This window comes from Hemitrygon akajei, chromosome 6 (genome assembly GCF_048418815.1).
Source record: "Hemitrygon akajei chromosome 6, sHemAka1.3, whole genome shotgun sequence".
Lineage (NCBI taxonomy): Eukaryota > Metazoa > Chordata > Chondrichthyes > Myliobatiformes > Dasyatidae > Hemitrygon > Hemitrygon akajei.
Genome location: NC_133129.1, coordinates 49,786,796 through 50,075,153, shown reverse-complemented (window position 1 = coordinate 50,075,153; position 288,358 = coordinate 49,786,796). Strand labels below are relative to the sequence as shown.

Below are 288,358 nucleotides of genomic sequence, written 5' to 3'. Positions count from 1 at the left end.
TGTTTGGCCCTTGGCTTTCTAAACCTCTCCTGTGCAAGTACTTATCTAGATCACTTTTAAATGCTGCTAATGGGGCCTGTCTCAACAACTATTTATGGCAGGTAATTCCAAATACCTGCAAAAAACTTTTGCGTGGAAACTCGCCCTCATGACCATTTTAAATCTCTCATCCCTGATCTCAGTCCTATGCTCCCTTGTTTTTAACCAGCTCCTACCTGGGAAAAAGACTGTGCCTTCACCCTGTTTATGCTCCTCCTGATCCTAATTACTTACCCAGTCAGCCCTCAATTTCCTGAATTCCAGAGAATAAAGAATAAATTCCTAGTATATGCAACCTTTCCTCGTAACTCAGGCACCCCAAGTCCAGGCAGCATCCTGATAAAACTTTTTTTTAATTATTTCTAGTTTATTAATATCTTTCTTATATCAGGGTGACCAAAAATGTACACAGTGATTAAAGGAAGGACAAGCACAAGTGAATTGGCAAAAGCAGGGTTAAGTATTAAGACAGCAGTGTTTAGAGATGGGAGGGGCCTTTTCTGGGAATGAGACAATTCAGGATCAAACTCAATGTATTCCTTTAAAAAGACATTATAGACCACCGAGGGAGCCACCCCGAGTGACAGAAGCTTAAGTGAAGCAGAGAAAAAGTACTTATGGCAAATGTCAATGTCCAAAATACAATGTTAATGAACAAAATATTATGGAAAGTAGAGAATATTAATGAAATTAATATTTGAGGCAAAAATGCTTACAAATTAAAATGTAATAGCAGGCAGTATTAATATGTAAAATGTTCAATATTTTGATTTAGAAATGAGTGGTTAGTGAGGGGAAAAGAGTAGATACATTTACGGACATGAGGAAAGATGACATAATTAAAATATTAGCTGAATATTTTACAGATTTTTTTGCAGGAATCAGAGGTCAGAATGGAGGTCTTTCCGAAGCTCAGTGACTCCAACATTTTCACCAGGGTTAAAAAGATTTAAATCCCAGGTCACAACACATTTTGATTCTGACAGAGTTCTGAGCTTTCTTCAGATTGTAATCTTGCTTTCTGCTATTATTGGCTCTGAGCAATTTTGGAACTAAGCTGTTCAAGAGGAAGAAATAAGAATATCAGAAAATCAATGGGGAAACAAAACAAAATTGTTTTAATCTTATCTTTGATGCCCTGTAATTCCATTGGTCATCTGCTTTGCTAAGCTGATATGATCAGGAGATGGAGTGTGCCTCTGCCTTCTATGTCCAATTGCAATTACAATTTTTGATATATTGGTAATTCCTCTTAGCGCATTTTAATTCTGAACTGCTTTGAAACACTTGTATCCCTATTCTTTTGCCATAGAGATGTTTTCAGTTTTGCATGTGAAGGCCAAGGAATCAATGGCCAAAGCCTGATTTTTCAGTAGATTCCCCGTTTCCCTTCTCACTCCAAACTCCCCTCAGACTTCATGGGTGCTCTTCATCAACTGAAGTCTCCAATCTTCACGCCAACAAGATTCTCGGTGCGGAACTTCAATCATCAGCTTTGATGTTGATGCAAGAGAGTCACACAAATTTGCAGGCTAATTGCCAAGCTTGGCAAACACTGCAACATCAAACACCTTAACCTGAGCTACCAATACTCACCACCATCCTAAACAGTTCACCTGTCTCCAACTATCCAATTTATATGTGGTTTATATCTTTGTTTCTTATAGATGTAAATGTTTTACAAACCATAATATTCATCTACTCTCAATGAAATACTAGAATATGTGATGGCCAAAGAATTGACTCTGATTATTTTAGAATAAAGGAAATCATTTCAAATACAGGGAACAAAGTCAATCAAATAAATAATTAAATTCCTTATAACTGGATTCAGAAGCAGATTCCTATCATCTGATTTCATATTTTGCCCATCAGAGAATTTAAACCTTTTGTTTTAACAGTTCTTTCTTTTTGTGTAATAAATAATTTCATTTGGTGGATAGATGCTATCTTACTCATGTGTAGAATAGCTGATGTAGATGGCATGCAACCAAAAAATTCACTCTGTCTCACTATATGTGACAATGATAAACCAATTACTTTTGCTGTCCCTTTGCCAGCAACAACTACTTTAAAAAAAACTCACTGAACAAGAATTTTGTGAATAAGAACCTTAGCTGCTATATTTGAGGCAAAGTGCTATTTTTTCCATAGTTATTTAATTTAAAGCAAGTTACTTAACTCTTGAGCACAACACCGAGATTTCACTGCGCTTTAGTTGCAAACACATTGATGGGGCATTTGGGTGTTTGAAGCCATTTATTTTACTTGATTTTTCCTCCTTAATAGATGTTCATTATGGAGTGTTGCAAGGGTCGTGGAGCATTCATTTTACATACGTACTGTATCCTTCTCTGGGCATTGTTTTCCTACTGTTGGATGGTGACACAAGATGGTCTAAAACTGCCTATAAGCAATTCAGTCCTAACCTTTAGAACAAAGATTCAAATCAAGTGTATTTGGGATCCACAGATTAAGGACCCATCTGGGGAGAGTTGCTCTGGGCAACAGCTAAATGTCTCACTGTCAACTGTTGATCGTGTTTCCACCTACCTGTCAAATAGAATCGGAGGAACTCACTGTTCAGATTTAATTGCTGTTCTGAGGAATGCCATGGACACAAAATGAAAAGGTCACCATGGTGATAGTATGACCTTCTGACCCACTTATAGTTTCATCGAGCTGATTTACTTTCTAGCTAGGGTATGTCCACCAATGCAGCTATCCCATGAAAGATTAAAAATACTAACCTAGCTGCCAACAGTTTTGGTTGAACTTGGAAAAGAAATGCAGACAGAAAGCAGAGCAAGAATATGGGATTAAACCACTTTAATATGCATGAAACTATTTTAAAACTCTAGTGCACTATGAATCAGAACTTCAGACACAAGCATAACTGACACAAGTTTCTACTTGCAGAGATTCCTCAGTGAATTCAATATATACAATATTGAGCGTGTATGAAATGGACATGATTTTACAGAGAATCAAAAACTGAAGCTTCTTAAAGGTTAAATATATTGCATCTAGTAGTTTGGGGAAAAGTGATGAGCTGCAATTTACGGTTAAAGCACTGACATAAATCACAAAACACTATAGTGCCAATAAAGAGAAACCAGTTAAAAATAGAACTAAGATTACATAGAGACTGTGAGAGTTGTTGAAGTGACCTTCCTGCCCTGTATGCTACAATTGAAGCAGAGGTAAACATTAGTGTTCTAAATGCACAATTTGATTTACAATCGTGAAAACAGCATTGCAAAGAGAATAAAATGACAAATTTGGACTTCCGTCCTTGAAAGGCACTTTAACCAAAGAACGACGTGCCTGCTCTATCAAGGTAACAATGGAACCACTTTATAAGTACCTGGTTGGACCAGCAAGAATGTGAAGATCTGGATTCAAGAGCAGGGACCAGGATGACACCTTACATGTTGAAAGAATCAAGAAGTAGTTACCAAGTCCTGCTTCTGAAGTTCAGTTCACTGTTGTTATTGAATATCAGTAGTAGAAAGGAAGAGGCATATTCTATTAGACTGAACACCCTTGCCCTCTCAGATAGACATACAAGGTTTATGTTTGTTGGATTATAAAACAATCAATTCAAGGAAAGTTCTCAGTTTTCTGGTGTGCTTGTCTCATCACTTGTTTCATACTCTTGTGATATTGTTTTGAGGACAGAGTGTGACGAGAGCCTTGAAGAGGATGGCTTGGATCCAAATGCTGGAGTATCTGAGACAGGGATCGAGACACAGTCTCAAACAAATCAAATACTTGATGAGATTACTGGTAGGCTGATGATTGAGCACTGAATCTATGTTCAGGTGTTCCTTAAATACTCAATTCTTGGTGCCCAAACATTATTATCAATTAACGGGAATGTCCTAGGCCCTTAAAGAGGCCATGTCAGCTATCCGTACTCCAGAAAGTTAGAGCGTTTAAATCTTGGAAGCTGGAGTGGTTGGAAGTGTCTCCTAACACAGTGATTCAGACAGATCAAAGTACTATGAACGCATAAAACTGAAATGGAGTTATTCAGTGCTGACATGAAGAAAATGGGGACATTAATGTATATGCATTCTTAATTTCTCTATTGCTTTGAAACATGATCATGCTTATTTGACATTCATGATTGTAATTAACATCTAATGGAGATAAGAACTATTAACAATACTTATCAATTCCTTGAAAGAATCAGTGGAATTTGGGCCATTTCTGCAGCTAACAACAGAAGACATATACTCCAAGTGAAGCACAGAACTGAGTGAACAGATGAAGATCAGCGAGTTGAGTGTGAACAACTGCAGTTCCAGCTTCCCTGTAGGAGGAGTCTCATGAGAGAAGAGTACGTGTTCATCCTGTGACGGAGATGATGACCTATTAGGAAGAGACATGTCAATTTATAAGGATTAGTGCCTCAGTGAAGGATGATAGAGAGGATACTTCGATGTTCATTGATAGAGGGACTGGTGCAGTGGCAAGTTAAGTTAACAAATCTGACATTACATTTGGTCAAGTTGTCCACTGCTAAACCCCGGAACAGCTTGGGTTTTAAACTAAATCTTTTGTCATAGGATCAATATTTTCTGTCATCTATGCCTTTTCTTTAATGAAGAATTAAGCTATTGGGACGAAAGTTGCAGAATATAATTTTCAAGCAGACTATGATTTAAATCAGGGGTTCCCAAACTGGGGTCCTCAGACCCCTCAGTTAATGGTAGGGGTCCACGGCATAAAAAAGGTTGGAAACTGATTTAGATAATGGGCACTCTGACCAGCAATAGGCATATGTACATCCTATGCGTATCATTGTGTCGTTATGTATTTAAAATCACACAACGTATGCAGTGAACATGCCACTTTTGTGGGTAATGAGTCTATAGCAGCTAAAACAGCTATTTATAAATTACTGTTTAAGGTCAATATAGTTGGGCTCTGGGATCATAACTAAAGAACATTTAGCACGTTCATCTGAAACATTTTGCGCTGGTATTCAAGGGAAGGTAGGTAAACCACTGAAATTTGAGAGAGAAAAATGACAATCAAATGCACAGTACCTGCATATTAGAACTCAAATAAGCACATAACAACTACAGAAAACAGCCTGGGTCATGTTGATTAGTTCTGAAAAAAGATAATTGAAGCATTACCTCAAATTGACTTTCTCCACCTCAAAGTCAAGTGATTCATCATATGCACATGTGCTCACAGGTGCAATTACAAACTTCCATGCAACAGTACCACAGGCACATCGCATCAGACACACAACATTCAAATGCATGCATTAAATATTAGTCATATAGAATTAATCAAGAAGAGAAAAACAATTAGAACAAAAGAAAAACAAAGTCCATTGTCGTACAAAGAGGTTATAGTGTTGCTACAATGAATTAGTGATTAGGGTTGCGCTGATTGTTTCGAGAACCAAATGATTGAAGGAAGTTAACAGTTCTTGAACCTGGTGATGTGGGTCTTTGGGCTTTCTGCCTCCTGCTCAGTGGTAGTTGTGGGAAGATGGCATAGCCCAGGTGGTACATATTTTTGATGTCAAATGTTTTCTTCTTGAGTCATTGCCTCAAATAGTTGCCAATGATGGTGGGGAGAGTTGTGCTCAGACTCTGCACAGAGTGTCTGACTCCCTGCCACTTCTTTTGTTCCTGCACATTCAGTTGCTGAACAAGTCAGGACATTTTCAAGAGTACATCGTTATCTAGAGAGATGCTGAACCTATTTAACCTCGTAAGAAAGAGAAAATGCTGGTGTGCCTTCTGTTTGATTGTGTCTGCTGGCTATTTCCAGAACTCCTTTAGTTCAGATTTCCAGCAAACACAATGTTCTGTATATTTTAGTTCAAGCATGCTTCCCCTTGCTAATCTGCCCTCAGTCTATTCTGTCCAATTAAACTTCCTGCAGACAGTTCATCCATGATTCATTGGTGTTCATCACGCTCTCTCAGCCACCACCACCAGTGTATCATTCAATCTCTCTTGGTCTCCACAAATCTACACCATTATCTTTATTTCTCTTATCATTCATCCTTCTTTAAAGCTTAGAACATGATTATTTTCTCCTTGATCTTGGTCCTGATGAAACATTATCAGTTATTTTTCCCACAAATAAATGCTTCCATCATTTTCTGCCTTTGCCTCAGAATTTCACCATCTGCAGTCGAATAATTGTTTGGTTATTGAAGCATTCGAAGCACCATGAAGCACTTCTCATTACATCAAAAGGAAAGTCAAATTTCGAGAATAGCAAAGATACTCTAAAACAATTTTATCTTCTTTGAAAATGTTTCAAATAATAAGGTTGCCCTCCTCAGGAAACTTCAGGGCTTCATGGTTGTTTATCAATTCCGTATTTTAATAATGCTAATAAGAAAACTTTTCTGTGAAACAGGAATGAAAATCCTGTCTGCAAACTAAATGGGAGTTGCAGCTTGGGATTGACAAACTCTGTTCAGTGGGTACATTTGCTTCCAAATCAGGTGTTGAGAGACACTATCCTTCTCTATAAATATCACTCTTAAAGATCTACATTAGTGATCCAATCTTCTCTCCTAAGTTCAGTAATCTTATTCCAAGGAAGTTTATCTCAAAAGTCCACGACAATTTCAGCACTGTAGAAGGACAAAGTATCAGACTACTACCACATGTTCCACATTTGTGGCATCTAGCTACAGCAATAGCTTTATTTCGGAAGCACTTCAGTAGCTAAGTATGTAAACTGTTATAACAGTGCAGCCTCTCTTATACTTAAATTGTAAATGAGAGAATGTGTAATGTTGACGCAAAGTTTTGGGATGTTGAACTCAAAACTTCCCTGCACCTATTTGCTTGAAAAATATTTCAGTCCCTGAAGACCCCAAATCCTTTAATTTCCAATAGTCCAGAGTAGGAGACAGGTAACTCTCTGGTTCTTCCTTGAGGAACACACATTAAATGGTGGACACACATTAAAAGGTCATGCAGCATCTCTGAAGAGAAATATACAGTTCACATCTGAGGCTGAAACCTTACATCAGCACTAGGAAGAAGGAGCACAGAAGTGAAGATAAAAGGGTGGAGGAGGGGGGACAGCAGAAGTTGGTAGATGAAAGGTGAATCTAGGTGAGGAGGGAATGGTAGGATGGAGTTGGCCAAGGGAGGAAATGATGTAAGAAGCTGGGAGAGAATAGAAGGAAGAGGCAAAGGGCTGAAAAAGAAGGAATCTAAAAAGAAAGGACAGTAAATGAATCTCAACTTGTGGCTCTCTGAAAGATAACAGATGCATATTAAACTCATAATCATGGTCAGTTATTAAAAAAACAACCTTTTCATGTATTGACAATCAACTTATACTGCTCCTCCACCACCACCTGCTATTTCGTCAACTCACATCCAACTTAACAAATTACTATGCTCCTAACATTGGGATGTGATACTAGAGGACAGCAGTTCACTAAACTGGATGAGTCATGCATTTCAACAGATAATGTCAGAGAGCAGTCTCACAGGCTTTTGAGTTTAACAGGCATGTTGTAAGTGATCACTTGAGCCTGTACCACAAACAATATAAGTAGGATGAAAAATTAAATTGCCAATTTCTGTACTTTATTTTATAATTCAATGCAACAGGTAATTCTCTTAGGTGTATGCAAAGGGAAATTGTAGTGTGCAAACATAAAATATATTGAACTTTCATTCTGACCCAGTACATATCTCTTTTTCTCTTATTATACTATGGAATATATACTTTTTCTATTCCTCTGCCTATGAGAACTGTTGAAGCAACCCTCTCAAGCCTAAAGTTTTGACTAGCTCCCTGCTGACAATTTCACAACATCCTGCCAAGACAGATGATGGCTAAACCTGCAGGAGGCAATTCCAGACTGTTACAAAGGAAGAGTGAGTGAATAGACTCCCAGCCAGAGTTGTCAACTAAACACCAAGAGGATTTCAGTATCAAGAGCCATGTCAATGTGCTACAAGCTCACCACATGCATGGCTGCCATAGAAATTGTCTCCCATTGAGATCTGGACAGATACAAAAGTGTGACATGAGATGTGTGAAAAATATTGTTTAGAATTTATTCCTTTAACTTTCCAACCAATTAATTGAGAAAATGTGATTGAATCATACAATTAGCAGTGCCATAGTGTACCTACCATGTTCAACAGTGACAGTGGATAGTATCTTTACCACTAAAGCACAATGAATGCAAGATTAGAAATCACAACGCCTTAACTCTGTGGAGCAATTGTTTGAGTGAGATACAATTCTTATCTAGAAATCATTAATTTAGTTAAATCACATTGCAGAATTTCCATTAAGAAGCTGTAAGTCACATCATGTATGATCGATTGACTCTTTTGAACATCGGAAAGACGGCATTCAATCATAACATGCCACCTTTCTACCACTGCGAACCCCAGCTTGCACGAACCACAGCAGGTTCATTCACCACACCGGAATTACTGAGGAAGCGTCACCATATTTGAGGAAGAAGAGCCGGCATCCTGGTTAGGTTAAGACAGCGCGCAAATCAGCCGCTGCTCCCTAGCGTACTCCTGGCTAACGTACAGTCCCTGGACAACAAGCTGTGTGATTCAAGAGCCAGAATATCGTACCAATGGGAAGCAAAGCACTGTAACATCTTATGTTTTACTGAAATCTGGTTGCCAGAAGAAACACCAGACCAAGCCATCGAACCTATCGGGTTCTCTGTGTTCGAAGCAGACAGGTCTAATGAGCTCTCTGGGAAAAGTAAAGGGGGGAGAATGTTTCATGGTAAATAATGGTTTGTGTGACCCAGGTAGTGGGCACACCCTCAAATCCTTTTGCTCCCCAGATCTGGAGTACCTTATGCTGCTAAGTCGACCTTTCTGGCTACATAGAGAATTCACGTCTGTTATTATTACAGTTGTGTATATCCCACCACAGGCCAGTACCAACCTGGCTCTTAATGAACTTTGCAAAACCATCAATACCCATGAAACCACACATGCAGAGGCTGGTTTCATCATCACTGGAGACTAACCAAGTGTCACTGACCAAAGCCTACCCAATGTTCTGCCAACTCAACCAAGGTCAGCACATGAGGAGGAAGCATATTTGACCACTGTTACTCTTCCTTCTGCAATGTCTACAAAGTATTTCTCTGCCCTCTGTTTGGAAAGGCTGATCGTTCCTCCATCTTGCTCCTACCCACCTACAGGCAGAAATTGAAGCAGGAAGTGGCCATAGTGAAAACTATCCACTGCTGTCCAACCAATCAGACTCAATATTACAAGACTGCTTTGATCGCTTCACCTGGGAGGTATTTTGAAAGCAGCTCTGAATACATGGAAGTGCTCAGAAGCTTCATTTGGAAGTGCATTGAAGACACTGTTCCCCAAAGTTGGTCCGGGTCTACCCAAACCAGAAGCCTTGGATAAAGAGTTCAGTGTGTGTTGCTCTCAGTGCAAGGGACAAAGCCTTCAACTCTGGAGACCAACGGGAACTCAAGAGGTGCCACTATGATTTATGGAGAGCCACCAAGATGGCAAAACAGCAACAAAATCTAGTCACAACTTTGTGACAATAACACACGTAACGTATGGCATGGACCACACATCATTGCAGATTTTAAGAGGAAACACAGCAGTACAGCCATCATTACCATCTCGTCCTGGATGAGCTAGAGGTTAAAAAAATCTAGTTAGACTCAATTCAAGGTTGATGGGACTGAACCCCTGAGGACAGCCACTGACAAGACCTGCACCTTGGTTATCTCCAAGGCTGAGGTGTGTAGACCATTCCAGTGTGTCAACAGCCGCGAGGTAGCAGGGTCAGACGGCATCCCAGGGCACGTTCTCAAATTGTGTACTGAACAGCTGGCTGGTGTGTTTATGGACATTTTAATCTGTCCCTCTCCTAGTGTGTAGTGCACTCCTGTTTCAAATCATCCATCATTGACCCTGTATTTAAGAAAACCAAGGTAGCATGCCTGAACAATTGGCGTCCTGTCGCACTCACCTCAATTATAAGCTAAAGCTTTGTGGGGCTGGGTAAAGACTACATCTGCAGCATGCTACCACCCACACTGGACCCCCTACAATTCACCTACCGGTCTACGGAAACGGTCTATGGATGATGCCGTAGCCACAGCACTACACACCGTCCTCACTCACCGGGAGATGAGGGATGCATACATTAGAATGCTGTTCCTGGACTACAGTTCAGCATTCGACACCATAATTCCCTCCAGACTTGACAGGAAGCTCAAAGACCTCAGCCTGTACCTTACCTTGTGCAGCTCGATCCTCGACTTCCTATTGGATCACAGACAGGTGGTGAGGATGGGCTCCCTCACTTCTGTCCCTCTGACCCTCAACACAGATGCCCTCAGGGTTGTGTTCTGAGTCCCCTTCTCTACTCCCTTTACACCCAGGACTGAACTGCCACATACAGCTCCAATCTGCTGATCAAATTCGCAAATGACATGACTTTAATCAGCCTTATTACTAGTGGTAATGAGACCTGCTGAGGAGAGTTTGAGACCCTGATACAGTGGTGCCAGGATAAAACCCTTTCCCTCAATGTCCAAAAACAAAAGAGCTGATTGTGAATTATAGGAAGAACAGATATAGGCTCACTCTGATCAACATCAGCGGGTCTGCAGGGTGAGTAGTTTCAAGTTCCACAGTATACACATCACCAAAGATCTCACCTGGACTGTACACACTGACTTTGTGGCAAAACAAGCACAACAATATGTTTTCCATCACAGGCGAGTGAAGAAGTTCGGCATGGGCCCCCAGCTCCTCTAGACCTTTTACGGAGGCACCATTGAGAGCATCCTGACTGGCTGTATCACCGCCTGGTACAGGAACTGCACCAACCTTGATCGCAGGGTACCGCAGAGAGTGGTACGGACAGCCCAGCACATCTGTGGATGTGAACTTCCTTCCATTGAGGACATTTACAGCAGCAAGTGCAGAAAGAAGGCCTGGAAGATCATCGGGGACACCAGTCACCCCAACCATAGACTGCTTCAGCTGCTTCCGTCTGGCAAACACCACCGCAGCATTAAAGCCAGGATCAACAGGTTACGGGACAGCTTCTTTCCACAAGCCATTAGACTTTTAAATTCACAGGTGTACATTGCAATTGATTCATGATGCAAAGATGTTTACTCCCTCATTTTGTGGGATGGATGTAAGATTTAAATAAATTCTAATTATAATTATGTAGGATTCCTGATTCAGACAAGTAATCATCAAATTGCATATCCACACAAATTATCATTCAGGCGTGCTAATGAGAAAGAGATCTCAAACCTCCACTGCCCATTCATGGGGTAAGCTTCAGTAGAAAACCCCAAGGAAAAGTCCAGAGCTGGAGTCCCAAAGGCAGTCCCACATTGAGTTCAACACTGACAATGCTTGCAACACCGCTGATACCAAATTGTATCAGTCTCTGCTGCTCCTTCGGATTCATCAGCTAAGAGAGGGCAACAGCTTGTTCCCCATATCATATTGCCCCAGCTTGCACATCATATAAACAGCTGGGATATTACATTCATGTTAGAACTCGACCAATGGAGGACCTCATAATATATTTATACACTTCTATAACATCATTTCTCCTACTTTCCGGTGAGTATCTCAGACTGCTCATTATCCCTCTCATAATTTATCCCATCAAGTTCCAGCAACATCTGCACTCCTTCCTCACCACCAATTCAGTCACCAAACAGTCCTACCAGGTGGGGCAACACTTCACTTGTGAATCTGTTGGGGTCATCTATTATATCTAGTACATCCTGTTCCAGCCTCCTCTACATCAATGAAACCAGCCATAGATTAGGGAACTGCTTCATTGAATATCCTTGTTCCATTCTCTACAAAATATGACACCTCCCAATGGCCAGTCTTTTTAATTTTACTTCCCATTCTTATTCCAACATGTTGACTACTGGCTTCCTGTATTGCAATGATAAGTGAACTGTCAGGTTGGAGGAGCAACACCTCATATTCCACCTCAATAGCTTTCAACCTGATGGCATGGACATCGATTTCTTTGACATCTGGCAGTCTCTCCAGAACTTTGTGTGTTTCTGTAGATTTACACCATTTGTAGAATCTCTTGTGCTTACAATGTTCCAAAGGAGGCCTCATTAATGTTCTGTAAAAATGCAGCATGAAGTTCGAACTCCTACATTCAATGATCTGATTGATAAGGGTCAGTTAGCCAAAACCCTTTTTCACCACCCTTTTGAACCATGAAAGGAAATCATGCACTTGTCCTCTGAGGTCCCTTTGTTCTACAACACACCCCAAGATCTGATCATTCACTGTAAAAATGCTAACTTCATTTGATCTCCCAAAGTGCTAGACCTTCACCTCCCAAATTAAACTCCATTTGCCATCCTTCAGCACACTTACCCACCTGATCCAGATCCTTCTGTAAATCCTGATAGCCATCTTCACTTTTTTTTTCTAAATCTTATTAAAACATATCTCGTATTGTGAAGATTCTTATTTTATTCCAGTGATGATAAATAGCCTCAACCCAAAATGTCCAAGGTTTATTCATCCCCATAGATGCTGCCTGTCCTGCTGAATTACTGTCACATTTTGTTTGTTTTACTCTGGGTTAGCAGCATCTGTAGAATCTCGTGTATTTATTCTCTCCACTTATGTTTTGATGTTCTTCTGTTTATACTTAGTTCAATCAAAAACTTCAACACTAAATTTAAATTTGCTGCGGATATTCTGTTTTACATTTCATTTACAAACATAACTTCTAGTTACTTACTATGAATGGTATGCATGATTTTTGTGCAAAATGTCATGGTTTCAATTTCTAGCATCTTCTAATTGTTCACTGTTTTCTTCTGTGTTAATAGTACTCTCAGAACTCACACGCATACCAAACAAAGCCACACGCAGAGGAATCATGATTGTGCCAGAAGCAGACGGAATGGAGGAAAGATCTAAAGAGGACCTGGAATTGTTTCAGTCTTCAGAAGTTGTTTTTATTTTTAACACATGAACCACTTTAGCTATGAGGAGAATCTGGAGGTTGGTTCTGTTTTCCTTGGAGAGGAGATAAAATAGAAACATGACTGAACATGAATATAAAATTATGAGTGTATAGTTCTGGTAAATTACAGGAAACTTTTCCACAAACAAAGCTGTAAGGAATAAGTAATTTAGAAGGGAACTGAAGGTGACATTTTTCACCTAGAGAGTGGTGGGTGCCTGGAATATACTGTCAGATACAGTGGTGGAAGTTGAGTCCCCAACAGCATTTCAGAGAAGTCTAGATGACCTCTCAGTCACCTAAGCAGAGAAAGCTATAGAGACCAATTGCTGGAAGATGGGTTTGGTATGGTGGGTGTTCACTGGTTAGTGTGGACATGGTGTACCAAATAGCCTTCTTCAATGGTGTATGATTCATTTTGTTGTAATCCAGTTAAATGTTAGGCCATAAAACTGTGATGGAGAGCACTCGGTAAATGCAATCATTATATGCGCTAATTCACTCACGCACTAACATTGCCTTGTCATTCTGCTGTCGTTATGGTGAGTGTACGCACTTCAGTGCCTACCCTGGTATATTCGCATAAGTAATGCACTGTTTTCCGTCCATATTGCTGTAATCCAGCCATACGTGGTGGAATAATCCACTTCCTTAGTAATGGGGATGTGTAAATGTTGTTTGTATACAGTACAAAGTAGATACTTCTGTTTATTTTGTAGTATAATTGCTTCATATTCTAACTCATCTGTAGTCTTAAGTTAACTTTGCTGGTAATTTAAGAGTAACGCCCTGGTGTCGAATTGAAAAAGGAGCTCATCTTCCTGAGCATGAGAGAAAGAGAGAGAGGTCGAGGCTGTAAGAAGTTCACACTGCACGAGAATAAGTACAAGCTATTATTGCATATTCTTGTGGCTATCATTTTGTAAATAGTGGAATTTTTCTTTTCACTAATTTTGATTTTTGATTAATAAACATCTTTGATTTTTGATATAAACACTAGAAAATTTACAGATACTGGAAATCCAAGCAGCACACGCAAAATGCTGGAGGAACTCAGAGAGCCAGGTAGTATCTATTGGAAAAGAGTAAACAGTTGACTTTTTAGCCCTCGACCTTCCACCAGGACTGGAAAAAAGATGAGAGGTCAGAACAAGAAGAGAGGGAGGAAAAAGTCCAAGGCGTTAGGTGATAGGTAAAAGCGGGAGAGTGGGAGTGGTAAAGTAAAAAGCTGGGAAGTTGATAGTGAAAGAGATAAAAGGCTGGAGAAGGGAGAATCTGATAGGACAGTGTAGAAGACCATGGGAAAAAGGGAAGGGTGAGGAGCACTAGACAGAGATGATAGGTAGGTAAGGAGATAAGATGAACATCGATCTCTTAATCTTCCGCTAATTGCTCCCCAAATCACCATTCCCCTATTCCCACTTCCCTCTCTCATCTTATCTCTGGACATTCTGCAGCCTCCCTGCTTCAACACTACCTGCCCCTCCACCAGTCATCATATCGTCCGCAAACTTGGCCACAAAGCATTCTATCATCCAAATCATTGACATGCAATATTAAAAGAAATGGTCCCAACATAGATCCCTGCAGTACACCACTAGACACTGCCAGCCAATCAGACAAGCCTCCCTTTGTTCCCACACTTTGCCTCCTGCCAATTAGCCAATGCTTTATCCATGTTAGTATCTTTCCTAGAATACCATAGGCTCATAGCTTATTAAGCAGCCTCATAAGTGGCACCTTGTCAAAGGCCTTCTGAAAATCCAAGTACTCAACATCTAGAATTCTTTATGTCTATCCTGCTTGTTATTTCCTCAAAGAATTCCAATAGATTTGTCAGGCAAGATATTCCATTAAAGAAACTATGCTGACTACAGCTTTTCTTTTGTGCCTCCAAGTACCCCAATACTACACCCTTAACAATCAACTCCAAAAACTTCCCAACTACTGAGGTCAGGCTAATTGGCCTACAATTTCCTTTCTTTGGACTCCCTCCATTCTTGAAGAGTAAAGTGACATTTGCAATTTTCTCATCCTCCGGATCTAGTGTTCTTGAAAAATCATTACTAATCCCTGCACAATCACTTCAGAACCCTGGGGTGTTGTTCATCTATTCCAGGTGACTTATTTAATCTTCACACCTTTCAACTTTCCAAGAACCTTCTCCGTAATAGCAACTGTGCTCACTTCTGCCCCCTGACACTCTCGAACTCCCGGCATACTGCTTGTGTCTTCCATGGTGAAGATTTATGCAAAATACTTTTCCAGTTTGTATGCCATTTCCTTCCCCCCCCCCCCCCACCCCATTACTACCTCTCCTGTGTCATTTTCCAGTGGTCCAATATCTAACAGTGTCCCAAAAAACAGTGTGGGATTTTTTCTGGTTTCCCTTTGGATCATCTCTGCTGTAATAGGGAGACTTTTGATTTGTATTAGGGAGAATACATCAAAGGAGTGATAGTTTTGTAAATTTTTCTGGTGCTTTCTTTTCCAAAGGTAAACACGATAATCCATCAGCAAGGTATAGAGCACAGTAGCTAGGTTTGGCATGAACCTCTTATAGTATTTGACAAATCTTATAAAGAGCCACAACTATGATACATCCTTTGTCCTTGCGACATCTACCACAGGCTGAATTTTCTCAGCACAGTTTTGCAATACTTGTGCATAAATGGTGTAACCACACTAAGTGATGCTTGGTTTAAAGAATTCACAATTGTTGTGAGTCCATAATCTTTGAATGTTTTTAACACTGTCTTGAGATTTTGGAAATGCTTCTTGTCATCCTTATTGGTAGCAATGATGCCATCCATGTAACACCAAGTGCCTGGGCAGCCTTGCAGTACCTTTTAGCAAAGATATCCTCTATCCTGGGAAGAGGGCATTGATATACTTTCAGTACTGGGTTGACATTATAACCACCACAGATCCTAACAAACCCATTCTTCTTGGCTGCTGGGACGTCTGGCATTGCCCATGGGCTCCACTCAACCTGGGTTAGAATTTCTTCAGCCTCTATGTGATCTAACTTGTGTAGGACATTTTTATTTAACACTATCTTACCTTAATAAGCTTGAGTTTTCCAGTGCCATCCTTGAACACTTGTGGAATCATCCAGTACCTTGCTTAATTCTTTTTCAATTGACTCTATTGCAGGATATGTGGCATACAAATGGTGAAGTAATCTCCAATCAAATTGTAATTGTCTCAAACAATCACCACCCCACAATGTTAGCCCTCCAGTTTTACCACATACTAGCCAAATATGACTTGATAGTAGTTGTTTTTCACTGTTATCAGTGTCATGACCATGGAAACTATCTTTTCTCCAGAATAATTTCTTAGTCAGATACAGTATCTGCAGGCTTCAGTTAACTATTTTTAAAATGTTAACTGTTAACTATTTTTTTAAAATGTTTAAAATTGAATCTCACTTTGTGGAATGACTGAAACAGCTGAGCCGGTGTCCAATTCCGTTTTAGGTAATTTGACGTTCGCTTTTGTTGTAAGTCATTTGACTTGTCTTTTGTTAGTTTTCATATTGAAAATCTCAAGGCCACGCAACCGTGTCATTTTTATCATTATCAGATTTTTCATTAACATCATGCAGATTAGTGCTCTTTTTGAAACTGCAACATGACTTTTTATCTTTTTCTCTTCTCTGTGCAGTCCATTTATTTCTGTCCGCCTGACACACATTTTGTATATGTCCTACTTTGTTGCACTTTCTGCATGTTCTGCCTTTACATCTACAGTGGTCCAATGTATGTGAGTTGTTCCCACAATGGTAACACAATTTGTTTGGCTGGGCTGGTTGCTGTTGAGACATTGCAATTTTGTTCCTGCTCATTTTCATTCTGGTCTGCAACTCAATTGTGTCCCTGTCTGCTTTTTCCGTTGATACAGCAATTTCAACTACTCTTTTTAATGCTGATTGTGCTTTAGTTAGGCACTGCTTTTGAATGCTTTCTTGGAAGATTTCACAAACTAAATGATCTCCCAGTGCATCATTAAGTCCATCTCTGAACTGAGAATTTTCAACCTCTTGAATTCAGCCATGCATGCTGATATAAGCTCTTCTTCCTTTTGATTCCATTTATGAAACCTAAACCGTTCTGTAATCAATAATAGTTTTCATTCTAAATATTCCTGCATAACTTCCACAATATCAGCAATGAGCATTTTGGCTGGTTTGGTTAGAACAGTCAAATTTCTAAGCAAATTGCATGCCTTTCAACCCAATGCACTCAGGAAAACTGGCAATCGCTTTTCATTAGCTATTTAATTTGCTTTAAAATGCTGCTCAATTGGCTCAGTATACAATATCCAGTTATCTCTTGGGCAATCAAACATGTCTATATTTCTGATGTAACCAGCCATTTCTGCTGTTTTAAGTTAATGATTATTATCACCCATACATATTGTTTATTAACCAATGAATTTATCCTCTTTTTGTCCTTTTTTAACTCAAACATCTCTGTTCCTTCCTGAAGAACCACATGTTGCACTTTTTTCTAAGTCAAACATATCACTGCATTTCAACCGGCAGGAAGTCATCTCAGATTTGTTTTAAAACTTCCTCATCAGTACTGTTATGTTTTGTAACTCTAAAACATAAAACTAATTGAACGGAAACATGGAACCAGGAATGTGTGTCTTGATTTCATTTTTGCTTTAAGCAAGGTGAGCACATATGACATGAAGGTATGATGACATATGGCATACTTTTACATATGGCCTGCAATGCATTATGTAAACTAGAATGTTTAATCAAACAATATATTTGCAATATTACTCAAATGTTACTGAAATATTAAATATATACCAGGAATACAAAACAAAGGTCACTGTCAAATCCCCTAGAAATCTCCTACCCATTACTTCAAACCTTCAGTTTCATTCAAATTTGCTAATGGGAATAGTTTCCTAAAGTCTTCCCAAACTTGGTAATTTCACCACAGCTGTATATCTAGGATATACAAGCAGAAAGCAATACACTAATGCAGAAGAAAGTGTTACAGTTACAAAGAAAATGCAGTGCAGTCAGGCAATAAGTCCATGACAAGGTAAATCACAAGGTTAAGATTCCATCTTATTGAACAATTGATCTTATTGAATAAGATCAATAGTCTTATTATAGCAAGATTAAAAACTATCCTTGAGTCTACTGGTCTGTATTTTCAGGCTATAGAAAAGGCTCAAAGAATGCTTAGCCCCTCTCTAACATCAAAAATTACACTTAACAAAGACTGCTGCAGTTATAACACATACCAACCTTATTTCTCTTCTGGGATATCAATTAACATGTCAAACAAAGGGACTCTAAATCAAGAGTTAATGCAACTTAATCTTCATTGGCACCCAAATTAATTAAGCTTGTATGTACTGTATACCACTAACTTTTAATAACTTTAAATTTGACTTATGGTTCCACCTGCCACCTCTTATAAAAAGACTCAAATGTTATCAGTGTGAGCTGCTGGCCAGGCCCACTCCAAAAGGACTGTAATCTCCGAGTTTCAAACTTGGGATCTTTTTTTTCGTGACTATTCCCAGAATTATTATCAGCAATAACTTTTATGACCACTCTTTTAAGTTCTTGTTTGATCTTCTGGAAGGCTCATTGAAATACCTATGCCCAGAACGCTTGTTGCTTTGAGGTAAATCATTACCAGAACATACAACTTCCTTTGTTTCCTTTTCCACCCTGAACTTAGTCTTGGTCTGCATTAGAGTTGATCACCTGTCATAACTGACATTCTGAATGGGGTAAGTGGAAGCATTTACTTCCTTAACAAGCTAGAAAGCTCGTTAATTTAACACCCTCTTCCTCCAAAAGCTTACATTTTCCAAAACATGCCCATTTACTTAATCTGAATCAAGATTCAAGATTGTTTCTTGTCATTCATCACTACACAAGTGTAAGGGAGAATGAAGTGACTATCACTCTGGATCCAATACAACAACACAATAGGTGTAAAGGGCACAATAATAAACAATAATAAACAACAATAAATATAATTACCTAATCTTAACTTAACAACATAGACTGATTGTGTGTACATAAAGTAATACTAAGTATAGGAGTACCTGTGCATAGCATGACTCTGACAGGAAATAATATATTAGTGCTGGTGGGGGTGGGTGGTGTGGTGGGTTGATGGGTTGTTCAGCTTGACAGCAGGGGGGAAGTAATCATTTCTGAGCCTGTTGGTCCTGGTATGAATATTGCATAGCCTTTTCCCTGATGGGAGTGGGAGTCCTAGCTGCAGCAACCTCCCTCTCTCACATTGGCAGGCTGCATTTGTTATGTTGAAAGGCCCACTAAGGATCTATCCTGCACTCAAAATGACCATGAACTAGTAAAATGGGGCAGAGAAAGCCCAATTTCACTATCACCCGTCCCTTGAATAGAACCTAAAATGGCAATAAAATCACGCTAAGATTTCAATTGAAGCAACACACATCAGGCATGCTGTCTTATTTCCTTGTCCATTAGAATTAATGGTAATAAAGTATGTTTTAACCTTCATCCTTCATTACTAATACATTCTGCTCCTAATACACTCTCCCATTAAACAAAGCTTTGTGCCCAGAGTACTCAATCATAAAGCTCAACAGTATAGACTGAAAAGCATGCATCAGTGTCTTGTGGCAAATGCATTCCCTTTATCACGATCAAAATGTTTGCTTCATACATACAGCTCTGGTGCATTAAGTAGGCAGTGTTCATTTTCCATAAATCATCAGTTCAAAAGTGCATCATCTCCTTAATCTCACACTTTATATTTTTATTTTATTTGATGTTTTTTTCTCTTTAGATGACCAAATGTTATTTTTATCAGGAAGAAATGCATCTTGTAGGAGATCTTAATCTTTATCTGGGTTAAATTTTGTTTGTAATGTGTAATACTTCATTCAACCAAAATTATTCAATTATATTTTTTATCAATTAGTTTAGAACTGATCTCAATAATGATGATTTGAATTGGTAGCTCATTACAGAAGGAAGCCTCATATACAAGATTTCTCTGTGACTCATACGGATGATTTTCCTACTATAATAGAGAATCATAGCAGGAAAACACAACATACATTTAGATATGGATTTTCAACCATTAAATTCAATGACTGGAGATTATGCATGCCAAGAATAACAAATTATATACCTGTCTCACAATGTGAGCACTTACTACAGCACTCCTGACTGAATATATGTTTGTACATCGGTATAAATTGCACAAGCATAACTTAACAGAGATAAACTGGCTCCCCATCCATGAGCTAAAGGAACAAAGATGACTTAGAACAATGAGATATAGAGTTATACACCACTGAAACAGGTCTGTCAGCCCAACCTGAGCATGTCATCTAAGGTGCCTACCTGATATAGTCCCACTTGCCTGTGTTTGACCTAATATAGCAAATATATTTGACCCTTGATCCTTTCTTGACCATTCCTATCCATGTACCTGTCCAATGTCTTTTGAACTGTGTAATTGTTCCTCAGGCAGTTTTTTCCACATACACAGTCTCCTAAGGGTGACAAACATTGCTCCTTAGGTCCCCTTTAAAGCTTTATCTAGTTTCAGAACCCAAGCCCCACACTGGGAAGACTGTGACTATCTATACTCTGTGTACCCCTCATGGTTTTATAACCCTTCTTTCCATCGTTCTGGAAAACCATTCCTGGCCTGTCCATTCTCTCTTCAGTCCAAGACTCAAGCCCTCTAGTCTCAGCAAAATCCTTGTGAATCTTTTCTGAAGCCTCTCTAGCTTAATCATATTTTTCTTTTAATTAGTGAAGGAGTGACAATTGAGACACTGATTGAATGAATGCCTCTGTTGAAATGGATGGGGTGGTTAGCAGTGAAATACAGTATTTACTATTCCTAACACTTATGTACTTTTTCATATTTTGTATATGAATAATGTTAGTCATACATTCGCCATCAATCTCCAAAGTAACATTAGTGAATTAATACTTGATTGATTTTATTAATTTTAATGATCTTAGCACTGATCTCAATATCTTTGATACTCATTGCAAACAATTTTAATAGCTTTAATGCCAACGTTGATGGTGACCATGTTGCTAATAATGATAATTATTCCTTTTTATTAAACTACATTAGTGGAGTAATTAATATGAATGTTCAATATCAACTTAAATATTTGGTTAATAGTCTATGCAATAAAGAATTTACCAAATCTATAGCTCACTTTTTAATATATATTATTTCTGTTTTTTTGCACGATTTTTAATCTGTTCAATATACGTATACTGTAATTGCTTTATTTATTTATTTATTTATTTATTTATTTATTTTCATTATTACTTTATTTTTTCCTCTTCATCTATATTACATATTGCATTGAACTGCTGCTGCTAAGTTAATACATTTCATGACACATGCTGGTGATAATAAACCTGATTCTGATTATTAAATGTGCAATGATTGAACAGTATATCTGTGCCAGTGTAATTACCTTCAGTGAATATTTTAAAACACAACAGGTTCCATGTAATTGTATGCCACTCTGCTCAATAGACAAGTAAACTGGTATTCTCTTCTTATGCCAAGTACAATTCCTTTTTTAATACAACTATGATAATCAACCAACATTGGTACTATTACTAACTAGCAATTAAGACTCCTAATTATGTCATAATTATGAGTAAACGTTAAAATACTAAACCAAAGAGGAATGCAAAATAATGTGATAATGTGAGAACAAACTTAAATATTGAAACAATATTATGATTAGTAAAATTTCTAGTAATGAAACACTAATTAACAATTATCTGACAGGAGTTGGGCAAATATGATAGATAAGTTAAGATGCAATTTAGGCAAGGTACAATATCTGTCTACTGAAGATGTTCTACAGTAACAGCTGCATAAAATTACATTATCTTGTAATGTTTCTAGAGATATTATTGAAGCCAATTATAGTATCACAAACAATCAGGAAGATCTTAATGAACTAGGAAGCACTGTTAGTAACGGAGCAGAAAGTGTTTGTAAGTCTGTGGTTTAACTCTGTCCAATTAAAACATTAATTTGGAAATAATTTAATAATTGAACAGGCTGTAATTTACTGGGATTCTTGGTAAAGCTCTGGCATGTAACTCTGATGTTAATTAAAAAGAGCAAGCTACTTTCATGGGTATTATTTTGAAGGCCACATAATTATTACAAGTAATAATGGTGGTAGTAGTAGTAGTAGTAGTAGTAGTAGTAGTAATAATAATAATAATAATAATAATATGAATAATAAGTTAATAGAAGCCAAAAAAATTGGGAGTAACAGAATGAATAATATTTCTGGTGCCTTAAAATATATAAGTTAAGACCATGTTTAAACAGACCCAAGTTATTTTAATTAAAGATTCAAAGGTTCATTTTATCATCAAAGTATGCATGCAGAATACAACTCTAAGATTTGCCTTCTCTAGGTAGCCATAAAACTAGGGAAAAGTTGACTAGACCAATATGAGGTCCAATTCACTGTAGATTTCTGAATTTCAGCATCATTGAGTCTAAATTGTCTAAAGAACAATAATAAGAATGAAATAAAGCATTAAATTGAAAGACATAGTGGGTTTACTAAACCTGATTGAAACAAATGAGATAAAGAAAACTTTACAATGGGTACACTTCTGGTACCCGATGTCCTTACTTGGACACGTAAGGGAGAATGCAGGATAGAAACAGACTTTTCAGCCAGTCAATCCATGCTTGGACCCTTGCTCCTCTTGAATCACCTCTTGCTTTTCCTCATATAAATTTAGTTGTTAAAGTCACTGTTAACTATATTTATGATGTAATTGTTTAAGTAGGAAAATAGATCCAATGTGGCTATAAATCCTATAGGTGGGATGTTAATGAAATTTAAATTGTATAAAATTGGCGACTACTTTCAGTGAATTAATTACTACTCGGATTATTCACAACTAAACTGTTACTTTAAAGTTCATGTTGAAGAGCTTTATGTCTGTGATATAGTAACACTTTAAAATGGAATAATAAGCACAAGAGATTCTGCAGAGGCTGGAAACTAAAGTAACATACACAAAATGCTGGAGGAACACACCAGGTCAGGTAGCATCTATGGAAAAGAATAAACAGTCAATGTTTAGGGCTGAGACCCTTCATCAGGACTGGAAAGGAAGGGGGGAAGAAACCAGAATAAGAAGATGGTGGGAGGGGAAGGCGTTCAAGCTAGAGGATAATAGGTGAAGCCGGGTGAGGCAGAAGGTAGGTGGATGGGGGATGGGTGATGTAGTGAAGGTTGGGAGGTGATAGGTGGAAGAGGTAAAGTCTGAAGAAGAAGGAATCTGATAGGAGAGGAGAGTGAACCATGGAAGAAGGGGAAGGAGGAGGAGCACATGCAGGAGGTGATAGATTACGAGAAGAGGTATGAGGGGAGTTGCAATGGGAAATGAAAAAGGAGAGAAAAGGGAGAAATTACTGGAAGTTGGAGAAGTCAATGTTCGTGTGGTCAGGTTGGAGGCTACCCAAATGGAATATGAGTTGGTGTTCCTCCAAACTAAGAATGGCCTCGTTGTGTCAGCAGAGGAGTCCATGGACTGACATGTCAGAATGGGTATGTGGATTTGAATTATAGTGCTTAACCAATGGGAAATCGTGCTTCCTGTGGGTGGAGAAATGGTGTTCAAAATGCAATAACACATGCCAAGGCCTTGTGATGGTTCCATCTTATATCAATAGAAAATAATCAGATCAGAAATTTAGAAATTTTTGATCAGAAATTTACATTAAAATCAACACTACGGGTTGACATTGTAAATGTTGTCATTCTATTCAGGTTTTATAATTGATTAACTTCAGTGAAGATTTCTCATGACCCATTAAAAATCACAAGATCTCAAGACAAAGGAGCAGAAGTAGGCCATTCGGCCCATCGAGTCTGTTCCACCACTCCACCATGAGCTAAACTATTCTCCCATCTAGTTCCAATTTCTGGCTTTTTCCCCATATCCCTTGATACCCTGACTAATTAGATACCTATCAATCTCCTCCTTAAACACCGTCAATGACTGGGCCTCCACAGCTGTATGTGGCAACGAATTCCATAAATCCACACCCCTCTTGCTAAAAAAATTTCTCCTCATCTCTGTTTTAAATGGGTACCCTCTAATTCTAAGACTGTGACCTCTTGTCCTGGACTCACCCACCAAGGGAAACAGCCTTTCCACATCTACTCTGTCTAACCCTTTCAACATTCGAAATGTTTCTATGAGATCCCCTCTCATTCTTCTATACTCTAATGAATACAATCCAAGAGCCGACAAACGCTCCTCATATGTTAGTCCCTGCATTCCAGGAATCATCCTAGTGAATCTTCTCTGAACTCTCTCCAACATCAGCACATCCTTTCTAAGATAGGGGGCCCAAAACTGCACACAGTATTCCAAATGGGGTATCACCAGTGCCCCATAGAGCCTCATCAACACCTCCTTACTCTTATACACTTTTCCTCTTGAAATGAATGCCAACATAGCATTCACTTTTCTTACCGCCGATCCAACCTGGTGGTTAACCTTTAGGGTATCCTGCACTAGGACCTCCAAGTCCCTTTTGCACTTCTGATTTTTGAATTTTCTCCCCTTCTAAATAATAATCTGCCGGATTGTTTCTTCTTCCAAAATGTGCAACCGTACATTTCTCAACATTGTACCTCATCTGCCATTTCTTTGCCCACTCTCCTAAACTGACCAAGTCTCCCTGCAACCTTTCCGTTTCTGCTCCTCCACCTATCCTGGTGTCATCCGCAAACTTAGCCAGAAAACCATTTACTCCATAATCTAAATCATCGATATGCAGATTTTTTTACACCTTTACTGTTGAGATTCATGACACAAAGTTCTTACAATGACTCTCACTTCCCAAACTGAAGGCTCTGATCCTAGCTGTCAGTGTTAAAAAAATTGTTGACTGTTAGTTGAGATTCTGTTAGAATCAATCTAAAGTAGTAAAGTCAGAATTAAGATACTTCACAATTCTTTGTGTAATGAAAGAACTGTATGGCTGAACGAATGAGTCATGGTTTAAATGACTGAATTTGCATGATGAGAAGAGTAAGATCAAAGGGTTAATGATCTTTCCAAATGCTAGAATTCAGCACCAAAGAGTACCATGAGACCACCTGCACCAGAAGAACTAGAAATACTCAAGAAGAAACTTTAGCAGTAGTCATGTTAGGATGACTCTGATTAGATAGTAAATGAGTCTTTTCATTAATGTTCATATCTTCAATATGATGATGTGTACTTTCTTGTTGAATGATTTTCTGAAAAAGTACTCCTGGAAAATTCAATTATAGAATTTATACTTTGTATTATTTGTAAGACATAATATAACATAGAAATAACACATACCAATTTATTGGATGCAGTACAACATATTGGTACATAATCTAAATTAAAGCAGAAACCAGGAAAAAGAGGAGATTCACCATCACCTGCCCATTACACTCAAACATCTGACAAACATCAATTGATGGATAGGCTTGACAGAGTGATATCTCAAAATACTGTACAGTTTAATGTTTTTTCATATAATCTAATTTCAATTAGCTCATTGTGAAATTCTGAAGAGCCTGCTGTGAATTCATAGTATTAGCATATACTATGTAGTGTAGAAGTAAGAAAGCACAATAAACCTAATTGGGTTATCTGTCAGAGAAATGGCTCATTAACTGACAGTCTCATTGATAACGTTTTGGTCTATTGGGAGTGGATTGTGTATCTACTACTGTCAGTATGCTGGCAAGAGACATTTCGATAACCAGAGTGCCTAAGTGCTTAACTTTATTAAAATATATATTTGCATGCTTCATTTCTATTCATTTCAGCTTTCTCCTTGTCATCTAGTATCCAGCTAGCAGTGTGGCAGAAATTTGCGAATGCCGGGGGCAGAAGTCAGTGTAATTACCACTCCTAAGGAGAAGGTGTTTGAAAAGCTGTAAGATTAAAACGTAGATAAGTCACCTGGATCAGATGGACTCTATCCCAGGGTTCTGAAAGAAGTAGCTAATGAGATTGCAGAGACATTATTATTGTTGTTTCAAGAATCACTTTTCTGGAATTGTTCCAGAGGACTGCAAAATTGCAAATGTTACTCCACTCTTTAAAAAATGGTGGAAGGCAACAGAAAGGAAATTATAGGCCAGTTAGCCTAACTTCAGTGGTTGGCAATATGCTGGAGTCCATAATTACAGATGAGGTTTTGGGATCTTGTAGGCACATGATAAAACAGGCCAAAGTCAGCAGGGTTTCCTTAAGGGAAATCTTGTCTGAAAAATCTGTTGTAATTCTTTGAGGAAATAACATGCAGGATAGGGAAAAGAGAGTAAGTGCCTGTTGTTTGGATTTTCAGCGGATGATTGTGAAGGTGCTTCACATGAGATTGCTTAACAAGACTGCCCATGGTGTTACAGGAAAGATACTAGCCTGGATAAAAGTTTGGCTGACTGGCAAGGGACAAAGAGTAGGAACAAAGGGGCCTATTCTGGTTGGCTGCTTGTGACTAATTGGTATTAGGACTGCTTCTTTTCACATTATATGCCAGCGATTCAGATGATGGAATTGATGGCTTTGTGGCCAGGTTTGCAGATAATACAAGGACAGGTAAAGCAGGTAGTATTAAGGAAATGGAGTCTGCAGAAGGACTTAAACAGATTTGCAGAATGGGCAAAGAAGTGACAGATGGAATATAGTGTACAGAAGTGTGAGGTCATGTATTTTTGTAAAAGGAATAAAAGCAGACTATTTTCTAGGCTTGGTGCAAAGATCAGAGATGCAAAGAGACTTGGGAGTCCTCATGCAGGAATCCCCAAAGGTTAACTTGCAGGTTGAGTTGGTGGTAATGAAGGAAAATTCAATATTGCCATTAATTTTTAGAGGACTAGAATATCAGAGCAAGGATGTGAGGCTGAAGCTTTATAAGGCACTGGTTAGATAGCACCTGGAGTATTGTTAGCAGTTTTGGGCCTATTATCTAAGAAAAATATGTTGTCAATGGGGAGGGTCAAGAAGATGTCATGAGAATGATTATGGATGTGGAACGGTTAACTTATAAGGAGCCTTTTATGACTCTGGACCTGTACTCACTGGAGTTCAGAAGGATGAAGAAGGGATCTCATTGAAAGGCCTAGATAGAGTAGATGTGGAGATGATGTTTCCTATAGAGTCTAGGACCATAGGGCACAGCCTCAAAATACAGGGACATGCATTTAAAACAGATGATGAGGAATTTCTTTAGCCAGAGGGTGGTAAATCTGTAGAATTCATTGCCATGAACAGCTTTGCAAGTCAAGTTATTGAGTATATTTAAAGCGGTGGTTGATAGGTTCTGATTAGTAAGAGCATCAAAGATTATGGGGAGAAGGCAGTAGAATGAGTTTGAGAGGGATAATACATCTGTCACATTGGAATGGTGGAGTGGACTTGATGTACTGTAAGGCCTAATTCTGCTCTTATGTCTTATGGCCTTACGGTCTAACTTTGCCCTGTACACAGATTGAAAGGGAATTCAGCTCAGACATACAAATAGTGTTCAGTCAGATAGAGCTTGTCCCTGGATAAGGAACCTGTTCTGCTTTTACAGATATCCATAATTAATTTTATCCATAAGTCAGAAAATATGCACTCACTTGATATGGTAACTATATCTCGACAGTATTTTAATGAATGGTGATGATTAGGACCAATTAACACAGGCATTTATGTATAATCTTTCCCTTCCTTATTACAATGTTATGGAATCGGTATGTCTCACACTCAATTGGCTTAAACTATCAGTGGATATTATCTTTTTTGTAAGCATCACAAGTACCAATGGAAACAATTAATTGTTCACTTCCACAGAAACTCTCTTCACTGGCCTCCTGCTATGAAGCTGATAGTCTGTATTCTTCAGAAACAAAGGTGTCTGATTACCTTGGGGAGCCACATAGATTTTTTTCATGGCGTGTTCTTATTTCACTTAAGTAATATTTATTGGAGTATGTATATTTATTGTAGTATATAAAAACAGGGAGAAAAAATTTCCAGTAGATCTTTGAGCCTACCATAAAGTATGGTTCATAGAATCTTGGCTTCAGCTCTACATTCCTGGCTGCTCCCCATAACTCTTCCTATCTTGTAATAAACATCTATCATTCCAGATATTCAAAGATTTTGACTCCACAGCTGTCTTGAATTCAAATATTCATACATCCATAAAAGAAGAAATGCTTTTAACCTCTACCTTAGATGGACCTACTCTCATTCTAAAACTGTGCCCTTTTATCTATGGAGACACATGGCACTACAGATACTGGAATCTATAGCTATCAAAAGACAGTTGGAGAAAATCTTTATCTTGCCCTCTATTTCTACATTATCTCAAGAGGGAAAACATCCTTTCAACATCCTACTTGTAGCCCCTTCAGAATATTACATCATTCATTGAGATTTCTTCTTATTTTTCTAACATCTAATGAATACAAGACACAAGAACCTAGGAAAATAGCAGCAAATGTAAGCCTTCTAGTCCCTCATGGCTCCCCCACTGTTTATGATCATGGCTGATCTGCCCTTGGCCTGAGCTTTCAACATCATCTTCAATTCATGGCCTTCCAAAGATATATCTAGTTCTTTTTTAAATATCATCTGTGATCTGTTTCTACAACCCTCTTGGATAGATGATTTCAGCAATTCACCATCCGCGGAGATGAAATTCCAATGCATCTCAATTTTACAACAATCTTTTAACAATGTTCAATGCATCTCAATTTTATATCAATCTTTTAACAATGTTCAATTCTCTCTCATAGGTGGAAATGTTTACTTTATTTAATGAGGTTAATATTTACATCATTGAGCTTATATTTCAACAAAATACTCTTCCTATTTCAAAACTCCAATGACCTGCTCCATTCTGCCATCAATGATTCTATACCCTTTCTTAAATAAGGAGACTAACACTGTGTTTAAGGTTTGGCCTTGCCTACACCTTGCACAATTACAAAAATATTTCTTAATTTCTAAACTTCATTTCTCCTTGTAATAAAGAGCACTTTTTTCATCTTTTTCTCAGAGAGTCAGCTCCTTTATCCAAACTGCTGACCCCACTGTGAAATGCCTCCTGTTCAAGTATACCTTCCCCTTAAATAAGGAGACCAAACCTACATTTGGTTTTCTATATGTGGTCTTCACCAAAACTCTGGATCACCCAGAGCCAGGCTTCTCAACTCTCAGGCACCTTCCCCTCTGAAAAAAAGGCAACATTCTATCTGTCATACCAGCCATGTGGTATATCAATCACACCTTCATCCTAATTTCCCACATTTCCTTATCACGGATGTCCAGGAGCTTTTGTACCACATAATTTCGTCATCTCTCTTCAATTAAATGATACTCTGCTTTCCTTTTCTTTTATAAAATGAATCAACTCTGATTAATGCACACTTTAAGACGTCTGCTAACTCTCTCAGCAAATGCTTAATGTGATCCACTGAACTTGTTCTCTCATTTATTGTTGTATCACCTGCAAATTTGCAAACTATGTACTTCGTCCCAAAGTTTTACCAGATTTACTTAGACAACTACTGATCACTGGACAAACATACAGTAGTTACCTGGTTCATTTGCTTAGATTCCAACCCAAGCCCACATGGACAGCCTGTACACACTAAATCAGACACTTGTCTGTCCTAATGAAGGTCTTGGCCTGAAATGATGGCCGTTCACTTCCCTTCACAGATGTTGCCCGACTTGCTGAGTTCTTCTAGCTTTTTTTTGTGTGTGTTACTTAAGATTTCCAGAATCTGCAAAATCTCTCGTGCATCCAGCTTGAGTGCTCCATACTTTTCAGAGCAGATTAGGAATTATATTCAATGCAAATGCTTGGGGAACCTCTGTTGTTTGAAGGCAAATAGCCCAGTGGGACTCAGCAACAGTTTTTGATGGATCATTTAAATGAATTGAATTGAATTGACTTTTTTTCTTGCATCCTTCACATATATGAGGAGTAAAAACCTTTATGTTACATCTCCATCTAAATATGCCATGTGCAATCATAGTAATTTATAATAATTTATAATAAATAGAACAGTCAATGTACTGTACACTCAAATCAGTGTGAGTTCATCAGTCTGATGGCCTGGTGGAAGAAGCTGTCCCAGAGCCTGTTGGTCCTGGTTTTTTTTACTGTGATATCACTTCCTGGATGGTAGACCATAAGACCATAAGACAAAGGAGCAGAAGTTGGCCATTCAGCCCATCGAGTCTGCTCCACCATTTCATCATGAGCTGATCCAATCTCCCCTTTAGTCCCATTCCCCGCCTTCTCACCATAACCTTTGATGCTCTGACTACTCAGATACCTATCAATCTCTGCCTTAAATACACCCAATGACTTGGCCTCCACCGCCCATGGCAACAAATTCCATAGATTCACCACCCACTGGCTAAAAATTTTTTTTGCATCTCTGTTCCGAATGGGTGCCCTGCAATCCTCAAGTCATGTCCTCTCGTACTAGACTCCCCCACCATGGGAAACAACTTTGCTACGTTCACTCTGTCCGTGCCTTTCAACATTCGAAATGTTTCTATGAGGTCCCCCCCTCCTTCTTCTAAACTCCAAGGAGTACAGTCCAAGAGCGGTCAAATGTTCCTCATATGTTAACCCTCTCATTCCCGGAATCATTCTAGTGAATCTTCTCTGAACCCTCTCCAATGTCAGCACATCCTTTCTTAAATAAGGAGCCCAAAACTGCACACAGTATTCCAAGTGAGGTCTTACCAGTGCCTTGTAGAGCCTCAACATCACATCCCTCCTCCTTTACTCCATTCCTCTAGAAATGAATGCCAACATTGCATTCGCCTTCTTCACCACCAACTCAACCTGGAGGTTAACCTTAAGGGTATCCTGCACGAGGACTCCCAAGTCCCATTGCTTCTCAGAACTTTGAATCCTCTCCCCATTTAAATAATAGTCTGCCCGTTTATTTCTTCTACCAAAGTGCATGACCGTACACTTTCCGACATTGTAATTCATTTGTCACTTAATTGCCCATTCCCCCAATCTATCCAAGTCTCTCTGCAGACTCTCTGTTTCTTCAGCACTACCGGCCCCTCCACCTATCTTTGCATCATCAGCAAATTTAGCCATCTATTCCATAATCCAAATAGTTGATATACAATGTAGCAGCTGGAATAGATTGTGGTTAGGATGATTTGGGTCCCCAGTGATTCTACAGACCCTTTTTACACACCTGTCCTTGTAAATATCCTGAATCATGGGAAGTGCACAACTACAGATGTGCTGGGTTGTCCACATCACTCTCTGCAGAGTCCTGCGGGTAAGGGAGCTAAAATTCCCATACTAGGCAGTGGTGCAGCCAGTCAGGATGCTCTCAATTGTTCCCCTGTAGAAGGTTCTTAGGATTTGGGGGCCCATACCAAACTTACTCAACCGACTGAGGTGAAAGAGGCGCTGTTGTGCCTTTTTCACCACACAGCTAGTGTGTACAGACCATGTGAGGTCCCCGGTGATGTGGTTGCTGAGGAACTTGAAGCTGTTCACCCTCTCAACCCCAGATCCATTGATTTCAATAGGGGTTAGCCCATCTCAATTCCTCCTGTAATCCACAACCAGCTCCTTGGTTTTTGTGACATTGAGGGACAGGTTGTTTTCTTGACACCACTGTGTCAGAGAAATGACTTCTTCTCTGTAGGCTTCCTAGTTATTATTTGTGATAAGGACAAATCAATATCATGTCATCGGCAAATTTAATTAGCAGGTTGGAGCTGTGGGTGATACCAATTAAGAAGAAGTGAGGACTTCAACAAAAATGCTTCAACAATTGTCTGATTATAAATTACTTTATTTGACTTATTGTTAATGTTCATTACTGTATAGCTCATTAATATTTACTACTTAAGGTGTATTTTTCACCCAAATAGAAATACAGAATAGCTCCTTGTCAACAAGATAGCCAACATATTTTACTTATTTTATTTCTATTACTGTGAGGAGATTGGTCAAGATTATTCATGTAATTGATGCTCCTTATAATGACTTCATAATATACTGACACACAGAGAATATATATCCAGAAAGACAAAGATCCAGGAAGATTCATTAAGACAGCCTTTTACTATTTATGTGTTGAAGCTAAGCTGTTGCTGGATGAACATCTATTTAAACCATTGTGCTAAATGTACAGTTTTGAGCATTATGGAATTGTATCAATAACTATTGTATTTTATAAATTCATTCTCTGAATCTATTTGTGTCTGATAAGGTCAGCATATATTCCCCATATACAGTGCCTATAAAAAGTACTCACCCCTCTTGGAAGTTTTCATGTTTTACTGTTTTACAACATTGAATCACAATGGATTTAATTTGGGTTTTTTTTGACAGTGATCACCAGAAAAAGGCTCTTTCGTGTCAAAGTGAAAACAAATCTCCACAAAGTGACCTAAATTAATTACAAATATAAAATGCAAAGTAATTGATTGCATAAGAATTCAACCCCCTTTAATGTGACATATCAAATCATCACTGGTACAGCCAGGTCGTTTTAGAAGTCACATAATCAGTTAAATGGAGATCTGTTTTCGGAGACCTGTGTTCAGTCTAGATGTTTCAATTGATTGTAGTAAAAATACACCTGCATCTCGAAGGTCCAACTGATGAGTCTGTATCCTGCCAAAAACTAGATCATGAAGTCAAAAGAACACTCCAAGCAACTCCGCGAAAAGTTTATTGAAAAGCACAATTCAGGAGATTAATACAAGAAAATTTCCAAGTTGCTGAATATCCCTTGGAATACAGTTAAGTCAATCATCAAGACATGGAAAAAATATGGCATAGCTGTAAATCTGCCTAGTGCAAGCTGTCCTCGGAAACTGAGTGACTTACAAGAAGGGGACTAGTGAGGGAAGCCACCAAGTGACCTATGACAACTCTGGCTTCAGTGGCTGAGATGGGAGTGACTACATTTACAACTGTTGCCTGGGTGCTTCACCAGTCACAGTTTTATGGGAGAGTAGCAAAGAGAAAGCCACAGTTGAAAAAAACTCACATGAAACCTTGGCTAGAGTTTGCCAGAAGGCATGTAAGAGACTCTGAAGTCAGCTGGAAGAAGGTTCTATGGTCTGATGAAACCAAAATTGAGCATTTTGGCCTCCACACAAAATATTATGTTTGGTATAAGCCAAACACTGTACATCATCAAAAACATACCACCTCTACCGTGAAACATGGTGATGGCGGCATCATGTTGTGGGAATACTTCACTGCAGCAAGTCCTGGAAGGCCTGTGAAGGTAGGGGGTGAATGAATGTAGCAAAATACAGGGAAATCCTGCAGGAAAACATGATGCAGTCTACAAGAGAACTGTGACTTGAAAGAGATTTGTTTTACAGCAAAACAATGACCCAAGCATAAAGCCAAAGTTACACAGGAATGGCTTAAAAACAACAAAGTTAATGTCCTGGAGTGGCCAAGTCAGAGTCCAGACTGCAATCTAATTAAAAACTTGTGACTGGACTTGAACAAGGCTGTTCATTCATGATCCCTTTGCAATCTGACAGAACTTGAGCAGTTTTGTAAAGAAGAATGGGGAAGGATTGCAGTGTTCAGATGAGCAAACCTGATAGAGACCTATCCACATAGACTCAGGGCTGGATTTGCTGGCAAAGGTCCATCTATCAAGTGCTGACTTGAATGATGTGAATACTTCAGCAATCAATTACTCTTCTTTTATATCTGTAACTAATTTAGATCTATTTGTAGAGATCTGTTTTCACTTTGACATGAAAGTGCCTTTTTCTGTTGATCACTGTCAAAAAAGCCAAATTAAATCCATTGTGATTCAATGTTGTGAAACAATAAAACATGAAAACTTCCAAGGGGTTAATACGTTTTATAGGCACTGTATACGTACTATCCTTAATGTAGCAAAAATTCCATGGAAATGTAACAAGCAAAACTTGGTGCTAGGTTGCATCGGTGAACATTAAGCAGATAAATGAAAATTTTGGACACACAAGCAACTGCAACTGCTGGAATCTGGAGCAAAAACTAATTAGAGGAAATCAGTTGGTCAGGCAGCATCTGTGGAGCCAAAGGCATAGTCAATGATTTAGGTTGACACCCAATGCATATTTTTTGACCAAAAACCTCAATTGTCTCTTTGCCTCCTTCTCTGTATTCATAGAAACAGAAATCTACAGAACTTTACAGGTCCTTCAGCCCATAATGTTGTGCTGACCATGTAACCTACTCCAGAAAGTACCTAGAATTTCCTTACCACATAGTCCTCTATTTTTCTAAGCTCCGTGTACCTATCTAAGAGACTATTAAATGGCCCTATTGTATTTACTCCTACCACTGTCACTGGCAGCGCATTCCACGCAACCACCACGCTCTGTGTGAAAAATTTACCATTGACATTCCGTTGTATCTACCTCCAAGTGCCTTAAAACTATATCCCCTCCAGATAGCCATTTCAGCCCTGGGATAAAGCCTCTGGCTATCCACGTGATCAATGCCTCTCATCATCTTATACACCTTTATCAGATCACCTCTCATCCTCTGTCGCTCGAAGGAGAAAAGGCCAAGTTCACTCAACCTATTCTCATAAGGCATGCTCTCCAATCCAGACAACATCCTTGTAAATCTCCTTTGCACTCCCTCTTTAGCATCTACCTGATTCCTGTAGTGAGGTGACCAGAACTGAACACAGTACTCCAAGTAGGGTTTAACTAAGGTCTTAAGTTGCTGTAATATTACCTCCCAGCTCTTGAACTCAATCTCATGGTTAATGAAGGGCAGCACACTATATGACTTCTTAACATTGTCAACCTGCACAGCAGCTTTGAATATCCTATGGACACGTGCCCCAAGATCTCACTGATCTACCACACTGTCAAGAGTCTTACCACGAATATGTAACAAGAGCCCACGAAGCTCTCCTTTCATACATTGGACCTTTGGAAATGACCTTATAACAAATGCTAAAAATTGAAAAAAGATGTTTGTGTTTCAATTCTTAATCAAATTCTTGCAGCAGAATTGTTTAACAGGGTTGTAACAAACTGTTCAGGTATTTGCACATATCAGAAATCACAGTATAATTTTACAATACATGATACATATATACTGTAATGAACATGAATTATTTAGGAAGAATGAAATCAGCTTCTTATAAACTTCCTATTTTTAGCAAATTTTAAGAAAATTCTGCGAAGTCTGGACATGTTTGTGAGCACAAACTCCATAGGCAAGACCTTCAGCTCAAAAACGTCTAAAGGCAGAAGTTGATGCCTGTGTATCATTGTCTTAAAAATACTTGTTCAATGTTTTATACTTTTTGTTTAATTCAAAAACTTTGGCAATTATTCTGAATAAGAACATAATAGTTGTTTCTTGATAATGTGAAAGTTTAATTATCTGATTCATATTGGAAGGCATAAGCATGCATCAGAATCCTAGGAGATAGAAACAGAAAAGGGCTTGTGTTCAATGGCTTAAAAACCATCAAAAAGCCATTGTGTTCAAGAAAAGAGTATTGTGTTCAATTCTGGTCACCTCATTATAGGAAGGATGTGGAAGCTATGGAGAGGGTGCTGAGGAGATTTACCAGGATGTTGCCTGGTTTGGAGAACAAGTCATATGAAGCAAGGTTAGCAGAGCTGGGACTTTTCTCTTTGGAGCGTAGAAGAATGAGAGGGGACTTGATAGAGGTCTACAAGATTATGAGAGGCATAGATAGGGTGGATAGTCAGTACCTGTTTCCCAGGGCACCAATAGCAAACACCAGAGGGCATATGTATAAAATTAAGGGAAGGAAGTTTAGGGGAGACATCAGGGGTAAATTTTTTTTACACAGGGTTGTGAGTGCCTGGCATGACTTGCCAGGGATGGTGGTGGAGGCTAAAACATTAGGGGTATTTAAGAACCTCTTGGACAGGCACATGGATGAAAGAAAAGTGGAAGGTTATGGGGTAGTGTGGGTTAGTACTATTTAAGGATTATATGGGTTGGCACAACATGGAGGGCTGAAGGGCCTGTACTGTGCTGTAGTGTTCGATGGTTCTATGGCTGGGTTGCTGGTGGAAGAGTAGTTTGACAATGTATTGCTCATGTAGCTTAGAAGAATGTAAATATCCAATCTCTTCAATACTGAATCATGAAGCAATCCACACCTAAAAATCTTTCATAGTTTTTATATCATTCAAATGGGAAAAAACAAAGTTAGACTGAATAGTGTTTTCAATTTCAAATTAGATGAAAATTCATGACTGATGTTTATATTACAATAAGTTACACAAAAAAGAATCTATTATGGCTGTTGTCTAAATAATGTAAAAGATACTGGTCAATGAAGAAATTCAGAATTTTATTTTCAATTGTTCAGTTTCTAAGACTCATCTCTTGATTTAGAACACTGAGCTAATCAAATCAAATTAAGCATTATTTGTTAATGCTTTTCTCTATGGGTATCTTTAGAAAATCATCATTTTCAAGTCTTCCTATAGTTAATCTTTTGTAGATGCTAGAAAATCAGTGTGCACATTGATGTCTTTGCAGACTATTCCTTTCCGTAATATCTACAAATGATAAGTGATAGCTGAATAGTGATGGAGAACCACATTGTCCTCAAAGACAGATGCACACAAAGAACTCAGCATTCCTGTGCAATGCATTTCATCTTTCTCAACAATGATTGCTGTCGGGCATCAGTCCTGCACCATATGATCACAGGAGTCTGACAACAGTGGTTTTATCGAACAGAATGAACAGTAAATTCACATTGAAGAATACTCAGATCCAGCAAATGATAGAGTCGTAGATTAATACAGCATGAAAAAGTTACATCAGCCCAACTAGTGCTTGCCAACCCGCTTGTCCCATTTAACTGCATTAGGCCCATAAACCTCTATACCCTTTCTAACCATGAACCCCTCTCATAACTTCTGAAGTTTATGATTGTACCTGTCTTTACCATTTCCTCTGATAAACATTCCGTATACTAAATACTCACTCCCTGATGCACCATCAATAACTCTCTCTGAGACGTGAAGGAGAGATATCGGCTTTTATTGACTGGAAGAAGGAACAAGCAGTGGTTGACCACCATACTACATCCTGGAGACAGAGAGGCAGGGCTCAGGCACGAGTGTCTGTAGGGCTCAGAGAAACTCGGTGCTCGACTCTGCAGGCTGCTGTCGTCGCGTAGCTAAGCGATGTCTTGCGTAGACAGTGTTCACCGGCCGCAGGTACTGTCTTTTGAGGGCGTCCAGTGTCCCTTCGTAGGTCGACAGGCCTCTGATAAGTGAGTAAACTTTTGGGGTGACCCTCGAGAGGAGAATTCGGTGCATAACAGTGGGTTCAGTTGCACTAACCTCCTCCAAGTATGATTGGAAGCATGCAAGCCAGAGTTCAAAGGCAAGAACTGCTTCAGGGTCTTGGGGGTCCAAATCCAATCTTTCTGGACGTAAAACGCTTTCCATGTTTTAAAACTTCCAGTCAATAAAATTGATGCACCATCAATAACTCTCTCTGAGATGTGAAGGCGAGATATCGGCTTTTATTGACTGGAAGAAAGAACAAGCAGTAGTTGACCACCACACTACATCCTGGAGACTGAGGGCCGGGCTCGGGCCTCAATCGCCTTTATACAGGGGTCTGTGGGAGGAGCCACAGGAGCAATCAGCAGGGGGCGTGTCCAGACAGGTATATGTAGTTCACCACATTCACCCCCCCTTTGTTTTAAAAGAGAGTCCCCATGGGGCGAAGTTTCTTACAAGTATATTTACAGGTTAAGTCTATCAGGTGGTCGAATCTGTCGCTGCGATCTACGTAGCACCGGCTGTGTTTGCACAGGTGCCGGTGGTGATTGCACCGGAGATGGTGGTTGTGCTGGTTCCGGCCTAACTGGAGGTGTCAGCCCACTAGGCGTCAGTGATCCCTCATGCGTGTGCGAAGCGCCTGGTATATGCGCGTACGAGACGCCCGGTATAGGAGTGTCGTGAGGAGTCTGTGTAGGGCTCGGTGTGCGCGGTGTCACCTCGGGTACAGGGTTCATAGTTACCGTGGAGTGTTTGGGGTAGTGGTCTGCTGGTCCTGCGGGCGCCAGGTCGCAGACGGAGACCGTGTCCTCCCACCCATCAGGTAAGACCACGTAAGCATACTGGAGGTTCACATGTAGAAGGTGAACCCTCTCGACCAGCGGGGAGTATTTATTGCTCTTCACATGTTTCCGGAGCAGCACTGGCCCTGGGAATGTCAGCCAAGCTGGTAGGGTGGTCCCAGTGACAGACTTCCTGGGAAAAGAGAATAGGCGCTCATGAGGGGTGGCATTGGTGGATGTACATAACAGGGAGCGGATAGAGTGGAGTGCCTCGGGGAGGACCTCCTGCCATCGAGAGACCGGCAACCCTTTTGACTTAAGGGCTAAAAGTGTGGCCTTCCACACTGTGGCATTCTCCCTCTCCACCTGTCCATTTCCCCGGGGATTATAACTTGTGGTCCGACTAATAGCAATGTCCCTAGCCAGCAGGTACTGGCGCAGCTCGTCACTCATAAAGGAGGACCCTCTATCGCTGTGGATATAGCAGTAATATCCGAACAGAGTGAAGAGCTGGCGCAGGGCTTTTATGACGGATGTGGTAGTGGTGTCGGGGCAGGGGATGGCAAAGGGGAACCGCGAGTACTCGTCGATAATGTTGAGAAAGTAGACATTGCGGTCAGTGGAGGGAAGGGGGCCCTTAAAGTCAACACTCAGTTGCTCAAAGGGGCGGGTGGCCTTGATAAGTTGCGCCTTTTCAGGACGGTAGAAGTGCGATTTGCACTCAGCACAGACTTGGCAGTCCCTGGTCATCGTCCTGATGTCCTCAAGGGAGTACGGCAGGTTCCGGGCTTTCACAAAATGGTAAAATCGGGTGAGCCCCGGGTGGCAGAGATGTGCATGGAGGGCATATAACTGGTCGAGCTGTGAGCTGGCACACGCTCCCCGGGATAGGGCATCAGGGGGCTCATTGAGCCTTCCAGGCCAGTACAGGATATCATAGTTGTAGGTGGAGAGTTCTATACTCCACCGCAAAATTTTATCATTTTTGATTTTGCCCCGCTGTTGGTTGCTGAACATGAATGCAACTGAGCGCTGGTCGGTCAGCAAGGTGAACCTTTTGCCAGCGAGAAGGTGCCTCCAGTGCCTAATAGCTTCCACTATGGCCTGGGCTTCTTTCTCCACCGTGGAGTGCCAAATTTCAGAGCCTTGAAGGGTACGAGAAAAGAATGCTACTGGCCTGCCTGCCTAATTGAGGGTAGCAGCAAGCGCGAAATCGGAGACGTCACTCTCTACTTGGAAGGGAATGGTCTCGTCCACCGCATGCATCGTTGCTTTGGCAATGTCCCCTTTAATGTGGCTGAAGGCTGCGCAGGCCTCGGCAGAGAGGGGAAAAGTGGTAGACTTGACCAGGGGGCGGGCCTTGTCTGCGTAATGGGGGACCCATTGAGCGTAATAGGAAAAGAAGCCCAGGCACCGTCTGAGGGCTTTGAGAGTGGTGGGAAGAGGGAGTTCTAACAGGGGGCGCATACGGTCGGGATCAGGGCCAATGACCCCGTTTTCCATGACATACCCAAGGATAGTGAGTCGGGTGGTTCCGAACACACACTTGTCCCTATTATAAGTAAGGTTCAGGGCTTTGGCCACTTGGAAAAATCGTTGGAGGTTGGCGTTGTGATCCGGCCAGTCGTGACCACAGATGGTGATGTTATCCAGATAGGGAAATGTGGCCTTCAGTTGGCACTGGTCCACCATCCGGTGGTCCATTTCCCTCTGGAAAACCGAGACACCATTTGTGACACCGAATGGGATGCGCAGGAAGTGATAGAGCCTGCCGCCCGCCTCGAAGGCGGTGTAGGGGCGGTCCTCTGGGTGGATGGGGAGCTGGTGATAAGCGGATTTCAGATCTATTGTCGAATACACCTTGTACTGAGCTATCTGATTGACCATATCCGCGATGCAGGGTAGGGGGTACGCGTCAAGCTGTGTGAACCTATTGATGGTTTGACTATAGTCCACGACCATCCTCTTTTTCACCCCGGTCCGAACACCAACCACCTGGGCCCTCCAAGGGCTTGTGCTTGGCTCAATGATCCCCTCCCTGAGCAGCCGCTGCACCTCTGACTGAATGAAGGCCCTGTCCCCCACGCTATACCTCCTGCTTTTAGTTGCCACAGGTTTACAGTTGGGGGTCAGGTTGGCGAACAGCGGTGGGGGAGGGATCTTGAGGGTGGAGAGGCTGCAAGTGGTGTCAGTAGCGCAGCTGTCAGCATGGTGCTGGGTGGGATGTGTGGTTCGGTGTGTGTGTGTGGTCAGTAGCGGGGTATATGACGAAGTCCCACAAAACTGAGGATTCCTGACAGTGAGTGGTGGGAGGGGCCCGTCATATGCCATAGTCACACTTTCGAGGTGGCTCTGAAAGTCCAGCCCCAATAGCACAGGCGCGCACAGTTGAGGCATGACCAGTAGCGCAAAGTTCTGATATTCTGTGCCCTGCACCCCCAATGTCACTACACAACCCACCCGGATGTCTGTGGAATACGACCCAGAAGCCAAGGTGACCCTCTGGCTTACCGGCCATGTCACGAGTCCGCAGCGTTGCACTGTGTCCGGGTCAATAAAACTCTCAATGCTGCCCATGTCAAACAGGCAGCTAGACCTGTGCCCCTCCACCAGGATGTCCATCATTGACCTTGCAAGCTGGTGTGGGGCGCTTTGGTCGAGGGTTACGGTGGCCAGAGTTGAACTGCCATCTTGGTGCCCGGTAAGCACCAGTGGGTAGGGGGCGGGGCATGTTGGCACCGACAAAGATGGTAGCCCCCATCTGGGCATGCAAGATGGCGGCCCCCATGCCTCACACGCAGCGCTGCCTGACCCCGCTCGTGGTTCAGACTTACAGACCTTGGCGAAATGGCCCTTCTTCCCGCAGCTGGAGCAGGTCGCTTCTCGGGCCAGGCAGCGTTTTCGGGGGTGTTTTCGAGTCTGCAGAAGTAACACTGCGCGGGTTTGCGACTGGTAGCAGCCGTAGTCGGGTTCGGGGAGTTCGTGAAATTGCGACTGGCAGCGGCGTTGGAGAATTCGGTCGCGGGGACCGGCGGCGGCGGGGTCTGAGGTGTCCACGGAACCGGCGGGGGATCGCGCGGCTGGACAGCATCAGCGTTGTGCAGTGCAGCCTCCAGCGTGTCGGCCGTCTCGATCGCCGAGCGTAAGGTAAGATCGGCATTTTCCAGCAGCCGTTGCCGTACGTACACTGACCTGATTCCTGTAACAAAGTCATCTCGTACTAGCAGCTCCGCATGTTGTTCCGCAGTGAGTGTTTTGCAGTCGCAAGTTCGCACAAGTGTCTGTAGGGCTCGGAGAAACTCGGTGCTCGACTCTGCAGGCTGCTGTCGTCGCGTAGCTAAGCGATGTCTTGCGTAGACGGTGTTCACCGGCCGCAGGTACTGTCTTTTGAGGGCGTCCAGTGCCCCTTCGTAGGTTGACAGGCCTCTGATAAGTGAGTAAACTTTCGGGGTGACCCTCGAGAGGAGAATTCGGTGCATAACAGCGGGTTCAGTTGCACTAACCTCCTCCAAGTATGATTGGAAGCATACAAGCCAGAGTTCAAAGGCAAGAGCTGCTTCAGGGTCTTGGGGGTCCAAATCCAATCTTTCCAGACGTAAAACGCTTTCCATGTTTTAAAACTTCCAGTCAATAAAATTGATGCACCATCAATAACTCTCTCTGAGACGTGAAGACGAGATATCGGCTTTTATTGACTGGAAGAAAGAACAAGCAGTAGTTGACCACCACACTACATCCTGGAGACTGAGGGCCAGGCTCAGGCCTCAATCGCCTTTATGCAGGGGTCTGTGGGAGGAGCCACAGGAGCAGTCAGCAGGGGGCATGTCCAGACAGGTATATGTAGTTCACCACACTCCCTGGATCCCTTTTAAGTTTTTCACCTCTCATCTTAAACCTATGCTCTTTAATTTGATGCATGCCTACCTTGGGAGAAAAAGATTGTGACGATTGACCTTATCCGTGTCCCTCATGGTTTTATAAAACTCTATAATGTGACAAAACAAACCCAATGTCATAGTCCCTTCTGGCAATCACCCACCTGGCTACTTTCCTCAGGAATTGGGCCTCAATCCCCTCATTTAGTTCCCAATCATTCCCAGGTTCCACTAACTACACACACCTGCTTTCCATCAGCAAATGCAGTATAAAAATCCTGTGATCACAACAAGGAGCTGCTAGTCTGTTGACTGACTGGTGTGGGTAACCCTGTTTCATGGTTTTTAGGACTGCCAGTCCTAGGTCTAGCATCGTTCCCAGATACCGACTACACACATGCTATGTTAAAAACGCCTCCTGACTCTGCCTCCACGCCTGTGTCCTGCACTTGGGTTCTGCTCAGTCGCTCTGTGCAACAGAATGAACTGGCACTAATGAACCCAGCGGACACGAATCCCCTGCAACAAGCCCTTGCCAACCAGGGCTCCCTACAGGGCCTGCACGATCAGCTGCTCCAAGATGTCATGGAGAACCTCCGTTCCCTGTCAATGGACGTAAGAAAGGTCAGTGAACAGGTCGACCGAGTATCCGCCCATCTTACCCCGTCGACTCTGGGAATTCTGTCTGACTAGCCCGGACAGCTTGTCGTGGCGATGCCCGATGTGTCAAGAACACGTCTGCCAAGTGAGCCGCACGTACCTGAACCAGGACCCTACGCTGGAGATCTGGGGAAGGGCCGGGCTTTTCTACTGCAATGCTCCTTGGTGTTTGAGCAGCAGCCATCCACTTATGCCACGGACAGATCAAAAAATAGCATACATTATGGGGTTGTTGCGAGGAAATGCCTTAGCATAGGCCAACGTGATTTGGGATAAGCAGCCAGAGACCTGCTCTTCTTTCTCACCATCTCAGAAATGAGGAAGATTTTTGACCATTCTGCCCATAGTAAAGATGCTGCTAAGCATCTACTCACCCTCCATCAAGGCTCACGCAGTGTTGCCGAATACTCCATGGAGTTCCGGATGCTGGCGGCTGGCTCGGGGTGGAATGATGAAGCACTCCAGGAGATATTCTGGCAAGGCTTCTGTGACAAGGTAAAGGACGAGTTGGCGGCTCGGGATGACACTAACAGCCTGGATTCAGTGATCTCCCTAGCTACCAGGCTGGACAACCGACTCTGAGAACGTCTGAGAGAGAAGACCGGTTACCCCGTTCCTCTGGCCATCCCACGGTCTTCTTCCACCAGCCTTAACCTCTCTCCCCCTTCCATTCCTCGCAGAGCTCCTGCTCCTACTATTCTAATGAGTCCGATGACACTCCCTTCATCCCCAACCCCCTCCCACCCCCCCATCCCCCAGACTGGGATGCAGATCCCGGCTACCGTGAGTTACCAACGACAGTCTCTGTCCCTATTCACTTTGGTGGATTCCGGTGCCGAGGGCAATCTGCTAGACCAGTAAATAGCCTCCCAGGCTGGAATATCTCGCGAGCTGCTAACTACACCCCTGGAGGCCCGGGCCTTGGACAGAAGATTGCTGGCTCAGGTGACCCACTGTACGCCTCCCCTGACCTTGATCCTATCCGGCAACAATCAACAGCAGGTACGGTTCAGTCTCATTCGTTCACCTCAAGCCCCGGTAGTTCTAAGGTACTCATGGCTGACCCAACACAATCCCCACATCAACTGGTCTACCAGGAGAATAGGCAAATGGAGCCAGTCTTGCCACGCCAACTGTCTACGGTCAGCACCATCTCCCAGGGAAGCTACCATGACCCCACCTGTCCCGGAACCCCTCGATTTGTCCTGAGTCCCCACAGAATACCATGACCTGGGACCAGTATTCAGTAAATAACGGGCTCTTTCCCTGCCTCCGCACCGCCCGTATGATTGTGCCATCGACCTTCTCCCCGGGGCCTCGCTACCCACCAGTCGCCTTTTTAACCTATCCCAACCGGTGAAAGGCCATGGAGAAGTACATCAGCGAGTCCCTCACAGAGGGTATCATCAGACCGTCAACTTCCCTGGTAGGCGCCGGTTCCTTTGTAGAAAAGAAGCACGGGTCGCTTTGTCCTTGTATTGATTCGAGGCCTAAACAGCATAACAGTTAAGAACAAGTACCCTTTACCTCTCATTAGATTGGCTTTTGAACCACTGCATGGAGCCACCATTTTCTCAAAGCTGGACCTTCGGAACGCATACCATCTAGTCAGGGTGAGGTAGGGAGATGAGTGGAAGACAGCTTTTAATACACCTCTGGGCCACTTCAAATATTTGGTCATGCCGTTTTTCAAGCCCTCATTAATGATGTACTGAGGGACTTTATTAATCGGTTCATATTTGTTTACCATAGAACCATAGAACACTACAGCACAGTACAGGCCCTTCAGCCCTCCATGTTGTGCCGACCCATATAATCCTTAAAAAAAGTACTAAACCCACGCTACTACATAACACTCTATTTTTCTTTCATCCATGTGCCTGTCCAAGAGGCGCTTAAATACCCCTAATATTTTAGCCTCCACCACCATCCCTGGCAAGTCATTCCAGGCACTCACAACCCTCTGTGTAAAAAAACTTACCCCTGATGTCTCCCCTAAACTTCCCTCCCTTAATTTTGTACATATGCCCTCTGGTGTTTGCTATTGGTGCCCTGGGAAACAGGTACTGACTATCTACCCTATCTATGCCTCTCATAATCTTGTAGACCTCTATCAAGTCCCCTCTCATTCTTCTATGCTCCAAAGAGAAAAGTCCCAGCTCTGCAAACCTTGCTTCATATGACTTGTTCTCCGAACCAGGCAACATCCTGGTAAATCTCCTCTGCACCCTCTCCATAGCTTTCACGTCCTTCCTATAATGAGGTGACCAGAATTGAACACAATCCTCTAAGTGTGGTCTCACCAGAGATTTATAGAGTTGCAACATGACCTCTCTACTCTCGAACTCAATCCCCCATTAATGAAGCCTAGCATCCCATAAACCATCCTAACTACTCTATCAACCTGCGCAGCGACCTTGAGGGATGTATGGATTTGAGCCCTAAGTTTCCTTTGTTCATCCACACTCTTAAGTAACTGACCATTAATCCTGTACTCAGTCTTCTGGTTTGTCCTTCCAAAATGCATCACCTACACTTATCCGGATTGAACTCCATCTGCCATTTTTCTGCCCAACTCTGCAGACTGTCTATATCCTCTTGTAACCTTTGACAACCTGCAGCTCCATCCACAACTTCTCCAATCTTTGTGTCATCTGCAAACTTACTCACCCATCCTTCTGCCTCTACATCCAGGTCATTTATAAAAATTACAAATAGCAGGGGTCCCAGGACAGATCCCTACGGCACTCCACTAGTCACCAACCTCCAGGCAGAATACTTTCCTTCCACAACTACCCTCTGCTTTCTTCCTTTAAGCCAATTTTTTATCCAACAGCCAAGGTTCCACTTATCCCGTGCATCATGACTTTCTGGATGAGTCTCTCATGGGGGACCTTGTCAAATGCTTTGCTAAAGTCCATGTAGACCACATCCACTGCCCTACCCTCATCAATTTCTTTTGTTACCTCTTCAAAAAACTCAATCAGGCTCGTGAAGCACGATCTTCCCTTCACAAAGCCATGTTGACGATCCATGAGCAGACTGTACTTCTCCAAATGCTCGTAGATCCTATCCTTACGAATCCTTTCCAGTAGTTTGCATACCACCAACGTAAGACTCACCAGTCTATAGTTCCTAGGTTTCTCCCTATTACCTTTTTTAAACAAGGGAACTACATTTGCCATTCTCCAGTCCTCCGGCACTTCCCCTATAGCCAAAGAGGATTCAAAGATCATAGCTAATGCTCCTGCAATCTCTTCTCTCAATTCCCACAACAACCTAAGGTGTATCATATCTGGCCCTGGAGATTTATCAATCTTGATGTTTTTAAGAAGATCCAGTACTTCTTCCGTAATCTCCACATTGTCCAGCACACAGGCCTGCTCTATTTCAACCTCACCTGTATCAAGATCCTTTTCACTTGTGAATACTGAAGCAAAGTATTCATTTAGGACCTCCCTAACCTCCTCCGCCTCCAGGCACATGTTGCCCTCTTTATCCTTTAGCAGTTCCACCTTCGTTCTCGTCATCCTCCTATTCTTCACATACACATAGAATGCCTTGGGGTTCTCCTTAATCCTACATGCCAAGGCCTTCTCATGCTCCCTTCGAGCTCTCCCAAGTCCTTTCTTTAGCTCCTTCCTGGCTACCCTATATTTCTCATGAGCCCCTCCTACTTCCTGCTTCTTATATCTAACATATGCTTCCGTTTTCCTCTTGACGAGTTGCCTCACATGTTTCGTCAATCACGGTTCCCTTTTCCTACCATTTTTTCCTTGCCTCAGTGGGACAAAACTATCCTGAATCCAGCTCAAGTGGTCCCTAAACTTCTCCCACATTACTTCTGTGCTTTCCCCTTTGAACATATGTTTCCAATTTACTCTCGCTAGTTCCTGCCTCATCCCTTCAAAGTTAGCCTTTCCCCAGTTACACACTTTACCATTTTGTCTGATTTTATCCCTTTCCATAGCTATGCTGAAGCTAAGGGAGTTGTGGTCACTCTCACCAAAATGCTCCCCCACCAAGGGGTTTGTCACCTGACCAGGTTCATTACCCAGAACTAGATACAGTATAGCCTCTCCTCTTGTCGGCCGGTCCACATACTGTGTCAGGAATCCTTCTTGAACATACCTGACAAATTCAGCCCCATCTATCCCCCTTGCACTCAGGAGGTGCCAGTCAATATGAGGGAAGTTGAAATCACCCATGACTACTACCCTGTATTTTGTGCACCATTCTAAAATCTGCCTACTTATCTGCTCCTCATTGTCCCAAGGGCTATTTGGGGGCTACTCCCAGCATAATGATTGATCCCTTCCTATTTCTGACTTCCACCCAGACCAACTCAGTGGACACGCCCTCTGCGGTGTCCTCCTTTTCTATAGCCGTGATACTATCCCTGACCAGCAATGCCACTCCCCCCCCCCCCACTTTCTACCTCCCATCCTATTCCTTTTAAAACACCTGAACCCCGGGACCTGTATCATCCAATCCTGCCCTTCCTCCTGTTATGTACCCGTGGGTATATTGTACTTGTCACGTGACAGTGGTGTTGAAGCTATACTGGACTTAAGGTAATGGTCTTGTGATGGTGGAGTGACATCATTTTCCAGCCAGTAGAGGTCTTGTGACAGTTTTTTTTTACAGGGCATAAAAGGAAGACCTCTCCCTGTGAGGAGGGGTAGTTTGTGGCTGGATTTGCCATTTTGACTCCATGCTACTGCGTGGTCCAATATTATGATGCAGTTCCGTTGAAAGGTGGAGTTTTATTTAATGCCTGAAGTTTAAAAGGTCATTGCTGGCAGTTTCTTTATAATATTGCCAGTTAAAAATCAGTGGAGACTGAAGATCGGAGTTCGGGAGCTAAAAGATCGAGGAAAGTCGATTTCGACGGTGAAACAAGTTCGACCTTGTTTGATCCTCATTCGGAAGGAATTCGTTGGCTGTGCCTGTGTTAACCCCTGCAATAATAGCAGAAAGGTTTGGGTACAGTTTTGTCAAGGAAAGGTCAGTGCCTCTAAGCTGTTTCATTTTCATCTTCGTAAATTCTCCGGGAAAAGCATAGTTCGACTGGGAACCACAACAACACGACGTGAAAGAGAATTTAAATCGTCTAAAAAAGTCTCTCCTTTAATGGACTGTAAGCATTTTGAACTTTCGCAGTACTACTTTGAAGAACTGTTTTTGCAACATCGCTTTAAGAACTGTTTTAGCTGCCGCACGGCAGCTGATTTCCAGTTGCGTTAGTTGTTTGTTTACTTTTGGGGGTTTGTTTTTCAGTGTTTAATAAAAGTTTTATTTGTTATAAAAACCCCTGCCTCACTTATATATCTATTGTTGCTGAATCCTGTCCTTCCTCCAACCAAGTTCAGTAACAGCCACAACATCGTAGTTCCACGTACTAATCCATGCTCTAAGTTCATCCTCCTTGTTCCTAATACTCCTAGCATTGAAATAGACTCATTTTAACCCCTTTAACTGGCTACAATTATGTTCTGTCCCCTGCCTGTCCTTCCTCATCAACTCAGAACTCTTAGCATCATGCCCTTGTCTTTCTAGCTTAATCCCTGCACTCACATTCTGCTTCCCACCCCTCTGCCAAACTAGTTTAAACCCTCCGCAACAGCTCTATCAAACCTCCCCGCCAGGATATTGGTCCCCCTGGGATTCAAGTGCAACCTGTCCTTTTTGTACAGGTCACACCCACCCCAAAAGAGGTCCCAATGATCCAGAAATCTGAATCCCTGCCCCTTGCTCCATTCCCTCAGCCACGCAATTATCCTCCACCTCATTCTATTCCTATTCTCACTGTCATGTGGCACAGGCAGTAATCCTGAGATTACTACTTTTGAGGTCCTTCTTTTCAACTTCCTTCCCAACTCCCTGTAGTCTTCTTTCAGGACCTTTTCCCTTTTCCTACCTATGTCATTGGTACCAATACGTACCACGACCTCTGGCTGTTCTCCCTCCCACCACAGGATATCTTGGATGCGATCAGAAACGTCCTGGACCCTGGCACCTGGGAGGCAAACTACCATCCGAGTTTCTTTCCTGCGTCCACAGAATCGCCCATCTGAACCCCTGACTATAGAGTCCCCTATCACTACTGCCTTCCTCTTCCTTTCCTTACCTTTCTGAGCCACAGGGCCAGACCCTGTGCCAGAGGCACGGCCACTGTCGCTTCAAACAAGAGTACTTATTATCAAGGGGTACAGCCACAGGGGTACTCTCTAGTACCTGACTCTTCCCTCTCTTGACTGTGACCCATTTCTCTGTCCGCTGTGGCCCTGGAGTGACAACCTGTCTGTAACTCCTCTCTATCACCTCCTCACTCTCCCTGACCAGACGAAGGTCATCGAGCTGCAGCTCCAGTTCCCTAACACAGTCCCTTAGGAGTTGCATCTCGATGCACTGGGTGCAGATGTGGCTGTTCGGGATACCGGGAGACTCCAGGATCTCCCACACCTGACACTGACCACAGAAAACTGGCCTCACACACATACTACTTCCTTTTGTAATCAACAACTGCCTCGCCTCGTCCCGTTACCTCTGAAGCCCGTTGAGCCAAAGCCCTTTCACTCTGCTGCCTCTCACTCCGCTGCCTGCTCCCAACGCTGCCCGCTGGATAAGGCTTCCTTCTTTTTAAACTGTTCGCGCTTAACTGGCTGACATCACGCGCCTGCGCAGTCTGGCCTCTCTTCCCCCGAGAACTCAAAATGTCTTCCCGCTGGAAATCCTTAGGTGCTTTCACGCTGTCTTCTCATTCCGAATTGTTACCTCGATGATATCCTGATATTTTCTAGCACCCCGGAGGAACATGTTCACCATGTCCATCAAGTCCTCCAGAGACTATGGGAAAACCAATTATTTGTAAAGGCAGAGAAATGTGAGTTCCACATTCCTTCAGTCAGCTTCCTGGGTTATATCATCGAGAGCGGGCAGGTGAGAGCAGACCCTGAGAAGATCTGGGCAGTGGAAGAATGGCCTAGGTCCACGACCCGCAAACAACTTCAATGATTCCTGGGGTTTGCAAATTTCTATCGTCTATTGATCAGGAACTACAGTCGAGTGGCAGCCCCCCTTACCCGCTTACCTCGCCTACTACCCACTTGTGTTGGGACTCTGAAGCTGACTCAGCGTTCACCGACCTGAAGAGGCGGTTCACCACCACTCCCATCCTGGTCCATCCGGACCCAGCGCGTAAATTCATTGTTGAGGTGGACACCTCTGACTCCAGGATAGGAGCAGTCCTATTCCAATGATCACGTTCAGATGAAAAGCTTCACCCCGCGCCTTCTATTCTCGCCGACCGTCCCCCGCCGAGCGGAATTACAACGTGGGGAATCGGGAACTCCTGACGGTCAAACTAGCATTGGAAGAATGGAGGCACTGGCTGGAGGGGGCAGAACAACTGTTTGTGGTATGAACTGATCATAAAAACCTGGGGTATATTCAGACTGCCAAATGTTTGAACTCCCACCAGGCCTGTTGGGCATTATTTTTCAGACGGTTCAAGTTTTCCCTCACATACCGTCTAGGGTCCAAGAACAGGAAGCCGGCCACGCCCTCCTGCCAATACGACTCCAAGGAGGACACTTCCAGCCCAGGGACTATCCACCCACCATCCTGCGTGGTTGCCACCCTCTCTTGAGAGATCGAGTCCAAAGTAAAAGAAGCCCAACGGGATGACCCCAATCCCGGCAATGGACCCAGCGATCGCCTGCATGTGCCCGTTTCCGTCAGGTCCCAGGTTCTTCAATGGGGGCAGATGTCTCGGTTCGCCTGCCACCCCTGAAATGATCGGACCCTAGCACTCCTGAAAAAACATTTTTGGTGGCTGTCCATAGGATCCCTGCTCCTCTGCCTTGGCATGTTCCATCTGTGCCTGGGGAAAAGCCTCTCATCGGCCACCTGTGGGTTTACTTCATTCTCTACCTGTCCCTGGTCATCCGTGGTCACACATCACCCTAGACTTCATTACCGGTCTACCCCCTTCACATGGGAACACCACCGTACTCACCGTGGTAGACTGGTTCTCCAAGGCGGTGCACTTTGTAGCCCTCCCTAACCTCCCTTCCTCTCAACAAACTGCAGATTTTCTCGCTCGCCACATCTTACGCCTCCATGGAATTCCTGCAGACATCATCTCCAATTGAGGTCCCCAGTTCATCTCCCAGGTATGGAAGACCTACTGTCAAGCCTCAGGTGCATCGGTCAGCCTGTCATCTGGCTTCCACCCCCAGATGAACCGGCAGATGGAACGGGTCAACAAAGACCTGGAGGTGACACTATGTTGTGTAACGGCAAACAACCCGTCGACCTGGAGCGACCACCTCCCGTGGTTTGAGTACGCCCATAACTATCTAGTAAGCTCGGCCATTGGAAGGTCTCCAATTGAGTGTTCCCTGGGGTACCAACCCCTGTTGATCCCTGCGCAGGAAGAGGAGATTGCGGTACCATCGGTTCAGGACCATATCGATCGGTGGGAGGAGGCACACACAGCACTACTCAGATCAGCAAAATGGAATAAGAAGATGGTCGACCGACACCAGACTCCAGCGCCTGAGTACTCACCGGGGCAGATGGTGTGGCTTTCATCCAAGGACATCCAGCTGAAGAATGAGCATAGAAAACTCGCTTCCTGAGACCATTCAAGGTCAAAAGTGTTATCAATCCCTCAGCGGTCCATCTAAAATTGCCAAGATCCATGCGCATCCACCCTGACTTTTCATGTTTCCCATTTAAAGCTAGTCTCTGTCAGCCCCTTGTGTCCCCCGGCTGAGACTGCCCCACCTGCCCGTATCATCGACCATCTGAAGACTACTGGATGTGCGCTGTAGGGGCAGGGGTCTCCAATACCTGGTAGACTGGGAAGGGTATGGTCCAGAAGAGCATTCCTGGGTTCCTCGCACCTTCATCCTAGACTCTTCCCTCATCCAGGATTTTCATCGGGACCATCCAGATAGGCCTGGAGGCTCCCGTTGAGGGAGGGGTACTGTCATGGTCCCTTCTGGCCATCGCCCACTTGGCTATTTTCCTCAGGAATTGGGCCTCAATCACCTCGTTTAGTTTCCAATCATTCCCAGGTGCCACTAACTAAACACACCTGCTTTCCATCAACAAATGAGGTATAAAAATCCTGTGACCACAAGGAGCTGTGAGTTTGTTGACTGACTCTGGTGTGAGTAACCTTGTTTCATGGTTCTGAGGACTGCCAGTCTGAGGTCTAGCATTGGTCCTGGATACTGACTCCATGCTAGCTAAGTTAATAACGCCTCCTGACTGCCTCCACGCCCATGTCCTGCACTTGGGTTCTGCTCAGTCGCTCTGTACAACACCCACCCCCAGTCTCCTATGCTCTAAGGTAAAAAGTCCTCAGCCTCTCCTTTTGAAGTCAAACTCTCCTCATAAATCTTTTCTGTACTTTTTTCAGCTTAGTTACATCATTCCTACAGCTGGACTATGGGAAACTCACACAATATCCCAATTATGATCTCACCAATGTCTTCTACAACTGTACACTGATACTCCAACTCCTGTAGTCAGTATCTTTACTGATGAAGGCAAGCATGTGAAGTATCTTCCTCACTATCCTGACTCTCTGTGATGCCAATTTTAGAGTACTGTGTACTTAAGTCAGATGCAAATTTTAAAATTTAAGATGTTTTGCAGAGTGAAAAAAAAGTTTGGAAAATGTACATGGGATGAAGTTTGAAGAAGAAATATCTTAAGATCTTCAATATAATGTCTAATTGTAAATCATTTTGAATTAATATCTTTCTAGAGCAATTAATATTTCAAAATTATTTAAGATAACAAATAAATCAGAATTCAATTTGCCTTTAAGAAGATATTAGCAAACAATTTTCTGAAACTGTAATGGAATGCATGGTGAAACCACTTTCAGCGTGATTAGATAAGAAGTTGCATGATTTTGATAGGACAACAACTGGGGATATTTCTGTACGTCAGGAGGATGTGTTGTTGGAGGGAAGCTTTCTAAGTGGGAGGGTTTTCCTTGCTTTTGTTGCCCTTTCTGATGGTGAGGGTCACAGTTTTGCAGCAAAGATTTTTTTAGGTGATCCATATTGTAGCTGACATGGGTAGTTGAGGTAATGAAAATATTATTTGGATCCAAGGCAGTTGTTCTTGGACAACTTGGGGGTTCTTTAGTGTTTTCGGAAGTGCACATCCAGAGAAGTTCAAATACTCCTTGTAGATGGTCCTCTTCTATCTGCTTGATCATATTTTATGCAATTTCATGAGCTGTATTCTGTTCCATTGGGATGTGCTTGGCTGAAAAATGGAAACTATATATGTTGTATAAATTATATATGTGGCATAAATATAATGAGTTGTCCACACTGAATGGCTCCCTGGCCAATAAGATATATTTACTGCATGCAAGGGAAGGTCCTAATAGGCAATTACAACACTCTACCAGCAGAAACACCAACCCCAACAGAGAGGAAAATACAAGTGAAGAGCAGTACCTATGTGGTCTATTTTATCTCTAAATATACAATCACTGACTCTATTCTGTTAATGGTTTTGATGCAAGACAGATTAAATAGACTTCTATATTTATGCAAAAATTCCTGGCAGTGTTATACTGCAATATTCCCACAATCCCAGTGCTTCATTCTTCATTAATTTCTTCAGAACACTTTCTTGTCTTCCATGAGATGCTCTTTCCAACCAATCCCTCTTGCAATAAAAACTTTTATCTTGTGCATGTGTGACAATCAAGAAGTGTGGTTTAATTAGTGACAAACTGTTGGAAGAACTCAGTGAGTCAGGCAGCATCTGTGGAAGGGAATAATCCATTGACATTTTGGGCTGAGACCCTTCATCAGGACTCTTGTTTAATTAAGAGTCCTATCACCCACTGTTATATTGCAGAAAAAAACAGTGCCTAAAGAGAAATAAAATGTATGCATAGTAGTCTGATTACTCAATTCGAGTATGATGTTCTCATAAGAGGCTGTCATTCGGGGTGATTGGATGGTTTCTCTTCATGGAGAAAACCTGTGCTTAACATAGGGAGGCTGATGAATGGGCAGCCACCACAGGTCAGAGGTCAGAATCCAGAGGCATGGAATGCAAGATGACTGAGGACCCTTCAGTACTACAGCCTTCCTCCACTTTCACTACCATTATGATGTGTCAGCTCCACTGTTGAGGTTTTAGTTGGATCGCTCTTGGTCTGGAATTTCTCCCTTGACCTTACCGCCATGGGTAACCTTACCTGGAGCTAAGAGCCAAATGGCTAAATTCCAGATAGCACAGTTCTCGGGATCTCAGGAGCTCACAGTCCTCTCCACCACAGAAAGGTAATGATCCTTGGAGATGGAACGCATGTATTGTATGTGGTTCTAGGGGTGTAATATATTCGTATGTGGAAAATAAACTAAATACTAGTGCCAATATAAACATCTACCAGCAGTGTCAGTAATCACACTCAGTAAATATGCCAGGGGGAGTGATTTTCAGATGCTAGCTGGCTTGGATATGGAACCCCAGATACTGATGGATAGTGAATGGTGTTAATGACAATACCAGGCACCAAAGGTTATAAAGCACCAGATAATCAGGCTGTCACTGTACAACTTCCCTATCCCCATCACCCAGGAAATGACGAACAGCAGACATTCCCACTCTAGTCCTAGTATGATGGAAGTATAAAATACTGCTGAAGCTTGGGCAAGGGGCATTGTTTTTAGCCAAGCTCCACTTTCCAAACACAGCAGCTAACCCTACTAAAGTTCAAATAGTTTGTTTTGGAATAAGCTAAACTTCCAACCAATTTCTTCGCTTAGCTTCTGGTAGTAAATGAGAGCCAGTCTTCAGGTTGTAATCTAAATTGCAAGCAATAATAAGTCTGAAAAAACAGCTTTCAAACAGTACTGTCTATAAAATATGGACTTGCTGGTCCATAGCACAAAGCTTATCGCTGAACAAGTACAGTATAGGACAATGGGTTATTTAATTTGGCTTGTTTCAAACAGACAATGTTGGCTGAGTTGTTTAATTCAAAGAAGATGATATGGATAATATCATTTAGCATATCAATAGCTGATCAATTAATAAATTGGAATCTTTGTGTACTCATGGAGTCAGCTTCACAGTATCAATAGTGGGTAGCTGGGAACTCTCTCTCCAGAAGCTTTTAGATCATTTGTGTTAAAAGGTAGATGAAAGAATATTACATGTGTGAATCTCACCCAAGTGGCAAAGAAATAGTATAAATGAAGAGAAGATCAGTCTTATTAAGAATGGCTAAGGAACATCAAGGAGCATGACAGGAACATGGGCTGAAATAGAATCCATTCTTCTGCCTTTAATTTCTGTGATGGATGACTGGTTCGTCTGAGGCACCTGTCAGTATGTCTTTTTACCTCATAGGAAATGTACTTACGTTTTGGAAGTCCTTTGTGTTTTAGAAATGCTTTGTAATTTGGAAGTATTTCATAAGTTAGAAGACCTCTGTCAGTCTTAAATGTGCTTTGAGAATGTTCTTTAAACTTAAGTGTTTCTTACTGAAAGTAAATAAACTGACGAAGGGTCTCGGCCCAAAACGTCGACAGCGCTTCTCCACAGCTGCCTGGCCTGCTGTGTTCCACCAGCATTTTGTGTGTGTTGTTGTTTGAATTTCCAGCATCTGCAGATTTCCTCGTGTTTAAACTGTATTTTAAACTATTTTGACAGCCGGAAGTACTTTCTCCTTGGCAAGGAGGGAGGACCACCACTCAAGTAGTGGATATTGGCAGCTAAACTCGCCGTAGAGAATAAACAGAGAAGTGAACTAACTTTTGAAGATTGGGTAGTTACAGTAAAATCTCCCTTTAGTGAGAGCACTCGTGACTATTTATATCGGATAGGGCTTAAGGTCTGCACTTGAGTTCAGGACTTTGTAGTAAGCAAACACAATACCATTGCAGGACGTAAAACAGAAAATGACGATATTCAGCATGTCAGGAAGCATCTATGGGGAGATAGTGACAAGGTTGAAGTCTGTTCTGTTTTATTAGAGGTAATTGTTCAATAACTTTTTAAAAGGGTAAAAGTAATTGATTTAATGTGCATATCATTTTATGTTGCGAACAAAAGGGGTTCTACTTTAAAAACATGCAATTGCGTTTAGTTGAAGATTCTGAGAATCAGTGTGCAAGTGTTCTTTTTTAGTATTGAGCACTGAATCTGCCATTGACTTGTAAGTGTCATAATGGAATGGACGCAAATGCAAGGCACAGACACTGAAGTACTAGGTCCAGGACTAAGTGTGTCAAGAAAGCAAGAGAAGTGGGGACGAAACAACACTGGACATGGACACACAGGCCCTGGACGAGACTAGGATTCAGGGCCAGGGCTAGGACTAAGACGAGGAAAGCGAGACCAGGACAAAGAATTTGGAACTAGATGCCTGGGCTAGGAGTCCAAGCCAGAGACTGGACAGGGACCCAGAACATGGGTCCTGACTCGGGCTCGAAACCCGGATCCACGCGATGACACGGGACTAGGATCTTGGCAAGGACAGGACGTGGTTGCAGGTCATGGTGTGGCTGGGCTACAGGACTGGATGAGACAACTGGACAGGATGAGACATGTGGACAGGACGAGAACACGAAGACTTGACTAGGTCTTGGGAGACTGGAACCACAGAGCCTTGACCTGGGCAGGACGCAGCTCTTGGACTCGGCTTGGCTAGGTTCTTGGGTACGGAGCCAGGACACCACCTTGAATGCGGGGCCGGGATGCTTGCCGAGGACTCAGATGGGGATGATCCAGCACAGGATGAGCAGTCTCCAGCACCAGGCTGGGCAAGGTACATGAACAGGTGTAGGTTGCAGGCAGGGTCTCAGGCAAGGCTTCAGAAGGAAGGGGACAGTCCAGCAAGGAATTCTTGGTCTGAGAGGTAATTATGTGCCAGCCCACAATGAGAATCAGGTGCCTCAATTAAGGCACCGGACAGAACGAGGGAGAAAACAAGAAAACCCGAAACAAGGATTGATGGACCGGACCGTGAACAGGAATGCAGACCGGACCATGACATTAAGGGCTTGCATGCAATCTTCCGCACGCGTTTGATTGCTCATACCCACTAGAATGTGTGGGGAGAGGCAGTACACGCCATTCTCATTCACCATAAGATTTTAGGGGTACTACAAAATTTTGGAGACACCGCTGGGATGGGTGTGCAGATGGACCATTTCCTTTCCAGACTGAGTTCATCCAAGTTGCACCCAGCCTTTTTTTAATTGCCTGGAGTAGCAGTTGATTGAGGTGGAGGTGAGGCTGAGATCTGATAGAGCAGTGAATGCTAGCGTCCCAGAGTCCAGTCAGCAGCAGGTAATCTTACAGTCACCACAACAACTTGCTGTTTAGGAATCTTGAAAAAGAAATTGGTGAGAAAGTGTGTGAATTACTTAAAGACAAGCTGCTAGACCTCAGTAGCTTCCTTCATCTCCCAGGAAAGGACATAGCTAAGAAATCATGGCTGTCTCTCATATCCCGAATAAGTGACCATATGGAAAGAGAGGAGCTGGGAAATCTGGAGGATAGAGGAATATCTGAACTTCTGCAGATTAGAGACAAGTTAAGTGAGTTAGTGGTTTTTGCATCGGCTGATGAAACGAAGTAAGAAAACAGGGAAATTACAGTAACCCGCATTTCAATACAAAGGTTAGCTCTTAACAGAGTGAACTCGAGCGATCTGCAGCCATTAGTTTAGAGGAAAGTTACCCCACCAGCATAGCGCAAAGACTTTAAAATTTTTGGTCAGGTAGGTGAGCTCAGTCAGAAAGACAAGTTGTCATTTTCTAGCCTTGTTTGCCAGATAGAAAGCACCCTAAATAGAGGCTGTCCAGAGGAGGAGATGATCAATGCAGTGATCAGAGTGATTATACCTGGGCGCAGTTATCTTGAGGGTGAATCAGACTTGAACTTACCTACCCTTAGACAGATCCTTCACTCACATTATCAGGGAAATGGGGCAACTGATCTGTGTAAGCAGCTGTCAGCAGAAGCCCAACGAAGTACAGAGATGCCACAAAGTTTCTCAATATGTGTTCTTAACCTGAGGCAGAAAGTACTGTTTGCCTCACAGGAAAGGGAGCCTGGTCTGAAATATGATCCAGCCTTAGTGCAGTTTTTACAGACAGTACTCACTGGTTTACAAAGTGAGTCTATTCAAAATAACCTTTTAGATCCCAAAATCTCAGATGAGGTGCTATTAGAGAAGATAAATGTTGCATGTACAAATGAAGAGGAGAAAAAGAATAAACAGAAGCTGGCTGGGTCGGCCTGTACTGCCACTGTTCACTCTGCATGTTCAGAGGAACGTCCTGTTGAGCATAAATGTTGGATGGAAAGGTCTCATAAAGACCGAGTGTCACCGTTGAAAACATTTAGTGAAGACATTGCACAGATCAAGGACCAACAGCCCATACCTGTGTGACAACAATGCTTTTCAGTTTCAAATAAAAAAACAGGAGGTAAAAGCAACTCCTCCTCAGCCACAGGATCTCGCGCAGAGTTACCAGCAACTACCAGGGCGGGGTACAAGGAGGCCTGAGCAGTCCGTGGGGCAAAATATTATCAGGTCTGAACTCCAGAGAGGCCAAGCATTGAACAAAATCAGCGGAGGAAAAGGCAAAACCAGTTAGCTGAACTGGCTCTGCCTCAATCAATCTCTGCCCCACAACACCATTTTCCCCCCATTACAGCAGTATGCAACAGTATCATATGCATTGCCATCTGAAGCTCAGCAGCCATGTCCAGTCACCCCACAGAATTATTCATTTTAACCACAGCAGCATGGAGTTGCACAACAGGAGATACAGTACCTAATCAAGTGGCCACTAAGCAAGTATTGTCATGAATGTTGTCAGGGGAGTGTGGGGCGGGATGTTGGTGTCCTCCCAGAGCGGAGCAGCAACAATGGTCAGGTCTGTGGCACAACAATTAGCAGGACAGAGAGCAAGGGAGATCTGATAGGCTCAACTACATTTATTTTAATGCAAAATGTCAGATGGCAGATGAATACAGGGCATAGATAGTCTCATGGGATTGTGATATAGCTATTGAGTAGTAGGCAGGTTTGGAATTCAATGTTTCAGGTTATTGATGCCACAGTCATGTTAAGGGTGGAGGTAGGAAACAATGCCATTGATTAGAGAGAATATCCTTGTAGTACTTAGAAAAGCTGTTGCTTGGGGAACATCTAGTGAGGTAATTTGGGTAGAACTTAGAAATTCCAAAAGAGTATACTTTCATAGAATAGTGCTAGCAGAATTTAGAGTAATTACTGTGTAGAGAGATCACATATGTGTACAGATAATAGGGCTTAAATTCCCCAATATTGACTGGGACTATCATAATTCTAATGGGTCAGAATTTGTTAAGTGTCAAGGAAAATTTTTTGAAGCAACAAGCAGTCCAAAGGTTACAAGAGGGCTCCATTCCAGGCAACTGTTCACAAGTTGTAAATGAGCAGTGTGCAGAGTGTGGGAGAGGATCACAGCTGCAACAGGAGAGTGAGCAGACAGTGTGGTAGGAGGCAGCAACTGGGAATAAAAGGATCCTTTTCTGGTTGGCTGCCAGTGACTAGTGGTGTTCCACAGGGGTCGGTATTGGGACTGCTTGTTTTTATGCTGTATATCAATGATTTAGATGATGGAATAGATGGCTTTATTGCCAAGTTTGCAGATAATATGAAGAATGGTGGAGGGGGAGGTAGCGTTGAGGAAACAGGTAGGCTGCAGAAGGACTTAGACAGACTGGGAGAATGGGCAAGAAAGTGGCAATGAAGTACAATGTTGGAAAATGCATGGTCATGCACTTAATAGAAGAAATAAATGTGCAGACTATTTTCTAAGCAGAGAGAAAGTTACAAAGACCTAAGATGCAGAGAGACTTGGGAGTCCTTGTGCAAAACAGCCTAAAGGTTAACTTGCAGATAGAGACGATGATGAGGAAGGCAAATGCAATGTTAGCATTCATTTCAAGAGGTCTAGAATACAAGAGCAGAGATGTGATGCTGAGGCTTTATAAGGCACTGGTGAGGCCTCACCTTGAATATTGTGAACAGTTTTGGGCTTCTCATTTAAGAAAAGATGTTCTGGCATTGGAGAGGGTTCAGAGCAGGTTCACAAGGATGATTCCGGGAATGAAAGCGTTATCATACGAGGAACGTTTGATAGCTCTGGGTCTGTACTCGGTGGAATTTAGAAGGATCGGGGGATCTCACTGAAACCTTCTCAATGTTGAAAGGGCTAGATGTGCTATATGTGGAAAGGATGTTTCCCATGGTAGGGAGTCTAGGACAAGAGGGCACAGCCTCAGGATAGAGAGGTGTCCATTTAAAACTGAGATACAGAGATATTTCTTTAGCCAGAGGGTGGTGAATTTGTGGAATTTACTACCACAGGCAGCTGTCGAGGCCAGGTTGTTGGGTGTATTTAAGGCAGAGCTTAATAGGTTCATGACTGGACAGTGCATCAAGGGTTACAGAGAAAAGGCCGGAGAGTGGGGCTGAGAAAGCGGGGTGAGAAAGGATCAGCCATGATTGAATGGTGGAGCAAACTTGATGGGCCAAATGGCTTAATTATGTTCCTATGTCTCATGGTGTACAAAGAGTGGTCACCAGGTGGCCTCACTGACTCAGTGAGCAAACAAGTCTGTTCAAGTCTGGACAAATTGGACAAGTCTGTCTAGCTCTGCTCAGCTTTGCCAAACACTCAAAAGTGGTAGTGCTTTTGGTGAAGGGGGCGATAGAAGAGAAATCACCATCAATCCCAGCTGTCTCCCAAACTTTCAGTCATATATGCTGAAAATCCATGAGTAACCCGAGGAGGATCTGTATGTAAATGGCTCTACCAGAGAGGGAGCAGCACCTGAGCGCTCAACCTTCTCTTTGGAAATGAGGCAGGGCATGTGATTGAAGTGTCATTGAGCACGTTGGGACCAGTGACAATAATTCTATTAGTTTCAAAATAGTTGGGGAGAAAGATGGACTGACATCAAATTATCGTCGTAAGTTGGGAAGCTAATTGAGAGCAAGGCTATTTTAATGACACAAGATAGGAATTTGCCAAGGTTAATTGAAGAAGAGGCTGTTAGCATGTAGAGGTACATTTGGAAAATGCGAGGCTTTTAAAAGTGAAATAAGGTTATTGTTCCTGTTTGAGTGAAGGGCAAGGCTGGCAGGATTAGGTAACCCTGGTTAATAAGGAATATTGAGGCCCAATATGTCCATATCCTGGTCTGCGTTCACTACGAACAAAAAAGTGTTTCCACTGTCAGAGAGAGGATGTGAGGAACTGTTACAACTGTGGTAACAGCAAGCACTACTTAGTGGTATGTAAAGCACGAGGAATAAGACAGCCATCCACCAGTGTTTTAGTTGCACAGTGTCAAGTCAATCAATATTCATCTGTAACTTCACTGTTGGGCAGACAATGCCTTGCAGAATGGTACTTACAGGGACGTTGAAGTAAAGCGATTATAGGACACAGGTTCACAGGTGAGCATTATAGGCAAGCAGTGGAAAGCTAGGCACTTACCTGGAATTAAACTGAGGGATGTTTCAAAGGCAGTAGAGACACCTGAGGCATTACAACAGGTGGAAGCCAATGGTGCAAGCATGCCGTAGATAGGATGGGTTGAGATCACTTTCAAATTAGTTTCAACTGGTGCAAAAAATTGATCATACCTGTTCTGGTTCAGAAAGGCCAACCTCTATACCATCCCATCATTGGATTCGCTGTGATTCACTGATTATAAAGAAGAGTGACAAACAAAGACTTAAAGACAGAGAGGGAGAGCCTTAGTATGAAACAATAAGAGCTGCATTTCCTAGCCTTAAGAGAAGCAAAATCAAGACATTTATCAATCTGATTGGCACTGAGAATCCCTGTAAGTATCGAGTAAAGACAACAAAGGAGAGAGTTAACATACCAGAACATACAAGGGAAGTAGTGATTGAAAGTCTAACACTGGCAGGAGATGTCAGGACAACATCTACTTTTGAGGGGGAGTTGAAATCTGTTTAATTTAGTTATGAGTAATTAGTCAAAAATTTTTTTTAAAGAGTAAAAGAATTTAATATGAATATCATTTCATGTTGAAAAAAGGGATATTACTATAAAATATGCAACTGTGTATAGTTGAAATTCTGAGAATCTGAGTGCAAGTTTTTTTTATAGTATTGAGCACTGAATCTGCCATAGACATGTAAAGGCTTGTGTTCAATCTTCAGCACACGTTTGATTGCTCATACCTACTAGAATACCTGGGCAGAGGCCATACACACTGTTCTCATTCACCATAAAATGACCGAAGCATGAATATTACCATGTTTTACTTGTCTTCCCTTTTCAGGAGTAGTACAATAGCAGAGCTAACTTTTCAGGCCAATGATTTCTCGTTAAATATCATGAATGGTTATTGATCTGAAATGTTATCCTAGTCTCTCTTCCCAAAGATGCTGCCAGACTTGCTGTATATTTCCAGCATTTTCTAGTTTTATTCAAGTGCAACCTTTTGTTTTTCAGTCCTGTCCCTTTGAGTCTGTGGTGCTTGCTTGCATTCAGGATAGTTGTCAATCATCAGGAATACAAGACTAAATATGTTCTTCATTTCTTCGAAGTCTTCTCCATGATCATTGCACACATTCTACAATGTCATTCTTACAGAGCCTTGGCCAACAGTCTGAACTATAACAGTGTGAATTCATCCTTCTGTTTTATTGACAGACTATTTTGAGTTTTGCAATGTTAGATGACAACAGTGCATCCAAGTGAGCCTATTGAATGGTTCAGCTCATCTGAGACAGGCATCAAGTTTTGTCCATATCTTGACCTAGTCCACTGCAAAACTAAACACCACTGAGAAAATAATAAAGCATCTGCTGATGCACTGTGCTGCATCGAGTCATGCCAACTGATCTTTGCACTCAGTTAGTCTTTTAAACAAGAGTGAGTTCTTCAGCTGCTGTACATTACTCGTTAGCACTTCCTGAACTGTGACTGGGTGACGGGCAAGCGCTACAAAGTGAGTGACATAATGAATTGACATTGGAATTTATGCAGTAATAGTCTGTGGTTTTCCACATAGATAAATCTCTCAGAAAATGACAGGATGATTAGATCACAAACGTGTCAAGGAAGTAGATTGTCTGAAAGAAGGATAGGGAGGTGACAAGGTGCTTTTATGTGGCACCTTTTACATCATCCTGAAGAAATACTTTGAGGCATTTGTGTTCAATGTTGCAAAAGAAGCATGTCCAAAATCACAAGTTGCTGTAATAATGATCAGTATCAATTTATACTGTCACAAATCCACAGCAGTACTTGCCTGTCACTTTTGAAGTTTTTGTCATGAGGATTTAAAGAGAAATATCACTCAGACAGTAATCTTCTTTGAAATAATGATGTGCAATCTTTTATGTCTACCTTAGAAAACAGACAAGGTCTCAATTTAATGTTTCTCCCAAAAGCTGACATTCTGAAAATGCAGCTCTGTGTCAATAATTTACATGGCTGTCAGCCTAGAATTCTAACTTCATATTTCTGATGTGGAACTTCAACCCCAAACGCTCTGACTCTCGAGGCCATTGTGCTCCCAACTTTATCATAGCTGACACTTCAGGCAATAATGTGTCTATGTTTAGAGCCAAAGTATTAAGCAAGACTGTCACATTGTTGAACTCTTGAAATTTTTGAAATTTATCCAAGCTTCAGCATCTCCGTTCCAAACTTCAATTTACCTGAAGTCACAAAGGCATTCCCATGGGCTAATGAAGGAGTGGAAGATGATAAAGGCATGATCCACAAAAAGTTTCAAGAGTTCTTGCAACGTAGTAGAGGAAAGTGATTTTTTGGGGGAAATTCACAAGTAGTCCAGGCTAGCTAAAATCTCAGTGGCCAAATGATTGTGATTTCGGGAAGTTAGGGGATGAGGTGGTAGTCCTGGCTAAAGCTTGACAATCAAAGCATAAAGTCCAAAGTACGTTTATTATCAAATATGTATACCATATATAATCATGAGATTTGTCTCTTTGCAGGCAGCTACAAAACAAACACAATAGAATTCATCCCAAACCCCACACCACAAGGACTGTTATACATCCAATGTGTGAAAAGAAAGAACAAATCATGTAAATAATAAAAATTAGCAGAAAAACAATCCACAGAAAATGAACTGCAGAGTCTCCAAAAGTACATCCACAGCCATGTAGGCAGATCAGCACTGCAGCTGGTCCAGGAGCCCCATGGCTGAAGGCCACAGCTCTGGTTCAGAGCTTAGGTGAGTCAAGACTCTCAAAGTAGTGAGCTGAACACCAGTTCATCCTCCACCCTTAATCTTTTTAATCTGGCTTGACGCTTAAATTGGCCAACCTTCAGTTCATTATCAGCTCTCATGCCTGTGTCATGCTGTTTCACTCCAGCCCAGAGATTCAGTCAGGCCCCAAGTTTGCTGCTGCAGCCATACCAGTATCCCTGACAATCCAGTTCAAAAAATATTTCCTGATACCTCAAAAATGCCAAGTCATACTGATGGTACAAAAGCACGCCTCCCATTGGGAAGTTTTAGGCTGTGGAGTGCAGTGATCGTAAACCCGAAAAAGTATATTTCGTAGAATTGTTAGTAGTTTTGTTTGCTGTTGCAGAACATCGCTGTGTGTTACCGGCACTCACTTTGTAGAAGATCAGAGAGAGGTGGTACAAAGGTTGGTTGTAAAATACTGCAAAAGTTAGTTTTTAGATGGGATTTGCTGATCTAGTGAAATATTTAGGATAGCATAGAACATAGAAACTTACAGCACATTACAGGCCCTTTGGCCCACAACGTTGTGCTGACCATGTAAGTTACTCTAGGGACTGCCTAGAATTTCCCTAGCGGATAGCCCTCTATTTTCCTAAGCTCAATGTACCTATCTAAGTGACTCTTAAAAGACCCTATTGTATCCACTTCCAGCACCGCTGCTGGCAGTGCATTCCACACACCCACCACTCTCTGTGTGAAAAGCTTACCCCCGACATCCCCTCAGTACCTTAAAACTATGCCCCCTCATGTTAGCCATTTCAGCCCTGGGAAAAAGCCTCAGGCTATCCACATGATCAATGTCCCTCATCATATTATACAACTCTATCAGGTCACTTCTCTTCCTCCGCCACTCCAAGGAGAAACGGCTAAGTACGCTCAAACTATTTTAGTAAGGTACAGTCTCCAATCCAGGCAACATCCTTGTAAATTTCCTCTGCATTCTCTCTACAGTAATTTGGTATTATTGATTACTTTGGTATTATTATTTGGTATTACTTGAAGCTTAAGTAATTTGGTATTTCATTGAGGCACAGAAATAAGATGTTGAGAGTTCATCTGGAAGCATTCCGAAAATAACAAGATTCTTGCTAGTCCAAGTTTAGACATAGCAGCTTAAATTTATTGCATCTGATAAGAAATTGCTGCACTTGTGCCAAGCTAATAAGCTGGGGTCCAATGAAATGAATGGCCGGAATCACTTAAAGGTCTCTACATTAGGTCACCAATTAAGATTGGGATCTATCCTGAAGCTGAATATTGCTGTAGTACGTTGAACTGCATAAGCTGCATCAAGGCAACGCACACTCAACTAGAGATCTTTTGGGAAGGTCCAGAGGGTATACCATATACAGAATAAGATTCATGAGGAGCTGTGTATTATTTTAGAGGCAGTGGAAGGAAAGAGGTGACAAAGGAAGATGTTGAATTGGTGTGGATAGAGCTGAGGAACTGCAAGGGTAAAAAGACCCTGATGGGACCCTGTATATAGACCTCTGAACAGTAACCAGGATGTGGGCTGCAAATTACAATGGGAGAAAGAAAATGCTTGTCAAAAGGGTAATGTTACAATAGTCATGGGGGATACCAATATGCAGGTAAATTGGGAAAATCAGGTTGGTACCAATTTCAGATCCCAAGAAGGAGAATTTACAGAATGGCTACGAGATGGTTCTTTAGAGCAACTTTTGATTCACCCCACTAGGGAATCAGCTATTCTTGATTGGGTATTGTGCAATGACTGGATTTGATTGGCAGCTTAAGGTAAAAGCACCTTTAGGAGCCAATGGTCATAATATGCTAGAATTCACCCTGCAATTTGAGAGGGAGAAGCTAAAGTCAAACATATCAGTATTTCAGTGAAGTAAAGGGAATTACAGAGGGATAAGAGAGGAGCTGGCCCAAGTTGATTGGAAGGATACAGTAGAAAGGATGAATCCAGAGCAACAATGGCTGGAGTTTCTGGGAGAAATTCGGAAGGTATAGGATAGAAATGAACCAAAGAAGAAGAGTTACCATGAAGGCAGGCTGATGAAACTGTGGCTGACAAGGAAAGTCAAAGCCAAAGGACATATAATACAGCAAAATCTGGTGGGAAGTTAAAGAATTGGGAAGCTTTTAAAAATCAACTGAAGGCAACTAAAAAAAACTATAAGGAGGGAAAAAATGAATTATGAAGATAAACTAGCCAATAATATCAGAGGATACCAATTTTTTCAGATGTATAAAGAGTTAAATAGTGGTGAGTGTAGATAGTCGATAATAGACAATAGGTGCAGGAGTAGGCCATTTGGCCCCTCGAGCAGGAAACCGCTATTCACTGTGATCATGGCTGATCATCCACAATCAGTACCCCGTTCCTGCCTTCTCCCCATATCCCTTGACTCCACTATCTTTAAGAGCTCTATCTAACTCTTTCTTGAAAGCATCCAGAGAATTGACCTCCACTGCCTTCTGAGGCAGAGCATTCCATAGATCCACAACTCTCTGAGTGAAAAAGTTTTTTTGAACTCTGTTCTAAATGGCCTACCCCTTATTCTTAAACTGTGACCTCTGGTTCTGGACTCCCCCAACATCAGGAACATGCTTCCTGCCTCTAGCGTGTCCAATCCTTTAATAATCTTATTATAGATATCATACTGCAGGAAAATTATGCTAGAGAGGTAGCAATGGGGAAACAAAGAAATACCGGTAGCAAACAAATTAAATTAGTATTTTGCATCAGTCTTCAGTATGCCAGAAGTTTAAATGTGTCTGGGAGAAGATTCTTGGGAAATTGAAAGGTTTGAAGGTAAATAAGTTACCTGGACCAGATGAACTACACTCCAGGGTTCTGAAAGAGTTAGCTGAAGAGATTGTGGAGCATTAGCAATGCTCTTTCAAGAATAAATAGATTTTGGAATGGTTCCAGAAGACTGGAAAATTCACTTCAAGAAGGTATGGAGGCGGGAAAAAGGAATTATAGGCCAGTTAGCCTGATCTCAGTGGTTGGGAAGATGTTGGGGTCGATTGTTAAGGATGAGGTTTCAGGGTATTTGGAGGCACATGATAATACAGGCCAAAGTCAGTATGGTTTCATTAAAGAAAAACCTTGCCAAACAAATCTGTTAGAATTCATTGATGTAATTACAAGCAGGATAGACAACGGAAAATTGGTGGAAGTTGTGTACATTATTTGGATTTTAAGAAGTCTTTGACAAGAAATCTGTGTCAGTGCACATGATACTGCTTAGCAAGATAAGAACCCATAGTATTACAAGAAAGGTACTCGCATGGATAGAGCATCAGCTGATTGGCAGGAGGCAAAAAATGAGGGGAAAAGGGAGCTTTTACTGACTGGCTGCTGGTGACTAGTGATGTTCAGCAGGGATCAGTTTGGGACCACTTCTTTTTACGATATACATCAATGATTTGGATAATTTGAAAATTGATGGCTTTTTGTAAAAGTTTGCAGACAATACAAAGATAGGTAGGGTGTAAGTTGGAGTTGAGGAACCAGGGAGGCTTCAAAGGGACTTAGACAGACTAGGAGAATGGGAAAAGAAGTGGCAGCTGCAATACAATGTCAGGAACTGTATAGTCATGTGATTGGGTAGAAGGAATAAAAGCATAGACTATTTTCAGAATGGAGAAAAAAATTCAAATATCTAAGGTTCAGGGAAATTTGACAAGCCTTGTGTAGGTTTGCCTAAAGGTTAATTTGCAGGGTGTTGAAGGCAAATGTAATGTTAGCATTTATTTCAAGAGGATTAGAATATAAAAACTAAAATGTACTGCTGAGGCTTTATAAGGCACAGGTGAGGCTTTACTTAGAGTATTGTGAGAATGTTTGTGCCCCTTATCTAAGAAAGGATGTGTTGACATTCGAGAAGATTCAAAGGAGGTTCACAAAAACTGATTCCAGGAATCATTTTTCATATGAGGAGTGTCTGATGGCTCCAGGCCTGTACTCACTGGAATTCAGAAGAATGAAGGGGGATCTCATTGAAGCCTATCGAATGTTGAAAGGCCTAGGTTGAGCAGGTGTGGAGAGGCCTAATCCTGCTCCTATGTCTTATGGTCTAATTGCCAAGGGTCAATAAAAAGAAGATAGCTTTACGTTGAGTAGTTGTAGTGTGAGTGGACAATTTTAGAACGGGGGAAGCTGTGGCTTTGGCTCACGATGCTCTGGTATGCAAGGCAGTCTAAAGTAAGTTTCTGGTGAGGTTTCTCTTTGGTTCTTTATTATTGCCCAGGTAGAGCTGTGGAATTGAAACAATGTTGGGGATACACTCCTCTTACATGATGTAGGAAGACAACATGACCTCCAATGTCCCTGATGACTACACCTGCAAGAAGTACATCTGGCTACAGCTCTTACAGACCATATTAGGGAACTAGAGCTAGAGCCACATGAGCTGGTCAGCAAGTGGACTGGCTATGAAGAAAGCAGATGTTAAGCCTATATGCAAAGCACGAAACTGAAAAGCTGAGCATGGAGGAACTAATGTTCCGAGTTGCGTCTATTTCAATGCAAGGAGGGAAGACAGATTAATTTAGAGCATGGATCAGTACACAGAATTAAGATGTTGAAGCCGTTAGTTAGACTTGGCTGCAGGAGGGGCAGAACTATCAGCTCAGTGATTTGGGATTCCATTGTTTTAGATATGATAGAGGGGGAGGTATTAAAGGGAGAGGGGTCCTTTCATTATGAGGCCTCCATCAGTCAGGGTTGACGATGGATGTGGTATCCTAGCTGTCCAGGTACACAAGCCAGGGCAGTACGATGTGAAGAGCAAGCTGTTGTCCATGTGGTAGGCTCCCCCTCTCTACATATCTGATGAGCCCAAAGGAACAACAGAGGCTGATACAGTTTGGCACCAGCAGCATCACAGGAGTTGCCAGTCAGCATTGAACTCAATGTAGGACTGCTTAGGGACTCCAGGTCCAGATTTTTCCCTTGGGGTTTACTCCTGAAGCCAACCCCATGAGTTGTTATAGCCGCAAGGCAGCGGTGGTTTGAGGTCAGAGTTTTCCTTCTCCTGGATGTGCTGCCAATCACAGTTGACAAGCCCCATTTACCCAAAGCGACTGGCTTTAAAGAACAAGCAGCTCACCTTTGCCCCTTCTCTTGCCAGTCAAAATGGTTCCACTGCGCTTAGGAGCTAAGCCACACGTAAAGGCTAGGAGCTAGACTTAGTTGTCAGAGGCTATTTGAGTTACATGCCATTGGGAGCATTTAATAGGTAGTGGGTGTTTGCTCCCAATACCACCCCCAGATATACCAAACTTAAGAGTGCATTACTAGTCACACAGTACTCAGACAGAACAGACTGGTGGGCTTGTCTACTAAAGCAATTTGGGTGAAACTGAGCAATAAAAAAAAATAGATGACCATATTAATGGAATTTATTATAGACCTTCCAATAGTCCTTAAAGGAGCAAATATGTAAGAGAGATATCAGACAGTTCAAAGTTCAAATTACATTTATTATCACTTTATGTAGCCTTGAAATTCATCCCTTACAGGCAGCCAGGAAGCAGAGAAATCCAATAGAACCCATTAGCAACAAAAGATGACCATCAAACACACGCTGTGCAGAGAGAGAAAGGAGAAAAAATAAACCATGTAAGTAATAAAAACAAGCAAACAGGATTCCAAACGGAGTTCACAAAGCCAGGCATCACTGCGGCAGATCCAGAAGTACACTAGCTGCAGGTCACAGCTTCAGTCCAGCACAGAAACGAGTGAACTCTGTGGAGCAGTTGAGCCAAACCAAACCCTCACCTCTGACCCCAACACTCTGACCACTTGAATCTGGCCTGGCACTTAAATCTTGCAAACATCAGGTTGTTCCTCGCTCTCTGCCACTTCGATACACTCTCAGCCTTGGGCTCCGCTGCTTTCATTCAGCCAGAACCTGACCTTTCCAATTCAGCTCGGTTCTTAAACTGATCAAACCTCAGATCTTTCCGCGACTTTGCTTCACCTGGACTCCATTGAATCAAATTGCCTCCAATTCCGCTCCAGCAAATCCAGTCCAGGCATACTGCAACTGTCCTGCCTCTCCGGGACCCCAGCCCATACCACAAAATGACAGATCATACAGGTGGCTCATCTCAACTCCAACAGGGAAGCTACAAGCTAATGTTTGCAGCTATTGTTTACCAGCAAAAGTGTGAATAGCAAAGTACTTAGGCTACGACCACACTAGACCAGAAAAATTTTGAAAATGCCGGTTTTGCGTAAAAACAATAGGCGTCCACACCAAGGGTTTTTGAAAATACCCCAGTCCACATTAAAACGGGTATTTGGGTGAATCTCCTCCTACTGGGCATGCGCAGGACTCATCTACAGAAAACAAGCGACATGTTTGGTGTCGAATCACACAGTGAAAGTGCACGTTTGTGCATTTACAGACTAGAAAAACTTAAAATGAAATCGCCAAACGACGGACAGCTGTTGGCTCTCATGCAGGAGGACTTAAAACTAAAAAAGACAAATACTGGAGCGTATGGAGGCAACCAACAGGGAGTTCACAGACAGTATGACCCGGCTGATGAAGAACATTGAAAAACGGACTAACTCTGTTGCATTAATAAAGCACCTTGTTAAATGTATAAAACATGCCTGCATCAGTGTTATCTTGTACTTTCATACAACGTTACATTAGGCTGTTACACATCTATTGTCAGAGAAGTACTTGCATAAATAGGTGAACCACCTTCATACGAGCAAAGACAGAAAACAGGGCAAAGTGAGTATACTTATTTATTCAGTAAGTTATGGGTCAAAGTATTTGGTGAGTACATTTCTAACTCTTCTGGCTTCAGTCTCGTTGCTGTCTGTTCTGAAATCGTTAGGTTGTGTGGGGGTTTGCGTTCAAGAAAACAATGAAATGCCGCGCTGCCGCCACCATCTGTTCCGGCACGTCATGACAGTGTTTTTAGAAATCTCCAGTTACCCTGTCCACACTACTCTGCCCAATCAGTGTTTTCAAATTTACACACTCTGGAGGGCATTTTAGAAAAGCTCCGTTTTTGGGGGAGGAAAATATTATGGATTTATCTGGTCTAGTGTGGACGTAGCCTTAGTTACTTTCTTTGTTTCATTGGCCACCAGCAAGTGGTTGCTGAACTTCAGCAGTGCCATCTTAAACCAGAAGTAAAATAAACTTGTGATAGGAGGAGATTTTAACTTTATGCATATTGACGGGTACTCCTATCTATAAGAGGACTGGATGGGATAGAGTTTGTCAAATGAGTTCAGGAAAGCTTCTCAATCAATATGTAGAGTTCCCACCAAAAGGGCACAATAATGTATCTTCCCTTAGGGAATGAGACAATGCAGGTGACAGAAGTGTGTGCAGAGGAACACTTTGGATCTAGTGATCATAATTCCATTAGTTTTGAGATAATTATGGAGAAAGATGGGACTGGTCCTTGGGTTGAGTTTCTAAATTGAAGAAAGGACAATTCTGATGTCATCAGAAACAATCTTATAAGTGTGGATTTGGATTGAGTGTTTTCTGGCAAAGTTAATGGTTGGTAAGTGGGTGGGCTTCAACACTGGGAGTACAGAATTTGCATAAAAGTCAAGATGAACTGATTTAAAGAACTTTGGTTTTTGAAGAATATTGAGGACCTGGTTAAGAAGGAGGTACAAATCAGGTATAAGCAGTTCTGATCAAATGTGACACTTGTGGATTACAAGAAATGCAAGACAACTCATGAGGGATATTGGGGGGGGGGGTGCTAAGCAGGCATGAGGTTGCTCCAGGTGAAGGACCCCAAGGATTTCTATCGATATATTAAGAGCAAAAGATTAGTAAGGGAGAAAATTGATCCTCTTGAAGATCATCTATGCATGGAGCTGAAAGAAGAGTAAAATCTTAAATGACTTTTCTTTGCATTTGTATTTCCCCAGGAGTCATGGTCTATAGATGAGTGAAGTCATGAACTGTATCCAGATTACAGAGGAGGAGATGTTTGCTGCTTGAGGAAAACTAGGGTGAATAAGACCTCAGACTCTGACAAGTATCCCTTATGGGAGGCAAGTGCAAAAATTACAGATACTCTGGCAGAGATATTTAAAATGTCCTTAGCATGTGTGAGTTGCTAGAGGATTACAGGATAGCAAATATTGTTCTGAGTTTAAAAGAGATTCGAAGAATAATCTGGGAAATTATAGGCTGATAATCTTGATGTCAGTTGTGTGGGTAAATTATTGGAAGGTATTCTAAGGGATTGGATATGCAAGCATTTAGATAGACAGGGACTGATTAGGGATTGTCAACAAGGCTTTGTGCATGGTAGGTCATGTGTAACCAATCTTGGAGCTTTTCAGATTCAGGTTCAGATTCAGTTTATTGTCATCTAGAAACCACAAATGCAATGCAGTTAAAAAATGAGACAACGTTCCCCCAGAATGATATCACAAAAGCATATGACAAAACAGACTACACCAGAAAATCCATGTAACGTTTGGCAATCCCCAATCCAGAGTCCGGAGAGGCTGCTGCATATTAATATCACGCTGCTGTCCAGCGCGTTTCCCAGAAAGGAGCTCCAAACCCACCAGACAAAAACAAGACCAAAAACTAAAGCTACAAGACCTGCACAAAACCACATAATTACAACATATAGTTACAACAGTGCAAACAATAGCATAATTGATAAAAAAAAAAAGACTATGGGCACAGTAAAAGTAGTCCAAATATGTTAAAGGACTGTAAGTTCAAAAGTAATCACCACAGTTTCCACAAGTCCCCAGGGTCCCAACAGACTCGCCATCCCATGCCGGCGGCAGAAGGGAATACCCACGCTATGGACTTCCACTGCGCCGCCCAACTCAGCCTCGCAGACGCAGCACACAATGGAAGCTCCGTTGAAACCAACCTTGCAGACGCAACACACACCAAAAGTGACCTGAGTCCGTCGAACCTCTGAGCTGACGACCATCCCCTCCGGCACAGCTTCTCCGAGAACCATCCTCTGCCGAGCGTATTAAGAGGGCCCCGCCAACGGCCATCGGCAACGTGACCCCGAGGACTGGGGGCCTGTTCTTCCCAGCAGAATCCCGGACCTCACAACAGCAGCAGCAACGAAGAAGGTCTTTCTGGAATTTCCCGATGTTTCTCCGTGCTTCCACGTCCATTTTCAATCGATTATGATTGCGTACGGCACCCCACTTCACAAATAACTGATAATCAGTTCCAGAGTGGCCGCTACAAGCTGCGTTGCGCTGACATTTTGACAAGAAATTGTAGAAATTTAAGGAGGTTACCAGGAAAGTTGATGAAGGAAAGGCAGTGAACATTATCTACAAGAGTGCTAGCAAAGCCTTTGATAAAGTCCTGCATGGCAGGCTGGTCCAGAAGGTTTAGTCACTTGACATTCAGGAAGAAGCAGAAATTTGGGTTCAGATATTGTTTAGCAGAAGAGACAGAGTAGTAGTAGCTAGTTTGCAAAAGATGGTTGACTCTCTTTCTGGTAGCCCGTGACCTCTGGTGAGTCAAAGGGATCGGGGTTGGGTCTGTTGTTATTTATCTTCTATATCAATGATTTAGATGATAATGCGGTAAATTGCAACATCAAATTTGCAGATGATGCCAAGATAGGAGGTGTTGTGGTTAGCGAGTAACACTATCAATGTTCGCAGTATGGTCTGGAAGAGCTTTAAATAGCTGAAAAATAGCAGAAGGGATTTAATGCAGACAAGTGTGAGGTGTTGCATTTTGGCAGGATAAAATTATGGTAGGATTTATACAGTGAATGGCAGGACACTGACATACGCAGTAGAACAAAAGTATCTGGTAAAACAGATCCATAATTCTTTGGAAGTGGCATCAAAGCTTGACAGGTTCATAAAGAGAGCTTTTGCATATTGGGGTTCATAAAACAGGCTAATTAATATAGGAGTTGGGTTGTTAGGTTGAAGTTGGGTGAGGAATTGGTGAGGTCTAATTTGGAGTATTGTGTGCATTTCTGTTCATTAACCTTCAGGAAAGAAGTACATAAGCTTAAGTGAGTGCATTGAAAATTTATAAGATACAGCCAGGAATTGAGGACTTGAGTTAAAGCAAACAAATGAATAGATTAGGACTTCATCTCTTAGTGCATAGGAGAATGAGAGGAGATTCAAAGGAGGTGTTTAAAATTATGAGTGGTATAGAGACGGTAAATACATGCTAGTTTTTTACCCTGAGCTGGGTGAGTCTAGAAATAGAGGCCGTAGGTGTTAGATGAAAGGTAAAATAGTTAAGGGGAACATGAGGGTGGTGCTCATATGGAAGGAACTAGTAGCGGTGGTGGTGAATGTCAGTTCAGTTACAATGTTTATGGAAAGTTTGAGTAGTTGCATGGATGAAAGTGTTTGGAAGCTATGATCCAGGTGCAGGTGGATGGACTAAGCAGTGAAACAGATCTGCACAGACTAGATGTGTTAAGGGCCTTTCTTGTGCTGTAGTACTCTGACTTTCAGAATGCATATATTCTGCCCTTTGCTTGAAATGATGTACAGTTGTAATGGACCAACTGAGCAGTCAACTTTGACTGAGTGCCATTTAACAGCACAGATGATGGGTCTTCCTATCCTTTTGATGGGATTGTAATAGCTCTACTGTGAATCAGGCTGTGTTTCTGGAATAGACGATCTGGATGTTAAGCCACATTGTCAGTAACTGTACTAAAATAGTTTAGCTAGGTTCAAGACTAGTTGCAGAGCATATATAGGGCAAATAACATTGGTAGAAACTAGCTTGGTGATGACAACTTTCTGTGCAAGCAGCTAAGGAGAATAAGTCTCATTGTAGGCTGGTTTGTAATTGTCATGTCAGCATCAGTGGAAGGAAAGGTCCTTTCTTCTGTTATTTAATGCAAGTTACCACCCCCATTGCTGTGAGAGGGCTGGACTACATTGATTTGGTCTAGTGGATTATAGTGTCACTCCATTCTATAGTGTCTATTGCTTTGCAGACAGATTCACCAAATCAATAACATTATTTCACTCTATCACAGATATTCCCTTCATCCTCTCCACTGAGTGTATTTGAAACCCTCTAGTTGGGCTTCCACACTGCCATAGTCTAATGCAGACTGAACCAAAATGTCAAGCAGCATCCAATGTGAATATATTAAAAATAATCATTCTCAATTGACCAGTACATTGGATAAAGTTGGATATTGAGTCCTTTTCTAATCACTCTTCCACTGAAAAGACGCAAGATTCCAATTATAACCATCTGACCGTAGCCAGAGAATCAGACCATTGACACGCTAGGGAATTTTCCAGTGACCTATCTTTAATGCGTCATTCTTGCTTCTGCACATTGCCATCACTCAAAAACATGTCATCAATATCCACGTGTGAGCTGACAACAACACTCTCTGGCTCACTCACCTCTTGACTGCTTCTGAATCATCTGATTGCTACTTCAACATCCGATCCTGGAAGACTAGGAATTTTCATTTAACAAAACCTTGGGTAGCTGTGAGCCATGACCATATCACCAGTCGTGGAGTATTTCCACAGTCCCCACTATTTGTAGGTTCCATCAGATAGAAATGAAATGATCCCCAGAAGGAAAAGTAGTGAGCCAGAATTTGCTGAAACGGAGTATCTCAGAGCAATAACTTTAATTGGATTGGTGCTCATGCTCATTTTGTTGGGACTGTGAATTTGGCAGTGGTGCACAATGTAAATGGCCCAAAACCAACTGAAAATTAAAATATTGTATGATCTCCATTATGAATGTGTAATTTGTCCAGTAAGCAGTGGCAAGAAAGTGCTACACTGTGACTCCAACAGCTCCTGGATTATTTGCATTGCTCTATTATTAAATTCATTCCTACAAAAACTGATACATTTAATAATTTAAATTGCCCAGTCTAATTTTAAAGGTTGGGAGTTGTTTCTAGAGGTGTGAGTATTTTACTATATATATTTTTCTCTTTCTTAGTTCTTTCTTTCCCCGTGGAGAGAGAACTAAATTTTAGGGAGCATCCAGGAATCCATCACTACCAGGTGCAGTGAGATTTTACATCTTTGCCAGGATGGGATAGAATCAGGACTTGGAATAATGTCAATTGCACATAAATTACCCTCCTTAAATATACTGTATCACAAGATCAATGACTATTAACAGTGTAAGTCAAGTCATATAAAAGCATGCCAAGGATTCTAGACGGTAGGATGTATTGTAGTTTCACTTCAACTCTTTCAATCCGGATTAACAAGAATAACTAAACTGTCCTGACATCTGTGGACAATTTCTGGCCATATCTGTCTTCAGAATCTAATCAGAACAAATTTACTTTCATCGACTTTTCAGCAATTTATGCCTCCTTATGTCAACAAAGTTTTCTGTGTTTATATATTTCATGCTGCCACAGATGTACTGACCATCTCTGTTTTCACAACAACAGAGATACCTCATTTGGTCTTGAGCTTGTGGAACAGTACAAGTCACTGCAAGGTGGTCACCATCTTTCCACGTCTTCCATTTATTTTCATTTGAAGCTGAACTTTCACTCTCTTTACTTCAATGTACAAAAGTCGAGCTGCACTGAATTCAGTTGTTTACAGTATAAATGGGATCAAAGCTGTTCTGTAACTGGGATAATTTTTAATATCCTTTTGATATTTGTAATGTTTCCTTTGAGCCCACATTATCAGCTGGAGAGAGATCATCAGAGCGAAGACGGCAACTAGGAAGAAATTAGAAGAACATTGTGAATAGCACATGTGCAGGAAAACTGTGTTTGAATTAGTACCAGAAGTGAACAGAGCTGTACCTGAAAATGTCTGGGTCATAATGGTGAAGCTAATCCATACTCCCATCTGCAACAGGTTAGATAAGTAGATTAAATAACATTGCATTAGTATCAAAAATTGTTCTGATCTATAGACAGATATGTTGACAGGCAAGGAACAGTAGGATATACTCCATGTGTAGTGGAGTGTAATTTGGTATAAAGGTCCGCACAGACAATGCGGACTGTATGGCCTGTTCCTGTGTACTGTTCAGTGTTATATGTTCTACAATGGCATGAGTTCAATTAATGAAAATAATTTGGAAATTTTAACCCATCATCTGTAATAATAAAACTACTAATTAGATAGGCATTAGAACCCATCTACTTCATGGATGTCCTCATGAGGAATAAATTTACATCCTTTTCCTCGACTGGCTTACAGGAGTTTACTGACTGTGATAATTCTCTACTTCAGGGGGATAAGGAGGCTGGATCATTGGATGTATTTAAATGAGGAGGCAGGTACATTTTTGAAAGATGAGGTAAAGAGTTTTGGGAATGTGATGCAGACAAGGACTGGAAGCTTGGTGTAGATGAGCCATGATCACACTGAATGTTGGGGTGAGCTTGTCCCTGCTTCCTTGTGTTGTGACCAATGTGCTTAACTAAGGAGTTTCCTTCTCACTTCATGGACCACTAGGGATGAAAATGAATGCTAGCAGTGCCAGATAGATCTGTCACTTAAATAACTGGTTATAAAGGGGAACTACTGCTTTCCAACCATTAACAGCAAGTTAAGCTTTCTCCTTCTATCTAACCTCACAGAGTATATACAGAAAGTGACTGAAGGATGGCTTCCTTTGAGGTATTTGTGACAGTTGATATTGCTGGAACAGTTCTTGGCCTTTTGCCAATCCCACAGGGTTCCTGAGTTTGCCCAGTGATAGTGACAAGTGACCTAAACTGATCTGACCTGTGATCCAACAGTCAAAGGTGGATGCAGGAATGGGGTTTCAGTGAGAAAGGAGATGGTATGTTTCTCCTGCAGAGACTTTCAGTTGTTTTACTTCTCTTAGATGTTTATGCTTCAGCAGATTAAGCTTGGTAGAAAGACTTTTTTTATACTAAATACTTAATTATTTCTAGTAGTGAGCTTTCGCTGTACACATTTAACTATGTTGTTTCTAAATGTTTATTATTACTGTCTTATTATGTGAAATTTCTTGTTTTGTAGCATCAGTGCAGTATGTCACGGGTAACCCCAGTTTGGAACGGGGTTTTTGGAGGATCGATTTGGGGAAATTGATCAGTTGCTCTCACAGTGTGAACAGGTGCAACTGGTGACGAATTATTTGTGTGTCCACCATTGCCTGGGTGATAATTCCACCACTGAAGAATGGTCATACGTATCACGGTCATAGTCAGTGACCACAACAGGACTTCAGAAGACAACGGGAAGATCAACGGCATCAGCTCACACCTCTTTCTCTCTCCCCCTCTCTCCCCCTCTCTCCCCCTCTCTCCCCCTCTCTCCCCCTCTCTCTCCCTCCCCCCTCCCTCCCCTTCTCTCTCCCTCCCCCTCCCCCTCCCCCTCCCCCTCCCCCTCCCCCTCCCCCTCCCTCTCCCTCTCCCTCCCTCCAATGCTACTCAACTAAATACCTCAAATTGAACTGAACTCAGCTCATTATTGTAAGACCCTATTCATTCACCCCTAGGTTTGAAAGAGCATAGTTTTGTTCCTATTTCCACACTTATGTACATATATATCATTGCTAACCTGCTTGATATATCTGCATTTATATTACTGTATTGCGTAGTTACTAATAAACACTATTAGTTATTAGCAATACCAGACTCCAATGCGTTTTCCATTTCTGCTGGTTCTTTAACCCAGTCACGGGGTACGTGACAAGTGCAAAGTCATAAAATTACCATAAATAACAAAATAAATGGTGCAAAACAAAGGAATAATGCGGAAATGTTCTTGGACCATTCAGAAATCTGAAGATGGAGGGAAGAAGCTGTTCCAAAATGAGTGAATGTGGGTCATAAGGCTCCTGTACTTCCTGTGTGCATGCAGTAATGTGAACAGGACATGTGAGGATCCTTAGCGTTGGATGCAGCCTTCTCTCGACACCATCTCTTGAAATGTTCCTGATTGGAGGGAGGGTTGTGTCCATGATGGAGCTGGCTGAGTCTATAACCCTCTGCAGCCTTTTGCAATCCTTTGCACTGGAGGCCCAGGAGGTCTGAAGAGCTCAATATCAGTTTCTTCGAATTTTGAGATATTTAAGTATTATTGAGGGTTAAAGTGTAAATTATTAAGAAGTTTACAAATTATGCATGTAAGGAAGAAAGCAGTGTTTGGTGGAATAATATTAATCAGGTGTAGAGGGGAAAAAAAACTGGTGTATTTGTGGGGTACATGGGAGGTAAAAATAAAATGTTGTACCACAATGATTTGTAGGATACAGGTTTACAGAACCAGTGTGCATATCCACAGATCACTGAGAGTTGCAAGACAGGGTTATAGATATTAAGTACTTAAGAAAAGCAAAACATAATAACAAGAGGCTATGCTAGAAATACCTTAGAATATTATGTGATATACTGGTCACAAATTACACAAATTACACAATTACACTTGACAGGTCTCAGAGGAGATCTCCTAAAATGATCCCAAGGCTAAAGAGTTTTAGAAATGAGTAAAGATTTGACATGACTCGTTTGGAGATTAGAGGATTTTTTTCAATGGTAAAATGTATTAGGGATTAGGGGCCAAAGTGAAAGGGACAGGAAGGACTTCTGTTATCAGAAAACTCAATGCCCTGGAGATGGCTATTTGTAGACAGAACGGAGAGGTGTGGAGTGGTCTATTTGACCTGCTGAATGATGGTGCTCTGAAAGGGTGAAGTCAGAAAACATTCAGCTTATTGAGTCTGATCTGCCATTTGATTACTGTGAGCTGATGTATTATCGATCTCAAGCCCATACTTTTGTCTTCTCCTCGTAACCTATGACACCCTTACTAATCAGGAACATATCAACCTCCACTTTAAATATATCAAATGGTCTGGCCTCTACAGCTGGCTGTAGCACTGAAATCCACAGATGCACCATCTCCAGGTCACAGAAATTCATTCTTGTCTAGTAGGACATGGGGCAAAATCCAGAAAGTGAGTTTACACTGGTTGACCTTTCCTCTCTATCATTGCGGATCAAAAGAATTTATTCTGCACAGTAAATGTTGATGATTCTTTGGTTTCTTCGTGAGAGTAGGATAAAGATTTGATATAATGAAATGATAAAATAATTCATTACCTCATATGTATAGTTCGGGCAGGAGACCAGTTTAAAAAGCCATGTGAAGGGATTGTATGTTGGTCTGACAATATGATTCTTGGTACCTCAAGAAAGCAAAACCAAGGTATCATTGAATTTGACACCAGATAGCTTGCATTTAAAGTTTAAATACATCTGATAGCAAAGTATCTTCATTTTTAATATGTCATGCCATTACAACGCACATTTACGTATGCACAAAAAACTTGCAGTATTGACCAGAGCATCTATACTAGTTATATAGGTTCAGATATAAACACTGGCTTGGAAACCAGGGAGTTTAAACTCTCCTTTTAAATTGTGCCAATTGTACCTATTATGTACAAAGGAAATGGCTGACAGTTTAACATCATATTTGACATATTGAAACACCATAATGCAGCATTTCATTGTTACTACATTAGTGTTTCAGCAAGAATTATTTTCACAGACCTTTGAAATCAGCATTCAACCCTGAACTTCTGACTCAGGCAAAACTGCTACCATATGTCTATAACTAATATTTAAACTTAAAGTTATTGGGAAATCTCTCATTTCATGTCAAGCAGACTTTCAGATGTTGGTTAGAATTATAATGAGCCAAGGAAAAAAACTGGTTGCTGCAATTAGAAACATAGAAAGCCTGCAACACAATACAAGCCCTTTGGCCTAAAAAGCTGTGGGCCTTAGAAATTGCCTAGGGTTACCCATAGTCCTCTATTTTTCAGAGCTCCATGTACCCGTCCAGGAGTTTCTTAAAAGATCCTATCATATTCACCTCCACCACCGCTGCCGGCAGCTCATTCCACGCACTCACCACTCTCTGTGTAAAAAAAAAACTTACCCCTGACATCTCCTGTGTACCTACTTCCAAGCGTCTTAAAACTGTGCCCTCTTGTGCAAGCCATTTCAGCCCTGGGAAAAAGGTTCTGACTATCCACACGATCAATGCCTCTCATCATCTTATACACCTATATCAGGTCACCTCTCATCCTCCATCGCTCCAAGGAGAAAAGACGGAGTTCACTCAACCTATTCTCATAAGGCATGCTCCCCAATCCAGGCAACAGCCTTGTAAATCTCCTCTGCACCCTTTCTATAGTTTCCACATCCTTCCTGCAGTGAAGTGCTCCAAGTGAGGTCTGACCAGGGTCCTATACAGCTGCAACATTACCTCTTGGCTCTTAAACTCAATCCCACGATTGATGAAGGCCAATGCACTGTCTGCTTTCTTAACCACAGAGTCAACTGCGCAGCAGCTTTGAGTGTCCTATGGACTTGGACCGCAAGATCCCTCTGATCCTCCACACTGCCAAGAGTCTTACCATTAATACTATATTCTGCCATCATATTTGACCTACCAAAATGAACCACCTCGCACTTATCAGGGTTCAACTCCATCTGCCACTTCTCAGCCCAGTTTTGCATCCTATCAATGTTCCACTGTAACATCTGACAGCCCTCCACACTATCCACAACACCCCAACATTTGTGTCATCAGCAAATTTACGAACCCATTCCTCCACTTCCTCATCCAGGTCATTTATAAAAATCATGAAGAGTAGGGGTCCCAGAACAAATCCCTGATGCACACCACTGGTCACCAACCTCTATGCAGAGTCTGACCCACCTACAACCAGTCTTGCCTCTGGGGGCATACCAATTCTAGATCCACAAAGCAATGTCCCCTTGGATCCCATGCCTTCTTAGTTTCTCAATAAGCCTTGCGTGGGGTACCTTATCAAATCCCTTCCTGAAATCTATATACACTACATCTACTGCTCTACCTTCATCAATGTGTTTAGTCACATCCTCAAAAAATTCAATCTGGCTCATAAGGCATGACCTGCCTTTGACAAAGCCATGCTGACTATTCCTAATCATATTATGCCTCTCCAAATGTTCATCAATCCTGCCTCTCAGGATCTTCTCCATCAACTTACCAACCACTGAAGTAAGAAGTTATTGCAAGGTACTTAAATGTGGTGTAGTAGCAGAGAGTTGGTAGAAAATGCACTTACCTGCTTTATGCACCTGGATTATAGCAGCATTTGTAAAATAATTCCCTGCTCCACAGACCTAAAAACAAGAAGTTAATTCAGTTTTGTTACGAATGACTCATCAGTTAATGACTAAATCTGCATGCAATGCATTCATTGAAGTGACCTTCTTCAATACTTGCAAAACTTGTATTTAGCATTATGGATGAATTAAAAATGTGCTTTCACTGGGATGAAAGACTGATAGATATTTTGAAAACAGTGATATTTTTCATTTATTATAGCTGCTTTGAAAAACTGACACGCTTTCTCTAAAACTATAACATTTTGAAGGCAATTTCCTAGTCTATGTTTATGTACTTTACATCATGGCAGATGCTCATGGTGAAATAAATTAATGAGTTATCTCTGCAACGTTGACACATCCAGCTTGCCTTGATACACCCCTTCTGGAACATGTGCCAAGAGTAGAAACATAAATGTTCATTTGTCTTTTTAATACATTGCACATATCAAAGCCACAAAGTAACTGGACATTTTAATAGCAGGTCAATAGATTTATACATAAAACTAATTAATCACTATTACACAGGAGATGCTTTTACAGAAACCTACAGAACACTTCAACACCATTGTTGAAACTTTGATTCAAATCTAATCTATCTGACAGAAATGCAGCAGAAATGGATCACACGTTCATCCCAAATTAACTATCAACTGAAGTCACCCGACAAATATTTTCATTTAAAAAAACATAACATTTACATTCACAATGCTAAAAGAGTCAATTCAGGTGGGTGGAATTTTACATAAAATTGTGCATAAAATTTAGTCAGATTCTACAACATTATTTTCCTCTTTTTATCTGCCTTGATACATTTTGTACGGAATGACCTGCTAGGATGGAATGCAAGCAAAAGCTTTTCACTATATCTCAGTACTTGTGACAAAAACAAAGCAATCACCAAATCAATTCAACACTTATCCTCAATCTTTTCAATGTAAAGACACAACAGATTGAGTACAATGAGGTTAACAATTTTTCAAAATTAATTTAATTCTCATTTTGATGATGTTTTTCAAAATTTTGAAAGTACACATTCTTATATTTTTCTTTGTATTATTTCAGTACTCAACATAAAGACACCATAATTTGGAGATTATATTATTGCTATAGTCCTCCATTTGTAAAAACAACTTACATTAATGTTGCATGAAACATCTGCCTAGGAAGAGATTGCAAACTGGACAAGCTAACAACAGTCTGAACCATGGTGGGGTGGTGTTTGGAGGTGGGAGAGGGGTTTGGTGGTGGATAGCTTCCACTTTTAATCATTCATTCTTTTACAGCATTGAAACATTCTCTTCTAAAAGAAGAGGAAAAGTGTCAGCTTTCAACCAAATAGAACACATTGAGACATAACTTCTATGGATTCCTGATTCCAGCAATTCACTGGAGCAGTGTATAAAATGACTAAGTAATTGGCAAGTAATATCACGGCATGTGTCCTTCAACCCTAGTTTACTTGTAATTTTCAAACAAAAAAAACTTAATCTCAATTTACTTTTAAATGTAAAACAAAACAAAATCACACCAAAAACGCTGCAGCCATCTAATAAGATTCAGGTTAAAAGTTTTCCTTCTCAAGAATGAATTAATTTATTTCATTTATCTTGGGAACTTCCTCAGTCTATATATAGGATCTTATTTATAAATATGTGAATCCATTTATGCAAATCTGTTTGCCCACAGTGACTCAAGTCTACACATGGGTGTAAGATGGGTTGCACTTGAATCCGTGGGGGACCAATATCCTGGCGGGGGAGGTTTGCTAACCTGGGAAGGTTTAAACTAGATTTGCAGCAGGGTGGGAAGTGAAGTGAAGAGGCAGAGGATGGGGTGGTTGGCACACAAGTAGAGACAGCTTGTAGAGAGTTTGTGAGGAAGTATAGGGAGATGATAGAGCAAAGGTGCACTCAGCCTGATGGTTTGAGATGTGTTTAATTTAATGCAAGCAGAATCATAAACAAGGCAAATGAACTTAGAGTGTGGATCAATACATGAAACTATGATATTGTGGCCATTACAAAGTCTTGGATGTCTCGGGCAGGAATGGGTACTGAGTGTGCTGGGCTTTAGCTGTTTCAAAAAGGACAGGGTGGGAGGTAAAAGAGGTGGGGGTGTGGTATTGCTAATCAGGATTCAGCTGCAGAAAAGGAGGAACTCATGGACGGATTGCCTATGGAGTCAGTCTGGGTGGAAGTCAGAAACAGGAAGCGGGCAATAATTCTACTGGGTGATTTTTATAGACTTCCCTCCGCCCACCTCCCCCCACCCCCAATAGTAACAGGGACATTAAGGAGCAGATAGAAGGCAGATTCTGGAATGGTGCAATAATAATAGGGTTGTTGTGATGGGAGATTTTAACTTTCCTAATATTGACCAGCATGGCTAGCATCTCCTTAGAGTAAGGGGCTTGTTAGTGTGTTCAGGAATGTTCTTGATGCAATATGTAGATAAGCCAACTAGAGAAGAGGCCGTACTTGATCTGGTATTGGGAAAAGAACCTGGTCAAGTGTCAGATCTCTCAGTGGGAGAGCAGTTTGGAGGTAGTGATCACAACTCAGTCTCCTTCACCATGGTGCTGGACAGAGATAAGAGCAGACAATTTGGGAAAACATTTAATTGGGAGCAAATGTTCTCAGGGAACATTTGTATGGTATTCTGCATTGGTATGTTCCATTAAGACAAGGAAAGGATGGTAGGGTAGAAGAACCATGGTATACAAAGGAGTAGAAAATCTAGTTAAGAAAAAAGGTTCAAGAAGCTAAGTAGTTAGAGCTCTAAAAAAGTGCAAGTTGCTAGGAAGGAGATTAAGAATGAAATTAGGAGAGCTAGAAGGAGCCATGGGAAGGCCTTGGTGAGCAGGATTAAGGAAAACCCCAAGGCATTCTACAAGTATGTGAAGAGCAAGAGGATGAGCCCTATGAGAATAGGACCAATTAAGTGTGATAGTGGAAATGCGCATGGAGTTGGAATAGGTAGCGGAGCTACTTAATGAATACTTTGCTTCAGTATTCACCAGGGAAAAGGAACTTGGCAATTGTGGGGATGACTTACAGTGGATTGAAATGCTTAAGTATACAGACATCAAGAAAGAGGATGTGCTGGAGCTTTTGAAAAACAGTAAGCTAGATAAGTCACCGGGTCTAGATGAGATATACCCCAGGCTACTCTGGGAAGTGAGGGAGATTGCTGAGCCTTTTGTGATGATCTTTGCATCATCAATAGGGATGGGAGAATACTGGAGGATTGCAATTGACTTGGCATCATATTGGACATAAGTAATCCAGGTTTTCACTCCCTAGGTTTGAAGGAACATCTCCTAAATACAGCAAACACTATTGCTCTGATTTTAGGACAATTCCTCACTGTTAGAGCAATTAAGTCTTCTCCATTCCCCCCCTCCCCCCCCCCCATCCTCTTGGTGAACTTAATCATCCAGAACAAGATGGCATTAGTGAATCATAGCGACGTGTTGCAGGCTGCTTACAAAACTTCTAAATATACTTCTGAATTACTCTTGCTGCAATCTGCAGCCTGTGATTTCCTGTTAAGTACAGTTTGTTGCTTTTTTTTTGCACATTCATTGTTGTCGGCTGTGTTTGGTGTAATCTTTCATTGATTCTATTCTGGTTCTTGTATTGACTGACAATGCCTGCAAGAAAATAAATCTCAGGATTGTATACGGTGACATATAAGTACTTTGATAATAAATTTACTTTGAATTTTGAACATTCAGATAACTCTTTAAACTTCCAAACTCAATGGAACACAGGAGCTTTCTACACATCCATTTCTCTTGGTTTACATGGATATGAATTAGGATCAGAAGTAGGTCACTCACCCCCTCGAGCTTTGTGTCATTTAAGATGGTTATTGCTGATTATTTGTAACATCAGTTCTGCTTTTCTGCTCCTCGAGTATCTAAAAGTTTTTCAGTCTCCACTTCTAAGTATTGAGGAATAGATTTTCAAGGCTCACAATTTTCTGAGAAAAAATAATTTATTCCATTTTATGTATGGGCTTACTTATTCTTGAACAAGTACCTGTCATGAACGAACCTCTTTATACCAACACCCGTCTGAATTTTGCATATTCCAATCAAGCCCCCTTTCACTCTGCTGATTGCAAAATTTTGCTGCTGGTATGCTGTACCCTGTAACCTCTCCAAGTCCAATATCAAGCTCTTATCTGTAATTGGCAGTCACTGTTCTGGGGAAATTGAAATATTACAATTAAATGCTGGCCACGTAACATGCTCAGGGAATTTACTGTTGTGTTCATCACTGCAGTCAACATCCCTCCAAGCATGATCACCAAGAACACACTGGGAGAGTTTCACAGCATCATCAGCTCTCCATAAAACAAGCATCCAGACAGTCTCTTCATAATAGCAGGAGACTACAATCATGTTAACCTGCATGCCATTTTACACAATCTCACCAACATGTCACCATGGCCACTAGGGGAACAAACAGAGTGGTCCATGTTTATACAAACCGATGTGCTATTTACAAAGCCATCTCACACCCTCATCTTGGCCTCTCTAATTACATCTCCATCATGCTAATCCCAGCACATTGACTGCTGCTGAAAATGAAGAAACCAGTCAAGAGGACCAGGAGGCAACCTCTATGCTTCAGGACTGTTTCGAATGGCCCGATTGAGATATGCTCAGGGAGGCCGCCACAAAAGGGACAGACACAGACCTCAAGGAATATGCCTCATCTGTCATCATCTACATCAGTCAGTGTGTAGATGATGATGGCACCTTAAGAATGGTCATTTCACAGCCCAGCAAGAAGCCTTCGCCAAACCCAAAGGTGAACTTCTTACTACAAGCCTGGGTTGCTCCCTTCAAGTGCCAGAACAGTTCTCTGATCAGCCTAGAGAAACCTCATCTTGAGCATCAAGAGGACAAGAAGTGCCCACAGAAAAAATACTCGGGAAAACCAGTATGATTTCAACCCCTAGTGTATGGGACTGTGCATTCAGGATGGTACTGACTACACACAGAAAAATAGCACTGACTGTTACCAGTGACACCTTCTCCCTGATGCTCTAAACAACCTTTATGCACACTTTGAGACATGCCAACACAACACAGGCCATTGAAAGCTACTTCTCTCCCAAATGAGCAGCCATTTTCTGTAACAGCAGCAGGCTTAAGAAAAACTACAGTGAATCCAACCCCCACAAGGTGGTTGGGCCAGACAACATACCAGGCCAAGTACTCTGGGAGTGTGCACACGAGGTCATTAATGTCTTCACAGATATCTTCAGCACTTCACTCATCCAGTCTGCTGTTCCCACGTGCTTCAAATCAGCCACCCTTTCCCCTGTACCAAAGAACTGTACCCTTTCAGAACTAAATCACCACCGCCCAGTGGCACAGATACCAATCATCATGGAGTGCGTTGGATGGCTGATAATTGCTCATATCTAAAACTCCATTCCTGCCTCACTGGGCACTCACCAATATGATGACAGACAGAACTACACCATGACAGATGACATAGAATCTGTCATTCACCTGGCCCTGACACAACTAGAAAACAAGGGCACACTTCAGAATGCTGCTTTTAGATTTCAGTTTGACATTCAACACCATGCCCCTCAGATATTTGTGAACTAACTCCTACCCCTCAACCTAAACACACCACTGTGCAATTGGGTTTTGGACTTCCTAACCAATAGACCTCAGATAGTCAGGATGCACAACCCCTCCTCCCTCCCCATCACCCTCACCATGGGTGCACTACCCCCACCCCAGGGCTGTGTGCTGAGCCAGTTGCTGTCCACTCTGCTCAGACATGGCTGCATGGCCAAACACCTGAGTAATCACATTGACAAGTTCGCTGATGCCATGATAACGGTGGAGCTCAACACCAACGATGACGAGGCTGCCTTCAGAGAATGGCTGGAAGAGTTCAAGGCCTGGTGCCACACAAATATTCCCTTCCTCAATGTCAACAAGACAAAAGGGATGGTTATCGACTTCAGGAGAATTCGCGGCACTCACACCTCCCCCTATTCAGCAGTGGAAACTGCTGGAAATGCACATCACACACAAGCTCTCATGGTCCCAGAACTCTTCCTACTCGGTCAAGGAAGTTCACCCACTGAGGAGGCTGAAGAGAGTTGTCTTTGCGCATCATTCTACAGATGTGCAGTAGAGAGCATACTAACAAGCTGTGTCATTGCTTGGTACAGAAACAGTACTGTGGCAGACAGGAAAGCTCAACAACTCTCCAACTAATCAAAACTGCCCAACTCATCACTGGCACCAGCCCATGCACCATCAAGGACAAGTATACAGAAAGGTGCCTGAAAAGGGCCAATAACATCATGAAGGATCCCACACATACTGGTTGTCCCACTCCCATCAGGGAGGAGGTTATGTAGCGTCCATACGAGGACCAGCAGACTCAAAAAACAGTTACTAGGCAGTGTTAGTCATCAACACGTCCACCCACTAACTCCTTCAACACTTTTTTTATTTCCTGTCAGACACCTTATGTACAGCCTAGTGTCATTTTATGGACAAATAATCAATCCATGTATACAAGCTATTTGATGTATTTATATGTATTGTGTGTTTTTCAGTATTATTTGTTCCTTCATCTTTCATGCTTTTTTTTGTTCTGCATCAGATCCGGAGTAACAACTATTTTGTTTTTATTTTGTTTGTGTACAGGAAATTACATTAAATTACATTACACTACATTACATTAAATAATCTTGAATCTTTAAAGTCTGTGCCCAGAACTGAGCATAATTTACATCTGTGGTCTGACCAGAGCTTTCCACAGCTCTACCTCACTATCCATCCACTGCAGTCTAGATTCCTTGCAGCAACCCCATTAAATTTTCAAATTAACTGTTGCAACATTCCATAAATGTATGAATTCTCTACATTGATAGTTCCCCACCCACTCCAGTTTTGTCTATCCATTCTTGTCTATCAATTCTTTTCCAATTTACTTCTTCCAACCACATGATGTTCTATATCACCAAATTACCGGAGTAACAGTAAATCTGAACATGCGCCTGTATATTCCTCCACCTAATCTGTTGATCAATGCAGATAAAAAAGTATGAGCATCTGGAGGGCTCCAGAAGCAACAAGAATAGATGCACACTATCTCCTCCCTGAGCCTTCCCTGCCAATTTCCCATACAAACAAATAGGTGATTTCAAGTTCCACTTGCTCTGTTTTTTAACAAGGGTTTCAAGGGAGCACAGTCAGAATCTACTGACAATGGAAACGAGAGTGGAGGAGGAATAGCTGTATAAAATATTTGAAAAGATATGACGAAGATCCGCTAAATGATTTGCAAGTGCAAACTAATGTCTATATGTGTGAAGTTTTGACCTGAAATGTCAACAATTTGTTTGCTCACACAAATGCTTCTCAACGGTTCAAGTTCCTCCAGGAGAGTGTCTGTTGCTCCAGATTCCAGCATCTCCTCTGTCTCTGATCTCTGATCCTTCTGACTGTATTCCAACACAATGAGAATACAATTCAATAGAAGGACATTGACAAGTACAAAGGAATGGAGCTGTGAAAGATGTGAAAACTCAATCCTGATTTGTGTTTGATAAATAGATCATTAAAATCAGAAGGAAATAAATAAAATATGTGTGATTTATTGATGCTGTTATGATCTGCCCATTGCATCTGGTTAAAAGTGAAATCAAAGATTAAAAGTAACCAGTACATTTTTAAAAATCTCCTTACATAGAGCACCGAGAGACTGCAAATAGTAAATCCCTCTACAATACTTATTATCGCTGAGAGTATAATGAGGTACAAACAGCTGCTTAAAAGTAGACTTCGTTTAAAATCAGTTGAGCTTCTTAAATCATTAACTGCTGAGGATTATCAAGGTGCAAGAAATTCATTGAGTAGCCTGCATTTAATCTGCTGTTCAGACAATCTCTTGGTGCTAAGGATGGTGTTCTCCAGTCCAGCTTGATGAGTTCTTTTGCAGGGGACTAGAAGTGGAGGGGGAGGGGGTGCAGGGGCAACAGTACAGGATGGGTGGGTGAATTGTTTGTGCTCCAGTTGCACAAACAATATTTGAGCTGCTCACCTTCCTTTCCAGCTGGATTGTAAATAGTGTCACTACAACTGACTTTATGCAAATTGCCTGATATGACAGCTTTCATGCTGAGCATGATTGGTGGGGAAGTAATGGTAGTTTTGTAGAAAAAATAATAATCAGTCCATAGTTACATAGTTTCTATGTATCTACAGTAAGTACTCTGCCTAGTTGTATTACAGCCTGGTATGAATGTTTTAATGCACAGGATCACAAGAGGCTGCAGAGGGCTATTGACTCAGGCACCTCCATCACGAGCAGAATACGCCCCACCATATAGAATATCATAAAGAGGAAATCCTAAAGAAGATAGCATCCATCACTAACTATCCTCACCATTCAGGAGATGCCTTTTCTTGTTACTGCCATCAAGGTTGAGGCACAGGAGCTTGAATCCCCATTCTTTGAGCTTCAGAAACACCTTCTTCCCTTTCCATTTATGAATGGTCCACAATATTCAATATTCCTTTATCTTTCACTATTGATTTAAGTTTGTAATTTACAGTAACTTTTTGTCTGCACTGCACTGCTGCTGCAAAAGAACAAATTTTATGTCAACTAAGTGAGCAACAGTAAATCTGATTCTACCATGTGTACCAACTCAACACAGGAAAAGCCTTAAAGCTACAGTAAGCAGGTAAAACCAAGTTTATATCAACAATAGGAATTCTTTGGCAGAGAAGTGCAAAATTCCAAGACCACTGCTGCTGGAACAGCTGAGAGAGGACATCTATTAAACATCTATTAGAGTCTGGTACAGTATCCATTTTTGAAAGACATAAGGAGAAACACTTAAATGGGTGAGATATGGAAGGACACAGTCCAAGTATGGACAAGTGGGATTAGCATTGATGGGCAGAAATGTTGGCATGGATATGATGGGTCAAAGGCCACGTTTCTATATTGTACTACTCTTTGATTGATAGAGTGGAGTTTTGACTGAGTGAATAAAGTAAGGCTTGAAAAACAATATATTAGTGTCAGGGCTCTGTACTCAACCTGCAAAGTGGTGTTTTTCAATTTTGACAGCCGTAATTTACTTGAATTTTTTTTTTCTTTCTTTCTCAGCACTGGAGACTGAAACAGGTACAACCAAAGTATTTTGCCATTAACTGCTTACTGTCTGCTGCTAGCTATTTCTGCAGTGGGTCAAGTCTTCCTGGTATTTTTAACATGCTACAAAGTGAACACTGTTAGGTCTCTACACCAAGAGAGCAACTTCCTGATAGTGGACAGCCTGACCCATAGATATGAACTTCAGTATGGCTAAAATGAATATTTAAGAAGACCACCCAGTGGTCAGAGTCATAAATCGTGATGATTCTGGACATTTGGGGGTTGAAAAGACTTCTGGATTGCTCAGAGACCAGTTTTACTGGCCCCAAATGAAGTCAGAGGTCAAAGAGTACTGCAGGACATGCATTGGATGCATACAACTGCCTATGCGGCAGCTCCCTTGTCCCGCTTGCAGAGTGCGGGGCCCCTGGACCTGGTGTGTTTGGATTTCCTGTCAATAGAACCCAATGTCAGCAACACGGCATATGTCTTAATCATCACAGACCACGACATCAGATATGCACAGGCTTTTCCTACCAAGGACCAGAAGGTGTCCAGGGTGCCCAAAGTGTTATGGGAGAAGTATTTCATTTATTATGGCCTTCCTAGGTGGATACATAGTGATCAGGGACGGGAATTCGAGAGCAGGCTCATCGATGGGTTACTGGGCATGCTTGGAGTCGAGAAGTCGAGGACCAAGCCCTTCTCCCACTGAGTCAGATGAAGTGGGGGGAGCTATCTGTGGATAGCCTGGGTTTCAGCAAGACCCAGCAGGGGATGAAGCAAGGCTTGGCTACGGGACAGAGGGGCCTGAGTTGCCGGTGGACACAAGTGATAGGTTGCGGGAGGCCTCGCCGGGTAGACTGGAAGTATCCCCAGTAATGGCTGAATCTAAAGAGTTAGGTGAAGGGGGGCAGTGGTCTCAGAGAATTAGGAGACCACCAGATAGGCTAACCTATGCACCAGGGAACAGAGTGTGACCCCTATCATTTTGGGAACTATGTCACTGCCTTTTACACCTGGATTGGAATTCGTGTTTTGCAGAAAGGGTTGGCAAATTATCTCCACGTCATGAGGACATGACTAAATTTGGTGGGGGAAGAGTGTAACGTGCTGTAAGATTTCGCTGCTAATGTAATGGCCGCTGTGTAATGTTCCACTTCTAAGGTAATCATTTCTCTGTAGCGTGCAATGTTTGGGTTATGACTAGAGGGGCCTTTGGAATGTATGTTAGCCGATGCAGGGATGTTGTTCACTCTCGTGGGTCTGGGAGAAGGGAATTCATGGTCTTTTGTCGGGGAGAGATGAAGAGAGAGGACGTGAATGGAGAGTGTTGGTAGACCACCGGATGGAGTGAACTGAGGAGCGAGGGTCCGAGGGTCAGCTATACTTGGAGGAGGTTGATGGGAACAAATGGAGAAACTGAGAGCTCCAATATTTGCGCATTAGACTGTTTCGTGAGAATGGGCTCTTTTCTTTTTCTTTTGTTTCTTTACTAACCATATAGTCAAATTAAGAATTATAAAGCTCAATCGTTTAATCGCATCTTGTGTATTGTTTGTCATTTCATGGTACTGATTTGTAACAGGGGACACATCGCATAGCATGCGCTCAAATGAGATTTCTTAAGTTTGGCTGGGCCAGGGGCTGCTTCCCCTAGATTAAGCCGCTAGCCGAACTGAGGGTTACATTCATTATATCACAGTATGAGTACAGAACAAAGCAATTTTCAATTATTATTCAGAAAGTACATGACGTATTTGAATTTTCTAGTGGAGCAACTCATTTTCTAGTAAGACCTGTTCTGATGAAGGGTCTTGGCCCAAAACGTTGACTGTTTACTCTTTTCCATAGATGCTGTCAGACCCACTCAGTTTCTCTGGTGTTTTTGTGTGTATTGCTTTTCATTTTCTAGTGGTTCATGTGTGCTGCTCATTATACAGTCATACAGCAGAAAAACTGGTGCTTTGGCCCAACTCTTCTAGGACAAATGAAATGCCCTTCTAAGCTAGTCCCATTTTCCCACATTGATCCGTATACCTGAACATTTCTTATGCATGTACCTGTCCAAATGTTGTTATTGTACCATCTCAACAAAAAGGTCGTTCCATAAGTAGACCACCCTCTGGGTGAAAATGTTGCCTCTCAGATTGGTATTAAATGTTTCCTTTCTCTCCTTAAACCTATGCCCTCTAGTTCTTGGTTTCCCCATCCTGGGAAAAGATTGCTTGCATTCACCCTGTCCCTGCCCCTCATGAGTTTATATGACTCCAATACCCTCTAATGATTGAAACTTGAGTTTCCATCAGAAGGAGGTTTATTTCATTACACAGTATGTGGATGTTCCTGAATTAGTTCCAGTGTGGCAATTTCTCCATCTATAGCAGTAGCTGCAGGCAGGGTGGAAAGGAACACCCAGTGGAAATTGAAATACAAGTTGTGAAGCCTGCAATAAAATCAGTCCCACCCATGAATAGATGAAACTTGTATAACCCATTCAAGCTATGATCCCCCAACTTAGAATCATAAAGCAGAGAGCATTACTTAATTAGAAGTAATTATTTAGAATCTTTCATATATGTTAATAAAGGAGCAAAATCAGGTGAAAGGCCAACAGTAGCACAATGCTTAACAGTGCTGGCTGTACGATTGAGGTTCAACTCTCACTGCTGCCTGTGAGGGGTTAGTATATTCTCCTGTGATGGCATAGATTTCCTCTGGATGTTTCAGTTTCTTCCCACATTCCAAAGATGTATGGTTAGGGTTAGTGAGATGTGCCCATACTATGTTGGCAAAACTTGCAGGCTGCCCCCAGTACAGTCCTTGGACTGTGTTGGTCTTTGACACAACCACAGCATTTCACTGTATGTTTCGATGTTTTGATATACATATGACAAATAAAGCTTATCTTTACAAATATCTTTTCACTTCAAAAAGCAAGAATCTTCTCACACCAAAATACTTCAAAAGAAATGTAAATGCTTCAAAAGGATTATTAGATCCATGAAGAATCTACATTTCATAGTATGACAATACAAGATAACTGGAAAGATTTAGAAAGGATATGTTTTTTTAAAAAATTCTGGGCATATCCAGAAGTTGATAAGAAGCACATAACACACTCCTGCTCCCATTCATTATGACTGAGTGGGAAAGACCATTTGCATCTCGTTTGACTGAGTGTAGGATCTTTCATCACGTTTATACCATGCCCTCATTTTGTCCAGGTCCCCATCCCTGTGCCAAACTGCATAAAGGGTGCAGTGTTGGAGCAAAGCTGTTGGCCACATCTTTGGGACTTCTGCCTCTCCTTGGGCCAATGCAGAAATCCAAAAGTTGTGATCAGTTACACAGAGTATTGTTCGTAACTTTGTCAACATTTCCCTGCTATATCCTGGCCATAAGTGATTCAATCATAAATATATATTGGTTCATGAATATATCACTTATTAACAAACATTAGAATCATGTACTGCAGGGGAACATTTTTCCACAAATCTGTATTTACCTTGTGTGAATGTGTTTTTTAAATAAATATATTTTCCTGAAATTGGTGTTATGAATGTTTTCCCCAGAAGCTACTTAAGACATGAACTAATTTAACACAAATCTAAACGACAGCACCATCTGTCAAAAATGATTACCTCTGGGACATGTCTAAATGCCTGGTTCATAAAGGCAGCAAATGATATTTCTAAAAGTGTAGAAGTTAACCTTTTGCTTTTCAGCACAAATTCAGATATGGATGTTGTACATAGAAAAATTAAATAGCACATACAGGCCTTTCACTCCTTCATTCCCAAACTGGCATTCATTCATTAAAAACAAAATATGCTGGAAACATTCAGGGGTCAGGTAGGATCTCTGGAGAGAGGAATAGTTAACATTTTGGATCCACAACCATTCAACATAACTTAGTAAGAGAAAATAAGTTATTATTAGCAAATGCAGAGATTTTCCAGGTTGTTCTATTTTCATTTCTGATCTCCAACATCTACAATCATCTGATTTTCACGTACTGACATTCAATAAGTTCATCTCCTTCCCACAGCACCCTCATTCCTTATTTCCTTAAGGATCCAAAATCTATAGACATCTGACCTGAGCATGCTACTTGGCTTCCAGATGCCTCAAAAACACCAAATTCTAAAAAATTACAGCTTTGAAAAAAATATTTACTTTTTAAAAATAAATTTCTCATTATCTTTGTCCAAAATAACCAATCTTTTTTGCTGAGTTTTTCATTGATTCAATTGTATTTCTTTGGCCTTCATAAATCAAAGTGTTGAGTGCAGGAGTTGTGATGTTATGCTGAAATTTTGTAAGACATTGCTGAGGCCTATTATGGAGTATTGTGTGCAGTTCTACATAGAAACATAGAAAATAGGTGCAGGAGTAGGCCATTCGGCCCCTAGAGACTGCACCATCATTCAGTATGATCATGGCTGATCATCCAACTCAGAACCCTGTACCTGCTTTCTCTCCATACCTCCGATCCCTTTAGCCACAAGGGCCATATCTAACATCCTCTTAAATATAGCCAATGAACTGGCCTCAACTGTTTCCTGTGGCAGAGAATTCCACTTCACCACTTTCCGAATGTTCTGTTATCACATCTTTTTTAACTGACTCTAGCATTTTCCCCACCACCGATGTCAGGCTAACCGGTCTATAATTCCTCGGTTTTTCTCTCCCTCCTTTTTTAAAAAGTGGGGTTACATTAGCCACCCTCCAATCCTCAGGAACTAATCCAGAATCTAAGGAGTTTTGAAAAATTATCACTAATGCATCCACTATTTCTTGGGCTACTTCCTTAAGCACTCTGGGATGCAGACCATCTGGCCCTAGGGATTTATCTGCCTTTAATCCCTTCAATTTACCTACCACCACTTCCCTACTAACATGTATTTCCCTCAGTTCCTCCATCTCACTAGATCCTCGGTCCCCTACTATTTCCGGAAGATTATTTATGTCCTCCTTAGTGATGACAAAACCAAAGTAGTTATTCAATTGGTCTGCCATGTCTTTGTTCCCTATGATCAATTCACCTGTTTCTGACTGTAAGGGACCTACATTTGTCTTAACCAATCTTTTTCTTTTCACATATCTATAAAAGCTTTTACAGTCAGTTTTTATGTTCCCTGCCAGCTTTCTCTCATAATCCTTTTTCTCTTTCCTAATTAAGCCCTTTGTCCTCATCTGCTGGACTCTGAATTTCTCCCAGTCCTCAGGTGTGCCACTTTTTCTGGCTAATTTGTATGTTTCTTCTTTGGACTTGATACTATCCCTAATTTCTCTTGTCAGCCACGGGTGCACTACCTTCCCTGGTTTATTCTTTTGCCAAACTGGGATGAACAATTGTTGTAGTTCATCCATGCGATCTTTAAATGCTTGCCATTGCATATCCACCATCAACCCTTTAAGTATCATTTGCCAATCTATCTTAGCTAATTCACGTCTCATACCTTCAAAGTTACCCTTCTTTAAGTTCAGAACCTTTGTTTCTGAATTAACTATGTCACTCTCCATCTTAATGAAGAATTCCACCATATTATGGTCACTCTTACCCAAGGGGCCTCACACGACAAGATTGCTAACTAACCCTTCCTCATTGCTCAATACCCAGTCTAGAATGGCCTGCTCTCTAGTTGGGTCCTCGACATGCTGGTTCAGAAAACCATCCCGCATACGTTCCAAGAAATCCTCTTCCTCAGCACCCTTACCAATTTGCTTCACCCAATCTATATGTAGATTGAAGTCACCCATTATAACTACTGTTCCTTTATTGCACGCATTCCTAATTTCCTGTTTAATGCCATCCCCAACCTCACTACTACTGTTAGGTGGCCTGTACACAACTCCCACCAGCGTTTTCTGTCCCTTAGTGTTATGCAGCTCTACCCATATCGATTCCACATCCTCCAGGCTAATGCCCTTCCTTTCTATTGCGTTAATTTCCTCTCTAACCAGCAATGTTACCCCACTTCCTTTTTTTTCCTGTCTATCCCTCCTGAATATTGAATATCCCTGGATGTTGAGCTCCCATCCTTGGTCACCCTGGAGCCATGTCTCTGTGATCCCAACTATATCATATTCATTAATAACTAACTTCACGTTCAATTCATCCACCTTGTTATGAATACTCCTCGAATTGACAAACAAAGCCTTCAGGCTTGTTTTTACAACACTCTTAGCCCTTATACAATTATGTTGAAAAGTGTCCCTTTTTGATTTTTGCCCTGGATTTGCCTGCCTGCCATTTTTACTTTTCACATTACTACTTTTTGCTTCTACCCTCATTTTACACCCCTCTGTCTCTCTGCACTTGTTCCCATCCCCCTGCTACATTAGTTTAAATCTTGGTCTAGTCACCTACCTACAGGAAATGTATCAATTAGATTGAAAGAGTGCAGAAAAAATTTATAAGGATGTTGCTAGGACTTAAGGACCTGAGTTATAAGGAAAGGTTGAATAGGTTTGGACCTAATTTCCTAGATTGTAGGAGAATGAGGGGAGACTTGATACAGATATAAACAATGATGAGGGATATAATAGGGTAAATGTAGGAGGCATTGTCTACTGAGGATGAGTGAGAGTAGAACTAGAGGTCATGAGTTAAGGGTGAAAGGTGAAGAGAAAGGGGAACATTAATGGGAACATTTCACTCTGAGTGTGATGAGAGCATGAAATGAGCTTGTAGCACAAATAGTGGATGCTGGTTCAATTTCAACATTTAAGAGAAATTTGGACGGGTGCATGGATGAGAGGGGCATGGAGGGCTACAGTGTCAGGCCTGCAGGGGCTGGCACTTTCCTGTCTCAACCCAACTGAAAGGAGTCACCTGCCATTCATTTCCAACCCATCACCTGCAGCCTATATAAACCTAGCTCATATCCACTTCCCTTTTTCTCCCATTAAACCATCCAACCTCAACCAGTTGCTCCTAGATTTCAGGTACTTTGCTATCCGTTATATTTAGTACCTATTCCCTCTTGTTTTGCGGCTTGTTATTTTGCAGTTTATTATTAAAGTAATCATCTCAACTGCTCTGAATTTGGTTCAAGACTCTTTTACATTTCCTAAAATATGGTCTGGGCACAGGTTGATGGGACTAGGCGGATTGTTAGTTCAGCATGGACTGGATGGGCCAAAGAGCCTGCTTCTGTGTTGCTGTGTTCTAAGTCTCTATAACTGTACCATGAAAGCCTGCGAATAGTAGTATATAGTGTCATCTACGTACTTTGATAATAAATATGATTTGAACTTTGAGATTGTAATTGGTGGCTCTAGACTTCCCAGCAAGGCAAATATCTAACTCTTACACTGTTATTCTTTAAGTCTCCTTACAGTGAGATTTGTTTTTGTTGTATCATTCTTATTCTTCCAAATTCTAAAGAATGTACAACCTTCAACAATTGGAGTCATTTTTATCTATTGAAGAGCGTCTTGTTGAACTTGCTACAATCAATTACATTGTTGCGAGCATTCAGTCTGTGATGACAGACGAGTAAACTATTTAAACTCAACAACAGGTTTCATTATGATAAACACAAAAACAGACTGGGAGCTGTGATCTAGGGAGAGAACATACAGATGGGGGAGGTGATTATTACTCACCTCAGTTACAGTCAGGGGAACCCACAAACACACTTGTGAATAACCCAAGCTAAAAATTATCAATAAATTAACTTGAACATCTCACCATAATCCCACAAAAACATTTTAACACAAGGACAATAAATAGCACTGGTCATTAGGAATGCAGTGGCGAGCAGTCAACCATGCTCTCACCCTCCCCCAGTGCGCCCCTCAATATGTTCTTACATGGAGTTAAGATATACACCATGGGAACAACCTTCTTAGGTCAGATCAACCATAGTAACCAAGATGTCTTACCTACCCTCATCCCATTCGTCCATACCACTCTAAACCTTTTCCTACCCATGTATTCAGTATGTGGATGGCAACACTGCTACAGCGCACTCAGAAGACAACCTCCTATGCATCCTGAATGGCTTTGCTTTCGACTTGAACATAAAATAATTATAGGTCCTATACCAGTCACTACTCAAGAAGTCATTTATCCAACCTTCCTTAAGGGTAGGATAAATCACCCTCGAAAATGTAAATCGCTTTCCCTGCCTTGGCAACATTCTCTCCTTGGATGGATATTCAGTCTTTGGGCCAGGGGGCATGTTTTTTTAAACCAGGCTCAGGCTTCTAAACATAGTGGCTAAAAACTTCTGAAGATCAGGGAGGTTTCTGAAGAACTTCCCACTAATAGTCTTTGCTTAGGTTCTGGTCATAAATGGGAGCCAGTCTTCAGTTCTTAATGTAACTGGTGAGCAATAAACAGTTTGCGGTTAAACAAATATCTTTGCAAATAGAAGTACTGTCCATATAGCAGATTTGTCTTAAAGCTCCTGGTCTAACTGCTGAAGAGGTGCAGTGTAAGACAATGGGTATGTTATTTATGCTTGTTTCAAAACAGACAACATTGGTTGTGTTGTTTAGTTCAAGGAAATTTGCAGAGCGAATGGATAATATCACTTAAAATAGCAATAGCTGATCTATTAATAAGTTGGAATATTTGTATACACATGGAGTTACCGTAGTCTCACGGAATTAATTGTGGGTACCTGGAAACTCAGTCTCCAGAAGCTTTGAGACCACTTGTGTTGAAAAGTATCTGAAAAAATAGCACACGTGTGTGAAGTCAGCCACGTGACAAAAAGGCAGTATAAATTTAGGGAGACATTCGGGATTATTATGAACATCAAGAAGCTTGAGAGAAGAATAGGATGAATTAGAATCCATCTCTCTGCCTTCGATTTCTGTGACGGACGACTGGTTTGTCTGTGTATCATGGATACTGTAGGTCTTTTCAGCTCATAGAAATTATACATTGTTTTTTGAAATCCTTTCTGTTATAGAAACGGTTTGTAATTTGGAGGTCTTTTATAAGATAGAAATACTTTGTCAGTTTTAAATGTGTTTTAAGAATGCTGTTGGAATTTAAGCATGTAATATTGAAAATAAATGAACTTCATTTAAATAACTTTTGTTAGCTGAAAGTATCTCTTTATTGATGGGGAGGGGGGGTCCCACCACTCAAATAGGAGGCATTGGCAGCTAGCTCACCATGTAGTGTAAACAGAAAAAAGAACTAGTCTTTGAAGATTGATAGTTACAGTATAATGAGGTACTTGTGAGGGTATATCATATAAAGCAACACAGCAGCATAGTGGTTAGCACAATTCTTTACAGTATGGGTGACACGGGTTCAATTCTCATCACTGCCTGTTCTCCCTGTGATCATGTGGGTTTCCTCCAGGTGCTCTGGTTCTCTCTCACAGTCCAAAGATGTACCAGTTGGTAGATTAATTGGTCATTGTAAATTGTCCTGTGATTAGGCTAGAATTAAATCGGGAGTATGCTGGGCAGCGCAGCTTGAAGGGCTGGAAGGGCCTGCACTGTGCTGTACCTCAATAAATAAATAAATCTGGCTGTCTTCCTTTTACCTGCATACAGGCCGAGGCTAAACAGCAAGACTCCAAGGGAAAGGACAACAAAGAGGTGGTTGTGGGAGGCAGGGGAGTAGCTGTGTGATTGCTTCAAGTCAGTGGACTGAGCCGTGTTCAAGCACTCAGAGGATCTGAATGAATACCCCATGGTTGCCACAGACTTTGTAAAACAGTCACAGGTGAGTGTGCCCCCGCAAAATCATTCAATCCCTAACCAGAAGCCCTGGGTGAACCAACAAGTTAGCAATTTACTGAGGGCCAGGTCAATGGCATACAGGCCTGGTGACCCAGTAAAGTACAAGAGGTCCAGATACGAGCTCCGGAACGCCATCTCACATGCGAAGTGGTAACTCAGGACCAAACCTGAATCACTCGACAGCTGTGGCACGGCTTGAATGCTATCATCTTCTACAAAGTGAAAGAGGGACATAGGTGACAAAAGGTTCTGCTTCCAGATGAGCTTAATGCCTTTTATGCCTGATTTGACTGTTAAAACATGGAGGCAACTTCACAACCTCCCACAGCCCCGACAGCCCTGTGATTTCAGTCTCTGAGGCTGACGTGAGAGCATCCTTCAGGAAGGTAACCCATGGAAAGCACCCTGCAGAGTACTAAAGAACTGTGCTGATCAACTGACTTGACTGTTCACTGATATTTTAACCTCTTGCTTCGACAGTCTGAGATACCTATCTGCTTCAAGCAGGCTTCAATTATAAGAGAACATGATAACCTGCCTCAGGGTTTGGTGATGAAACATTAACAACTCTTGCCTGGATCCACTCCAAATTGCCTACCATCACTATAGGTCGACAGCAGATTTTATTTCATTGGCTCTTCACTCAACCCTGAAACATATGGACAGTGTAGATGCATTCATCAGGATGCTCTTTATTGATTACAGCTCGGTATTCAATACTATTATCTTCTCAAATCTAATTAATAAACTCCACGACCTAGGCCTCAATACTTCCTTGTGCAATTCGATCCTCAATTTCCTCATGTGCAGACCCCAGTCAGTTTGGATTGGCAGCAATATCTCCTCCATAATCACCATCAGCACATGTTCACCACAAGGTTGTGTGCTTAGAACCACCGCCCGTGCTCACTTTATACTTATGACTGTGAGGCTGAGAACTTCCCCAATGCCATCACAAACAAGAGGAGATCTGCAGATGCTGGAAATCCAATCAACACACACACAATGCTGAAGGAATCAGCAGACTAGGCTGCATCTCAGAGAAAGAGTACGGTTGATGTTTCAGGCCAAGACCCTTCGGCAGGATTTATAATCTCACCCGAAACATCGGCTGTACTCTTTTCCACAGATGCTGCCTAACCTGCTGAGTTCTTCCAGCATTTTGTGACTGTTTCCAATGTCATATTCAAGTTTGCTGTCATCACTATTGTTGGCCAAACTAAAAGAGATTTTTAAAAATCTGCATATAGGAGGGAGATTGAAAATCTGGCTGAGTGGTGCCACAACAATGACCTCTCACTCAATGTCAGCAAGGCAAAGAAGCTGATTATTGACAACAAGAGGAAAAAACCAGAGGTCCATGAGCCAGTCCTGATCAGAGATGGAAAGGATTAGCAACTTTAAATTCCTCGGTGTTATCATTTCAGAGGATCTGTCCTGGTTCTGGTACATAAATATCATTACAAAGAATGCACAGCAGTACCTCTAATTAAAAGTGTGTGAAGATTTGGCGTGTCATCTGAAATGCTGACAAATTTCTATAGATGTGCAGTGGAGAGTTTATTGACTGGTTACATTACAGCCTGGTATGGAAACACCAATGCCCTATATAATATAATGGATACAGCCTGTCCTTCACGGCTAAAGCCCTCCCCACAATCGAGCACGTCTACGTGGAGTGCTATCACAGGACATTCATCATCAAGGACCCTACCATCGATGCCATGCTCACTCCTTGCTGCTACCATCAGGAAGGTGGTGCAGAGCCTCAAGGCCCACAACACCATGTTCAAGAACATTTATTATCTCTCAACCATTAGGCTCTTGAACCAGAAGGAATAACTTCACTCAACTTCACTCTCCCCAACACTGAACTGCTCTCACAACCTGTGGACTCACCTTCAAGGACTCTTCACCTCATGTTCACGATATATATTGTTTATTTATTTATTTATTTATTATTATTTTGTATTTTTAAGTTTTATATTTGCACAATTTATTACCTTTGCGCATTGGTTATTTGTCTATCTTGTGTGTGGTCTTTCATTGGCTCTATTAAGTTTCTTTGAATTTACTGTGACTGCTTATTTACTACCATTTCATACTGACGTGTAGGGCAGCAATGAAGATCCTCCACCTCTGGTGGCATTCAGGGCTTCCTTTATTGTGTCAGTAGCTTTTTCTAGGTATTCACGATATTTATACTTTTATAATAAATTTGCTTTGAATTTAGAACTTTGAACTTTGTATAGTTTGAGTTCAGAACTTCACTATCAGCACACCCAATAGCATCACATCCTCAAAAGCAGGCATCAACTCAGAGTTCAACCATTGTCTGAGCAGTGCTAGTGAAGCCTATGCAAGATTAAGAAACAGAGGCTTTGAAGGTCCAAACCAAACTTTTGGTTTATAGAGCAGTCATTCTTTCTACATTGCTGTATTGAGCTGGATCATGGACCACCTACAGTAGAGACCTGAAAGACATGGGACAATACCTCCCAAAGATCCTGACAAAAGATCTTGTAGAAATTATCGGCCTGTAAGTTTGGTGTCAGTGGTGGGTAAATTAATGGAAACTATTCTTAGAGATGGTATATATAATTATCTGGATAGACAGGGTCTGATTAGGAGCAGTCAACATGGATTTGTGCGTGGAAGGTCATGTTTGACAAATCTTATTGAATTTTTTGAAGAGGTAACAAGGAAAGTTGACGAGGGTAAAGCAGCGGATGTTGTCTATATGGACTTTAGTGAGGCCTTTGACAAGGTTCCACACGAAAGGTTAGTTAGGAAGGTTCAATTGTTAGGTATTAATATTGAAGTAATAAAATGGATTCAACAGTGGCTGGATGGGAGATGCCAGAGAGTAGTGGTGGATAACTGTTTGTCAGGTTGGAGGCCGGTGACTAGTGGTGTGCCTCAGGGATCTGTACTGGGTCCAATATTGTTTGTCATATACATTAATGATCTGGATAATGGGATGCTAAATTGGATTAGTAAGTATTCAGATGATACTAAGATAGGTGCCGTTGTGGATAATGAAGTAGGTTTTCAAAGCTTGCAGAGAGATTTAGGCTAGTTAGAAGAGTGGGCTGAAAGATGGCAGATGGAGTTTAATACTGATAAGTGTGAGGTGCTATATTTAGGTAGGACTAATCAAAATAGGACATACATGGTAAATGGTAGGGCATTGAGGAATGCAGTACAACAGAGTGATCTAGGAATAATGGTGCATAGTTCCCTGAAGGTGGAATCTCATGTGGATAGGGTGGTGAAGAAAGCTTTTGGTATGCTGGCCTTTATAAATCAGAGCATTGAGTATAGGAGTTGGGATGTAATGTTATAATTGTACAAGGCATTGGTGAGGCCAAATTTAGAGTATTGTGTATGGTTCTGGTCACTGAATTATAGGAAGATGTCAACAAATTAGAGAGAGTACAGAGGAGATTTACTAGAATGTTACCTGTGTTTCAGCACCTAAGTTACAGAGAAAGGTTGAACAAGTTAGGTCTTTATTCTTTGGAGCGTAGAAGGTTGAGGGGGGACTTGATAGAGGTATTTAAAATTATGAGGGGGATAGATCGAGTTGATGTGGATAGGCTTTTTCCATTGAGAGTACGGGAGATTCAAACAAGAGGACATGAGTTGAGAGTTAAGGGGAAAAAGCTTAGGGGTAACATGAGGGGGACTTCTTTACTCAGAGAGCGGTAGCTGTGTGGAATGAGCTTCCAGTAGAAGTGGTAGAGGCAGGTTCGATTTTGTCATTTAAAAAAAAAATTGGATAGGTATATGGACAGGAAAGGAATGGAGGGTTATGGGCCGAGTGCAGGTAGGTGGGACTAGGTGACAGTAAGTGTTTGGCACGGACTAGAAGGGTCGAGATGGCCTTTTTCCATGCTGTAATTGTTATATGGTTATAGATCAGCTGGAAAGAGAGACACACTAATTGTTACTCTTGCACACACTGCACCAGAATATGTGGATCCCAGGTCAGCCTGTACGTCCGCCTGAGGATCCACCAATAGACAACATACTCGACTTGAATGATCATCTTAATAATACTATTTGTCTAAATGTCTCTTTCTCTGAGAAGAGATTCCATATACCAAACAACACACACACAAAATGCTGGAGGAACTCAACAAGCCAGGCAGCATCTATGGAAAAGAATAAACATACCGACTACTCCATGTACAAATCTTGCCCCTCAGATCCCTCTCATTTATTTTTCACTTTCTCATCTTAAATCTAGGCCCTCTAATTTTAGAATTCCTCCTAGTCTGAGGTAACGACTATGACTAATCTTCGCATAAACCTCTGTAAGCTCACCCCTCGGCATCTTTCACTCCAGAAGAAAACAGTCTTGGACAATCCAACCTCTCCTTATAACTCAAGTCCTCCAGTACAGGCAAAATTCCTGTGAAAATTTTCTGCACCCATGCTACCTTAATCACGGACCTCTCAGTTAGTTTTTAATTTCATTTCTTTGGTATCTTTACCCCACAATGATTATTAGTTATTGATTCAGACATTAAAGGTGGCTGCAGTAAAAATTGTTAGATGTGAAGAATTGTGAAGGTGATTTAAATTAATCCTTTCATAAACAACATGAGTTGAATGTATTGTCAAGTAAAACCTTCTGGTGTGAAAGATCTGGATTTCCCCTGGGACTCAACAAGTTAAAGAAGTGAGTAGCTGACTGAAGATTTGAACAACCTGCCCTTGTGTGTGGTGTGAATCAGTAGACCAAATCATGCCCTCAGCTCTTTGGGACTATGACTTGTACTCAGATCCTAGAGGAATGCAATTATGTGTGAACAAGAACTATAGATATAACTGTGACCAACAAGAGAAAATCTGCAGATGCTGGAAATTCAAGTAAAACACACAACATGCTGGAGGAATTCAGCAGGCCAGGCAACATCTATGGAAAAGAATACAGTCAAAAGTTTGGGCTGAGTCCCATCATCGGGACTGGAAACAAAAGATGAGGAGTCAGAGAAAGAAGGTGGAGGGAGGGGAGGAAGGAAAACAAGGTAGTAGGTGATAGATGAAACCAAGGGGGTGGGGAGGGGTGAAGTAAAGAGATGATTGATGAATGGGATAAGGGGGGGAATCTGATAAGACAGGAGAGAAGGCCATGGAGGATAGGGAAAGGGGAGGATCACCAAGGGAGGCAATAGGAAGGTAAGGAAATTAAGTGAGAGAGAGAATTGGGAATGGGGAATGGTGAAGGGGAGATCATTACTGGAAGTTCAACATTCTCCATTCCCATTTCCCTGTCTCACTATATCTCTTTAACTGCCTATCACCTCCCTCTCGTGCTCCTCCCCTTTTCCTTTCTTCCATGGTCTTTTGTCCCCTCCTCTCAGATTCCACCTTCTCCAGCCCTTTGTCTCTTTCACCAATCAACCTCCCATCTCTTTTCTTCATCCCTCCCACTCTCCCGGTTTCACCTATCACCTACTACCTTGTATTTCTTCCTCCCCTCCCTTCACCTTCTTGCTCTGACTTCTCATCTTCTTTTCTCCAGTCCCGATGAAGGGTCTTGGTCCGAAACATCGACTATATTCTTTTCCATAGATGTTGCCTGGCCTGCTGAGCTCCTCCAGCATTTTGTGTGTGTTGCATTGATTTAACTGCGCCCATTCGTGATGATTCACATAGTCAAACACCTTGTCAAATTTGCATGATAAGAATGACCGTACAAAGGACGTCAATTTCACTTTGGAAATCCTACTTTTGATGGAGAAAAAGAGGAAAAATATCAGGAAGAGAAGGTATAATGTTGGAAAAACAAAATATGATGGACAGGAATTTTGACTAATTTAATCCGAGTTAATGTGGTTTAATTTTCATTAATTTTTATAAAATAAAATTGCCTGGTTCTGCAGTGAAATGGTAAATTCCTGTACAGCTGTAACAAAACAACAAGTAGGTCTTTGAAGAAAGATGGAGATCATATGCATTCCTGTTGAACTCAAATAGCCAGTTGGCATATCCAAAGCTCATTACATTCCAAATGAAGCTTGTGCTTGTCAAACCTTTGGTATGAAATCGGCCATCTGATTAATGGAAAGTAGCAACCTATGGCTGGTTCAGAAACAGTGTAAAATCACAATAAATCTCTCTCATAAAATTAATCTCATATATTATTAAAACAAATGATACAAGAGAGTTAAATCAAGGTTCCAACCAATATTGGTGGGTCAGATATCTGCCATAAATCACACAATACTCATTTTTACAGTCCTGCGTCTTTCATCATGTCTATATTGTGTACTCTCTACCAAATACTTACCATTAGCTAGAACATAACATCTCAAGGACAAAGAGATCTAACCAATTGGTGTGCATAAGCACAATAATCTAACCTCATTATGACATATTTGTGTGACCTAAAATGGACATTTTAATAACAAAACATGTAGATTTACATGATTTAGAGAAAAAGTGCTGTTTAAAATGTAGCAGCTCTACCACAAATCTCCTTGTTACTCGGTAACTTGCTCCATCCTGAGGGAATGGTGAGAATGGCTAGCTGATTCAATATTTATTAAAAAATGTTGAATCATATTCACATAAATACAACCATTTTCCTCAAAGTAATAAATATAGCAAGAATGTGACATGGGTCTTTTAATGATATAACCTGCTAAAACTTTAAGGGGAGACTACAAGTGTGGCAAGTACAATTTACAAATAAACTGTGGGCTTCTGGAAAATCATGGATGAGGGTACGAAATATAGCTCCAATACATTACATAATCAAAGTGAGAATAGTGTCTTCTTAGCAGCAAACATGGGATGGAAAAATAATCAAGCACAGGAAACATAGAAGATTGGATGCTGTGTGAATGGTCAGCCAGTCAAGAATTTGGTTTTGGTGGTAACACTTTGGTCCAGTTTACTCAACCCAAGTAGCATACATATAGCACTGAATTGCAAAATGTTTCTTGCCATCAGTGTGCTGTAACTAGGGACTCTCACAGACCCTGTATAGTCACATGCATTCAAGTGCCAACTCTGCAAAGCAAAGCAACAGTGCATTCTATCCAACCTGATTCACAGATTCCTGGCTGAAGCCAAACTGCATCTCAATGTCTGCACGTCCAACTTTAACCAGGACTTTATCTCAGGATAAAGGGGGCAACAAAGAGTTGGCTAGTCCCAAAGGCCAAAAAGTGGCCAAATAAAACTATTACTAATTAATATTTGGAATGCTTTGCCATTCATGCCTGCTTATATTATATTCTTTGATCAAAGATCATCAGGGTAGAAGTCTTTCAGATATTTTGTTTGGTTATTTTAGCGGGACTGGAGTAAGCTCCCTTTTTACACCTCAGTGTCATACACTGTTGACTGCAGGCATATGTGATTTGTACCTGCAGCAAAAAACACAGAGTTTTCTGCATTTCAAGAGGAGCCCTAGCAATGCCAAAATATCCTAAGAGATATTCAAAAATGAACTCTTTTCGACCTGACCTCTTCTCTACATCAGAATATCGAATTTTTACCAAATGCTTGAGAAAATGTTCACTGGTTCAAGAGCAATTTTCAAGAGCAAAAGCAGCATGCAATGATATATCACCTTTGACATACAAAGGTACTGCTGTTGTAGAGCATATAAATAGGTCTTTCAGCCTACAGAGTCCATGACAACCATCAGCCACACATTTACACCAATTCTAAATTATTCCCATTTCATTCTCCCCTCATTCCACTAATTTCCTCCCAGAATCTGCCACTGGGCCACTGCCACCGGAGGTATTTTTTAAAGAACAATTAACCTACCAGCCCTCATGCTTTTGGAATATAGGAAGAAACAGCAGCACCCAGGGGAGCCTGCAGGGTCACAGGGAAAACATGCAAATTCCAAACAGATAGTACTCGAGGTCAGGATTGAACATAGGCTTTCAGAGCTGTCCGGCTGCAATCTGTTACTACAGCACTGTGCCACCTACATACTTCCGCCCAGACACATTTATCACGGCTGGCCAAGGTAGCATTAAGATGTGAGAGGCAGTTGGAAGGAATTGGGGAGATAGTTTCAGAGCTCAGAGCCTATACAGCTGAAGATATAGATGCTGATGGAGGTCTGACGAAACCAGGTGTAGATGATATATCAAACATAACAATCCCAGAAACTGTAGGCTGAAGGTTAGAGATAGAGATTATGAGAATTTAAAAATCGAGGCCATTACTTTTGATTCCAGAAAATGCCATATAATAATTTACCATTCAGACAAAGCCTGGTTGCATTCTGTCTATATTTAAGACTTCAGTAAATTGCATCAGTGTTATCCTTCATCAGCTGAAGAAGACAATTTAAAATGAACACCTTTGAAGAAGAGACTGAGGCACATTTACTTTCAGAGGCCTGAACTAAATTCAGCAAGATCTCCAGGCATAAAAGTTAATGCTCCTCCAAGGTGAGCCACCTCATATGAATGAAAAAGTATTGCAGGAAACAATAAAAAAGGCTTGGTCATCAGAGGAGAGTGAGTCCAGTCTCTGTACACTCCATAGAATTTAGAAGAACAAGGACGATCTAGCAGAACCAAATCCAAATCTTAAAAAAATTGACTGTGTAAGTTTCAGATATTTGCCTTGTTGGGAAGTCTAGAATGAACACTTACAAACTTAGTACAAGAGATTTGTTATTTTAGATCAAGATCAAGATGAAGAAGTTCCTTCATTCAAAGGACCAAAAAGTATTAGAATTATTTATTCTTTATTCTTAGCGGGTGGTGGAAGCCGAGTAATTGGGAGGTTCAGGGCAGAACTATAGACAGCGAGTGCAGTTTTGTGGCCTTCTGCTGCTGTAGCATATCCACTTTAAGGTTCAATGTGTCGTGCATTCAGGGTTTTTTCCTTTACGAAGCGGATAGGGCTCTGTCGGAGATCCTGACCTAGAGCTACACTCAAACTTCTTTTTATGTGGCAATGGGATCCGCTTCTGGGACTCATCGACTGGCTGTTTCTTGACATCCCAGGGATGCGGCCTAGAAGATGAGCTTGCCTTTGGGGCTCTGAGGCTCTGTGGCCCTGGGTATGAGCCAATTCTATGACTGTGGGGCCAACTGAAGTGTTACGGGGTAAACTGAAAAAAAATTGAGAACAGTGGAGGGCTTTGTACTCAGCAAATTGTTTAAACTGTTTTCTCTCTCTTTCTCTCTCTCTCTCTCTTTCTCTTTCTCTCTCTCTCTTTCTCTCTCTCTCTCTCTCTCTCTCTCTCTCTCTCGAGAGAGAGAGAGAGAGAGTGAGAGAGAGTTTGTTGCCGATTCTTGAGTCAGAAAACTCAGAAATAAAAGCAACATGATAGACTTTAACACCATGAATCAGCAAGTTTTTTCTGTCTCGTTGGTTTCTACTCTCGCTGAGTGACACCTCTCTGCCCCTTTATTAGGGGGAGAGAGAGAGAGAGAGAGAGAGCCTGTGGTATGATGAGCAGTCAGGTAAACAATTAATTTTTGCTGTACTGCAGATCATGCAGGGACCTGGGGGTTTTGCTGTTGCTTGCTTGCTGGGTGGAGGGTGCTGATGCTTTTTTACTGAAATAAGTGTGGGGGGACAGGGAGGAGGAGTAGGGGGCATTAAGGTTCTAATGTTGTTACTGTCATTCATTCTTTGGGACAATCTGTTTTTGTGGATGCCTGCAATGAACAAGAATTTCAAGGTTGTATATTGCATAAATTCACTTATTGTGGCGACCCAATTACTAGCACACTCGAACCGGCTGACAATTAGCCAGAGTGCAGGGACAAAGGAAGAAAGCCTGAGGGGGTTTCAGTAGGGCCTCTCAAGGTATCTGGTGGGGGAGACAGGCTTTAAAGCAAGACTGTGGAGTTGAAATAAACTTTGTCTTTGGCTGCAGTTTACCGATTCTGTGTCGTTATTTTAGCGCTGCGTGTAGCACACCGCTACATTATCTTAAGGGGAATTATTACATGGCAGTAATGAAAATCTGTAGACCTCAGATGCTGGAATAAAGGTAGCAAATGTTAAAAACACTCAGATTAGACAGTGCCCATGTAAAACAAGAAATACCGGTAGTTAACATTTCATGCTTGCAACATTTTGTCAAAGTACTTCTCAATTTTATCAAATATACCAACAAAGTGCATGATAAACTGAGTTTGCACATACCAGGAAACAGACCAAGGCTGGAATGATTTGTCTGTTACCAAAGCCTGGAAAAAAAGAAAATGGGATCTCATTTTAGGCTGGATAGTAAGAAAAATCAGCAAGGTCTGCATATTGAAACACAAAGTCTTGCCATCTCCTGACATATTCATCAACTTCTCCATCAGAAAATGAATATAAATAATTATGAAACATCAGACTAAAAGGAAGGCAAAGGAAGGCTTTAAACCATAGGTTACTGAGCAATAGTGAATTACCAAGACTGAGCATTTCTAAATTGCTCAGGGATGTTAGCATTTATTTCTAACTGCACTGGCATGCAGTAGAAGAGTTAGCAGCTTAATTAATTTCATTTAAGGAGATATATCCACTTCCTTTTCCTGTGCAATTTGGTCCCAGTTCCTTTAATTCTTTTGCTGTTAACATTACCAGCAACAAACCTGGCAAAAACTGTAAAAATCTTAAGTATGCATGAGTAAGTCTAAACAATGGTACTCATTGTTAAATGCCTCACTACAGCAATTTATGACCCATTATCCTAATCCTCATGGGTTGGTATCGAAAGCCCAAATTATTATTAAATTATGTTTGACAATTGTAAGGAAATTTCAATAATACACAGAAGGAGAAAATTTTGGTCTAATTATGACTTTAATGATGTATTCCGTTTTAAAATTCAAAAACTGAAATGGAATTCCCAAAACAATTGGCTGAATTAAAATTTAAAATCATTTCCAGTCCTGCATTAGTTCTTTGTTAAACTTCTAAATCTGAATGTTAGAACTGGCACAAGTCCAAAAAACATATTTATGCTTCGGTGCCCCAAGCTTTCCTCGCTCTGCCTGTGCTTATCCGACAACTTACTTTTCCATAAATTATCTCTTTATTTATAGATACAGTGAAAACGGACCCTGAAAACCTGTTATATTCTGAATACATTCCGTTACCTTTTAAAAGATGTACATCATCAGAGATTCCAGGTACAAATCTGTCGCTCTGCCCATTACAGCAATATTGGCACTTGAAAGATGTCCCTTGGAATCACATTCTCCCTCTATTTCTTCAAAAATATTGTATTCATTCCTCAAAGAACAATTCAAGTGACTTTTCAATGGTTCTGTTGAATCTCTTTTTAGGAAAAGCATTCCAGGGCAAAATGAATCCAAAATAAAAAAATCTTTGATATTATTTTGCAATTAGTGTAAATTGTGTCCCCTTAGATACTGAAGTTCCTGCCATTTATTTTTCAGCATATCCACATAATAATGAATGGCTTGAGTCAATTTCCACATAACCTTCCCTGATTCATGAAGAATAGGCACAGCTTCTAGACTCTTCTGAAATGATCTTCGTCCTTGGTGAGCCTTGCTTTGTATCCTGTTGGACTTGCTAATGGTATCCTGTACCATTCTCCCTCAGTTATACATCTCAAAGCAGTCCTGCTGAAACATTTTGATCCAAGATGCTGAATAATTCCTTCCAATCTTACAGATCCTACTGAAATCTCTAGTACCTCCGGCAAACTCTTTTTTGCTCAAAGCATTTCATCCAGTACTAACAAAGAAGCTTCTTAGCTGCAGCAATATGGATTTGCTGTTTGCACAATCATTTGGGTTTTGTTATTTCATTCTAAATTTTCCTGAAATTTCACTTGGCAGAACACATATTCCTAGTATACTATCACAATTAGGAAAGAAAAATGATAGGATTCCCATTAAAATGACTGATGCTTTTCATTACTTTGTTATACCTGATCTCTGATAATGTACTGATTACAAAGCAAAATGAAATCTTTCCAATGTTATAGGAAAGCATCATAAGAAGATATGCACACAATGTTGTCAAAAGGTTTTAATACAACTGTGGACACTGATCTAAACATCCCCTGACCTGAATTGCCCCCCACCTCCTGGATCCACCTATCACTTGCCAGCTTTCACCTCATAAATTCTCCTCTCTTCTTTATATTATCTCCCCACTACTTTCACTCCAGATGAAGGATCAGGGCCTGACTCTTTAGCTGCCTATTTCCCTCCACAGATTTTGCCTGACTTGTTAATTTTGCCCCAAATTCCAGCATCTACAGTGTTGTTTTTCCATTTGAAAGTTTTTTTTTTGCTGTCCAAGAAATCATTCTGTGTCAAATTTGCTGCTGTTGGTAGTAGAAATGGGTAACTGGATGGAAATTGAGTGCAGATCTCTCTAATATAAGCAGTTTAACAACACTAGACAGTTTGTAGATGAAGCTAGTCTTAATTTGTCCCACCTTATCGGCATCAGGGATGATAGGTTTGTTCTCTGAGGTGGAAGCGATCAGCTTGTTTTCCTGAGTGTAACCAGATAGACTCCAAAATATTTGTACATGGAGCTTTCGGGCTTGCTTCCACAGTTCTCAAAGTGCACCACACTAATAATGGATGACAGTTGCATCCTGAGTTTTTTAAATGGCTTCTTTAAATATTTAGGTTTCTGTGTCTGTTTCTGCCTATGGTATGTGCCAATTTTCAGATGAGCAGCAGACTGAGGCCCTATCGTAGCTGGACCTAGCAGAATCTTAATGCAGAATCTCAGCCTAAAGCCTTCACAATATCTCTCCTCCCATAAATTCTACTGGGCCTGATAGTTTCCTCCAGTAGATTATCTTTTGATAGTAGATGACAAGATGCTATTGTTTCAAAGTTCAGGGGAGTTATTCCCAGTGCCCTGGCTGATATTTCTCATCCATTAACAACACTAAAAAGAGTCTTGTGTTTTAAGCTGTCAACATGATGGACTCACTGATGGTGAATGCATTGTTTTCTCTAAGTGTAGCCACACTTATCACATTGGTAACTCAATTAACCTCAGGTTTTATGGAAACTCCTCTGGAGATCTCTATTCTGTGTCACTCAGAGACATGAACTGGAATCAGGCTAGTTTTGGACCATTTAATCTTCTCATTTGTGCTCTACCGCATGTATTTTTGCTGATTCTGCATTCCCTTAGATTAGTTCTGTGTCCTTCCTCTCCAGCAGGCATTCATCGGTGTGCTGTCTTTTCTGTAGGCTACAGTAAAACAGAATCTTCTGAAACACCCAGTTGCTACATGTAAAATGATGAGTTTAGAAACTGTCGATAACATCTCTGAACACGATCAAGGTCAATTTCTGAAAACTATAGTCAAAAATTAGGAAAGTTTATATACTATTCACTGAGATTTAAACTATCTACCTTCATTATGCTTACATTCTCATCAGTTTTCATTTGTTTTGCCATTGAAAAGTAAATATAATCATCATAATCAGGATTCCAAACTCTACTGCTCTTGAGAAAAGTTGTATCAGCCCAAAAATGAGAAGCACTTTGATTCTGACTATGTCCCATTCCTTTCTAGTTCTGATGAAAGGCCTCAGGCAAAAACATTGACTTCCATTTCCCTCTGTAGATGTTGCCTGCCCGGCTGATTTCCTCCAGCGCTTTGTGTGCATTGCTCCCAAGAAACAACGTGCTCGTTCATTGTCAAGTAGCTGTTTCTGAGAGCCTGGTTTAGCAATGCCTACATGGTAACCACACTACTGAAAGCACTTTGCTGTGTACTGCTTGGGATGACCTGGGGATATAGAGCCATATAATTGTATAGCTTAGAAACGGGCTCTTTGGCCCACTGTATATATGCCACCCATCATACTTGTCTATACTAAACCCACACCGGTATTAATTCCACACCACTCTAGGTATTGTCCATTTGCCTTGTGTATGACGTTAGTGTTCCTGTCTCCACCAACTCTTCTGGCTGCCTATTTCCAACAAAACTACTCTTCGGGTGTGAAGTGTAATCGTTAGATGCCCTTTAAAGGTCCCCTTCGCACCATAGCCCTTTGTCCTTTAGTTTTAGATGCCCATACTATGAGAAACATATTCTGATTATTTACTTCTCTGCCTCCTTCACTGTCAGGTCATTTGTGTCTCCAGGGAAAACAAATCCTTCCTATCCAACTCGAGATCTTCAAAGAGGCAAATGTGCTTTTGAATCTTTTCTACACCTTCTGTCGCTTAATCGCATCCTTTCTAAAGTGTGATGAGGAGATCTGCTCACAATACTCTAAATGTGGGTTAACCCACTCATTGTGCAGATACAAAATGACAGCCTAACTCTTGTATTCAATGCCAATTCTGTGAAAAACTCAACAGAAATGAAAGGCTCCCTATTAGGTCTTACAAGCTGTTCTCTGTAAGTTAACGTAAATGTCTGTGTGTAGATAGTAAATTGTAGAATATATGATTTGTGCCTTTAGTGGATGAAGAAGGCAAAAAGAACAGTTGGGAGTCCAAACTGGGAAAGCGTACCTGGACCTTTGCTGCAGTACAGTGGTGGAATTTACTCACAATCCATTCTGATCTCATGAGAGGGATGTGCGAGACATTAGCTCCGGGAACATATTTGAGATTAGTCTCAATTTAGCTGCATGCACAAGCAATATGCTTCCCATCTGTGACTATGTTCTGACTTTAAATAAAATTTACTGTTGGCTCAGAATTAACACTTACTTTAAGCTAATGAAAAAGACAGCAAAAGCTGAAGAAGAATTCCTGAGAGAGAGGACTCACTTAATATCAGGGACTTGTCAGTGACAAATCTTTCACAAACTCTCTCATTTGAAATTTATATCCCATATAAATGTGCAGTTATCTCTGATAATTTACTGGATTCTTACACATTCCTTTGTGTGTAACTGCCTTTTACAGTTTTTTTTCTTCTATACCCTTCAGTGTCATCATGCTATTGATTTCTGCTTTTACAGAGAACAGAGAAGAAAAATGATTATCACAACAAATATTTCATAAATAGTTATTGTACATGGATTTAAATTGTCTCCACTGATGGGTGAAACCTTCTGTGGACCAATTAAGTGGGCTCACAGCACAACCACTGTTAAAGCTATGGCTCCTGTGTCATACATAATGCAGGAATCATTCCTCAAAGAAAGCTGAAAATTGCCAGACAGGTTCTGACTTGGCCTGTGCAGTGTTGACAAGAACAGTAAGGTGAAAGGAGCTGTTGTTACCATGGGTAGTTCCCATAAGCATTATTTTTAATTTATTTTGAGTGACAAGAGTAATGCTGTTTATTTTATTGCCTGTCAACAGGTGCCCTTCAGAAGGTAATGGCAGCTTTTGTTTTGTACGCAAAAATACAACTGCAGATGCTGTGGATCAAAGAATACGTACACGACGCTGGAAGAACTCAGCAGGTCAGGCAGCATCCGTGAGAAAAGAGTAGCCAACGTTTCGGGCCGAGACCCTTCATCAGGAATGGGGGGGAAGAGAGGGCCGAAGCCCAGTAAGAGAGATAGGGGAGGGGGAAGGGCTAGAGGCGCCAGGTGGAAAACCAATCAGAGCAAGGATAAAGGGGGGAGGGGATAAGCATGAAAGAACTGTAGAGGTAAAGGAGCAGAAAGTTTAAAGGGGAGAGAGGCAGAGAGGGACCTAGGATAGGGGAAGGGGGAGGGGGAGGGAATTACCAGAAATAGGAGAATTCAATGTTCATGCCAAGGGGCTGGAGGCTACCCAGACGGTAGATGAGGTGTTGCTCCTCCAACCTGAGTTTGGCCTCATCATGGCAGTAGAGGAGGCCATGTATGGACATATCTAAATGGGAATGCGAGGCAGAGTTGAAGTGGTTGGCAACCGGGAGGTCCTGTCTATTGTGACGGACAGAGCGGAGGTGCTCGACGAAGCGGTCCCCCAATCTGCGTCGGGTCTCACCGATGTAGAGGAGGCCGCACCGAGAGCACCGGATGCAATAGACAACTCCAGCAGACTCGCAGGTGAAGTGTTGCCTCACCTGGAAGGACTGTCTGGGGCCCGGAATGGTGGTAAGGGGGGAGGTGTGGGGACAGGTGTAGCATTTGCGCTTACAGGGATAAGTGCCAGGTGGGAGTTCTGTGGGGAGGGACGTGTGGACCAGGTAGTCGCAGAGGGAACGATCCCTGCGAAAAGCTGAGAGGGGTAGGGTGGGAAAGATGTGCTGGGTGGTGGGGTCCTGTTGAAGGTGGCGGAAGTTGTGGAGGATAATGTGTTGGATCTGGAGGCTGGTGCGGTGGTAGGTGAGTACAAGGGGAACCCTGTCCCTGTTGTGGTGACGGGAGGATGGGTTAAGGGCTGAAGTGTGGAAAGTGGAGGAGATGCAGGTGAGGGCATTCAGATGACGCCAGAAGGGAAACCACGATCCTGAAAGAAGGAGGACATTTGAGAAGTCCTGGAATGGAAAGCCTCATCCTGGGAGCAGATGCGGCGGAGACTGAGGAACTGGGAATAGGGAATGGCATTTTTGCATTGGGCAGGGTGGGAAGAGGTATAGTCAAGATAGTTATGGGAGTCAGTGGGTTTGCAGAAGATGTCAGTGGATAGTCTGTCTCCGGAGATGGAGACCGAGAGATCAAGAAAGGGCAGAGAAGTGTCCGAGATGGACCAAGTGAATTTAAGGGCTGGGTGAAAGTTAGAAGCAAAGTTGATGAAATTGACGAGCTCAGCATGGGTACAGGAAGCAGCACCAATGTAGTCGTCGATGTAGCGGAGGAAAAGTTGGGGAGTGGTGCCAGTATAGATTTGGAGCATAGACTGTTCCACATAACCCACAAAGAGGCAGACATAGCTGGGGCCCATGCGAGTGCCCATGGCTACACCCTTGATCTGGAGAAAGTGGGAAGAACCAAAGGAGAAGTTATTGAGAGTTAGAACAAGCTCCGCCAACCGGAGAAGTGCGGTGATGCTGGGGAACTGGTGAGGTCTGTTATCCAAAAAGTAGCGGAGGGCTTTGAGGCCTTCTTGATGTGAGATGGAGGTGTATAAGGATTGAACATCCATGATAAAAATGAAGCAGTAGGGGTCGGGTAATTGGAAGTTATTGAAAAGGTGAAGGGCATGGGATGTATCCTGGATGTAGATGGGGAGAGTCTGAACTATGGGGGATAAAATGGAGTCCAAGTAGGCAGACACAAGTTCGGTGGGGCAGGAGCAGGCTGAAACAATGGATCTGCCGGGACAGTCAGGCTTGTGGATCTCGGGGAGGAGGGAAAACTGAGCTGCGCAGGGTGTGGGAATTATGAGTGTTTTGGCTGAGGGAGGAAGGTGTCCGGAGTTGATGAGGGTGGAGATGGTGCAGGAGACAGTGGATTGATATTTTTTGGTGGGGTCCTATGGCAGGGGTAAGTACGAAGAGGTGTCAGAGAGCTGCCGTTTGGCCTCAGTGAGGTAGAGGTCCATCCGCCAGACTACTAAGGAACCACCTTTGTCTGCAGATTTGATGGTGAGGTTGGGGTTAGTACGGAGAGAGTGGAGGGCACTCCACTTGGACTCCATTTTATCCCCCATAGTTCAGACTCTCCCCACCTACATCCAGGATACATCCCATGCCCTTCACCTCTTCAATAACTTCCAATTCCCCGGCCCCGACTGCTTCATTTTTATCATGGATGTTCAATTCTTATACACCTCCATCCCATATCAAGAAGGCCTCAAAGCCCTCCGCTACCTTTTGGATAACAGACCCCACCAGTTCACCAGCACCACCGTACTTCTCCGGTTGGCGGAGCTTGTTCTAACTCTCAATAACTTCTCCTTTGGTTCTTCCCACTTTCTCCAGATCAAGGGTGTAGCCATGGGCACTCGCATGGGCCCCAGCTATGCTTGCCTCTTTGTGGGTTATGTGGAACAGTCTATGCACCAACTCTATACTGGCACCACTCCCCAACTTTTCCTCTGCTACATCGATGACTACATTGGTGCTGCTTCCTGCACCCATGCTGAGCTCGTCAATTTCATCAACTTTGCTTCTAACTTTCATCCAGCCCTTAAATTCACTTGGTCCATCTCGGACACTTCTCTCCCCTTTCTTGATCTCTCGGTTTCCATCTCCGGAGACAGACTATCCACTGACATCTTCTGCAAACCCACTGACTCCCATAACTATCTTGACTATACCTCTTCCCACCCTGCCCAATGCAAAAATGCCATTCCCTATTCCCAGTTCCTATGTCTCGGCCGCATCTGCTCCCAGGATGAGGCTTTATATTCCAGGACTTCTCAAATGTCCTCCCTCTTTCAGGATCGTGGTTTTCCTTCTGGCGTCATCAATGATGCCCTCACCCGCATCTCCTCCACCTCCTGCACTTCAGCCCTCAACCCATCCTCCCATCACCACAACAGGGACAGGGTTCCCCTTGTACTCACCTACCACCGCACCAGCCTCCAGATCCAACACATTATCCTCCACAACTTCCACCATCTTCAACAGGACCCCACCACCCAGCACATCTTTCCCACCCTACCCCTCTCAGCTTTTCGCAGGGATCGTTCCATCCGTGACTACCTGGTCCACACGTCCCTCCCCACAGAATTCCCACCTGGCACTTATCCCTGTAAGCGCAAATGCTACACCTGTCCCCACACCTCCCCCCTTACCACCATTCCGGGCCCCAGCCAGTCCTTCCAGATGAGGCAACACTTCATCTGTGAGTCTGCTGGAGTTGCCTATTGCATCCGGTGCTCCCGGTGTGGCCTCCTCTACATCGGCGAGACCCGACGCAGATTGGGGGACCTTTTCATCGAGCACCTACGCTCCGTCCGCCACAACAGACAGGATATCCTGGTTGCCACTCACTTCAACTCTGCCTCTCTTTCCCATCTAGATATGTCCATACATGGCCTCCTCTACTGCCATGATGAGGCCAAACTCAGGTTGGAGGAGCAACACCTCATCTACCGTCTGGGTAGCCTCCAGCCTGGTGGTATGAACATTGAATTCTCCGATTTCTGGTAATTCCCTCCCCCTCCCCCTTCCCCTATCCTAGGTCCCTCTCTGCCTCTCTCCCCTTTAAACTTTCTGCTCCTTTACCTCTACAGTTCTTTCATGCTTATCCCCTCCCCCCTTTATCCTTGCTCTGATTGGTTTTCCACCTGGCGCCTCTAGCCCTTCCTCCTCCCCTATCTCTATTACTGGGCTTCGGCCCTCTCTTCCCCCCCATTCCTGATGAAGGGTCTCGGCCCGAAACCTTGGCTACTCTTTTCTCACGGATGCTGCCTGACCTGCTGAGTTCTTCCAGCGTTGTGTACGTATTCTTTGTTTTGTACAACTGCACAAAACATGAGAAGATGCAAACTTACTCTAGGAATGTTAGTGCGAACAGAGCATCCTAGGACTTTGATGGAGCAATGACAAAGGAATGTTCTAAGTAGGAGTGTGTGTGTGTGTGTGTGTGTGTGTGTGTGTGTGTGTGTGTGTGTGTGTGTGTGTGTGTGTGTGTGTGTGTGTGTGTGTGTGTGTGTGTGTGTGTGTGTGTGTGTGTGTGTGTGTGTGTGTGTGCCCCCCCCACCCTTCAAAGCTCAGACTACCAAATGGGAAACAAACAAAGTAATTGGTGCTCAACAAAGAAGATAAACCTACTAAAAACACACACAAAATGCTGGAGGAACTCAGCAGGCCAGGCAGCACTTATGGAAAAAAGTACAGTCGACATTGCTGGCTGAATCCCTTTGGCAGGAGAAGTCCTAGAGTGACTGCATAGAAACAGACCGAGTAAAGTTTGTCCATGCCAACCTTTGTGCCCACCTATTTGTCCGCATTAGGACAGTATCCTTTAATGCCTTGTCTATTTAATTATCTGTCAAAATGCCTATTAAAAGCTGTGATTCTATCTAATTCCACCACCTCCTCTGGCAGCGTGTTCCAGTTAACAACTACTCTTTGTGTAAAAACAGCTTTGCCTTCAGGTCTACTTAAAACTCTAACCTCTCACCTTCAAACTGTGCCCGCTTATTTCTGAAACCTCTAGCATGGGGGAAAACGATTTTAACTATCTAGCCTATTTATACGTCTCATAGTCTTGCATACCTCTATCAGGTCCCTCTCATACTCTGCACTCCAGGAAAAACAAGCTCAGCTTATCCAGTCCCTCCTCAAAACTAAAGACCTTCAATCCAGGCAACATCATAGAACATAGAGAGTATAGCACAGTACAGGCTCTTTGGCCCATGACACTGTACTTTTTCTTTAATCTCTTTCAAGGATAACCTAACCCTTCCTTCCCATTTTGCCCTCCATTTTTCTATCATACATGAGCCTATCCAGGTGTCTCTGAAATGTCCCTAATGTATCTGCCTCAACAAATGGTTCTACAATTGAATTCCATACACTCACCATTCTCCGTGTAGTAAAATTTTCTTGAGCATCCCTTCTGTATGTACCTCCAATCATCCTAAAATTATGCTCTCTCATATTAGCTATTGTCACCCTGGGAATAAGGTGCTGGGTGCCCATGCTATCCTTGCCTCTTATGTCTATCAAGTCACCTCTCATTCTCCTTCCCTCCAAAGAGAAAAACCCTAGCTCACTCAACTTACCTTAAGACATGTTCTTTAATCCAGGCAATGTCCTGGTATTTCCTCTCTGCCTCTTTTCTCAAGTTTCCATTTCCTTTCTATAATGAGGTGACCAGAACAGAACACAATATTCCAAGTGTGGTCTTACCAGTGTTTTATAGAGCTCAACCCTCAGCCTAATGAAGGCCAAAACATTATATGCCTATCAACTTATACAGCAAATTTGTGGGGTCTATTGACTGGACACCAAGATCCTTCTGTTCCTCCACACTGCTAAGAATCCTGCAATTAACTCCAAACTCTGCCTTCATTTTCAACCTTCCTAAGTGTATCACCTCACATTCCTTTGAATTGAACTCCATCTGCGCCTCTCAGCCCAGCTCTTGACCCCATCAATGTTCAATTGTAAACTACAATGTCCTACACTATCCACTTCACCACTACTTCTGTGTCATCTGCGAACTTGCTTACTCACCCTTCCTCATCTCTGTCAAATTCACAAAGAGCAGGGGTCTCAGAACTGATTCCAACAAGTCACTGACCTCCAGGCAGAAAACACTGTCTACTCCATCTACCTTCTGTGGGCAAGCCAAGGTTCCCTGGATTCCATGATACCTAAATTTCTGAATGAGCACATCATGGGGAACTTTCCCAAGCCTCCTACTAAAATCCATATGCACCTCATCCACAGTGCTACCTTCAATTTGTTTTGTCACTTCCTCAAAGGAGACAAACAGCTTTGTGAGGCATGATCTGCCCCTTACACACCCACGCTGACTATCCCCAATCAGGTTATGCTTCCCCAAGTGCTCGTAAATCCTGTCTGGAAGAATTTTCTCCAATAATTTGCCTACCACTGAAATGAAACTCATTGGTCTATAATTCCCAGAATTATCCCTATTGCCATCCACGAACAAAGGAAAGGCATTTGCCACCCTCCTGTGACCATTGAGGATGCATTCATCATCACCAAAGTTGCAGTAATCTTTTCCTTCACTTCCCTAGAAGCCTGAGTCATATCACCTTTGGCCCCAGGAACTTACCTATCCAAATGTTTTTCCAAGGTTCTAACACATCCTGTTTCTTAACCTTCACATATTTCAGCATATTAACCTGATCCATTCTGATCTGATTAAGATCCCTCCCAGTGGTAAGTACTGAAGTTTTCATTAAGTACTGTCCTTACCTTCTCCAATTCCAGGCAGATGATTTCTCTTTTATGCTTGATCAGTCCTACCTTCACTTTAGTCATCTTCCTATTTTACACCTAGGCCTTGGGGTTTTTCTTAATCCTACTTGTCAAGGTTTTCTCATGTCCCCTTCTAGCTCTCCAAAGTCCTTACTTCATGTCTACCCTATCAACCTGAAGAGCCCTGACTAATCATTGCTTCCTAAAGCTGAAGTATGCTTCCTTTTTCCTCTTAACTAGATGTTCCATTCTCTTGTCAACCATTGCTCCTTTCCCACCCATCCTTACCATCCTCTCCCTGATTCAGTGGGACAAACCTGTCAAGAACACCATGCTATTGTTCCCTAAATAACCTCCATTGTGTATTTGCCAAATAACATCTGTCCTCAATTTACACTCCCAAGTTCTTGTCTAATAGCATATTCCGCCCCCCCCCCCCCTCAGTCAAATAGTTTTTGACTATTAGTTTTTGACTCTGCTCCTATCCCTGTACAAGGCTATGGTAAAGGTCAGGGAGTTGTGGTCATTGTCTCAAAAATGCTCTTCCATTAGTTTGTCTCCTGACCAGATTTATCGCCTAATACTAGATCCAGTATGACTTCTCTTCTAGATGGCCTATACTTTCTGGACACACCTAACAAACTCTGCCCTATTTAAACCTTTTGCACTAAGGAGGTGCCAATCAACACTTGGCATGTTGAAGTCACCCATGACAACAGCCCTTGCACTTTTCCAAAATCTGCATCTCGATTTGCTTCTCAGCATTTCTTCTGCTATAGGGTTCTATAGAGTGCTTCCAATAGAGTGATTTCCCTTTCCTTGTTTCTGACTTCCAGCCGCATTGACACCGCAGACAATCCCTGCTTTATCCCTGATTAGCAATCCCAATCCCCATCTCTTTTCCCTCCCTCCCTGTTCCTTTCGAAACTTCCAAACTCCAGAACATTCAGCAGCCATTCCTGCTCTTGTAAAAGCTAAGTCTCTGTAATGGGCATAATGTCATAGTTCCTACGTGCTGCCGATTTCCCCTCCACTCCCTTCATAGCAGCCACAACTTTCCTGTAATGTGCAACCATTGCTGCATACAATACTCTAGTTGTGACCTAGCCACTCACTGTTTTATAAAGTTGCAACATTATGTTTCAGCTCTTATATTCTAATGCCAATGAGTAGAGGCAAACATGCAATATGCCCTGTTCACCACCCTATCCGTGTTACCACTTTTAGGGAATTATGGACCAACCCTAGGTCATACTGCTCAGTAAAATTCATTAGCCACCATTTACTGCATATGTCCTACCCTATATGACTTCTCAGAATGTATGGGGATTAAATTCTATCTGCCAATGCCCCACACAACCTTCAATCTGATCTATACTCTGCTGTCACCTTGAGGATTGTACACTGTTCTCGATGTAATATTGTTCAACCCTGGGTACTAAAGCATCAAGAACCAGCTTACTGTCAAAGAGAAGACACAGAGAAAACCATTTTGTATGCTTAGAGTTACTTTGTTTAATAAAATACTTGATTGGATTAACCTGTCAGCTATTCGTATTATCTTAGTAAGTGATGTTGATATGAACTGTAGCATCAGAACCTAACTATATGAATATAACATCATCACTAAATGCAGAGAACTAAAGATAGGTGTTGTTTTAACTAGGTCATATTAAATTTTGATACCCATAGCAGCTCTGTGTCCAGCCTAACAGCCATCAAGTACAGTACTGCAGCTAATATATTGATGTCCAATTACATCTCCTATCTCCCTGAATTGTCTGGACATTATACAATTTGGATATTATTGCCCATAAGCGTAGTCTCATTAGAAATCTGACAAGCCCGCAACAAATCAAAATATGTTTCAAAATAGGATAGGCTGCACTCATTCACAGTTGGATAATTCAGTATCACGATGACATAATCAAACATTATTTTATGATATCTAAACACTTGAGACAGCAATAAACAGGTTATAGAAAAGAATTCTAATCCATTTCATGATTGATTCAAAGTGTTTCAAAATCCATTAAGCACATTTGAAATGATGTCTCTGTTCAGTTTAATTTTCCAGAACTGGTATCATGCACAACTGTCCTGATAGGTGGAACTTGACTAACTACTATTGAATATTATACTACTGCAAATATCATGGGGACACAGAAGTAAGATAACCTTGTTACGTTCTGAACTCATCATGGAATAAATTGTTAAACAGCCTAAGATGAAACAAAAAATTGGAAGACAATTCATAACAGCTGAATTCTAAATCATACAGTAAGTGTTGTACCTACTGGGAGGTGTGTACAGAGGGTGGTTGATGTAATAAGCCATCCATGTGGTGAATCCCCAGTAAAAGGCACAGCCCTGGAAATAACAAAACAATAATCTTAACTAATTTTGTTGCTTTAAAATGTCCTTGATATAATTAAATTTTGAGTAAATATTATTTTAGATCATACACAGCATTTAAATGGATTGCAATAATTTCTAAGTTCCATCAGCTACTCAAGTGAATGTAGTTATCATCATAGAGGAAACTGTTGATCTTTATACTTTAAGAGAAAATAAGGTCAGAATCAGATTTAATATCACCGACACTTGTCATGAAAATTGTTGACTTAGTATTTTTTTCCTATACGATAATATAGGGAAAAAAGTAAATCAATTACAGTAACTATATATATGTATATTTGATAGTTGAATTAAAAATTGTGCAAAAACAGAAATAATATAAAAAAGTGAGGTAGCGTTCATGGGTTCAATGTCCATTTAGGAATCAGCTGGCAGAGAAAAAGAAGCTGTTCCGGAATCTCCCAGTGCATGCTTTTAGGCTTCTGTACCTCCTTGTTGATGGTAACAATGAGAAGAGGGCAAGTCCTGGGTGATGGGGCTCCTTAATAATGGATCCCAACTTTCCAAGGCACTGCTCTTTGAAGATGTCTTGGATACTATGGAAGCTAGTACCCAAGATGGAGCTGACAAATTTTACAACTTTCTGTATCTTCTTTCAATCCTGTACAGTAGCCATCCCCCACTCCTCATGCCAGACACTGATGTAACTTGTCAGAATGTTCTCCACGGTACATCTGTAGAAATTTTTTAGTGTTTTTGGTGACAAACCAAATCTTCTCAAACTCCTAATGAAATATAGCCACTATCTTGCTTTCTTTATAGCTGCATCGATATGTTGGGACCAGATTAGATCCTCAGAGACCTTGACACCCAGGAACTTGAAATTGCTCATTCTCTTCACTTCTGTTCCCTCTATGAGGGTTGGTTTGTGGTCCCTTGTCTTACCCTTATTGAAATCCACAACGAGCTCTTTGGTCTTACTGACATTGAGTGCCAGCTTGTTGCTGCGTCACCACTCAACTAACTGGTACATCTTGCTCCTGTATGCTCTCTCATCTCCATCTGAGATGCCGCCATCAATGGTTGTATCATCAGCAAATTTATAGATGGCATCTGAGCTATGCCTAGTTACACAGTCATGGGTAAAGAGGGAGTAAAGCAGTGGCTCAGTACCTCCCTGAGGTGTGTCAGTGTTGATCATCAGCATGTAGGAGATATTATTGCTAATCAGTACAGATTAAGAAGTTGAGGATCCAATGGCAGAGGGAGGTCCCAAGGCCCAGGTTCTGGAGTTTATCGATCAGGATTGTGGGAATAATGCTGTTAAACACTGAGCTATAGTTAGCATCCTGATCTAGGTGTTTATTTTGTCCAGGTTATCTAAGGCCATGTGAAGAGCTATTGAGATTGTGTCTACTGTAGACCTATTTAGGTGATAGGCAAATGGAAGTGGGTTGCAGTTTCTTTCCTTCCAATCTGCAATTACAATTTTGTCATGCCACTTTTCAAACAAAACTTAAGCCTTGGCTTTGTTTGGTTATTTGCAACTTAAAAAAGATAATAGAATAAATTTATATAACCTCAACTAATTAAAATTTATGATCCATGATAGGTATCATACTTCAGTGCCTGCAAAGAGTGCAGGAAAATGTAATCTGTTTCATATATACAGCACCTTCGTCTTTTGAATATCAGTGTCATTAAGGCCAAGCACTGTTGGCAGCTCATCCTTAAATGTTCAGTCTCCTCTACCGATCAGCAATGTATGAACGCCCTTTCTCAGAACAAGATCAAGTTTGTGAACACTGTTTTATCAGCAGCCATTTTTTAGCTGCAGACGTTGTCAGCACTTTCAGATGTGATCCCTCTGAGCATTTCACTGTGACAGTTAACAACGGAAAATGCAGCCAGATCAAGATAAATTACTTTTGCTCTGTAGTCCATATTCTTGTACTGATATACATTGTGGAGTGGCTATAGCTCAGTTCCATTCATTGATGTTCCTGATTGTTTCCTGCTCTGAGGAATTACTGCATCATATATAAGATCCAACTTCCTGACCTTGACTTGTTCCTTACGTATGACTGCGTTATCAACCTCATGAGATCTATTTAACCTAAACCTATCTGGTTTAAGATGGTGCTACTGAAGACGTGCAATGGCTTACTGGTGGGTCAAAAGCAAAGGAATTGAATCAAAAACATTATTAGTAACACTTTGATGTAAATTGTGGTAAAGTATCACCACAAACAATGAAGAGGTGAGTGAAGGCAAAGTGAACTCGAGAGCATTGTGCCGCCTATTGATGCACTTGGAGCTGGAGCCATGCTGGTTGGCATGAGCAATTCGGAGGGGGACAGAGAACTACAGATACCATCCAACTAACATCAGTGCAAGGGTGCATCACTCTAAGCACTGATCCAATTTGGAGAAGTCGAGAATAGCTTGTTTGGCAGCAAAATCCTGGTCTGAAGCAAATCGCCGAGCAATGCCTTCTAGGCCCAGAGTGATTTGCCACAGCAAGACCCAGGTTCTTATGCGCGATACTATACGTTGTTGGGACAACCTAAATACTGGTTCAGATAGACTGGAAATGCAGGGTATTGAATCTCGGCCAATGAGTGTCGAGAGTTGAATTGCTCTAAGTGCCAAGCCAATTTGGAGAGGTCACGAACGGCTTCTCTGGCAGTGAGATCTGGGCAAGGAATGATTCATCATGATGGTGTCCAGGTCCTAGTGCGAGGTTCAGACAATTTAAATGCCAGCCCACATAGTCTGGTATCTCCTCTCTCTGATGCTAAGGCTGTGAGACTGCCCTTGGCTGCTTTGCTTTGTGTCTGCGAACTTTGTGGCGATTTTCCCTGCTAATACGATGAACTAAATACCGAGGCTTTGGGCCTACTCTGAGCTGCTCTGGGGATTTGGACCTAAGGACTCAATTTGGTTCAGAATGCCGTCATTGTTGTTCTATTCAGTTCATCATATTAGCCCTTACCACATGTGCTCGGTAGTTGCTATAGGGAACCGTTCTTCGGGGAACTGATGAGAAAGTTGTAGAGTCATGAATTACAAGATAAGGGCACAGAAGTTGCTGTAATGGTTGGAGGATTTATGGTGCTGTTCCCTATGAGGAGGAACCTTGTTCTGTTTGTGAATGGCCTGATGTCATCATTTCATAAGTGGCAATTCCATACCCTAAGCCAAGCACTGATCCGCATTGGTATTACACTTCATCAAGTTCATTTGTACAATTAATCTACCTCCAGAAAAATGATGGTTGGTTGCTCTCTATTAGGAAGAGAAAGACAACATTCCATGCAACTAACTAAGAAATGTTTAAACTACATTTCTTCCCAAGAAAAAAACAAATAAATCAGTCAGTTTTTATCTGAGTTGTGTAGATTATGAGTCTGAAGTAACCTTCCTGAACTTCCAATACATCAACAACTTCAGTAGTTGTGAGAATGTGACATGCAGTACCTCAGAAGCATATGATGTCCTGTCCTTTTATGCATCATCAGAGAGGGGTAAATATCCACCAGTAATATGGATGGACTCAATGTTAACAAAAAAGTTCAGCAAACTACATGAACCAGTTTCTGATCCGGTGAACTCAACAGCAAGATATGACAATGGCTCTGTTTGGTACTATTTTGTGTAAATTCCTACCACAATTTTTGTAATATTTTATAACATTTCAACTTATTTGCTCTAGCCTTGAAGAAGATAAATTTGGGTTAATTGTTGACCTGTCTATTAAACTTGTAATGCGTTTGTTTAAGTGCCTGGAACCTCCTAAATTACTCTGCACAACTTCGGCTGAACAGGTGTTTGCCTCAGTTAATTTTGAAATGAAAAAGATGCTTGCAGTAAGCAGGCTGAGCCTCATTTTACCCTGAACTTCATGGTGCATTGCTGATCATACTATGATGTTTTTCTCGGACTTGCTTGCAGGAGTTGTGAATGGGAAAATGGCTGTCCATTGTACCATAGCAATCATCTATGGAGTAGCAGCAGAAGACAAGCCAAGTTTAAAATCTGTTCGGTTTTGAGGAGTTTGACACAAAGATTGAGAGTGCCTGATACTAAAGTTCAATCCTTGCTGCTGCCTCATAACATCATTGGATCACTTTTGAGCTTAATTATGAATCCAATCCATGATCTCCCCTGGATCCCATGTGAACTAACCATCCAGACTTGCCTGCCATTTTAAAGGTATTGCTAAAGTTCATATAAATAATATCAATTGTTCTGCTGTTATCTACAGTCTTGGATTCCTACTCAAAGAACTCTAATAGATCTGTTGGACTTAACTTCCCATGTGTTAAGCCACACTAACTATCTTTCTAAGTGTAGTGGATCTTATCCCTCAGAATTCACTCCAACAACTTAACCAACACCAATGTCAGACACACTGACTTGTTGTTTCCTGCCTTGTTTTTTTTCCACCCTTTTTAAACAATGGCACCATACTACCCATTCTCCAGTCCTCTAGAAGCTCACCTGTGGCCAGAGAGAAAGAATACCTGCAAGAGTCTCCACAATTTCATCTCTAGCTCTCCACCAGGTCTGAGAGTGGATTAAGGGAGAATGTTTCTGTGGGCAGAAGTCTACATATCATGGGTCACTGCCTCAAAAGACTGTAAGACAATTTGGAACTGAGATATGAAGAACAAATCTCTTCATTCAGAGGGGTGCAGAATCTTTGGAATTCTGGATGCTGAGGCGCTGAGTTCATTCAAAACTGAATGATATATTTTTGGATATTACGGAAATCAAGGATATAGCACAGTTTGTATGGCAGCTGCTCTGCCTAAGAAGGCAAGAAGCTGCAGAGAATTGTGGAAAGAGCTCAGCACATCGTGAAAACCAGCCTCACCTCCATGCGCCTTCTTGCTGGGGCAGAAAAGCAGCCAATATCATGAAAGACCTCCCCTATCCCAGACATTCTCTCTTCTTCCCCTGACCACTGGGCAGAAGATACAGAAATCTGAAAGCACCTACCACCAGTCTCAAAGACAGTTTTTATCCACTGTTAATCGAACATCGAATAGTCTCCTTGTATGGTAAAATAGACTCTTGACCTCATAAGCTACCTAGTCATAGCCTTTATATCTTATCATCTGCCTGGACTGCACTTCCCCTGTAATTTTAGTTTCTTACTTTTTATTTTGTTATCGCTCTTTCTTTGTGCTATCTCAATGTACAGACTTGGTGAAATGATCTGTGTGGAAGGATGTTCACTGCACATCAGTAATATGACAATAGATAGATAGATAGATAGATAGATACTTTATTCATCCCCATGGGGAAATTCAACTTTTTTTCCAATGTCCCATACACTTGTTGTAGCAAAACTAATTACATACAATACTTAACTCAGTAAAAAATATGATATGCATCTAAATCACTATCTCAAAAAGCATTAATAATAGCTTTTAAAAAGTTCTTAAGTCCTGGCGGTAGAATTGTAAAGCCTAATGGCATTGGGGAGTATTGACCTCTTCATCCTGTCTGAGGAGCATTGTATCGATAGTAACCTGTCGCTGAAACTGCTTCTCTGTCTCTGGATGGTGCTATGTAGAGGATGTTCAGAGTTATCCATAATTGACCGTAGCCTACTCAGCGCCCTTCGCTCAGCTACCAATGTTAAACTCTCCAGTACTTTGCCCACGACAGAGCCCGCCTTCCTTACCAGCTTATTAAGACGTGAGGCGTCCCTCTTCTTAATGCTTCCTCCCCAACACGCCACCACAAAGAAGAGGGCGCTCTCCACAACTGACCTATAGAACATCTTCAGCATCTCACTACAGACATTGAATGACGCCAACCTTCTTAGGAAGTACAGTCGACTCTGTGCCTTCCTGCACAAGGCATCTGTGTTGGCAGTCCAGTCTAGCTTCTCGTCTAACTGTACTCCCAGATACTTGTAGGTCTTAACCTGCTCCACACATTCTCCATTAATGATCACTGGCTCCATATGAGGCCTAGATCTCCTAAAGTCCTAACTACCAAGGAATCGACAATTTGGTGGTGGTAACGAGTGGAGGTTGAAGCTGCTGAGTGTGGATAGGAGGGCTCGGGCTCGGGAGGGTTTTAAAGAACTGAGTCATTAAAGATGGTGAACTACTACCAGGTATTAGGAGAATGTGAGGATGGTAAAAGAAAATGGAGTTGAGGTAGGAGATCTTGACAAATAACAGGGCCAATAACCCAGTTCTGTTTTTAATTTTCATGCTTTTGACTTTTGCTCTCCTTGAACATGCCATTTGCATGACACTCCCAGTGCAGTAGTAGAGAGCTGAAGTGGGCAGTTGGTGTCTTGGAAACTGAATGTTAGCTTGATCTCCATGGTCAGGGTGTATGTGAGGTGACATTGAGGTCCGGCAGGGCGCACATCACGTGGGGACAAAGCAATTTAAGTGTTTCAGGGGAAATCAGATTTTAATGTTCTAGAAGAAAAATGGGACTCTCTTTTTTGCCAAAGCATTGAGGTTGAAAACCACAGGAGAATTTGAGGAATTTTAAACCAGAGAATAAAATGTGCCTCAGCAAAGAAAAGTCTCCCCACAAGATCAGGGGTTATATTTGATGATGTCTGATTCATGGAAACAGCTACACTGATTCTATGGTTTTTCAGCTGCAAAGCACCATTTCCTGGAATTGCAGGAAGAAATTTTGAGACCAATATAATTTAGAAGAGTCAGAACTGATATTAATGTCTTTTTCCTGACTTTTGTCTGGTTTTACTTATCTGGCTTCAACTATGCCTATTAATTTACATGTGAAAAAATATTGCAATACCACAAATAGATTGTATCATTTCAGTAGGTTTTATAGAATATCAGATAGAGATATTCCGAGGAGGATTCACCCCACATATTAATAAGTCCTGGCGAGTGGTCTCAGCCAGAACTTTTTATTCATTTCCATACTCAGTATACTGCCTGCCCTGCTGAATTCCTTGTGTGTGTTGTTAAGAAACTAATGCTTGACACTGGAATGAGTCATGGCCATGCCTTCTTTGAATTGTGTGTATGAAATGTTGTTGGACCTAAAAGGACTGTTCCCTCTGACAGCCACCGACCAGCTGCCATGGAGAACAGGAGACACCAGGGAGGGGAGACAACTGATCTTCAGTGTGAAAGGTCCCTCCTGTGTTTGACCACACCCCTGAAGAAGCTGAGCCCTAAAATTGATGCAACATCAATGGATGGCAAGTTCAACCAAGATCACAACATGAAGTGCACAGAATAAAAAGACTTCAAATAATGATGGAGCAAGAAAAAGGAACTGGGAAAATATTTGGACAGTGATGATTGAGTCATAAAAAGCTAAAAAAAAAAGGTCAAACATGAGGAAATCTGCAGATGCTGGAAATTCAAACAACAACACACACAAAATGCTGGTGGAACACAGCAGGCCAGGCAGCATCTATAGGGAGAAGCTTTGTCGACGTTTCGGGCCGAGACCCTTCGTCAGGAAAAAAGGTGTTATGAATTCAGATTTCTAGGCTGAACTCTGTTGCTCAATGCATTCCTATTGACTCTGAGACTGCTTTCTTCAGGGAGATAAGGGTCTGTTACAGTGTTACAATAAATAATATTGCAGATTACTGTATGTCATCTTTCTCCCAAATATATTGCAATTTTTACTGTACTAACATATCATGCAATTTAACTAATAATGAAAAAGAATTCTTTGCACTATGTAAGCACTTCTTAATGCATTTTTAAATTGCAAAGGATGCCACAATTTTATTAAAGAAAAGCTCCAAACTGTTTTCTTTTATTTATTAAAATGAAACTAACAAAATGGTAATATGGCTATGTACAGCAATCTGCCTCTCATTTTTCTTTAAAAAGATAAGCTGGGTTAGTCCTATGGGAAATAAGAGCCAGATTACATGTTGGTCTCTGCTCTACTTCATCCCATCTATCCATTTGCTGTGCTTCGCTCAGCATCAATGTTATCCTTTGCGACATTATAATGGCTCTTCATAAAACAAAAACCAAAGCTTCAAGTAAAGATTTATTGAAGCTACCTGCTGATTCAGTTAGATTTTTTGATGCAATGTAGATGATGGAGCATTGAAGAAAGAAATAATGTTGAGAAGTATGGTGACTGTGCAATAAAACTGCAGGTGGTAGTGAGGAGGTTGGGGAGCGATGGGGAGAAAGGATGCACGTGAAAGTAAAGACATTGCAAATGAAATTAACTTAACAGCCGAGCATTGCATTCTGCCAGTGCTTACCTTCAGCATCATCTTCAGGGCAGTATTCTCATCAGAGAAGTTGTGCAAGAAGAGAGTTTCAAGGATTTGCTTGATGTAATGTAGAGAGTGGCAGAGGCAAGCTAAGCTAAATGATGAGGCAGAGGGAAACAAAATACAGAGCGATCATTCGGAAAGAGTTCTGTGAATAGTGTATTTATCATTCTTAATTCAGGAATGAAATCCAAATTGTATTTTATTGAGTCATAATGCCCATCTGTTTAACCCAGTTTTTTTCATGTTTATTTTACATCACTGAAATCTGGACGGTAACTTTGATTCCAAAACTTGCCTTGAGTCGGCTGGTTTACAGATTCTACAGGAACATAATCACCCCCCCCCACCCCCACCAGAGTCAGAGGCAGCAGGCATGTGGAATACCAATAGCAATGTAATCTCCCAAGGAAAGTAAGAGATCTTTATACATCATGAAACATGCTTTCAAACTCTGGAATATAATCTAATCATCATTTTCAAATGTACTTTTTCCAACACAGATTATAACAAACACATCTGCCTAATTGGAGCATAACTTGATCTTGGATTGCGGTCCTGCTACTGAGTCAAACACCTAAAATATCACGCAAGAGAGTCGCCATCCAGAGAAACCAGAGCAGTTCCTCCAACATGTGGATTGATGCTGGGTGGACAAGATATTTTCTGATGGATTAGGGAATGGCCCTTTGCTCTACGAGTTAATGAGAGCCTCACATCAATTGCAGCCAACACAGGGGGATAGGGCCAGGTTGTTTTGTATTTATTATTTCAGTAATATTTGAGCAATGTTGCAAATATATTGTTTGATTAAGAATTCCTTGTTTGTACGAAGTACGTGAATGGCATATGTCATTGTGCCACCACCTCATACGTGCTCACCTCACTAAAGTAAAACAAATTCGACACATTTATCCGTGGGATCCTATGTTTTTCTTTTGATTAATTTCTAGAGTTACAAAACATAACATAGGTGTGTTGCAGCAATCAGGTTATTAGCTGGTCTATGCTGCTGAGAGCCATGGAACGATGAGCTTTATTTGTTTTTTAACATGGACACTTCTTCAAAGTTGTTCTGCATGGGAAGAGTGGAAGGTATGGAACGTTTCTTTTGAATATAATAGCTTCAGATAGATAATTTCAAAGTTCAAAGTAAATTTTATTATCAAAGTGCATGCATGTCACCAGATACAACCCTAAGGTTCATTTTCCTGTGGGCATACTCAGCAAATCGACAGAATAGTAACTATAACAGGATCAATGAAAGATCAACTAGGGTGCAGAAGAAAAACAACTGTGCAAATGCAAGTGTAGTTAATTAGTAATAAACAACAAGGACATGAGATAACAAGATAAGTCCTTAAAGCAAGATCATTGGTTGTGGGCAAGTGAGTGTAGTTATCCCCTTTGTTCAAGAGCCTGATGGTTGTGGGGTAGTAACTGTTCTTGAACCTGCAGTATTCACTCCAATCTATCATTCATAGTCAGAACTTAATCATTTTGGCATTTTTAGTCTTTTTCTAACTCTTGATTAAAACTGTTTGCACTGTAATCTGCTGAAAGCAATGACTTTTAACAATATTCAGTTATCCCCCACTTTCCACATTCCACATTTACACTGAGATCACACTCTATGCAACTTCGTTGTCCACTCATCCCTTTTCACTGATCACCCTTCTGGCACTTACCCCTGCAAGCAGGACATCTGCCCCTGCAATTCTTGCCTCACCGCCATTCAGAGCTCCAAACACCCCTGGCAGATGAAGCGACACTTCACCTGTGAATCTGACGGGGGCATTTACTGTATCCAGTGCTTCCAGTGCAGCCTCCTATACATCAGCGATTTGTTAAGCGCTTTTGCTCTGTCCACCGCAAAAGGCAGGATCACCAGGTGGCCAACTACTTAATCTGACTTCCCTTTCCCATTCTGACTTGTGTTCACAGCCTTATCAACTGCCATGACGAGGCCAAACTTAGGTTGAAAGGGTGCACCTCATATTCTCTGGGGTAGCTTCCAACATGACAGCATAAACATTGATTTCTCCCTCCTCCCATTTCTTTCTTTTTCCATTCCTCAATCTACCTCTCCTCTTACACCTTCTATTCCCCTCACCTTCCCATCACTTCTCCCTGATGCCCTTTCTCCTTCCCTTTCTCCCATGGTCCACTCTTCTCTCCTATCAGATTCTTTCTTCTTCAGCCTTTTACCTCTTTCACCTGTCACCTCTCAGCTCTTAATTTAACTTCATAACCCCCTCCCCACTCAACAACCTTTCCCCTCATCAGGTTTCACCTATCACTTGCCAACTTGTTCTCCTTCTCCTTCCCCATCTTCTTATTCTGGCTTCTCCCCTCTTCCTTCCAATCGTGCTGAAGTGTCTTGTCCCAAACTGTTGACTATCAATCTTTTCCATAAATGTTGCCTGACCTGCTGGGTCCCTGCAGCATTTTTTGTTTGTTGTTCAGTTATCTCAAGCCAGTTTAATTCATATGACTTCATACAGACCCAAGAAGAGCCCAGGGAAGGAACCAGGCATGTAGCTTGACCCCATAATGCAAAACACCAGTTGAAACACAGTGAATGATTCAAATCCCGCTGAACCTAAGAGCGGCCATTTCCCTTACTCAGACAATATTTCCACTTTACAACCTGTTCCTCTCTGACAACAATTTCAAAGACTGAAGTTTAATTTAATTTCTGATAAATCCTTCAATAAAAATCATACCAATACACAAAAACTACTTCCAGCACATACAGAGAAATTACACATAAAACACTTTACTTACTGACTTGTGAGTTTGATAATTGAACAGTCGCTAACTACAGTTCTTCGGAAACAGATAAGCCCAATATTGGCATAACATCCTTATTTCCAGGATGCTTTCAGGAAATAATTTTTTATGCCTATATTTGGTTATACAGAAGTGTCTAAAATTTCCTTATAGTGCAGGGGACCATTTTGCCCCAGAATCAATGCCAGCTCATGAATCTCATTCCCCCACCTTCTAAATGGCTTTCCTCACATTTCCATCAGCACCCCATGGACTTTAATGGACACCAACACCAAGGTAGTTTATAGCAGCCAATTAAGCAACCAGGCTGTGCAGCCATTCAGACAGATTGCGTCTGGGATTTAAGTTATTCAGGATACAGTGAGCAATGATCGGAAAAGTGTTTTGTCACAGTCTATTGGAACATACTGTACTTCTGCCCAGTTTTAAGCATTAACACCTTTGTTTAAGCATCTCATTTTTGTGGCTCCTACATTTCATATGAAAGCTTTCTTTCTTTCTCATTGCACATCCAGAGCAGTGGGAATGACAGTCAGAATCATGGAGTGCTCCTCTTGCAGGATGTGGCAAGACAGGTATCCCTGATGACTATACCTGCAAGAAGTTTATCCATGATGCACCATCAATAACTCTCAGGGACGTGAGGCAAGATATAGGCTTTTATTGGCTGGAAGAAAGAACAAGCAGCAAGTGACCACCGCACAACATCCTGGAGACTGAGGAAGGGGCTGTGCCTCCAATCGCCTTTATACCAGGGTCTGTGGGAGGAGCCACAGGAGCAGTCAGCCGGGGGGCATGTCCAGACAGATATGTGTAGTTCACCACAATCCAGCTGCAGTTTCTTACAGGTCATGTTAGGGAATTGCAGCTGGAGTTGGATCAATTCCGTATTATTCAGGAGACTGAGGGTTGATTGACAGGAGATACAGAGAGATAGTAATATCTCAGGTGCAGGACACAGGTAACTGGGTGACCATCAGGAAAGGGAAAGGGGACAGCCAGCCAGTGCAGAGTACAGCTATGTTTGATCTACTCAATACAGGTATATTCTTGAACACTATTGGGGGGAGGGGGATATGACCTATGAGGAAAGCCACAGCTTTCAGGTCACTGGGCCTGAGTTTGGCTTTGTCACTCTGAAGGGAAGGGGGATGAAGAGGCAAGCAGCAGTGAGAAGGAACCCTTTGGTTATGGCAACAGGTCTCATCTATGCATGGAGCTGAAAGAGATGGGGGAGATCTAAGATGGATTTTTTTTTTAAATCTGTATTTATTCTGGCGGTAAAACAATAGGGAGGTCATGGATTATATACAGATTACAGAAGAGGAAGTACTTCCTATCTTGAGGAAAATGAGTGTGCAAAAAATCCTCAGGGCCTGACAAAATTCTCCATCAGACCTTGTGGAAGGTTAGTGCAGAAGGTGCAGTGAGCCTGAAAGAGATCTTTAAGATGACCTTATCCAAGGTGAAGTGCCAGAGGGCTAAGGATGGGAAATGTTATTTTTTGTACAAGAAAGGCTCTAACAATGAGCTGGAAGCTTATAAGATGGTGAGCCTGACATCAGTAGTGGGTAAATTATTGGAAGATATTCTAAGGAACAGGATGTTTAAGTATTTGGACAGGTGATGCCCAATTAGATATATACAACATGGTTTTGAGTGTGGTTGCTTATGTCTTACCAATCTTATGAGTTGCATTCTTTAGAGTGCCCAAGGCTGAGGGGAATTCTGATAACTAGTTTATAAGATTATAAGGCATAGAGCAGACAGCCATTTTTTATCACAATTGTAATGTCTTTAAGGTAAGATGGGATGAGTTCAAAGGAAATGTGCAGGGCAAGTTTCTTTTGCACAGAGACTGGTGGCTGTCTAGAATATTCTGCCTGGGGTGATGGGGAAGGCATTCAAGAGGCTGTTGGATAGCTATTTGAAAGTCCAGGAAATGGACAGATATGGACATTGTGGATGAAAGACTCCCATCATCCAGGCCATGCCAACTTCTATCTGTTGTCATCAGAAGGAAATACAGGAGACTTAAATCCCACACCAACAGGTTAGGGAAAAGTTATTACTCTTCAACCAACAGACTGTTGAACCAGCATGGATAACATCACTCATCTCAACATCAAGCTGCTTCCACAACCAATGGACTTGCTTTCAAGGTATTTACAACCTGTGTTCTCAATATTAGTTATTACGTACTTTTTATCATTGTCATTATTTTTTTCACTTGCAGTTTGTCTCCTTTTGTATATTGGTTGTCCAACTTTACTCGTGTGTATTTTTTTATTGATTCTAGTGTTCTGTGAATTCCTGTAAGAAAATGACTGTCAGGATAGTATACAGTGACATGCAGTATACATACTCTGATAATAAATTTAATTTGTACTTTGAACTTTTGATTATGTGAGCAGAAGGGACTAGTTTAGTTATTCATTTGTTTATCAATTTAATGAGTTGGCTGAAGAGCCTCTTCCTGTGCTGTACTCTTCTATGTTAGTGTAATCACATAGTCGTCAAGAAGAGCCAGGAATGCCTCTGCACCACCAGTTCTTCAGGTGGCACACACACCTCTGTGACCAGTCCTCTGCACCACTTAGATCTTCATCGCCTACGGACTCACAAGGTTGGTCAACAAATTCCGCTCTTGGCAGGTATGGGTATAACACATTTTCCTGATCGCAGCTCCCTTTGCCAAGTTTAAAGGGGTTCATTCAGTTTCAGTCACAGATCATTCAGACACATAGACATCCTCAAGAGCACCTCAACCAACACTCCTCCTAATCACCAAGACACCTATACGTATTTGAGGATCCTTTCAAATAAAGGGCATGCCAGAGATGTATTCACTGCTGTTGAATGAATGTGGGTTTCTTGTATGAGGATAATTCTCATATTTCATTGGAATATTGCAGTGCAGTCTGGCAATATTAACATCAAATCAGAAAAGATTAGTATCACAAACTTTAGTTACTGTATGTCGGCCATGAGCTAATTATAATTAGCTTCAATAAATCATGAAGATAAACAAGCAGTTGAAGGAGTTGAAAAAAACTGTTTATCTGAAACAAAATGTTTTGAGCTCTGATGAAGGATTTCCAATCTGAAACATTAAGTCAGCTTCTGCCAGACATGCTGGGTGTTCCTCAGCATTTTCTGCTTTTATTTTATTGCTCAGATGTACTGGTTATGGAGCAAGAAAGAATTTTACTATTGGAACATTACCTGAATCGAATGGGAAAAAAATGGATCAGACCGCTATGAAGATTTAGCTAAGGGGAAAATATGTTGCAGTAATAATCCCAAATAAAAACAGAACATACTCAAAAATTGTGTTTTAGGCTTTATGATAAGGGATAAACAAAACAATGTAAGGTAATTAAACCAGGAGATACAAGATAATACAAGTTACACTGAGCTGTCCTGGGTGAGCATTCATTACAAACAAATTTTTTGATACACAAGGAACAGACCGAATGAGCCGTGGGCTTAAATTTATTTTGAGGGAATGGAGTGTTATTACTGAGATGTAGCTGCAATTAATTTGGAGCTGGGAACAGAATACACCAGGTTATAGAGACTACAGCTAAGATGGGGAGTCTAGTCTGAGGGAAGGAGTAGTCAACAACTTAACATGTAATCATTTCAATAATAAAAGGGGATATAACAAAACACAGGCAGGCAGTGGGGAATTTGTAGGTAAAGTTAACAGGTACAGTTAGCTTTCAGGATGTAGATAGACTTGATTAAAGCTAGGAAGCAGGAGAATGTTAGATACAGTGACTGATCAGTAAGACTGTAAGAGATATAGATAGAATATACAGCCGGTGCCTTTTCCCAAGGTGGAAATGGGCATACTTTGAAGGTGATTGGAAGGATGTATGAGGGGGATGCCAGAGCTAGCTTGTTTTTATGGAGGAGAGTGGTAAGTGCTTGGAATGCACTGCTGGGGTGGTGGTAGAGGAGATACAGTTGGGACATTTAAAGAGGCTCTTAAGTAGCAAATGGATGAAAGATAAATGAAGGGCTATGTGGGAGAGAAGGCTTAGATTAGTGCTCACCAACCTTTTTAAACCCAAGATCCCCTACCTCGCCCGCAGTGAAAGGCAAGATCGACTCCAGGTTGATTAGTTATACAGATGCGCACTGGGGCAGAAAAGACTTGAAGTAAAACCCCACAACCCGGAAGTAGAAACAATGTATGAACACCAGGGGTCACCACCCTTTTTTTGCACCATGGACAGGTTTAATATTGACAGTATTCTTGCGGACCGGCCGACGGGGGGGAGGGGGGGATGGTGGAGGGTGGGGTGTTAAACACGACCGGAATACAGCGATACTCATAGCAGGCTCCTTATGTCCAGTCTATTCCGCAATTTAGTTTTTGTGGCTATCAGCACTTAGCTGCTCTCCCACTTGCTCACGTTTTTTTCCGCTGGAAAAAACTCAACGGGTTTGTCTTTAAGTGCAGGGTGCTTGGACTCAAGGTGCTAAAGCAGTTTTGAGGGCTTCATTGCCTCATTAGACAGCCTCTGGGCTCGAACTCCAGCCTCCCGCCCGCCCGCTGCCAGACGCCTTGGCCAGGTGGGGTGAGAGGATAAGGTCAGGACCAGAGGTTCCCATACTGGGGCCTCGGCGGTCGCAGGCTGGAGAGAGCCGACCGACCGAGCGAGGAGGAGTGCGACAGGATGCGCGCCCTGCCCCCTTGTAGGATCTATCAGCCGACAGAAGTTTTTTTCAGTAGATCGCAGCAAGGTAGCTGCTCTGATACTTACAAATTAGGTCGTCTGCGCCCGAATTAGGTCGTTTGCAGATATTTTAGCACTGGTTTCCCCACAAGCATTCGGTGTGGTAAACAGGTTTAGAGGCAGCACCCATCTGTCCGCACTCCAGGCCAGTAGCAATGGCACTTCCCACCGGCCGTGCAAGGCCAACCAGTGACCCCTGGCATGAGGGTATCACTGCGTTGAGGCGACTGATGACCTCACGTGGGTTCCAATTCAACTGTGGGCGTGACAGAGAATGAGGAAAGGTGCAGCTGACTCATATCGCTTCCTCATGGCCCAGTGGTTAGGGACCAGCATGTGGCGGGGGAGCTACACGCATGGCAACTGGGCAGAAAGAACGGAACTAAAACCCCGAGACCCGGAAACAATCTCTCAACAGTATTTGTGTATTTATTTTTCTTTTTTTTCGGGATCTACTGGAAAAGTCTCAAAGATCGACCAGTCAATTGTGATCGACGGGTTGGCGACCACTAGCTTAGATTAATCTTGGAAGAGCTTCCAGTGTGTTGTGGTGTTCTTTTTTCTATGTTCTATGTTGTGAAGGCTGGGTTACTTAAATGAAAGAATTCACTACAAATTATGCTAAGTCTATAAGGCCACAAGGCATAATTAGGTCATTTGGCCCATCAAACAATCACCTATCTCATTTCAGAAAGGTGGTGAATTAGTTTGCTTTATAGGTTTCTGCAACTTTATGCCTTAGAACTTAGGGATATGGTCACAGAGTGGCACATGAAGGTGAGAAAGAGAGAAAATTCTTCATTCAAGAAGTTGTTGAATCTTCATGTCTCCATACCAGAGGATTCCATGCAATCACTCACAAAGAATATATAAGAAAGAGGGCAACAGAAGTTTGGACATTAAGGAAATCAAAGGAACTGGGGAAAAACCAGGAATATGGTGTGAGGTAGCCATGATTTATTGAATAGAAAAAGAAGCTGTAAATTTGTGTGTGGCATAAAAGATCAATGCAAAAACTTTATAGGGAATGGTGGGTGGCCGAGAGCTGTGACAACCGATAAATGTGGTAATGTCAATGAAAATTGGGAAATGAGAAATAATATTTTTGTATGAGCAATTATGGTAGAGGAAAAGGATTTTAAAAAAAACAAGACAGATATCCCAAGGAAACAGTTCTGCATTTACAGAAGTTAATGAACACAGAGGTTAATGAAACAAAGTGTCTGAAAGGAATCAAATATTGGCACCAAATCCCAACACTTTAACAGCCCGAATGTCTCTATCTGAGGATTCCATGGGAAGTAAGTAATGCCCTACAATTTTATAAAGTTAACTTGTTTTGTGAACTGTTCATTTACAATGGAAATTGGAAAACTGCACATGTCACTATGTGATTTGAGAAAGATGAGAGGGGGAAACCAGGGAATTGTAAACCAGATGGCCTAACATCTGTTGTTGAGAAATGACTGAAGTTTATAATTAAAGATAATGTGGCTGAACACCTTGAACATTTTCAGCAGACCGCAGCCAGCCAGCGTAGATTCATAGAGCATAAGTCACTTCCGATGAGCTGATTAAATTCTTCAATGAGGCGCTGAGCATGATAGACAATTGAATGAATAATGATGCAGTATTACAATAGATAAATGGAATTTGGCTAAGTCCCACAAATGAAACAGTTAGCCAAAATTAAAGTTGTTGGAATGGAAGAAAACTTATTGACCTCTTTTTGGAAATGAAATCTGCTGAAGGAGACAGATTAGGAATGACGAGCAAGTAATCAAATCGGCAGGATAAGTGATGTTCTCCAAAGTTCTATGTCGAGGTTGCAACTATTCTTTGCATTGTAAATGAGTTAGATAATGGGATAGAAAATCACATACCAAAGTTTGTTGATGACACAATGATAGGTGGTACTTCAAGCTTGCGGATTGATTGGTTTAATTGCAAAGTGATAGTAAAGGATTACGTAGCTGCATTTTTACAGATGAAGTTAGCAAGCAGCTGTGCACAGAAAATGCCTGAAGTCTGAAACTCAAAACGCAAATTTATGCTGAATCAATAATTCATTGCCAATTGTTGATTTTAAAGCCAAGACAGATAGATTGTTGTCAACCAGGATATTAAGAGAAATGGGGCAAAGTTAAATAAGTGAACTGATATCACAAATCAGCCATCATCTTAATGAATTGACGACCTAAACTGAAAACTAACTGGTTTTGTGTAGTTTTTTTTCCCAATGAAAGTAATTAGCTGATTTGTACTTCAGGACCCAATTCCTGGTATTCATTTAATATATTTAAGAAAAATATAAACAATTTTTGAAGAAAGAAATGATAGGTAGCTATTGGGGGGGATGCTCCCCTACACCATATTATTTATAATTTGAGGGAATTATTCTCACCAACTTCCCCTTCAAGAATTGAATGAAAGATTCTGCCTTGCAAGAGCATTTGGTACTACTGCACTGGAAGTTTTTATTTTGATTTAGAGACATAGCATGGTAATGCCCAAGGTGCCAGCATCATCCAAATACACACAAGTGACCAATTAATCTATTAACCTACACAGCTTTGAGACGTATGAGGAAACCGGAGCATCTGGAGGAATACCCTGCGGTCATGGGAAGACCATACAAACTCCTTCCAGGAATTAGAACCCATTGAGGTTTTCAATCAACTTTCTAATCATCCCAGATACCCTGGTTGTAAACTCTTCGGTTGAGCAACTGTTCAAGTTTTTGGAAGAATATTGATGCAACAAATATATTAAAACAAGGTTACTGACTTAATAAAACAATTCAAAGAATTGACAGAAGGCCCATTAAAAATGATATGATAAAACCCATAGTGACAAGAGAAAGGGAAACATAAATTACTTACTGTACCACAGGTGGGCGACTCCAATAGTTTTTATCCTCTATATCGTACAAATTTGGCAAGCGAAAATAAAACAACAGGTAGATTAAGAGAGGCCCAGTATATTCTGTTAGAAAAACCTGAAGAGGGAGAGAACCTGTTTGAGCTATACTGATATGGTCACAAAAGAGATTGACTTAAATAAGTAACTGAATTAAGGACCCATATTTCCAGGCAAGAAACAATGTAAACCAACAAAATACTGGTTGGACCACACTTAGAGTGTTGTGTGCAGTCCTGATTGCCACTTTATAGTGTAACACCCTGGGAAAGGTTTCACTGCTAATGTAATGGCCTTTCTGTAGGAGCAGTGTTTGGGTTATGGTTAGAGGTAACGGGTGCTTTGGTATGTGAGCCGTCCAATGATGGGAGTGTATTTTTGAGCTGTGTGCCTGACACCGGGGTGATCTGGGTCATTTGTTCGGCAGGAAATGAAGAGAGAAGACGCCAGAGAGGAGAGGTCGTAGCAGTGGGGCCGGGTGTCGACGAAGCCTGAGGAAATCAATGGAGGATCAGCGAAGGGAAACCGTGAGTTCCAACTTGTGCACATTAGATTGTTTCATTAAAATGGGCTAAATCATTTAATTGTATATGGAATTCTGTGTGTTATTTTGTGGTACTGATTTGTAACAGAGTAACAAATCACGCGGCATCCACATGAACAGGGTTTCCAGGTCAGCTTACACCGCAATCTCACACGTTTGGCGGCGCCAGAGATTGTCCTCCCTAGACTTAGGCAGCCGACAGTACCTGAGGGTTACAGTAGGATGCGTGTGACTGGAGCAGAGAAAGATCACCAGGATGTTGCCTGGGATGGAGGGATTTATTTATAAATTGAATAGGGCGGTATTATTTTCCCTGGAGCAAAGGAAACAATGGGGTGACACTGCTTGTTAATATTAAAAATATAAAATTATGGAAGACCTACACTACAGTGCCAATAAAAAGTATTCAAACCCCCTCCCTGGAAATTTTCATGTTTTATTGTCTTACAACATTGAATCACGATGGATTTAATTTGGCATCTTATGCCTCTGATCAACAGAAAAAGACTCTTTTGTGTCAAAGTGAAAGCAGATCTCTACAAAGTGATCTAAATTAATTACAAATATGAAACACAAAATAATTGATTGCATAAGTATCATAAGCATTCACCCCCTTTAATATGACACACCAAATCATCACTGGTGTAGCCAATTGGTTTCAGAAGTCTCATAATTGGTTAAATGGAAATCACCATGTGCAGTCAAGGTGCTTCAACTGACTGTAGTAAAAACACACCTGTATCTGGAAGGTCCAATGGCCAATGAGTCAGTATCTTAGCAAAAAACTACACCATGAAGACAAAGGAACACTCCAAACAACTCCGTGTAAAGGTTGTTGAAAAGCACCAGTCAGGAAATGGATACAAGAAAATGACCAAGTCACTGAATATTTCTTGGAGTACAGCTTGAGTCACCTGGGACTGTACTTGCAGGAATTCAGAAGAATGAGAGATCTTATAGAAACCTATAAAATTATGTAAGAGATAGACGAGATAGAGGCAGGAATGTTGTTTCCACTGGTCTATGAGACTAGAACTAGGGACATAGCCTCAAGATTTGGGGGAGTAGATTTAGGACTGAGATGAGGAGGAACTGCTTTTCCCAGAGAGTGGTGAATCTGTGGAATTCTCTACCTAATGAAGCAGTGGAGGCTCCCTCAGTAAATGTATTTAAGAGAAGATTGAATAGATTTTTGCGTAGTAAGGAATTTAAGGGGTAAAAGCAGGTAAGAAGAGATGAGATCAGCCATGATCTTATGGAATGGTGGAGCAGGATCAATGGTCCAGATGGCCCACTCTTGCTCATATTTCTTATATTCTAAGTTTTTACACAGAATGGCTTATATCTGTAATTTTTCTGCCAGAGGAAATGGTAGATTTAGATACAATGTTAACTAAGACATTAAGACAGAGACTTAAGTGGACATGGCATAGAAGGATGCAGACCTAATGCAGGCAATGGGATTTAATAGATCAGTAAAATGATGGGGCCAATGGAACTGTTTCTGTGCTGCATGGAAACTTTGCCAGCTTAACAATTGACAAAGTAATTCAGTGGAACAATGAAATCATTCTCCAAAATGTGACATATTACTTTATGGTTATCCAAGGCTCCCACCTGGAAGATACTGGTGGATCACTCCTGAATAAATCATCAGGGATTGGATTGTTACCTAGAAAATGGAATATTTAAAGAATTAAAGGTTTAATTGTCTTTTTTTTGGTGTGAGATGTCACCTTCCTTAGACCACAGTTTCTGTGTGGGAAGGGATGGGATGTTTTGTGTATGGAGTCTTTGTGCCTACACATGTTGTACGTAATGAATTTCTGGCAAAGATCCTTGTAGCTCTAATTACTTCATGATTAATTGCTCCATATTTAGATGGACTTTCAATGAACTCATTTTGAAATTTCTTGGTGGGCAATTTTAGAGAACAAACTGCACCCACACATCAAAACCAGTGACATGAATGCAAAATAACACCCAAATGATTTTGTTTTCTACACACTTTGCCTATATTTCCTTCATAGATGTTTACTCCTAGAAGATTTACACACAAGAGACAGATTTTGGAATAAATGGGTTGAGTTGGCCTAGTTTAGCTCTGGTTTTTCCAGTTCAGGATTATTTGCTGAATACTGATTAATTCTTGAAATTTCAACTTCAAAAATTAAATACTGCATTAATTCTGTTGTAATGCCTGGACAGGTATAGATTATTTTTAAGGAAGTCCTGTGGTTCTGATTAAATCCAGATTAGCTGTAGCTGGATCATGTTTTAATCTTTTACCTTAGTAGGCTTCTTCACATGATCACCACCAATTCCAGTCAAACATTACACACTTGGGCAAGGTTATGAGGTTATGATCCATTCATCTTAATTAGCTCTGGCTTCCATTCTAACTTCCAGTCATCCCTAACGCATTAGTTGAAATAAAGCTGTTTACACTACAGCAGTCCTTTCCCAAACCTGCTGATAAACCTCAGTCAAATCCACACTTCTCTGAATTTCAGTGTCCCAGATCAAAGAGGCTCCATAAATAACTAATGTGCCTTAAGTTTGAAATGAATCTAGTTCCCTTCTCTTAACCCTTACTAAAATATTAAAGCCATCTACTACATGAAGCAGAGACACTTGACTGAATACTTTTATTAGGATACTATAAAGTGTAATCAAGCGGCCTGGGTGACAACAGGCCTTCACTTCCAGATTAACTCAATGCCTTCTATTCTTGCTTTGACTGTCAAAGCATGGAGGGACCACCATGGCCCTTATAACCCTGTGGTTTCAATCGCTGAGGCCAACATAAGAGCATCTTTCAGGAGGTTGAACCTACGGAAAGCATCTGGCCCTGATTATGTATCTGGTTAATACTAAAGACCTGTGCTGATCAACAGGCTGCAGTCATCACTAAGATCTCTAACCTCTCACTTTGGCAGTCTGAGTTACCCACCTGTTTTAAGCATTATACCGCTGCCTAAGAAGAACATGGTAACCTGCCTCAATGATTATTGTCCAGTAGCACTTACATCTACAATGTTGAAGTGCTTTGAGAGAAGGTGATGAAAGATACCAACTCCTTTCCTGAGAAGTGACTGGGATCCACTCCAAGTTGCTTACCAGCACAACAGGTCCACACCAGTTCCCTGCTCTACTGGCTTCAAATTTATGACTGAATGGCTAAGTACAGCTCCAATGTCATATTTAAGTTTGCTGATAAACTGCCATTGGCCAAATCAAAGGTGATGACATATGATCATGCCGAAGGGAGATTTAAGATCTGGCTGACGGGTGCCACAACAACAACCTTTCACTCAATGTTAGCAAGATGAAACTGCAGATTATTGACTTCAGCAGAAGAAAACCGGAGGTACTCATTGGAAGATCAGTGGTGGAGTGGGTCAGCAACTTTAAATTCCTCAGTGTTATCATCTCGGAGGATCTGTCCTGGGCCCAGCATTTTTGGAGAAAGCATGGAAGCTCCTCTGCTTCCTTGGAGGTTTGCAAAGATTCAGAATAACATCTAAAACTTTGGCAAATTTCTATAGATGGACGGAGGAGAATATAATGACTGGCTGCATTACAACCTGGTATGGAAACACCAATGCATTTGAATGGAAAATCCTACAAAAAGTAGTGGATTTGGCCAAGACCATCACAGGTGATACCCTCCCCACCACTGAGCATATCTACACTAAGCATTGTTGCAGGAAAGCCGTAGCCATCATCAGGGACCCCCATCGCCAAGTCATGCTTTCTTCTTGCTACTGCCATCAGGATGAAGGTACAGAAGCCTCAGTACTCATACCACCAGGTTCGGGAACAGATATTACCCCTTGGCCAACAGGCTCTTGAACCATAGGGGAAAATTTCACTCAACTTAGACCATAAGACAAAGGATCAGAATTAGGACATTCTACCCAACAAATTTGCTCCACCATTCCACCATGGCTGATCCAGTATCCAATTCAATTCCATAAACCTGCCTTCTCATCATTTCCTTTGATGCCCTGAATGATCAGGAAACGATCATCTTCCACCTTAAATAAACCCTTAGACTTGGACTCATCCACAGTCCGTGGCAGAGCAAGGTACAGATTTACTACTCTCTGGCTGAAAAAATCCCCCTTATCTCTGTTCTAAAAGCTTGTCCCTCAATTTTGAGGCTGTGCCCTTTAGTTCTGGATACCCCCACCAGAGAAAACATCCTCTCCACATCCAGCGTATCTAGTCTTTTCAACATTCCGTAGGTTTCAATGAGATTCCCCCCTCCTCCAAATTCTTCTAAATTCCGGTGAGTACAGCCCTAAAGTTGCCAAGTGCTCCTCATATATTAACCCCTTCATTCCCGGAATCATCCTCATGAATCTCCTCTGGACTCTTTTCAATGACAACACATCCTTTCTGAGATAATGGGCCCAAAACTGTTGACAATACTTCAAGTGCGGTCTGACTAGTGTCTTATAAAGCTTCAGTATTATCCCCTTGCTTTTATATTCTATTCCCCTTGAAATAAATTCCAACATTGCATTTGCCTTCTTTACCACAAACTCAACCTGTGAATTAACTTTCTGGGTGTTTTGCACGAGGACTCCTAAGTCCCTCTGCATCTCTGAGGTTTGAACCTTCTCCCTATTTAAATAACAGTCCGCTCCTTAATTCCTTTTACCAAAATGCATTATCATACTTTTCCCAACACTATATTCCATCTGCCACTTTTTTGCCCATTCTTCCAATTTGTCTAAGTCTTGCTGCAATCGCATTGCTTCCTCAGTACTACCTCCCCCTCCCTGCTATGTATCTTCATATCATCTGCAAACTTTGTCACAAAATCATCAATTCCATTATCCAAATCATAGACAAACAATGTGAAAAGTAGCAGTCCTGATACTGATTCCTGAGGAAAACCACTAGTCACTCACAGCCAACCAGAAAAGGCCCCTTTTATCCCCACTCACTGGCTCCTGCCTGTTAGCCATTCCTCTCTCCATGCCAGTAGGTTTCCTGTAATGCCATAGGATTGTAGCTTGTTTTGCAGCCTCATATATGGCACCTTATCAAAAGCCTTCTAAAAATCGAAGTAAATGACATCCACTGCCTCTCCTTTGTCCACCCTGCTTGTTACTTTCTCAAAGAACTGCAGCAGATTTGTCAGGCAAGATTTCCCTTTACTGACTTTGCTGACTTTGACTTACTTTATCATTAGTACTCCAAAACCTCATCCATAATAGTCTCCAAGACTTTCCCAACCACTGAGGTTAGGCTAACTGGCCTCCTACTTTCAAATCTCCTACTATCTTTCCTTTCAGTTAGTCATGACGAAGGGTCTTGGCCCGAAACGTCGACAGCGCTTCTCCCTATAGATGCTGCCTGGCCTGCTGCGTTCCACCAGCATTTTGTGTGAGTGGCCTACAATTCATTTTCTTTTGCCTTCCTCCCTTTTTAAAGAGTGGAGTGACATCTGCAATCTTCTAGTCCTTCGGGACCATGCCAGATCAAGTTATTCCTGAATGATCATGACCAATGCAGCAGTTAACCTTTCAGCAACCTCTCTCAGGACTCTGGGATGTAGTCTATCTAGACCAGGTGACTGATCCACCTTAAGACCTTTCAGTTTGCCGAGCATTTTTTCTTTGTAATAACAGTGGCACTCATTCCTGCTCTCTGACACACTGCTAGTGTCTTCCACAGTTAAGACAGATGCAAAGTACTCATTAAGTTTATCTGCCATTTCTTTATCAGCAACATCATTTTCCAGGGGTCCAATATCCACTCTGATCTCCCTTTTATTCTCTAGATGACTGAAAAACCTTTTGGTATCCTGCTTTATATTATTGGTTAGTTTGCCCTCATATTTTTTCCTTTTTCCTTCTTAGAGCTTTTTTTAGTTGTCTTTTGTTGGATTTTAAAAGTTTCCCAATCATCTAACTTCCCACTCACTCTTACGGCCTAATATGCCCTTTTCTTGGCTTTTATGCGGACCTTAACTTCCCTTGTCAGCCATGGTTGCCTACCCCTGCCATTTGACAACTACTTCTGTGGTCATATCTATACTGCGCCTTGTGAAGTATTCGCAGAAACTTCAGACTCCTCTGATCTGCCAATATCCCCACCTGTATCCTTCTCCAATCCACCTAGACAAGTTCCTCGCTCATGCTTCTGTAATTCCCTTTGTTCCATCGCAATACTGATACATCTGAGTTATGTTTCTCCCTCTCAAATGCAGTATGATTTCAATCATATTAAGATTACAGTCTCCTAAGGGTTCCTTTAAATTGAGCTCCCTAATTACACAATTCTAAATCTAGGATAGCCTTTCCCTGGGTAGGCTCAGGCGCAAGCTGCTCTAAAAAGCCATCTCATAGGCATTCAACAAATCCCTTCTTTTGTGATCTGACACCAATCTGTTTTCCCCAATCCCCTTGCATTTTGAAGTCCACCATTACAATTGTGTCATTATCCTTATTACATGCTTTTACCAGCTCCCTTTGCAATCTCAGCCCCACATCTTGGCTACTATTTAGAGGCCTATATATGATTCCCACGATGTTTTTTTTTTACCCTTGCAGTTTCTTTACTCCACCTACACTCAAAAGTTCTCTGACCCTATGTCACCTCTTTCTAAAGATGTAATTCCATCTCTTACCAACAGAGCCACACCAACACTTATGTCTTGCTGCCTATCCTATCAATACAAGATATATCCTTTGATGTTAAGCTCCCAACTATGGCCTTTTTGCAGTCACATTTCAGTGATGCCCACAACGTCATACCGACCAATCTGTAATTGCAACGTGAGTTCATCCACCTTACTCTGAATACTACACACATTTAAAAACAGCACCTTCTGTCCTGAATTCTTAACCCATTAGAATTTTTCCTCTGTGGTACAATTCAACTCTTTGCTCTGTCTGCATTTTTGCCCAGTCAATGGCTTGTCTTCCTTATATTCATGTTACAACTGTCAGCTAATTGTAAACTTGGTGGCTCATCCTCGGCTCTATCATACTGGGTCCCACCCCCCTGGCATATTAGTTTAAACCACTCCCAGCAGCTCTAGTAAACCTGTCCATAAGAATATTGGTCCCTCTCAGATTCAAGTGCAACCCATCCCTTTTGTACAGGTCCAACCTACCCCAGAAGAGGTCCTAATTGTCCAGAAATCTGAATCTCTGCCCCGTGCCACACATTTATCTGCCACCTCATTCTATTCCCATCCTCACTGTCATATAGCACAGGCAGCAATCCCAAGATTACTACCCTTGAGGGCCTGTTTCTCAGCTTCATTCCTAACTTCCTGTATTCTTTTTTCAGTACCTCCTCCCTTTTTCTACCTATGTCTCTGCTCCCCTCCCTTTTCAGGATATTGTGAATGTGTCCAGAACCATCTCAGACCCTAGCATCTGGGAAGCAAAATGCCATTCATGTTTCCTTTTCACATCCACAGAATCGCCTGTCTGTCCCCCTGACTAGAGAGTTCCCTTTTACTGCTGCCATCCACTTCAGTTCCCTACCCTCCTGAACTAAAGGACGAGATTCAGTGCCAGTGGCATGGCCACTGTTGCTTCCCCCAGGTAGGTTGCCACCCCCAACAACAGTACCCAAAATGGAGTACTTATTGTTGAGGGGCTCAGCCAAGGGGTGCTCTTCACTATCTGAAGTTTCCCCTTCCCTTTCCTGACAGTCACCCATTGATCTGTCTCTCGTAGCCTTGGGGTGACAACTTTCCTATAGCTCCTGTCTATCACTGCTTCACTTTGCCTAACAAGCTGATAGTCATCGAGCTGCAGTTCCAGTTCACTAACACGATCTCTAAGGATCTGCATCTCGATGCACCTGGTGCAGATGTGGCCATCGGGGAGGCTGGCAGTCTCCTCAAAATCCCACATCTGACACCCAGAACAGAACATTGGGTCTGTAGCCATACCTCCTATACGCTTCACTCACTCCATCATTGAATGGTTCCCATAACCTATGTACTAGCTTTCAAGGACTCTTCACTTCATGTTCTTGATATTTGTTGTATTTTTCACACAAGCTGTCCACCCTACTGGGAGTGGTCTTTCACTGATACTATTATGAGTACCGGATTTATTGAGCATGCCCGCAAAAATGAATCTCATGGTTGTATTTGGCAACATATATGTACTTTGATAATAAATTGACATTGAACTTTGTACTTTGATCTATCAAAGTACGGAAAAGTGGCCTGGGACTCTAAAGTAATGAAGTCATGTTGCAGTTATAGGAAGTTTTGGTTCGGCTGTATTTGAGTGGCTATCTAGATGCCCTATTATAGGAAGGATGTGGAGGCTTTGGTGAGGGTGTAGAAGAGGTTTACCCGGATGTTGCTTGGAGGATATGATCTGATAAGAGAGATTATATAAACTTGGGTTGCTTTCTCTGGAGTGTCAGAGGCTGAGGGGAGACCTGGTGATACTTTATACTTTGTGCAAGTTATAGATTGTCAGAAACTTTTTTCCCATGGTAGATACATCATGCTGGAGGATAGGCTTTTAAAGTGAGAAGATGGTAGTTTAAGGAAGATATGAATGCCAAATCTCATTTTTAATGATAACAGATTGAGGCAAATACACTAGTTGGATTTAAGAGGCTGTCAGATAGCCTCATAAATATGCAGGGATAGGGGCATATGGATCATGTATAAGCAGAAGGAATACAGTTTAATTTGACAATGTGTTTGGCACAGGCATGGTGGACTAAAGGATCTGTTCTTGTGCTGTAGTGTTCTATGTTCAATGTTCTAATTAGAATTGGTGGGCCTCCTCACAGAACAATCATATTCCCTCACTTCCCCTTTCTGTGTTCTCTCAGACATACCCAGCCCCAATTCCCCTGCTATGTACACGAGGAATCATTATTCTAACCTGTTGATTTAACATGGTGCACTTGTTTGGAAGGTCGGAGGAAACCAGAGCCCCTGGAGCAAAGCCATAGTGAGAGCATGCAAACTCCACACAGAAGAGAGAAACGATCAAGCCAGGACTGCCCAAGCTGTACTATCTGCAGCCATTCACAGCAATTTACGTTCTGCAAAACACTGTTTCCTAGTGGTTTTCCCTGCCAAGTTAGAAAGTTTCTATATTTATAGTACAATTTGCCCTAGCCTACAAGTCTTAAAAACATATTATTTGTTTCTGCTATATTCTCAACACCAAGAAATTGTCACAAAAAAAGCACAATTTCCTATCCATAAAATCACAAGGACGCAGCCTGATGGCCTTACTATTTTTAAAATGTCTACCACAGCTTTCGTAATGATAGTTTCTAGCTATTTTTCCAATGTGTTTGCCCAACAACTTCCTGTCTTTTGTTCATTCCTTTTTCAAAGTGAGATTGTGCATTTCCATGTTTCCTATCCACTGGAAAAATTTGAACTATCAAAGGGAATTTAAAAGACCACAGGCTCTCCATCCATTAACCCCGTCCTCAGTTGTTGAAGAGCGGAAGGTTCAAGCCATCAGGTCTGGAGGATTTGTTTGATATTTGAACCATTTTTCTACATCAAGAGTTCCTAACCTGGGGCCCACAAACCCCTCGGTTAATGGTAGGGATCCATGGCATAAGAAAAGTTGGGAGCCTTGGTCTACATGAACTATGATGATAAATATTTTAAATCCCTCTTGCCCCTCAGTTTCCACTCTGTTTTTCTACAATTATTAGGTTGTCTTAACATCGTCCTTACTACTGATCAATTTGCTGCTCATTTACTGAGCAATTTCTGCCAATATTAACATTCTATTCAGTTTAGTTACTATTTAATGAAAGAGCTTCCCTTTTATAACAATAATATCATATATCTGCAGAAGTCCTGTATGCTAACTTAGCCCTATTGGATTTTCACAACACCCTTTGATTCACAACACACTTGATTGAGTTCACTTCTCCTATAAAGCTAATATTGCCAGAAAAACCACTGGAAGAACTGTAGGTGTCCATTCAAAAATCTGAAAATTGGCTGAAGTTTTTAAAGTGTTAAGGAAATGGTGAAAATCTCAGTGAAAGTTCACGGCTGTCTTTAGACTGATGATAACTTGTGGAAACGTTTAATAACAGTTGATAAATCAGTAAAGTTAATATCCCAGGCAGTGTGTTAGATAATGAATGTATGTTCGGCTTAGGGGAGCAAATTTCAGAGAGAAACTGTTTAAATTTGGAGCTCCTCCTACTGCTTCTCAGTTAATGTCACATATAGCAGCAGGGATGGCACATGGCTGAACCTCTAATAAATTCATCTGTGGTCCCAACCAAAACAAATAAATTACAAATCGAAAGGTCTACCAAATCAACAATTGTTGCTCTCTAGTTGAGGACACTGAAGCTGGAATTAGAGTCAGCTATACTGGCAGTCCCCTCCTTCATACTTCAAGCTCCACTAACCACGGAGTTTTTCAGTTCGATCCAAGCAGAGATGTATGCTATGTGTATGGGGCATATTGAGGCTATTTCCTTTGGCTCCCCCCAGCTAACCATCTTGAAACGAGCAAGTTTCACAGATGGAGGATGCCAGCAGATGTGTTTAAAGAAGGCATCAGGGCTTTCAACCAAGGTAGATCATAAGTATTTAATGTTTGTTCCCACTGCAAAAACCGCAGTAATAAGTAGTGATACTAATTTAGATTCTGTATTTTTGCATGTGTTTATTGACTGCCTCGGAGCAGGCAATGATTATGAATCGACCTTCAGCTAGAATTACTTGATTCCTAAATTCTTTTCAATTTTGTGACGTAAGACAGATGTTAGAGTCTCGGATGGTAGTTGAAAAGTTCTGCTTAAGGAAGAGCAAGAGACATTACCTAATGTCTGAATGTGTCCCGCTGTATGGTTTTCACATCTGTCAGTGGCGAATAAGTTAAAAGAGCTGAAGGAAGAGCAGCAGAACACATGAGCCAGAGCTTCAGAATTAGAGCATGAGGACTCGTCGAACTTGCTTTTGATGTGGGACAAGTACTTCTGACGTGCACAAGTCCATATTACTTCTAACCCCAGTTCCAGTTTAATAGTCTGAGAGCACTTTATACACAGCTTCTACACAAGCAGGTGTCTTAAGAGTTCAAAAGGCTTCACCTCTGACAGTCAGACACACGGTTATTCAGACATTACAGAAATAACCCAGGAGACACAAGAGACTGCAGATGCTGGAATCTGTGATGGGGGTTGGGTTTGGAGGAGAAGGAATTGTCCGCATTAGGACTGATACATGATTCAACCCAAAATATGAACAGTTTTGTTCCCTGCTCTGAATGCAGCTGAAACAGAAGAGCTCATTTAACAGATGATTTGTTGCACTGAAACCCATCCTTCCCTTCAGCCCTGCATGCAACAGGTTTATTTGTGGCATTAAATTCCAAATGCGGAGTCAACGCCAATGTTCCCAGTTGGCTGGTGTTTCTCAAGTGCGTTAACTACAGTAAACTTGGGATATGAGCTGTGACTTATCTCCCCCCCCCCCACTTTATCAATTATAGAAAATTAACATTTAAAGTATAGTCAAACATCATCCGACTTCACTTTTGACCATCAAACCTCAACTTGTTCTTTCTCACACTGTTAATATTTGATAAATATGTTCAGACAGGTGTTTGTTTTTTGTTTAAATCAGTGATTGCAAATTTTCACCAGTAAGAGGGACCTTGATGCATATGAAGACAGAATAAAGCAGGCTAAAATATTGGAACTTGTTGAAGTTAAGAAAGGCGGTTTACTGGAACATTTGAAAAACACTAAAATAGATAAGTTTCCAGGGACAAACGGATCTACTGTAGATTACTATGTGAAGTGAAATACAAGACTGTTCCATCTTTGTTGACGATCTTTACGCCTCACTGGCCACAGGAATAGTACCAGAAAATTTGAGGGTGGATATTGTTATTGCTTTGTTCAAGAAAGGTAATAGGAATAACCCTGGGAATTATAGACCAGCACATTTTACAAAAGCAGTGGGCAAACTATTGCTTAGAAACAGGATTTATGGCATTTGTAGAAGCATTGTCTGATTAGGAATAGTCAGCATGGCTTTGTGAGGGACAGGTTGTGTCTCACAAACCTGATTGACTTCTTCCAGGAAGTGACACAACAAATTGATGAGTAGAGTGGTGGATGTGGTGTATATGGATTTTAGTAAGGCATTCAACAAGGTTACGCCTGATAGGGTCATTCAGATAGTAAGGAGGCATGGCATGCAGGCCAACTTGGCAATGTGGATAAAGAACTAGCTTGTTCACAGAAAGAAGGCAGAGAGTAGCAAAAAATGAAGCTTACTTTGGTGGAGGTTGGTGACCAGTGGTCTGATCGGCAATTTCTGCTCTTTGTGATTTTTTATAAATGATTTGGATGAAGACGCAAAATAGTGGGTTAGTAAGTTTGCAGATGGTACAAAGATTGATGGTTTCATGGGTATGGAGAATAGCTGGGCTAAGAAGTGGCAGACGGCATTCAATCTGGTAAAGTATGAAGTGATACATTTTGGAAGATCAAAATAGAAAGGTAAAAGGCAGGATTCTTAGCAGTGTGGAGGAACAAAGGGATCCTGGTGTCTGCAATTATGGACCCATCAGTATTACAGTGCAAGTTGATGGGGGGGGGGGGGGTTATAAAGGTGAATATCATGCTGGCCTTCATCTGTCTGGTGATTGAGTTCAAAAGCCGTGGATGTGGAAGAATTAGAGAGGGTGCAGAGCAGGTTTGTCAGGATGTTGCCTGAAGTTTGAGTGAGCTACGAAATTTCTCTTTGGAGAAAGCAGGATGAGAAATGACTTGAAGGAAGTGTATGAACATGATAAGAGGTGTATTGTAGATAGAGTGACCAGCCAGCACCTTTTTCCCCAGGGTGGAAATGGCATACGAGAGGGCATAATTTTAAGATGATTGGAGTAAAGTATAGGGGGAATAGAGAGAGTATTTTGTAGAGAATGGTGGGTATGTTGAAAAAGCTGGCTGACAGAGGCAGATGCATTAGGGACAATTTAAGAGACTCTTAGGCAGGCATATAGATGAAAGAAAAATGGAGAGCTAGGTGGGAGGAGAGAGCTAGATTAATCTTAGTGTAGGTTAAAAAGTTGGCATGACGTTGTGGGCTGAAAGGCCTGTACTAGGCTGTATGGTTCTGTCTTCTATTTTCTTTGATCACTGGGAGACCTGATCTAGCAGAATAAATTATGATCCTAACCTAACAAGTTCATGAATAGCGTGTTCATGTGTGTTCAAGTACAAGTTCATGTTCAAGTACAATTCCTCCCTCACCACCATTCAGGGCCCCAGACAGTCCTTCCAGGTGAGGCAACACTTCACCTGTGACACGTACAAACAAGCTGGAGGAACTCAGCAGGTCTGGCAGCATCCGTGGAAACGAGCAGTCAACGTTTCGGGCCAAGACCCTTCATAAAAATAGTATGAAGTATGAATAGTAGTAAAAATGCTATTCCCTATTCCCAGTTCCTCCATCTCTGTCGCATCTGCTCCCAGGATGAGGCTTTCCATTCCAGGACATCACAAATGTCCTCTTTCTTTAAGGATCATGGTTTCCCTTCTGCCGTCATCAATGATGCCCTCACCTGCATCTCCTCTATTTCCCGCACTTCGGCCCTCATCCCATCCTCCCGTCACTACAACAGGGACCGTGTTCCCCTTATCCACACTTACCACCCCACCAGCCTCCGGATCCAGCATATTATCCTCCACAACTTCCACCACCTTCAACAGGACCCCACCACTAAGCTCATCTTTCCCTCTCTACCCCTCTCCGCTTTCTGCAGGGATCGTTCCCTCCACAACTCCCTGGTTCACACATCCCTCCCCGCAGATCTCCCACCTGGCACTTATCCCTGCAAGCGTAAGTGCTACACCTGTCCCTATACCTCCTCTCTTACCACCATTCAGGGCCCCAAACAGTCCTTCCAGGTGAGGCAACACTTCACTTGTGAGTCTGTTGGAGTAATCTATTGCATCAGGTGTTCCCGGTGCGGCCTCCTCTACATCGGCGAGACCTGACGCAGATTGGGGGACCTTTTCGTCGAGCACCTATGCTCCGTCCGCCACAACAGACAGGATCTCCCGGTTGCCACTCACTTCAACTCTGGTTCACATTCCCATTCGGATAAGTCCATACATGGCCTCCTCTACTGCCATGATGAGGCCAAACTCAGGCTGGAGGAGCAACACCTCATATACCATCTGGGTAGTCTCCAACCCCTTGGTATTAACATCAAATTCTCCAACTTCCAGTAATTCCCTCCCTCTCCCTTCCTCCATCCCACTTTCACTCTGCCTCCTTTTCCAGATGCCTATAACCTCTCTCATGATTCCGCCTTCTTCTACTACCCATAGTGCTTTCCCCTTACATTCCTTCTTCACCTTTCCTGCCTATCCCCTCCTTGCTTCCCCTCCCCCACCCCTTGATCTTTCCTTTGATTGGTTTTTCACCTGGCACCCACCAGCCTTCTCCTTCCCACCCTCACCCCAACTTCTTTATAGGGCCCCTGCCCCCCTCTTCTTCAGTCCTGACGAAGGGTCTCGGCCCAAAACGTTGACTGCTCGTTTCCAGGGATGCTGCCCGACCTGCTGAGTTCCTCCAGCTTGTTTGTACGTGTTGATTTGACCACAGCATCTGCAGTGTATTTTGTGTTTACTTCACCTGTGAGTCGTCTGCTGTGGTATACTGCGTCCGATGCTCCCGGTGCAGCCTTTTATATATTGGTGAGACCCGACGCAGACTGGGAGACCATTTCGCTGAACACCTATGCTCTGTCCGCTCTGAGAAAGCAGGATCTCCCAGTGGCCACACATTTTAATTCCATGTCCCATTCCCATTCTGATATGTCTATCCATGGCCTCTTCTACTGTAAAGATGAAGCTACACTCAGGTTGGAGGAACAACACCTTATATTCCATCTGGGTAGCCTCCAACCTGATGGTATGAACATTGATTTCTCTAACTTCTGTTAATGCCCCTCCTCCCCTTCTTACCCCATTTCTGATTTATTTATTCCCCCCCTCCTTTTTTTTCTCTCTCTGCCCATCACTCTTTGCCTATTCGCCATCTCCCTCTGGTGCTCCCCTCCCCCTTTCTTTCTCCCTAGGCCTCCCTGTCCCATGATCCTTTCCCTTTTCCAGCTCTGTATCCCTTTTTCCAATCACCTTTCCAGCTCTTAGCTTCACCCCACCCCCTCCTGTCTTCTCCTATCAGTTTGGATTTTCCCCTACCCCTCCTAACTTCAAATCTCTTACTATCTTTTCTTTCAGTTAGTCCTGACGAAGGGTGTCGGCCCGAAACGTCGACAGCGCTTCTCCTTATAGATGCTGCCTGGCCTGATGAGTTCACAATCAAGGTTGCCTGGATGTTGAAATATACATCATATCCGAGTTTTTTCTTTGATGAAGTGACAGTTATATCCATTCCCTCTCTGGGTAACTCCTACCAGATGCGTTTAACTGCTCACTTTATCTCCAAATATTAAACAACAACAAACCTGTGTGGTTTCAGAGTTTCAGCATTTCAATGGACACCAGTAAGAACACTCAGTTTGCATGGAATGCCCCATTACTTTGGATTATCTAAGTCTGTTCTGACCAAGTAGAGTTCAGTTCATTATGAATCTCACATCCCATCTCTAAAGCTACATCCAAGGTTAGCTGTCAGTAGATAGGAAATTACTCCCCACAGATATGATTGATGATACCTCGAAAGACCTTCCACAGATGACAAGGACAGGCTGATGCTGAAAGTAATTCCTGAGCCTGAAGCACAAGGCAGAGAACTTCTGGCCACTTCTGACACTGGGATACTTTTCCCTATTCATCCATTGAAAGTTCAATGATAGAGAAACCTCAGGGAATAATACAAAGCGCATTCATTCTATTCTTGAAATCTTTCTCCAGAAAATTTGCAGTGCATGAATGAAGGATTATCAAGGGATACCATGAATAATGAGCTGAAACGAGTATATTCACAGATTGTTCTACGTGTTATAGAAGTAGTACATGTACACTTGCAGAAAGTGTGATGCAACAAGAGAAGTTCCACAAAGAGAATAATTATGAATGCATAACCCTATGCTCCAAATATCTGTGGGGCAGATATGACGGGAACTGATCAAAGAATTGTATGGATGGCTGCATATTCTTTTCCAGCAAACAAGGACAGCTTGCATATTGATACAAAGCCCTCCAGTGTATTTTTGGGGAGGATTAAGCTTTCCATCTGTATTTTTGTAATCTGTTTATCTATTTCAACAAGGGAAATGTAGACTTATCCTTGAATGAGTCAGAAATAAAATCACAGAATCATTAAAAAGGAAACCATTTGATCCATCATAACTGTGCAGTCAAATAACTGGCTATTCAATCTGATGCCACTTTCGAGTTTTAGGTTCATATCCCTGCTGGTCAGATCTCTGCAAGAACACATCCAAATTTATTTTGAATAGGATGAGGGTTTATGACTCTACTACTAAGTGGCTTAGAGAATTCTGCCATCCCCTGCGTGAAAATATTCTCATTATCATTTCAATCTTTCTACCAATGACTTCAAGTAAACGTCCACTGGTTATTGGCCATTCATGTAAACCCACCAGATTCGTAGAATCATACACAGACCCTTGAGTCCAGCAAGTCATTTCTGACCATGGCGCCTGCTCAGCCAATCATGATTTCCTGCATTCAGCCCATATTCTTGGAAGCTCTGCCCCTCCAGGTACCTATCCCATTGTTTCTTAACTGATACTATTGTGCCTGCCTCAAACACTTCCTCTGGTATCTTGTTTCATGTACCCACAGCCACCTGTAAGAAAAAGTGACTCCTCAGGTCCCTTTTAAATCTTACCCCTCTTATCTTAAACCTCTGCCCCATTTTTTTTTTTTACTTCCCCATCTTCAGAATCAGAATCAGGCTTAATATCACTGGCATATTGCACTTCCGGGGCTCCTAGGGGCAGCTCGAGTAGCAGAACTTTCAATGGATAGGATTAAATATTCTCGTTTCAGCCTGATACAGCTAAAAAGCACAACTGCTTCCACGATCAGTACAGTCAACAAAGATGTGTTAATGCGTTTAAAAGAACTATCAGTGCTTAAAACTGATGGAAAGAATACTGATTGTGGACACATGTGTCCATGTAGGATTCCACGTGGCTGCAGGCCAGGGATGTAAGTGCATTTAAGGAAATTGGGTTTTAAACTCTGAATACCGACTATCTTGCAGGCAAACATGCAGTCTCTGGTGAATAAAATCAATTATCTCAGAGCTAGGGTGCTGAATCAGAAGGACGTTAGGACCGCGTGGGTCCTTTGTTTCATGGAATCCCGGTTAACCCCTTCTGTACCAGACACAGCGATTCAGATCGACGGGTTTACTGTACACCATCAGGATAGATCTATAGAGTCTCTCAAAAGCAGATGTGGAGGAGTATGCCTCATGATCAACTCTTCTTGGTGCACAAATATATCAGTGCTGTCCCAATTCTGCTCACCAATCCTGGAATATCAAGCAGTGCCGTCCTTTTTACCTACTGCAGGAGTTCTCCGAGATCATTTTGGTAGCAGTATACATTCCTCCACAGGCCAATGGCAATCGGGCTTTAGATGATCTGAGCAATGGGATCAACATGCACGAAACAGCGCACCCTAATGCCTTCACCATCATTTTGGGAGATTTTGTCCAGGCCAGTCTAAAAACATTACTAAGCAATCAGAAAATCAGGTATGATTTGCAGAGGGATATTTCAAGGGCGAAGAGACAATTTTGAATGAGGTTGGAGGCGACATCAGATATACAACAACTCTGGCAGGGTTTGCAAGACATTACTTCCTACAAAGTGAAACCCAATAGCATGAATGGCAGTGACGCTTCACTACCAGATGAACCCAATGCCTTCTATATCCACTTTGAAAGGGAGAACACAACTACAGTTGTGAAGATCCCTGCTGCACCTGATGACCCTGTGATCTCTGTCTCAGAGGCGGATGTTAGACTGTCTTTAAAGAGAGTGAACCCTTGCAAGGCAGAAGGTCCAGACGGAGTACCTGGTAAGGCTCTGAAAACCTGTGCCAACCAACTGGCAGGAGTATTCAAGGACACTTTCAAACTCTCACTGCTACAAGCAGAAGTTCCCACTAGCTTCAAAAAGGCAACAATTATACCAGTGCCTAAGAAGAATAATGTGAGCTGCCTTAATGACTATCACCCGGTAGCACTCACACTGACAGTGATGGAATGCTTTGAGAGGTTGGTCATGACTAGACTGAACTCCTGCCTCAGCAAGGACCTGGACCCATTGCAGTTTGCCTATCGCCACAATAGGTCAATGGCAGATGCAATCTCAATGGCTCTTCACATGGCTTTAGACCACTTGGACAACACAAACACCTATGTCAAGATGCTGGTCACCAACTATAGCTCAGCATTTAATACCATCATTCCCACAATCCTGATTGAGAAGTTGCAGACCCTGGGCCTCTGTGCCTCCCTCTGCAATTCGATCCTCAACCTCCTACCCAGAAGACCACAATCTGAGCGGATCAGTGATAACCTCTCCTCCTCGTGATGATCAACACTGGTGCACCTCAGGGGTGTGTGCTTAGCCCATTGCTCTACTGTCTATATATCTATGTCTGTGTGGCTAGGCATAGCTCAAATACCATCTATAAATTTGCTGACGATACAACCGTTGTTGGTAGAATCTCAGGTGGTGACAAGAGAGCATACGGGAGTGAGATATGCCAATTAGTGGAGTGGTGTTGCAGCAACAACCTGGCACTCAATGTCAGACAAAGGAACACATAGCAATCCTCATAGAGGGATCAGAAGTGAAGAGAGTGAACAGTTTCAAGTTCCTGGGTGTCAAGATCTCTAAGGATCTAACCTGATCCCATCATACTGATGCAGTTATAAAGAAGGCAAGACAGCAGCTATTCTTCATTAGGAGTTTGAAGAGATTTGGTATTTCAAGAAAGACACTCAAAAATTTCTATGGATGTACCATGGAGAGCATTCTGACAGGCTGCATCACTTTCTGGTATGGAAGGGCTACTGCACAGGACTGAAGAAGCTGCAGAGGTTTGTAAATTTAGTTGGCTCCATCTTGGGTACTAGCCTACAAAGTACCCAGGACATCTTCAAGGAGCAGTGTCTCAGAAAGGCAGAGTCCATTATTAAGGACCTCTAGGACCTAGGGCATGCCCTTTTCTCGCTATTACCATCAGGTGGGAGATACAGGAGCCTGAAGACACACACTCAGTGATTCAGGAACAGCTTCTTCCCCTCTGCCATCCGATTCCTAAATGGACATTGAATCCTTGGATGCTACCTCACTTTTTTATTATATATAATTTCAGTTTTTTGCACAATTTTTAATCTAGTCAATATACCAATACTGTAATTGATTGATTGATTGATTATTATTTTTCTTCTTTTTCTATTTTATGCATTGTATTGAACTGCTGCTGCTAAGTTAACAAATTTTATGACACATGCTAGCGATAATAAACCTGATTCTGATTCTTATTCTGATATTGTGAAATTGATTGTTTTGTGACAGCAGTACAGCAGTACATTGCAATACATAATAAAATAACTTTAAATTATAAGAAATTGGCTAAATCTTCACAGAAATAGTAAAAAAAAACTATATGAAAAAGAACAAATTTGAACACCATCAATACTACTGCAGCCTTATATAACAGTATTACTAGGTCTGGTTGGTAGGCCAGTATCTGCTTATTCATCTTTATTTGGAAGTCTCACAGGATCTTAGCTTTGTCAGTCTCCACTCCCTTCTTGGGTGTTTCCCATTTGGACTTGGGAGAGTCCAATCCTTACTTGGCACAGATGATCCATTGACAATCCATACTCAGTTGTAGGAATTGTGCATAGGAATATCTGTGCTGAATTAGCAGATATGCGCGCACGCACACGCACACACACACACACACACACACACACACACACACACACACACACACACACACACACACACACACACACACACACACACACACACACACACACACACACACATATATATATATATATATATATATATATATAGTGAGCTAGTGTGAATAGGTCCATTGTCCATTCAGAAATTTGATGGTGGAGGGGAAGAAGCGGTCCCTAAAATGTTGAGTGTGTGTCTTCAGACTCCTGTACCTCCTCCTTGATGGTAGCAATAAGAAGAGGGCATGTTGTGCGTGTGTGTGTGGGGCCTCCGTCGGTCATGATCAGCCATGGGTACTGCGCCTCTGGTAATCTCTGGCTTGTCGAGCAACATCGACTGTGGCTATTGAACCCAATCCTGGAACGGCAGGCTCTGCCACAGTTGCTGCATGTGTAGGGCGTTGTGGAATTGTTGTCCACTGTCCACTATGCTTTCTGTTTGCTCTAGGTGTTGCTGAAGAGTACCTCACCATTTGTTGCGGTCATCTGCTGTATCCTCCCAGCACTCTGAGTTCATTTTTAAGGCTTTCATGTTGTGCTTACAGAGGTCCTTGAAATGAAGCTGGGCTCTACCAACGTTCCTCTTGCCTGTTGCTAGTTCTCCGTAGAGGATGTCCTTTGGCAGTCTACCATCCTTCATGCGACGGACGTGGCCCAGCCAGTGCAGTCTGTATTGTCTTAAAAGCATGAACGTTGTGGAAAGTCCAGCTCGGGAGAGGACCTCAGAGTTTGGAACTTTGTCTCTCCAGGTGATGCTGAGGATGCGGCGAAGGCTACACACATGAAAACTGTTGAGTTGCCTCTCCTGCTTGGAGTAGATGGTCCAAATATCCTTGTCCAGGTCTAAAGAAAACAAATGTCCTTGCCCAGAACGTAGTGGAGACACCAGTCATTGATCTAGAAGTGGTCCACAAATTCACATACTTGAGGTCGATCATCAGCAACATTCTCTCCTTCGATGCTGAAATCAATAGGCGTATCGGCAAAGCGGTATTGATCCTTGCTCGGCTCTCCTCACGGGTCTGGGAGAATCCGAAACTCACTACAAAGACCAAGACTACTGTGTACAATGCATACGTTGTCAGCACCCAGCTGTATGGTAGCCCTGGATGATGGGGGTTCTAAATCATGGATGCTGCCTTTCACTCTGAAAGAGGTCCTTGATGCTGGGAAGACTAATGCCCACGATGGAGCTCAGTAGTCTGCAACTTTCTGATCCTGTGCAGTGGCTTCTCTATGCCAGATGGTGATGAAACCAGTAGGAATCCTCTCCATGGTACATACTGTGTATAGAAATTTGTGAGTTTTTGGTGGCAGACCAAATCTCCTCAAACTCCTTATGAAATATAGTTGCTGCCATGCCTTCCTTGTAATTGCATCAACATTTAGGACCCAGAGCAGGAACTTGAAACTGCTCACCCTTTCCACTGCTTATCCCTCAATGAGGACTGGTGTGTGTTCCCTCAATTTCCCCTTCCTGAATTCCACAATTAATTCCTTGGTCTTTCTGACACTGAATGAAAGGTTGTTGTTGATACAGTGCTCAACCAGCTGATATATCTCATTGTTCTAAGCCTCCTTATCACCATCTGAAGCTTTGCCAACTCTGTGTCTTTGGCGAATGTATAGATTGCACTTGAGCTGTGTCTAACAACACAGTTGTGAGTGTAGAAAGAGTAGAGCAGTGGACTAAGCACACATCTCTAAGATTCACCTGTGTTGATTGTCAGCAAGTAGGAGGTATGTTTCCAATATGCACTGATTGTAGTCTCCCAATGAGGATGCCCAGGATCCAGTTGACCCTTGATCCTAGAGTGATTTGTAGAGGTCCAGGTTCTTGAACTTGTCTGATTGTAGTGAGGGTTTGATGGTGTTGAATGCTGAGCTGTAATCAATAAACTGCAGACTGATGTAGGTATTGCTGTTGTCCATGTGATCCAAGGCCTAGTGTGGAGCCATTGAGTTTGCACTGATGCAGACTTATTGTGGTGTCCAGGTCCTTGCTTTGGGCAGGATTTAATTCTGGAAACACTGATCCCATCTACCTTATCTATGCCTCTCATAATTTCAAACGTTTCTCTAAGGTCAACCCTCATTTGCCAGTTTTATAAGGGATACAGATCTAGCCTGGTCAATCTCTCTCTGTAACTCCAGCACTCTAGTCCTGGCAACAACCACATTTAAACTTACTTCACTTTTCCAGTTTATCCATGTCTTTCCTATAACAAGATGACCAAAACTGTACGTAGAAGTCCTCCTGATTTATTAGCGGGTGGCAAGGGAGCTGTATGGCGTTGGTCATAGTGAGGACTAAGGCCTCAAGCTGTGGGTTTGCCTGTTTACAACCACCCAGGAGAGAGGCATCAGTACACACATTCGGAGACAGTATGGCAGAGCATCCAAGATTCAGCACTGCCCCCCCCCCACACCCAGTGTTCGCTCAGTAAAAGACGAGTTGTATTGTGTTCTACTGTAGACTGCCACAAATTTCCTGGACTCAAGTTCTTGGACTATATTTTTTTGTGTGACTTTATTTTACTGATAACTTGTATGTACTTCCTATCTTATATGTGCTACCTTGCCTTGTGCTGTATGTGACTGTTGGTACTGAGTTTTGTACCCTGGCCCTAGGGTAACGTTTGGCTGTATTCATGGGTATTCATGTATGGCTGAATGACAATTAAAACTAAACTTGAACTTGATGTGGCCTCACCAGCGACTCTTATAACTGCAACAGTTTTCCAGATCCTATACTTAATGCCCTGAATGATCAAAGCCAGCATGCTAAATGCTTTTTTTTCTTACCACCCTATCTACCCATGATGCCACTTTCAACAAACTACTCACTGGTACTCCTTGGTTCCCTTGTTCCATTATACTCCCTAGTACCTTATCATTCATAGTACAAGTCCAACATCAGTTCTTTCCTAAATCTTCTTGGTCTTTCATAGTTTTTCACATTTTAATTACATCTTCCCTCAACCTTGCCTTTTCTAAGTAATCAACTGTTTGTATGCTTATGATCTTCTGCTGTTATAGAACATCCAAGGTTCGACATGTTGTGCATTGAACATGATGTTCTACATACCACTATTGTAAAACATGGTTAATTCTGTCACCTTTCTGTCTACATGAACCAGTCTATCTATTCTCCTCTGATCTCTCTCATTAACAAGGCATTGTCATCCATAGAACTGCCACTCATTGGATGATTTTTTGTTTTTCACACTATTCTCTGTAAACTCTAGACACTGTTGTGTGTGAAAATCCCAGGAGGTCAGCAGTTTCTGAGATACACAAACTGCCCTGCCTGGCACAAACAATCATTTCACAGATGATCAAAGTCACTTAGATCACATTTCTTCCCCATTCTGATGTTTGGTCTGAAAACCAACTGAACCTTTTGACCATGCATGTATAATTTTATGTATGTATTGAGTTACTTTCACATGATTGCTGATTAGATATTTGCATTAACGAGCAGGTGTACCTAATAAAGTGACCACTGAGTGTTTTTTTCCTATTAGAACTGTGATTGTTCATCTGGTTTCTCACTTCTTCAGGGACATGACCTATACCCAGCAGAGACATGGGAACATACTGTCTGCGTCAGACAAAATGGGTCAGTTGTCCTTCCACTGCCTTACACATGAGCAAAACACATGCATCAGATATAAGAGTTGCATTTCTTAATGAATGTTTACGTCAAGTAATTCCAAAGTATCAGTTAACTCTCTACAATAATTAGAAACTCAACATATTGTTAAAAGAAAGCAATATGTAGGAAAATATCACATCCTTTAACACCCGTAAGTTGAAGACCTTCCGAGCTCAGCTGGAAACATTTACTGCCTCAGTGCATTTCGAACTTACCGTGGTCCAGTTTATCTGAGTCCCCAAGTCCCTGAAGTATAATGTGATAATGGAGGAGGTTGCAAGGTTCTTAATGACTTTAGTTTCCTTCAATGGAGGACCATCTGTGAACAGGTAAGACGAGGGACAGAATTATGCTTGTGTCATCACTTTAGCAAAGGTGAAGTACCCAAACCAAGCAAGGGATTTAGATGATCTTTCAAAAAAATTATCATCTTACCCTGCAATGGTTCAATACCACGATTATAGAGCCTTTAAAGGAAAGATTTAGACAAGGAGCACTAATTATTAGAAGGACCTGAGTGCAAGGAGAATGGATAAAGAAGCAAACTGGGACGAGTGAAGCTAAATTATGGAAAATCCCTAGGGAATATATCAACGTGAAGCAACTGGAATGAGGAATATATTTCTGTGCTGTTGATTCTGAAATTACTAAGTTTTTAATATGAATACAACTTCACAATCAGCATTTCGGTCCAAGCAGGATCCTACTTCAGAGTACATGTCTGGACCATAAGCATACGTAAGAGATTAGAATGGGTTATCTTTTTTCTGTATTGCAGTCCTAAAATAAATCCCAGTTGTGGCTATTGTTGCAAGTGAAAAACAAAATGTGTTGGTGATGGAAATCTGACACAATAACAGAAACCTTTGCAAGATCAAGTGAGTAAGTGAGGCGAGGTCCAGAGATGGCAAAGGGACCCTTAACACCCCTGTGATCTGCAGCAGGCAGCATGTATGAGAGAGACAGTAGAGTGAACTATTTTGTGAAGGGTTGTGCTGATGGGAGAATAGCGACCAGATGAGGCTTTTAAACATAGAACATTTATTAATTAATAAAGGTGGAATTTATTAATTCTTACCCAGAAAGATTGTGTATAACAATGTACATGCTCATGGGTAAAACAACCCCTGACAAGTAGGACTCTTTGAAAAGAGTTTATAGGAGATCAGGGCCAGCATATTCTAGTAAAAGTGAAGGGCAAAGGTGGCAAGATTAGCAGCCGTGGATATGAAAAGGTTTGATCAATGGAACAGAAAAGGAAATGCACGACACATACAGACCTAATGGATGGATATAACGTTAGAATATATGTAGATAATCGAGATAACCAGAATGTATATTTTCCTATTGTAGGAGTATTGACAGCAAGAGGCATATGCTCAGCCTGAGAGGAAGGAGTTTTACAAAGGATTGCAGAGTTATGTCTTTTGCCTTGCACAGGAAGTGCAAGTTCTACAACTTTTTTCCAGAGTGATATGGGAAAAAAATTACCACTTTTGACAGACATTTGGAGAACCACCGAAATAGACAAGGCAAAGAAGGCCATGGTCCTCACAGAGGCAAACAGAACAGCATGGGCACGGTGGGCCAAAGGGTCTGTTTCTGTGCTGTACAAATATACAACTATGCTTTTATAATGGTTATTCTGAGCAATTCTTCTTACATTCAATGGAGAGGGAAACAAAGGCAATATTGAAGTTGATGACTTTTCTTACAGCAACAATTCTAATTTGAATTCCAAGAAATTTTGGAATATCTACACCAGCATAAACCCTAACACAAAAAAAAGCAAAAAAAAAACCCAGATTATCTGGAAATCTAAAAGAAAAGTGGAAAGGGTTAGGAATATTCAAGCCATATCTACATGTGGATAAATAATTTATTGATGTTAAATGGAAACACAAGGGGGTTTTTGATATTTCAGTTCTGCTGAAAGGTTTCTCTCATGTCTAACCTGAGAGTATTTTCGGCATTTTCTGTTTTTTTTAATTACAAAAGTTCTGAACAGCTGATCACTTTGTTGAACATTCATTGTGAATTGCTGGAAATCACAATTTCTAAGAATTGCTAATCAATGCTTTTTCTATATAGGAACCAACAGATTTAAGAGAGGGGATTGCCTGTGGTATCGGTAGTGATAGACAGGTGAGTGGTTGGGCCAACCAGGGATTCACACCAAGGTAAATTTCCAAAATTCTCCTCAGGAAATGATTTGTGGCGATTCCATTCACCAGCAAACGTTCTGCAATCTGTGTGCTGACACAGCTATAAATAGCCACAATCTGTGTATGCCAGGAAATAAATAACACTGCAACATATTTTCAACCCACTCTTTACTTGACACATTCAAAAGGCTCTGGGCCATATTTATTGCTTAATACTAATGTTATCTTTTGAAGCAAAGAGATTTGCTGCACTTGGGAATATTTGGAACTTAATTATCAGAGAGGAGTTCCTATAAAAAAAGTATAGCATTTTAATTGCAGGTATAAGAATATAATCACACAATGATCAATCCAAATTATTTTTAATCTTCTTACATTCAATTAGAAGTATTTATATTTTAATGTTTGTTATGCAACATATTTACCAGTATTCCTCTATGAAAAATGTTAAGGTATTATTTTTCATTAACTAACAAATATTAAACACTTTGGTCAAATAATAAATTGGAACCTTTGATTTCTCCTGGTAGTCTGTTAAAATGATGACAACTATGAAAATCAAAGTCAGGTGATAATTATTTTATTCTCATAATTACTATCCAGATGGACAGATGAAAAATCACAAAATGAATTTATTGAGAATATTTTTTCTTAACTGTTGTGCCACATTTTATACTCTCTGTGTGCAGACTGATATATACAGCAGAAGGCAATGTCAGACAATCATAGCAATATCAATAGCATGATCTTCCATGTTACAATTGTACATTTTCTAGTCTCCAAGATAGCATACAATATTACAGCTCTGATTATAATAGAAATGTAACTTCTTTTCCAACAGAAGAGGTAAATATATTCTTATCTTGAACTACACAGCCTATCACCCTCTCTCCTGCTTTATCCAAGAACCTCTGACATGTCTGGTTTTCATCCATGTTGAACAAGACTCTACATTCAAAGCAAAGATCAAGAACACTCATCCTCTGATGTCAGTCCCACTCAGCCAGCAATACTGCAAACTGCTCAACACCCTAACACTATCTCAGACTGTGTATCCCTTTTACCTCTCGCTCAACTGTGTTACTTTGTCATTCAAGTTGAGTATAATTTGTGTTAAATAAGTGCATATTAACTTATATTTTGCACGTTTGTGATGTACAGTACTTTGGTAAAAAATGTTTTCATGTCACTTCTACCCTACATATGTTTGCTTGTGGCAATGAAGTTGAACTTGAACATCTGCCCACCTGTTTCTAAACAATTGTACTAGCAGAAAAGGACCCTGCACTGCAACTTAGGGATGGAATTAGAACAACCGACACTTAATCACAATAAGCACTAATCAAAAGATAATAAATAATAAATGGATGCAAGCTGTAGTTCAGTAGAATAGTGAATTGTGTAAACTGTTGGATCAGGGCAGTAAAGGACAGATTCACCTGAATCCAAAACGCTTCCAAACTGGCTAAAAAAATCACCCATGAGAAGTGATTTGACTAGCCCTGTCTGTGACTGAAAGGAAAAGAATCAGAATCAGAATCAAATTTAATATCACAAGCACGTAGTAAGTCATTAAATACACTGATTTGCGGCAGCAGTACATTGCAATAAATAATTATTTAATACTTAAAACTAAATTTATAAAGTAAGAATTATAATTACAAAATTACTATATACTTATTACTGTCCAAAAGCTTTAGACAACCTAGATTTTTTATATAGTTTCAGATGGTATGACATCCACAGAGCCCTGATCTCAACATCATCGAGGCTGTATGGGATTACCTAGAGTGACAGAAGAAAGTGAGACAGCTGAAGTCTGCGGAAGAACTGTGGCAATTTCTCCAAGATGATTATAATAACCTACCAGCAGATTTTCTCATAAACCTGCATGAAGGTGTACCTAAAAGAATTGTTGCTGTTTTAAAGGCAAAGGGTGGTCACACCAGATATTAATTAAATTTATTTTTTTTACTGTTTACTGCCGTTTATAGTAAAATATTTAATATTTAGAAACTATTCATTTCATTATTTTGAAAGCATCTTCACTTTACAGAATATTTTTGCATTTGCCTAAGACTAGTACATGGTATTGTATATACATAAAACTACTGTAGTGTAAAAAAAGAGCAAAAAAAAGAAAGAAATAGAGAGGTAGTGTACATGGGTTCATTGTCGATTCAGAATCTGATGGCAGTGGAGAAGAAGCTGTTCCTAAAACATTGAAAACGTGTCTTCAGGCTCTTGTACCTTCTCCTTGATAGTAGCAATGAGAAGAAAGCATGTCCTGGGGGTGATGGGGGTCCTGAAAGACGGAATCTGCCTTTTTGAGGCATTTGTAGATGTCTTTGATGCTTGGGAGGCTAGTACCCATGATGGAGCTGTCTGAAACACAACTACAGGCATTTTTTTTTCCAATTCTGTGTCGTGCCCTCCACCAACCCCCACCCTCCAGTAGCTGATGGTGATGCAATCAGTTAGAATGCTTCCATTCAGCACATCTGTAGAAATTTGCAAGTCTTTGGTGACATACTAAATCTCCTCAAGCTCCTAAGGAAATACAGTAGCTGTTGTGCCTGCTTTGTAATTGCATCAATATGTTGGGCCCAGGATAGATCTTCAGATGTTGACACCCAGGAACCTGAAGCTGTTCAGCATTTCCACTGCTGATCCCTCAATGGGAACTGATGTGTGTTCCCATGACTTCTCCTTCCTCAAGTCCACATTCAATTCCTTGGTCTTACTGACAATGAATGCAATGTTGCTGTTGCAACACTACTCAACCAGCTGATCTATCCCACTCCTGTATGCCTCTTCATTACCTCTAAAATTCTGCCAACAAAAGTTGTGTCATTTTGTCATAGATGTGCCTAGCCAAACAGTCTTGGTAGTAGAGAGAGCAGAGCAGTGGAATAAGCACTCATTCTTTAGTTGCATCTGTGTTGATTCTTGGCAAGGGGGAGATGTTATTTCCAATCTGCACCTACTGTAGTCTTCCAATGAGAAAGTCAAGGATCTAGTTGTACAGGCCCAGGATTTCGAACTTGTTGATTAGCACTGAGGGTATGATGGAGTTAAACTCTGAGCTTTAATCAACAAAGAGTAGCCTGGCATGTATTGCTATTGTTCAAGTGATCGAAGACCAATTTGAGAGCCAGGGAGATTACATCTGCTGTAGACCTATTTAGCCATAGGCAAATTGCAGTGGGTGCAGGTCCTTACTTAAACAGGAGTTGATTCCATTCATGATCAACCTTTCAAAGCACTTCATCACAGTAAATGTCAATGCAGCTGAGTGATAGTTGTTGAGACAGCTCACCCTGCTCTTCTTGGGCACTGGTATGATTGTTGCCCTTTTAAAACATCTGTGAACACGCAACTGCAGCAGCGAGAGATTGAAGATGTCCTTGAACACTCCAGTCAGTTGGTTGGCACAGGTTTTCAGTGCCCTACCAGGTAGACTATCATGAAAGATGTTGTAACATTGGTCTCTGAGACAGAGATTTCAATGTCACCAGATGCTGCAGGGATTCACACAAGTGTAGTTTTATTCTCCCTTTCAAAGTGTGCATAAAAGGTGATTTAATCATCTGGGAGTGAAACATCAGTCATTCATGATGTTGGTTTTCGCTTTGTAGGACGTAATGTCCTGCAAACTCTGCCAGAGCTGCTGAGCATCCAGTTTCATCTCTAACTTCAATCAGAATTGTTTTTTATAACTCTTAAAATAGCCTCCTGTAGGTTTTGCCTGGACATTTTTTTTAGTTCTGGATCACTGGTCTTGAATGCTACAGATTGAGCACTTAGCAGACTACAAATCTCTTGGGTCATCTGTGAATTTGGGTTTGGCCAAGTCCAGCATGTTCTGTATTTCCATCATAACAAATAAAGAAATCAACTTCTTGGAACATTGGTCACAAAGAAGAAAGATCAAATGTTGGGCAACACATACACTTCCATAGATGTAGCCTGACGCGAGAGAGAGAGAGAGTGAGAGAGAGAGAGAGAGAGAGAGAGAGAGCGAGAGAGAGAGAGAGAGTGAGAGAGAGAGAGAGAGAGAGAGAGAGAGAGAGAGAGAGAGAGAGAGAGAGAGAGAGAGAGAGAGAGAGAGAGAATGAGAATGAATGTGTGTGTGTGTGTGTGTGTGTGTTGCTTTGGATTTCTAGCACCTGCAGACTTGTGTCTAAGAATAAATTTTGGCTTCAGATGAACTGGTGTTAGGAAGTGAGTATTAGTGGTGTTAGGAGCTGTATAATATATTTGGAAGGTGTTGGAAATACTTATCAGGTAAAGCAGTAACTGTGAAGAGAAAATCATGGTTTAACGTTCATGTCACTTGACCTACTGTATACAGAACAACCAGTAGAACATAGAACAATTTAGCTCAGTCTGGGCACTTCAGCCCATCATGTTGCAATGAGCTCTTAACCTACTCTGAAATCCATCTAATCTTTCCCTCCTACAGAGGTTATTACCCTTCATTTTTCTATCATTGATGCGCCTATCTAAGAGTGCTTTAAACATCTTTTCTGTATCAGCTTTCACTACCATTCTCAGCAATTACCACTCTCTGTATGACTAACCTACCTCTGACATCTCCCCTAAAATTTCCTCTACTCACCTTAAAAGAAGGTCCTCTTGTATTAGGGGTTTTCACTGTGGGGAGAAAGGGCTTGGTGCCTGTCCACTCTTTCTACAGGTATGCTTCTTTCTATATTAAACACCGTAATCAAGTTGCATCTTATCCTTCTTTGCTCCAAAGAGAAAAGCTCATGCTCACCCAAGCTTTCCATATAAAACATGCTTCCGAATCCAGTCAGCATCCTGACGGATCTGCTCTGCACCCTCTCTAATGCTTTCACATGCTTTCTATAATGAGGCATGTGGAACTGAACACAATACTCTAAATTTGGTCTAACCAGAGTTTTATACAGCTGCAGCATTACCTTATGACACTTAAACTGAATCTCCCAACTAATGAAGGCCAACAAGTGAAACACCTTCTTAACCACTTTATCAACTTCTGTTGAATCTTTGACGGACCTATGGGCACGGACCCCAAGATCCATCTATTCCTCCACACTGCAAAGCACTCTGCCATTAACCCTGCACTCTCCCTTCAACTTCAACCTTCCAAAGTGAATCGCTTTCTACTTTTCCAGGTTGAACTCCATCTGCCTCTTCTCAACCCAGCTCTACATCCCATTGTATTTCACAACAACCTTCTACTCTGTCCATAACTCCACCAAGTTTCATTTCTTCTACAGACTTGCCATCTCACCCTTCCAGTTCCTCATCCAAGTCATTTATAAAAATCACAAAGTGCAGGACTTCCTGAACAGATCCCTGCTGAACACTGGACACCAACCTCCAGGACGTGCTCCAATTACTAACACCACTTTCTGTGGGAAAGCCATTTCTGATTCCATCAGCCAAGTTTCCATGGACCCCATGCCTTATGAAATTCTGGCTGAGACTACCATGGAGAACCTTGTCAAACTTCTTGCTAAAATCCATATATACAGTTTTCACCTCTCTACATTCATCATTTGTTTTGTCACTTCCTGCAGTAATTTGGAGTATATCCAAAATTATTCTGCATATTCTAATGTTTTTAATGTTTTCAAAAGCTTTGATAATGGCTCTTTCTTAACCTCAACATGCTCCAGCACATTAATCTGTTCTATAATATCTTCACATTCTTTAAGGTCCCTCTCACTGGAGAACTCTGAAACAAAGTATTCAATAAGGACCTTCCCTACTTCCTCCAACTCTAGGTACATGTTTCCACTTTTATCCGGAGCAGTCCTACCCTCACTTTAGTTAACCTGCACATTATGTATATTTTGGGGTTTTCTTTAATCCTACTTACCAAGGCTTTCTCGTGTCCCTTCTAGCTCTCCTAAATCACTTCTTAAACTCCTTCCTGGTTGCCTTTTGACTCTCAAGAGCCCTGTCCAATCTTTGCTTCCTAAACATAATTATACATCCTCCTTTCTATTGACTGGAAGTTCCACCTCTCTTATTAACCATTATTGCTTCACCATACCGTTTTTCCCTGCCTCAATGGGACAAACCAATCCAGAACCTCATTCAAGTACTCCCTAAACAGATACTACATTGCCACTGCACATTTCCCTGAGTATATCTTCTCCCAGTTTACATTCCCACATTCCGGCCTAATGCCCTTGAAATTAGCCCTCCCCCATTTAAAAATGTTTCCATAATGTCTGCCCCTATCCCTGTCCAAGGCTATGCTAAATAGTAGGGAGTTGTGATCACTGTCTTTGAAATGCTCTCCCACCAAGAGATCTGTCACCTGACCAGGTTCATTGCCTATCATTTGATCCAATATGGCCTCTCCTCTGGTCAGCCCATCCACATACCCACATACAGTCTGCTAAAATCATAGGCACATATATATATATAGAGAGAGAGGCTAGGGTGCCTACATAAGACGTTTGCTTTGCACAGTGCTGTACTGTATTTTGTCAGGAATTCTTCCTAGTCATACCGAACAAATTCTGCCCCATCTAAAAATTTTTCAATAAGGAAGTGCTAATCAACATTAGGGAAACTGTAGTTACCCATGAAAACAATGCAGTTTTTTATGCAACTTTCAAAAATCTGACTGCTAATCTGCTTTTCCAAGTACCTGTTGCTAATTAGGTGATGGTGCCCTTCCTGTTTCAGACTTCCACTCACACTGACTCAGTAGAAGAACCCTTCCATGACATTCTCTCTTTCTGCAGTTGTGCTACCAGCCCTGAGTAGCAATCACTCCCCCATTTTACATCCTTCACTATCCCTTTAGATACAAACTCCAGAACATCAAGTAGTTAATCCTGCCCTTAAGTCTCAGCAATATCCACCAAGATAGCGCAATGTGCATCCTTGTTCTTAATGTTCTAATATTAAAAATGACAGCTTTCAACCATTCGCTGACAGTATTTATGCCCCATACCCCGTCTGTCTTTTCTCATAGTGTCTCTGCAAATTGCCTCTAGCTGTACTCCAACTGCCATATCATCTTACCTGACACTTTGGTTCTCATCCCCTGCCAGACTAGTTAATACCCTTGAGAACAACTCAAGCAAACCTGAATACATATACTTTTGGTATCAGCCTGAAGGACCAACCCCAATTGTCTGACTGCTGGTGAGGCCCAACTGAATGAGTGTGGTGAACTACATATACCTGTCTGGACTGCTCCTGTGGCTCCTCCCACAGACCCCTGTATAAAGGCGATTGAGGCCTGAGCCCGGCCTCATTCTCCAGGATGTAGTGTTGTTCATTCTTCCAGTCAATAAAAGCCGATATCTCACTTCTTACGTCTCAGAGTGAGTTACTGATGGTGCATCAATGAGCATACACTGCTTTTCATTTTATTTCAAATTTCCAACATCTTCAGTAATTGCTTTTATGTCAGATTAATTCAGTTTTAAATCACACGTACTGTTCATATAATTAAAATCACTTTGAATTTATAGCAAGGTACAATTTGAATGAGGACTTGGTTGGAGAATGACCCCCAATAGTCCAGTATGAGAAATTTGAAGAAATTAATGAGGGGTCACAACACTCTCACAAGTAGGAGGTCATAGTAACAGTTGAAAAGCTTAATTAATCAGCTTGGATTTTAAGATAGATAGACAGATAGATACTTTATTGATCCCAAAAGAAATTACAGTGTCACAGTAGCATTACAAGTGCACAGATATACAAATATACAAATATTAGAAGAGAATAAGAAAGAGTAAAAATAGGTTACCTCAAACAATCTAACAGGAAAGGGTCATCACTTCCCTGGCTCTGGGTTGTCTCATTATAGAGCCTAATGGCTGAGGGTAAGCTTGACCTTATATAGCACTCTTTGGAGCAGCGTAGTTGTCTTAGTCTATTACTAAAAGATCTCCTCTGTTCAGCCAAGGTGGCATGCAGAGGGTGAGAAACATTGTCAAGAATTACCAGGATTTTCTGTAGGGTCCTTTGTTCTACCAGGGTCTCCAGTGTGTCTAGTTTGACTCCTATAACAGAGCCAGCTTTTCTAATCAGTTTGGGATCACCCGTGTTGATGCCATTGCTCCAGCATCACATAGAAGATTGTACTGGCAACAACAGACTGCTAGAACATGTGAAGGAGAGTCCAGCATACTCTAAAAGGACCTCAGTTTCCTCAGGAAGTAGAGGTGACTCTGGCCCTTGTTGTACACAACCTCTATGTTGGTGCTCCACTCAAGTCTGTCATCCAGGTACAGCCCCAGGTATTTGTAGGTCCTCACCACATCCATGTCCTCGCCATCAATAGTAACAGGGAACAGTGCATGCTTAGTCTTCCTTAAGTCCAGCACAATCCCCCTTGTCTTATTGATGTTGAGCTGCAGATGATTCAGCTTGCACCATTTGACAAAGTCCTCCACCATGGCCTTGTATTCATTCTCCCATCTTCCCTTTATACACCCAACTATCGATGAGTCATCAGATAACTTCTGCAGATGACATGATTCAGTGTCATATGTAAGTCCCATTTATACAGGGTAAACAGGAAGTGAGCTAATACAGTCCCCTGTAGGGCCCTAGTGCTGTTTATGGCCATGTCTGACACACAGCTCTGAAGCCAGACAAACTGAGGTCTGCTGATCCGGTAGTCCATTATCCAGAAATCAATGGAAGTGCCATCATGCATTGAACGGAGCTTTCCCCCAGCATTGAGGGTTGTATGGTATTGAAGGCAATGGTAAAACCAAAAAACATGATCCTCACAGTACTGACCTGCTTATCCAAATGGGAGTAGTGCTATTCAACAGGTAGATGACAGCTTTGTTGACTCCAATGTGCTTCTGATAGACAAACTGCAGGGGATCGAGGGCTGATCTGACCAGGGGGTCTGAGGATAGCCAGGATCAGCCTCTCTAGGGTCTTCATGATATGCAAGGTCAGGGCCACTGGATGGTAGTAATTCAAGACTTTTGGTTGGCCCTTCTTGGCGACTGGCACCACACATGATGTTTTCCACACAGTCGGGACCCTTTCCAGACTGACACTCAGATTGAAAATGCGCTGGAGAACTCCACACAGCTGCTCAGCACACTCCTTCAGGACCCTGGGGTTCACACCATCTGGTTCCAGTGCTTTTCTGAATCTGTGTTTCTCCAGAGCCCTTCTCACCTGCTCAGTAGTGCGGGTGAGTCCATGATGACTCGGGAGTTGGTGGAAGATGGCAGTCAGGGGAGGTGAAAATCGGGACGATAGCAGTTGGTATGTGGAGGTGAGGATGGTAGGTGCAGGGCAAGGAGGGGATGTAGACAGTGGTAGCCTGTGTTGTTCATCCACGTGTTGAACTGGAAAGGAGAGGGGAGGGAGGAGGGAGGAGAGGAGGGAGGAGGGAGGGAGGAAGGGAGGCATTGGTGCTGAGGGAGCATTGGGGCCTCGGCACCAGGACTGGTGTGCTGAGGGGGTGTAAACAGAAGGGCAACTGTCAAACCTATTGGTTTATCTCATTAGCCCATTCCTGGTTCCGAGTCCCTACAGCTAGGCTGATTGAAGCTACTGACGTTCTTCATGGTTCTCCACATCTCCCGTATGCTATGCTGCCCAACTTGTTCTCCAGCTCTCTCCTGTATTCCTCTTCACAACTTTGATGTTCTCCTTTAGCTCCCTCTGCATGTTTTGATTCCTCCTTGTCTCCTGCTCTGAAGACTCTCGAACTATGTTATAGAGTCATATAGCAAGGAAATAGACCCTTTGGCACATCAAGACCATAGTGACTATTTACAGTAAACCCATTTCTTTTATTCTCCCCACTTTCCCACCAGCTCTTCAAGATGTAATTACTGATCTACACACTAGGGGTAAGTTACATTTACCAATTAACCCACCAAACCACATGTCTTTGTGATGAATGCAGAAACCAAAGTACACAGCAGACACAGGGAGAATTGTTTAAAAGTAAGGAGTTTCAAATACAAAGTAGAGTCAACTCTCTGGAGAACAACCATCGTGGACACAGAAGACCCCATGTCAGAGCATAGACTCCTTTCTCAGGTATTACCTTTGCTATTTGACCATTACCATGATATAGGTGCAGAAGTAGGCCATTTGGCCCATTGAGTCTGCTCCGCTATTCATTCATGGGCTGATCCAATTCGTCCAGTCATCCCCACTCCCCTGCCTTCTCCCCATACCCTTTGATGCCCTAGCTAATCAAGAACCTATCTATCTCTGCCTTAAATACACCCAATGACTTGGCCTCCACAGCCACTTGTGGCAACAAATTCCACAATTTTACCACCCTCTGACTAAAGTAATTTCTCTGCATCTCTGTTCTAAATGGACATTCTTCAATCCTGAAGGCATGCCCTCTTGTCCTAGATTCCCCTACCATGGGAAATAACTTTGCCATATCTAATCTGTTCCGGCCTTGTAGCATTTGGAATGTTTCTATGAGATCCCCCCTCATTCTTCTGAACTCCAGGGAATACAGCCCAGGAGTTGCCAGGTGTTCCTCATACTGTAACCCTTTCATTTCTGGAATCATTCTCGTGAATCTTCTCTGAACCCTCTCCAATGTCAGTATATCCTTTCTAAAATAAGGAGCCCTAAACTGCACACAATACTCCAAGTGTGGTCTTACGAGTGCATTATAGAGCCTCAACATCACATCCCTGCTCTTATATTCTATACATCTAGAAATGAATGCCAACATTGCATTTGGCTTCTTCACCACCGACTCAACCTGGAGGTTAACCTTTAGAGTATCCTGCACAAGGTGTCACAGTCCAGTCCATGGACTCCAGACTCCCTGTCTTCCGGCTGTCCTTTGTCTCATTTGCCCTTAATCGTAGGCACCTGATTCTCATCTTGGGGCTGGGAATATAAGTGGCCCTGAGGTTGGGTGCTGGTTTGTTCTTGTCAGTATCCTGTCTGTATGTGGGTTTGTCCTGATGGTATCCTGTCCTTGCTTGTGTGTGAGTTTGTCCTGTTGGTATCCTGTCCTTGTCTCTGTAGGGTAAGTCAGGCTGTCCTTGCTGTTACCCTATGGTGGGATCTGTCCCTCCTGGTCCTTGCCTCTGTTGGGTAAGTCAGGCTGTCATTGCTGTTACCCTGAGGCTGGACTGTTCCCTTCTGTCCCTCTGGAGCCCTGCCTTGCCTTTGCCTGGAGCCTTGCCCTGTTTGGAACTGTCTGTCTGTGTCCATGCCTTCGCTAGGTAGGTCTGGCTGTTTTGCCACTACCTAGCATTGGGAACTGCCTTGTGTTCAGTGTTCTGTGTAATGAGTCCCTGTCCTGTGTACAACCAAGGAGAGGTCCCAGCTCTGTTCTGTGTAATGAGTCCTGGCCCTATGTCCTGTAACCAAGGAGAGGTCCTGGCTTGATGTTCCATGTTCCTGTCTCTCCCTCAACTCTGTTCTGTGTTCCTGTTCTCCCTCAATGCAGTCTGTGACTCGGAGTCCAAGCCCAGGCTCCTAGTTCCCAGTTCCATGTCCTGGTTCTGCTATCCTCATCAAGTCCTAGCCCAGGCCTGGAATCTTTGTCTCGTCCGGGGCCTTTGTCATGCCCAGCGTCCTTTCTTCCTCAATTCCCTTGCTTCCTTCTCATGCCTAGTCCTGTTCCTGGTAGCTCAGTATCAGTGTCTTGCTTTTGGGTCCACTCCCAATGCCCTCCCTGTGACACAAGGATTCCCAAGTCCCTTTGCATCTCTGCATTTTGAATTCTCTCCCCATCTAAATAATTGTCTGCCTATTTATTTCTTCTACCAAAGTGCATGACCATACACTCTCCAACATTGCATTTCATTTGCGACTTCTTTGCCCATTCCCCTAAACTATCAAAGTCTCTCTGCAGGCTCTGTTTCCTCAATGCTACCTACTCCTCCATCTGTCTTTGTGTCATTGACAAATTTAGCTACAAATTCATTAATCCCATAGTCCAAATCATTGACATACATCATAAAAAGCAGCAGTCCCAATACCGACTCCTGTGGAACGCCACTGGTAACTGACAGCCATCCAGAATAGGATCCCTTTATTCCCACACTGTTTTCTGCTGATCAGCCAATGCTCCACTCATGCTGGTAACTCCCTCTAATTCCATGGGCTCTTACCTTGCTAAGTAGCTTCATGTGTGGCACCTTGTCAAAGGTCTTCTGAAGCTCCAAGTACACCACATCTACTATATCTCCTTTGTCTACTCTGCTTGTAATTTCCTCAAAAAATTGCAGTAGCTTAATTGTATGATTTTCCTTTCAGGAAATCATGCTGGCTTTGCCCTATCTTGTCATGTGCCTGCAGGTACTCCGTATATATCATCCCTAACAATCGATTCCAACAACTTCCCAACAACTGATGTCAGGCTAACAGGTCTATAGTTTCCTTTCTGCTGCTCCCACCCTTCTTAAATAGTGGAGTAACATTTGCAATTTTCCAGTCATCATGCCGGAATCTATCGACTGTGCATGGAGGGTTAAGTACCCCCACTAGGACGGACCTAAGATGTCAACCTTTGCGAAAGGATCATGGATCATTGGTTATGAGTGAAAGATGCATTTTCGGCAAGGTCATCAAGAACGTGTGGCCTGAAAATACATCAGACCAAGATTAAATGCCTGGAGCAGTTAGAGCAATGCAGTGCCCAGGACTTACACCTGGTGAGAAGCAGGAGGAGCTCGGCCCAGAGTCACCCAAACTCCAAGCTCCAGAAACTCCCTCTCCAGGCAGAGCAGCAAAACACCTATGGATTAAGTGGCCTCCAGCAAGACATCGGAGGGAGTGGCTGCAGTCTGAGGAGGATGTCATCCATATCATTGAGGCAAAAGCAGAGGGAGATGTGGATAGACAACTCCAGACCATATAAATTATCATTGTCAGCTTTGCTATTGAGAAATCCAGCCTAATGGAGAGGAAAGATAGCAAAACCCTCTACAAGATGAACTATAGGGTGGCCAAAATACACCGGCTCGTCAAGAACTCTGATCCCTGGTTAAAGTGTACAGAGGGGTAATTGAAGTAGAGAAACCATCACTTGCTGAGCTCTGTTAGATCCTCAGAAGTAAGCTGATAACACTGCACAAGGCAGAGTGACACAGAAGATGGGAAAGAGGCAAAGCCAGGCAATGAATTGCCTTTATTGTAAAATCCATCAGGTTCAACAAGCAACTGCTAGAACAGATGCATAGTGGGAACCTCACATGCTCCAAACAAGAGATGAATCTACATCTTCATGTCTCCAGTGATAAAGAAGGGCAGACTTATGGACAAGTACTGTTTCTCTTTGGATGGTATTGCTATCCCATCCATCTCTGAGAAACCAGTCTACAGCCTGGGATAGGGTCTTTGACTGCAGCCCAAGGGATGTGGCTGCCATCCAGAAGACAACGAAGGTGTTAGAAGTCTGGTTCACCAGTGTGGACAAGTGAGGCCACCTGCCAATTCAAGGCCTGGATCCTCTCCCAAATCCTTTGGCCCATGTTGATATAGGAGGTACTCATGTTAACAGCTGAGGCTCTTGAAAGAAAGATCAATGGCTACCTTTAAAGATGGCTGGGTCTCCCAGGTAGCCTGAGGAGCATTGCTCTGTATGGGAGGAGGAATAAACTGCAGCTTCCATTCAGTGGCCTGAATGAGGAGTCCATGGATTGCTGTTATACAGAGATTCCAGAGACCACACTGTCTCATCAATAGGCATTGAGGTCTGGACAAGCAGGAAGTGGAAGGCCAAGGACACAGTGGAGATGGCCAAGTCATGTCTGAGGCACAGGGATCTGGTAGGGATAGTGGTGTTTGTCCAGGCAGGGTTGGGAAGTTTCCATTCAACCCCCTTTGACAGCATCAAATATAAAATGGTTCAGGGAGAGGTCTCAGCAGCTGTTGAGGAAATGTGTACCATCAGGATGGCAGGAATAGGGTAGCAGGGATAAAGTGGAAGGGGGTACTAAAGTGGAAGATGTCCTAGTCCAACATCTGGCAGGTGGATCCCAAATGCATCAAGTTCATGATCCAAGCTATGTATGGTGCCCAGCAAGCCTTTTTACTTGGGGCAAAAGTGAGACTCCGTCATGTCCTCTCTGCCCTGACAGAAGGACCCTGGCACCTATTCTCAGCAGCTGCCCAAAAGACGTGGGAGAAGGACTCTACCGCTGGCACCATGGCCTGATGCTGACAACACCTCAGCCAACCTAGAAAGCCCACAGCCTCAGCTCAGATCACCAGCATGCTTACTTGCCATGGCGTAGGACTGATGGGGTGCAGAGATTTTGCTGGCTTCTGCTGTACAAAACTTAACTCTCCTTGACATTGTGGGGGCTGCAAAGAAAAGAGCCATCAGGACCAGCACAGAAGCTGCTGAGTGAGCCATCAGATGGTTATGGTTCAAGAGGCGTGACCTGTGGACCGATGCCGTTGGGGCCAGAGCCAGACCAACCCTGGCTGGGTCTCCTGGGCCAGAGTGCCTGGTGTTGAAAGGCCTGAAACACCTGATGATCCCAGGTTACATCAATGATGTGTCCCAGTGCATCCTTGGATATATCTTAACAACAGCGTTATTTAAGTTACACGCACTGAGCACTCATTGCTCAGTCTTGAACTAGCCTTTCCATAGTAATTATCATTCCAAGTGACCTGTGATTAGTCTGTGAATAAGCTCTCACTGCTGTTTTATTCTCAATTCTTCAGTTACTTGGCTCCAGGGTTCACCAGCCTGAGTTCATCAATTCCAATAATAAATAAAAAATAATGTCATTGCAAAGTAAGATTATATATAAATAAATAAGTCAGTCCTGTGCAATTTAGAAATTTCAGCAGAATGCATGTATTTTTATCTGTCAGTGCAGCAGATGGTTTGTTTTGTGTTGGCTGACTCATCAGATCAATTTTAAATATAAATAATTTTTCTTTAAATCATTATGGAAAACTCATAAAATAATGTTACTTCAAAAAGTTATTTGCATAAATGAAGTTAAAATCCATCCAGGAATCTATTGAATAAAACCATTTATAAACAAGAAGAATTACAACTTTACAACATTTATTTTTAATGCATAAAATCTTAATGGGTTGCACTCTTGTTTAAATTAAGCAACTTCTGCAGATTCAGTAACGATTCATTAATTTATACTATAAGGTGTTTGTTTTGAAATACATTCTTCTTCCAAAGTACAATCTCCTGCTGTGTACCAACAATAATGGCTCTTAGTATATGAAGATTGAACAATTATGAGGAATGTCAAGTCAGCCGTAGAACAGCATTCTCTAAACAGGGAGGAGCAAATTCAGAAACTGGAGGTGCAAAAGGTCTTGGGAGTCCTAGTTCAAAATTGCCTAAAGGGTAATTAACTTGCAGGATGAGTGAGTAGTAAGGAAGGCAAATGCAATGTTAGCTTTCGTTTTGAGATGACTGGAATATAAAAGCAGGTATGTAATGCTGAGACTTTATAAGGCATTGGTCAGACCACGTTTGCAGCATTCTGAGCAGTTCCAGACCCTATATTTAAGGAGGATATGTTGGCATTGGAAAGGGTCCAGAGGAGGCTTGCGACAATGATCAGGGAATGACAAAATTAACATGTGAGGAGCATTTGATGGCTCTGTGCCTGTACTTGTTGGAGTGTAGAAGAATGAAGGGGGATCATATGAAAGCCTATTGAATAGTGAAAGGCTTAGATAGAGTGAATGTGGAGATGATGTTTCCAATAGTGGGAACCTAGAAGCGGAGGGCACTGTCTCAGAAAAGAAGGACTTTCCTTTGTAACATGGGATGCAGGGGATTCCGTTAGCTAGAGGCTGATGAATTTGTGGAATTCATTGCTACAGACAGCAGTGGAAGCCAAGTATATTTAAAGTGGAGGCTGATAGATTCTTGAAGAGTCAGTGAGTCAAAGCTTACGGGAGAAAGCAGGAGAAAGGGTTTGAGTGGGATAATGCATCAGCCATGATGGATTGGGAAGCAGACCTGATGGGCCGAATAGCTTAATTGTGCTCTTATGGCTTATGGATTTATGGCCAGCATTTTATGGTGGAGGGCTTTCTGGGGGAAGGGGGTGGAGGAGAGATTGTTCATGATGTTGGAGGGTGGGGGAATTTTGGGTGATCAAATGTCCCACAATTGCAAACTAGTACAAGAGGCAATTGCAATAACAATTGTGTTACTGGATTAGTAGTTTGGAGTCTGTACAAATAATCAAGAGATGAAATTTTGAATCGCATGGTAGCCAAGGAATTTATGATCAGTGAATCAAGCAAACTGGATTAAGAAGAATTAAGAAAGTAATAATCATAATGATGGTCATAAAGTGACTAGTGTATTCTAAAAATCTGTTAGTTTTATTATTTACTTTAATCTGCCATCCTTGCCCTGTCCAGCCAGTCTGTGACTGAACAAGTGGCAGTGTGGGCTTACACCCTCAGCCTGGTGCCCACTGTGACATCAATCTGCAAATGAGAAAACAATCAGAAAAGCTAAACAGAGCACCTGGTTCTGAAGGGCACAAACCTCAGTGGACCTTGCATTTTGGAAACATATGTCCATGTCAGGAGAGCTGTCCTTGGACAAGTGAAGTGACAGCCTCAGAGGTGTCACACTCACAGAATTACACTGTTCAATCACACCCCAACCTCCCCTACCACTCCTGCTAGGTCTCACTAACAGATGGAACCAGCAGAGGTGAGAATATAATGGTATAGATTCTGGAGGAACATTCCCTGGTGATCTCAACATTGATGTTATTATATCACCTGCTGTCTGGTTAAACCTGAGGCAAGGAAACTGTTAATGACCACCGTCTGCTGCCTTCCCTCAATGACTGAGCACGACTCACATTCCATTGAGCATCACCTGGAAGAAACACTGATACCCACTGCTGTCTTCAGTGTCCCTCACCACAAAACAACCGAGCTGACAAAGCTTTAAAAGTTAAAACTGCAGAAGTGGTCTTTCTGGCAAGATTGGTGCACTCTTCTCCCTTCTCCCAAATGAACTGCCCTTGATGATCCCAGACAAGATAGTCATCAAGTCCACTACTCACACTCGAAACACACTCCAGGCAACATCATAAGTCAGAGTCCTAGAGCATGGAAACAGGGACTCCAGCCCAACTCACTTATAACAACCAAGAATCCCATCTATGTTAGTCACATTTGTTGAAGTAATACACACAAAATGCTGGAGGAACTCAGCAGGCCAGGTAGCATCTATGGAAAAGAGTAAGAAATTTTGGGCTCGAAATGTCAGCTGTTTACTTTTTTCCATGAATGCTGCCTGGCCTGCTGAGTTTCTCCAGCATCTGCAGAGCTTCTGGTGTCACATTTGTCCATATTTGGCCCATATCCCTCGAAACTAGGGGTTCCCAACCTTTTTTTATGCCATGGGCTAACACCATTAATCAGGGGTCCATGGATCCCAGCTTAGAAACCCTGTATAAACCTTTAATTGTGTATTTAATATTTCAGAAATAGTTGAGTAATCTTGAAGATATATTGTCTGATTAAACATTCATGTTTATTTAAATAATTCATTTTGAGTTATATGTATAAATATGTGAATTACATACATCATCATGCTACCATGTGATACACACACACTTCGCTTAAAGTGAAGAAAGGAATTAGATTCACATTCCTGGCTCTCTTGTGTTTCTTCCAATTATTTTAATGTTTTGAAGTTACAAAACGTAGCATCTTTCCCATCCATGTACCTGTCTAAGTGTCCTTAAAATGTTCTTAATGTTTTTGCCTCAGACACTTTCTTGTGCACTGACCACCTCCGGGTCCAATTCAAATTTTTTCTCCCTCAACTTAAACCTTTAGTCCTTGGAAAAAGACTGCATGCTTTCACACCATCTCTTAGACTGGCAGATGGATGAAAGAAAAAAGCATTGTGCTATGTGTGAGGAAAGGAGTAGGTCTTGGAGTGGGTTAAAAAGACAGCAAAACATCATGGCCCTAAGGGCCTGTACCCTTTTATGTTCTATGTTCAATCTGTTTATGCTCTTCATGATTTTATAAATCTCTATAACAGGGTTCCCAAAATTTCTGAATTACCACTCCCTAAGCTCCCAGACCACATCCCCAGTGCCCCCTTTTTGGCCATTACGTTAAAACTATAATGAATTTAGATTTACGATGCACAACAAAAGAAAATAGGAACTTCAAATTTAAAGCTGTAACAAATAATTGCAAAAGTTATTCAATTCTTTTTAAAGCTACAAATAAAAATATTTCCTCATTTAATTACAGCTAAAACAATTTTCATCAACAATTTTAGAGTGTACATTAGTAGTCAAACTATTCACCACTTGATTGCTTTTTCATCTTTTAGTGAGATGGATGAGCTTGGGGCAGTGATATCAACTTCTTAACATCAGGCTGAATGGCACACAGATGGAGTCTCAGATCCCCGTGTTCAGTAATTTGCAGTCTGTTCCGCTGTTTTGAAAGAAGTTGTGTGACTGCACTGAAACCACACTGCAAAAATATATGATGTTGGAAAGGCAATAAAGAACATCCTGACCTTTTACCACAGTGCAGGAGAGTGTTCAGAGATTTCTTTCTGCAAACAAGTCTCAATATGATTTTTTGAACCCTATCTTCACTCAGTCATTTTGTAGCAAGATCAGTTCTTCCTCAATCTTTCCTGTTAATGCATCATTACAAGTGTTCAGGAAAGAATTTATTACCCAATCTGGGTATTCTTTCTTTCTGTTCTAACTCAGAGAGACTCAGGAATTGGAAAAGGTTGCAACAGCCAATGTTACACTTTAATAGGGTCGACATGGACAGAGATGTGGAGACGGCTAATTTGACTTTAATAAGATGCACATCACTTCCTTGATATTGAATATTGACTTCATTAAACTTTGTGAATAATTCTGACAAGTAAGTAATGTCATGTCTAAAACCATTGAGTTGATTACTGAATTTGAGTCTCAAAGAATTTTATCACAATTTTAAAATGTTTCTTTTTGAAAGCCATCCAACTTCTATGTATAACAGCAAGCATTCGAACTGTTCATTCTCAATGCAAGTATCTCAAAATAGTCAAGAATTGAAAGCATGGGACTTTTTAATGTTATTTACCATTGTGATAACATTATTTACTGATTTGTGCAGGTGATCGCTTAGGTTTTGAGAAAAGATGTTGTCTGTGAATTACATACTGAATAGTGTTATGAGTGCTGAACAGACCTGCTGGAAATGGGATGCAGAGTTAACCATCCCCCCCACCCTTTGAGAACTATGAACTATTGCTATTGCTATGCTGCTAATGAGAGAGAGAGATGAAGCACAGAGGCAGGATCATCTGCTACAGATAAGAGAGAGAGAGAGACATTTGATTTAAATATTATGGCTTCTTCCTGGATTGTTTACCTTTCGCTGCAAGGACGTTACTTTGCTCGTTAACATTCCTATGGAGACAGCAGGAGTGGCCTGATTTGCTGGACATGGTCATTTTGAGTTGATGGATGGCTGATACCCCGTCAATGGGGATAAAAGACAGGTGTGAGGAGACACCCCTCAGACACACCAGTGGACACTGACCGAGTGTTGTGCACCCACAGGAAGGTGGGGGCTTCGAGGACCGAATCAGGAGATCGGTCAATAAAGCTCACAGTGTGACGGCAGGACCGGTGGGGACTTGTGTGTGTGTCCACTCATGCCAGAGTGATGAGTCCACCACAGAAGAACGGTCTAGCCGGAGAACGGAGGGGTCATAACCGAATGACCACAACAGTACGACGGAATAAAAAGACAACGGAAGGTTTGCCTGCTGCAGCTGTTACATCTTGCTCGCTCTCTCTCTCTCTCTCTCTCTCTCTCTCTCTCTCTCTCTCTCTCTCTCTCTCTCTCTCTCTCTCTCTCTCTCTCTCTCTCTCTCTCTCTCTAACAAATTACAACAACTGCAACTACCTCAGCACACATGAACTGAACTGAACTCTATATTCTCTTATGACAATTCGTTTACCCCTAGACATTGATAGAGCTTGTCTATTATTGTCAATTATTATTCCTACACTTCTATGTTTATTATTGCTAACCTGTTTTATATGTATATTTGCATTTTTGATACTGTATTTTGTAGTTTACTAATAAAAACCTTTAGTTTTCGGTACCACCAGACTCCAACAGATTCTTCCATTTCTGCTGGTCTGTAAACCCAGTTACGGGGTACGTAACAATAGTAAGTATGTTAAGTACAACTTTTTTAAAAGAAAATAATAACCCCATGGTGGCATCCTGTCATTGATCATGCCCCATCTTTGCACACGTAGGAAGTTGGTGAGTGGAATGTCCTTCCCTTTGACAAATTGCTCAATAGTGCAAAATATTGACTCCGCCTTCATGTCTATTTCTAGTCCCTTGCAAATAACAACTTTTGAGTCATCCTTTCATCTTTTATGAAGTGACCATCACAAAGAAGCAAAGATTCAAGTTGACACATCCATCTGCAGAACAAATTCTGTTGCCTTAACAATGTTACACAATATGTCCTTCACAATCTGACATTTCATCTATTCTTCTTTGAACAGAGGAGTCTCAAAAAAGTGGAATCTCTTTTATTATTTGGTCTGGTGACTTATGCAAAACCATTCTCAGAACCTCACTTACTGTTGGCAGAAACAGCTTTCCTCCAATTGAATGAGGCTTTCCAAATTTAGCAATGAGCAATGAGCTGTTGTGTGAAGCCCAGAAACTATCACTGTTTTGTTGTGAAGTGCTGGCAAGCATGTTTTTAAGTGATTTCCGTTTTTGAAAGTTTTCATAAAGTGATGGAAAATAAGCCAAGTTCCTCTGCTTTATCAGAATGTATTCTCTTCAAGTGTTCAAGGAGCCTGGACAGTTTCATTGCCTCATCTGAAAAATCGTTTTCATACACCAAACACATTGGCTGCTGTCGGTTGCTTCATGCTGATGCAAATCAACACTCCACACTATAAGGTCTACACTTCTTTTTCACTCGGTCTGCTTCTGTTATTTTCATTATGGATTAACAACTACAGTCAATTACCTATTGTTTAAATCCAATAAAGTCCAATTACAATCAATAAAAAGAAAGTTATGATGTCATTATAGCTCAGGCAAAACCTGATCTCTCTGCCTGATGGCAATGATTTCTCAGCTGGGCCATGGGCTAGAGAAATTAGGTCAAGGCAATTTGAAAGCGCAGATTCTGAACTTTACCCCATTGATCACCATACCTCAATTCACAGGAATTGTTGTCATTGCAAGACCAGAGCATGTGAATTGTGCCAGCTATCACTGTACTACAGTACTGAACCACAATAATACTTGGGATGAACCCAGAAATAACACAATTTCTTCAGTCTATATTTCTCTTGATGTGCAAAATACAGTGTCACATTGCTTTTCAACAATTATAATGCACTTTGAGCAAAGTCTAAGAGAACAGTGGGTTTGCAAGAGATAATGTCATTATATGATCATTGTAATCAATTATGAAGCACTGACAAATAAATGCTGATAATAAGTAATTCATTTCTTAAACTAAGCCTGTAAATCCCTCAGCTGCTCCCTTGCTACTGAGCATAACCCCACACCCCCTTTATTTTTATAGTCCATTTAGAAGCCCCCAATGGGGTAATATCACTCACTTTGGGAATCACTACTCATTGTCCTCTACCCTAATGAATTAAATCTAAATCTGTTCAGCCTCTCTCCATAACAGATCCACTCAAATCCTAGTAATATATGCATAAATCTCCTTTCCAGCTTAAGGACATTTTTCCAACAGCATGATGATCAAAATGGAACACTATTAACATGGCTGAGTGATGGAACCATGGGGCTTATGGGATGCCTTTAATCAAACCTAACACCAACAATGTGTACATCTCTGACATACTATGGATGTTCAGTAGCAACAGAATTCTTAGCTTTTTCACTACTTTTCTATCAACACTGGTACAATAAAGGCATCAGAAACAGTATAGAAGTAAGTGGAGTTCAGTCTGGATAAGTGTGGAGAGATACACCTTGGAAGGTCAAATCTGAAGGTGAAAACAAAGTTAACAGCAGGTTTCTTAGAAGCCTGGAGAAACAGAGATCTTGGTGTCTTGGTCTGTAGGTCCCTATAAATTGCCACTCCAAGTTGACATGGTGATTAAGAAGGCAAATGGTGTGCTGGCATTCATTTGTCAGGGCATTGTGGTCAAAAGTCTTGGTGGCCTCATTTCAGAAAGGATGTGGAAGCTTTGGGGAGGGTGCAGAAGAAATGTTTCTTAGCAGGATGCTTCCTGGACTAGAAAATGTGTTTTATGAGGCAAGATTTAGTGAACTAGTACTTTTGTCTTTGGAGTGATGGATGATAAGAGGCAACTTGATAGAGGTGTATAAGAAGATAAGAGGCAAGGGTAGCATGGACAGCCAGGACCTTTTACCCAGGGTGTCAATGGCTAACAATAGAGAACATCCATTTAAGGTAAGTGAAGGAAAGTTTAGAGGAGATTTCAGAAGTAGTTTATTTTTTTTACACAGAGTGGTGAGTGATTGGAATTCACTGCCAGGGAGGTGATAGAGAATGATACACTTAAAAGATACATGCATGAAGGAAAATGGAAGGTGTGGACTGTGTAGAGGGAAGGGTTATATTTATTGTGAAGTAGGGTTTCTATAGGTTGGAACAACATTATGGGCTGAAGAGTCCTTACTACATTGTTAGATGTTCCATGTAAAGGCAATGGGAATATGTGAAAAACTGAATGTAGTAATGTTCAGCTCAAATACATCATTGTTAACAGACATAAGTCACCTCAGCCCCAGGCTGGGAAGTGTCCGCAGCTGTTTAGACAGTGACCTGCCCTTCAGCACGTTAAGATGCTTCCGAATGATCACACACTTTTCAATCCCATTCATCTCTTCCCACGTAAGTGAACCCTTCTGGACCTACATATTGCTCAGAATTAATCTTCACACACCAAGAGATTCATGGTCTTTCTGATAGCAATCTGTTTGCTTTCCCAAACATTATAAAGTTATGCTCACACATTAAAAACATTTGCTGCTACCTCATCTCATCTTATATATTTAAACTTTTTATCAGCAAGCTTACATACAATTCACAAACTGTCTAAAAGATCTATATTTTTAATTCTTCCAGTAAGGTTTTCAGTGCCAACTTAGCTGTCATTACACTAACTCTTATTAAAGGAATTTCACTTTTAATCATTAAGGCTACATCTCCCTCAGTGCCTGACCTCAACATGATCTTGATTTAAAGCTCTGTTCACTTGCAGTGACCCTGTAGGTGTTCCCTGTATTATAGGTTCAAAAATAGCATGGTACTGACCAGAATCCAATTTTAAAACAGAAAGCTCAGAAAGTGTAACAATGGAACTTGCTTGTGAACTGATATTCAGTTTCAGAAAACTGTAAAATTGCAAATGTCACTCCAGAAGGAAGAGAGGCAGAAGAAGGAAAATGATATGCCAGTAAGTGTGAACTCAGTGGTTGGGAAGATGTTGGAGTCAATTTTTAAGGATGAGTCTCAGGATACTTGGAGGCACATGATAAAATAGGCCGTAGTCAGCATGATTTCCTCAAGGGAATATCTTGCCTGAAAAATCTGTTAGAATTCTTTGAAGAAATAACAAGCAGGATAGACAAAGGAGAAATGATGGATGCTGTATACTTGGATTTTCAGAAGGCCTTTGACAAGGTGTCACACAAGAGGCTGCTTAACAAGTTAAGAGCCCATGATATTTATAGGAAAGATTCTAGCATGGATAAACATGTAGCTGATTGGCAGGAGGCAGAAAGTGGGAATAAAGGGAAATTTTTCTGTTTGGCTGCCAATAACTAGTGGTGTTCCACAGGGCTCTGTGTTGGGACCGCTTCCTTTTATGCTATATGTCAATGACATGAATGATGGAATTGATGGCTTTGTTGCAAAGTTTGCAAATGATATAAAGATAGATGGAGGGACAAGTTGCTTTGAGAAAGTAGAGAAGCTACAGAAGGACTTAGATTAGGAGACTGGGAGAAGAAATGGCAGATGGAATACAGTATTGGGAAGTGTACAGTGATGCACTTTGGTAGAAGAAAGAAAGAGGTAGACTATGGAGAATACATTCAAAAATCTGAGGCACAAAGAAACTTGGGAGTCCTTGTGCAAGATTCCCTAAAGGTTAATTTGCAGGTTGAGTCTGTGGTGAGGAAGGCAAATGCAATGTTAGCATTCATTTCAAGAGGACTAAACTATAAAAGCAAGGATGTTATGTTGAGGCTTAATAAATCACTGGTGAGGCCTCACTTGGAGTATTGTGAGCAGTCTTGGGCCCTTTATCTTAAAAAGGATGTGCTGATGCTGGAGTGGGTTCAAAGGAAGTTTGCAAAAATGATTCCAGGATTGAACGGCTTGTCAAGAGTGTTTGATTGCTCTGGGCCTGTACTCACTGGAATTCAGAAGAATGAGGGATGACCTAATTGAAACCTATCAAATGTTGAAAGGCTTCAATAGAATGGACATGGAGCATCTAGGACGAAAGGTTACCACCACAGAATAGAGGGACATCCTTTTAAAACAGGGATGAGGTAGAATTTCTTTAGTCAGAGAGTGGTGAATATGAGAAAGCCAAGTTTTTACACATAACCTAAGGTAGAGGTACTGTAAATAGATTCTTGATTAGTCTGAGTATGAATGGATACAGGGAGAAGTCTGGAGATTAGAACTGACATGAAAATTGGATCAGGCATGATGAAATGGTGGAGCAGACTTGATGGGCCAAATGGCCTAATTTTGCTCCTATATCTTATGGTCTAATGGTCATATCATTTACTTCTATACACAAGAATACAACTTGTATGGAGATATTTCAGTGAGATAACATGAATTGAAAAATTTTAAGCTCTTTATTCTACATATAAAATTTCAAAATTCAATGACTACTTTACTATTCAATATTAATAAAGATAATATCAATGTAAACTTATCTCAGACTGATCCATGATTGCTTTTGGCAATTTGGCATTGAAACATATTGTGTCTACCACTGGCTTGGTTAACTAGAATCCTTCAATTTCCTTTTAATTATTCTTCTTTTAGTAGTTTTTCTTCCTTGTTCTTTTCCCTTTAACTTTCTACTTGCATATACAGGAAGGGGCTATGAGGCAGCTTTCCAGAATTCTCTCTTGGCTTGAAGTCAGACAACAAGTCTGTTACTTCAATGAGTTACAGTACCCTACTGTAATTCGTTCCTCCAACTCTGAGTGGAATTTTATTGAGCTACACTGGTAACTAATCCCTCTCAAGATGAATGAATGTAATCATGTCACCAACATCAGGTGTCATATGATGAAAGATCTGTTATGAGATAATAATTCTTCTGTTGTCCTTATAATGACATCCGGCTCAATCTTTCTATTAGCCTCAATGCAAACTGGACTTTAACACTTCCAGTGATTGCAGAGGTATCACTGACTCCCAAATCTGTTGCATAGAAAAAGGTTCAGATAAAACTGGGGGAATTTCAACATGCATACTACAGCTCAACATAAGGCATTCCTACACAAGCAAACAAGAAAGATGTCAATGTTCAAAGGTTTTATACTTGTAAACCAAATCAGAGAAGGAATCAATAAAAAAAGAAACAATCAAAAGTATTATATTGAGAGGGAAATGTTTAGTAGCATGTCAAGAGTTTTATAAAAAGATTAAGAGATTCCTAGTCATACCACATGGGAAAAATATCCTTCATTTTAGCTTTTCCATGCAACTAAAATGAGCACCTATGTATGTCTCATTTGCCAGTAATTGGCCCAAATCCCTCTAACTCTTTCCTATCCATAAACCTGTCCAAATATCTTTTAAGCATTGTAATTGTACTTGCTTCTACCTCTGGCAACTTGCTCCATATACTAACCACCCTTTGTATGAAAAACACACCCCTCAGATTTCCTGTATTTTTTCCCTCTCGCGTTAAACATCTGTTTCTATTTTCCATCTCCCTAGGAGAAAGACAAAATATATACGTACCTTTTCTACGCCCTTAATTTTCACACTCTCTAACACCTACTAAAGATATTTAAAAATAAACAGTGAGGATTGATTGTTGAAATAATTTCAGCAGATGGAAAGCCACTGCACGGGCTGGAACAACACAAAAAAGCTAAAGGATCTCAGTAGGTCAGACAGCCTACACAGAAGGAAATGATCAGATAATGTTTTGGTTTGAGAGCTTCCTTCAGAGTTGGATAAAAGGAAAGGAGATAGCCACTATAAAAAAGCTGGAAATCCCTTTGTGTAATTCTGAAACAAAAATGTAATGAAAATTAGTAAATCCTGAAGTGGGACAACATTCTTCCCAAACTTAATTTTCTTAGTAATCATCAGAATGTTTAACTACCTAACTTGAACTTTTTTGTTTGTCCAGCACCTTTTTACCCAATAAAATTGTAAATCAATCAACTACAGCAAAATACACATTTGTGTTTTGTGTGACTTCCAATCTGAGAAAAACCACAGATTTTGTTTATTCACATAATAAGCTTTGCTTCTCTTGACTGCTTGCAACTGCAAAAGTCAATATTCAGATCCAGACTGTGATCGCTGATCTTCTTGGACCTCAAATATAACCCAGTGCATGTGCCTTGACTGCATTATCTATGTAGGTAAAGGATCATTGTTTCTCTGGGCTGAAGGACATTCTCGGCTGCTGCAGCTAACCTCTTTCAACATCTCGTATTATACAGTTCACTTCGGCATATAAAGAATAGAAATTGGCAAAGAGAAAGGGTCAACAGTGTTAGCAAGCAACAAAGCAGAATATTAGTTGGACAAAGTGAACTTTAACAGGCATAAAAAAAGAGAGAAATGAAGTTAAAAGAGAGGGACTAATTAAAAAGGCATTGATGAAGCCAGCACTTAAGTGAGTATCAAGACCCTACTAGAGAAGTCACAGTAAACAAAACATTACAAAATTAAATGAACAGGGGTCATAGCATTAAAGAATAAAATTCATCAGGCTCATGAATTATGAAAAAAAAGTGTTGGGTTGGGAACTGGATCATATGTAACATTTAGGTTAAAAGCACTGGCAGACATAATGTTTCAGAGTTGGGAATGAAGACAGCTCAGAGACATGAATTAAAGTAAAATAGGAAGAACACTACATAACTAATCAAATGAAAGAGAAGAAAATTGTCAACCTAGATAGCACACATTCTCACACCTCTAGACAACTTGGGAGAAGATGGTAGAAGAAATGTGACACACATTTAATAATTCAGCTGAAAAGGTGTAAGCTTGAGGTCTGGCAGCCAACAGATATTAAATTTAAGACTTTTAAAAGGAACTATAACACATCGAAGGAACGATAGGAAGCCTTGAGTGGAAGGAAGAGTATTCAACAAAGACGCACAGAAAAACTGAAAGTTAAAAATGTAATGATGAATAGTTAGATGTAAGATTCAGCAGGAAAAGCCTTACATCACCAATCTCATTAAATTAATTGAAGAGGTAGTAGGTTAATCTTTTTCATCCAAGCTTCCAAAAGGCCTCTGATGGTTCCATATACTAGATCAGAATACGTAGAATCAGGTAACAAGGAGGAGAAGAGATCTGCTGCAGGGTGCAAAAAAGAATGCAGAGCATGGAGGTAAGAGGTAGCTCTTCAGAATGTCAGCAGATGGGAAGTGGACCAATACTCTGTTATATTAAAAAGTGACAAGGACCAATACTCTGTTATATTAAAATCAGGAATCAAAAATTAAATCCGTGCAGTTAGATGAACATTTAAAATTGATAACTTCAGCAATTTGCAGAAAGATATTACGGTATTTACTAAATGGGCAAACAAGTGGCAGATAATTAATGGTAGGTATGACATTATGTCAAGAAAAATAAGGAGGCTGCATATTACTTGAAAAGTTTGAATCTAGACTGGGTAGTGCAACTCTCAGACTGATCGCCACCCTTGATATCCATACGCTGAGAATAATCAGCTCTCTTACCCAGTAGTTTTGCAAACTGGCCATTTAATTAAAAATATATATTTCCTTGTTATATGATGGGATCTGAAGTTGAGTATTGCATCCTCAGTACAGGTAATTCATTTAATACGAAAACAATGCTGCTGTAGGTAATAAAAATTGACATAGTCATTGATTTTTCAAGAATTATAAATTTTTAGACATCACCTTCACTGTAAAAAGAAACAATAAAAATACAGGTTTGTTGTACAAAATATAACTGAAAAATATATTTAAGCATGATTTTTGCTGAACAACTACTCTGGTCCTGAAACTTATTTTGTGGTTGGATTTCAGTTACCTCAGCATATTATTTGCAATTCTATTGCTTAGTAATTCATAACTCAGAAGTTACATTAAATATACAATATTGAAGTAACAGCACATTATAATGCCTTTGGAATTCATTGTTTTGAGGTCACTGGAACTGAATTTCATAGGGTAGATTATGACCCAATGACATGATGGTATTACAGGTGGAATGATGCTGTCAAAGTATTGAGAGACCCATGAATTAAAATAATGAGGTGTAAAGTTAAGTTCGCTGCCACTGCTGTGTGTTGCTTATTATGGACAATGATGAAGTTACCTTCTGATGCACCATCAATAACTCTAGGAGACTGGAAGTGAATGATAGGCTTTTATTAACAGCGAAAAAGGGACCACGACCATGTTGAAGACTGAGGGAGGAGCAGTGCCCCCAATCACCTTTATACAGGGGTCTGTGGGAGGAGCCACAGGAGCAGTCAGCAGGGGGCGTGTCCAGACAGGTATACATAGATTACCACACCTTTGTAGGCAGGTAGGTACGTACCTACCTAACTAGGTGATGTATCGCTGCTGGAGCAAAACATGCCCATGATAAGGAAAACTCATCCAGGAGCAGGTTAAAATTGGTAAGTGAGTAAATTCATTTATATTGTCATATGTACCAAGTGTAAAACACTGCATGCCATTATTATAAATAATTTCATTGCAACAATGCATTGAGGTAGTACAAGGGAAAGCAATAATATAATGCAGAATAAAATGTCACAGCAGGATTGAAGTTAGCATCAATAAATTGTTTTTTTAAGTTAATGATATTTCATCTTCTTCTTTAATTATGCATATATATATTAATCTTTCCTCTCTTTCAAGTAGGATCATTAGAAGCTTAAATAATTCATGTCTTTATTTTAAACTCCTAGTTTGCTGACTGTAGAAATCCTTCAATCCACTTGGCAACTCAGCCTTCTGGACGACACCCCAATGTTGCTGACACACAACAACTCTGTTCAGGGTTCCGAAAGGTCAGAGGCCATTAGATACTATCAACAGGCAAAGTGATGGCAGAGCTGGTACAGCCACTGTCACAGCTCCATCAAAGCAGGTTCAATCTCAACTACATCCCGAAGGCATGCAGGTTGATTGGCTGCTTTAAATTCCACACATGGGCAGGTGAGTGGAAGTCCTGGAGAAGTTAATGAGAATGTGGGGAAAATAACAAATAATGCAGACTGAGTATGAACATGAAATTGATATTCGCTGTGGACAATGAATTGAGGAGCCTGTTTTTCTCTTCTCTCTCTCTCCCACACACACACACACACACACACACACACACACACACACACACACACACACACACACACACACACACACACACACACACACACACACACACACACACACACACACACACACACACACACACACACACACCTCACTACAGTCCCATTACAGATAGAACCTCCCTTCCATCTACCTCCTAAAGCACTCATACCTTGCATTATCAGGGTAAAATGTATGAATAAAAAAACTCAGTTTTGCTGAACAAATATAGTTATTGTCTGAATTTCCTCACTGGGTGGTTCAATCTGATTTTTCTAACCATTTATCAAACAAGCTCCACTTAGTGAACCAAAAGGATTATCTTACAGCAAGAAGCATGTGGATCTGCCAATTACTGTCACTCTTCAGACTTGGTGACCATTTTTTGCTAGTGGGCTTCTGATTGACTTATCTACCAGAAAAGACTGAAAACAGGTTTCTACTTGAAATTGTAGAAATTACTTCATAGAAATATTAAACTACTTCCCAAAACTTACTGGATTCAAGCTGTAAGCCAACTCGTGAAGGATACCACTGTGGACCTGAAACAAAGGTGAGTAGAGTTATATTTAATATTTTCACGTGGAGTTGGAACTAATAACTTCAAATCTTCATAGAATAAGAGGGATTTAAAATGAAGAAGGCTAACTATATACTGCTTATGGAACTACCAAGCCCATGATCACTTTCACCTTCTCTAAACAACAAGACCTATAAGTGTGATTGACTCCTCCCTGCCCCTCTCCACCTCCCAATCTGCTGCTTTTGCCCCCAGTTACATTCAAACATCCTCAAGAAGAATGAGGGTAGTGTGAAAAAAATCGAGCATTTTTGTGTGTGTGCTTTACCAGGAGATAGCTCAGAAGAATGGTTGTTCCAAGTGTGTGATTTTAATAGTGCATTAGTTGATTGATGGGAGTTTGGTGTTTCCACTATTTTTATCCAGTCATGGCATATTACATTTCAGGAAGGCAATTGGATAAGCCCCTGAGGCAACACTCCAAGATTTAATCTCCTGTTGTTGAATCATATGTTCTTGTGCTCTGCAGAACCTCCCACCATAAATAGATCTCTTCCACAAGGTTCAAGGTCAGAGTGTGTAAAATGGGGTGCCCTCTTCCCTGCCAATCAGGTGATTGCTGTTCTCACATCTCCCAAAACTGCAGAATGGTTTCAGATGTCACCTCTCCTTTATGAGGCACTGGCATGGTGGGTATGAGGAAAGATTAATCTCAGCTAGTGCACTGACCCACTGCCATTTCTGGAAATCTTGGCCACAAATGCTTTCTCAGCGTTTAAGCATGAGAGGTGAACACGAGTCATTCACAAACAACACTAGGACAAACCAAGGCAGTCGGTACCATTTCACCAATTAATTTTCTGGGTGAATTATTGTTTCATTTGAAATCTTCACATAAGCTCAAAATATGTGAAATTAGAACTGGAAAAAAAAAGTACTCTTGGGATAAACAATGATTTGGAATTTTGCTGTTGGCTTCAGTGATAAATGACTGCGTTCTTTGTGTAAAAATGTCCTTTAGTACCTTTTAATTCCATGTCGAGAATATTAATCCAAGTGATGCTTTTCTCTTTTTTTTTAATATGTGAGGGGTGATTGATAAGTTCATGGCCTAGGGTAGAAGGATTCAATTTTAGAAAACCTAGCACGTTCATTTTTCAACATAGTGCCCTCCTACATTTACACGCTTAGCCCAGTGGTGGTGAAGCATACGGATCTTGGACCTCCAGAAAGTGTCCACAGCAGGGGTGATTGATAAGTTCGTAGCCTAAGGTAGAAGGAGATGAGTTACAAACACGAGGAAATCTGCAGATGCTGGAAATTCAAGCAACACACACAAAATGCTGGTGGAACGCAGCAGGCCAGGCAGCATCTATAGGGAGAAGCACTGTCGACGATTCAGGCCGAGACCTTTCGTCAGAGATGAGTTATATAACCATATAACAACTACAGCACGGAAACAGGCCATCTCGGCCCTACTAGTCCGTGCCGAACGCTTACACTTACTTAATTCCAGTGGCCGGCACTCAGCCCATAACCCTCCATTCCTTTCCTGTCCATATACCTATCCAATTTTACTTTAAATGACAAAATTATACAGCTCTCATTACTTGAACATGCAGCTGAACTCTTTGAGTGATTATGCAGAAAGTTTGAAGTTAATAACTCATCAGGGGTGATTGATAAGTTCATGGCCTAAGGTAGAAGGAGATGAGTTATTAACAAAACTTTCTGCATAATCACTCAAAGTGTTGACCTGCATGTGCATGTAACGAGAGCTGTATAACTCATCTCCTTCTACCTTTGGCCACAAACTTATCAGTCACCCCTGCTGTGGACACTTTCTGGAGGTCCAAGATCCATATGCTCTGCACCGCTAGACTAAGTGTGTAAATGTAGGAGGGAACTATGGTGAAAAATAAATAAAATTGACTCCTTCTACCTTAGGCCACGAACTTATTAATCACCCCTCGTACATAACCTTATAAAGAATGACAGAATTAATGATTAACCATCAGCTACAAAAGCCATCCTTTCTGAGAGTGCAATTTTATTGGAAAAGCAGAAAAACACAACTTTTTTGTGTTTAATAATGCCTTGATTGTTTTGCAGCAGATAATGAAACACATTCTCCATAAGCTGAAGAAAGTGTTGGCGGTTCTCAACAATGGCCAAGCATAGAGAAATATGAACTCACTGTGCTGGGAGAAAATGGTCCTCAAATGTACAATGGAGGGAATGGATTTGGTGAAAGGAATGAGCTTAGCAGAATTTGCAATATACAGTATGTACTGTAGTTCTGGAACAACTGGATAATTTTAAACCAAGCTGAAGTATGGTTATTACAGTGTACAAAGTCAGTGGACAAAAGCAATGGTTCTGAAGACCATAAAACATCGGAGCAGAATTAGATCATTTGGCCCATCGAGTCAACCATGATTGAATGGCGCAGCAGACTCGATGGGCCAAATGGCCTAATTCAACCTCATTTCCCAACCTTCTCCCTGTAACATTTGATGCCATGTCCAATCAACAACCTATCAATCTCTGGCTTAAACACACCAGTGACCTGACCTCCACAACTGCCCCTGATACAAACTCCACAAATTCACCACTCTCTGGCTAACAGAATTTATCCATATCTGTTTTAAACGGGCGCCCCTCTATCTTGAGGCTGTGCCATCTTGTCCTAGACTCGCAAACTATGGGAAACATCCTTTCCACATTTATTCTGTCTAGTCCTTTCAATATTCAAAAGGTTAAAATGAGATCTTCCCCCCCCCATCCTTCTAAATTCCAACGAGTACAGACCTAGAGCCATCAAACATTTCTAGTATGATAATCCTTTCATTCCTGGAATCATCCTTGTGAACCTCCTCTGGACCCTGTCCAATGCCAGCAGATCTTTTCTTAGATGAGAAGCCTAAAACTGTTTACAATACTCAAGGCAAGGCCTTCCTAGTGCCTTATAAATCCTCAGTCTCACATTGCTGATCTTATATTTTAGACCGCTTGAAATGTATGCTAACATTGCATTTGCCATCCTTACCACTGACTCAACCTACAAGTTAACCTTTAGGGTGTTCTGCACAAGGGCTCCCAATTCCCTTTGCATCACAGATTTTTGGATTTTCTCCCTCTTTCGAAAATAGTCTGCACATTTATTTTTACTACCAAATGCATGACCGTGCATTTTCCAACATTGTATTTCATTTGACACTCTCTTGCCCATTCTCCTAATCTATCCAAGTCCTTCTGCAGCCTTCTTGTTTTCTCAACACTATGTGCTCCTCCACCAATCTTCGTATCATCTGCAAACTTGGCAACAAAGCCATTTAAATCATTGATATGAAGCAAAAAGAAGTGGTCCCACACTGACCGCTGCAGAACACCACTAGTCACTGGCAGCCAACTAGACCAGGATCCTTTTATTCCCACTCGCTGACCCCTACCAATCAGCCAATGCTCTAACCATGTTAGTAACATTCCTGTACTACCATAGGCTTTTAACTTGGTAAGTAGCCTCATGTGTAGCACCTTGTCAAAGGCCTTCTGAAAGTCTAAATATACAACATCCACTGCATTCCTTCATCTACCCTACTTGTAATCTTCTCAAATAATTCCAACAGGTTCGTCAAGCAAGATTGTCCATTAAGGAAACCATGCTGACTTTGTCCTATCTTGTCCTGTGTCACCAAGTACTCCATCACATTATCCTTCACAATCGATTTCAGCATCTTCCCAAACACTGAAGTCAGGCTAACTGGTCTATAATTTCCTTTCTGCTGCCTTCGTCCTTTCTTAAAGAGTGGAATGACATTTGCAATTTTCCAGTCCTCTGGCACCATGCCAGAGTCCAATTATATTTGAAGGATCATTTGTAAAGCCGCCACAATCTCAAACGTTACCTCTTTCAGGGCCCAAGGGTGCAATTGATCTGGTTTAGATAATTTATTTACCCTTAGGCCCTTCTGCTTTTTGAGCACTTTCTCCCTGGTAATAGTAATAGCACTCACTTCTCTTCCCTCACACCCTTCAAAATATGACACACTGCTGGTGTCTTCCACAATGAAAATTGATGCAAAGTACTCATTTAGTTCATCTGCCATCTTCTTGAACCCCTGTTATTTTTTCTCTCGTCTCATTTTCTAGCAGTCCTATATCCACTCTCTTCTCCATTTCAGTTTTTGCATACTCGAAAAAGCACTTACTATCCACGTTGATTTTTTTTGCTAGCTTGCTTTCATACTACATCTTTTCCCTCCTAATGATTATTTTAGTTGCCCGCTGAAGGGTCTTAAAAGCTTCCCAATCCTCTACCTTTCTGCTAATTTTTGTTTTGTTGTATGCCCTTTCTTTTGTTTTTACATTAGCTTTGACTTCCCTTGTCAGCCACAGTTGTACTATTTTGCCATTTGAGTACTTCTTTGTTTTTGGAGTATATCTGTCCTGGACCTTCCTCATTTTTCCCAGAAACTCACTCCATTACTGCTCTGCTGTCATGCCTGCCAGCAGCTCCTTCCAATTTTCTTTGACCAACTGTTTTTTCATACCACTACAGTGGTAATTTCATTTACTCCACTGAAATACTGCTACATCAGACTTTACTTTCTCCCTATCAAATTTCAAGTTGAACTCAATCATATTGTGATCACTGGCTCCTAAGGGTTCTTTTACCTAAAGCTCCCTAATCACCTGCAGTTCATTATATAACTCCCAATCCAGTATAGCTGATCCCCTCATCAGCTCAACAGCTAACTGCTTTAAAAAGCCATTTTGCAGCCATTCAAAAAACTCTCTCTCTTCAAATCCATTACCAACTTGATTTTCCCAATCGACCTACATGTTAAAATTTCCCATGACATTGCCCTTTTGACATGCCTATTCTATTTCCCGTTGTAATCTGTGGTCCATGTCCCAGCTACTGTTGGGAAGCAGGTATATAACTGCCATCAGGGTCCTTTCACCCTTACAGTTTCTTAACTCAACCCTCAAGGATTCAATATCTTCCAATCCTATGTCACATCTTTCTACTGATTTGCTGCCATTCTTTACCAGCAGAGTCACGCCACTCCCTCTGCCTGCCCTTCCTGACAGTCTGACCACGCTATCTTTGCTTTTTTACCATCCATCCTATCCTGAGTCCCTTCACTCCGGTACGCACTCCCCTGCCAAATTAGTTTAAAGCCTTCCCAACAGTTCTAACAAAGTTGCCCCTCTGGGTCCCCCTCTGGTTCAGGTGCAATCCATCCCTTTTGTACAGGTCATACCTCCCCCAGAAGGTATCCCAATGATCCAGGAACCTGAGGCCCTGCCCCCTCCACCAGCTTCTCAGCCAGGCATTTATCTGCCAAATCATCCTGTTTCTACCCTCCCTAGCACATGGCACAGGTAGCAATCCAAAGATTACTATCCTGGAGGTGCTGCTTCTCAGCTTGCTGCCTAGCTCTCTAAATTCTCTCTTCAGGACCTTATTGCTTTTCCTTCCTATGTCATATGTACAAACGTTTGTATATGTACCAAGTCATTTAGCTGTTCTCCCTCCCTCTCTAAAATGCTGTGGACGCAATCTAAGATTTCCCTGACCCTGGCACCTGGGAGGTAACATACCATCCAGGTATCCCATTCATGTCCACTGAATCTCCTGTCTGTTCCCCTCTCTATGAGTCCACTATCACTGTCTATCACTTCTAAAGAAGTCCAAGAGAGCAAGGGAAAAGTAAGGAGAAATGTGGACAAGAATGCTGTTGATCAGAAACAGAGGTGAACATTGCATTTCATGAATACTCTGAATTAAATAACGTTTAGTGTCTTAATCATTCTACCCTTGATAGACAAAAAGTGAAAGGAGACAGGGGAGATGGAAAAAATTCTGAAAACTCTCTACAGATCCCACAGGTGACAGCAGCAAAGGAGGAAGTTTTGTTCTGCTGTATTTTGATATTCTTGATCATCGTCCCTTGATTAGTAGCATCGCATACCAGCTAATCAGCAATTGAAGAGCAGTGCACACTCGGCCACACTGAGCTGTATCAATAGTAAGTCAGAAATAATCAACTGTGAAACCCATTTCAAATTTCTTTTCCTCTACATGCCTGCCCTACTGAGTACCCAACATTTCCTCTCAGATTTCTTGCATCTACAATATTTGGTTCAACATTATTTTTGTCCCTGTTCTGAGCATTAGAAATTCTTTGACTGTAAACTCCTCATGCCTGCGGTATTGCCTGCAGCGGGCACTGAGCAAGAGGTCTCACATCTGGGTTCAGTCCTAATTTTCGGCAGAGGTCTGCCACAAGAACTGTTGAGTTTCAATGAGCCCCCGACATCTCAGTTACCTTTGATAAAGCTTCCACAGCAATTGCAAACTACATGACTAAAGAAATGACGCGCTCAGACCGATGGTTTGAGATGTGTCTATTTTAATGCAAGGAGTGTTGTGAACAAAGCGGATGAGCTTAGAGCATGGATCAGTACTTAGAGCTATGATGTGATGGCCATTACAGAGACTTGGATGGCTCAGGGACAGGAATGGTTAATTCAAGTGTTGAGTTTTAGATGTTCCAGAAAGGACAGGGAGGGAGGCAAAAGAGGTGGGGACGTGGCACTGTTGATCAGAGATAGTGTCACGGCTGCAGAAAAGGTGGACGTCACAGAGGGATTGTCTACGGAGTCTCTGTAGGTGGAGGTTAGGAACAGGAAGTAAATAACTCTACTGGGTGTTTTTTATAGGCCGCCCAATAGTAACAGGGATATCGAGGAATGGATAGGGAAACAGATCCTGGAAAAGTGTAATAAATACAGAGTTGTCGTGATGGGAGATTTTAATTTCCCAAATATCGATTGGTATCTCCCTAGAGCAAGGGGGTTTAGATGGGGTAGAGTTTGTTAGGTGTGTTCAGGAAGGTTTCTTGATACAATATGTAGATAAGCCTACAAGAGGAGAGACTGTACTTGATTCGGTATTGGAAAATGAACCTGGTCAGGTGTCAGATCTCACAGTGGGAGAGCATTTTGGAGATAGTGATCATAACTCTATCTCCTTTACAATAACATTGGAGAGAGATAGGAACAGACAAGTTAGAAAAGCATTTAATTGGAGTAAAGGGAATTATGAGGTTATCAGGCAGGAACTTGGAAGCTTAAATTGGGAACAGATGTTCTCAGAGAAAGATACAGAAGAAATGTGGCAAATGTCCAGGAGATAGCAGTGTGGAGTTCTGCATAGGTACTTTCCAATGAGACAGGGAAGTTATGGTAGGGTACAGGAACCATGGTGTACAAAGGCTGTTGTAAATCTAGTCAAGAAGAAAAGAAAAGCTTACAAAAGGTTCAGAGAGTAGGTAATGTTAGAGATCTAGAAGATTGTAAGGCTAGCAGGAAGGAGCTTAAGAAGGAAATTAGGAGAGCCAGAAGAGGCCATGAGAAGGCCTTGACGGGCAAGATTAAGGAAAACCCCAAGGCATTCTACAAATATGTGAAGAGCAAGAAGATAAGACGTGAAAGAATAGGACCTATCAAGTGTGACAGTGGGAAAGTGTGTATGGAACCAGAAGAAATAACAGAGGTACTTAATGAATACTTTACTTCAGTATTCACTATGGAAAAGGACCTTGATGATTGTAATGATGACTTGCAGTAGACTGAAAAGCTTGAGAATGTAGATATTAAGAAAAAGGATGTGCTGGAGCTTTTGGAAAGGATCAAGATGGATAAGTTGCTGGGACCGGATGAGATATACCCCAGGCTACAGTGGGAGGTAAGGGAGGAGATTGTTGAGCCTCCGGTGATGATCTTTGCAACATCAATGGGGATGGGAGAGGTTCTGGAGGATTGGAGGGTTGCAGATGTTGTTCCCTTATTCAAGAAAGGGAGTAGAGATAGCCCAGGAAAAATTATAGACCAGTGAGTCTTACTTCAGTGGTTGGTAAGCTGATGGAGAAGATCCTGAGAGGCAGGATTTATGAACATTTGGAGAGGCATAATATGATTAGGAATAGTCAGCATGGATTTGTCAAGGGCAGGTTGTGCCTTATGAGCCTGATTGAATTTTTTGAGGATGTGAACAAACACATTGATGAAGGAAGAGCAGTAGATGTAGTGTATATGGATTTCAGCAAGGCATTTGATAAGGTTCCCCATGCAAGGCTTATAAGAAAGTAAGGAGGCATGGGATCCAAGGGGACATTGCTTTCTGGATCCAGAACTGGCTTGCTCACAGAAGGCAAAGAGTGGTTATAGATGAGTCTGCATGGAAGTCGGTGACCAGTGGTGTGCCTCAGGGATCTATTCTGGGACCCCTACTCTGTGTGATTTTTATAAATGACCTGGATGAGGAAGTGGAAGGATGGGTTAATAAGTTCGCTGATGATACAAAGATTGGGGATGTTGTTGATAGTGTGGAGGGCTGTCAGAGGTTACAGTGAGACAGTGACAGGATGCAAAACTCGGCTGAGAAGTGGCAGATGAAGTTCAACCCAGATAAGTGTGAAGTGGTTCATTTTCATTGGTCAACTATGATGGCAGAATATAGTATTATTGCTAAGACTCTTGGCAGTGTGGAGGATCAAAGGGATCTTGGGGTTCGAGTCCATAGGACACTCAAAACAGCTGTGCAGATTGACTCTGTGGTTAAGAAGGCATATGGTGCATTGGCCTCCATCAATCATGGATTAAGTTTATGAGCTGAGAGATTATTGCAGCTATGTAAGACCCTGGTCAAACCCCACTTGGCTCACTACAGGAAAGATGTGGAAACCATAGAAAGGGTGCAGAGGAGACTTACAGGGATGTTGCTTGGATTGGGAAGCATGCCTTATGAGAATAGGTTGAGTGAACTCAGCCTTTTCTCCTTGGAGCAATGGAGGATGAGAGGTGACTGATAGAGGTGTACAAGATGATGAGAGGCATTGATCGTGTAGATAGTCAGAGGCCTTTTCCTCGGGCTGAAATGGCTGCCACAAGAGGGTACAGGTTTAAGTGCTTGGGAACAGGTACAGAGGAGATTTTAGTGGTAAGTTTTTTACGTAGAGAATGGTGAATGTGTGGAATGGGCTGCCGGCAACAGTGGTGGAGGCGGATATGACAGCGTCTGTTAAGAAACTTCTAGATAGGTACATGGAACTTAGAAAATTAGAAGGCTATGGGTAACCGTAGTCATTTCTAAGGTAGAGACATGCTTGGCACAACTTTGTGGGCTGAAGGGCCTGTATTGTGCTGTAGGTTTTCTATGTTTCTATGATTTCCAACAAGTTATTTAAGTGGCAACAACACTTAGGAGAGTTTGATTGTCCTTACTCAACCTTGAGTTTCTAGGAGTGAAAAATTTGCCTATATTCTTCTTTACCCTACTTGAATCTCATGAAGTGATAGAAATTTACTGCAGCTGTGGTTCTGACTATCCAGCTATTAGTGGGAATCCTGACTCAAAGTTGTGGGCTAAAGTTTTACGCTGAAAATATCAGCATGTAATCCAAGGCTAATATCTCAATTTGGAGCAATGACACTATTAGAGGTGATGTCTTTCTGGTGAGAAGCTAAGGTCCTTGCAAGGTTTTTTATTGACCAACATCATAGATTGAAGTGTGGCAGACTATTTTGTACATCTGGCCTTTATTTGTCCCAAGTGACATGTAAAGTAGTTCATTGCTTGCAAGCTGCTTTGGGAAGGTTGTGAAAGGAGCAAGTTTACTTTTTTTCTCTCTTCTGCTGTGACCAGCATCAAATAATTCAATACACAGTTAGAACTACATCCTATCTGTTCTGCCCATGGAATTCTGGTGTACTTAGCTATTTACCACTGAGGAAACTAATGCAACTTGATTGCAATTATATTTGGGGTCATTTACATGATCCAATTTAGTTTACATAACAAGAGGAAATATACTTCAAATGTTATCAATTAAATGTGAGAAACTTTGTAAAGTCTCATAGATGTGAAAGGCATTTAATAAGTTTTTTTGTTGTTCTGCTTTCTCAGCACTTTGCACAAATGTGAGACGTCTGGTTGCTGCAGAAAAGGAAGACGGGAATATTGGGGGGGGGGGTGTTCTTCACACAGAGAGTGGTGGGAGTGTGGAATGAGCTGCCAGGTGAAGTGGTAAACGCAGGCTCACTTTTAACATTTAAGAAAAACTTGGACAGTTACATGGATGAGAGGGGTATGGAGGGATATGGTCCAGGTGCAGGTCTGTGGGACTAGGCAGAAAAATGGTTCGGCACAGCCAAGAAGGGCTGAAGGGCCTGTTTCTGTGCTGTAATGTTCTATGGTAGGTTCCCATTGTCCATTCCTCCTAGCAAATTATTTCTCAAGTTGTGGCACAGCTGAGGAGGAATCAATTTATCCCAAGCCTACCAATAGTCCCTTCAGATAGAAAAAGCTGCTTTGGAAACACAAGCATGTTCCAAAACCAGAGAGAGGAGACAGTTCCCACCACCTCATACCTTTGAGAGTGCAGTCAAGTGTGAAAAATCCAATCACAGTCCAGGGACAGACCATTCTGCCAAATGTGTCTGACCAAATATGTGCTCCATAAATTAAATTAAATAGCATTTGCTTAAACCACCATCTCCTGCTTCTCAATTACGTATCTAACCTTCCAATCTTGTTATTAGCATCCAGTTAGGTGCTTTATCTCAATTAATGATAAATCCAGTCAGGTGGGCCACATTTAATTAGGGATTACATTGTAACAATTTCAGAAAGCAGAAGCTTATTCAAAGAATACCTATTAGGGACTTGTGAATAAAGACTTGTGGTTTGCTAGTTACTTTGAATGCACTCAATGAGTTGAAGGTTGTTTGGGAATCCTCACCAGAAGTCTCTATGTATGTTCAGAGATGCGTTACTCTGGTGTATGAGGTGATAGAAAAGTGCCTAATTCTTTCGGCATTCAGAGAACAGAGAACCTAAGACCATTAGAAATAGGAACAGAATTGAGCCATTTGGCCCAAAGAGGCTACTCTGCCATTCTATCAGGGCTGATTTATTATCCCTCCCAACCCAATTCTACTGCTTTCTCCTGTTAACCATTGACATCCTTCGTAATCAAGAACCTATCAACCTTTGCCTAAGGAATTTCCCCCTCATCTCTGTTCTAAAGAGATATCCTCTATTCTGTTGTGCTCTTTTGTCCTAGAAACCCCATTTTCAGCACCCCCCACCCCCAAACAATATGGGAAATGTCCTCTCTATCTTCACTCTAGGCCTCCCAGTATTTGATTAGTGTCGATGAGATTTCCCCTTCTTTCTTCTAAACTCCAGTGAGCACAGGCTCAGGGCCATTATAGCTCCTCATACGGTAACCCTCTGATCTGTGGGAGCATTCTCGGGAGCCTCCTCTGGACCCTCTCCAATGTCAACACATCTTTTCTTAGATAAGAGGCCCAAAGCTGCTCATAAGACTCCAAGTGCAATCTGACCACTGCTTTATAAAGCCTCAGCTTTACACTTGCTTTTATGTTCTATTCCTTTCAAAATGAATGTCAGCATTAGGGTTGCAAGTTAACCTTTAGGGAATCCTGCATGAGAGCTCCCAAGGTAATATTTCATGACCAACTTATGTCATCACAAAAGACCATTAGCAGACTGTAATCGGAAGATGATTCATGCTGTACCATACCCTCCTGACCTAATTATTTAGTATTAGCACCTCTACAATTTCCTGTAATATTGAGTTTCACGGTCTCTGGGTAAAGATGATTTTTCTGAATCCTTGGGGAATACATTACATTGATGGCTTCCTACTTTCAATAATTGGAAATACATTCCGCAAATCTACCCTCATTTTTTTCAGACCCCATTTGCTTGTAGCAGTTGTTGCCACATTGCATTATCTTGAAACCGGATATCATCTTAACAGTTTATCACAGAGCAGCTGCTAGATTCTTAATTAAACCATCCAGGGAAATTGATGAAATTATGCATAATATCTCAGTGAATATCCTAATATGAAGGGTGTACAAAAGTTGTACGTATTACTTACAAATTTTGTAGAACTTCTGTTTAACATCAGCAATGGTAAACGAAGGAAGCATCTGAAAAATACGATACAAGATGATAAGTCAGTTTTCTGCATAGTTGCAAACGGGATGGTGATGTCATGTGTGTCCAGGATGGAACCCTTGATTCTTTAAACCCCATCCATAATAAAAAGATACATAATGATTATGTTCACTACCAAATGAAGCAGCAAAGGATTTTTCACAACCCAGGAGCAGTGAGATGTTTTCACAGGGAACGTCTCTGTTAGCTTGTCACCAGCCAGACAGTTGCAAGGACACGTGACATAAGATGATGTGTTTTGAAAGCAAAGTATTATAGCAATACTAGAAATAGAAATAATCTTATTTTTCAATTCTTTTGAAAAGATTAATATTAATAATTTTTGAAAAAGTTTTCTAAAATACTTCATTTATTTCAATCTATCTCTGTTATACTTCTGTTAATAGTAAAACAATGAATACAAGTGAATAAGGAACAATAATCATTCCTTTTCTTTAAAAAAACATAATTTTTGTTGCTAATTCATTAATCAAATATAATCTCTGCTCAAAATTACCAGAGTATGCAAGAGAATTTTTTAGAAGGTTATCACCATTTGCACAATAAAGGTTTGCCCCACTATATTCCACCCTTTCCCCCCCTTCCCCACTGACAAGAGCTTTTCATTGGCTGCTTCAGTCGGTAACCAAAACTATTTCCAGGGACGTTACTCAGTACTTTTGGCAAACAGCCTGAGTATTTGAAGGCTTACAGTGGAGTAGTGAGAGCAGTTTCAGGGGAGCTGAAGCCATCACATTCCTCTGTACGAAGGTAAAACTGCCCTCTGAGCTAGGAGAAGTGAGCTCTGACTCCTGTATGTTTACAGTGAGGAAGCTGACCACTCGCACTGTTTAGCACACATTGCATTGGAGCCGCTTCTCTAGCACATCAAAGAGCTGAAGGTGCAATGCCAATTCACCTCTTCTCCTTTGTAGTTGATGCACATTTAAGAAGACTGTGTTTTTAACAAAATTATTTATTATTATGGCTTACAATTACATTCCATACTTCCTTATACCCCATTGTATTTATGCACATGACAGTAAACTTGACTTCTTTTGTCTATTTAGGTAAATGAGAAAGGAAGACGAGATCAAATGAGATGGCTTGAAAATGCATCGAACATTTGCAACGTTCCACCAAAAGCTTGCGGAGCCTCATTTTTGGTGGAATTAGATGAGGAGGGTGCAGGTACAAGGTTTGAGCACACCAGGATGGCAACTTCAACATGCAAACTATTGGGATTCACCCAGCTGTCTTCAGGTGGTATATTGGGTATCCTCCTGAAATCAGGAACCTTCATTGGAAACTTCCTTGTGGATCACTGATTCCCAAACCCTTGGAAAATTGCTGGTTGCTGAAAATGGAGGAATCCTCAGGCAGAAGGCCAGTCCCGTCCTAGCTAAAGAGCAGGAGAATCCTGGTTGTCCCTCCCCACGTATGTCCCCCACCCCACACAACCTGAAGCACCACTCTCCCAATGCAATCTCTTCAGTCTGACCCCCCCTTATCCAGCCAGACAATGGGCCTCCATTGTGATCAGAGTGAGGGGTTAGCAACTGGAACCTCAGTAAGATTAGACCCTTAGGAACAAGGATTGGATGCATCATGTCCTACTCTTTTAACTGAGGACAATAAATTCATGATCCTGTTAAAATACAGGCCACTCAATGTGGAATTAAAAATAGACATCATGTAAGGAACAATGTTCTCCATGCAATTTCTATCTCCCATTTACACAATGTTGAGGTCCTGACCAGTAAACTTCCATCCTGTCTTTCATGTGATGCCTAACAGCATCTGAACTTGTTTCACTATTGACAAATTCGAGCTCAAAAATTTTACATTCAACATCTTGTTCATCAAATAGTCCTGTTTTTACAATTCATTCAGGCTTTGATCTTTCAATATCTCCAGTTGAAACGGTTTGTATTTTAACTTTTCATGTCCTGACATCTTTATATATGTGTTATGTAATGAACCAGAGGCATTTAGTGAGCTTAAGGTAAAGGAACCCTCAGGAGTAATGATCATAATATGATTGAACAAACAAGCCAAAATCTGTAGATGCTGGAAATCTATGCAACACACACAAAATTCTGGAGGAACTCAGCCAGCCAGGTAACATCTACAGAAAAAGAGTGCAGCTGATGTTTTGGGCTGCGAACCTCCATCAGGACTGGAAGAAAGCTGAGGAATCAGAGTAAGAAATTTGAGGTAGAGGATAAAGAACCACAAACTGATAGGTGAAATCAGGAGTGGTGAAGTTGATTGTTGAAAGAGATACATGGGTGGAGAAGGGGGAATCTGATAGGAGAGGACAGAAAGCCATGGAAGAAAGAAAAGGGGGAGGAACACTAGAGGGAAGTGATAGGCAGGTAAGGAGATAAGCTGAGAGAGAGAAATGGGAATGGGAAATAGTGAAAGGGGTGGACATTACCAGAAGTTCGAGAAATTGATGTCCATGCCATAAGGCTGGAAACTACTTAGATGGAATATAGTGTGTTGCTCCTCCAACGCTCCAACCTGTGTGGCCTCATTGGGACAGTAGAGGAGGCCGTGGACTGATACGTTGGAATAGGAATGGGAAATTGAATTAAAATCGTGGCCACAGGGAGATCCCACTTTTTCTGTCAGGTGCAGCATAAGTGCTCAGCAAAGCCACCTCTCAATCTGTGTCGGGTCTTACCGATATACAGGATGTCACATCAGCAGAAAGTGGAGAGGGTATAAAAATATATGTTAGGTTGAGATGGTAGAAGTTACAGAGAATTATGTACTTGACGTGGAGGCTGGTGGGGTGGTAGGTGAGGACAAAAGGAATCTTATCCCTGGTAGGGTGGTGGGAGGATAGGGTAAGAGCAGACATGAGTGAAATGGAAGAGATGTTGTTGATGATGGAGGAAGGAAATCCCCCTTCTTTGAAGAAGGTGAACATAACATTAGTTATGGAATGATAAACCTCAACCTGAGAGCAGATGCGGCAGAAATGGGGGACTGAAAGAAGGTTATGGCGTTTTTACAAGGGTGGGAAGAGGTATAGCCCAGGTATCTGTGAGAGTCAGTAGGTTTATAATAGATGTCAGTAGATAAGCTGTCTCCAGAGACAGAGACAGAGATCAGGAAAGGAAGGGAGGTGTCAGAAATGGACCAAGTAAATTTGAAGGCCGGGTGGAAGTTGGAGGAAAACTTGATAAAGTCGACGTACTCCGCATGGGTACAGGAAGCAGCAGCATTACAGTTATTGATGTAGTGTAAGAAAATTTGTGGAGTGATACCAGTGTAGGCTTGGAGCATAGATGAGACCCTTGTGAGTACCCATAGCTACACCCTTTGTTTAAAGGAAGTGCGGGGAGCTGAAAGAGAAATTAATAAGAGTGAAGACAAGTTCTGTCAGACAGAGGAGAGTGGTAGTGGAGGGGAACTGGTTGGGTCTGGTGTCCAGAAAGAAAAGGAAAGTTTTGAGTCCTTTTTGGTGGGGGATGGAGGTGTATAGGGACTGGACATCCATAGTGAAAGTAAGAAGCTTGGGGCCAGGGAACTTGAAATCATTGAAAAGGTCAAGAGCAAGTGAAGTGTCATGGATGTAGGTAGGAAGGGACTGAACCAGGGGGTATAAAACTGAATCGAGTTCATTGAGTTCAACCTGAAATCTGATAGGGAGAAGGCAAAGTTTGAAGTAGCAGTATTTCAGTGCAGTAAAGGAAATTACAGTGGTATAAGAAAAGAGTTGGTCAAAGTAAATTGGAAGATGTTGACAGGGATGACAGCAGAGCAGCAATAGCTTAAGTTTCTGGGAAAAATTAAGAAGGTGCAGGGTAGATGTATTCTAAAATCAAAGAAATACTCAAATGGCAAAATAGTACTACTGTGGGGGCCAAGGGAAGTCAAAGCTAATATAAAAACAAAAAAAAAAGGCATACAACAAAGCAAAAATAAATGAGAGAGGATTGGGTCTGGAGAGGATTGGGAAGCTTTTAAAACCTACAGAGAATAACTAAAAGAATCATTAGAAGGGAAAAGAAATATGAAAGCAAACTAGCAAACAATATTAAGATGGATAGGAAAAGCTTTTTCAAGTATATAAAAAAATAAAAGCGATGAGAGTGGATATAGGACCGCTAGAAAATGAGACCCAGACAAATAAAAACCGGGGGCAAGGATGAACTAAATGAGTATTTTGTAACATTCTTCACAGTGGAAGACATAAGAAGTGTGCCAGATGTTGAAGGGTGTGAGGGAAGAAAAGAGTGCATTTCCTATTAAGAGGGAGAAGGTGCTCAGAAAGCTGAAAGACCTAAAGGTACCCAAGTCACCCGGACCCACTGAACTGCTCCCTATAGTTCTGAAAGAGGTAGCAGTAGAGATTGTGGAGGCATTAGTAATGATCTTTCAAGAATCAATGGACTCTGGCATGGTACCATAGGACTGGAAAATTGTAAATATCACTCCACTCTTTAAGAAAGGAGGGAGGCAGTAGAAAGGAAATTATAGACCAGTTGGTCTATAATGAAGCTGAGTACGAGCTTCACTCCAGGTGAGATAACGTCGGGTAAGCTCCTTTACTTAATCTAATTAGCTTAGGAGTAGGTAATGGAAGCAGCAGTTAGGGCAGTTGAGTGCTCCGTTCACAGAATGTGGGAAGTCAGGGCGAGCACTGCTGTCCCTGATGACTACACCTGCAAAAGGTGCATCCAGCTGCAGCTCCTGACAAACCGTGCTGGATGAACTTCGGATCATTCGGGAGGCAGAGGCAGAAATAGACAGGAGTTTCAGGGGGATAGTCACCACTAGGAGTCAGGAGACAGGTAGTTGAGTGACTGTCAGGAGAGGGATGGGGAATAAACAGGAAGAGCAGAGCACCTCAATAATTACAAACAACACACACAAAATGCTGGTGGAACACAGCAGACTAGGCAGCATCTATAGGGAGAAGCGCTGTCAATGTTTCGGGCCGAGACCCTTCTGTCCTGATGAAGGGTCTTGGCCCGAAACGTTGACAGCGCTTCACCCTATAGATGCTGCCTAGCCTGCTGTGTTCCACCAGCATTTTGTGTGTGTTGTTTGAATTTCCAGCATCTGCAGATTTCCTCGTGTTTGCACCTCAATAATTATACTGTTTTGGATACTGTTGGTGGGGATGACCTACCAGGGAAAAGTTGCAGTGGTCGCGTCTCTGGCACCGAGACTGGACCCTCAGCTCAGAAGAGAAGGAGGGAAAAGAGGAGAGCAGTAGTGATAGGGGATTCGATAGTTAGGGGGACAGATAGGAGGTTCTGTGGAAGAGATCGAGAATCCCGAATGGTCTGTTGCCTCCCTGGTGCCAGCGTCCGCGATATCTCGGATCGAGTTCTCAGTATTCTCAAGAGGGAGGGTGAGCAGCCAGATGTCGTGGTCCATGTAGGGACCGATGACGTGGGTAGGAAGAGTGAGGAGGTCCTGAAAGGTGAGTTTAGGGAGCTAGGTGCCAAGTTAAAGGACAGGACCTCCAGGATAGCAATCTCAGGATTTCTACCAGTGCCACGTGCAGGTGGGTTTAGAAATAGTAAGATAGTGCAGATCAACACGTGGCTGAAGACATGGTGCAGGAGGGAGGGCTTCAGATTTATAGATAATTGGGCAGTTTTCCAGGGAAGGTGGGACCTGTTCCAGTGGGACGGTTTACACCTGAACTGGAGGGGGACAAATATTCTTGCAGGTAGGTTTGCTAGAGAGGCTCCAGTGGATTTAAACTAGATACAAGGGGGGAGGGGAACCATCTGTAGGAACAGATGTATGGGAGAAGGAAGAAAAAGAAGACAGTAAAGTTCTTTGTACTGTTAGAGATAAACAGAGAGGAAGAGGTGGAGAATTTCTTAAATGCATTTATTTTAATGCTAGGAGCATTGTAAGAAAGGTGGATGAGCTTAGAGCATGGATTGATAACTGGAAATATGATGTTATAGCTATTAGTAAAACATGGTTGCAGGAGGGGTGTGATTGGCAACTAAATATTCCTGGATTTCATTACTTCACGTGTGATAGAATTGGAGGGACAAGAGGGGGAGGTGTTGCGTTGCTTGTCAGAGAAAATATTACAGCAGTGCTCTGGCAGGATAGATTAGAGGGTTTGTCTAGAGAGACTATTTGGGTGGAATTGAGGAATGGGAAAGGTGTCGTAACACTTATGGGGTGTATTATAGACCACCTAATGGGGAGCGAGAATTGGAGGAGCAAATTTGCAAGGAGATAGCAGATATCTGTAGTAAGCACAGGGTTGTGATTGTGAGAGATTTTAATTTTCCACAAATAGACTGGGAAGCCCATACTGTAAAAGGGATGGATGGTTTGGAGTTTGTAAAATGTGTACAGGATAGTTTTTTGCAGCAAGACATAGAGGTACCAAATAGAGAAGGGGCAGTGTTAGATCTTCTGTTAGGAAATGAAATAGGTCAAATGACGGAGGTATGTGTTGGGGAGCACTTCGGGTTCAGTGATCACAATGCCATTAGTTTCAATATAATTATGAAGAAGGATAGGACTGGATCCAGGGTTGAGATTTTTGATTGGAGAAAGGCCAACTTTGAGGAGATGAGAAAGGATTTAGAAAAAGTGGATTGAGACAATTTGTTTTATGGGAAGGATGTAATAGAGAAATGGAGGTCATTTAAAGGTGAAATTTTGAGGGTACAGAATCTTTATGTTCCTGTTAAGTTGAAAGGAAAGGTTAAAAGTTTGAGAGAGCCATGGTTTCAAGGGATATCTTGGTTAGGAAAAAGAGAGATATCTACAATAAATATAGGCAGCATGGAGTAAATGAGGAGCTCGAGGAATATAAAGAATGTAAAAAGAATCTTAAGAAAGAAATTAGAAAAGCTAAAAGAAGATATGAAGTTCCTTTGGCAAGTAAGGTGAAAATAAACCCGAAGGATTTCTACAGTTATATTAATAGCAAAAGGATAGTGAGGGATAAAATTGGTCCTTTAGAGAATCAGAGTGGACAGCTATGTGTGGAGCTGAAAGAGATGGGGGAGATTTTGAACAATTTCTTTTCTTCGGTATTCACTAAGGAGAAGGATATTGAATTGTGTAAGGTAAGAGAAACAAGTAGGGAAGTTATGGAAACTATGACGATTAAAGAGGAAGAAGTCCTGGCACTTTTAAGGAATATAAAAGTGGATAAATCTCCAGATCCTGACAGGATTTTCCCTAGGACCTTGAAGGAAGTTAGTATAGAAATAGCAGGGGCTCTGACAGAAATATTTCAAATGTCATTAGAAACGGGGATGGTGCCGGAGGATTGATGTATTGCACATGTGGTTCCATTGTTTAAAAAGGGTTCTAAGAGTAAACCTAGCAATTATACGCCTGTCAGTTTGTCATCAGTAGTGGGTAAATTAATGGAAAGTATTCTTAGAGGTGGTATATATAATTATCTGGATAGACAGGGTCTGATTAGGAACAGTCTGCATGGATTTGTGCGTGGAAGATCATGTTTGACAAATCTTTTTGAATTTTTTGAAGAGGTTACGATGAAAGTTGACAAGGGTAAAGCAGTGGATGTTGTCTATATGGACTTCAGTAAGGCCTTTGACAAGGTTCCGCACAGAAGGTTAATTAGGAAGGTTCAATTGTTAGGTATTAATATTGAAGTAGTAAAATGGATTCAACAGTGGCTGGATGGGAGATGCCAGAGAATAGTGGTGAATAACTGTTTGTCAGGTTGGAGGCCGGTGACTAGTGGTGTGCCTCAGGGATCTGTACTGGGTCCAATGTTGTTTGTCATATACATTAATGATCTGGATGTTGGGGTGGTAAATTGGATTAGTAAGTTTGCAGATGATACTAAGGTAGGTGGCATTGTGGATAATGAAGTAGGGTTTCAAAGCTTGCAGAGAGATTTAGGCCAGTTAGAAGAGTGGGCTGAATGATGGCAGATGGAGTTTAATGCTGCTAAGTGTGAGGTGCTACATTTTGGTAGGAATAATCAAAATAGGACATACATGGTAAATGGCAGGGCATTGAAGAATGCAGTAGAACAGAGTGATCTAGGAATAATAGTGCATAGTTCCCTGAAGGTGGAATCTCATGTGGATAGGGTGGTGAAGAAAGCTTTTGGTATGCTGGCCTTTATAAATCAAAACATTGAGTATAGGAGTTGGGATGTAATGTTAAAATTGTATAAGACATTTGTAAGGCCGAATTTGGAGTATTGTGTACAGTTCTAGTCACCGAATTATAGGAAAGATGTCAACAAAATAGAGAAAGTACAGAGAAGATTTACTAGAATATTACCTGGATTTCAGCACTTAAGTTACAGGGAAGGGTTGAACAAGTTAGGTCTTTATTATTTGGAGCATAGAAGGTTGAGGGGGGACTTGAAAGAGGTATTTAAAATTATGAGGGGGATAGATAGAGTTGACGTGGATAGGCTTTTTCCATTGAGAGCAGAGGAGATTCAAACAAGAGGACATGAATTGAGAGTTAGGGGGCAAAAGTTTAAGGGTAACATGAGGGGGAATTTCTTTACTCAGAAAGTGGTAGCTGTATGGAATGACCTTCCAGTAGAAGTGGTAGAGGCAGGTTTGGTATTGTCACTTAAAGAAAAATTGGATAGGTATATGGACAGGAAAGGAATGGAGGGTTATGGGCTGAGTGCAGGCCAGTGGGACTAGGTGAGAGTAAGCGTTCGGCACAGACTAGAAGGGCCGAGATGGCCTGTTTCTGTGCTGTAATTGTTATATGGTTATATGGTTGGCCTGACCTCTGGTGTTGGGAAGATGTTGGTTTCAATTGTTAAGGATGAGGTGATGGAGTACTTGGTGATACAGGACAAAATAAGACAAAGTCAGCATGATTTCCTTAAGAGAAAATCTTGCCTGACAAACCTGTTTGGGATTCTTTGAGGAGATTAAGAGAGGTATAGATCATTGGGATGCAATGGATGTTGTATATTTGGATTTTCAGAAGGCCTTTGACAAGGTGTTATACGTGAGGCTGTTTACCAAGTTAAGAGCCCATGGTATTATAGGAAAATCACTAACATGGTTGGAGCATTGGCTGATTGGTAAGAGGCAGTGTATTGGAATAAAGGGGTTGTTTTCTGGTTGGCTGTCAGTGACTAGTGGTGTGCTGATGGGGTCAATGTTGTGACCACTTCCTTTTTTGTTGTATATCAATGATTTAGATGATGGAATAGACGGCTTTGTTGCCAAGTTTGCAGATGATACGAAGATTGGTGGAGGGGCAGGTAGTGTTGGGGTAACAGGTAGGATGCAGAAGGACTTAGACGATTAGGAGAATGGGCAAGAAAGAGGCAAATGAAATACAATGTTGGAAAATACATGGTATTGCACTTTGGTAAAAACATAGAAAACCTACAGCACAATACAGGCCTTCCGGCCCACAATGCTGTGCCAAACATGTACTTATTTTAGAAATAACCTAGGGTTACCCATAACCCTCTACTTTTCTAAGCTCCATGTATGTATCCAGGAATCTCTTAAAAGACCCTATTGTATTCACCTCCACCACCATTGCCGGCAGCCCATTCCACGCACTCACCACCCTCTGTGTAAAAAACTTGCCCCTGACATCTCCTCTGTACCTACTTCTAAGCACCTTAAAACAGTATCTCTTATGTTAGCCATCTGAGCTCTGGGAAAAAGCCTCTGACTATCCACATGATCAATGCCTCTCATCATCTTATACACCTCTATCAAGTCACCTCTCATTGTCCGTCGCTCCAAGAAGAATAGGCCAAGTTCACTCAACCTATTCTCATAGGGCATGCTCCCCTATCCAGGCAACATCCTTGTAAATCTCCTCTGCACCTTTTCTATGGTGTCCACATCCTTCCTGTAGTGAGGTGACCAGAACTGAGCACAGTACTGCAAGGTCTGACCAGGGTCCTATATAGCTGTAACATTACCTCTCAGCTCCTAAACTCAATCCCATGGTTGATGAAGGCCAATGCACCATATTCCTTCTTAACCACAGAGTCAACCTGCATTGCAGCTTTGAGTGTCCTATGGACTTAGACCCCAAGATTCTTCTGATCCTCCACACTGCCAAGAGTCTTACCATTAATACTATATTCTGCCATCACATTTGACCTACCAGAATGAGCCGCATCACACTTATCTGGGTTGAACTCCATCTACTACTTCTCAGCCCAGTAATGCATCCTATCAATGTCCTGCTATACACTCTGACAGCCCTCCACACCATCCACAACACCCCCAACCTTTGTGTCATCAGAAAATCTATTAACCCCTCCCTCCACTTCCTCATCCAGGTCATTTATAAAAATCACAAAGAGAAGAGGTACCAGAACAGATCCCTGAGGCACACCACTGGTCTCTGACCTCCATGCAGAATATGACCCGTCTACAACCACTCTTTGCCATCTGGGGGCAAACCAATTCTGGATCCACAAAGCAATGTCCCGTTGGATCCCATGCCTCCTTTCTTTCTCAATAAGCCTTGCATGGGGTACCTTATCGAATGCCTTGCTGAAATCCAGGCTTTATAAGGCACTGGTGAGACCTCACTTTAGGTATTGTGAACAGTTCTGCGCTTCTCATCCAAAAAAGATGTGCTGGCATTGGAGGGGGTTCAGAGGAGGTTCACAAGCATGATTCTGGGAATGAAAGGGTTATCATATGAGGAACATTTGATGGCTCTGGGTCTGTACTCATAGGAGTTTAGTAAGATGTGGAGGGGGTGTTCTCATTGAACTTTTTTGAATATTGAAAGGTCCAGACAGAGTAGATGTGGAAAGGATGTTTTCCATGGTGGGGAGTCTAGGACAAGATGGCATAGCATCAGGATAGAGAGGCATCCACTTAAAACAGAGATGCGTAGAAATTTTTTTAGCCAGAGAATTTGTGGAATTTGTTACCACAAGCAGCTGTAGAGGCCAGGTCATTGGGTGTTTTTAAGGCAGATCTTGATGGTTTGTTGTTTGGATATGGCATCAAAGGTCACAGGGTGAAGGTTGGGGAGTGGGATTGAGGAGGGGAAAGAAAGGTTCGGCCATGATTGAATGGTAGAGCACACTCGATGGGCCAAAAATGCCTAATTCTGCTCCTATGTCTTATGGTCTTTTGGCCTATATCTGGAAGCTTTTGTCTCCTACTTCATCCCATGGCAAATGCAAACTCCTTGATTCCAGCCTGTTGACCAGTGTCCCACTCTTGGCCATGGTATCAATAGCTGCCTGGTCCCGTTCAGGAATTTGTTTCCTGAGCCCAACTGCTCCTGTCCTTAGATGATCCCTAAATCCTACGACTTTTGTACATTACTCATAAAAAACTGCTTTCAGCTCACTATCAGTATCGACCTGAGACATCAACCATCCTTTTGCCTTCACAGATGCAGCACAAGCTGCTGAATTCCTCCAGCAGTTTGTTTTTCTGTTCCATATCTCAGCATCGGCAGTCTCTTGCATTTCTCACTATCTTTCACTTTCTAATTACATCTCAATGAAGATATCCTTGGATGATTTTCTCACAACAAATGTGTTGTATAAATGAAAATTGACAACTTCTTTGAATTTATTTCCAGCAACAAGACCCAGAGCTCTTAACTTTAAAACAACTGTTCAGAAGCAGATATGTGTGTGACACTGACAGCTGAAGTGAACCAGGGACTTCAGCTATGCAATGAGTACAAAGTTCAAGTAAACTTATTGTCAAAGTGCATGCTGTATATATCACCATATACAAGAAATGAGATTCATTTTCTTGAGGGCATTCACAGTAAATACAAGGAACACTGTAAAATTAATTGAAGACCACACCCAACAGGACAGACAAACAACTAGTGTGCAAAAGACAACAGGCTGTGCAAATAGAGAAAGGGAAAAAAAAGAAATTATAAATAAATAAACAAACAAACAAATAAATAAATAAATAATAAATATTGTAAGTATGAGATGAAGAGTCCTTGAAATTGGGTCCGTAAGTGAGGGAATACTTCAATGATGGTGTAAGTGAAGTTGAGTGAAGTTATCTCCTCTGGTTCAAGAGCCTGGTGCTTGAGAGATAATGACTTTTCCAAAATCTAGTGGTGTCAGTCCTGAGGCTCCTGAACCTGCTTCCCAATGGCAGCAATGAGAAGACAGCATGGGTAGATGGTAGGGGTCCTTGATGATGGATGCTACTTTCCTGCAGATATGCTCAATAGTTGTGAGTGCTTTACCCGTAATGGATTGGGCCATATCCACTGCCTTTTATTAGCTTTTCCACTCAAAGTCATTGGTGTTTGCATACCTGGTCGTGATGCAACCTGTCAATATAGTCTTCACCACACATCAGTAGAAGTATGACAAAGTTTTACGTGACATACTTCTATTGAGAACTTTGAGAACTCTGAGAAGCTTTGAGAACTTCTCAGAAAGTAGAGAGGCTGCCGTGATTTCTTTGTAATGGCGCTTACTTACTAGGACCAGGACAGATCCTGTGAAATAATAACACAATGGAATTCAATGTTGCTGACCCTGTTCACCACTGGTTTCCTCCTCCTGAAGTCAATAATTAGCTCCTTCGTCTTGCTGACATAGAGTGAGAGGTTGATGCTGTAGGACCACTCAGACCGATTTTCAATCTCCGACCTATATGCTGGTTCATCACCACCTTTGATTCAGCAAACAACAGTAGCGTCATCAGCAAACTTAAATATGGCATTGGAGCTGTGCATAGACTCACAGTCATAAGTGTAAAGTGAGTAGAACAGGGGTTAAGCACACAGCCTTGTGGTGTACCTGTGCTGATGGAGACTGTGCAGGAGATATTGTTGCCAATCTGAATAGACTTGCTCATGAAAGACCAAGCAGCACTCACCAGCAAAACATTTCCTCCTCCCCATTTATACAAACAATCATTAAAATGACAAAATTACTGAAACAAATTATTCCATTAATCAATTTTAGTGGCTCTTTTTAACTGGTTGTTAATTCTCCTTTGACATTGAAAGTGAGTGGCAGATTTCTGTTTAGAAGCTGCTGGAGAGAAGAATCCTAGCATCTTTTTGAGTCTTCCTGAATTATTCATAACTAATCAATGTCTATCCAATAAACATTTCACAAGCTGCTGCTGTAGGGAAAGTTTGACAGAATATTTTTCACATCATGAAAACAAAAATGGGCTCTTCCTGAGCTTTGATGTTTTGAACACTGAAGAACGGTGGGAATTATACTTTGGGACTGAGCAGCACACTACACAAGTTAAAGTTCATTTCTGCTTAACATTAGGGAAAATTTAACAGTTAAATTACAAAACTGAATTCCCTTATGGACCCTTTGGAGCAAAATAACTTAGGACAATCTTTGGGATATTTTTTTAAATTTCTGCTTGTAAAGTTATTTGAAGCATTGCTTCAGTTGTGAGAATAAATGCCTCAAAGTGCACAAAGCTCTATGGAATATTAATCATCAATTGCCCAGCTCAATTCAGCCAAAACCATCAAAATTAATCATGTTTATGAGCTTTTCTTGCTCTTCATGCATCATTAATTAATAATGCACTGACTAATGATACTCATGATCAGCTTTGAATAGATGAGTTTTTCTTTCTCAGTCCGCACTGATGCCATATGCATCATTTTAGTCATTACAAAAGTCTAAGAGTAATTACATGAGCATGAGAAATTATTTGTCACTTTGCATTATCAATGTTATCTGTACCTCAGTTTATAAACATGGATGTGTTTCTCTGTGATTTTAATCAGACCATGTTAATGCTTATATGCCAAATATTTAATTATGAGGAGTGAGGGTAATGTACCTTTCACATATTCATTCTTAGGCATGCTCCTCAAAAAAATGGGGCAGCTGATATCTACCTACGTAGGCAACATTTGCATGTGGGCTGATCAGATGCAAAACAAATGCTGCAGACAGTTGACTATTTCCAATGAGAGAGTCCAACAACACTCCTACACGTTCAATGGCTTTAGCATGGCCAAGTCTCCAGTAATCAACATTTGTGCAGTTGTCATTGAGTGAAAACTCTCAACTCTCCTGAATCAAACACATAAAAACTGTAGATGCGAGGGTAGATCAGAGGCTGGATAGCTGCAGAAAATGACTCATACCTTCATACCCAGAGTTCTTTTCACTATCTACACCTGACTTGGGCCCCTGAGGATAAGTACTTTGCAATTGCCTGGATGAGTGCAGCTCCAACAACATTCATTTATTTGGTATTAATGTACTGGTCCCTAAATTTAATTCAATAATCCCTGATCCACAGTAACAACCATCCAGGGATCAATTCATTAGCTGAACTATTTCCTAGTGTCAATACGGCTTTTTTTTAAATCAGTAACTTAGCCAATCACTGTTGTAAATAGATAGCTTTATTTTTTATGCTATATGGAACACTGCTTTATCTATTTAACATCAATGTTCTAACCTGTGTTACTGAAACATGTTTTCTAAAATAGCTACATTTTTAGCTGTTTTACTGTGAGTCATTAATAATAACAATGTTATTTGCAGAATCCAGTGACTTACTCGAAAAGATCTTATATTCTTAAGCATCAGTGTTGTTGGCAAAAGACAGAAACCTGTTCTTAAACGTATAAGCCTTTCCACCTGAACAATGTCCATATCCTTCCATCCTCTGCACATGTATGTGCCTACTTAAGATTCTTAAAACACCTCTATTATTTTGCCTCCTGGGAAATCTATGCTTTTAACTCCCATTCTAATCAGCATGGGCCAAACTGAACTGAACAAAAAATATCTATAATGCATGTCTCTCCTGTTTACAAAATAGTGTATCCTATATATACAGTAAATCAAGAGCTGGGTTCTTTTTTTATATATTGCATATAAAATCAAAGCAAAAGTCTTTTAAATTTTTCTTCAGACCCATTCTGAGCAAGAATTAGGTATCAGTTGCCATTGAAGAAAGTTGAAATATTCCACCAAATCATTTAGAAAGAATCAGTTGACCCTATTCATAAACACAAGAGATTCTGCAGATGCTGGAAATCTTGAGCAACACAGATAAAATGCTGGAGGAACTCAGCAAGTCAGGCAGGATCTATGAAGGGAACAAACAGTAGCTGTTTCAGGCTGAGACCCTTTGTCAGGACTGGAAAGGAAAGGGGTAGACACTGGAATAAGAAGGTGGGCAAGGGGAAAGCTTGCAAGCTGGCAGGTGATAGATGAAAAAAAGTGAGGAGGAACGGGGATTAAGTAAAAAGCTGGGAGGTGATAGGTAAAGATTTAAAAGACAGAAGAAGAAGGAATCAAATAGGAGAGGAGAGTGGATCATTGAATAAAGGAGAGGAGAGGGACCTGTGGAAAGTGAGGAGAAAAGGTGTGAGAGGGGAACCAGAATGGGGAATGGAGAGATCTCTCTCCTTGCATATAAAGCTGCAAATGGGACAATGGCTACACCTATCCTAAGCCTCCTCCCTCCTCTCCACTCAGGGCCCCAAACAGTCTTCCAGGTGAGGCAACACTTCACTTGGGTGTCTGTCAGAGTCATCTACTGTATCTGGTGCTCCAGGCACAGCCTCGTCTACATTGGTGAGACTCGAGAGAGTGAGAGACTGTTTTGTCAAGAGCCTTCACTCCACCTGTCTCAAGAAGCAGGTTTCTCCAGTGGCCACCCATTTCAATTCGACTTCACATTCCTATTCCGACATTTCAGCCTATGACCTCATATATTGGCGCATGAGGTCACACTCTGAAGAGGCAACACTTCATATTCCATCTGATTAGCCTCCAACCTGCTGGCATGAGCATCGATTTCTCACATTTTTTGATAATTTCCTCTTCCTTCCTCCTCCTTTCACTTTCCTTTCCCATTCTGGATACCCACTCACACTTCGTCTTCTCCTCACCTGTCCATCACCGCCTTTCTACACCCTCTTTCTTCCATGGTCCACTGCTCTCTCCTTCAGTTTCCTTTTTCAGCCTTTCACCTCTTTCACCTATCACCTGCCAGGTCCTTACTTCATCACCCTCTCCCCCACCCACAGAACATCTTCCTTACTTGGTTTTACCTATCATCTGCCAGCTTGTACTCCTTGTCCTTCTCTCACCTACTTATTCTAGATTCTGACCCCTTGCATGCCATTCCTGATGAAGAGTCTTGGCCCAAAATGTTGACTCTTTATTTCCCTTCATTGTACCTGCCTGACTTGCTGAGTTCCTGCAGCATTTTGTATGAATTGTGGAAAATCTTTCTGTAATGTTTATTGCTTTTTGTCCACCCTGAATTTGCAGAAACAAAATTCTTCTCCCTAAGATTAAGAATAATTGTTGTGCATATTTGTTTTGTCATAATCTTGATAAATAACCTCAGTATGCTTGATCCTACTGTGACTGACGTACAATTATCAACACTTTTTTAATATCTTAATATCTTCAGAATAATGAATGGTTCTACTACTTTTAATAGCATCATTTATTTACAGTTTTAATCCATAAGGTCATAAGTCAAGTTAATTGTGAGCCTACCACTCTTAATATGATGCTGTTAAACCAGACAGCAGAATCCATTTTAACATTATCTAGGGCATTTCTCATCTCATTGACTTCAGTGGGATTGCCTGTGCCCTCATTATTCATTAAGGTGATGCAAGAAATAAATTCCTTAATAATGACTTTGTTGCTGCCATTTGACAATTTTTAATCATAATATTGTTTCACTTAGATGATCTGCAGGAAAACTGTAGGTTACCGCAAGATTTGCTTCATCAATTTCCTCCTGTTGTTATTGCAGAATCTCCTTAATGATGGCCCTTTTTTGAGAATAAATTTTCAATGCTCTGGAATTATTCTTGTTCATGTGATTTCTATTACTCCTACTTTCACTGATACTATTCATCATATCTCTACCATTCATTGTGATAATGCTGTAGCCTTGGCAATACTTTCCTTATATAGTATGGAACTCTTTAAATCCAGCTTCACAATACAAACCTCAATAGCATAATAGTTTTCCCTTATATCCATCAAGCTTAACTTAGTTATTAACTACAGTGTTAAGTCTGCATTGGAACTACTTTCAATTTCATTTCAGGAATACTGCTGTACAATAATATTTTCCTTTTTATTTTTTATATTGTTTTAATTCTTTCAGAGGTCAACCCATAGCAATATCTTTGTACACTTAATATCAATCTCCATTCTCCCATTTAACTGATAATAATTTATTATTGTTACAAGTGATTAACTAATGTTAAGGTTAATATTACAGCAGTACTTACTTCTTTATGGATCTAACAGAAATCTGCTTCCCTCCATTATCCAGGTGGAATTTTCCTCTTTAACCTTCAGCACATTAATACTTAGAAATCCTTTGACATTCCTTTTCTCAGAACAATTATGATGCTGTCAAGTCCAATTTTTATACTAAAGAAACTTCCCGCACTTAAGCATATGAAGTTATCTTTGCACTGTCTAGGCCTAATTACTAACATATTTCACCTGGTATCATGTGGGTCACATGGAAGTTACCTTTTTATTACATTTTGTACATGTGACATCAATAGCTTTAATAAGGTGTATAGTTTTTGAATGGTTTATAATGGACTTAGAACCCCTATAATTCGAATCACAAAGTATTATTCAAAATTATATTGTTTAGCCCATAAGATATAGGAGCAGAATTAGGCCATTGGGTCCATTGAGTCTGCTCTGCCATTTCATCATGGCTGATCCAATTTTCCTCTTGGCCCAATTTCCTACCTTCTCCCCATTTCCCTTCATGCTCTGATCAATCAAAAATCTATCAATCTCTGCCTTAAATATACATAAAGACTTGGCCTCCACAGCTGCCTGTGTCAAAAAAATTCCACAGATTCACCGCATTCTGGCTAAAGAAATTCATCTGCATCTCCTTTATAAAGTTAATGGTGAGGACTTGGATGTGGTGAGAACCTACAAATATCTGGGGTCGAACCTGGACGACAGACTTGAGTGGAGCACCAACAGAGAGGTTGTGTATAGCAAGGGCCAGAGTCGCCTCGACTTCCTGAGTAGACTGAGGTCCTTTGGAGTACCCTGGCCTGTTCTTCACATGTTCTATCAGTCTGTTGTCACCAGTACATCTTCATTGCAGTGGTGTGCAGGGGCAATGGCATCAACATGGATAATGCCAACAGGTTCAATAAACTGATCAAAAAGGCTGGCTCTGTCATAGGAGTCAAACTAGACACATTGGAGACTGTGGTAGAACAAAGGGCCCTATGGAAAGTCCTGGCAATTCTGGACAATGTTTCTCACCCTCTGCGTGCCACCTTGGCTGAACAGAGGAGCACTTTTAGTAATAGACTAAGACAACTGTGCTGCTCCAAAGAGTATTACATAAAGTCATTCTTACCTTCAACCATTAGGTTCTATAATGAATCAACCTATAGCCAGGGAAGTGATGACACCCTCCTGCTAGACATTTCAAGGTAACTTATCTTTTATTCTTTCTACTCCTTTTCTAATATTTCTATCTGTGCACTTGTAATGCTACTGTGACACTGTAATTTCCTTTGGGATCAATAAAGTACCTATTTATCTATCTAAAAGGACACCCCTCTATTCTGAGGCTTTGCCCTCTGGTCTTAGACACTTACACCATATGAAATATCCTCTGCACATGCACTGTATCATGGCCTTTCACCATTTGATTGGATTCAATGAGGTCACCCCTCATTCTTTTGAATTCTAGTGAATACAAGCCCAGAGCCATCAAACGCTGTTCATATGTCAAGCTATTCAATCCTGGAATAACTTTTGTGGACTCCTTTGAACTCTTTCCAGTTTCAGCACATCCTTTCTATGATAAGGGGCCCAAAACTGCTCACAATACTCCAAGTGAGGCCTCGCCAGTGCTTTATAAAGTCTCAACATTACATCCTTGCTTTTATTTTCAAATTGTCTTGAAATGAAAGCTAACATTGTATTTGCCTTCGTCATCACAGACTGAACCTGCAAATTAACCTTTAGGAAATCCTGCACAAGGACTCCAAAGACCCTTTGCACCTCATGTTTTTTTTTTGTATTTTCTCTCCACTTAGAGAATAGTCCACCTTTTTATTTCTTCTACCGAAGTGTATGACCATAGACTTCCAGTCACTGTATCCGATCTGCCATTTCTTTGCCCATTCTCCAATCTCCTTCTATAGCCTCTCTAGTTCCTCAAACAACCTGCCCCAACACCCATCTTCATTTGCTCTGCAAACTTTGCAACAAAGCCGTTAATTTCATCATACAAATCATTGACATATAACATAAAAAGAATCAGCCCCGGCACAGACCCCTGTGGAACACCACTAGTCACCAGCAGTCGGACAGAAAATGTTCCTTTTATTCCCACTCTTAGCCTCCTGCCAAACAGCCACTGCTTTATCCATGCTAGAATCTTCCCTGTAATACCATTAAGCAATCTCACGTGTGGCACCTTATCAGAGGCCTTCTGAAAATACAAGTAGACAACATCAAGCAATTATCCTTTGTCTATCCTGTTTGTTATTTCTTCAAAGAATTACAACAGACTTGTCAAGCAAGGTTTTCCCTCCAAGTACCCTGAGACCTCATCCTTAATTATCAATTCCAACATCTTCCCAACCACTGAGGTCAGACTAACTGGCCTATAGTTTCCTTTCTTCTGTCTCTCACCCTTCTTGAAGAGTCGGGTGATATTGGTATTGTTCTAGACTTTTGGAACCATTCCAGAATCTAGTGATTCTTGAAAGATCATTGCTAATGCCTCCATGAGCTCTTCCGCCATGTCTTTCAGAACCTGGGGTGTACAGCATCTGGTCCAGGTGACTTATCTACCTTCAGAATGTTCAGTTTCCCAAGATCCTTCTCTCTAGTTATAGTAAGTTCACATACTTCATGACACCTGACACCTGGAACTTTCACCATACTGCTAGTGTCTTCTACAGTGAAGAATGAGTCAAAATCTTATTCAGTTCATCTGCCATTTCATTGTCCCCAATTGCTACCTCTCTAACATCATTTTCCAGTGGTCCAATATCCTCTCTCACCTCTCTTTTACACTTTATATATCTGAAGAAACTTCTGGTATCCTATCTAACATTATTGGCTCGCTTACTTTCATATTCTATCTTTAACTTCTTAATGACATTTTTAATTGTATTTTGCCGGTTTTTAACAGCTTCCAAATCCTCTCACTTCTGACAAATTTTTGCTCTATTATATACACACTCTTAGGCTTTTACATTGGCTTTGACTTCTCTTGTTAGCCACGGTTGTGTCATCTTTCCTTTAGAATACATCTTCCTCTTTGGGATGTATATATCCTGTGCCTTCCGAATTACTTCCAGAAATTTCAGCCATTGTTGCTCTGCTGTCATCCCTGCCAGTGTTCTTTTCCAATCAGTTCTGGCCAACTCTTCTCTCATGCCTCTGTAATTCCCTTTACTCCACTGTAATACTGATACATCTGACTTCATCTTCTTGTTCCCAAATTTCGGGGCAAATGTGGTGAACTACATATACCTGTCTGGACACGCCCCCCCCCCCCCCCCCCGCTGACTGCTCCTGTGGCTCCTCCCACGGGCCCCGGTATAAAGGCGATTGGAGACACCGCCCTGGCCTCAGTCTCCAGGATGCAGTGTGGTGGTCAATTGCTGCTTGTTCTTTCTTCCAGCCAATAAAAGCCTATATCTCGCCTCACGTCTCCGAGAGTTATTGATGGTGCATCAGTGAATTCTTCATATTATGATAATTACTCCTCAGGGTTAAGCTCTCTAATCATTTCTGGTTCATTGCACAACACCCAATCCAGAATAGCTGATCCCTTAATGGGCTCAACCATGAGCTGCTCTTAAAAAGCCATCTCATAGATACTCATTCCCCATCCTGGAATACAGCACCAACCTGATTTTCCCTATCTAGCTGCATATTGAAATCCCCCATTATTATTGTAACCTTGGCCATTTGGCGTGCATGTTCTATCTTCCCTTGTAATTTGAAAGCCATATCCTTACTACTGTTTGGGGGTCTGTGAACAACTCCTATTAGGCTCTTTTTACCCTTGCAGTTGCTTAGTTCTATGATAGCCTAATGCCATTATTACCTTTATTCTCAGACTGTGACTACAGGTTAGGTGAAGAGACAGCTGGAGAGACTACATCAAGGCAAGGCTGCTGGACTGGATGGTATCGGCCCGAAGGTACTGAAGACTTGTGCGAGCCAGCTGTCTGGTATTTTGTAACACCTTTACAATCTGAGTCTGAGTCAGGAAAAGATACTTGCGCTATGGAAGACTTCCTACTTGGTTCCTGAACCCAAGAAGGCAACTATCTGAACTTAATGATTATAGACCAATTGCCCTCACATCTCATGTGATGAAGGTATTGGAGAGGCTGGTCCTGAGTTATCTTGGGCCACAGGTGAGATCTTCATTGGACCCTCTACAGTTTGGCTACCAACCTCATGTGGGAGTAGATGATGTTATCATCTACCTATTGCAGAGATTTAATTCCCACTTAAATGATGCTGGTGGCATTGTGAGAAACACATTTTTTTTAATTTCTCTCGTGCCTTCAATACAATTCACCCACTTCTTCTGAGTGAGAAGCTGCAAAGAATGAGTGAAGATAAATCCACTATCTCCTAGAGTACTGACAGATAGACACTAGTTTGTACAGCCTGGTAGTTCTCTGTCTGAGATGGTGTCCTGAGGCATGGGACTGTCCTGTCTCCATTTCTGTTCACACTGTAGACCTCAGACTTTGAGTCCAAATCTGAATCTTTTCATTTGCAGAAGCTCTTTGATGACTCTGCATATCACAGATGGGCAGGAGTCGGAGTACAGAGAATTGGTGGACAAGTTTGTGGAGTGATGCGAGAGGAATCACTTGCTCTTGAATGCGGCCAAAACCAGGGGGGTGGAGGTTGATCTTAGGAGGAAGAGGGTTGTGACGAGTCCTGTATAGATTCTGGGAGAAGATGTTGTGGTGGTGAAGGAGAATAAACACTTAGATGTCCACCTCAAAAACAGAATTGACTGGAAAACCAACACCAAGGCTGCTTAGAAGAAGGGAATGAGCAGATTCTGTTTTATTAGGAAGCTGAGATCCTTCAATACATGCAGCAGGATGTTGGAGATCTTTTACCAGCCTGCTATCACGAGTACAGTCTTCTTTGCGGCTTTATGTTGGGGGAGCAGCACTGATGCTGGTGATGCAAAAAGGCTAAATAAACTCATCAAAAAGGCTGGATCCATCCTTAGCTACAACCTGGATACTTTTGAGTTGGTGGTGGAGAGGAGGTCACTAAATAAACTGTTATTCATTATGACAATCAGGCACACCCTTTACATGGCGTAATAAATAATCAGCAGAACACCCTTTTGAACAGGCTTATTCAGCTCCATTGTCGCAAGGATTGTTATAGAAAATCTTTCCTACCAAATGCAATAAGCATATACAACAGTTCATCTCTGTGCGACAGAACACATGTCATAGTACAATAGTCTCTGTTTTATTATTTCGTACATTATTATTGCAAATTATTGTACATTGGTAAACTATTATTGTGCATATTCTGTACTTTATTATTAGTTAATGTTATTATTATATTTATTATTAATGCTAAGTTTGTTTTTAAATGTTGCTGCTGTAATGAAATAATTTCCCACTCGTGATCAATATTGTTATTATTATTAAAACAGGGAAAAAAACTTCCTAATGCACACTATTAATATTTTAAATTCATCATGAATTATTTAATAGTTGAAATAGTTTATACTTTTAAATTAATTGTGACTGTTAAAATTGTTGGAGAAACTGGAAATTGTTAAATGGAATTGCCAGTATTTTTTTTTCTGAATAGATCAGTTGTGATGGATTTTCATTGATTCTAAATTTTAACTCATTTTTTTTTCTCCACAATAGATGCTGCCTGATCTGCTGAGCTTCCAGAACATTAAGTTTTAATTATCTAAGTTTGTTATGGATTCAGCTCAAGAATAACTGATTGTAATTACTTGCTGTGTACTGAAGAATTCCAGTGATTGAAACTTATTTTTTTAATTATTGCTTTTGTGAAGACTTTCTTTCAATAAATGGGTGCATGGTATTGATCTGTCTGGGACTTCAGCATAACCGTAACAGGAGGAGAAAAGCAAATATGAAGCCTACTTTTGCAGAGGAGGACAAAGGAACTAGGAGGTGAGGGCTATGGACAATGGCAGTAATCAATCCAGAGTCGATATTGGGGAGGGCTCTTAACTGAGGAAAGATATAGTGCTAACAGGGATCTGCCATCTTGGATAGAGTCATCGTCAGCCATCAGATACTGGTACCTGATCTGGTCTTGCTATGATGATCGAGGTTGCTGGGCAATCAACTTTCCTGTATTTGGGCTATTTTGTCTGGCAGGTGCCAATATCAGCTATGCTGCACAGCTCTACCATCCTCTTGAATGGACCTCAGTATCTTCTCACATAGGGAAATGCAGCCATTTTGATTCTCCCAGATTGTGGATTGCCCCGGAAGCAATAGCCCATATACATATGAAAGTCAGTGTGGTAAACTATGTATACCTGTCTGGACATGCCCCTCTGCTGACTGCTGCTGACTGCTCCTGTGGCTCCTCCCACAGACCCCTGTATAAAGGCAATTGGGGCACTGCTCCTCCCTCAGTCTTCGAGATGTCGTGCTTCCCTTTGCTGTTAATAAAAGCCTATTGTTCACTTCCAGTCTCCGAGAGTTATTGATGGTGCATCAGTCAGGGCTTAGCATATAAATCCAGAAGAATTTCCTACTCCTTGAAGATGCTGATAGTGTGTGACTATCACCGATGTATTGTCACGGGCAGTGCTGTATTCTGTAGCTCTTGTAGATCATGGTCCAACATCCATCAGTCTTCTGGCAAGAAAAATGCCCCTCTGAACTAAAACATATGGAAGAGCTGAAGAGCAGAATTACATCTGAAGACACTGGCTCATGACGTTTGTCAAGGAGACTGACACGTGTTGTTAAGATGCTCCCTGACCTGCTGAGTTCCTCCAGCACTTTATGTGTGTTGCTCAAGATTTCCAGCAGCTTCAGGATCTCTTGTGTTAATGTGCTTTTAAATCTGAGGGCTTTTAAATGTCCCATTCCAGGAAGGGTGGGTGAGGGTTTTCCCTTTCCCTTATCACCTGTGCACAGATCAGCATTCCTGCACTGTCCTTGACCACCACACAGCAGGGGGAGGAGGAAAAAGAAAACTGGGAAGGGAAGGAGTGATAAAGAAAGGTCCACTCTGGAAACACTGAAGCATTATCACACTGTGCTAATGCTGGACAATGACCACCACCACTATGTGAAAACAGTACCACTTCCCCTGGACATCAGTGCCTCTATGACTCGAAACAGTGATTGTCTCCGATCTATTACCCCCTCTGGCAGCAAGTTCCAGACACCGACCACTTTCTGCGTGATTAACTCCTTCCTCTTACCTTAAACCTGCACCCTTTAGTTTCTGACCCACTTCAGTGATCTCTTTCAGTTTCTGATTCTCCAGCCTATCAATGTCTCGCATAATTTTACATATTTTTATCAGTTATTCCTCAGCCTCCTTCACTTCAGGGAAACCAAACCAAGTCTATCCAAAGTCTCTGCATAACTAAAGTCCTCCAATCCTAGCAAAGTGTATGCGAATCACCCCTTCAGTGCATCCACATCCTCTTCTCTCTCCTCTGATTGTGATGCACTAATGTACTGACACCCAGCCTGTTGGCTGCGACTGTCCCATCAGCTGCTGGCCCTTCCTGACAGGCTGACTGCACACTATCTTTACTTTCTTACCACCCATCCTATCCTGAGTCTCATCACTCCGGTTCCCACCCCCCTGCCAAGTTCGTTTAAACCCTCAAACAGCATTAACAAACCTGCCCACGAGATTATTGGTCCCCCTCAGGTTCACGTGCAACCCGTCACTTTTGAACAGGTCATACCTCCCCTAGAAGAGATCCCAATGAGCCAAGAATCTGAAGCTCTGCCCCCTGCACCAACTTCTCAGCCACGCATTTACCTGCCGAATCATCCTGTTTCTACCCTCACTGGCATGTGGCACAGGCAGCAATCCAGAAATTGCTACCCTGGAGGTCCTGCCTCACTGATCTCTTTTAAACACTCCCCCTCTCTCCTTAAAGCTATGCCTTCTAGTATTTAACATTTCCATCCAAGGATAAAGACTCTATCGATCCTATCTGTGCTCTTATGCTTTTATCAGGTCTCTTCTCAGCCTCTGATGCTCCAGAGAAAATGACCCCAGTTTGTCCAGCCTCTTCCTATGGTGCTGCTACATAGTGCAGTAGAGAAGTTGGTATTCATATTTTCCATTCACATTAATAAAACAAACAAATTACATTTATTGTATTAGGAGAGTGCACTTTGTGTAACACAAACAAGGCCATGATTTAGATTAGGTTGTCAGAATTCAAAAGGTCAAAGCTGAGCAGGCAAGACTTTGTGGCAATTTAAGAAGCTACAAAAGATTTATGTAAAGAAATACAGATTCAGACAATTCTGGAAAGAGTGAGATGTTTATCATCTTTTAAAATTACCTTATTTCACTAATAGGAAACAAAATGTCACCCACAGTATAATAAAAAACTGAAACATCAGCAATACCACATTGCCATCTACTGGAGTACAAGAAGTCAGGATTAGACATGAATTAGCTCAGAATTGATGAGGTTCTAGCTGTATTAAGTGTCACTTTCAACAAGTCTTTGATATTCTGCACTGCAATTTCACTTGGACCAGCTAACAGTACAGTCATGTTCCTCCATTTATTCCTTTTATCTTAGATTTGGAATATTTCTGGAAAAGCCTAACCTTTTTACCCACCCTACATGCCCTGGAAGAGATAGTAGTGACCACCACTTTGAACTACTGAAGTCTGTGTGGTGAAGGAGTTTCCACAGCACTGTCAGGGAGGGAGTTCCAGGATTTAGACCCAGTGACATCAATAATCACTGTTACATAATCAAGTTAGGATAGTGTCTGACCTGGTGGAGAACCTATAGGCAGTGATGTTCCCTAGCACCTGCTGACTTCGTCCTTCTTGGTGACAGACATTGTCACTTTGAGGAGTTGGAGCTTCTGGGGAAGCAAATAAAGTGCATGTTGTAGAAGCTACATATAGCAAACATTGTGTGCCAGTAGAGGAGGCAATAAATATTTAGCTTGTTGGATGGGAGCACCAGTCAGCTGGACTGATTTATTCTGGATGGTGTTGAGTTTCTCGATGTAAAACTGTTCTCACCTAGATAAGTGTAGATTCTTCTATCACACTTCTGATCTTATTGATGTTGTAAATGTTTTAAAGTGTCAGGAGGTGAGTCATTTATGATAGGATAACCAGCCTTGCTGCTTTTCGTGAAACATTAGCATTTATGTATCTGGCTCAGTTAAGCCTCTGTTTATTACTGACCTCCAGAGCATTGATATTAGATGGTTGGGCAATCATAAGTCTATTCAGTGCCATTGGCTGGTGGGAAGACCCTCTCTTTCTCAAGGTGGTCATCACTTGACACTTCTGTGGCCTCAGTGTTACATTTTCTTTATCAAACCACGACTGAATGTTGTCTTGCTGCAAGTAGGCATTATCTGCTTTGTTTATCAAGTGTAACATATGGAATTGAACACTGTGCTACCATCAGCAAACATTGATGGAATGAAGATCATTGATGAAGCAACTGAAGTTGATTGAGTTAAGGAAATCATGAAGTAATATCCTAGCACGATTTTGTTTTAAGTGAATAATGACTCAAAACATTGAAGTTTTTTTCCCCTTGATGTCAGCATTACCCCGGCTCCTTGATGCCACACTCAGTCTGCTTTTGATGTCAAGAGTACTCAATCACATTTCAACTCTGGAATTTTCCGTTTTTTTTTGTCTAAGTTTGGCTCAATTCAGTAATGAGGTAATCAAATTCAGTAATCAGCTGAGTGGTCCTGAGAAAATCCAAAACGAACATTGGTGATCAGGTTTTCTGAGCATAATTGCTGTTTGATTGCACTATTGATGACAGATTCCATTAATTTGATGATGATTGACTGTAGGCTGATTGGGTGGTATTTAGTTGGACCGGATACATCCTGCTTTATGTGAACAGAGCATAGCTGGGCAGTTTTCTGCATCATTGGGTAGATGCCAGCATTGTAACTGTACTGGAACAATGCAGGTCTGAGATACAGTTAAATCTGCTGTATACGTTTTCACTGCTGAACCCGAGGTGTTATTTAACCCCACAGTATATGGAATATAAGAATGCTAGTGAAATAAATCATGAAGTATCTTTCTGACATATAGAATAATATAATTTACATTAAACTAGTCAGTTAGAGCATCTTTATAGGATGTTCTTTTAACATTAGTTTCATTTCTAAAAAATGCAATGGAAGAGAAACTGCTCTTAAAGTTAACAGTGCTTGTACAGCACTTTGCCACTGGAACTGTTTTCTGCCAAAGGATTTTAGAAAATAAATGTCAATTGACAATAGAAAAGAAAGGAAGGTATTGGTTGAAGCCATAATTTTCTAGGAATGATTGAAATTAGACAAGTACAGTTACTACAAATTAAAAAGAAACCTCAATGGCTGGTCTTTGTTACCTGGGATTGCAAACAGTGCCAAAGTTAAGGATTGATTCAGTGCATGTTAACATACAGGACTAGGGAAGTACAGTATGGAGCAAGTTTAGGGATAGAGAGTGAAGTGAAAATTAGGTGCTCATCAAGGACAGAACTGGTAGCAATGTAGGAAATAAAGGAGACTAGAGGTGTAACACTTTGTATGAATAGAGTACAATGTACATTGAAGGTCAGAATGTTGATGAGAAGAATGAAAGGAAAGCATTAAAACATCACCTTTCAATTCTTCAATATAACAATAATACTTCACCGTCGATGAGGGAAGTTTTCAAATGTAATCATGCCATAATGTAGGGTATAGAAAAGGGAATTGTACACAGCAAGATTCAACTGACAGCCAAACTGATGTTTATTGAGCATTACATATTAGCAAGGCTATCAGGGAGAATATAAATTGTGCTTGTATGCTTCTGAAAAAAAATAGCAGAGGATCATGTTTCATTTTGAAGCATATATATTTCTCAGTGCTGGCTGGTATATAAGACCAGATTTTTTGATTGACAGAGTTGGATAGAACTCTTATAGATAGCGGGGTCAAGGGATATGGGGAGAGGGCAGGAACAGGGTACTGATTGTGTATGATCAGCCATGATCACAGTGAATGGTGGTGCTGGCTAGAAGGGCCGAATGGCCTGCTCCTGCACCTATTGTCTATTGTCTGTTGTCTATTATCTCCAGAGAGAGTGAACTAACTCAGAGTCACAGCTAGCACAGGGGTATAAGAGAATTCTTGTCTGAAGGTAAAAAACCCATGGGTCTTAGTTGAGCCAGAGTGGATGAAGTGAAAACCAATTGAGTCCTTTCACAAAACAAACATTATTGCAGTCTCTTACATCCCTTGCATGTTCAACATTGAATAATTCCACCCTTGACTTGCACTTTGCAATGAAACAGTAAAAGTTGAGATTGATAGGCCCATGACAGAGATTAATAGATTATTGATTGGTAAAGAGATTAAGGTTTACAGGGAGAAAGCAGGGGAATACTATAGAAAACTAAAACCAACCATGATTGAATGGCAGAGCAGACTTGAATGACAAAATGGCCTAATTCTGCTCCAATACCTTATGCCAAAAAATAACCTTCAAAACTAACCATCAGCATCTGACTAAAAACTTAAATTATTCATTGCTGTGTGTGTAGACAGGTTTCAAACTCCCCACCAACATTTCGAACATCATAATATCCAAAGTGAGGCTAGTCTCCTTTAGTTCTTACTTTCCTGTCATCCCTGTTCCTTGTCAATCACTGAATTCTTGCATTAAAATTTAAAGAAACAAATCTGTTGTAAAAAAAAATCTCTCCCTACTTGTACATAGTTCTTTCCTTTTGCTTGTTTTTTCTTTCCACTCTTTTCTATAAGTGTATACCCCAGATAAATACTTTGTGGAGATTTGTGATATATATGATTATATGATACATATGTACAATGTCTGATATACATCTTATGGAAATGTTTGTTTGATGAACTTCAATTAAAAAAATTACAAAAAAAATTAAAAGAAACAAAATTCCAATAAAGTGCAGCATTTCCTGTCTTTACATCTAATTCTTGACTTCTTTTTCAAATGAATGCATGTGGACTCTCCCTCTGGGCTGTTCAGTCTTCTCCAGCCCTGTATTTTATCTTATAATGACACCCAAAGAGGCCATTAGGCTCATTGGGATTCATCCCAGCTCTCAAGGGAGCAATACCATTAGTCCAATTCCCTCTCTTTCCTCGTCTTTGTACATATTAGCATCCAACCTTTTATTCCTTCACACAATGTCTGTTAGTTCCATTTGGAGAATGCAAGTTATATTAATAGAACAGCCACTGATGTGAGACAATTAATATCTCCATTCGGGAGACTGACTACTTCTCAGTGCCATTCATACTAAATTTAGATTGTTAGACAGCTCATCATAAGACATTGTCTGCTTCTTTATTGCCTCATTCTGTTCCCCGTTGCAACTAAATTTTCTACTTGCATTAAAGATTGATACATGAATGGTGGCTATTTTTCAGAAAAATGGAGTTGCGAAAATCTTTTAGTGAAGTCAGCTGCAAATCATTAGTTAGTTTATGCCTCCTAAGATTTCCTTTGAAATGATTTGCTGTTCCTCTGTCACTGAACACTGATCTGACTGTATGCACTCTGCCAGAGGCAGTGTGCCATCAAAGTCTTATCAGCATTAGACTGCGGCTCCAACCTACATTCTTTCTTATCTCATACATATAACCATTCCTTATGGATTTATAAAGACAGAAGTAGACAGGGAATGAGAAAATAAAAATAGAAAATGCTGAAATACTAAGCACTGAAGCGTGGAGTGAATATTTAGCTGTCAAATAAAAAACGAAGAATTAGAATAAATGGGTCTTTTTCCTGCTGGGAGTGGGGTGATGGTGGTGTAACTGGTGAAGTACACCAGGAATCGGATCTTGGCCCTTAAATTGTTTAGTATTTGCATCAATGACCAGGATGAGAGAAAGAAATGTAAAGTTACCAACTTTGCTAATGATATGAAAATAGGTGACGGGCATGTTGTAATGAGAATATTATGGTATACAATGAGATATAGATAGATTGAGTGATTGGGTGAAGACCAGGCAAACAGAGTTTAATGTGGAGAAGTATGAGGTCATGCACTTCAGTAAGAAGAATCACAGAAACTTTCTCCCTCAGATGCTGGTGAACCTTTGGAACTCTCTGCACCCATCTGTGGTGGAGCCAAGATCTTTAGATGTATTTAAGGAGCAGATATTTGTAAGATCAAGGAATTGAGGATTATGAGGAAATGGCACAAAAAAAGTGTGATCACTGGCAAGTCAGGTCTGATGGAATGTGGCTTACTTCTGTCTATTTTCTTGTGTTCCTGTATTCAATGTCTGAGGAAAGGAGGTAGTGTTAATATTTCAGGAGGTGAGGAGAAACCATCTGAATAACTGGGTTGGGTCCAGTTCACGTAGAATGTGTATGAATATGTGTTTTAATCTTTGTAAATACTGTAAATCCGAATTTTTAAAGCCAATAAATAATAACTGAGCTAGATTTCCATAACCAAATTGAGAAAACTTTGCACTATGCTTCTGATAATTGGGCAGTGATCACAAGGCTGTAACTGCTGCCTCACATTGGCATTATGTCATCTTCATTATTTAGCCCTGTGATGAAACTTTCCTCTCCTTTCCACATAAGGACACAAGTGGGGAAGGTGTGGACCAAATGGCCCTCCAATATTTCAGTAAGATTGTGAAGAGTTCTGAGACTCTGCACCACTTTACACTGTACTCTCAGTTCCTAACGAAGAAGCCATAACACCATGGGGGCAGAATTAGGCCATTCAGCCCAATGAGTTGGCTCTGCCATTCTATCATGGCTGATTTATTTTCCCTGAAGGAAAACCTGCTGACTTTGGTCTGTTTTATCATATGCTTCCAATTACCCCAAAACTTCACATTTTCCCAGCCACTGAAGTCAAGCTAACTGGCCTATAATTTCCTTTCTTCTGCCTCCCTCCTTCCTTAAAGAATGGAATGATACTTGCAATTTTTCAGTTCTCCAGAACCATTCCAGAATCTAGTGATTCTCAAAAGATCATTACTAAAGCCTCTACAATCTCTTCAACCACCACGTTCAGAACCCTGGAGTGTAGTCCATTTGGTCCAGGTGTCTTATCTACTGTACCTTCAGACCTTTCTGTTTCCCAAATACTTTCTCCTTGGTAATAGCATCTATACTTACTTCTGTCCCTTGACACTCATGATCTTCTGACATACTGCTAGTGTCATCCAGAGTAAAGACTGATGCAAAATATTTATTAAGCTTATCTGCTATTTCTTGATCCCCAATTAGTACCTCTACAGTATATTTTTCCAGTGGTCTGATATCCATTCTTAGCTCTCTTCTCTCTTTCCCTCTATATATTTGAAAAAACTTTTGGTATCCTCTTTAATAGTATTGGTCAGGGTATCTTCATATTTCATCTTTCTCTCATTATGGCTTTTTAGTTGCCTTCTGTTGGTTTCTAAAACTTCCCAATCATCTAACTTTCTATTATTTTTCCTCAGTTACACGCCCTCTCTTTTCCTTTTAATCTATCTTTGACTTCCTTTGTCAGCCACGGTTGTCTAATCCTCCCTTTGGAATACTTATTTAATCCAAGTATGTATCTGCTTGGGATGAAACTCCAGCCATTACTGTTCTGCCACCATTGCTGTTAATGTCCTCTTCCAATCAACTTTGGCCAGTTCCTCTCTCATGCCTTGGTGATTCCTTTACTCCATTGTAATACAGATATATCTGACTTAAGAGAAATAGATAGATAGACTTTATTAATCCCAAAGGAAATTAGTGCCACAGTAGCATTACAAGTGCACAGATATACCATACTAGAAGAGAAGTAGAAAAAATAAAAATAAGTTACTACAAACAGCCTAACTGGAGGGGTTCATCACTTCCCTGGCTATAGGTTGAGATATTATAGAGCCTAATGGCCAAGGGTAAGAATGACCTCATATAGCACTCTTTGGAGCTGCACAGTTGTCTTAATCTATTACTAAAAGTGCTCCTCTGTTCAGCCAAGGTGACACGCAGAGGGTGAGAAATATTGCACAGAATTACCAGGATTTTCCGTAGGGTCCTTTGTTCTACCACAGTCTCTAGTTTGTCCAGTTTGACTCCTATAACAGAGCCAGCCCTGCTACTCAGTTTATTGAGCCTGTTGACATTACCCGTGTTGATGCCATTGCCCCAGTACACCACCACACAGAAGATTGTGCTGGTGACAGTAGACTGGTAGAACATGTGATGGAGAGGCCTGCATACTCCAAAGGACCTCAGTCTCCTCAAGTAGTAGAGGCGACTTTGGTCCTTCTTGTACACGGCTTCTGTGCTGGTGCTCCACTCAAGCCTGTCATCCAGGAGCACCCCCAGGTACTTGTAGGTCCTAACCACATCCTCACCATCATTAGTAACAGGGAGCAATGCAGGCTTAGTCTTCTTGAAGTCCATCACCATCCCCTTTGTCTTACTGATGTTGAGCTGCAGATGATTCAGCTTGCACCAATATGACACTGCAGGGTGTACGCTATCATATTGTGATCATGGCCTCCTAAGAGTTTCTTTATCTTAAGCTCCCGAATCAAATCTTGTTCATGACACAGCCAAAAATCTATTGACTGGATTCTGAAATATATTCAGTTTAACTCTCTATTAATTGCAACATTGCAATTTGCTTCAAATCTTCCCTGTAGTATCATGTCCTGCTTGCCAGCCATGACGTAGACCTTAGGAATCATGATAAGTACATCACTGGATTATTGAGGCTGAAGTTAAACAAACTAGCAATGAGCCATATTGGCACTATTCTTCCATATGTCAATTCCATTCTCAGATATGTCTCTGTAGAATAGTTCTTCAGGGTTTTTATCAAACATCAAGGTACTCTTCCTTTCAATTTGCATTCTATTATTGGAATGATATCTTGTTTAACTATCTTTGTAAGTTTTATGCGTATAGAGAATTAATTCTGACTTATTTTCTTTTCAGTAAAACAGAGCAGTGTATGTATTTTATTACACAATCAGAATTGTTGCAAATGTGCTATTTGTTCCTTTCTATTATTTAATTTTTGAGTAGAATACATTTCAAAGATATATTAGAGTGCTGATGGAAACATTCCAGTCAAAATCTCCACGTTTATTCTCCTCGTTGTCAGAGAGACCTGATATGTATTTGAACATTATTTGCTTTCATTTCACATACTGCATCTTTCCAAGTTTTTCTTTGGTGACTGTTTAGGACCTTTTGATTGTTCGTAACATGTTATCTATCTTCTCGTTGACTCAGAAAATCAGCTAACATAATCAAAGATCCTAGTAATCCTGGACATCCCATCCTCAGCCTCTCCCATTTGACAGAAGATACAAAAGCCTCATAGGGCATGCAATCAGGCTCAAGGACAGCATCTAACCCCTTTTATAAAACACTTGAATGGACCTCTTGTTCAATAAGTTGGACTCTTTACCTCACAATCCACATCATTATGACCCTGTATATATTGTCTGCCTGTACTACACTTTCTCTGTAACTGTAACATTCTATACTGCATTCTGGTTTATTTCTATAACCCTGTACTACCTCAATGTACGAACGTTGTGAAATTATCTGTATGGATGACATGGAAAACTAGGTTTTTCCACTGTATTTCAGTACATTTGAAAATGATAAACCAATTAGCATTAACTAAGTGTCCATGCAAGATATACACAATGGCCACTTTATTAGGTACATCCTGTACATAATAAAGTGGCCACTGAGTACATGTCTGTGGTCTGCTATGGGAGGCCACACACCTCATGCTTCAATGTGTTGTTTATTCAGAGATGCTCTTCTGTGCACCACTGTTGCAAAGCATGGTTAATTGAGTTACTGTCACCTTCCTGTTAACTCAAAACTGTGTGTCCATTCTCCCCTGATCTCTCACAATAACAAGGAATTTTTGCCCACAGATCTGCCGCTGACAGGCTGTTTAAAATTTTTCCCATTATTCTCTGTAAACTCTAAAGACTATGGTTCATGAAAATCCCAGGAAATCAGCATTTTCTGAGGTACTTAAACCACCCCATCTGGCACCAACAATCATTCAATGGTCAAAGTCACTTTGATCCCCACTTTGATCCCCATTTCTTCCCCACTCTGCTGTCTGGTCTGAACAACTAAACCTCTTGACTATGTTTGCATCATTTATGCATTAAGCTGCTGCTAAATGATTGCCTGATGATATATTTGATTGATGAGATGTTGTACGGGTGTATCTAATAAAGTGGTTACTGAGTGTGTATATGTGTGTGTGGGCCTCTGTTAATCTCGATAGACCATGGATTTGCGCCGTGGAAAGTTTCCAGGGCGCAAGCTTGAGCAAGGGTTTTTTTTAAATGGAAGACCGGCAGTTACCCAAGCTGTAAGTCTCCCTTCTCCATGCCACCGATGTTGTCCAAGGGAAGGACATTAGGACCCACACAGCTCGGCACCAGTGTCATCGCAGAACAATGTGTGGTTAAGTACTTTGCTCAAGGACACACACGCAGCCTCAGCCAAGGCTCGAACTAGCGACATTCAGATCACTAGATGAACACCTTAACCACTTGGCCACGCACCAACATATTGCTATCTATATATATATATATATATACACACACACACACACATACACTTAATCACAGTATATAAAACGTCCTTGTCTTTCAACTCTATTTCTCTAGAAATCAAAAATCAATCCCAATACTTTTTAGTGACCTTAACAATCTGCAGTGCTAACTTTTTGTTATTTATTCATGACTTCTCCGAAATATCTCAAAGTCATTTAGCCTCTTATTTTCAATGAATTTGTGAAAAAATTCTGCTTCCTATCAAAATTACTTCATATTTAACTATATTCAAATTATTTCCCAGCTTCAATAAATACCCGAGGCATTTTGTTATAGTCTTCCTCCATGTTAAGACTGCCCAGTGATGTAGTACCATGCACAGCGGATTTCAGGGCAAGCGGTCCTGAGTTTGGATCTGGCTTGTGCTTTACACACAATTCATCCCAGCTGGGTTGAGCCTTAAGCTAGCAACTCACCCTTGTAAAACAGACAAATGCTGAAGAAATGGCAAGGATGTCGTCCGATGCTCCAAACAAGGTGCAGGGAGGAACTTTACCTTTTTTTTTACTATGTTAAACATGGTGGAGCATCACTGATACCTTTGGTCAGTCCTTATGCCTATTCTTTTGGTCTTGACCAGGGAAAATGTGTTCACACAACGGTGAATGCACTAATGACATTTATCTGCCGTCTGACGACCAAAATACTGCTTCTTCATACATGTTATTAATGTTTAGTAGTGTTTCAACCAAGTTGTTCAATTAGAGGATCAAGAGAGAATGGTCTTATGCCCACAATCCTCCCTGTACCGGCTGGTAGCAGCACTACCATGTTCAATGTACAAGAGCTTCCGAGGTTGCAGAAGACATGACTTCTGTGTCCTAGGATCCAGAAGGGTAGCATCACCATCTGGTATGGAGGGGCTACTATACAGGATCAGAAAAAAAGCTGCAACACAGCTCCATCACGGCACATGCCTCCCCACCGTCAAGGATATCTTCAAAAAACAATGCCTCAAAATGGTGGCATCCATTAATAACCCCTTACACTCAGGGCGTGCCTTGTTCTCATTATTACCATCAGGGTGGAGGTACCAGAGCCTAAAGACACTCTGTCAATGTTGTAGAAAAAGCTTTTTCCCCTCCACCATCAGATTTCTGAATGGACAGTGAACCTGTGAACTACATACCTCATTATTTTTGCTATTTTAACATTTCTTATTTATTGTTTTATGTAACAAATTTCACAATGTACAGCAGTGATAATAAATCAGAATATGACTTTGTGCAACTAAGTACAAACAACTGATGTCTTCTTGAAACCAAGCCTGTTTATTGTAGTGGATCATGGATGCTTGTAATAGTCTTCAAATTTTAAACTAATATTGAATAATTTATGGTGGAAATGTCAGCATGGGCGAACATCCAAGTATTTAAAGTATGGTTTGATTAAAAAGAGATGTTTAGTTGGAAATTTGCTGCTTCTGCTGTCTCTTTCATGGCTGTATCTGTGATGATTGGCTGCAGATGAGTGAATTGTCATTTTGGTTGCTCACTTGCTTTCGCTTTCTAAGTAATTGTTCATTTCTGACTTACAGATCAAGATTCAAGATTCAAGTTCACATCGACTCGGAGTGAAATGCTTTGTTTGTATCAAAAAACAACAGGGTGTGTTGGGGACAGCCTGCAAGTGTCACCACATTTTCCAGTGCCGACATAGCTTGCTTACAAAGCTCAGCAAAACAACACAGAACACAACAAGCAACAGCAAATATAAGCAAGATCATTTGGTTTCTGGATGTTCCTCAGGAATGGGAACTTACATTTCCAAGAGACTGTCTGCATTACTTTGGGCCCCAGTGCCCTTGCTTCGTTTTTTTTTGTTTATTATTGACACATGTACCAAGATCAATGGAAGTTTGTTCTGCATACTATTTATGTAAATCAAATCATTACACAGTGTATTGAGCTAGAATAAGGTAAAACAAGAAGAATGCAGAATGAAGTATTATAGAGTCACTCCCTCAGTAGGTTATGGAAGTCTGTGTCTCTTACTGAAACATTTCTTTATTATTGATAAATAGCAGTGGCCCTTCCACCCAGCAATTCCCCAATTTAATCCTAGCATAATCACAGGATAATTTACAATGACCAATTAGCCTACCAACTGGCATGAGTTTGAACTGTGGGAGGAAATCAGAACACATGGAGGTAACCTATGTGGTCATGGGGTGAGTGTACACAATCCTTACAGGCAGCAGTGGAAATTGAACCCGGGTTGCTGGTACTGTAAAGCATTATGCTAACCATTACACTATTGTGCTGCCCTCGATTTTAAACCATTTTCTCTTCCTATAGATACTGCCTGACCTTCTGTGTGTTTTGAACATTTTCTATTTTTTTTACCTTCATGGGAATTGCTCATTACCAATGTCAGGGAGCATAAAAGGAGCCTGCATTTTACAGTGCCTTTCAAATTTCAAAATGTCTCAACACAATACAACTAATTAAACGCTTTTGAAGAGTAGTCACTGTTATAATATGAAGAAGAGCAAATACATGCAATGTTTTCACATTTTATTTTTTGTGACAGGGTAGCCTGAAAACAGACTATAATGATGAAGAACTAGAAATATGAGCTCACTCTCTGAAGCCAGAGTGCAATTAGTCTTTCTTTTGCAATCTCTACCCAGAGCACTGCAGATATTTCTTTTTTAACCATATGTCCAACTTACACTGAATATTCCACTCCCAACCTCCATCCTCATCAACCCCTTCAGTTCAATCATCCATAATCTGGCTTTACTGATTATTAATTCTAGTGCTGATGGAAACTGTTCAACTTTATATATTTTTTTTCTGTTCAGTCCTCCCATAGCCTTGAATGCTTCAATTAAGTCGCTCACTCTGCTCTGAGGAAACCCAGCCTTATCACTCTGTTTAAATTGTCGCACAGCCCTGGTGCATATCCAGCATCATTTCCAATAAAACATAACATCCTTCTGAAAGTGCAATGCACAGAGGTGGTTTCTTTATTTTAGCTCAGACATAATCAGGATTTTATAAAGATTTGGCATCGTGACTTTTATATTCAATGGATTAACCTTTTAAAAACTGAATCTTGTGTGCAAATCGGACAGTATAATAGAGGCACAAGAGACAGCAGATAGAGGTTTTGACTGGAAACATCAACAATTCCCTTCCTCGCACAGATGCTGCTTGACTTACTGAGTCCCTCCAACAGATTGTTTATTGCTCCTTATTTAACAGGATTATCAACTGTTCCAAGAGCTATGAAGGTTTATTTGTATAGAAACCTCCATTTTTTTGTGATTCTGTACCTATTTTATTAAGTATTTCATGTATCCTTCTTTTATTCTGCTTCCAAAAAATAATGTCATACTTGTTAATATTGAAGCTACACTGCCGGCCATATCATCAGTATGCTGATGATCCCCTGAATAATGTAGCTATTCTCCAGAATATTTTTTACTCAAAGTTTTATGTCATCTGCAGACTTTCAGGTAATGGTACCTGTATCCAACTACCAAACTCAGCTCATTAAAATATAGACAAGCAGTCCTGGGTGTCAGTCACAACTATTCAGACCCATTCTCTAATTTCCACCTGCTTTGCTTTTTGCTGTACTTCTCTGGCACTGTTGCTTTCGACCTTTTTCAGGTTTTCCAACAAGTGACATTTCACCCATTACATTTTGAAAGTCTGTGAAGCAATGTTAGTTGCACTACCATAGATTCATGAGGATATGAAACATGGACACAGGCCCTTTGATCTAACTCAGCATGCTGTCTGTAATGCCTAGTTAAGCCAATGCCTGCATTTGGCCCATATCTTTCCTATTCATGTACCTGTCCAAATGCCATTCAAAGTTTGCAACTGTACCCAGCTTGACCACCTTATCTGACTGCTTGTTCCAAACACCCACCATCCTTTGTATGAAAACTGAGACCCTCAATTCCCCTTAAAACTCAAGCCTTCTGGTTTTAGACTCCTCCACCTCGTGAAAAAGACTGTGTCCATCTACTCTGTCTATGCCCCTCATAGTTTTATAAACTTTTATGAAGTCAGTCTTTTCTACTGCAAAAAAAAAAACAGTTCCAGCCTATCCAACCTCTCATTATAACTCATGTCCTTCCATTCTGATGGCATTTCTGTGAAGTCTTCCTGAACTGTTTCCAGCTTAATCACATCCTTCTTATAGCTGGGAAACCAGAACTGCACACAATACTTCAAGTGTGGTTTAGTCAATTACTTACAGTATACAAATGTAACATGACATCCCAGCTCCTATACACAATGCCTCAGATAATGAAGGCAGTCATGCTGTTCACTTTCTTCACTCTTTCTATCTGTGTTGCCACTTACAGTGAATTATATACCCCAAAGTCCATTTGTTCAATATCACTGTTAGTCCTGGCCTAATTTAACTTCCCAGAATCCATCACTTTGAGCTTCCCTGACTTAAATTCTAACAGCCAGTTCTCAGTTGATCTAGATTCAGTTGTAACCTAGACAACTTTCTTCGCTGTTCATTATTACACAAATTTTGATATCATTTTCAACATTATTTTTCATGTCACCTACATACTCTTTCTCACTGATCTCCTCTCCTCAGGAGGCAGTGAAAAGTACTAAATGAACCTGCAAAAGAAAAATTGCACTTTGGGAAGCCCGGTGACTCAGCCATGCAAGATGATATGTAAATGCACAATAAAAATAGCATTTTGTCATTGAATAGAGGAACTACAGGACTGGGACATGAAACAGGAGTCAACACATCTACCTGTGATGTAGAGTTGCATGAGATTCAAGTGATGGAGAAGACTTATTGCTGGTCAACAACTGTATGGAAATGACCAATCTAATTTAAGTTATGTCTTAAAAAAATTCATGGAGTTGTCTATAACATTTGGATTCTCACATTCCGCTTTACCAAAGCAAGGGAAATGTTAACGCCTTTGCAGTCATGTTACCATGTAATAATTTCATCTTATTTTACCAGTGCCCACCTGTTTCAACAAGTGCAAGACAAGAATCGGAATTCATTTTATTATGACAGTAAAGTGGTGTCACATGTCCAGCAACAATGAATATATAATTGAGTCAAGTTTTATAAATAAACATAAACATTTATTAAACTCTGCTCAACAATAGCGAAAAGTATTCAAATGACTAACTTAACTGGAAGTTAAATGCTATATGGCAACTCTGGAACAGTTCTTAAAGTGGTAAATTCGAACACAATCTTAAAATGGTAAATGCGAACACAGTCTTAAAAGGGGTTAAATTCAAAAGTCCAAGTGATTTATGCAGTCAATTAGGAGAGACTTTCCTGAAGTAAAGAACTCCTCGACGATGTGACGTTATTGCTGATCCCAGCCAAAATATGCCTTGTCCGAAGGATTCACGACGAAGGAAATAAAACAGTTTAAAGGAACTGACTTTTATTCTGGAGGATAGACACTGCAACAAACCTTCCAGCTCTTGAAGAGGTTATCTCAGATGCAGGCCACTATTCTTGTGTAACCCCCTGGTAAGCCTCAGGCTCGCTCAGCTCACTTTCGTCTAGAGGGAACAGCCTTCGGCCCCACCAAACTGCTGTAGACACTGTGTGATGTCCCCACCATGCCAAATAACAGACAGTACACCATATGCAATTAAATGATTACACTTTATAGATCATACTGGAACTAGGTACTTAACAGAGGTACAATTTAAAAGGAAAAGTAAAAGGCACCAAACTTATCAAAGTCCAATCACTTCGTGCACAACTGTTGGAGCTCAGTTAACAAAGTCTTCTTGCCACCATTCGATCCCCTCCAACCTCCGCAACCCACCGCCTGGGACCAACCATGGTGGTCGACCAGACTCTCCAAACCGATCTGTCCTCGTCTCCTCTTCTCGCCGAAAACCCTGGGCCTCAGACCCCCACTCAGGCTCCGTTCCGTCGCCCAGCTTACAACATCGCGTCTTCTCCCTCTAACCCCCAAAAGTCCGCACAACACTAGCTTACAGCCCCACAAGAAAGAATAACAGCTATCCCAATTGATTAACAAATGAATACAATTCTCATTATCAGTAATTATAACCCAAACAAGCTGCGAGAAAAAGCACTCTCTCACCAGTTAACATAACAAAGAAGCCATTTTATTAGCCTTAGCAGTAACATAAAAGATGAAACCCCTTACACTTGAACGAAGATTCAATAAGAATCAATTATGGATAACTCTGAACATCCTCTACATAGCACCATCCAAAGACAGAGAAGCAGTTTCAGCGACAGGTTACTATCGATGCAATGCTCCTCAGACAGGATGAAGAGGTCAATACTCCCCAATGCCATTAGGCTTTACAATTCTACCGCCAGGACTTAAGAACTTTTTAAAAGCTATTATTAATGCTTTTTGAGATAGTGATTTAGATGCATATCATATTTTTTTACTGAGTTAAGTATTGTATGTAATTAGTTTTGCTACAACAAGTGTATGGGACATTGGAAAAAAGTTGAATTTCCCCATGGGGATGAATAAAGTATCTGTCTATCTATCTATCTATCTATCTATCTATCTATCTATCTATCTATCTATCTAAGGTCCATCCTTCATAAAACCACCGAACGACACCAACTTTACTCCATCCTTCAGGTTCCCGTACTTCAGTAAAGTCTTCACCCTCCAATACTTCGATTTTAAAATTAAATCAAAGGTATATCAACCAACACTGGCAGCAATTGGTGAAACTGCCAGCACAACGATTCTGTACCATACAATAGAAAGTAAAACTCCACTTTGAAATGTAACTGCGTCGTGAGACAAATATGCAGCATAACTGAGTAACTGACGAATTAAACAACGAATCAACTGCATAACAACAGGGGTTTCCCGTCATATGCCTGTTGAGAACATGTCATCATGTGACCTCACACTGGCAGGAATATTACATCACCCCACCATCACAAGACCATTACATCATGCTCACAAGATACTCAATTACATCATGGTCATAAGATATTCAATTACATCATGCTCATAAGACAGTCACAAAATACCCACGAGGTATGTAACAGTGGCAACTTTATTAGCTACAGCTGTACACCTACATGTTAATGAAAATATCTAATCAGCAAATCACGTAGCAGCAACACAATGCATAAAAGCATGCAGATGTGAAGAGGTTCAATTGTCGTTCAATCCAAACATCGCAGTCCAAAGTAAATTTATTATCGAAGTACAGATATACCACCATTACAACCCTGAGATTCATTTTCTTGTGGGCATACACCATAAATCCATGGAACACAGTAGAATCAATGAAAGACTGCATGCAACATGCCAGGCAAATAACCAAATATGCAAAAGAAAATAAACTGTGTGTAACTATTGTACAAAAGAAGATAATAAAGAAATAATAATGATTAATTAACAAGCAATAAATATCAAGAGCATAAGATGAAATGTTCTTGAAAGTGAGTCCAGGTTGTGGGAATATTTAAATTTGTAGGGTTGTCTGTTCAAAGGCATTAGTGTTTCCATGCCAGGCTGTGATACAGCCAGTCAATATACTCTCCACCACACATCTATATAGGTTTGTCAAAGTTTTAGATGTCATACTGGATCTATTTTGTAAGATAGCAGAGGTGCTGATATACTTTCTTCATAATTGCACTTTTGTTACATTTCCTCTGAAATTAAAACACCCAGGAATTTAAAGTTGCTGACCTTCTCCACTTCTGGTCCTCCTATAGGACTGTCTCATGGTCCGCCAGTCTCCTCCTGAAGCCAACAATCAGCTCCTAGGTCTTGTTGACAGGTTGCTGTTGTGGCACCACTCAGTCACTCAGCCACATAATGACCATAAGACCATTCAACATAGGATCAGAATGAGACCATTTGGCCCATCAAGTCTGCACTGCCATTCAATCATGGCTGATCCTTTATTACCCTCCTCAGCACCAAGCCCCAGTCTTCTTCGCAAACCTATCAATCTCCACCTTAAATAAACTCAATGACTTGGAATCCACCACTGCCTGTAGTAACAAGTTTCACATATTCACCACCCTCTGGCTAAAGAAATTTCTCTGCATCTCTGTTTTGAAAGGGTGTCCCTCTACCCTGAGGCTGAGTGCTCTTGTCCTCGACTTCCCCACCATAGGAATCATCCTTTCTACAGCTACTCTGTCTTTCAACATTTGAAGGTTTCAATGAGATCCACCCTTAACCTTCTAATTTCCAGTGAGTTCAGGCCCAGAACCATCAAACCTTATATGATAAACCTTTTATTCCCGGAATTACACTTGTGAACCTCCTCTGAATCCTTTCCATAGGAGCCCAAAACTTTTCACAATACTCACCAGTGCCTTATAAAGCCTCACCAGTGCTTTATAAAGCCTCAGCATCACATTCCTACTCTTATATTCTAGACCTCTTGAAATGAGTGCTAACATTGCATTTGCCTTCCTTACCAATGACTCTATCTGTGAGTTAACCTTTGGGATGTTCTGCACAAGGACTCACAAGAAGGTTTATATCTCAGATTTTTGGATTTTCCCCCCATTCAGAATGTAGTCTTCTACCAAATGCACGACCATGCATTTTCCAACATTGTATTTCATTTGCCACATTCTTGCCCATTCTCCTGATCTATGTCCTTCTGCAGCCTTCCTGTTTTCTCAACACTACCTGCCCCTTCACAAATCTTCATATCATCTGCAAACTTGGAAACAAGGCCATCTATTCCATCATCTAAGTCATTGATATGCAGCATAAAAAGAAGCGGTTCCAACTCCGACCCCTGTGGAACACAACTAATCATTGGCAGCCAACCAGACAAGAATCCTTTTATTACCACTCGCTGCCTCCTACCAATCAGCCAATGCTCTAACTATGCCAGTAACTTTCCTGTAATACTATGGGCTCTTAACTTGGTAAGCAGCCTCATGCATGGCATCTTGACAAAGACTTTCTGAAAATCCAAATAGACAACATCCACTGCATTCCATTTATCTATCCTACTTGTAATCTCCTAAAAGAATTCCAATAGGTTCATCAGGCAAGATTTTCCCTCAAGGAATTCATGTTGACTTTGTCGTTTCCTGTCCTGTGTCATCAACTACTCTATAACCTCATCCTTAACAACTGACTTGACCATCTTTCCAACCACTGAGGTCAGGATAACTGGTCTATAATTTCATTTCTGCTGCCTCCCTCCTTTCTTAAAGAGTGGAGTGACATTTGCAATTTTCCAGTCCTCCAAAATCATGTGAGAGTCCAATGATCCTTGAAAACTCATTACTAATGCCTCCATAATCTCTACTACTACGTCTTTCAGAAACCTAGGGTGCAGTCCATTTAGTCCAGGTCTTTCAGCTTTTTGAGCACCTTCTCCCTTGTAATAGTAAATACACTCATTTTGCTTCCCTCACACCCTTCAACACCTGGCACACTGCTAGTGATGTTTACAGCGAAAACTGATGAAAAATGCTCATATACTTCATCAGCCATCTCCTTGTCCCCCGTTGTTATTTCTCCGGCCTCATTTTCTAGCGGTCTTATATACACTCTCATCTCTCTTTTATTTTTTATATACTTAAAAATTCTTTTACTATCCAATTTGATATTGTTTGCTGGCTTGCTTTTATATTTCATTTTTTCTCTCCCCAGGATTCTTTTAGTTGCTCTCTATAGGTTTTTAAAAAGGTTCCTAATCCTTGATCATCCTTCTAATTTTTGCTTTGTTGTATGCCTTGTCTTTTGCCATTATATTAGTTTTGACTTCCCTCGTCAGCCACGGTTGTACTATTTTGCCATTTGAGTATTTCTTTGTTTTTGGAATACATCTATCCTGCACCTTCCTCATTTTTTCTCAGAAACTCAAGCCACTGATGCTCTACCATCAACCTTCCCAGCATCAAATTCCTATTTACTTTGGCCAATTTCTCTCTCATGCCACTGTAATTTTCTCTACTCAACTGAAGTACTTCTTATCAGACTTTACTTTCTCCCTATCAAATTTCAAGTTGAACTCAATCATATATTAATCATCAATCGTTCCTAAATTTTCCTTTGCCTTAAACTCCCCAAACCCCTTTGGTTCATTACATAGCACCCAATCCAGTATAGCTGACCCCTTAGTGGGCTCAACAACAAACTTCCCTAAAAAGCCATCTTGTAGGTATTCAACAAATTCCCTCTCTTGAGATCCATTACCAACCTAATTTTCCCAACTGACCTGCAAGTTAAAATCTTCCATGACTATCATAACTTTGCCCTTTTGACATGCCTTTTCTATTTCCCATTGTAATCTGTGGTCCACACCCCAGCTACTGTTTGCAGGCCTGTATATAACTGCTATCACGGTCTTTTTACTGTTGCAGTTTCTTAACTCAACCCACAAGGATTCAATATCTTCCAATCCTATGTCACGTCTTTCTAATGGCTTGATGCCATTCTTTACCAGAAGAGCCTCCTGCCTACCTTCCTATCCCTCAGTTACAATGTGTACCTTGGACAATCAGTTCCCAACTACAACCCTCCTTCAGCCATGATTCAGTGATGCAATATAAGAAATGTAATATAAGTGACTTTGATCATGGAATGATTGATGGTGCCAGATGGGGTGCTTTGAGTATTTCAGAACTGCTGAGCCCCTGAGATTTTCACACACAACAGCCTCGATGGTGTTTACAGAGAATACAGAGAATGGTATGAAAACAAAAAAAATCCTGTGAGTGGCAGTTCTGGGGGCAAAAATGCTTTGTTAAGAGAGAGGTCAGAGGAGAATGGTCAGACTGGAATGGCTGACAGAAAGGCGACAGTAACTCAAATAACCACATATTACAAGAATGATGTACAGGAGCATCTCTGAATGCACATCATGTCAAATCTTGAAGTGAATGGGCTCCAGCCGCAGAAGAACATGAACATACTGAAGGTACCTAATAAAGTGGCCAATGAGTATATGTCATGAAATTTGTTGTTTTGTGATGGCAGTGCAGTGCAAGGCTTAACATTACTATAGGTTACGGTAAAAATAAATAAATAAATACATACATACATACCACGAAAGAGGAAGAGTGAGTAGTGCTCATGGACTGTTGAGAAATCTGATGGCTAAGGTGAAGAATTTAAATGTTAAGTGTGGTCTTTAGGCTCCTATACCTTCTCACTCATGATAATAATGAAAAGAGGGCTTGTTCTGGATAGTGAGCATCCTTAATGATGGACATTGCCCTTTCAAGGCATTGCATCTTCAAGATGTCATTGATTGTGTCACGCTTTGGAATCCATGTCCTTTTCTAATCAGTTTAGTGCATTAAACATATTTCCTTTAAGCCCTAAATATTGTTTACTTGAATCCATATTTGAACTTCTAATAGTGAATAATTTCTAAGTTGATATCACCACAGATATACCATCATGGTTTGGAAACCATTTTGGTTTAACACAGTTTTCTGTGGAAATGATGCTTACATTCTCTCACTTCTGACTTCACAGTTGCAGTAACCCGTTTGTTTAAGTGTCCAATCAACTTCAATCAAAGTGTATTCTAGACAATTTATTAAGTGCTTGGCGCAGTGGGGTCCCCTGGCATATTTCACAGCCCACGTCTTTATGTGGCATATAGGGCCAGATTACAGTTTGTGTAAATAATAGTTGAGGGCTTAATGAACTAATCCCCTTTGTGCTTGACTGAACCATGAACAGGGTCTGCTTGTGTCATTTGAGAAAACAGAAACTAGCCTGGAGCCAAGTCCTTTTCAGATCTCTGAGTCAGATGTAGTTATGCATTCATAATTCTTTCCATTCTATATCTTGCATGTACACTTTTGGAACATTAGATAATTTTGATTGGCTCTTAACCAATTTTAATGTGTTTTAGTATACATTTTAATCTTCACCTTGAGCAAATTTCAAAAGAAATAGCAAAATGATATTGATCATTAGTTCACTCTTGCTTGTTAAATTATGTTTTTTTCTTGTTGGTCTTTAAACATACAGAGCTCTTCTGTACCAATTGTATTCATTATTAACCAACTTTAATCCTTACCACAGAGTTTTGTATCTCAGACTCATTCATCCATAATGCAGACCAGTGTGGGAACATCCGAAGTGTCAAAAAGGAAAAGACTCACCTTTTCAAGGATGCAAATCTGCTTCTTTGTCCGAGCATCAAGAATTTCCACCTCTAAGTAAGAAATTCTTGAATGTTTTTGTATCATGCCCTGCCCCAGTTGTCCTGAAGTCAAAACTAACTGAGACAGGGAAAATAATGATTTCAGCCCAGGTTGTTTGCCAAGTGCCATGGTCTCTTCTGTTGGAGCTCTTCTTTTATAAAGTGTTTGCATTCTCTCCCTGCTGAACTTGCCTGAACCAGAGCAGATTGTCAATAAGAGGACAATTCTCTAACATTTAAATAGCCACAGAGACCTACAACTCACCAAAGGGTCAGGTGACATTCCATTTGAAGTATATAATCTTATTCAGCACGACTGGGAATGGCAGCTCTGTAATCCCCTTCTATATTTAACTTGTCATTGGCTAATGTGTCAAGAGCGCTCATCTTAATGGCAGAATAGCTTTCAGAGAAAACTAACTACTTCCTATCCTTATCACCTTGCTTTCTAAGTGACAGCTTGGGTTACATTCCTCAGATATACAGCGCAGAAAGAACTCAAGGCCCAGTTTTAGCAAATTCCACTGATATCATTACAATTCAAAGGGCTAAGAGCAAAACTTTGTGAAGTGAAACCTTGTAAACTCAGAGTTTTTGGAATAGTTTCTTCGCCTCTACCATCAAATTTATGAATGGTCCATGCACCCATTGACACGACCTCACGGTTTGCTCCCTTGTAGCACTACTTAATTATTTTTATTTATTGTTAATTGTAATTTATAGTAATCTTTAAGCATTGCACTGTTCTGCTGCCCCAAAACAACAAATTTCATGATAGACATAAGTGATAATAAACCTGATTCTGTTAACGTCCACGCTGATATTTTTGCCAATCTACACTAATCCCATTACAATGGAACTGTCTCCTTCTATGCTTTTCCTACTTAAATGTCTGCCTCAGTCCTTCTTAAACATGGTAATTTTATCTGATATGGGCACCTCCTTCAAAAGAGTTCGAGGTTCAGCCCCTCTCTGTGTAAAATCTTATGCCTCAGATTCCTTTAAACTGCTTCATTTCACCTCGCACCTACTCTCTCTTGGGAAAAAGATTTTGCCTGTCTACCCTATCTATGCCTCTTATAACCCTCTATAGGCCTATCAGGCTCCTTCACTCCAGAAGAACAAACCATTCCTATACAACATAAGAAATAGGAGCGGGTATAGGCCAACCGGCCCATCAAGCCTGCCCCACCATTCAATAAGATCATGGCTGATCAGTCTGTAAACTTAGCTCCATTTACCTACCTATTCCCCACAACCCTTAATTCCCCTACTACGTAAAAGTCTATCTAACTGTATCTTAAATATATTTACAATCACCAAATTATTAAATTCCATCCAGTCCAAGCAACATCCTGGTGAATCTTTGCAGTTGCTTCATGACAATACCAGCCTTTTTATAACCTGATGACTAGAACTGCATACAGAATGCCCCAACCAGTGTTTTGTGAAGTTGCAGTACTTTGCTCAACATAAGTCAGTTAACACAATAGCATGCCAAATGCTTTCTGTACCACACTATCCACCAATGCTGAAATAAAAACACTTTGAATCATAGAATCATGGAGTCATACAGCATTAGCCTGACTAATCCATGCCAAACAATCTAACTACTTCAATGAGTCCATTTTACCACATTTGGTCTAAATCCCTATAGACTTTACTATCTCTATAAGACCATAAAACATAACAGCAGAATTAGGCCATTTGGCCTGTTATTCATTCATGGCTAATCATTTTTCCCTCTCCTCAACCCCATTCCCCGGCCTTCTTCCCGTAACCTTTGTTGCCATGTCCAATTAAGAACCTATCAATCCTTGCCTTAAATACACCCAATGACCTGGCCTCTACAGTTGCACGTGGCAACAAATTCCACTAATTCACCATCCTCTGGCTAAAGAAATTTCTCCGCATATCTGTTTTGAATGGCCATCCTTCTAACCTGAGGCTGTGCCCTCTTGTCCTAGACTCTCCCACCATGAGAAACATCCTTTCCACATCCACTCTGTCGAGGTCTTTCAACATTCTAAGGGTTTCAATGAGATCCCCAAATTCCAGTGAGTACGGACCCAGAGCCATTCGTTCCTGGAATCATCCTTGTGAACCTCCTCTCAACCCCCTCCAATATCTTTTCTTAGATGAGGAGCCCCAAAGTGTTCACAATGCTGAAGGTGAGGCCTCACCAGTGCTTATAAAGCCTCAGCATCACATCCCTACTCTTGTATTCAGAACCTCTTGAAATGAAAGCAAACATCACATTTGTGTTCCTCACCACCGACTCAGCCTCCAAGTTAGCCATTAGGGTGTTCTGCACAAGGACTTGCAAGTCCCTTTGTATCTCAGATTTTTGAATTTTCTCTCCATTTAGAAAATAGTCTGCACATTTATTTCTACTACCAAAGTGCATGACCACGCATTATATTTAATTTGCCATTTTCTTGCCTATTCTCCTTATCTGTCTAAGTCCTTCTGCAGCCTGCATGTCTCCTCAAAACTACTTGTACCTCCACCAATCTCTGTATTACCTGCAAATTTGGCAACAAAGCCATCTATTTCATCCAGGGGAAACCCACACAGTCATAGGAAAAATGTTGAAGCTCCTTTCAGATAGCTGTTGAATTGAACCTGGATCACCGGCACAAGAAATTCTGCAGACGCTGGAAGTCCAAAGCAATACATAGAAAATGCTGGAGGAGCTCAGAAGGCCAGGCAGCATCTATGGAAAAGAGTAAACAGTCAACATTTCAGGCCAAGGTTCTTTATCAGGACTGGAAAGAAGGAGAAGGTAGAGTAAGAAGGTGGGGAGAGGAGGAGGAAGAAGTACAAGGTGGTAGGTGATAGCAGAAACCAGGAGAGGGGAAGGGGGTGAAGTAAAGAGCTGGGAAGTTAATTGGTGAAGAGATAAAGGGCTGGAGAAGGAGGAATCTGAAAGAACAGGAAAGAAGAGCATGGAAGAAAGGGAAGGAGGAGGAACATCAGAGGGAGGTGATGTACAGATAAAGAGATAAAGTGAGAGAAGGAAACAGGAATGGGGAATGATGAAGGGGGGGGGGGGCAGTTACCAGAAGTTCAAGAAATTGATGCTCATGCCTGCAGATTGGAGGCTACTGAGAAGGTTGGGGTGTTGCACCTCCAACCTAAGTGTGGCCTCATCACAGCAGTAGAGGAGGCCATGGAGTGACATGTCAGAATGGGAATGGGAAGTAAAATTGAAATGGATGGCCACCAGGAGATTCTGCTTTTTCTGGCAGAAGGATCATTGGCACTGTTACATTATTGCTATATTACCAAGTAACCCCAAATATCTTGCCATTCCTTCATCATTGCTGAGTCAAAATCCTGGAACTCTCTTCCTTACAGCTATGTGGGCATAGCCACACTTCAGGAACTGCAATAGTTCAAGATAACCACTTGCTGTCACCTTCTCAAGGGTATCTAAGCAAGAGACCAGCCTGGAAAGCCCACAGACCTTGAATAAATTTCAAAGAAATAAACAAGCATTAGGTTGGTCATGAACCAACCATGGTCAATGATGGTGACATATGAAGGCTAAAGGCAGGATGGAATCTTTGCAAATTGCTGAGTGAATTCATCTTAGAAGTCCCCTCTATCAGGGTAATCATTTTCTAGTTGCAGGCAGGATGTCCCTAAAACATCCATTCCATAGCTGAATATTTGTTCTACTGTACTAATTGTGCTTCTAGCCAAGCTTCTGTTACATGGCTTACAACTCCAGCATCCTGACAATGTGAACTGTTACTCAGGCATGTCTTTTCCACAAAATCCAGGAGAAATGCAGGGACCGTTTACTAACACATCAGCTATCCATTAACCTGCCGATGGACAGCTACCTGGATAGGACATGTTTGGAAGGATGTCAGAATGAGAATCAGAATCAGGTTTATTATCACCAGCATGTGATGTGAAAATTGTTAACTTAGCAGCAGCAGTTCACCGCAGTACATAATCTAGCAGAGAGAAAAAAATAAATAAAATTTTAAAAATAATAAATAATTCAATTACAGTATACATATATTGAATAGTTTAAAAAACATGCAAAAACAGAAATACTGTATATTAAAAAAAGTGAGGTAGTGTCCAAAGATTCAATGTCCATTTAGGAATCAGATGGCAGAGGGGAAGAAGCTGTTCCTGAATCGCTGAGTGTGTGCCTTCAGGCTTCTGTACCTCCTACCTAATAGTAACAGTGAGAAAAGGGCATGCCCTGGGTGCTGGAGGTCCTTAATCATGGAAGCTGCCTTTCTGAGACACCGCTGCCTAAAGATGTCCTGGGTACTTCGTAGGCTAGTAGCTAGGATGGAGCTGACTAGATTTACAATCTTCTGCAGCTTCTTTCAGTTCTGTGCAGTAGTCCCTCCATACCAGACAGTGATGCAGCCTGTCAGAATGCTCTCCATGGTACAACTATAGAAGTTTTTGAGTGTATTTGTTGACATGCCAAATCTCTTCAGACTTCTAATAAAGTATAGCCACTGTCTTGCCTTCTTTATAACTACTTTGTACATCAATATGTTGGGACCAGGTTAGATCCTTAGAGATCTTGGCACTCAGGAACTTGAAACTGCTCACTCTCTCCACTTCTGATCCCTCTATGATGTGGGCTAAGTGTGGACAAGTGGGACTAGCTTAGATGGGTATCTTGATCAACATGGAGCAGTTGGGCTGAAGGTCCTGTTTCCATACTGTATGCTCCATGACTATGACCACCAATCTCCTTTAATGATCAGCAAAGTGATGGAGGTTACATTCGAGTCCTATAGGGCCAAATTTTCTCCCCAGTAATTTGCCAGCAGTGTTTATTTCTGGTTTTACCCATGGTTACAGATTTAATTGCAGTCTTGGCCCAAAGATAGTGAGAAGAAATGATTTCCACAGGTGCTGTGATAGTAACCAGCCTTGGCATTAGATCACCATTTGGCCAAAAGCAATAAAATCTTCACCTTCCCATGAGAGGTAATAAAAAAAAAGCAAACTAAATACCTGAAAACCACAGTAAATCACAGTAAATTGAATGTGGAAGAGCAAAAGCTGCACAAGCACAATGCAATGCAGCAACTAAACTAGGATTTATTCATAAAAAATAATGCATTTCAGTGAAAGCCAAGACTCACTGCAGATCGCCCAGTTGAAGTGTTGGTTTTGACAACTGGTTATATGAGTTGCATTAATTTCCAATTCTGCCTGTCAGAACAATCTTTTCCTCCTTTGACTGACAGTGAGCTTATAACCTCACTGAACTTGAAAATATTCTTTGCAGAGTGTTGAAAGCAACCGTTGGGATGAACAAAGTAATTCAGCAAAAATTACAAGTAAATAAATGGGTTTACATTTCCATTTAAAAGCTGGAAGTGTGTTTTGATATGAATTCATTAAAGATTACTTCATCCAGAGTGGTTTGCAGACATACTTGCTTGGAAATTCTTTCCATGCCAATAAGGATAAGCAAACTATACAGTTACATCAACCCATTGTACTTTAACTATGAAATTCATTGAATTTACTTTATTATATCCAATAGAAAGATTTCAAGGTAATTCTTTTCATAATTCTCATAGAATTACACACGACATTAAGCAATATTTTTATTTGTTTTGACTGAAGTAAAAATGCAATAATTATTTATACATCAAGGTTTCTCTTTTCTTTGATTTATAAGTAGAAAGGGTGAGGAGTTTCAAGTTACTGGGCGTTGACAGCTCTGAGGTCTATTCTGGGCCCCATATATGGATGCAATTACAAAGAGGGAATGGCAGTAGTTACATTTTATCAGGAGTTTGATGAGAATGTCACCAATGACACTGGCAAATTTCTGAAGATGTACTATGGAGAACATTCTAATTCATTGCTTCACCATCTGATAGGGAGTGGCCACCACGGGAAGTTTGTAAACTCAGCTAGTTCCATCATAGGCAATAGTGTCCACAGCATTGTGGTACTTTCTAAAGATAATGCATCAGAAAGGTGGCATCCAGCATTAAGAACCCCTATCACCCAAGACTTGCCATCTTTTTATTGCTACAATCAAAGAGAAAGTACAGGAGCCCGATGACACACACTCAACATTTCAGGAATAGCTTCTTCCCCTTCACTATTAGACATCTGAATGGTCAATGGAGCCACGAGCATTACCTTTATTTCTTTTCCCTCTCTTTCTGTTGTTATGCCGTTGGCCCCCTCCTTTGTGAAAATCGCAAGAACTCTAGTTAAGGGGGGTCAACTGACCCAAGAGAGAGAGACGTGCGGAAGACCACGTTCTCCCAAGAAGCAGAATAAAGGTGACTTTGACTATTGTCTCATGGAGACCACGTGAAAAGCCCTTGGGCAAAGTGGGCTGGTTGAGAGAGAGATCGCAATACCTGCAACTTGATTGACACCTGCGATCCCGTGAAGAAGTATAAAGGCGGGTCTGAGGGGAGGACCCTCAGACGCACCCAGTAGACGCACCCAGGAGACACGAGATCGATTCCCATGGGAGCGGGACGCCATTTTGAAGGAAGCCATGTGCGTTAGATTCCGAATTTGAATCTGTGGCTAAAACCAACAAAAGACTGCTTTTAAATAACTACGGGGAAGTCTGCTCCCCTGATTCCAAGGATTTGTTCTACCAAGACGACGGGCAAGTGTATATCTTTTCTAAATCATCTCTTTCTCTCTACAACGTAAAACAAACCCCAGCGGGTTCCCAGAAGGAAAAGCCTGCAAACTTCTGAGTGACTCTTTATACTTCCGTTGGACTCAGTATTACCCCCTAGACAATTGTAGAGCTTATTTCTGATTGATTATGGTTACACCGGTGTTTTAGATTGAGTTTTGATGACGTGTATGATCTGAATGTTTTGTATTAACCATACGTTTGTGCCCTTGTTGAATAAAACATTTGAAAATAGTAGCATCCGACTCAGCTGACCCATCTATCTTTGCTGGTAAGTTACCTGGTTACGGGGTTTTCGTAACACTGTTCAATTATTTAAATATACGTATCTTTCACCACATATGCCAGTGGTATTAAACCTGCTTCTGATTCTGGTTCTGCTGATTGAAGGTATGTTTCAATCTGATACTGATATCACAAGTTATTATTGCAGCTCAAGATGTTAATCTTGTATCTTCTGCTGCTAATCATGAAGATGAATTCACAAGTCTTTTTCCTGGGTAAGTGGGTCATAAGTTGAAGCTGAGTGGGAGAAAATTTAAAAGGGACAGAGGGCAACTTCTTAATGCAGGGCGCAGTGAGTATATAGAATAAGGTACCAGAGAAATTGGTTAAGGCAGGTGCAACAATCATATTTAAAAGACATTGGGACCAGAACATAGCTAGGAAAGTTTTAGATAGATATCAGCCAAATGCAACTACGTGAGCACCTTGGCAGGTATGGATGAATTAGGCAGAAAAGCCTGTTTCTGTTCTGTATTACTCTGTGACTCGACTTGTTTCACTGGAAAACAGTTAGGTCAATCAGTCACTGGATTCCTTTGAGTTTAATGTAATTTTGCCTGATTCTGTATCTTAACTCCATCTACACTGATGGGCTTCATGCTCTTTAATGTCCTTACCTCAATAAAAGCAAATGGCTCTTCATTTTCCACCCTAAAGTTTGAAGTTCTGCTCAAAATTGCTGACTTTACTCATTCATCCAATTGGAACAAAGGTATATATACCAAATGTCCGTAGTTCTGACCCCCTCTACATGGGACCCCATCACTTCACAAATGGGTTCCTCATGGCTTTCAGAACAATGGCTGGGGAATCTGCTCCTAAATCTGTTTAGGATTAAACAAACTCAGGTCTCTTGTGTTCATTGAGGAGAAAAAATCATAAGAAGGATAATTTCAAATTTAATGAAGTGTAATTAATAAAATTTGTAATTATGATAAAACAGTTGAAAGTACTAGTCAGAAGAGTTGTCAAAATTTGACTCCAGATTGCATTAGATAGTATTATTTGTTACAGTAACAGAAGCAAAGCGGTAGATTTTAATGTGTAGCATGAAAGAACAGGGAGAGGTGGCCTAGGGAGAGAAATACAGAGCTTGGGAACTCAGCAACTGATGTCAAAGTGGTGCACTGGTCTGAGACCTGGGTTTGATCTTGACCTTTGAATGTTCTCCTCATGATATGGTGAGTTTCATAGAGTCAAAGAATTGCACAATATCTTCGGCCAATGATGTTCATGTTGCCCATTATACCTACTCAAACTAATCTTATTTATCCACTTTAGGACCATAGCCTTCCTCTCCTTCTCCTGAGCTGTCTGCTTTCCTCCCACATCCCAGAAGTGTGCATTCTGACTTTATGACTCTGTGACTATGTCAGTGATAGAGAGAAGTTTTGATCACATTTCTAAAGAAAGATGTCATTAAGCTTGAGAAAGAGAACAGAGAAGATTTACATGGATGTTGCTGGTACTAATGAAAGGTTGAATAATCTGTGGCATTATTAATCGAGGAGTGATGTTACAGAAGTGCATGGGGATCACTAAAGAGATAGGAGCAAGTCTACTGAGGTTTGTGAAAGTCATGTCACGCTAATATTAAGGAACTGTTGATCTTTGACCAAGCACAAAGCTGAGGGGGAAGAAGCTTTTGATATGACACAAACTAATTTAGAGCTTCCTGAAGATATGAAGAGTGTTTTATAAATAAAAACTCTTATTTAATTAGTTTTCCTAGATGAAGTTAATGTGGGAGTCTAATGGCCAGCACACTTTGTACAGCTCAGAAGAAGATTGGCAGAACTAGTCTATTAAAATGCTGCACAAGTATAAATGACTAATAGCATTAAGAAGGCCATTTTGCAGTGTTCCTTTTTGCCCATAAACAAGTCATGTATGAAGGAATTCAAAATATGTGAAAAATTACAATAAAATGATTTTAAGTTAGTATTTAATTATTGCACTCTGTTAATAGATACCACACATGATCAAAAGCATCATTCTGGTCAAGCGGTTCAATAAATATCATCACCTGCAAGATAGAAGTTGAAGTGATTAATCGCCTCCCATTTAAAAGAGGGTAATTTCCTGACATTAATACCTATTGGACTTGTGCATATCTAACTGAATTGTTTTTAAATTCCTTTTTGAGTTCAGTGTAGTCTATAAGAAAGAGTAAACATCAATATATTTTGCATTAATGCAAGAAGAGATTGCGACAGCAGGAACTATAATTGGGCTATCATCACTGTAGAGGTACATTATTGTGTTTCTCTATTCTAAATTTGAGCATAGAACATTCCTTAGATGTTTGAGAACACGAACTCTCATCCAGGTATTCAGCTTTACCCTCATGTAACATTGCTTGAGAAATACACTTTTACTTCTGCCTGAGAATTACTGTTATTTCAGCTACATTGTGAAGCTGGTTTTAATTGTTTGTGAAATAGGTACTGAGGCACTGAACCAGAAATACAATTGCTTCAGGAGACCTAAGCATAGTGCGTTTATTGTGTATCAAATTATAAAAACAATTATGTAGATATTCTAAAGGAAATGTGTTTGACCTCCATTAAGCTTCAGTCCCATCAGATGATGGCCAACAAAACCAGAGAAGAGGATGAAATCTCCAATGTTGCTTTGTCAAAGATCTTTGGAAGTTCCAGAGGCTTAGCTTGCAAAAGCTGAGGCCTGTATTCACTAGAAGAAGATACAGCAACTTGATCTTGTGTATGATCAACTTAATTTGGTCCAAACAAGACCACCTTAGCCAGGGTTCCCACTTCCACATTCTATAAAGTACTTAGGACAAGACTGAATGTTTTTATCCTGAGGGAGATGAGATCGACCAGATCCCCTGAAGAGGAAATGAAGATATTGAAGTCCTGAACAATCCATAGAGAAGAAGCATCTATGTTTTTAAAAATCTATATTAGCTCATCACATCAAAGAAAGGATGTATAAATAGTTGAATGGGGAGGGTCAAATTGTTCCCACCCATTTCAATCAACAGCTAGTTCTATGATAGATTGGCCCAGGATTCCCTCCCGATAATGGCTCCCTTACTTGCAACACCATGAACTATAGAGCATTGGAAATTTTATCAAGAATGATTGTGTTCATTTGTCCCTTTTTTAAGCCTGGACATTTGGCCCAGTCAATGCAACTGATGATGGAATTTAAGACTTTCTTGTTCTAACTGTCACTCTCACTAGCTGTGATATTCTTCATGACTATCTACTGAAAGAAGGAGCAGTGATCACTGAGTATTCACACCGTCACTGACTGCACAAACCAAAGTGAAACAGAAGAAAAGGTTAAGTAATGCCCCTTGCTGCCTTGATAACCAAGGGAAAGATATTGACTGGCTCTCCAGAAGTCCTGTTTTCCTTTAAATATCAGGTGAAAATTAACCAAAAAGAGGATGCTAGATATCAGCCAAGTTCCTCTCTCACAGAAGGTAAATGTACATTTCCCATTGTTCCACTTCTAATGAAGGGTCACAGGTCTGAAAGTTTGACTGGTTCTCTTTTCACAGATGCTTCCTGACTTGCTGCGATTTTTCCTGTTGTGTCTGTGCACAAGTACATATCAATTAAATAAAAGCATGGATATGGGAGATGGCTTTAACTGGGGTATTTCCGTTACAGCAAGAGAAAGAGAACAATGCACATGCGCAGACAACAGATCAATGCGTGGTGCTGAGGGGGTGGGGTCATTGCTCTCAAAGAAATAGATCCATGCATTACACTTCAATCATAGTATTTTTATTTCTTTAGATAGTGAAATAATCTATTATTGCATTATTACACTAAATATAATATACAAAATTCTCTGTGTGATGAATTCAAACTTACAGGTATCCACCTCAAGTGCATAGAGAATAAACATGATTTTGTATTTTCATTCTCATATGAAAAACTGACCTGATCTTTATAACATATTAAAAAATAACTTCATAATTTATTTCTCACAAATGCTTTCACTGATAAATAATTATGCATAACTAATGATGTGTGCAAAATACTCAAAAGGATGTATTTCATTCAAAGTAGCTGATGCCAAATGTTTTCACCACATTCTTTAATCGACCATTCTTCTAACAATTCCTGGCTGTTTTCCAGTGCTGCCATCAAAATAGGCAAAACTCAGAATTCCTTCATTTTCTGTATTTCAGCAAACAACTGAGTCAGTTTCAGGTAATCTGTAACCAGAGCGCATCAAACTGAAATAATCTGGAAATGGCACTTCTTCACACTTTTCCCAATACAAATCATTAACGATGCATGGTTAGCACTCTATGTGTTCTTATTTGTTTATTTAGTTTATTGAGACATGGAAAATGCCATTCCAGCCCTTCAAGCCTGGAACCCCCACCAATTTAATCCCAGCCTAATCATGGGACAATTTAGAATGACTAATTAACCTACCAATGGTATATCTTTGGACTGTGGGAGGAAACTCACATGGTCACGAGGAGAGTGTATAAACTCCTTACAGGCAGCAGCAGGAATTGTGCTAACATTGTGCTAACCACTACCCCACTATGCCGCCCCTTTGCAAGTGGCATTCAAGCAGCCAGTATCTTGAATGCCTTGGGAGTGGAGTCCTTGACCTCAAATTCTTCTCCTATAAATGCTGTTTGACCCATTGAATGATTCTAGAACTTGCTCATTTTATTTAACTAACAAAATATTTCCCTTTGTTCCCTTTTACACTGAAAGAGGAGCAGAAATTTTTATTCAGACCCAAATCAATGTTTGGATATTCTGAACAAAACAAAGTAGAAGAGAACCAGTACTGAAGTTTGGTTGGAAGAGCTGATAGGAAGAAAGGCATACTGGATTGGAATGGTGATGGGGGCATGATTAATGTTCCTTCATACACTTGCTTAAAATAAAGAAGACGAGGAACAACATCAAATATTTCCTTTCAAACAAGGGCATAGTGCAAAATGATTATCCTGCAATATCAAGGTTTGTGATTTCAGAATCAGATGAGAATCAGCTTTATTATTATTGACTTAAATTCTGACATTGTTATTTTGCAGAAGCAATACTGTGCAATGCATAAGTTAAAATAAGAACTATAAAGGTAAATAAATAAGTACTGCAAAAAGACAGCAAAATAATAAGTTTGTGTTCAGAGTTTAGTGGACCATTTAGAAATCTGATTGCAGGTGGGAAAAAGCTTTTCTGAAAATGCGAATGTGCATCTTCAGTGTCCTGTCCCTCCTCCCTGATGGTAGTACTTGGAAGAGGGCTTATTCTGAATGGTGAGGGTCCTTAACCTTTCTGAAGCGCCTTTTAAAGATAGCCTCAATGGTGGGGAGGCTAGTGTCCATCATGGAGCTGGCTGTGTATACAACCCTCTGTATCTTTTTTCAGTCCCATGCATTGGAGCCAGCATACCAGGCAGTGATGCAACCATTCAGATTGCTCTCCTTGGTACATCTGTAGAAATTTGCTAGAGTCTGGCAACAGACCAAATCTCCTCATACTCCTAATGAAGTATTGATGCTGGCATGCCTTCTTCACGATCGCACCAAGGGAAGATCCTGCAAGATGTTGACACCCCAGGAATTTGAAACTGCTCACCCTTTCCTTCCACTGCTGATCCCTCGATGAGAATTGATGTGTGTTCTCCCAGCTTCCCCATCCATTATCAATTCCTTGGTCTTAGTGATGTTGAGTGCACTTTGATGTTGTGACACCACTCAGCCAGCCAACCTTCCTCACTCCTGTACACTTCCTGGTCATCATCTGAGACTCTGCCAGCAATAGTTGTGTTACTGATGAATTTATAGATTTCAGTTGAGCTGTGCCCAGACAGACAGTCATGTGTAGAGAGAATAGAGCTGTGAGCTTAGCAGGCATCCTTGACATGCATCTGTGTTGATTATCAGTAGGGAGGAGATGACCACACTGACTATGATCTCTGGAAGTTGCAGAGGGATGAACAGAGCCCAGGTTTGAAGCCTGTTGATTAGTACGGAAAGGATGATGGTGCTGAACGCTGAGCTGTAATCAGGAAAGAGTAGCCTGACATAGGTGTTACTGTTGGCCATGTGATCCAAGGCTGAGTGGAGAGCCAGTGAGATTGCATCCCCTGTAGATCTACTGTGAGGGTAGGGAAATTGCAGTGAGTGCAGATCCTTGCTCGGGAAGAAGTTCATTCTAGCAACAACCAGCCTCTCAAAGCATTTCATTACAGTCGATATGAGTACTATCATGCAATAGTTATTGAGGCAGCTCAGCTGGCTCCTCTTGGGTATGAATGATGGCCTTTTGATTGAGGTGGGAACCTCTGACTATAGCAGTGCAAGGTTGAGATGACCATGAACATTTCAACAAGCTTGGTTATCACAGGTTTTCTGTGCTCTACCAGTTACACCATTGGGGCCTGATAGCTTTGCAAGAACTCATCCTCTTGAAAGATGTTCTGATGTCAGCCTCCAAGGCAGATCACAGGGTCTCCAGATGCTGCAGGGCTTTGCACAGGTATAGTTTTATTGTCCCTTCGAAAGCATGCATAAAAAGCATTGAGCTGACTAGGGAATGAGGCATCACAGTTATTTAAGATGTCATATTTCACATTTAAGAAGTAATGGCCTGCAAACCAGCTGATATACATCTGATAGTGCCTCTAACTCTCTCAGAATTGACTGTGGCATATTGATTTAGATTTGAAGATGAATCACTGAATATGGTCCAGTCCACCAATTCAAAGCAGTTCTGTAAGCACTATTCCACCTCCCATGACCACACCTTCATGGACCTCCGTTGGTGCTGTGTATTCAACTTCAAATAATGTTAATACAGCATTGAGTACCACAGGATTCCTCCAGGGCACCAAAGACAATGAGAATGCTGCTGAATGACAGTGTCCAAGCTGCCCCACTTGTTGAGCTAGCTCCTTATTGTAGTCCTACTGCGTGGAAGTATTATGTGTAGTTAACTCTTGTCACTCAGTAGGCAGCCTTTGATCTGCCAAATTGGGTCAAGCACACCTTATATCTGATCTTTAGGAGTGTTATTTGTACCAGTATGTTTAGTGCTACAGTGCTCAATTACTCTCCCCTATAAATGTGATGCAAATAAACAAAGCTTTTTAAGAACCCTTTTTAGTGAAGAGAAACATCTCCAGGAGATGTATATGCAGGTTATTAATCAAAGACTGATACTGGGACAATCGTAGTGATACAGACTAACAGATAGTAGGACAGATTACTAGAAGTGTTTTAAGAAGCATCTTCAGGGAGCAGAGGTTAGGGGTATATTTATGAAGAGCGTTTTGGAGTTTTTGGGACCAAGGCAACTTGAACAAGTGAGGGACTAATAGATAGCCATGTAAGATGCCAACACAGGGGAGCTGCAGAGATCTTGGAAAGCTGGAAAATTTTAAAGAGATGGCGAGGAAAAGGTCTGAAAGCAATATTGAGAATCTGGAGATTGAGAAAATGCCAGACTTAGAGCTAGTGGTGTTCATTTAATTTAGCTCTGCTTGATGGCTATTCTTTATAGCTAATGATGCTTTTAATTTTTATACCAATAAACAAAACATCCTACTGATCCTGTTGAGATCTACACATAAATTAGCGATAGTAAAGGAATCAACGGAATGATGTTCTGAAGCATTTTTCAGTTACGGTAATTAATCACGGGCAATGTATCCAATGAGTTGCACAAAGATTTGTTAACTGCTGGTCACTGCTAAGAAGAACCTTTAAGGATTTTTTTACATTGAAAAGAGAAGCAAATTTGCCTTTGCCTGGAAAATATTTTTTTCAAAATGTGTTATAGAGTATTGAGCAGAAGATAGTGGTTTAATCCTCTCCTGTCATTTTATCAGCGATAAATCAAACAACTTTTTCCTTGTCACCGTGCCACTAAGCACAAGATAGCATGGGAGGATTAATGAGGCACAGGTGTTGATATCTTGCTGTTTGGTAAATGTGTTTATTGTCTGCAGTGCCTTCCGTTAATCCAATGCCAATTGTTTTATTACAGAAACACATTTGTTGTTCACTGCACATTGTGTCTCAGTGATCCAAAGTACTCACTTTAGAAACCTGTGTCTGCCGGTAATGTTTATTGTGTTTGACATTGCCACTAGCCACAAGCCTTAAATTATATAACAAAATTTATTGTGAATCTAAGACCAAGTGTGGATCCTAGCAAATACACTGCAGATTACATCACACAGCATGACACAGCAGTTAGGCCGACATTAAATATATCAACGCTTCATACAAATTAAAGCATTGGGAGTCATATCTGGCTAATGGAGCACTTTGGTGATTAAAGGAATGTTATTGGTAGTTGATGGTAGATTTTCTAGGGCTTAGTAAAATTCTTTTAAACTTTATCCAAGTTTTACCTAGAGACTGTAACAACACCATGGAATATGCTGAGATTTCTTAGTTTTAGTATTTTTCCTTATACAATTGGACAAAATGTTTTGAATATTTAAATACTGCTAACACCTGCAAAAGTGTATATACTGTTGGCACATAAAATAACTGAAGTTAGGATAAACATTAAGAGAGGGAATTTTGTCTGTGGCTGCATTACAAACTTAGTAGTGGAGATATTGTATGTGATTAACATCCTTCATTCAAAGAGAAATTATTTGCTACATATTCAGAACTATTCAACATTTTTTCAATAAAGTGGAACATCACATTTAATTTGGGGGAAAGAAAAAGAATCTATTCAAGCCTAACTTTTTTTAGATGCTGAGTCATACAGCATATACTCAAGCCCTTTGACCCAACTGGTGCATGCAATGCAAAGTTTCCACCTAAGCCATTTGCCCACATTTGTCACATAGCCTCCTATATTTGAAATTGGAACTAATTCGCACGTATAGTAATGAAGGAGTTGCTTGAAGCATTGCAAATTCACAGGCATTCTTTTACCAATTAATAACAAGTTCAAAACTAAGGTACAAATCAAAGGAGAATAAGATGTCATCCTCAGCAAGGACTCCCAAGTCCCTTTGCAGCTCTGATTTTTGAATTTTCTCCCCGTTTAGAAAATAATTTGTGCCTTTATTCATTCTAACAAAGTGCATGACCATACACATCCTTACACTATATTCCATCTGCTACTTTGCCCATTCTCTTAATCTGTTTAAGTCCTTCTGCAGACTTGTTGCTTCTACCTGCCCCTCCACCTATCTCTGTATTTGTAAAGCCATCAATTCCATTATCTAAACTGTTAATATATTGTACAATGTGAAAAGAATCAGTCCCTATACTGAACTCTGTAGAGCACCACTAGTCATTGGCAGCCAAGCAGAATAGACCACATTTATTCCCACTCTTTGCCTCCTGTCAGTAAACCAATCTTCTATCCATGCTAATCAAAACACAAAATGCTGGCAAAACTCAGAAGGCCAGACAGCATCTATGGGAGGAGGTAGTGACAACGTTTTGGGCTGAAACCCTTCATCAGGAGTCATGCTAGTATCTTTCCTGTAATATCATGGGCTCTTATGTTGTTAAGCTGCCTCATGTGTGTCACCTTGTCAAAGGCCTTCTGAAACTGCAAGTAAACAAGATCAAATGACTCTCTTTTGTCTATCCTGCTTGATATTTCCGCAAAGAATTCCAATAGATTTGTCAGGCAAGATCTTCCCTTAAGGAAACCATGCTGACTTTGGCCTGTTTTATCACATGCCTCTACATACCCCAAAAACTCATATTAATAATGCATTTAAACATCTTCCCAACCACTGAAGTCAGACTGACCAGTAATTTCCTTTCTTGAAGAATGGAGTAACATTTGTAATTTTCCAGTTTGCCGCAACCTTTGTGGAATCTAGGGGTTCTTGAAAAATTGTTACCAATGCCTCCACACCCACTCCAGCTACCTCTTTCAGAACCCTAGGGTGTAGTCCATCTGGTCCAGATGACTTATTGACTGTACCTTCATATTTTTCTGCTTCTCAAGCACTTTCTCCTTAATAACAGCAACTGCGCTCACTTCTGCACCATAACACTCTCAAAACTCTGGCATACTGCTAATATATTCTACAATGAAGATTGATGCTAAATAAATTTGTCTGTCATTTTATTGCCCACCCCCTCCCCCCATTACTACCTCTCCAGCATCATTTTCCAGTGGCCTGATATCCACTCTCATCTCTCTTTTATTCTTTCTATATCTGAAAAAAACGTTTGGTATCCTCTTTTATATTATTGGCTAGCCGAACTTTATATTTCATCTTTTCTCTCCTTATGGCATTTTTTATTGCCTTGTATTGGTTTTTAAAAGCTTCCCAATTGTCTAACTTCACACTAATTTTGCAATATTATAGGCCCTTGCATTTGCTTTTATGTTGTCTTTGACTTTCTTTATCTGCCACAGTTGTGTCATTCTCTCTTCAGAAGTCTTCTTCATCATTGGGATTTATCTAAATCGCACCTTCCAATTTGTCCCCAGAAATTCTAGCCATTGCTGTTCTGCTGTCATCCCTGATAGTGTACCCTTCCAATCAGCTTTGGCCAACTCCTCTTTCATACTTCTGTAATTCTCTTTACTCCATTTTAATACTGATACATCTGACTTTATCTTCTCCCTCTCAAACTGCAGGTGAATTCTGACATATCATGATCATTGCCTCCTAAGAGTGCCTTTACCTAAAGCCCCCAATCAAATCTAGTTCATTGCGCCAATCCAGAAAAGCCATCTTGTAGGCATTCAACACATTTCCTCTCTTGAGATCAAGCATCAACCTTATTTTCCCTACCTATCTGCATATTGAAATCCCCCATGACTATTGTAACTTTGCCCTTATTACACGGCTCTTCTGTCTCCCATTGTAATGGCTTCCCACATCCTGGCTACTTTTTGGAGGCCTTTATATAGTACCCATTGGGATCTTTTTACCGTGACAGTTTCTTAACTACTCCCAAGTGTCTCCTTGTTTGAAAAATTTGTTTTCATACTTAACCAACAAAGCTACCCCACCTCTCTGCCTACCTGTCAAACCTTTCGATACAACATGTATCCTTGGATCTCTGTACCTGTGCTTCTTCAGCTCGGAGACACAGCTCCCAGTCTTGCTGTGTTCTCACCATTGTCCGCCTTCTCAAATTTTTACAAAGACATCCTGATTTCAGTTATTTTAATTCCCCTGGGTGACCTCTTTGTAGATTTTGTGTGTAATTTGCATAAAATAATTCCTCTGCTCTGTGATCCCCGACTCTTCAACTCTCCCTACATTTCCATTGCTGTATTCAGAACCCATGCACAACATATTCTTCCTACACACTTTCTATCACATGAACAACACACATGTACCTCCAACTCTTCCAATTTAGTTTGTTTCATCTATATTCATAATCTTTCTAAGTAACAGCCAGTTATTTAGTTTAGTATAGGGTAAGGTAATGGCTGACAGATGACACATATTGTTCATAATAAAAACTGTTTTACATAATTCACAAACACTGTCATTAAGTTGGTGTGTACACTTTTTGAGACCGTGCCTGACAAAATGACATCAATGCTAGGCAACTGCTTTTGGTTTGCTCACAATGGAAGTAAAAGGCTGTGGTTTTTGTTTAGCACATAACACAACTCTCACGTGATTTTGATGACATTGGTGACCTCGAATGATTCCAAGGTTACTCAGCGACATGTCATTGAACACAGATGCTTTTTTGCACAGGTGGAAGCATGTTTGTGCTGTGAGAGATCACCGAGGCCAATACCAAATTTCACTATGTTGTAGCACTGCTAGGTCGTTCCACTACAGCCAGAGTGGAGACGCTACTAGAAAAACCGCCTGCACGTGATAAATATATCACTCTAAAAATTCACCTAGGACAGACTTCTAGGCTGTCCGAGTCTGAGTGTACCAAACAATCGTTCTCCTTGACCAGCCTGGATGGTGCTAGGCCTTCAGAACTAATGGACCAAATGCTATCTCTCCTGGGCCATCACTATTCTTGTTTTATTTTTAAAGATTTCTTTATGCAAAAAATGCCTGACCAAGTTCACACAGGTCTCATTAACACATCTGTTAAAATGGCTGAAATTCCTGTCTCAGTAAGCCCTGTCAGCAGAACCCCCAGAAAACTCATGCCCGCGGCTCCGAACCAGACAACACTGGGTCTATGTTTTTATGGCTGACACTTCGGCACAAATGCTAAGAAGTGCCAGCCGCCGTGCAGTTTCAACAGTGCCAACACGTCAGTACATTGGAGGTCTGTGAACACCATGGGTTCCAGCTGCCAGTGTCATCTATTGTTCAATATAGACACTCTTTCAGGGTGATGTTTCCTGTGCGACACGGGTGCTCAAGTGAGTGTGCTGCCAGTATCACCCAACGAATATAAGTCAGAGAGCAATGAACCCTGACTGGAGGCCACCAACGGCAGCAGGATCAGACTTACAGAACACAACACATGAATCTCTGCTTCAGTGGGTGACACCACACATGGGACTTTGTCTTGGCTAAATCTCTGTGTCCCCAGTAAGTTCCCCATGATGACTCTGTCCAGTGCATGCACCACCACATGTGAATTCACTCTCCTGTCGAGTGAATTCCCACACCTCACCAGGCACACATTTTCCACTACAGTCACAAGGCATGGCGTCGATCACTACATCTCTACAAATGGCTCACTGGTCCACATCCGTGGGCGTAGACTGGACTTAGTAGAGCGTGAAGGCTGAGCTTATTAACAAGGAAATGATTTGCATTGTATGTAAGCTGATTAGCCCTTGGGCTTCACCCTTCCACGTGGACCCTAAGCTTAACTATGGTGCCAATCATGTGGAAATTACTGCTGCTTTGATGAGGCCACAACCCCTGATTGTTATCCAGTCCCACATATTCAAGACTTTTTGGAAGAGCTCGCTGGAAAGTTAATTTTTCTGAAATGGACTTAGTCAGGGGCTACCATCAGGTGCCCGTGTGCACTCAGGATGTTCCAAAAACTACTGCTATAATCCCACTTGGGTTATTTGAGTTTCTGTGCATGCTGCTTGGGCAGGAAAATGCAGCATAGATCTCCAGCAACTAATGGACTCTGTGTTAAAAGACTTAGATTTTGTTTTTGTTTACTTGGCATCCAAAACTGAGCATTTATCAAATCCCTCGCACACTGTTCAAGCACGGACTGATTATTAACCCCGCTAAATGCCATTTCAAATGTCTACTATTGACTCTGTTGACCACAACATCTCCACAGAAGATGTGACACCTGTACCATCTAAAGTTGCTGCTATTATGGACTTTCCCTGCCATGCTCTACCAAAGCACTGCAAGAGATTTTAGCTTTGGTGAATTCCTATCACCGTTTCATTCCACGAGTTACTGAACTTATACAACCCTTGTGATGATGATGATGGCTGGTTCTTCACTTGTGAAGTTCAGGAGGGAACTCCATCGCTGTAGAGCTTCTCTTCCCATCTGTGCTGCATACATTTATAGCGAGGATCGGTGCATATGGACCTATTCTGCTCTTCAGGCCGAGGGACATTCCACAATGGCACAGCAAGCTGCAGCAGCTGTGGCAACCACAGCCTGAAGTTTGAGTGTTGGTGTTTTCCTTCTTCTAGACAGACTGCCTGGCAAGCCTAATGTATCCCATCTACCCGGATTTGGAATTGTCAGCCAAGGCTGATGAGTACAGGCCACACGCCCAGTTATACTGCTGGATAAACGGTCGCGCCACGACATTGCTACCAACCATCATGAAGAACTCTTCTTCTATCTAGTTGACTTGCCTGCACTGCCACCGGTGCTTGGTTTCCCCAGGTTATCACCACATAATCCACGGATCAATTGATCTCTTAAAGCACTCCAAGAATGCCTGTCTACCTGTCTTGGTCCATCTCAAGTTCTGTTCCATGAATCCCCTCTTGCGCCAACCAAAGATGTGGACCTGTGTGGGATTCTGGCTGAATATATCTCCTTAAGGTCTTCAGTAGAAGGAAGACCACCTCTCTACCCCCACACCAACCATACGACTGTACGACTGTGCCATAGACATCCTACCTGGCACTAGTCCTCCCCAGGGCCAGCTCTTTTCCCTCTCTCATCCTGAAACAGTGGCCCTGGAGGAACACATCATGGAGGTAATGGCCATGGGATTTATCTGTCTGTCAACCTCCTCAGCAGGAACAGGCTTCTTTTTTGTGAGCAAGAAAGATGGCCAGCTCCATCCCTGCATCGATTATCAGTCCCTAAAAATATCACTGTGAAAAACCGTTACCCTCTGCCCCTGCTGGTGTCTGTGTTCAAGCATCTCCGGGGAGCTACCATATTTTCGAAAATTGTCTGGTTCATATGAGAGAAAGGGTTGAGTCGAAGGTGGCTTTCAACACCTCTAATGGCCACTACGAATACCTTGTCATTCTCTTTGGTCTCACCAATGCTCAACTGTGTCTAGGGCTTAGTTAACAATGTGCTCAGGGACATGTTGAACCAGTTTGTGGTTTGTGTATTTAGATCTCATCCTTGTCTGTTCCCGCCTTTATCAGGAACACGTCCAGCATGTCCGAAGAGTTCTCAGAAGACTCCTTGAAAATGACCTATACAGCAAGCCCAAGAAATAAGAGATCCATAAAGACCAGTTGTCATTTCTGGGCTATATACTTTCCCCATCCAGTGTTAAAGTGGACCCTAGTAAAGTTCAGGCAGTTACAGAGTGGCCCAAAACATCTTCAGTCAAACAGGTACGGCACTTCATGGGGTTTGCAAACTTTTATCGCCACTTCATCCAGAATTTCGGCTCTATCACTGCTCCTATAAATGCACTCACCAAGTGCAGGATTCCACTGGACGGACGGTGCCAACGAAGCATTCTCGGAGTTAAGGTGATGGTTCACCACTGTCCCACTGCTGCAACGTCCAGACCCATCACTGCCATTCGTTGTCAAAGTGGATGCATCCGATGTAGGCACTGGAGCTGTCCTCTTTCAGCACTCTTCTGCAGATAGCTGGCTACGCCCCTGTGCCTTTCCTTTCCGTTTAATCCAGCCAAGAGGAAATACGACATTGGGAACCAGGAACTTCTGGCTGTCAAGGAGGCGCTGGAGGAATGGCATCATGGGCTGGAGGGGGCAGAGCATCCTTTCTTGGTCTGGACAGTTCACAAGAACCTCTCCTATGTTCAGGATGCAAAGAGCCTCAACTGTCAGCAAGCCTGGTGGACTCTATTCTTCACCTGATATAATTTTAACCTCACCTACTGTCTCGGCAGCAAGAATACCAAGGCCGACGCTCTCTCCTGGCAGTTCAATGGATCTGAGGACAATGCCAATCTCAAGCCCATTATTCCTTGCTTGTGAGTTGCTGCTCCAGTGGTCTGGGGAATAGAGGCAGAGTGAGGATCACCCATCAGTTGGACCAAAGCCCAGGTGGGGAACTTCCCAACTGGCTGTTTGTCCCTACTGCGATGTGTTCCAAAGTGTTGGAATGGGGTCACTCCTCCCGTCTGGCTGGATATCCGGGAATTCAAAGGACCCAGGAGTTTATAAGCAGACAACTTTGCTGGCCACTTTTGTCCCTGGATGTCCATGACTTTGTATCTGCCTTTCCATCTGCTCTTGGAACAAGCCATCCCAATTGGTTTGGTCAGAGATTGCCCACAATAACCTACAGTCGTTGTCCAGGGGTATGTCTCCTTTTGAATGCCAGAAAAGATTTAGCGACCTCTCTCCCCTGATCAGGAGATCGATGTAGGTAGGAGTTCCTGCTGCTGAACCAATGATCCAGCGCCACAAGTGCGCCTGGAGACAAGCCAGGGCTTCTCTGCTGTGCGCCCAGAAACAACATGCCTGGCAGGCTGATCAGCTTCAAAGAAAGCGGAGGTGTTTCAAACCAGGATAGAAGATATGTGTGTGCAGGATAGTTTTTTGCAACAATACATAGAAGTACCGACTAGAGATGGGGCAGTGTTGGATCTCCTGTTAGGGAATGCGATAGGTCAGCTAACAGATGTATGTGTTGGGGAGCACTTCGGGTCCAGTGATCACAATAGCATTAGCTTCAATATAATTATGGAGAAGGACAGGACTGGACCTAGAGTTGAGATTTTTGATTGGAGAAAGGCTAACTTTGAGGAGATGCGCAGGGATTTAGAGAGAGTGGATTGGGTCAAGTTGTTTTATGGGAAGGATGTAATAGAGAAATGGAGGTCATTTAAGGGTGAAATTATGAGGGTACAGAATCTTTATGTTCCTGTTCGGTTGAAAGGAAAGGTTAAAGGTTTGAAAGCGCCATAGTTTTCAAGGGATATTAGAAACTTGGTTCGAAAAAAGAGGGATGTCAACAATAGATATAGGCAGCATGGAGTAAAGGAATTGCTCGAGGAATATAAAGAATGTAAAAGGAAACTTAAGAAAGAGATTAGAAAAGCTAAAAGAAGTTACGAGTTTGGTTTGGCAAATAAGGTGGAAGTAAATCCGAAAGGCTTCTACAGTTATATTAAAAGCAAGAGGATAGTGAGGGATAAAATTGGTCCCTTAGAGAATCAGGGTGGTCAGCTATGTGTGGAGCCGAGGGAGATGGGAGAGATTTTGAACGATTTCTTCTCTTCGGTATTCACTAAGGAGAAGGATATTGAATGGTGTAAGGTGTGGGAAACAAGTAAGGAAGTTATGGAAACTATGACAATTAAAGAGGTGGAAGTACTGGCGCTTTTAAGAAATTTAAAAGTGGATAAATCTCCGGGTCCTGACCGGATATTCCCCAGGACCTTGAGGGAAGTTTGTGTAGAGATAGCAGGAGCTCTGACGGAGATCTTTCAGATGACATTAGAGACGGGGATTGTGCCGGAGGATTGGCGTATTGCTCATGTGGTTCCAATGTTTAAAAAGGGTTCTAGAAGTAAGCCTGGCAATTATAGACCTGTCAGTTTGACATCAGTGGTGGGTAAATTAATGGAAAGTATTCTTAGAGATAGTATTTATAATTATCTGGATAGACAGGATCTGATTAGGAGTAGCCAGCATGGATTTGTGCGTGGAAGGTCATGTTTGACAAACCTTATTGAATTTTTTGAAGTAGTTACGAGGAATGTTGACGAGGGTAAGGCAGTGGATGTAGTCTATATGGACTTCAGCAAGGCCTTTGACAAAGTTCCACATGGAAGGTTAGTTAAGAAGGTTCAGTCGTTAGGTATTAATGCTGGAGTAATAAAATGGATTCAACAGTGGCTAGATGGGAGATGCCAGAGAGTAGTGGTGGATAATTGTTTATCGGGATGGAGGCCGGTGACTAGCGGGGTGCCTCAGGGATCTGTTTTGGGCCCAATGTTGTTTGTAATATACATAAATGATCTGGATGATGGGGTGGTAAATTGGATTAGTAAGTATGCTGATGATACTAAGGTAGGAGGTGTTGTGGATAATGAGGTGGGTTTTCAAAGCTTGCAGGGAGATTTATGCCGGTTAGAAGAATGGGCTGAACGTTGGCAGATGGAGTTTAATGCTGAGAAGTGTGAGGTTCTACATTTTGGCAGGAATAATCCAAATAGAACATACAGGGTAAATGGTAGGGCATTGAGGAATGCAGTGGAACAGAGAGATCTAGGAATAACAGTGCATAGTTCCCTGAAGGTGGAGTCTCATGTAGATAGGGTGGTGAAGAAGGCTTTTGGAACGCTGGCCTTTATAAATCAGAGCATTGAGTACAGAAGTTGGGATGTAATGTTAAAATTGTACAAGGCATTGGTAAGGCCAAATTTGGAATATTGTGTACAGTTCTGGTCACCGAATTATAGGAAAGATATCAATAAATTAGAGAGAGTGCAGAGACGATTTACTAGGATGTTACCTGGGTTTCAGCACTTAAGTTACAGAGAAAGGTTGAACAAGTTAGGTCTCTATTCATTGGAGCGTAGAAGGTTGAGGGGGGATTTGATCGAGGTATTTACAATGTTGAGAGGGATAGATAGAGTTGACGTGAATAGGCTGTTTCCATTGAGAGTAGGGGAGATTCAAACGAGAGGACATGATTTGAGAGTTAGGGGGCAAAAGTTTAAGGGAAACACGAGGGGGTATTTCTTTACTCAGAGAGTGATAGCTGTGTGGAATGAGCTTCCTATAGAAGTAGTAGAGGCCAGTTCAGTTGAGTCATTTAAGGTAAAATTGGATAGGTATATGGACAGGAAAGGAGTGGAGGGTTATGGGCTGAGTGCGGGTAGATGGGACTAGGTGAGATTAAGAGTTCGGCACGGACTAGGAGGGCCGGAATGGCCTGTTTCCGTGCTGTGATTGTTATATGGTTATATGGTTGGCTTCAAAGGATCTTTCCCTAAAAGTTGAGATCCGCAAATCAGCTCCATGCTATGTAGGACCATTTGTAGTTGAACAAGGTCTTGTATAGATTGTGTCTATCAGCATCGCTGAAGATCCTCCCAGTATTCCATGTTTCCCAGCTCAAGCTGGTTACTACCTCTCCCCTGGCCCAGTCAATCCACCTCCCACTCCTCCCAGCTTGATAGAAAGTTCCCTGGTCTATTCCGTTCAGCGCCTCCTAGCACCTCGCTGGATACGTGGTAAGGTCCAGTACCTTACAGACTGGGAAGGGTATGGTCCAGAAGAATGTACTTTGATCCCAGTGAAGGATATCGTGGACAAGTCACTCATCTGGGACTTCCAGCGGAGACAGGTCTGAGGGGCCTCAGGAGCTGCCTCTAGGGGGGATGGCCCTGTCACAACCATGCACACAGTTACACTGCAGAATCGGCAAATGCACTCATGAATATGCATGTCATCAAATTATTATTTCACTACGGCTGTATTTGACTCCCTTCTTTCCATTATAGCACTGGCTGAGACTTGAGTGAAGCACAGCAATTTTACACTGCCTGCTTACATTCGGCCTTGCCTGAGATTAGTGGACTGTCACGTCAATTGATACTGAGGACTAGCGGCATTTACTTTATATTTAGTTATTTCTTTCAGCCATGGTGTTGGCATCTTATTTTCTGTTTGAGAGTTTTAGTTAATGGCCCTGTTTGGCTTAACATTTACTGTTTTCATTTTTTCCTTTAAAAACATTGTTTGCATTAAAGTCTGTGAACTGTTGACCTGCTTCAGTGTCTCTCTCCCTGCACTTGGCCATATCTAAATGAACTGACACAGTGAGTCAGAATTCAATCACAGAGGAAGGGAATGAAAAGAGAAAGATCCATTGTTCTGTCAGAATGGTTGAACTTTGCCACCATATTGGTGGTGATCATAGCTGGGAACAAAGGTGAAGAGGTGGTAATTTTGTATAAACCCTTCTTGTCTTTTTTCTCTCTGTACAGATGGCCATGACTGGATTCACAGTCAAAGAATGACTGAATTACTAAGGTTGATAGAATTGGTAGCTATCGTACCTGCAGTAGATCACAATGCCTTAAGAAGTCACAAGAAGTGGGAAGAAAAAGGAGCTTAAGGAAATTATGGAACTTAATTCAGCATTACTTAATTGGACTCCAGACTTAAAGTAAACAGTCCAATGAATCTAAGTCAAATAAATCAAATGATTTCCTTAGATGCTGCTTGATATGCTGAGTTCCTCCAACATTTTGTGTGTGTTGCTCTTGATTGCCAGCATCCACAGAATCTCTTGTGCTTATGATTTGTTTCAGTGATGTCACTTAGTGGCTAAATATTGGAGTTGAGTCAGAGAGCCCGATACAGCACAGAAACAAGCCAGTCATGAAGAATCCACCTATATCAGTCCTATGTACTGTATCAGTCCATAGATTACAATGCCTTAGCAATTCAAGTGTTCATCCAGATGGCCTGAAAGTGTTGTGTGGTTTCTTGCCTCCACCACCTTCTCAGACAGCATCTGATCTGTAATTCAATTCCCCTCTAGGTGACAAGATTCTTCCACAGTTCCCCTCTGCACCTCGTACTCCTCACCTTATACCTACGTCCTCTGGGAAAGTTGGCCAGCCCACTTTATAAACCCCATCTCCTTCCAGCAGAACTGCAAGATCCGAGACATACACCTGAGTGTGCAGACTGACCTCAGTTTAATAAGGTACATCATCAACAAGGTAGCATCTCGAACCATACAGAAAATGTTTGCTACAGAAGTGAATTGCCAGTTTAGATGCTTTTCACAAATTTTTGGATTAGAACTGAAAGCAGCTGCTTTCTGAGTTGTAGCAAGTGGTGCTGCTTCGAAGCTATGAATGGAATCAAGTGCAAATACTACTTAGTTCCCATTGAGAAAACCGGTGAACTAATGATATTGAAGATAAACTTGAACTGGGCATCACCTATGTGGAGTACCCAAGATTATTCATTTCCAGACATTACCCTCTCCTATCTTCTCATCTACTTCTGCAATGTACCTTTAGTTTGAGGCTTGTCATTTTTCTTAAAGATTCACGTGCCTTTTTAAGTGGCTTCCTGCAGAACAACATTAGTATTCTGCTGTCTCTCTCTGGGGCATTTGCAGATCTCCTCTTCCAAGGTTTATAATTGGAACCATGGTATGAGCACAACACATAATTGCTTGACGATGTTCCTGTCTTTCAAAAGTGCATCACTGACGGGAGGATTGTAATCTGATACATGGACTGCCTTTCAAATATAGCCTGGCTAAATTCACAGTTTGCTTTCAAAAGAGAATAAGTGAGAAATTCCGAATTCTTTTATGATATTAAGTCAATGTTTGGAAGGTGTATAATTGGTGGCTGCTCAATAGGATTCAAACATGTTGAAAGGTTAACGCCATTTATGTGTGCTAATGGGCAATAGTTTGCATGTGCAGATATGTGATGATGCTCTGTTAATTCTAATGATGAGGAGTACAGCTCGTATAGACTGAGTTTGTGCAACAGTTTAAACCTATCACAACTCCAGTGAAATCTTCTTCGCAATTAAATCTGAGAGCAGCCTGGTAGATGTAACTTGCCTGTAAAGTTTTGAGAAGTTGCCACTAAGCTGTAAATGGAAAATTATCCTTGTGACTGCACGAGAATTAGCTGTAAATGAATGAGATTCTACAAGAGGAATTGCATTTCAATGTGCTCTTTGAATAATCCTGGCAAGAACTGATCTGGAGAACTGAGAACATTATTAATTCCACAATATGATACTTTGAATCCTTTTTTTTTATCATTTAGAAAGCGCTGTGCTTTTCACGGGACTGAAGTTTAAATGTTCCTGTGATCAGACTCATTCATAGAACCCATTATCATATCTCAAAGTTAACTGTCATTTTTACTTTCACACATACCAGTCATGTCTTTTTGGATTGATATAACAGACAGTTTCTGATTGGCCAGGCAAACTGTTTGCTACCATAAACAGAAGTACTAATGCTTTGCACCTTTGAGAAATCATACAGCACAGGCCATTTGGCCCAACTGGTCGATGTCAGCCAAGATTCCTATTTAAGCAAATCCCATTTTTCCTGTCATATTCATGTACCCATCCAAATGTCAGGTAAATAAATGTTCCAGATACAGTCCACCCTTAGGGTGAAAAAGTTGTCCCTGAGATTCCTATTAAATCTCTACCCGCTCATCTTAAACCTATGCCCTCCAACTCTTGATTCCCCGTTCTTGGGGAAAAGGAAGGATGAATGCATATAAACTGTGACCTGCATGATTTTATACACCTTTAAAAGATCTTCCGTGCCCCAGTGTCCTATGCTCCAATGAATAAAATCCAAGCCTGTCCAATCTTTAACTATAACTCAGCCTATTATGTCCTGGTAATATCCTTGCAAATCCTGACTGCACTTTTTCCAGTTGAATTAAAACCTGGAACCTTTTCTTCAGTAGGGTGACAAAATTGAACTGAATATGCTGAAGTGTTTTTGCAAAAGGTTCCGAAAAATGTTTTTTCTCTGTTAAGTTGGAGATTTTTTTTTCTTGTTTCTACCACAGTACGGACACAGAGCTTGAAAAACACTTGGCCGGTATTGATGCAGAATTAGACACTGCATATATGACTGATTCTGTATTTAATTATGGAGCCACAAATTAAGTTTGGAAAGAAAACTTGCCCTTGAAAAGTTACCCTGCACAATTGCTTATTGAGTAATTAAATTTGGCCTGCAGTCGGTTTTTAATTACAAGCTGTTTGCCAACAGTATATTAGGAAAGCCCTAAAGCTTATTTAACAGACACTGTTAGCATGTTAAGCAGCATTCAAATAACATTAGATGAAGAATCATCTACAGAGAA

At 41.3% G+C, this 288,358-nt stretch overlaps 1 protein-coding gene across 2 annotated transcripts; it reads right to left on the bottom strand.

Moving 5' to 3' along the window:
• Nucleotides 1–75,331: 75,331 nt before the first annotated feature.
• LOC140728714 (trans-2,3-enoyl-CoA reductase-like) lies at nucleotides 75,332–259,465 on the bottom strand. 2 transcript variants are annotated; one of them, XM_073047675.1, is made up of 12 exons: nucleotides 259,198–259,465; nucleotides 212,234–212,285; nucleotides 200,227–200,271; nucleotides 168,215–168,318; nucleotides 143,810–143,925; nucleotides 133,375–133,480; nucleotides 125,060–125,132; nucleotides 111,218–111,261; nucleotides 82,145–82,202; nucleotides 80,124–80,209; nucleotides 76,842–76,887; nucleotides 75,332–76,754 (listed from the first exon to the last, which is right to left on the bottom strand). In XM_073047675.1, the coding sequence occupies exons 1-12, from the start codon at nucleotides 259,408–259,410 to the stop codon at nucleotides 76,627–76,629; spliced, it is 1,071 nt and encodes a 356-aa protein (XP_072903776.1). In that variant the 5' UTR covers nucleotides 259,411–259,465; the 3' UTR covers nucleotides 75,332–76,626. The 2 variants fall into 2 exon arrangements, with proteins under 2 accessions (XP_072903776.1, XP_072903777.1); XM_073047676.1 differs by lacking the exon at nucleotides 200,227–200,271.
• Nucleotides 259,466–288,358: the final 28,893 nt, after the last annotated feature.

Bases quoted from the DNA above. Each gene is read 5' to 3' on its own strand.
- LOC140728714 (XM_073047675.1), bottom strand. From the start codon at position 259,410: ATGCAAACACTTTATAAAAGAAGAGCTCCAACAGAAGAGACCATGGCA. The intron at 168,319-200,226 runs GTAAGTTTTGGG...ACCTGTTCACAG, and splicing joins TGGCTTACAGCTTGAATCCA to ATGGTCCTCCATTGAAGGAA. The intron at 125,133-133,374 runs GTAAGCACTGGC...TGTTATTTCCAG, and splicing joins CCCTGAAGATGATGCTGAAG to GGCTGTGCCTTTTACTGGGG.